We start from the raw sequence: 288358 nt of genomic DNA, 5'->3' as shown, positions 1-288358 counted from the left end.
CCTTATGCACACCCCAATGGTGCATAGGGCACTGCATTATATAAACACAGTGTTATCTTGATCGTTGACACACGAAGGAAAGGTGATTAGCCCTCCGTTTCAGGTACCAGTCCAGGGTAATATTAAATAAATATTAGAGTGAAAAAATCACTTTTATTTATTTGATCCCCCTGGGAATCGAACCCGGGACCTCCAGAACGGAAGTGTGCTGACTATTACACTATGGAAGCGTGTAGGCTCCATCATTATAATTATAAAGTTATAAAAGGGGGGTTAATCATTATAATTAAGTTATAAAAAAATATTTAAAGTGATTTTAAAACAAAGTTACATTTGAATTAAAAAATGGAAAATCAAAAAGTTAATGCTCCAAATTTTAATTATACGGTTAAAAACTAGTCTCTGCCTGCTTACCAATTAGTTTTTTTGATGATTTAAGTAAATAATTTAAGGTGTTGGTAAAAGACAGATCTCATGGCTTTGGAATATATAAGATTGGACGGGGATCAGAGCCGTCGAGCTGCACAAGAAAAGGACAATTACTCTCAAGTGATAGTCAACGTCAGAGGGACCTGACATGACAACAAGTTTTAAGCATGTTTGTCCATTTCGAAATTAATTAGAATTCTTTTGATTGATCTCAACTTGAGTTGAAGCATCTATCGTTTTCATACGATGGATGGATATCTGACTATCCCACGGTTTAAGACCTGGCAATTTACTAGCTAAAATGATCACTTTATATTTTGTTTTTATCAAATATGCAAATTGCATTAATTTTTGAAAGATGCTTTCATACACAGTAGGAGTAGGTTTTTGGTATAAACCTATTAATATATCTTCTTTCTTCTTCTAACTCTTATCCGCACCCCAATGGTGCATAGGGCACTGCATCGTATAGAAGAAGTAGCGTTATCTTGATCGTTAAATACACGAAGGAAAGGTGATCAGCCTTCCGCTTCAGGTACCAGTCCAGGGTCATATTTAATGAATATTAGACTGAAAAATCACTAATATTTTTTATGACCCTCTTGGGAATCGAACCCGGGACCTCCAGCATAGTAGCCTAGCGCGCTAACCACTACACTATGGAGGTGGACAAATATTCATATATATGTAAATGTAAATACGTACTTTTAACCATGTATATAAATATGTATATGTCATGACGTCAGAATGATGAGTATATAATAATTATAAAATGTTAACTAATAACTTTGTGTTTTAGTTAAAACAACGAGAAACTTAAATATTATTAATTGAATTTGACTGTTTATTAATGTATATTGTCCTTTTTAGGTTTTTTTAAACGAATCATATGAATTTCTGTTTGAATCTCATTTACATGTCGGTAGCCACAACGTAATTTAATTTTGAATTAGAGAAGGGTGAAGGCTGGCCCGACCAAATTACTAGAAAAAGTCTAATGAAACTTTCATGAACCAATGTATATGTGGAATTTGGGATAAAATGACCAGTAATATTACACTGTCCAATACTCGGAACTGGAAGAAAAAAGATAATAAATTGTCTGACAAAGCGAATCTAGTAAATGTGTTTTTGGAACCCGCAATCAATCTACTTCGTGCACAACTCGCTCCAACAAAGGAATTAACTTAAAACTATAATAAAAAAAACGAGCTTCAGAAAATCGATAGAATTAACGACGTTATCACGTAATTATTTTTTCATTATTTGATTTAATTAACAATTTATAAATAATACATGACAATTTGGCAGGCGCCGTTGCTTAGTTGGGTAAAGGCTCGACTGCAAAACTGGGTTCGATTCTCACTTATTGCCAAATATAGTATTAATAATAATAAAACCCTTATCCGCACCCCAATGGTGCATACGGCACTGTGTCTTATAAACGCAGTGTTATCATGATCGTTTTACACATGAAGGAAAGGTGATCAGCCCTCCGCTTCAGGTACCAGTCCTCCAGAACGGTAGCCGAGCGTGCTGACCATTACACTACGGAGGCGGACATACATTATTATTATTATTATACATATAAGTATTAATACAAATATTTATAAGTATTAGTTTTGGTTATAACAAAAATATTTTTTGTAATTTTATTATTTGTGTTCCAGTCTTATTAACCTTAATCCCATGTCCCAAAATGAGAAATATAAATTACTCATCGGGAATATTATATGTATATATGACTTATGTATGTAATATGTTTAGAAAAAATAAAAAAATAAAAAAAAAATTCAGACATTTATATTCAATTGGTCTGGGTGTTAATTTATTAGTCATATTTACCTTACCTATCCTAAGTATCTGCAGACAAGCCTCTAAAAAGGTGGAAGCTTCGCGGGTAATACCTTAAAAAAGGAAGAATGAAAAGGTAGGTCCCGGGTTTGATTCTCAGGGGAGGTCAAAATAAATATTCGTGATGTTTAGTTCTAACATCAATTGAATATAACCCTGGAATGGTATCAGATGCAAAATTGGTCGCTGTTATTTGTTGATTTAATCAAAATTAATGTTTGAAAAAACTGATATTTAACGATTCACGATCATCATCCGCCTCTATGGTGCATAGAACACTGCATCAAATAGACGTAATATTAAGTCGATCGTTATAGAGACAGACAGATATTTAACTGTACTGTCCTAGACTATAAAAGAAACCTATAATTTAAAATTTATTACTAGTTTTTTTTAATGTTTTCCGCTGATACTTTGTGGCTCATTTTATAAACTTTATAAAATTAAATAACTTTTTTTTAACCTCTTTTTTATATAAAATACAAAAGAAAACCAAGTGGTTAAAACAAAGTTGTTTAATATTATAAAATTTGTTACTAGAATTTATATTTTTTCTAATCAAACGCTAATATAGTCAATACTATTACACTACTTGAATATTTATTTTAAATTCGTTGTAAATTTTACATTTCATTTCTTTTCCTCTTAAGTTTCACATCTCATCATTTGATTTTAGCCATTTGTACATAAAATATTTTTAAATATGACTTTTGGTAATTTCTTGTTTCGTAAGAATGGACATCACTACTTAATGATTTTAATTAACTAAATCTTTTGGTGTTAGAACGTAAAAAAAGGGAGAATTTTTCCGAAACATGGTTTGGGAAGTTGACAGATAAAGGACAACAAAGGACATTAAACAGCGAACAACATGTTTTTTTTTAAATTTTATCACCATTTCCCACGAGAACAAAGTTTTAATGAACATTATCACCGTCTTTTGTTGAATCAGATGACTTATCTTTTCCATTGTGTTGGAAAATAAGGAAAATAAAAAACCCCGACCCTATGTCGGAATTCAAACGCTCAAACAAATTAAAAGCATAATTAAAATTTAAAAAACAATTTTGGATTTTTGTACTCATAATTTTTGTACCTTAATATACTATCGACAAATACATCAGAATAATATATCATAAGGATGTTTGCTTCAAAACTAGTATATATTTAAACGGAAATTGAAAGGTTTGAATTGATATTTAAGAATGTAAGTATAAAAAAAAACTTAAAAAAATAACCAAATTAATAAAATACAAGTACATATTTGTCACACATTTGATTATTCACTTTCAAAGGTGTCTCAACTTGATATGAAACATGTATCGTTCTTCCCTTTACGGATTTAATCTAATGAAAAATAAAATTAGTACTAAGAAATAAGATATTTATTTTGTATATATTAAATAATAATATTGATCACTTTACACACGTGTAACATTCACCAATTCAACCCATTATTGACAACCACACTACTCAAATTTTTGGAAGTTCTATGTATGAACCAATTTAGAAACATTGGCTGTCAATTATGGGTAGAATTGGTGAATGTTACACGTATGTAAAATAATAACTTAAACCAGCCTATGACAGTTGTCAGCCCCGTAAATGCCCAGACTTCTATATTTTTCTTCATCTTTGATGAGATGTCAAAAATAATCTTAATACTTATTACACTGTTCCTTTCCGAAAAAGAAACCAATATAAATCATCTCATTTTTGGACTGTGAAGGCCATTATCGGTATTGAGGAATGAGAGGGAGGAAAAGCAATGGCTAGGGCATTAGGAGTTGAATACACGTATGTAAACGAGGTTGTATGCAGGTGAGTCCTTTGACGATAAAATGGAAATTCAACTTAGGTGTAAATGACCAAAAATGAGTAATAAAGGCGAATGCGTTCAGGTATAGGGGACGTGGATGGGTCAAAAGATAGTACGAAACTAAGACATTTTTTCTATTTGTTTTGGTATGAAATGGCTTTGTTCAGCTTTATCTAAAATGGAAGGTTTTGTTTAATTAATTAATTTCCTAATACGCTTATAGTACAAGGCATTGTTAGCGCTTATTACTTTATTACAGAAAGAGAAAAATAAACTATTTGGTTGGTTTGTGGAGAGGGTTCAGTACAGGGCTTTGTACATAACTTCATTAATGAAGGAACAAACAGTTAATTAAAGAGTTTTGTCGTATTTTTGTCGAGTTAATGAATTTAAAATTTGAAAAAATGAGTCTAGTTTAGTGTTCAGCCACTAAATGCCTTATAACGAGAGTCTCGCAGTCGTTATTATGTATGATGCCATCCCGAGGGAGTAATGGAGCTGGCAAGTTTTTTTGGACGTTTAATGTCGATCCGAAATAATTTCCACTCGGCTGGTAGGTCGTTAATAATGTTTTAAAGTGTGAGGTACACATGAATTTAAAATAAAGATATATATGACGACATTTTACAGTCGAAATGAACTCTTATGGATGAATCATGCCTAGTCTGAACCAATTTTTTAAAGATAATTTTACACACACACACACACACGAATATATATATATATACACACATTATATATATATATATATATATATATATATATATATATATATATATATATATAATATATATATATATATATATATATATATATATATATATATATATATATATATATATATATATATATATATATATATATATATATATATAATATATATTTACGAAAATATTTTTCGATCATCCATATTATGTATTAAAACCACAATTTCTTATAACATTATTTAGGTTTTTTTCTAGTATACAGCTCAATTTAAATACATAATTGAGTTGCTGACTTCTAAAAGCATTTGAATTAGGCTGGTAATAATATATGGATGTGTAGCCTGGATTCTCAAAGAAGGTGAAATTTGGGATGTAGCTTTATCGCAAGGTATTCTGAATGCTCTTATAGATCAAAGACTAATTATACTAGGGACATCGAGCAAACGAAGTACTGCTGAATACCAGACGTCATCATGAGACGTGATTTGTAGTAGCTGCTCCATGAAATAATATATTTATCTTCTTCTTCTTTTTCTTATATTGGATCTGAAGATCTGTTGTTTTTTCAAGGAAGTGACTCCATCTGTGATGTTGACGCTCGGCTATTCTTACATCTCTTTGATGGTCTTCCGGGAAGGCGGTGACCCGGTGGTATGTCTTTAGGCGCAATGTATGGGGGTTTTTCGATTCATCTATTCTGTAGACATGGTCTCTCCAAAATATTATTCTTTCTCTATTCCATTATACGACATCTTCGTTTTGAATTCTGTCTCTGAATTTTCGATGCTCTAAGTAAATATAAATATATATATATATATATATATATATATATATATATATATATATATATATATATATATATATATATATATATATATATATATATATATATATATATATATATATATATATATAACCTAAATAATGTTTTATAAATCTAAATAAGAAATTGTGGTTTTAATACATAATATGGATAATCGAAAAATATTTTCGTAAAATAATTTTTTGATCATAATAACCAGAGCTTAAATCTCTTTTTAACCATATTTACGTTGGTTTTTTTTATCATCTCACGCAAACGCAGCATTAAAATAATGTTTTGCTTAGTCATGACCTTATTTGTACTTCATATGGACGCGAAAGCCAGATTAATAAATTCCTCGAAGCATGCAAACCTTTTTGCAGCAAATTTGGGTATCGTTAGTCAGCGAAACGTTTCGAAGAAGATAAAATGATTAGTTTATTTATTTCGCAAGCCAAGTAATATGTTATAAATGGACCGATAGGCAAATTTCTAACGATAAATATGCTTCCCCTATTAATGCGTGGATATTCTGACATCACTATCACTCGCAAATAACCTGTCGAATAAGTATGTACCTTTTCTTCAATGTTTTTCTCAGATACTTTGTGGCACATTTTATAAACTTTATAAAAAACCACTTTTTATTGGTACACTTTATCCAACAGTACATAAACCCTGATGACAACAAGGTTCTTGTCGAAACCGGTTAAATAGAGCGTACCAATAAAAAGTGGTTAAAACAAAGTTATCTGATTTTATAAAGTATGTATGTACCTACCTAAAATGTTAAAAAAAGTTGATGGACCATTTTACTTGTAACGAAAATTATGAAATGAAAGTTAAAAAGTTGGCTAGCACGTAATATAAAAAAATAAATATAAACATAGGGTTATAGTTTCAAAGTAAGTGTTACATACTGAATGGATGTTCTACGATTCCCATCACTTGCAGAAAATCTGTCCTATAAGTAGTTGTTTACCTAAAACGATGAGTAAATTAAATCCACGATTTATTCCTCGCGAAAATTGTGAAATCAAAATGAAACAATTTGTTTAATATGAATTTATAACAATAAAAACACGAGGTTACAGTCTTGCGGTTAGTATTGTGAAATCTGAGTCAAAGATTATTATTAAATAGATTTTTATTAAACCCTATCCTTGTACGACTTGGTGTATATTTTCAAACATAAGGTAGTTAAAAGTCTTTATTATTGAAGCGTTGTAAAGGCGTTTTTATTATTAATTAACTTTACTATGTACAGAAGCGATTAGGATATTTCATAAATTAAAAGGAGATATGGAAAGTCAGGTTGTGGTTCCGTGGTTAGTGTTGCGGACTCTAAAGGCAGAGTTTTTGGGTTCGACCCTACTCTAGCATATTCTGATTCATATTTTTGATAACGGGCTGCGTAGGCCTATAAAATCGTATGAAATTGAATTATTTAAAAAATAATAAAAATACAAAATTTTCATTAAAAAAACTTCATACTAAGCAATTGCTTATGAGGAAAGTTAAGTAGATTTTTTTTGTAGCGCCAGACGCACCCTATTTTGTACAAAATTGTATTGATTAATTTTTTTACTAACTCAGAGTTTACAAGTAATAATAATAATAATCTTGGATGATTTGAATAGCACCATTTTCGTAAAAAAAACACACCTAAAAATTTTTTAAAGAAAAACGTTGTAAATCGTCCGAGTCTGAAGGAAGACAAGTGGAGCCGCCGTATTGTTCTTCTCGGTCTTATTGGGCTGGAGCGTGGCCAAGATGTTAGACAGGAAGCCTCACTGTGTAATGGTAATGCCGGAGAGCAGCTTGTTAAGGTCCCGTCATTGTGGATATTCTACTGCAGATGGCGGGGGTGATGCTGGTCTTCTTGTTGTCACTGGAGGCATTCATGGGCATTCCCAACACCTTGGCAGTCAGGTACTCCATGATGGCGGCAAGGTACGCGGGCGCAATAATCCCAACTTTTTCAACGTAGTAGATGCGAACTAGCGTGTTTTGGGGTTTTAAAATTGCCCCTGTACTCCATGAAGTTTAATAATGTTGTTAAATGTGTTTTTTACTGTAAGGATATTTTTTCATGAAGCTTTAGTAATAAATTGCATAAATAAAAGTTACAGTGAGCGCATGTTTTTAGGTCGCTATTGTCTATTGTATTCACTAAATTGACTCTTGAAAACGGTCCATTTCTCGGAAATGGACCACATCACTTCATCTCCTGTAGGTACTCCATAAAGTTATATATTACTCTATAATATTTTTTTGTAATAATTTTTTACTGCAAGGATATTTTTTCATGAAGTACAAATAGAAGTAAATATATCCAGATCCACTTCTAGAACAGTTATGTCGAATTCATTATTGTTATTGATAGCTCATGCTTTTGTCCATTGGAAAACGGTAAATCATTCATGAAATCTTACGTATGTCGCTCTTATTAGCTGCTCCCAAAGAAATGAACCCTGAAGCGGGATATATACTCGTATGTTCTAATATCCATATGTACACGTTCATATATTATATTAAACAAGTCGAGTCGACATTCTCTACGCAACATTCGATAATGACAACACGTCTCAAAAAGGTTTCAAAGTTGAAACTGTAAAATATGTGTAAGCGCTTATGTTGCTAGTACTTGGGCATTATTTGAATATGGAAACTCTTGCAAAATAAATTCACAACGCGAAATTTGGTGCCTATTTTGTTTGTATATTTAGCGGCAACTTTCAGTCACGTATATTTCTCTGCCAATTTATCAACAGAATCCACACTATACTAAATTTCTCATGAATCCATACATAAATATATCATGCATGCAAATTCAACCCGTTTGGACTCAATGTAGATTTCTTCGATAATATTATATTCTACTGGTAGGTACCTCGTCTAAAATAAAATAAAATATAACCCTTTAAATTCATAAATATAAGTATGTATATTTATTAATTTATTTATTCATTCAAGATCATCAAATTCGAGTACATAATGGCAAATTAAAATAATGTGCCCTCAATGAGATTTCTCGTGCCGAGGGCACATTTTACAAAAATAATGTTTATGAAATTGCAATGAATGAAAACTGTGAATGCAATCAGAATAGTGATATCGATGTCACATTTAAGTATATATTGTTCAAATTTGAATAACGATATTTGTAGGATTAGAAAAAAATTGAGTATTGTGGTTATCAATCATGGATAGAATGGTGAATGTTGTACGTGTGTAAAGGATCACTTAACCAGCCTTTGATAGTTCATAAGCCCTGTAAATACCCAGACTTCATTTTTCTTCTTTATCTTTGTTGATATGTCAAAAATACGTTTATTTTTAAGATTCAGATTTGAAAATTACTAAAGAACCTTGCAAAAATTGACGATAATCTCATCGTTTTCATTCGAAGAGCGCTGAATAAATACTACGAGATGGAATTTCCACAACCGAGCTGCTCCATACGCAAGTACTTGTACACATATCTGCTTTGGTTATGAATTTTAAATTTATTCAAAATTGTTTTGATGGATCCGTTAAGTATCCAATATCCGTCTCCAGATTCCATCTCACGTGAGCTCGGCGCGAATCTTCACTAAGAGGTTTCCGACTTTGCTATCGAATTCAATCGGAACATGCCTAATACCGTCTCTGAGTAGGGTTGCCAGCAATTTCATAAAAAAAACATTTAATTCAGTTATGATTACATTTTATTTGATACTAAAATGATTGCTTAATGCCAATGGCAGATTGCTCTATGAATACGCAGTTTAAGACATTCCCTGTGTTTAAGAAGATGCTTCGTCTGTTGACTTTTATATTTTTATGATTTAAATTTAATATGAAATTCATGATTTAATATTATCGACTGAGAACAGTTTATAGAAAAAAACTGCTAGAGATATTTTTGCAGTGAATTTTTTTAAAAATAAATAAATAAATATTTGTAAATATATATATATATATATATATATATATATATATATATATATATATATATACATATATATATATATATATATATATATATATATATATATATATATATATATATATAATATATGTATATAAATATTTATAATATATATATATATATATATATATATATATATATATATATAATATATATATATATATATATATATATATATATATATATATATATATATATATATATATATATATATATATATATATATATATATATATATATATATATATATATACGTATATATATATATATTTACTTATGTATATTTTTATATAAATTTTATATATTTTTATATATATTTTATATATATATATATATATATATATATATATATATATATATATATATATATATATATATATATATATATATATATATATATATATATATATATATATATATATATATATATATATATATATATATATATATATATATATATATATATATATATATATATATATATATATATATATATATATATATATATATATATATATATATATATATATATATATATATATATATATATATATATATATATATATATATATATATATATATATATATATATATATATATATATATATATATATATATATATATATATATATATATATATATATATATATATATATATATATATATATATATATATATATATATATATATATATATATATATATATATATATATATATATATATATATATATATATATATATATATATATATTTACATATATTTATTTACAAAAAAGTTCACTGCAAAAATATCTCTGGCAGTTTTCTTCTATAAACTGTTCGAGAAAAATAAAACAAAAATAGTATTCTAGATTTATTTGTCGGTAATGTAATGGCAAAGGGGTATATGTGTCAAATTTTTCATTTTCTGAGTTTGAGTTTTTTTGAGGTAGGTATTTACATTTAAAAAATACATGAAAAAGAGTTATTTAATTTCACAAGTTTGTTTTTGCTCTCCTGTACAATTTGATCTGAGACAGATATATCCCTTTGCCTTTACACTACCGATATTAGCATGTATGTATATGAACACCATTCACTTTATGATTTAAAAAAAATGCGATACGCTTCACTACTCACCTGTTTCATTAAAATAGTTAACGATCTGGTATCCTTTGAACTATCAGCGTTGATAAAAGGGTCAGAATAATTATCGGAATCATCTACATTATTGATCCGCCCTTCGGCATTTATGATTTGACATCCCACATGGTAAAGGTCGTGTCGACCTTTTTGCCTAATGCCAGTCTCAACTAGAACTAGACAAATATTGAACAAGTTGGATAGCCTGGAACACTGAGCTCACGATATTAAGGTTTCACGGTGATAAAGATTTCATTGAGCTTGGATTTAGTTTACATTAAGTTTTCAACTAAATTTATGTACAAAGTTGATGGAAGGTTATTGATGTATGAAGGATTCGACTGCGAGAAATTTTGAAGTAGAAAATAAACAATTTGAAATCATTTGGAAATTTTACAGAACAGTTAAATACATACATTTACTAACTAACTATCTAACTAACCATCACGCCGCTTCCCCGCAGGGGTAGGCAGAGAAAATAAAACGCCACACCACTCTATCCTTGCAAACATTCTTCGCCTCTTCCACGTTCATGCATCTCCTCATACATACCCACTGATTGTTTCGACTCCTAACCAGACCATTTTCAAGTATTTGGCATACTTGATGGTGCCAAGTTTTTCTCGGTCTTCCTCTGCTCCTTTTTCCAATTATAATCGCCTCATAAATTTGTTTTACCGTTCTTTCCTCACTCATTCGTTCTACATTTCCAAATCTTACAATAAATTTACGATAAGTAACAAAAAACAGGTATTTGTAACATTCCATTTACAAAATTTCATATTCGTCAGTAAATATAAATACCTGGAAGAAGAGTGGGAGGAAGGATAAAAGCTCAAAGACAAATTATGTTAAAATTTGGATACACCACGATATAAATATAGACTTTCTATGTTCGCGATTGCAGTGCTGACAATGTCGAGAAGAACATGTCGAAATTCCCATATTTATCGTTGACTAATTTTGATGAACGATAAATATAGGAATTATCCCAACCAAGTATAAAATAAAAATAAAATAATATCTTGTTTATTCGATAAATTACTTGCGGGTCGAGATTGTTGAACAAAGGGTTAGATTAAGACTTTAATATTAAATTACCTACCCATTTATCTTTCCAGCGCTTAGCACGTCAATGCGCATATGAAATATAGACAATAATAGATAACTAATTCCCTTATTCGAACCCAAAGGTGGAATGGGCACTTCGTTAGATTTATATAGTGTTATTTTAATTATCCGTGCCTCAAACACCAGTCCAGAATTTTATAAAATACAAATGGGAAATGAGTTCACTTTTATTTATGGAAATTACTCTAGGAAATGAGCCGAGGACCGAGGAATGAGGAAGTGCTATAGTCAAACTTGCTTACCACTACACTACGGAGGCGCACAAAATATAATTATTCTTTCATTTTTTCTACAAATACGAAGAAAAAAATACGAATAAGCAAAAAAGTTTTTTTTTTCATCATGATAGATATTCGATAAGTGGAATAAGGGAAAATTTCAAAGCTGTGATAAACCTTATTGATAAAATAGGGATGGTGAACTGAGATGGTTTGGATACGTGGAACGAATAAATGAGTAAAAAACGGCAAAATAAATTTATGATGCGAATGATCTTGGAAAAAGGAGCAGAGGAAGACCGAGGAAAACTTGAACGCACGATCAGGTATGTCAAATACTTGACACCAGTCAGGTCGGCGCGCCAACCGCCGCGGCGGTAAGAAGTATTTGACATACGAATGTGGAAGATGCGGAGAATGTTTGCAAAGACAGAGTGGTATGGCGTTCTATTGTCTCTGTCTATCATTGTAAGGAAGCGAAGTGATTGTGTGTTATTTTGTGTAGTTTAAAAAAAACTTTTTTTTTCAAAATAATTTGTCAGCCCTTAAATCATCCGCGCACGATTCTTAACCTATGGATGGATTGGCTCAAAATTTAGCCCGCGAGCAATTTCATTCCACCCGCTATGGCAGCGGCGGCGGCGGCGTGAGGAAATGACAGATAAAATTAGATTCGGAACTGCCATCACGCCTAAATTGACGAGCGGTGACTACCTACTACCTATTCCTGCAATCATCCCTTTCCCGAGGCTCCCGGAGCCCGCCCTCGGGACATATGCCTTATTGGGGGGTGGTCGGATTGACCCCCGAAGGTCATTACAGTATCGCGAGGGTTCGATAGCTCGCGGATAACCAGGATGCATGTATTTTCACGCAATATATTCAATATACCCCAAATTCTGTCCACAGATGTAGAATTTGGTCAATTTGTAAAAGAAAAACACTTATTTTTTAACCACTCGAGTCATAAAATAAACTCAAGTGTTAAAAAAACAAGCGTTTTTCTTTAAAACTTTCATCATGTCTTTCCACAAAGCGAATGCCGAAACAATAAACAGAATTTGATTCATCTATGTTAGTAATATCAAGTATTTTTATTAATTTAAACCTTTACAAGATTTTTAGTGTGTCCAAATATCACAAAATCTGGATTATCTCCAATTACAGGAGTTATTTTCATATTATTTTTTGACATCTCATCAAAGATGAAGAAGAATATGGAAGTCTGGGCATTTACGGGGCTGACGACCGTCATAGGCTGGTTTAAGTGATCACTTTACACACGTGTAACATTCACCAATTCTACCCATTATTGACAACCACACTACTCAAATTCTTGGAAGTTCTATATATATGAATCTATTTAGAAACCTTGTTCTTGAATCACTAGAACTTCACTAGAGACATCTATTGGTGAGATGTAAAGAAGCTTTTTATTAAGCAGAAACTCTAGTATTAGTATGTGAGGTCCGAATCCTGGATTAGAATAGAACTTCCAAGAATTTGAGTAGTGTGGTTGTCAATAATGGGTAGAATTGGTGAATGTTACACGTGTGTAAAGTGATCACTTAAACCAGCCTATGACGGTCGTCAGCCCCGTAAATGCCCAGATTTCAATATTTTTCTTCATCTTTGATGAGATGTCAAAAAATAATAATTTAAACCTTAATATTGATCAAGAAGTCTATGGAAATATGAATATATAAAGTCCGGATAATTAAATGGCTTACAACCTATTATTTTATTATTAAAATATAAGATTGCTTTGAAATCATTATAAATACTTTATTATTACTTAATTATGTCTACCTACTGGTTTCGAAGCTAACCGCTTCTTTTTCAAGTATTAATCAGTCTTGAAAAAGAAACTGTTAGGTTCGAAACCAGCAGACATTATAATTAAGTTATAATAAAATATTTACAGTGATTTTGAAAATAAAGTTATATTTTAATTATAAAATGGAAAATCACAAAGTTAGTGCTTCAAATATAAACTGAATTTTCTAATACAATTATCCAGTGTATGATAAAATAAATATAATAAAATATTAAAAAAAAGTATTTTTGTATGTACATTTAAAGATTTGAAGTTTAAAAAAAATTGACAATCTATTTTTACTTTAAATAATCAGAGAAGAGTATAATTATTTTCCTTAATTTATTTTCATCGGAACATTTAAGGATTCATTCAGATTTATGGTTCTTCAGTTAATTAAATTACATACTTTTTTATATATCAACGGTTTGATGTACTGCTAGTATGTTGTATCCAATTACCAATTATATCGAAACTAAAACTGAAACTAATTTTTTACACGATTTCCCTTTGATATTTGATCATTCGTTTTTTTAGTTCATAAATACATTTAGATTTTAGATCGCTCAACGAAATACCGTCTTATTATTGAAGCCTTGGAGACATTTTCATTAAATCGTAAATTGTATAAATTGGCGTCGTTAAAATGACAATTTCTGTGATGGAAAGGGATGTTGTTAAAAGCTGACGATGAGGAATAAAATGAGTTTTCCCTTTGCCAGAGTGGCGGCCTGTTTTTGTATTTCCAAGATAACACTTCGTGAAATCTAAATTTAGACCTGCATCGGAAGATGAGAAAACTTTAGTATGGACAGAAGCAAAAGTGACGCTCTAAGCAAAAGCTTAACTCGGTCTTTCTATTAGGGTGACCATGGTTATCAGTTGTCCTTTCAAACATTTTTCTATTCGTGTTATTAATATTTTTTTTTATATTAAAAGCATTTACATTGAGGTTATTCATTTTTCCTTTTTTTTTAATGTGAGTGACGTTACCTACTGGTTCTTAATCGGTGATAATTTTTAATATTTTCGTCGCTTCCAAGCAATATGAAATTATACATTGAAAATTTGTGCTTCTGTTTTTTCTTTTCCATTTAACCAGACTAGACCAAAGCAACTAGTGACTGGTAATGTGTGTTTCTAATAAAAAAAATAATTCATTGTTGGTTTGTCAACTATATACATATATGTATGTACTACTTTCCTAAACAAATTTCCCATTGATGAAAAAAAATGCACGTCAAAAACATGTATTATAAACCATAAAATCTGTTATTTCAAATATTTGCTCTAAAACATTTTATATTTTTAATGTAAAATTGTGGTTGACATAATTGAAATCATCAGTTAAATGTATATTTTTAATGGTAATTTCGTTTTCGTAAAATGCTACCCCAAGGTCGCTTTCATTAAATCTGTTTCATTTAATATTTATTATTTATCAAAAACTATTTAATTATTATCATCTTATTTTTCATTGATTTTTTAAGGGGTATTTACAATGCTATTTACCCAGCTGAAAAATGATCTCTTAAAAATCTGTATTTAATGAGATTGCTAAAACTGTCTATTCCAGATTGTAAAATGAATAAGAAAGGAATATAAGGCTGAACGAGGAATAATTGAAAAGATTAGAAAGAGCTCTTTGCGGTGGTATGGACATGTGGAGCGAATGGATAGCGAGAGAATGACTAAGAAAATATATGTGGCGAATGTGAGAGGGAAAACAGAACGTGGACGACCGAAAAAGACTTGGCACGATCAGATCAATCAGAACCTAAAATCTGGCGGTGTCAAAAGTCTGCGTAATCGGAGGGCATGTATGACTAGATGTATGGATGTGAAGGAGGCTAGGAGTGTATGTCAGGACAGAAGAGTGTGGCGTTCCATCCTCTCTGCCTACCCCTGCGGGGAAACGGCGTGATGGTAGTAGTAGTAGTAGAAGTAGTAAAATGAATTAAAAAATATGTTTTCCGATAACCGCGAAAATAAAATTGAATTGAAAATGATTAGTAGTTTTACCATTGTTTTGAAAGTCTTTAAATATGTTTTTTTTAAAAGAAGAAACAAACAATATATCGAGTAATATCAGTTAACACATAATAATTTTACATTTATTTCATGAAATTAAAAAAAAATCTACCATAGATGGTGCCAGAAGATTTTAATCTATATTGTAGTTTTCTAAACTTGATATAAAACATCTTTTGTTTCGTTTTATATTAAAGAAGAAGTCTGAGTACCTCAGGGCCAACAAACTGGCATTTGGCTGACTAAAGCAATCACTTTATACACTTGTGTTACGTTCACCATTCTGACCAGTATTTAATACCCATATTGTATTAATACTTGAAAGCTGTATATATGCATTGGTCGTTAAACTTTTCGCGTGTCCAGATTTACAGATTTGTGAACAAGTATTTGGACGCACTCAAAATGTTGAACAAAAATGTTTTTCTTTTAATTCGAGTGGTCGCCCTAGGAAGAAAATGCAAGCTACTTGAGTAGTCTGGCGGACCACAAATTGCCGGGTAATGCGATTTTGATACAACGGAGTCTCCCTCTTTGGTCCAAACAAGGAGCGAACAAACCAACCCACTTTGGCTTTACTTGTTTATTTTGTTCCGCCCCGAAGGCCTGATTTATCTGTAAATAATACCGAGGAATCGTTTATTAAATAACGATCTTAAACCAATTACTTCATAAATAACTGTTTGATTAATGTATACGCGGAAATAAACGTAAATATTACACATTAATTTATTTTAGTTTTCGAATATATATGTAATAAAATAACTAGGTACCTACCTATACATTTTATTAAGTACCTACATATAGTACCTACATAAAACAGTTCTGCCACCAGATGTCGCATGCGTCGCACTGAATAAAACAAAAGACATCAGATAGAAAAAATATAATATTGTTAACTGTCAGAATCAGATCAGAAAGAAAATTATTGTAAAGATAAATTAAGAATAAACTTTTATTGTCATTTCTTTAATTACAAAGCAACACATTGTTTATTTTATTATTATACCTCCACACCCAATTTACGAAGGAAAATATTACCACGTTATATATATAGGTCTTTTTTGGTGTTGAATGCTATATAAGTCATCAGAGATTGTGCATTTTTACACGAATTTGTCATTCATATTCAATACAATCTTGAAGACAATGTTTAAATTTATATTTATTCTATGATTGTATTATTAACCTCTTTCTCTAGAAGACCGGCAACATTTGTACAATGATTATTTTCAAATTACACACCGTGTCTGTTTGCTAAGACCGTATTAAATTACAACAACACAGGAAATCTTTTAATTAAAAGCATGAGACATTAACTTACTTTTTTGGGTCCACTTTCATGAAAAAGTACCCCAAAAGGCTCTTTAAAGGGTACGCAACGATTAAAGTATTTGCAAGAACGACCTTTTAATGAATTTTGCTCGAGGCTGTAACGCCATACTAGATTAAGGGAATTTGACAAAAATTTATGTACTTAAGGATCGGATGTTTATTATACTGTTATAAAGAATATATAGGTCAATATACTTTACAAACCAACTCTTCTTTGGGACAATATATAGTCATAATATTTCTCAATCACATTTGAAATGTTGAGTTGACTACTACTATTACTATTACTGATAAACGAAATAATTCACGCATTCATGGAAGCTTGGGTGTAATAGACATCAATAGTAAGGTGGAGCAAAGGTAATTAAGATAGTATAGGCCCATAGGACGCAGATAACATGAACATATTGTCAACCAGGCAATCGCTATGCATCTTCCTCGAAACGCATCCAGAGGAAGACCAAAGAACTCGTGGATGCTACAAAAAGATAATATGATTTCAGGGCATGGTCTGGGTATAGTTGTTCATGATAGAAGGACCTACAACCTGAGGACGATTCAAGTTGACCCCAACAGTCTACAAAGACGATAAACGCTCATAAATAGGTGATAATACAAATTTATTTTAGTTTCATCTGTCAAGAATATCTGTGGTTTTCGGAATTCGTGAAGATTACATAAATAAAAAAAAAACGAAAACAGGTTTTTAATGTTTATTTTTAAATCATCGTGGGACTGCTCAAAGTTAATTGCAAATCCATAAAAAAATTGAGTTGTTTATCTTGTGGTTCTATGAATGTTTTTTAGTTGCTGATTTTGTGGTTCTATGAATGCTTTTATGTACTGTTTAATTTTAAATAAACACTCTGGATTATAAAATAATTTACCGACGTTTATTTCTCATTTTTGGTGATATTTCAATTTTGATTTCGTAAATACAGTGCATGTCACTGGTTTTAATTTAAATTCAAATATTGAACCTCAGCCCACCCTTGTATATCACTTTCCCTAAGACTATTATTTTTTTCTTTCTTTAGGAGTTAAAATATCTTTTCGTAATACAAGTTGCTATGCAATACTCATCCTTATATTACTTAAACCAAAGGCGTGGTTTTCTGTTAGAGATCAGAAACAGATACGGTGGAAAATAGAATATTTCAATAGAATATATTGTCTTCCTTGTTGTCAAATTTATCTATAGCTAATAAGATAGAGGATATCACTTAGATAATAGGCTGTTGTGTCGGCCATATTTATTTTTATTCACAATCCAAGCGCTGCTTTTGACTACATACTTAAATAAAGTAATAATATTAATTCCGGAAATAAGTCAAAAGTTCTTAATTCTTAAGTTATACAGCATTTCCTTAACATTTTATGACAAAATATTAATTTAAAATGAACGCTGTTTTTTTTTAGTAAATATTATATTTTAAATATTATAAAATAAATATTATAAATATTTTAAATTAAATCATTTGTGTATTGACAGCGCACTGTTAACATTTACTATGTCAATCAGTCTAATTTTGACCGAAGCTCATTTAAATGCAAAGTCGGCAAAATTTGTGAATTTATTTCATAAGTTTCTGTAATGATTAAAGAAAACACTTCGTTTTTTAACACTTGAGTTTTATTATAGACTACATGCTTCAGAAGTCAAACTTCCATCATTCAGGTCTGTATAATAACTAGTTATTATACAGACCTGAATGATGGAAGTTTAACTTCTGAAACATGCAGTCTATAATAAAACTCAAGTGGTAAAAAACGAAGTGTTTTCTTTAATCATTGTAATATGTCTTACCACAAAGTTAATCCCAAAACAATAAATAAAATAAGTTTCTGTACATTATTGCTCAAACATTTATATTAAAGTATTTTTTTGACAGTGATTACTGTTAAATTATTTCAAAATATTTTTGAATTATTCAGTGTGCTTATTATGTTATAAAGTCAAAATTATGTTGAATGAATTAAAATAAAATTATGTTGAATTGAATTTTTTAGTAACAATTCATGAATTAATTTTTCCAAATAATATTTTTTGTTCTTATTTATAAATTTATACAAAACCAGCATTTAAAAACCTAAAAAAGAGTTAAAAAAGTGTAATTATTTATGAAAAATATAAATAACTTCGAAAATTACTACCTGCCATGATAATCACTCCTGGTTTTCTAAAATTCCATAAATGCCCTCCAGTAACCAAATTTTTGACACAAAATATTTAAATTATTAGATTAAAAAAAAAAAAAAAAAAACAATATTTTTAGCTTTTCCACTTTTTTATTTGACCAGCGACCGGGTTTCGTCGTTACCGACATCATCAGACCAGTCTGATGATGTCGGTAACGACGAAACCCGGTTGCTGGTCAAATAAAAAAGTGGAAAAGTTAAAAATATTGGTTTTGATCTAATAATAAATTAAAAATGCAATTCCATCACGAAGTGTCAGTGAATAATATAAATCTATTAAATATTTAAATGTATATATTTATACTTATAGAATTATTTTTTATTAGTTCGTATCAAGTCGAAAATTTTCATGGCATGAAATGACTACAAATGGATAAAAAAATATGTGCAACAATGCTTTAAGTATCAACAAACAAAAATCATAATAAAATATTAGTCTTTCTCTTTTTCAACAAAAAAAATATAGAAATGTCAAATCGTTATAATTTTATTTTAATGTTACTAATTTTAAAATTATTATTTTATTTTAGTTTTAATGAGCTGATGATGGAATTATTTTCCGAAACCGGCAGTCACAAATAAGTGTTTAAAAAAGTGACATTACACAAAGTAAACAATGAATGGTAAGGAAAGTGTTTTATTACCATACCACAAAGCTATCAATGCTTTTAATATGCAAAATATGATAAAATATTGTTTATTTATATGAACTGAACACGTAATAAAATATGGCCTTTTTATGGTTTTTTGGGCTACTATACTGTTATTTATCATTTGATTTCAGCCACCATTAGAGGGGCTATAATAATTAAGATTGAATAGTTTCAACAAAAAAACGCATTCTACCCAAAAAAATATAATTATAATATGAATAAACAGTATGATAATCATAAAAATTGTACTCAAAAGTGAACAAATTTTTTTTTCTCCTTTTAATTTACATATATTATAGATACTTTAAATCGTTATTTGTCTTAATTTTTTTGGTGACTGCTTAATTTGTATCAATATTAATAAATAAGCATGGTTCGTATACAGTCTTTGAATTGTTTTTTCGCATATCGGCACCCTTTCTATGAATAAAAAGAGATACAATGATATTGTGTGCTTTGTTATGAATAATGCATGAATGTGGTAGCAGTGAACGCTGAACGTGGCGTCACTTTCCCTCCTCAATCCGTGGCTTTCATATCCAATGCACCCTGAAAATTGAAAACACAAAAATACATACTGAAATCCGTGCTGAAAGCTGGAGAGGCGCTGAAAATGTAAAATAATAATTGTGTAGGCTTCGTTTTGTTTATTTATTTATTTGTAAAATTAAAAAAAAACAAAAATCTTGCTACATTGTGTTGTGTTTATGTCAATTTCCTACAATGCTGGAGATATTGTTTTTGATTAAAAGGAAAGTTAAAATAAATAGATTTTTGACTCAAAATTTTATTTAATATCCTGATATTTGAAACATCGTACTCATAAACTTGTACTTACGTTATTAATGGTCAAGATTTTAGTGCGTCAATGCGATGTAGTGCTTTTTGTACTACTTGGCGCACAAACATAGTTACATTCGCTTGAAAATGCCATAACAAGGCGACAGAAATGTCACAAAAATTATTTTTACGTCTTTTTAAACAATAAAATACAATTTAGTAGACTCATAAAATTAGCGTTTGATTTTAACATTTAATATATACATGTACAAAGTGTTCAATAATAAGAAGAAAAATTAACATGTCGTGCACATCGGTTATCATATCTAGAATAAATAAATAACCTTAAATTCATTAAAATTCGTTTAGGAATCAAAGTACGGACAAAATTTTCAGAAGCATGGTAAAAAAATGCGCTTACTATCAAACTTTGAAAAGAGATAAACACAAATTTACCTTAATACAAATCATACTTTTCAACTTAGACTGTAACTAAATTCCCATTTTTTTATATATTTATTTTTACTAAGAGTTTAATTTAGTATGGATATCTTGCGAGTTTATATTTTAAGATTGTGAGACTAATCTTTTCTCGCTAGATAAACGTTATTATTTGAAATTCCTCTCCAAACATTTCGCATTCTCTGTCGCTTCCTGTATGTAGATTACGGAGCGGGTACGTTTAGTATTTAGCCACCCCCTCGCAGACTATAAACCTTCCTGAAGTCGCGATATTAAAGCCTTCAACATCCCTCTAAGGGAGTTCCAACACGATTTTTCTCATCTCACAATACTTAGCACTGAAATTAACGAGCTCATAAGAGAGATACATGTATATCTACACGCGTTGTTTCAGGGAAAGAGACCAGAAACATTGTAAGTTTTTTCACGTCTAAATTTCTTCATATCAAATCCAACCTCTTTAAGCTACAAACGTAGTAGGGTGGTCACAAAATTGTCAAAAACTCATCTGTCATACTACATTATCAGCTCATTTTAATCTTTAAGGTATCGTCAGGTGAACTAGAACTGCCATCAAATCGTCAACAATGGACCTCCTAGGTTGTAGAAGCCTATGGCATTTAAAAAAGGTCAACGCCCTCAAAAGACACGTGGAAAACATAGACTAGGTAATTGTGTAGCCTTCTCTTTTTGGTGATAGTTGTAACCAAAGGATGTTCCATCTATTGACCGATTGAATCATTGGCTTATATGTCATAGAAATCTATTTTTATCGTCCAGAACATATTTTTTTTTCTTCAAGTTCATTGTTTTCGTTCCAAAGTTGTTTGAACTTCCTTAAAAGACTCGTACATATTAGCATTAGACAACTTATGCAATCTAGCACCAGAAGTGGTATGCAATTTTGAATATTTTATCCATTGCAGCATTTAAAATTATTTTTCCTATAATACCTACTATTTATCCTCCATTAAGTCACTAAATAGCAGTGTTGACCCTATTATTAATATGATTCGATAAAACATCAAAAATATAATTAAAGGAGGCACAAATTATTTTAAAATTGTAAAAAAGATTACAGAAATTTCGATTAAACATAAAATTATTTAGGGAAAACAATTTATTAATTCTGACAAATATGATTTATTTGAAGGCATTTCGGAGATGAAAATTTGTATTCCATTAAAACTTTTCGATTTCAGATTAACTGTGAAGGAAATTAAAAATTACTTTATACATCTAAAAATGAACAAAGCCTACGAACTTTGTTTTAGACAAAGTAAAGTTTGTCCGAAAAAATATTTAATTATTTACTAGATATTTTATCGATAATGGAATTTCAATGTAATTGAAATTGATGATGTTGATTGGTTGTAGTAATATCGTTCAAGATAAATTCCATAAAATTAAGAGATTTACGGGAATATCACCCCTATTTATATCACTTATATCGATTTAATTTTTTTAGTCCCTTAACCAATTTCTTTACTTTTTACATTCTTTTTAATGACCCTTTTTAGAAACGAAAAGAATCCGACAATGCTGCATTAAATCTTACATATATAAATGTTCAATGATGTATCAAGTGTATAAAATGATCACCTCAGCCAGTTACATGTCAAGTAGTAATCCCTGGAATGTTCCAACTTCAAATTATTTTGTATAAAAACGATCGACGCTTCTGTTCAGATAAACACATTTACAAAAAATTAAATAACAATTCAAAGTGTTAATAATCCAGTGTCAAAAAAAAGGATTTTTAGAAAAGATGATTAAAAAAAACAAAAAAATCGCAGTTTCATAATTGGTGATATTTCCGATAGTCATTTATTTCCGTACTTACCCATGTAATAGACAGTTTAAATACATATATTGTCTCCGGTGTATTTGTTCGTCTATTAGTAGATTAAAGATTTACGTCACGTTAATGGATAAAAAAAATATTGACATCTCCAGATAGACGAAAAACAATAAAAAGGTCTAGATATTTACAGGTCTGTATATATGAGATGTCAATACAAATAATTCCTAAGTGGACAAACCCAGGTTTGTGAACAAAGATTTCACAAGAAAACACTCCAAATATTGTGTGCAAAAAATATTTTACTAAAACTGAACACCAAAAGAATAAGAGGCTGTGATATGAGTATTGTTAAAATACATAAGTATTTATCATTTCATTCATTGCTTTCATTTAAAAAAATCATAAATTTTATTAAATTAACTTTTGTTAATTTCTTACGAACATTCTACGACTTTTTTTCTTTGAAGCGGTAAAAGTTGTTCATCACATCTATTACAAAAATATTTTAAAGTAAACATTATGAAATAAGACTCCAAGTATTTTCATTTTTGGTATTTTTTTCCAACCAGTTGCGACGAGCATCTTGTAACCTTCAAGGATTGATATGCACAGGGATGGAAAGTAAATATTTGTATCTATCTCTGAAGATGACGAAGTGCTTGTCAAAACCGGTTTAACCAAAAATATCAAAAAATGTGGTTAAAAACAATGTTGGAGTTAAAATGTGCAACAAAGAATCAGCGAAAAATCATTTAAGAAAATATTTTTAGTGTAAATATTGTACTTACTAATTTTTAGTATAAATGATTACGGTAGAAATTCCTCAACCTGCATTAACAAGAAAAATGAAATTAATTTTACGGATGTAAGTAATTAGCTTCCGCGCCACGTTTGTATGAGAATGGACTAGATTTACTATTATTGCAAGTACGTGTACTGTGGATGAACTGGGGAAAACGGCTTTAGGGGCAGAGTTAAACCCTAGAAAATGTTCAATTATGTTTATAAAAATGTATGCATACCTTGTTTTTCAGCCAAATCCTTGATTCACGATATTTTGAGTATTCAATTTTTTTTATAATTTTTGGATATATCCCACATAGGATTTTTTCAATTGATAATTCAGCATAGTGCATTACAATGAGTATGTAGAATTCTTGCAACTAAAGGGCTTACATCCTGTCTGGTTAGCTTTTTAAAATGATCACTTTATGTACTGTATAAAATTCACCGTTCTATTTTATTTATTGTTTCGGCATTAACTTTGTGGTAAGACATGTTACAATGATTAAAGAAAACACTTCGTTTTTTACAACTTGAGTTTTATTATAGACTACATGTTTCAGAAGTTAAACTTCCATCATTCAGGTCTGTATAATAACAGTTATATTTTAGTTATTATACAGACCTGAATGATGGAAGTTTAACTTCTGAAACATGTGGTCTATAAAAAAACTCAAGTGGTAAAAAACGAAGTGTTTTCTTAATCATTCACCGTTCTACCCACGATCGACAACTACATTACTAAAATTTCGAAATGTTGTAAAAAAGTTACATAGATGTAGAAACTTTTATTAACCCGTGTTAGAGATTTTCTGGATTATATCAAATGCTAAGAATCCATTGATAATATATATTTTAATTGTCTTATACTCATTCAAATCAGTTTCTGTATTCACAATGAGTTTGCCGAAACCTTTTTTTTATATCAAAATTCGATTTGTTATACATTCAGGTTTTTACTTAGTAACTCAACCATACATATAACCTATGAAGGTTATTCTAAAAATGATATGGATGTTATCACTTACAACATTTGTAAATGTATACAATTTTTCGAATTCTTAGTAATATGGGTGTCAACCATAAGTATAATGGTGTTTATGTATTAATTTTAAATCAAACACCAGATTTTTTGAGTCTACTAAGTTTGTAAATTTTTTATGTGTTTTTTGTTAATAAAATACAACTTAGTAGACTCAAAAAATCTGTGTTTGATTTAAAATTAATACATAAATTAAAATGGAGTTCTACAAATTAAACGCCAAGTCAATAAATAATGGTGTTTATTACACAGTTTATAAAGTGATCATTTCAACCAACCAATGGCAGGATGACTTCAATATTCTCATGTAGATACATTTTTTCATTCCTTCTGAGAAAGTACTTAAAAAAAAAATTAATTCGAGCATAATATTATTTTCATTATAGGTTATGAGTCGTAACAATCGGCGAGTATGTATGAGGAGATGCATGAACGTGGAAGAGGCGAAGAATGTTTGCAAAGACAGAGTAGTGTGGTGTTTTATATCTCTCTGCCTACCCCTGTGGGGAAGCGGCGTGATGGTTAGTTAGTTTTTTATAATATTTCAAATGTCAGACCGTAACAATTTCATATTATTGGAATTAATTTTATTTATCTGATAATGGAATGATTATTCCGAAACCGGACGTCACGAATCATTGTTTTTTAAAATGGTATTACACAAATTGAACAACGAATGATAAGGAAGTGTTATATTACCATACCACAAAGTTAAAAATGCTTTTAAGATACAAAATATGAATAATAATACCTATAACGTAGAAAATATTGGGCTCATAGGGGTTAATGTTTGATAGTGTGGACGGTCTAGTTTTTATAAACATGTGATAGTAGTTTCGTGATGTGCGATTTGCATTCAAATGCTGTTCAAACTGCGTTCAGATATGGTAATTCAATGGAGAAAGATTGCAAATGCGTTTTTTAAAATATTTTTATTTACATACTTAAACGACACTGCACCCCGAGGTTGTGTTCTCGAGTAGATTTAAATTTAATGGCTTGCACGCGGTGGAAAAGATAAACTTTCTCAGTAAAGAACATTATTGCTACATGGGACAGGAAATGAAGAAGGGATTAGTAAATGGGAAAGCGAGAATAACAGTTACTACTAGGGGACTAAGGGTCGCATACTCACATTCGTACTGACTTGAGTGACTTGGACTATCATCCTAAATAAGATAATTTTTCTAACCCTTATCTGCACCTAATAGTGCATGGATCTCTTCATCGAACATAAGCAGTTTTATCTTGATCGTTAAACACATAAAGGAAAAGTAACCAACGTTGTGCTTCAGGTACCAGTCTAAACATATATGAGTACATTTGGCTCACTCCTTTCAAGAATGTCATAAATAAAAAATCGTAAATTTTCAGTTGAGCATGTTTTCGAAATGCCCAGAAATGTACTATATCCCGGAAAAAGAGGCATATTTTTAACTTAATATTTGCCCGCTACAGGGCAGAAAGTGTTGTTTTTGCATCTTGAAGAGAAGGCATTGTTTAATTATTTTTTCAAATATGCAAAATATTTTTCAAATGGAGAAAAAACCTTCAGATTTTACCTAAAAGATCTGTTGCACAGTAAAAAGTCCAATAAGTGGCTTGATATTCATTTTTAATATATTGTATTATATTTTTAAACTAACGTTCTCCCGAAAAATCTTTTTTTTATTTATGACGTTCTTAAAATGATTGAGCGGTTTATCTTACGACGCCTCATGTTTGTGTTCACGGGAGCCATCTATGAATGATCCAAGAAAGGTTCTATTTAGCAAAGACTCTTTTAATTAGATGTATGCACGATCCTAACCAGATTATTTTAAATACTGGGAGACACTTGATTTTGAAATTTTATGCAGCTTACATTTTGACCGGTTATTTTATTTACAACATTTATCCAAAAATAACTCCTATGTAGAGGAACCCAGATTTGAGATAAAGGATTCGGACACAAGCAAAAACGTTGTGAATCAATTTGCTTTTTACCTATTTTTTTTAAATCAGCTGAAATTTTAATTTAAAGTGTTCATAGCGTGTGAATAAAATAAAAAAATAATTTTAATAAATCCGTATGGAGTTGTTTTCGTAAAATATGTACCTGCTACCGTATTGAAGTTTTTTTATGATTCTTATTTTTAATTTTTATTTATTTCAAAACATATTTCATACATGAATCATATATACACATGATATTCCCGGTGAGTAATTTCTATTTCTCATTTTAAGACATGGGATTAAGGTTTACAAGACTGGAACACAAATAATAAAGTAACAAAAAATATATTTTTTTTAATAACCAAAACTAATACTAATACATGGCAAATTACAAAAACAATAAACATTATTTTTATTCAATTATGGGAAAACGTTTTTTTTTATTTGAATAACAAATGGTTTTTCAATCTCAAAATTATTCATATTTAAAACATTTATTTTGTGTAATTTTAACTTTTTAATTGATGTTTTTTCTCCTAAATATCATCTCGTATGTAAACAGAATTCCATGATTTTAAGCCTACATAGCAAAGGCAAGCTCTCAGAATGCGCTGTTAGCGAGCAGGCTGGTAAGATTGGCTGTAGTAGATGATCAAAGGTTCAGAAGTCAAAATTAATATTGAATTAATTTTTTGCAAGTTTTGTAAAATAAACATAATTTTAAATTGTAGCGAAATTCTCAAATTCATTGCCAACATTCGTAGTCTAATTTAATTAAAAGCAATCTGGTTGTTACTCTACGTAAAATGATATAACAAAACCGCTTTAAATAATAAATGGTGTAATAAATTATGGATATAAATTATTGAGTTTCACATTTTATGTGTCCCGGTTAGCGCCATCCATCAGAAGGGGTTGATTAGAGATTTATGGCCTTATATCTGAATAAAAATAATTAAACGCACACAAATTGACGATTGATTATAGCAGATAAATTCTTATTTTTTCCATTTTCACTCTCCAGCAATTCAAAAATATGCTCTCAATAATAAACATTAATTGATGCATCGCACTTTTGGTTTTTTGTAATTTAAAAAAAAAATCTAATGACATTGTTTTTTTTTAATAAATTTTAAATCAGACATTTTACTGACTTAGTGGAGCATTTCATTCAATTTAAACCATCATCCGTACCCCAATGGTGCATAAGGTACTGCATCATATAAACGCAGTGTTATCTTGATCGTGAACACGTAAAGGAAAGGTGATCAGCCCTCTACTTCAGGTACCAGTCCAGGGTAATATTAAATAAATATTAGAGTGAAAAAAATCACTTTGATCAATCGGATCTGGGTCTTCTAGAACGAGAGCTGAGCGTGCTGACCATTAAACTATGAAGACGGACAAGAATAGTGCATACGGTACTGTATCAAATCGATTATATGTTTTCTTAACCTCCAGTAAGGAAGACATCGCGTTAACCACTACGTTACATGTTTATTATTACTCAATATTAAAAAAAATCTTTTATGACGAAAATCAAAACTATTTTATTTATACATTTATAACACTTAATTTTGTTAATTGTATTTTATAAAATGTATATCACACATAAAACTTAGAGGTTTGCACACCTTACCTCAAATTTGGATTGAAGATAATTAAAAAAAACCTATATGAATGAGTACATACAATGAAAAAGTAATGTAAAGTTGTAAATACTAGCGGTATTGGAATATCTAAGCCATTTATTTTACAAAAAGAGTTCGCGAATTTTGTTAGACAAAGTTCTCATACATCTAAGGTCTCGGGAACAAGCGTTTCTGACCAAATCTCGTTCCATGATTGCAAAAACTTTTAAAATGAAATTCGACTCTTCGGTATGTTTAAATTAATTTTCTTGTGAATTGTTCGTTCCGAGTTAAGGAGGGTTGATCTGTTTCATATCAGAATTTTACCCAATATCAAATAGTTTTACAACTTAGATTCAGTTTGATATGTAGCCGATAAAATTACATATTACAAAGTTTAACAAGTATTTTGTGGAAAAAGCCAGTTTTGAATCTCACTTTTCTCTCACATTTATTTGAAAGTTATCAAATATCTTGAAAACCTTTTGATAAACCTTTCTCTTCCGGCGATGCTAGTACACATTGCTTGTTAAAGATTTAATAAATTAGTGATTAGTCATATTTTCTTATATTGTTTTCATCTTATGTTTTTTATATTTTCTCATTTGTTATATTTTCTAATTTTTTTTATTTTCTCATTTTTTTATTTTAAATATGCTTCTCACCTTATGTTTTTCTCATTTATTTCATTTAAGTATGCTTTTTATTTATTTTATACCTATTTATTGTTTTTATATTTTGCCATGTATTAATATTAGTTTTAGTTATTTAAAAAAAAATGTTACATTATTATTTGTGTTCCAAAACGAGAAATATAAATTACTCATCGGGAATATTGTATGGATAAATGAATTATGTATTCAATATGTGTTGAAATAAATAAATAAATACATATCAATAAATGATAAGTTCAGACTTAAGATATTCCTATATAATTTACGCATCGAATGAAAAAAATAATAATAACCACTTATCGGGCACATTATAGGGAGATTTAGTGAGAATTTAGAAAAAAATGTATCAAAGATGTGCCAATGAGTGACGTGGGTATATTAATCCAAAAAAACCGCCATGCGACGCTATTTACATCTCACTCTTACTTTACTTGGTCGTATCGGAAGGCAAGATATGCCATCTCAGTTCTCAGTTGTTTTTCTATGTAGTAATAAACCGCGTCGAGACTTGCATGCATTACGTGTGTGTCAATCAGCAAAAGCTTTCGGGCAGCCAACTGACTAATTTTTTTCATTTTTTCAGCTTTCAAACTTCAATAAACATCATTTTTGACTTCAAATATAATATAGTTAGGCGATTATCTATGAAAGTTTTTTTTCGGATTTAAAATGGTTCCTTTTAACATGTGTATTGATTACACAGCATCAGAATGCGCGTTTTTTTTTGGCATAGTAAGGAGAGGGTTAAACAATAAATATCTTGTGCTATTCCGTTGCAGTGTTTTATTTGACAGCAGTTAAAATAAATATACGGTAATCGGTGGTATTCCAGGTAACCAGTTTATGGTTTTAAAATAAACTTAAGCTTTTATTTAACTGAGAATTAAATTATATATCCTAAAGTTTCAGTAAACATATATTTTCCTACCCGCTGAAACCAATTGTCAGGTGTTAACGGAAATTATACGATGCTACGTCACTGAAACCTTACCTACTATCTGTATTATTATTTGTGTTAATGTTATAAAAATCGTAATAACGTGTATAAATCAAAATAAAAACGAAATGAATACTCTTAAAAATAAACTTTACGAACACTATAAACATATAGAGACGATACAATAAACAAATTGAACAATATATTTCCTTCGCAACGCATACAAATATTTATTTTCCAGTAATATTTCTTAGATGTACGAGTATAACAAGTCACTATAAAAAAGTCCCTTACTAGTAAAAGAGCTCAGTTTCTTTTTTGGAGGGGCTCAGCGCAACTAAAATGAAAAAGATTCTATTAAGCACAAATATTTAGAAATTGTATTACATGATATAAAAAATGTAACTGTATTAAATAAATAATAATTTGAGACTTATTTCATATTTTTATAAAGCTTTACTTGTTTGCGAATGATTTTGGCTCTTGCAAACAAAATACATTAAAATAATAAAATAAAATAAAAAGAAAAAGAGAGATCATTTAGTAAGTATTTTTTAATAATATTTTTTCTTTCCAAATTGAAATATGCTTCAAAAAGCAATTTCGAATGTCCCTACTCAGAAATGTACAGAGAATAATCTATGTTCCCGGTGTCAGAGGTCAGTTTAACAGGTTACGGTGTTAAATTTTATCTTATTTTATCTTGGAGTGAGGATAAATGGAGATAAAGGATACGACCACCCCAGCTTCCGGCAGGAAGTAAACCTTTAAAGCATATTTCTACCTTCCGGTTCTCATAATTCTCTTCCTTATGATTACTCGCTTCAAAACAAGAATGATAACAACTGCTACACGAGAATAATTGTATTTAATTCTTTATTTTGTCCGTTTTCACGTTTGTCATAAAAATTATTTCAGATGTTTTAAAAAGAAAAAGGTGTTATTTACCAGAAGTAAATGAAAAGATGTATGCAATAATAAATGTTGTTCATTGAATTATATACGAGTATATACAATTTTTTTGTATTTTTATTAATTCCATGAATTGATTTGGTGAAACCAATAATGATATTAACCAATAATATTCTGCCATTTGATATTTTAAAATTAATAAAGTGAGGATCTAACCATCATTCCTCTTCTTTGTAAGAGTAGGTAAAGAAGATAGAACGCCGTATTTTTCTTACTTTGAAAACACTTTTGTATAAATTTGTTTTTTATTTGGAACTGCATTCTTCACTTATTCATCCCACATGTCCAAATTATTTCCAAATTATCTTCGGCATACATATTTTTCCTTACATAGGTACCCGCCGATTACTCTTTACTCCTGACCTATCCACTTCCAAATATTTGAAGTACTTGATTATATCAAGTCTTTTTTTCTATTATGAACTGCATTTAACTCATTTATTAATTTTTAAATACTTTTCACATCTACTTGCTCCACATGCCCAAATTATCTTTTCTTCTTCTTCTTCTGTATCGTTGATCTCATTGCGAAGGGTCATGACCATTCTCTCTCCTTATTCTTAAAACCTTTTTGAATAGATATCTTCCACCCCTTTTGACACGCCGCCATCTGCATCGCTCCTTCAACTGATGAACTTGTGGCAGCCTTGATTTGGTCAGTCCATCTAATGGAGGATCATCCTCTTCTTTTAATTAATAAACTATCTTCATCATCTTTGTTTGAATACTGTGGATTGGTCTGCAGCAACAAATGACACATCTTTCGCGACTCAGGTCTATTTTGAAAAACCCTCTTCAGCCGTCGAACATCCCATGTTCTCGTATAACGAACATCCCATGTTCTCGTCGAACACACGTCGAACATCCCATGTTCTCGTCGAACATCCCATGTTCTCGTATAAGTCGCAAAGATATTTGCGGCGTAAGCGTCCTCTGGAGTTTGTTTCCTCGATTGTTCCATGTATCTTAACAAACCCATAATTGTATCTTTGATGCTTCTTTCAGACTTGATTTCATTATAAATTTCACTATTAGTCTTAATATTAAAACATTTCAATTGAATCCCGCTCTCTTGCCACTTACAAAAAGGCATTTATTCATGAATCGACCTTACATTTTGTCGTTTCGGTGATACAAATATATTTAAAATCGAAAAGGTTTCCTGAATAACCCTCCGATTACCATCTCTTAATGCCGCCAAAGTTAGTATGGGGTATTTCTATTCGGGGCTTCATTGGGCACGGATTTAACTGCCTCTAACACAGTTGGGAATATGTAAATGCCTATTCATGCAGGGTTAATATTTGATGGATCGCTCGCCACCCTGGCTCAGGATCAGCGGGTTAGTAATCTATTATATGGGAGTGAAAGGGTTATCCAATATCCCAATACAAAATCGGGGACTCTGCTTAGTTTAACTGAAAAGTCTCCTGGATTGAAAATTATTTGATTTGGTCTCAGATTTACCATAAATAAAATAAAATGGTAACGTTTTTATAAATAAATCCCAAAGGAAAAGGAATGAATGGTTACTACGTGCGGTGAACCAATACGTCTGAAGGCGATTCAAGGAAAACACAAAAACATATTTTTTCTTACAATATTTTGAATGTGTCCAAATACTTTTTAACTAGATCTGGATTATCTTCAATTACAGTAATTATTTTCATTTAATTTTTTGACATCTCATCAAAGATAAAGAAGAATATGGAGTTTCATCTCACCAATAGATGTCTCAAGTAAAGTTCTAGTGATTCAAGAACAGTGTTTCAAAATTGGTTCATATATATGTGGAGCTTCCAAGAATTTGAGTGGTGTGGTTGTCAATAATAGGTAGAATTGGTGAATGTTACAGGAGTGTAAAGTGATCATTTAAACCAGCCTATGACGGTCGTCAGCCCCGTAAATGTCCAGACTTCCATATTCTTCTTCATCTTTGATGAGATGTCAAAAAAATTATTTTTTCTTATTTTATATAACTCTAGATTAATTAAGTTAAACCATATCTACTTCCTATGTGGAACATATGGAGTTGACAAACTGTATTGTACCAGGCTTTTCTGCCGGTCGCCAGCTCCCTTGCATCATCCCAAGTCAGGTTTGCGTGCCGAAGTTCAGATGAGAACTGCCGACGAATTATCAGCAGTGGTCGTCCTGGGCGGCGCGAACTTGGTGCTTTGTAAAACAGGCAAGCTTGATGGCGACTCTCGGGAGCCATGCGGAGTACATGGCCAAGCCAACTGAATCGCCTTTTCTTGGCGACAATTGTGATCAAGATTTGCTGCGTCCTACGCCTTATCTCTTCATTCCTCTCAAAATCAAACCACTGCACGCCTAAAATTCTTTGCAATTCTTTCCAAGTATTTGAAATACTCGATCATGCCAAGTTCTCCTAGGTCCTCCTTTGCTTCTATTACCAACCACATTCGTCTTATAAATTTGTTTTACGGTTTTTTTTCACTCATTCGATTCATGTCCCCAAACCATCTCAACACACCTTTCTTAATTTTACGGATAATGGTTACCTCAGACTAACATTCTTTCTAAATACCAACCTTCGAACATCTATCATAAAATGTTTTGCCACACATTTGTCTGAGATAACACATTTTGTCCACTTTTATCTTTGTTTTGCCGTTTCCTAGCCTTACTTCCAAACAAGTAAGGAAATATTTAATAATTCCTTATGTAAAGGTGAATCCACCCCCATTGAAGCTTTGCACATATATCAATTCGTATTAACTCTATAAAGATTACACATGTTATATATAATTCAGTTTAGAAACATTCCCCTGATTTCTCTAGAGACCTACAGCATGGAGGTATAATATATTCAATATTCAGCCTTCCTCTACATACTACAGTTTCATTTTTAATCATTTAAAATATTACATGTCCTACGCACGTTACTTCTTATTTTTTTATTTATCAAACGTTGAGGTAAAGTATGTATATCTCTAAGGTCTTTATGGCATATTTGAATACATGTGTACATACATTATATAACGTACCATGAAAAAAAGCATTACATAAAATGAATAAAAGAAATAACAATCAAGTTGAAATATAATAAAATAAAAACATTGAATTGTTGGGTAATATATCCAAAATTACACACGGTTATTGGATTGAATTGTACTTTATTTACATATCGCTCACTCCTTTTAAGAACATCGTAAATTTTCAGTTGTGCATGTTTTCGGAATGCCCAGAAAATGTACTATATCCCAGCAAAAGCGGCATATTTTTTAACTTAATATATACCCGGCAGAAAGTGTTTATTTTGTATTTTGAAGAAAAGGTTTTGTTTAAATAATTTTTTAAAATAAACTAGTTATTTTTCAAATGGAGAAAAAATCTTCAGGTTGAACCTAAAAAGATCTGTTACACAGTAAAAAGTTCAATAAGTGGCTTGATATTTATTTTTAATAAATTATATTTTATTTTTAAACTTTAAAAACGTTCTTCTGAAAAATCACGTTTTTTGATTTATGACGTTCTTAAAAGGAGTGAGCGAAATATGATATATGACGCCTTTCGTCTTATTAAGACATTATAAAACACGTGTTTGATAATGTCTTTATAAGACGAAACGCGTCACATATCATATATGTAAATAAAGTACAATTCAATCCAATAACCGTGTTTAATTTTGGATATATTGCCCAACAATTCAATATGGAATTCTAACAACTGTCTGCAGTTATAATAAATAAAATAAAAACACACATGAATTTGTAAACATTACACTCTCATCTACTGGAAGTAGGTTCGGGATTATATCCAGCCTACTATACTTATAGTGCTCTAATTGATTAATTACCATTTATTGATTTGTGACAAACTTTGTGGAATAACAAGATATAAAAATTAAACACTCTCCTTACCATTCATCGTTCACTTTGTGTAATACCACTTATTCGCCATTTCCTAAATTTGACAAAAATACAATTTACACAAAGTGAACGATGAACGATATGATGAGGTTATAATATATTACCATACCCTAAAGTTAACAATGCTTTGCAATAATTTTGCAATAATATACAGAATATAAAAATTAAACACTTGTGTAAGATCCCTTTTTGAATTTATAAATGTAAGCTCTGATTCTGAGAACTTGAGATGTTCTCATCAACAGGTAAAAATACAAAGTATAATGAAGTAAACTTTTACATGTTTAAGTTTATATTTTGGCCAGCTGATTCACATGTTTTCACATCTGTAGTTTTATTCTGATGTAAAAACGGGGAATTTAATTCAACAATAAGCAGAAAGGGGTCTACAAAAACCAAAACCAAAAATAACTGGCAACTGGTCCACGGGGCGAAAAAGTTTAAGAAACAATGTTGTAAATGATCCCATTTCGTAAAACATACCATTATAAAATTACAAATTTATGAATCGTCTGACAATTTTAAGCATCAATATTTTTTCTCTATCATTTCCCACGTAATGCAATAAAAACACTCCGTACCTTTATCATTATGATTTAACTTAATTCTCATTTGGTGCTTACTTCATCACCATTCAAGGAAGCGTGAATTAATAACACCCCTTACTCCAGCTCCTTGGAAAGCACCAGAAATATTTGATTCGTCTTGCTTTTACGGTTACATTACCTACCAAAGTTCAGCAGTGGTTTATGTTAAAATTTAATCCGCTTCTCCAGCCTTTAGTATGTACGTATATACACCTCAACAGACCCTTCCTCACTCATAAAGCTACCGACTTAGTGAATTATTTTCCCTTAAATACTCGAGTTAATGTTTCCACGTCGGGCGCTAGTAAGCTGAAAAGGTTTCGGAAAGTCGAGAGAAGTGATGACTAACTTGGTCTCAGGTAAATACTTTTTTTCTTTAGGACTGAAGTCAACAATTGCGTCGTGAATGAATGGGATATTTTCCAAAAGGTATTTCATAGACTTTTTTTAATACTATAGGATTTTGTAACTTAACACCACACGGTGAACCACAAATTACTTAACTAGTTCTTTTTGGTAGTAAGCTATGTTTATTTGAAAACTCCATTCATTAATGGTTTTGATTCGACTACCATATATTGAAAACGGATTATTTCATCAAATGTCCATTAAAATATAGTGATTAAAGATAAAAATTGTTATTGAATCTTCTTCATTATTTCGGCATTTGCTTTATGGTAAGACGTGTTTAATTCTAAATAAAACACTTGTTTTTTACCACTTCAGTATAATATTTTAAATACTAGTTTCGGAAGCTAGATATGATTCTTGTTTTAATATAAATTTTATATTCAAACCCGTAGATTATATATAAAGGTATATTCAAAACCGTAAGTTCTCCTCGGTCTTCCTCTGCTCCCCTTTCCAATTATATTCGCCTCATAAATTTGTTTTGCCAATTTGTTCACTCATTAATTTCATCACACTTTTCTTAATTTTATTGATTTACAAATATCTGAAAATCCGGTAGTTCCGAAAAAGTGTTTTTAAAAGCGGTATTACACAAAGTGAACAATGAATGATAAGGAGAGTGTTATATTACCATACCACAATGTTAACAATGCCTTTAATATACAAAACATGTCTAAAAAATCATGATCTTTCCGAATTGAATTGAATGAATAAAATGATTTAAATGAATAACCATCTTTTTACCCTGTATATTTGCAACACTTTCAAGTGCATAGATGTAACAAAGCTTTGTCTCTTTCACACATATAAAACGTTCACAGACAAACACACAAACACACACATACACACGCGTCAATAAATATACCCGTATATGTTTCATAATTCAATGATGATATGCCAATTGTAGCTTGGTTGCTAAATTTTTCAAATAGTAATAAAATATATGAGGCATTAGTTTTACGTACTCGGGTCCTGGGTGGAGTCCTGTATGGTTCCCACGTGAGAAATAATCCCTTCCGAACTGTGCTCGAATCCTAGCATGATTCTACAAGGATCTCGCTAAGATCCTGAGTATTTACGACAAGATATAAAATCTCGCTCTCGAAAACGAAGTAGGGATGTAGAGAATGATAATTCCGGCAGCGTTTCAACCGGAAACCAATTTTCCGGAACGATAATTTTAGTGGCATTAAGAAGAGCGATGCAAATTACACGGGAACATCATTATTTGGTGCTAAAACCGGAATTTCACAAGCTTTTTATGAACTGTTGTTGTTGAGAATATTTTATCATTTAATTTTTCTAACACTACTATCTGCATCTGGATGGTGGGTCAAGCTCAAAATCGGATTAATGCGGTTTAACTTGATCATTAATCGAACTGTTGCGGTACCCTATACACGATTATGCTGTGTATATGAGTCCGCCTCCGTAGTGTAATGCGTAGTATATTTGTGCTGGAGGTCATGGATTCGATTACCAGGGGGGTTAAAATAAATATAAAAGTTTTCTCAAGCGATTATTTGAAAATATTTATTTATTTATTTTACTAAAAGAAACAAAAATTGGAAATAAGAGCACAGTAAAACAAATTTATGAGACGGATTTAGTTGGAAAAGGGAGCAAAGGAAGGCCGAGGAAAACTTGACATGATCCAGTATTTAAAATACTTAAAAGCGGTCAGGTCAGAATAATTGGCAAGTATGTATTATATATAGGAGATGCATAAATGTGGGAGAGGTAATGATTTTTTCCAAATACAGATTTGTATGGTGTTCTATTATGACTGTAAAAGACATTTATGAGGTGAATGTAGTAACCGAGGAAAACTAAGCATAATCAAGTATTTCAAATACTGGAAAGCTGTCATGTTAGGAGTTGAAATAATCGGCATGTATGTATGAGGAGATGCATGAATGTGGAAGAGGCGAAGATTGTTAGTAAAAAAAAAAAAATGGCGTCTTTTCCCTCTCCTGCCGTTGCGAAAAGCGGCGTGATGGATAGTTAGTATTTCTTTTTTTTTTCATTTGAACCCTTATCCCCGATGGTGCATAGGGCACTGCATCATATAATCGCAGTATTATCTTGATCGTTAACACACGAAGGAAAGGTGATCAGCTCTCCGCTTCAGGTACCAGTACAGGGTAATATTGAATAAATTTTAGAGTGAAAAAAATTACTTATATTTATTAGACCCCCCTCTGGGAATCGAACCCGGGACCTCCAGAACGGTAGCCGAGCATGCTGACCATTACATTACACTACGGAGGTGGACTAAAAAGCAAGTACTTAAGTATATCAAATATTATATAATGTTTATTTTATATTGCTTACGCAACCTTAGTTTAAAAGTTATATTTTGCCAGTTTGCTTTTACTGGAATGGTAGGATAAATATATTATAAAATGGTAGAATAAACTTATCATTGAATACAGTTACGTTGAAGGGAAGATGTGTGTGTTTTACTGAATAATTAGTACCTTTAGATAAATACAGATTGATCTTTTTGTATGGCGATCTCGTTAATCCAAATCCAGCCATGCAGACATACAGCGAGTCACGTGAGCTAGTTTCTCATTCGTACGGGTACTTTTAGAGGCAATTATTTTCTACCGTATTCACTTTAATTTGGGTACTCGGGAAAGTTTTCTGAGCACTGGGGAGTAATTCTTATAGAATATATTTATTGAAAATATATTTTTCTTTTCAAATATTTTTTTTTTATCATTTTATCAAAAAATAAATGATCAAGTAATTCGGTGAACGAAAAATAAAATTTAAAAACCAATCTTTAATTGTAGTTCCAGAATTCAATATCGAATTTGAGGATTCATTCACAGTGCCTACTATTTAATTATTAAATGTTTAATATTCGTATTGCGTTGTGGGGTGAGAGATTCTGGGTTCGAATTATTCCGTTCATAGCTGTAATATTCTAAAGATGGCGCTGTCCTTGCAGTTAAAATATGTGATTAAGAATAGATTCGTCCTCGGTAAAAAAAAATACTTGCAAAAGGTTAGTTAAGATTTTGAACAAACTAATATTTATATATTTTTCATATGGAATGATAATCCCTTGGAATATATAATGTTATATGTATAAAATGCTTAGAATATAATAAGATTTTTGAGGGGGCGGTGAAGAGGAAGACGACGGTGTTGAATATGTATTTATTGGTCGAAAGGTGCTACACGAGGCGGTGCAGTGTAGTGATGACGTGGCTGCGTCGTAGGGGTGTTGAAGCGGCGTAGATGGACTGTCGGGCTGGCCGGAGTATCTTCGTGGTGTTGACGAGGGTGCTGGACTGGAGATCGTATCGAGGTCTTGATGCGGTGTTCTCGTGACGACGTTGGTAGACGGGTGTCAACTGTATGGTGGTACCGGCTACGTTCCCAGTGTAGGAGTGAGAAGTCGATCGTCGTAGTCGCGCTACTGGCGGAGAAATGAGATGTGGAACTTCGTCGTCGCGCTCCCGGCGGAGGAATGAGATATGGAGGCAGAGGCTGTTCCCCTTTTATATGGTTTGGGAACTCTTTGTTCCTTTGTCTTGGTTGATGATCAAAGTCCGTTGACATGTTAGTCAAAACAAATCGCAATGGGGCGTGTGCAATCCATTGTTCCCGGTCACTGCCTCTTTTGTTCTGCATAGTTGCAGTGATTGTATTCTGAGAATTTACTAATGTTTAGCGGTTTATTGGCCGCTACAGATTTTTTAAATGCATCTTCCTAATAAAATACATCGTTCAAGTGTTTTATTAAGAAGATACATTAATCAATTATTGTTCAAACAAAAAATCGTTAAAAAATTACGAATCAAAAATTTTCTTCTTGGTGTCTAAACAATATTTTTCTTTTAATTTTTTTTACAAAAATGTTGGATGTATCAGTATAAAACCATTCACCGGTTATATTCTTATATTATAAACTATGGAAAAATGGCTAGCCACAAAAGAAATGCTTGGAATATTAGAAATATTAGAAATTAAATATTTTAAATTTTTAACCACAATATTTTTTTTGGAAGAATAGTGTTTTACATCAGTAGAGCCAGTGTAATGGTACATTTTACTTTATAGTATGGTTTACTTTGACTGGCTCAATGGTGTTGAACAATTGCTCTTGACTCTCAGGGTGTAAATGCATGGGTCATCAATTGAATTATCTGAAAACTTACTTGGGGTATCTCTTAGACCAAATGAAAGACTAGGGCATTTTCACAACGGGTTTATTAGAGGTTATGTAGCACGAACACTTATAAATATTACTTAAAACTAATTTTAATACTAGATACACTGTACCAGACTATTGATTAAAGTTTATGTGTTGTCTGAATTTCTATTAAACTATCCTGGAACGAATTTACCTAGGAATGTGTGATTACAAAATGTGCGTGTGACAGTTGTCATCTGTCAAACGCTCTGGCGGAGACGGAGCGAACTCGATGTCAAGATGGCGGCAATTGACAGCTGTCATCTGTGAAACGCTCTAGCGGCTAAAGCAGCAAACTCGATGTGACGTCACCGCTCTAGCGGCGGAAGTAGCAAACTCGATGTGACGTCACCGCTCTTCATGGTAGCTGCAGGAAGATCTCAGGAGTTGAGTATTGTAGGCTTTGAAGCTGGAGAAATGATCGGAAGTTATTATAGGACACGATGGAAATAACTTGGCAGTAATACAGGACACAACTGAGGCGTTCCCTTATTTGGTAGACTGGTTGGCGGGAACTTAAAGATTTCTGATAGACGACGCACGCTTGCACGTTCTTGTGAGACTATGTCGACTAATTTCCACTTGGTCCACGTCAGTTCGGATCACAAACTTGCACACTCGAACTAGGAATAGTAGAGTTCAATTCCAATAAATAAATTAACTTTTCAACGGAAAATAGACGTAGCTCCGTGACAAAACGACAGTCCGCACGACGAGGACGTCCACTCGCCTAGGCCGATAGTCCTGGAATGAGGCGTGGTCCGGGTCGCATGATGAATCGATGGTTAGAAAACCGTTATTTAAGTAGGTCAAAGGAAGTTGATCATGTGATTAGAAGTTTAACGGTCGAATGATCACGTGAATAAATGATGACTCTTTAAATTTAATGCGTAATATCGCTGTCGATATTACACCAGGTATGTCAACTTACAGCACCAGTGCTCAGCTTTATTTTGATTAGTTAGCCAGTCTCTAATTTACATGCGAATATCGTTAGTCGTGCACCAAACGCGTTGACGGAATAAGAATGCCATACGATTTTAATCCGAAAGCTAACCTTGCAAAGAGTTGAAAACCGTTTGGCGAACGATTTACTGTTAGCGTAGGGGACGAACGAATATTTTTTATATTTTCTTTTTATATTCTGGAATTCAGTTTGAATTTTTGAATAAATAGTCGCCATGTTTTTATGTTGAAATCAACCCTTTATCATTTATACAAACGTGTTCTGACATATATATTGTGTATTGTTTTATATAGTTTCAAAATAAAAAAAAACAATAAAACACATGTATATGATCACTTTTTTAAAGTTAATTAATGTAAACACTCTCATTGATGAGAACATCTGTAGTTCTCGAAGTTAGTCGTGCTTACATAAATAAACTCAAAAAAGTGGTCTTATTAAAAAATATTTTATTTAAATCATCACAATATTCAACAAATTTGATGCTTAATCAATAATTTTAATGTAAAAATCAAGTTTGTATTGTAACTTGATATTCAAAACGTAATTAATGCTATGGAATTGTTCTTTTTTCTTTCATGTGTTCACGATCAAGATAACGTTGCGTTTAAATGATGCAGTGCCCTATGCACCATCGGATGCGGGTGAGAGTTTGATGAAGAAGATTTTAATGCAATGTAGTTTAAAAAATATATATATATATATATCATTGATTTTTTCTTATTTGTAATTAATTAAGACAAGAAGGTTTCCTGCACCAAATAAAAGAGGGGATGATCGAGGGAATAAACGCCAGAGGACGCCCACGCCGCGAATATCTAAGTGACTTATACGAAGACATGGGCTGCTCGACGTATGAGGAGCTGAAGAGGACTTCCGAAAACAGGCGAGAATGGCGAAACAGATGTCATCTGTCGCTACAGACCGATCCGCAGGATTGAGACCAGAGAGAGAAAATTAATTTATGTTATTTTTCAATAACAATTTCGTTAAGAGTCAAAATGTGTTTCGTGTAAAATATGTACTTTTGCTTTATTTTTAAACGAATTGTTAAAAATTAATAGAAATAGCCGTTTGAATTTTAGGCAAACAATGAAAATGTGTGGGCGAGTATGTAGATACTTTGTTATAGTAGATATATTTTTAGAGTGCTCTAAATGCAGGTATAATACGTGGAAAGAGCACTTTGAACACGTCCTGAAAACCTGAAAACTACCCCTATATAATGGTGAATGGCCACTAACTGAATGTGCATTGGTGTACTTCAGGTGTAAACTCGTCCACATGTGCTGTCCCGAGTTTCAGATAATCTCCCGGGAGTTTATGCTCATTCATTATATATATATAGAACCCGCCTTTCACGGATTCAAATGGCATGATTTTTTAAAACTCATCATTTAAATATATTTTTATTATTCTTAGTATTAAAATCATTCGATTTGTATATTTAGAATATTAAAAGCATTGTTAACTTTGTGGTAAGATAATGTAACACTACCTTATCATTTATCGTTCAAATTATGTAATATAAATAGTATTTTTCAAATTTTAGTTTTATATAAATAGCAGACCATAACAATTTCACTTCAATCTACATTTAACCTGAATATGGAATGATTATTTACGGTAGTCATGAAGTAGTGTTTTATTTAAATGGTATTTATTACACAGAGTGAACAATGAATGATAAGGAAAGGCATTATTGAGTAGTGTGGTTGTCAATAATGGGTAGAATTGGTGAATGTTACACGTGTGTAAAGTGATCACTCAAACCAGCCTATGACGGTCGTAAGCCCCGTAAATGCCCAGACTTCCATATTCTTCTTCATCTTTGATGAAATGTCAAAAAATAATATAAGGAAAGGCAATGAGCAAATGCTGAGAAGTTCCTGTTCGGACCACACTAGGTTATCCCTCCTGTTTCCAACACAGATTCAAATAAAAACATATTTAATTAGCCAGAAAAAACAAGAATCTACTAAATGATCTATAAACCTTGTACATAACAAGCAAGGTAAATAATTAATGCAATTCCCATCTAAAAAAAAATAATATGGAAAGAGTCATTTGCTTCGTGATAAGTCAGAAGGTTTTAGTTAAGTATATTTTTTTACAAAAATGTTAGTAATGTAGTATATAACCACTCATCTAGATTTCGTTGTCTGCCGATTTCCAGACGTACCCGCATCTTCGTCAAGGCAATCACTACAACAGCGTTTGAACAATACTACACGACACTACCATAGCATTATTCACACACTTATAACTACATAAAATGTTGATCACAAACTAATATTCAATAAATTTTTTGTAATAATTTTTTGCTTTTTTCGTAGTAAACGTGAGATATTTATTAAAATTTGAAAGATCGCTTTTGTATCAATTTTTGTTTATTTTTTTGCATTCGATATTTTTATTCAAAAATTTTGTCGTTATAGATTGAGGAAAAATTCAAATAAATATACCAAATACATTTTTTTTCTAGGAAAACTCTCTAATATATAATTGAAGAATCATAGTCAGATATGATTTACTCATTTTCGCTCCCTTGACATACCTACTAGTGTAACGAAATTTTTTACTTAAATTAAATTGTTAATTTTGCACTATGTGTTAAGTGATCACCATTCAACGACAGGTCGTATACAAATATTACCTATTATCATCTCAATACGCTTCTTTATTTATGTATAAGATAAAGATTACATCTTGATACAAAATGTTTGTTTTATAGGGTTCAACCCAGAACTTGTGAAAAAATATTAAAATACAAATGAAATATTGCGGGTTTATTTTTCATATGTGTTTCATTCATTTACTGACGAATTAACGAATCAATTTGTACTCCAAATGTTGATTTTTTTTCAATAACGAATTAATTTCACACATTAAAAATGACACCATTGTCACTTCGATGTGATGTACCATCGGTCGGGATAGAGATGGTAGGAGAGATGCTAAATTTATATCAAAACGAACTGTTGGAAATGGAATATTGGTGTAGAGATTATATTCATCGATGTGTAGTATGTAGCCAGGAGTCTCGCGTCTAGACACACTACGGTCTTTGCATGACATTGATTTTTAAAATGTCACTCTAACAGCCAGCAGTGACTAATTTTCAACCAGTAGACATTTAAAACCACTCTATTGTCTATTTATACACAGAAATATATTTTTTTTCTGTTAAAACGGGTTCTAACAAAAGCAATTTATAAAATAATGCTTTTTCACGCGGTAAAAGGGATATTAAATTGAATTGAGTTATTGACCCATTCATGTAACTAACCAACTAACTAATCATTACACAGCTTCTCTCAGGTATAAATAGAGAGAATATAATCTAATCAATTTTGTATTTGCAAACATTCTTCGCCTCTTCCACATTCATGTATTTCTTTACACATTCCCGCCGATTTTTCTGACATTGGACCTGACAGCTCTCCAATATTTTTTTTATTATTTTTTATTATTTAACTTTTGACAAGCTTCTTGAATCATTTTTCCTTGTTTTGCCGTTCGAACATCTATCATACATCGTTTTGCCACACATTCGTCTGAGAGTTCGTATTTCGATAACATTCAGTTACCTTTCATCCTTTTGCTAACTTCACGCTTCGCTACAATACAAAGTCAGAACCAAGATCCCGTTATTAGTTCTAATTCATGTTTCATTTATATAATTTAACATGAATATGCAATTCGTGATATTTGATATTAGTTCTAATTCATGTTTCATTTATATAATTTAACATGAATATGCAATTCGTGATATTTGATATTAGTTCTAATTCATGTTTCATTTATATAATTTAACATGAATATGCAATTCGTGATATTTGATATTAGTTCTAATTCATGTTTCATTTATATAATTTAACATGAATATGCAATTCGTGATATTTGATATTAGTTCTAATTCATGTTTCATTTATATAATTTAACATGAATATGCAATTCGTGATATTTGATATTAGTTCTAATTCATGTTTCATTTATATAATTTAACATGAATATGCAATTCGTGATAATTGACTGTGTCAAAATCTTCATTTACAACTCTGGGTTTTATCCATTTAAGGCTTTTTTTATACTGATCTCAACAAAGATGATGAAGAATATGGATATCTGGATTTTTACAAGGCCTACGACCTATCATAGGCTAGTTCATAGTTTCAATGCATTTAATGAAGGTCTCTGTCCTATAAAAAATACTCAACTCAACTATAAATGGTGCCGAAAACTCATAGTGCATGTGAAAGAAGGTGTAATCGAAGGATAAACAAAACTTCTGAAATTCGGGTCGTGTGGTTGTCAATCATGGGTACAATGGTGAATGTTGTATAAAGTGATAATTAAATCAGCTTGCACGAATCGTTAGCTCTGTAAATTCCCAGATTTATTATTTTTCATCATTTTTGAGATATCAATGCAATTTATATTTTCAATGAAACAAGAATAAAGTCTTAGATAGATTTAGAAAGCCTTCATCCATTTTGTCAAAATAATATTTCCTCTGATTCAATACACCTGTTATTTCTTTTCTAAAAATAGTTCTAAGAATAAAATGGGATCTGATCCCTTTTATGAATGTCCGGAAGGTTATTCAGAAGAAAAGAAAAAGGAAACATTTAACGTATAATATAATATATCATTCCTTTTATTTCACTAACACATATGAAATTTGTCGTTTTATCTTGCAGGAGATGTTTATTCTCTCGCAAAACGGCGGGCTCCGCGTATTTTGTATTTGATGAGTACTTATAGCAAAGTAAATACATAAAGTTCCAGAGACTAACTTAGATATATGTGTCACGGCCTTTATCCCTGGGCCTAAACATGACGAACTTAGTACGACTACATATTTGTTTAATTCTTTTCGAATGTAAATAAAAGGAATATTCTACCAAAAAAAGACTATAACTGTTTATAGATCATTGGTTCGTTTTTTATGTTAATTTTACTTGTTAAATACTACTATTAATCATATTTTTGACACGTGTTTCGACGCATTCCGTATCATTTTCAAACACCGTGTGTGAACTTAAGTCTTAGTTTGTCGTTGGAACGTTGAAGGATGAAGAGAGGGTAGAAGCGGCTGTTCATTTTTATTTATGTATTATTTTATGTCTTTATCAGTGGGAACATAGATAATAAAAGGGAGGCAATTAATAGGGAGGAAACTAATGGATAGATATTTCCATGAATGCCTGCCGAATGAATAAATTAAATCATTGTTTTACTATTAGACATTTTTATATTATTATTTATTATTTCGGCATTAATTTTGTGGTAAGACATGATATATTTAGACCCGCAGATGGAAGCATCTGTAGCTCCCAAAACTAGTCATTAAACTTAAATGAATAAAAGTTCGGAAATATTGCTTTTTAGCAATAAGCCCCCCAATGGACATTTTTATTTTCTGTACATGAAGATAAATTATAAAAATTAATAATAATCAATTTGTTTCTTTTAAATGTTACTCTTAGATGTTCTTTGTCTATGGGCATAAAAATAAGCCCTGTAAATAAAGCCTGCTACATATATTCTTTCCATGTATGTTGAGATGTCAAAAAGTAAAAATAACTTCTTAGTAGACGAAACATGATTTGTGAACACACCCAAGAAAAATGTTGTAAACTTACAGTTATTATTGTTCAAATTTACTTTACATTTTATTACACCGCTGAAGTGTAAATTCCCTTCCCATATACAATATATGCAAAAAAAATACTCGTTAAAAACAAAATTAAATTAAAAACTAAATTCGTAGATATACTCGTATATGCCACCACTTTTATAAATAACTTCCCCAAAGACGTTTAAATCAATCTAAAATGTTTTCTTAATAAATGTTATTTATCTTACCGTCACATTTTGTGTTTGCATTTTTTACAGGGTTGCGTAGTTCTGGATCAGCTTGTACCTCGGAGCTATTACCCACCGGCGTGACTTGGCACTAAATTTAATATTTACACCTCCAAAGGCACCGCCCTTGGCGTCATATTGTCAGTCGGTTTTTCTGGTTGGAAGGTAATCGGATTTATGGGTTCCAACGGAGGACCCATTTGAGGAAAATTGAAGGTGAGACGGGGTCACTTGACTATTATTTATTTTTTACTGGCCCTTTACAAGGTAATACGGTTTCAAAAGCATCTCTCGAATGAAGAATTCGTCTCTTTTTCTTTGATTTATTTTAGCAAAACACTATTTATAACATAAATTAATACATGTATTGACGAGACGTTTGTTTTGCTGTCGCGTCTTCTTGAAATTAAGATACACTAGTGAAAAGTTCATTCGTGTATTTTTATATTAGATACTGTCTATATGTATTATGTTAAAGGCTTTAGCCGTTCAATAAATAAATATGAGTATCATGTAGTATAGATAGATGATTAAAATAAAATTAAATCTCACAAAGTGCTTTCTAAAGGGCGTTTTATACGTCGATATTGCATTTTTGTATATTATTCAGTACATTTATTTATTCATTTCTTACGAAAATACATTAAATACATTCGTGATAGTTTTTCAAAAAATAAATTCAGTAATTTTTCACAAAGCATTAAATTCTATTATTTTTCTTCTCCGTCTTATTCCTTATTACCGAAGGTTATGGTCCCTTGTGGAAGAAATGACTTTTCTCCGATAGCGATCCCTCGACTGCGCTGCACGTAGCGCTCCAACCACTGAGGTGCCTGCTGCAGCTTTAATTTGATCGGTTCATCGTGTAGGAATCTTCTTCTCCCTCTCTTCCCCTCCAGGCTACCAATCAGAACCAATATTTTTAGGAAAAGTTTAAAAGTTCTCCATATAACGTTTTTCATAAAACTGTTTTTTAATGCGTTTTTAAATCTTTATTAAAAATCTAAATGTTTGCCTGGTAAACAAAAAACTTTTTGTTGCTTTTGATTTCTATTAATTACAAAATATTCAGTTCATATAATTAAATCGATAAGTTTATTTTCAAACGTGTAATTTATTTTTCCTCACCATTTAGTATCGTGTGTATGTGTGTATATATATATATATATATATATGTGTGTGTGTGTGTGTGTGTGTGTGTGTGTGTGTGTGTGTGTGTGTGTGTGTGTGTGTGTATGTGTATGTGTGTGTGAATTTTACATTTCTTTAAATTATACATTTTAACCAATGTAATAAATATATGTTTGAAAAACAAAAAAATAAATAATAAGCATGAAAAAGGGAATAATTTATATTCTTAGCATGTAATGATGAGTTGAGACATTTTATATTCCTTTTAGACTTCCAAATCTCATGTATTTAACTCGTGTTATAATTTTATACTTGTGTTACGCGCCCAATATTTCCTCATTTATCATCAATTCAGTGTTCAAACTGATCGGAAACATCAAAGTCACCCCATTTTGCTTCGGAAATTTTTCATATTAAATTTAGCATCACAGTAAACAGCAGCTGTCAAATGCACGCTTCGATATTACGTCTACACCGTGTCGCAAGGCTCATGGCACTTAAAAATAATAACTCTTCAAAATCACACGCTCGGCTCGAAGAATTTTTGCCGATAACATGCATATAGGACATTCTGTTATTGGATGAAATATTACATCGTCGAAATGTTTAGTAGGTTTTCCTGTGTTGAATTCTTATATCCGACGTTTCGACCTCCATTGCTGGGACCATCTTCGGAGTTAAGTTTTATGATGTAAATAATATTGTTAGTATTTAAAATCTATAAGACATATTGCAAGACAGGACCTCACACATTTTTAAAATGGAGACATTGGGAGAACAAAAAAAGCGTCGGAGGATCCCAAAAACAATGTCCAACGATATGGCCTATGTGGGGTGTAAAAACTGGCTGCAAACAGCAACCGACCGAAGGAAATGGAAGGGTATAGAAAAAGCCTATAAACAGCAGTAGAGGACAGAGGGCTCACGAAGAAGAAGACATTTTTGTAAAAATGAGTATATAAAAAAAAGTTCTTGGTTAGCGAATATGACATATTGATTTAATGCTCTTATTTTCAAATATATTTCTCTCATCAAAACGTAATAGTTTTAAAGAAAACAGCATTAAATAATCTTACATTTTCTTTGACAAAAAATTAAAAGCAAAAGCCTTAAGATGACAGTCTAATCGGTCCATCGAATTTAAATTGGCTGTTTTAATTTTCTTTTTTTTTATGGCCGTGAGTTTCCTTAAGCCGTGTACATTACATTTTACTCCATGCGTTTGGAATCAAGTGACAAACGCATATTATGAAGATTAATGATGGCCAAAAATTCATAGTCATAAAATTCCATACTCACACTAAACGATTAGTCTTCGTCTAAAAACAAAATTATACAAATTATTCTGACTTACCACATCCTTGATTTTAATTTCAGACCTACCAAGGGCAGACTTTAAAACATACTTGTTATACTAGTACTAGGTACTGGTTTTTTGTCTCTCTTTCGTGTTTGAAAAAAAAAATATTTGGTCAAAATTCTGGATTCGTCTGCACTTAGAAATTATCAATATTTTTATCTCAACATACATGAAGATAACAACAGTATTATTTTAAGTATCAAATGTGAAATCGAATACTGATTTTTTAGTCTACTAAGTTGTATTTTATTGTTTAAGAAACGCATACAAATAAAAAAAAATATGTGTTTAATTTAACATTAATTCACAAATTAAACGCCAAATCTATAAATAATAGTATTATTATTGATTATATCAGATATTGGATTTTTCACCTTTCAAATGAGATGTAAATTTTTTAGTTTTTAATTTGAGTTTAACATAGTGAATACCACTTTGTCTATTGGTATTTACTAGGTTAAACTAACATTAAAAATGGATAAATTTCCCAAAGAAGTCTGAGCATCCCAGAGCTTACAATCTGGCTTAAACGATCACCTTATACACTTGTTAAATACCGAAACGTGAAAGGTTTCACGGCCATTGCATATACGTAGTCATACAGGAGAAAGTGACCAAGTGCATTGCTTTACAAAAACGTGATCATTGACTATTTGATATCTTACTAGCTTAATATTGCCTTGAAAAAATCCCAAAGGATTTTAAAATTGGAAGTATAATATATTGACTTATTAAAAATGACTAACTGCATTGGTGTTACTTTTCTTGCCGAGCAAAAGTGACTTAAATGGCCCTACTGAACATTTTACGTTTCGGTAGTTGGTCATTTTCTCCTGTACGACTACGATATACAGCTTTCAAAAATTAATGCAATATGGGCAATATGGATATTAAATACTGGGCAGAATGTTGAACGTTACACAAGTGTATAAAGTGATCGCTTAAGCCAGCCAAATGCCAGGTTCTAATCCCTGGGATGCTTAGATTTTCATCTTATTTCATATAAAGAGGAACGAAAGAGGTTTTATATCAAGTTAAAACACCCTTAAAATAAAATAAAAAAATGCGTATATATTATCATATTATCTCAATGATTTTTTTATATTGAATCTATAAAAAATCGAAACCAAAATTTTTATATTCATGGAACTACGATTACCACTATAAGATAAGTAAAAGGTTGTTTTTTAACATGATAAAAAATCTTTCGATCCAAATAAATAATTTGAAATACAAAGAGGTTGGTTAATAAACTGAAATGAAAGTGTTTACAATTAGTATTACGTTTTATTGATTTCATAATATATTATTTACAATCGACTATAATTCTTAAGGACAATTTTTCTTATGTCACTAGTACAAATTATACAATATTAAGAAAATCCTATCGTATGATGATTTAATTAGTAACACGTATAAAAGTTATTTGGAAAACATTTAATTTTGTATCATATAAAAGTTTTTTGGAGAGACTAGAAAAATAATATTTTCAATAAATAAATGTCGTGACAAAAGCTTATCAATATAAGAAAGTAAATTTTATTACTACACAGACAAGAGCTCACCTTAAACATGATTAAAGTCAATATATACTCACAGATTTATAATAATTTTCTGATCATAATAATTAAAGATTTTCGGCAAAAAACACCAAATACCAAAATATATAAATATATTTTTTAAAGATAGTGATACTACAAAACTGGATGAAAGAATTTTTTGAAAGTATTTGGTTTAAGAAAAAAGTATGACTAAAAAATAAACTCAAATTCTTGGAAGTTCTATATTTATGAACCAATTTAGAAACCTTGTTCTTGAATCACTAGAACTTCACTAGAGACATCTATTGGTGAGATGTAAAGAAGCTTTTTATTAAGCAGAAACTCTTATATTAGTATGTGAGATCCGAATCCTGGATTATAATCACACACATGAGAAACGCCAGAAAATACCATTTTCATTTTTATTATTAAGCTTATAACTCAAAATGTTGTAAATAAATTATCTGGTCAAATTATAAGCTTAATAATAAAAATGGAAATGGTATTTTCTGGCGTTTCTCATGTGTGTGATTATAATCCAGGATTCGGATCTCACATACTAATATAAGAGTTTCTGCTTAGTAAAAAGCTTCTTTACATCTCACCAATAGATGTCTCTAGTGAAGTTCTAGTGATTCATGAACAAGGTTTCTAAATTGGTTCATATATATAGAACTTCCAAGAATTTGAGTAGTGTGGTTGTCAATAATGGGTAGAATTGGTGAATGTTACACGTGTGTATAGTGATCACTTAAACCAGCCTACGGTCGTAAGCCCCGTAAATGCCCAGACTTCCATATTCTTCTTCATCTTTGATGAGATGTCAAAAAATAATATAAAAATAACTCCTGTAATTGGAGATAATCCAGATTTTGTGAACAAGTATTTGGACACACTCAAAATGTTGTAACTAAAAAATAAGGTGTGTTAAATGTTTTGAGCTATATAATGTTTGAGCAAGGTTTACAGATTCTCGTTATTCTCCTGTAAAAGTGGGTTTTACCTCGTCTTGAATTTCGTATTAACATAAATTATTGATTAAAAAAAGCAACCTTAATGTTAATTGATTAAAAAAAAAAACCTCAATGCTTAAAACAAAGCCTAGATAAAATGACATAACGTTATTGTTTCTTGATTTCTTGAAATTCTTGATTTTTTTCTTTAATCTAATATTATAAAATCAGTCTAATTTAAAAAAATGTATTTTTGAATAATTGACACAATTGTTTACTGGAATATTAAACAATATTTTTAATTATTTTAGTAAAAATAAATAACTCGACTTTATTCGAGCACTGAAACACTTATTGAAACCGTGGAAATGGTAATATATTCCTCTATTTATGAGTTTTACAAGTAAAGAGAATACGTAACGTTATATTTAAGGGTAAGTTTGGGGTTTTACTGTATTATCAAATAATAAATATTGATACAAATATAATGGTTAATGGTCGAAATTCTGCAAAACCACTGGGGATAGCTACGTAAACACTGCCTGAAATCTGTGTAAATAAGGATGTTCAAACAAATAAAAGTGTTTGTTTTTCTTTAATAGTTTATATTGGTTGTATATTATGAGATATCGGTCGGTAGATGGCGTACACAACACGTATTATTTTATCGTCCCGCGAAATCAATAAATAAAAGTTATTTTTACGAGTAAAAACAAAAACAATTACATTAAAATGAACGACAAGACGTCGCGATGTTCTTGTGGAATTGTGGTGAACGAGGTGTTGGCCTTTATCCAGCAGAAAATGGATGTTATGGACGAAGTCAGTTTGTGCTAACTTTGTGAATTCTTCAAGGAAGACGAAATAGATGCCGCAAAGGCTATCTTAATAACCTACGTGCCTGCTGCACAAACCAGAAGAGTGGGCGAAGGTAAAAAGAAACGTAATATTAACGATATTATTAAAATTCTGAGAGAGACAGACCCAGATACTCTGCCCAAATTCGCTGTGCTAAACATCAATAGACTGCCTCCCATCACGTTTGACTATATCGATGTGAGTTCTCTACTTAGAGAGTTAACATATCTTAAGAACGAAATCCATAAGTTAAACATTGAAACGCCAAAGAATTCGGAATCGATCCAATCTCTGAAATGTGAAGTAGCAGAAATTAAACGTCAACATAACGTAAACGACCACCATAATGTAGGTAGGAAACAGCATGAAAAATTCATACCGAACGAAGAGATAACGCCATCTGTGAACAGCGACCCAAAGCCACCAACGCTCTATAGCGAAATAGTTGGAAATGAACTGACAGATGTCACTAAAAACAAAACTCAAAATGTAAATAATATTACTGAATCTTCTAGCCAGTGGACAATCGTTAAAAATGCAAAGAGTAAAAATAACTCCAATAATAACGATAATAAACGCCCAAAATTCAAAAATAAAAACGCCATACGAGGCAGTAATGTCTTGTCTGGGCTTAAGGCAATAGAAAATGTTAAATATTTAGTGGTATCGAGATTAAGTCTAGAAACGAATTGTGAGATGATCAGTGACTTTCTGAAAACAAAAGATGTGGACGTTCGTAAATGTGAGGAGTTACAAACAAAATCGGGTGATTATAAGACTTTTAAAATAGGAGTTCCTGAATCCATGTATAGTACCACACTAAACGGAGATATTTGGCCACAGTACTCTTTTGTCCGACAATTTTTTTATAGCGAAAAAAAAACTAATATTTTATCATGAACAATTCCATTAGAATATGTTCCTACAACTGTAAATCAGTACATCGTATAGCACCGGGTATACACGAAATTTGCAACAATGTTGACATTCTTCTCCTACAAGAAACCTGGTTGATGAAGGACGACTTAAACTTCCTGAATAGTATCCACGAGGAGTTTCTGGCCACTGGAACATCAGCAATGAACTCTTCCGAGGAAATAATCCAGGGAAGACCACACGGAGGCGTAGCCATACTGGTAAGGAAGCAAATTGCTAATGTAAGTATTATCGAATGTGGTGACGATCGGATGGCGGCAATAACCATACAACATAGCCACGGAGTCACTCTATTGGTAAATGTTTATATGCCAGTATGTTGCAACGAAAACCTGCCTGTTTTTGTGGACATCTTGAGCCGAGTTACAGCTATCGTAGATGAAACTCAAGTGAATGAGTTAATTTGTATGGGAGATTTCAATGCGCCCATACACAGTAGATTTATGGAGGAATTAGATGCCTTTTCTCAGGAAAACGAGTATAGTATCTATGACGTGAAAAAAACTCGACATCAGCTCCTTTACGTTCTTCAGTGAGGCGCATAATACTACCTCTTGGTTGGACCATTGTATAATATCCAGTACGCTCGAACAGCGGATCACAAATATCCATATTGACGACAACCAACAGATGTCCGACCATTTTCCACTACACATACAAGTGGAGATGAAGTGTAAATATACATCTAAAAGTAATACTCAAATAAATGAGGAAAAAATTAATTGGAACAAATACAGTCAAATACAACTGAAGAAATACCACGATAAGACAGAGTCGCTCTTTAAGAAAATAATAATTCCTTACGAAGCTTTAACATGTGAACAGTGTATAAACCCACATCATAAATTCATTATTAAAGAATTTTACGAAAGTACGATAAACTTGCATTTAAAGTAAATGCAGGGGGGCCCAAAAGCGGAAAACAAAATTCAGGAAACATTCCAGGATGGAATGAGCAAGTAAAACAAAGCCATATTAATGCACGAAATGCCTTCAAAGCGTGGCTCATAGAGGGAAAACCGTCTACAGGACCAGTTGCCGAGAGGAGAGCGGAAACGCGAAGTATTTTCAAAACAAATCTACGCACGGTGGTGAAGAATAAAAAACAGATACAAGCCGATATATTGGCAAAGAATATGCTTACTGCTGATTTCAAAATGTTCTGGAAACAAACAAATAAAATGAGATCGTCCAAAGCTACAAGACCCACAGAAATTGATAACATAACGGGTGACGGAAAAATCAGCGAACTATGGAAAGCCCACTTCAGTTCAATGTATGAGAAAACAGGAAGTGCGGAAAATTGTAATATTTACAATAATAATGCTAACAATATGCATCCACTGAGTCCCTGCATTATACAAGTGAAGGAAATCCAGACTGCCATTAGGTCACTGAAATGTAATAAAGCCGCCGGAGGAGACGAAATTTGTGCTGAGTACCTTAGATATGCTAGCGCGAGAATACATGTACTGTGGGCGCTAGCTTTCACAGCAATGTTCCGGCACTCGTTCATACCTGAGTCTCTGTGTACGTCAATAATTATACCTATTGCAAAAAATCCTATGGGAAATTTAACAGAAAAAGAAAATTACAGGCCAATAGCGATTTCCACCATGGCGGCAAAAACCATAGAAAACATAATGATGGAGAAAGCTGTTGAAAACCTAAAAACGACCGACAACCAATTTGGTTTTAAAAAAGGATCGGGAACGGACACAGCTATCTTCGCTGTTAAAAATACTATAAGTATACAATACTATACTATATATAAGTAAAAAATACTATACTATATATAAATATATGCCTGTTTTATGGATCTCAGGAAAGCATATGATACAGTAGTACATCACATTTTGGAAGAAAAAATACAAAAATCAATTGAATGTCCTACGACGAAATGCATGTTAAAAAACTGGAACGAAAATCTCATTTATAGAGTGAAATGGGGGACCGAAACCTCAACTCCGTTTAAAGCTCAGCGAGGACTCAAACAAGGTGGAATCACATCTCCTAGCCTATTTAACCTTTACGTGGATGCATTACATGATAGGTTAAACCAAGTAAATGCGGGATGCTCCATAGGAGGAGGGAGAGTGAATGCCATCTCATACGCCGATGATATGGTCCTGATGGCACCATCGATAGCTGGCCTACGTAAACTTATTGCCATTTGTGAATGTTATGCCACAGAAAACGGCCTAGAGTACAACGCCAAAAAATGTGAGCTTGTGGTATTTAAACCCAAAAATTACTCATTAAAGGTACCGCCCATAACTATAAATGGACAAGAAGTTAAGCGGGTAAGTAGCTTCAAGTATTTGGGACATATCCTACAGGAGAACTGTGCGGATGATGAGGACATCAAGCGCCAGTATCGTGCTCATTGCGTGCGGTCCAATATGCTGACACGCCGCTTTGCCCACTGCTCCGCGCAGGTAAAAAATAGACTGTTCCAAGTGTTGTGTACGCAGCAATACGGCAGCGAGCTATGGTGTAAGGTTACACAACGAAGCTTAAAGAGCATGAAAATATGCTACAATAACGGCTACAGAGCTTTAATGAAGTTACCCCGACACTGCAGCGCGAGTGGTATGTTTGCCACAGCACGCCTACCACATTGGGATGGCCTGTTAAGGCACCGAGTGGCAGGCTTCCGGGAGAGGCTGATGAAGAGCTCCAACCTCATCATAAAGCGGCTTGTGGAGCACAGATGGGGGCTGGACATGTGGCGGCACTGGAGCGCAGTGCTGCGTTTGCCAGCGAGCTAATTTTCGTCTACATCTCTCCAAATTTATTATTATTTTTATTCTTATTTTTATTTTTTATTATTTTTTTTTCTTTCAATTTCTTATTTCCTTCTTATTTTTAATTTCATTGTTTAAATAAAATGTTGTAAAACATATATGGCTGACTAAGTATTGCACCCACCACTTAGTCAAGCTGGAATAAAGAGTTAAAAAAAAAAATAAATAAAAAAAAAAATTGTTTTATGGAAAAACTAATCACTGGTGTCTGAAGAGTAAAATAAATTTACATATACAGTATAAACATCAAATTATTACAAAGTTTACCCGATTTATAATTAAAATTTAAAACATTTAAAATATTAATGAATTCACAGATACTTCATACTTTAACATAGATGACAGTCTACCGGTTTCGATTTTTATATGAAATCGGACAAGTTTAACGAATTGACGGTTTTTAGTTAAAAAATTTAGTAAATAAAAAATAAATATGAAGTTATGTTTACAATATTAGAACAAAAAACGAAGTAAAATAATATCTGTATATTTTCTCGTGTCGTGTAAATAATATCCACTAATTTTGTAACTTTTTGACCAGTGACGTAAGAAAACGTGTCATAAAAAAACATTAAAAATAGTGTACTTAATTTTTATATTTTATTGTGATATTTATTTAAAGGTAACAAAAACCTGTTTTTTGAAATCATACATTTACAAAAAAAAACAAAACAAAAAATATATTAATTCTTGATTTGATGGTTAGATTTGTTACACTGTGTTTTTATTTGTTTTATTTTTAACTTAATCCCTCATTTGTATATATTATTTCTTCAAAATTATTAATGGTTACGGTAGTATGAAACTGCATGCAGCAAAACATGCAGAATAACATTACATAAAATGATTATTCTTTATATGTTTTGGGAGCCAATGCCAGCATCATTACGTTCAATATACTATACTTTAGTTCGTACTTCGAACGTGATTATCTGAACATTGTCTGTTTGTGCACGATCTGAATATAAACTAAAGCGAACTGAAACTGCCTGTAAAGTGAACTCAGATGTTCAATGTTCAACTAACCGGTGATATGAACTCTTGGTAGAATGTGCAACTTGAAGAAGCAGGTTGAACATTCTGGTTACAAATTAATAAAAAAAAATCCGAAAAATCAGTAAATAAATATGAATTATTGATTTGTAATTAAAGTTTTACATAGTAAATACCACTATTTCTTAGAATCTACTGTGACACGTGTTTCGATGCATTTTGCATCATTTTCAAATACCGTATGTGAAGTTTTAGACTTGGGTCCTTGGGACGTTGAAGGTTGAAGAGGGGGTAGGAGCTGTGCCTAATTTTTATTTATTTATTTAATTTTTATTTTTATTTCTTATCCGTGGGAACAATAGGGGGAGGCTTTAGTCATTGTCATATCGTTAATTATGGGTTTATATATGGGTTATATATATTTTTATGAATTTCTATGGTTTCAAAATGTTGCAGTTTATGGCTTTCCTCAAGTAAAACTTTAATTAGAAATTGATAGATTTTACCACACAAGTGAAAGCCGAATCAATTAATGATTTTTTTTATTGATTTTGATTTAAATAATCCATCAATTGAAATGCTTTACATACGTCATTTGTATCCCATCAAACATGGAATGTTCTAGAGTTCTAGAACATAGAACTGAACACCTTTCTTTAATTCAATGAGCAATCATGTCAACATTACAACCACCCCATGCAGTGCCTTATACACTACCTAGGTTTAGAGTTTAACCAAAAATAGTATTTTTAAAATTTTAATATTTTTTTTGCAAAAGAAACGAAGGGTTTTTTTCTTCATAAAATTAATTTAATATACACTCTTTAAAAATGGACTCAGGAATGTTTTCTAGATGGTATTTTTTAATTTTCAATTGATGATTGAAACATAAAAATATAAAATAGAGATTGTCTGATTTTTCATCATAATTGTGAATAAGTTTTTCAACAATTTCTGTGCTTAAGTTTTAAATTTTTATCATAAACATCAAAGATGTTTGATGTATTTTGTTAGTAGAATTTTAAGTATTTTTGAAGAATGTTCAAATTTATCAAACATAATTTTTCATGTCTTTTCATAACTTTGTTATTTAAATGTAAATAAAAAACAGATTTTTTACGAAATAAACAAGGAAGGTTCTTTAATACACTTATTTTCAGGAATAATCTTATTATTAAGAGTTACGTTTGATGTTGAACTATGTGTATGACTTTATTTTATTTTATTATTATTTAATTTTATCTATTACCCTCTTTTATAATTAAAAAAATGTTTATGGAGTAGTCGCGTGACTGACTTGCGTCAACATTTCAGGTAGAAAGTTGTACGCCACCATATTCACGCTATTGACAGTGTCTTTTTTGGTTACGATCGCCACTATTTCGTCTTCACCGTAGCACGGGGTGACGCTGAACTCCGTCATCGGTATATCACTCGCGCTGGATTCTCCTCCTTCCACAGTGGACGCTTCCTCCATCAGGTCTTCCAGACTCCTCGATCTGGAAGACTTCAGCTTCTCCGCATTCAGACTTTCTTCCATCACGCTGTACAGATTCTCGGTCTTGCTGTTGCGGTTGTAGAATTGTCAGGACGCTATGTAGAATGGATCTCGGAGATTCGTTTCGTCGTTGACCGTGTTTCCTTTCTGCGCCCACTGTTTCTGCCTGTGTTTCAGCCTGTGAATGATCTCATCGTGAACCACATTGAAACACATCGCCGTGAGAGCTAACCCGGAGAGGATGTAGATCGAGCAAAACCACAAAGTCGCATTGTCCAGACCTTGTTTCTTTCGATTCGGATGGTTTGTTCCGGGAACTAGATTGCCGAAGCCTATCGTACTAAGAGACATAAAACAGAAATAAAATCCATCCATCGGAGGAAGGTTGTCTAATTTATATAAAACAATAGTGCCTGCAATTATGTAAATAAACATAATACACAGACAAAGAAGAATAGGAGCTAGGATGCTCAATCCTTGCATCGATAGTTTAGAATCTGTATCAGGCCAACTGAGATTGTCAATATCTTTGTTCAGCATGCTTTTGCTTGTGGATTCTGCATCTCTGGTCAAAGATTCCGACGTTGTTTTAACTACATAGAATGACTCGGGCGATTTCTGGGTGGAAGTGGTTTGCTGGGATCTCAGTTCCTCTTGCTGCCTTTTGAGTTTCATTCTTCTTTCTTTCTCCGCCATTCTTCTTTCGTCGTAGCAGCAGTAGCCGCAGTTGGAGCAGAGGCAGCAGCAAAGGGCTCTCGAGAAGGCGCCTCGGGCCACCCTGGAGAGGAGGGATCCGACGCTGGTCAGGTAGAGCATGGTCAGAGGTATGCCCAGAAGGGCGTATCCTATTGTGGCCCCTTTGCCAACTGCAGTGCGTGGGGCAATACTTCCATAACCTGTGGACAAAAAAAAACAATTATTACATATTTTTTTATAACTTCTTTCATTGTTATTTGCATCCCGTTATTCGATTTATTTGATTGGGATTTATTTGATCTTTGATTAAATGTAGACAAGGTGATCAGTCTTGTGCTTCACATATTTGGAACTAGGAATAGGGAATATTTTATGCGATACACGTGACATAAGTACAGGAGTACAGGATAAACGTTTCATTGAACATTACATCATGTAATAGATAATGAAATGAAAATAGGAAATGAAGAAAATAAGCAATGGTTGGGGCACATGGAGTTGCTTACCCGTACCCATACAAGTTTTGTCTTATATGAAAAAAACTCAAATACTTAAAAAAAGTTATATAATTAATATTCTTGCTTATATATGTAGCTTTTATTTGAAAATACAAATTGATATAATGTTATTATTTTTAAAAACTTATATAGTAGTCATAATGGAGAAAGTGACCAAGTGCATTTTTTTTACAAAAACGTGATCATTGACTCTTTGATATCTTACTAGCTTAATATTGCCCTGAAAAAATTCCCAAAGGATTTTAAACTTGGAAGTATAATATATTGACTTGTTAAAAATGACTAATGGCATTGCCGTTTATTTTCTTGCCAAGCAAAATCGACTTAAATGGCCCTCCTGAATATTTTACGTTTTGTCAGTTGGTCACTTTTTCTTGTACGACTACGATATACTTTATGTTTGTTATTTTATAAATAATTTTTAACTTTTTAATATCGTAAGTTGACATTTATATTGGTGTGTCCCTCTTTCCGCTTTCCCCTTTTCCTGTTCGCTACCCTTTTCCAGGTATTTTTTTAGAAACGTAGAATTTTGTAATTGGAACAGTACAAGCATTTGTTTTGAATTACTCTTATGTATGTATAACTTGATGTAACTGTTCTGTTATATTTAAAAAAAAAACATGTTTTACAAGATGTGAATTTCATGAAATACAAAAGAAGAGTATTTTAAATTTTAAACGTTATCATATGATTCAATATCTATAAAAGATATAAGGAATGACGACAGTACTCTTTGAAACTCTGTAAAAATTGTGAATAACTCATAAAAGTAAAAAACGAATCCTTTTATCACTCGTCTTTGATCTGTCATCAAACATTCGTACGTTTGGAATTTTCAGCAAATAAAACAAATTGTTTTAATTAATATTAATCATTTGCTACAGCAAATTTATGATAATATAAAAACAAAAAAATATATTTATAAAATGTTTTATTATATTAATTAAATGTATGGAGTTATTCCTAATTACGTTTTGTTTAGTTTGAAACATCTCTAAGAGAAATGAAATCGGACTTTTTATTTACATATATGTTTAATTGTAAGCACATGAGATACAGTGCGATGGTAATTAATTACATTAATGATAGTTTATACTAAATACAGGGTGTAGGGTTTGGACAAAACCCGTTTTTTATCTTTTAAATATAAAAATACCACTCATTTAAGACCACCTTTAAAAACACACTAACAAACTCAAAATAGGTTTTTAGAACTGTTTTATTTTAAAATATGATTCATTATGTTATTCCATAAAATTAATACTAAATAAAAATATGGTATGAACTATATTTTTTCAAACGACTAAATGAGGTCAATAGGAAACTCAAATTTGAGTATATGTGTGTATTTCAAAGATCAAACTAATTTTTATGCTAATTTAACAGAATAATAATGACGACAGAGTTTTATTTAAAAAAATTCTGCGCTAAACCCTGTTTATCTCTGTATTATACAAATGACTTCGTTTAATACGATATAAAAATAATAAATACGTTTAATGTATAAATTCATACGAAGAGTTAATTAACTTTTAATTTGATGATCACAGCTATTATATTATAATATGTATGAAGCACAATGCCGCGATCTGTACACCCCCACAACCTACTCCTTTATTATATGTTAAGGGTAGAATTTCAAACAGCAGCATAAAGGCTTCAAATACACATTCATTTATATGGAATCGTCTCATCAACACATCAGTTTTTACCACATTGAATGATAAAGTCTGGAATGATGTTCCCAAGTATTTATCAGGGGGTTCGATTTTTGAGTACAATAAATTTTAAACATCACTAGAATAAGTTGACCCTTGACTGTCTAGTGCAGCAAATTTTATACTTACCTCAAAAAGCATCAACGTTAGGAAAATGATATTGCAGTGTTACATTACTGAATTCAGTTGTAGAAAATAAAACAATAGTAGTACTCAATAGAGTCCTGGTTCCAACCCTTATACATGGAATTGAAGCATAGAGTTGCCAAAAGAAGGATGAAAGTAGACTGAATGCAGTCGAAATGCGTTCTTTCAGACGAATGAGTGGCATATTCGGGTGGTTATATAAAGAAAAAATGCAAGGCTTTATCGATGCAGGTGTGCTGAAATGGTTTGGGGATGTGAATCAAATGAGTGAAGAAAAAATAGTGAGACATTTTAGACGAATTTGGTGAGTAATAAAGGAAGACAGAGTAAAACTCGGCATGATCAAGTATTTCAATTATGTAAGTGAAAGTAGTTAAGTCAGAAGTCGGAATAATCGGCGGGTATGTATGAGGAGATGGGTAAATGTGGAAAAGGCGAAGATTGTTTGCAAAGACAGATTGGTGAAGCGTAATATTCTCTCTGCCTGTTTAGGGGTCTGCGAGAAGTAGCGTGATGGTTTGTTTATTTATTTATTTTCTAGCATCTACTTTCTAAATATAAAATAAGTATACGTGTGTTATGGATAGAGCGGTGAAGATTATTTAATAATTATAAAACACATTTATTACTTTCAATGTCGTTTTCAGGTCTGAAAAAACTAGGGTGGTGTAAAGTAAAATTTCTTACAAGTTTAGTCATTACCATTTTTAGCCCAAAGTTGAAAATATGCATAATTCATGATGACGGCTTAGGTAATGAGGCTTTGGTAATAAGTCCCGATTATCTGGATAAAGAGGCATTATTCAAGTTTTACAAAAAAATCTGTATTTTATAAACGTAATTTCTTCTTCTTACCCTTCTCAGCATCTAAGTGCTCTGAGGGCACCTATAGTTAAATTGATCATATTTAAAATTGTAAATAAGAATATTTGTTTTTGAGTACTTGAGCTATATTTATTTTAACGACTAATTTCGGAAACTTCAGATACTTTCATATCCGGGTCTGAATATACACTTTTATAGTTTGTATTCAGATCTGAAGATATTATCATCTATATACTAGCATCTGTAGCTTTAAAACTAGTCGTTAGAATAAATATAACTCAAGTGGTAAAAAACAACTGTTTTCAATTACAATTTTATGATGTTTTACCATAATGTGAATGCCGAAACAATGAATAAAATTGATTATATATATATATTTGTTTTATATTCCATATTTACAGATAAGGGTGAAGATGGACTCCAAAATTGTTGAGATGGAGACCTTTGGAGAATCTCTGTGGGGGGTAGAAAATGGCTGAAGACAGTAACCGATCAAAGGGAATCGAAGGATACGGAAAAGGTATGTTTCCAGCAGTGTAAGACAAAAAGTAAGAGAAGACAGATATTAGAGCGAAAACCGTTTAAAAGGATGAATGTAAATAAATAGAATTAATATAATATTTCAGCGTCTGCCAAAAGGTGAAAATAAATCGATACTATTTTTACTTGTGGTCTGAAGAAAAAAGTTTTTAAGTTCATAAAGTTATACACGACAGTTATAACTGAAATAAGAGAACTTTGATAATTTATTCAATACGTATACAACTTCTAAAATTTTAGGTAATATTGAGATTTAATAATCGGATGAATGGTAATCGGTTTATCAATACCATTACTTTCATAAAAAAATATAATCATTATTTTTATTTACTTTTCCAAATGTCCTTCTTAAAAAAATATCATTCTCTGTTGAAACATATAAAACCATAGAATAAACGTTATTTTTTTAAAAGAATAACTTTATTTGATTATTTTTTGACATCTTAATATAGATGGAGAAAATGGAAGTCTGGGAATTAACGGGGTTTACGAACATCATAGGCTGGTTTAAGTGATCACTTTACACACTTGTTACATTCACCAATTCTACCCGTGATCGACAACCACACTTCTCTAATTCTGGACACTTCTTCATATATTGTTCAAATTCGAAACGTAGTGCGTAATCGCTAGAATTTCACTAAAGATATCTATGGTGAAATATGATTTGGACACACTTAAAATGTTGTAACTCTTGTTTTAGTGTTTAGATTTTAAATACAAATTAAAGGGAAAATCGGGCATTGAAGTGTTAAAATAAAACATTTTCTAGGAAGGAGATCAAACACAAATTTGAAACGTAAAATATATAATATCGGGACCCGGCGCTTTTGCCTCTTTCAGCGCGGTAATTTGAAAAGTTCTTTTTCAGAGGATTCTGGGGAAGTATAATAATAGCTTAACTTTTTAGATAAAATTTCATGGTACACCTCACCAACGGGTTTCGTGAATTTCCACGCACCGAATACGTTAGCCAAGTTAAGGTGAATTTTTCAACGTAAACGCTTCACATTCGAATGAAGTTTATGAGGATTTAACACAGCCTTACAAGGGAATACATCGGGGTAAATATTTGACTGCGTGAAAACGTAATGCGCTGTCGTTGAAACGCGGAATAAGCTTTACATAAAAATGTGTTGTACCCAGCAAAATGAAGAAAAACTAGCTTTAATATTTCCATGAATAAATATGAATTCGCGCCCATGAAAATTTGTTTTCTTTGTAGAAATAATGTATTCAATGCAAATATTTGACTTAAATTTTCAGGAGATCTTTTAATATTTCTGCTTCGTACTTTGGAACACGGACGGCTACAACATAAATATGTATTATCATTTTCTATTACGAAATATTCGTAAACAGGAATACTTGTGTAGAGCATGAAAGGAACGGAAATAAGGGAAATGTACAGAGAACATCAAGGGTGTGTTTTAAGTGAGTCGAATTTCTATGCGATAAAACTTGTATTTTCAAACAATCATAAGCCTCGTATAGTAGGAATGTTAAATGCAGAATAACGTTCACGAGAGAATACAGAATATTATGCACCAGTTTCTTAACCTGTTTTTAAAGCATTAAATAATAATAAAACCCTTATCCGCACCCCAATGGCGCATAAGGCACTGTGTCATATAAACGCAGTGTTATCTTGATCGTTTACACATGAAGGAAAGGTGATCAGCCCTCCGCTTCAGGTACCAGTCCATGGTAATATTGAATAAATAGTACAGTGAATAAATCACTTATATTTATTTTACCCCCCTTGGGAATCGAACCCGAGACCTCCAGAACGGTAGCCGAGCGTGCTGACCATTACACCACGGAGGCGGACAAAATGATGACAAAAATAATGTTTCCAAAATAAATGTAAAAAATAATAGGTTTTTAAAAAAATAATTTATCAGAAAGTGCAAAAATACAAAAATTAAAACCATTGACATGCTTACTTTTCATGTAATCTTCAAGAATTTAAAATAAAATCTTGTTTCTCAACTTCTCATTTTTTTATGTATTTTTACAATCGTTTTTTTTAAAATCATTAATTACTTTTTCATTTGAAATAGGTTTTTTAAATGAATTATATTTTTTTTCAGTCAACTGTCTTCTTTTTAAAAAAAAAATTAAATTGAAAATATGAATTATTTGAACCTTTGCATTTTACTCAAGAAATAATATTAATACAAAAATAATGTCATAATTTTACGCTCACTTCCACCAGTAACGGCAGGTGGTTAATTGTACAAAATGCCCAGGTCCCGATTAAGCGAAATCGACTGAAATTCAAGTTATATAAAATATTCTGCCTTGTTTTCGGTTATTTTGAAATTATTCAAATGAAAGAGTATGGCAACAAATCATTGTATCCATAATTCAGGAATGAATTGAAATTTTAACATCAATTTACTATTGAACAGTCTGAAAAAGTACTGAAAAGATTCCATGTAATAAATCAGGACACGATGACAGCAGGAAACGGATTTCCTAAGCAGAAGAAATAATTTTAAAGTTGAAAAGGCTTTCGTACAAGCACGTAATTTATGCCCGTTATAGTGACATCTGTGTATGAAAAAGAAATAGCGTCATATATTCGAATATTATTACAAATGACGAACGTTATGCATTGTTTTCTTTTTACTTGTATTTATGAATTAAACAAAATGTATTTTTTGTATGTTAAAAGCATTGTTAACTTTGTGGTGTGGTAATAATAATACTCTCCTTATCATTCATCGTTCAATATGTGTAATTGATTCAAAATTTTATTTTTGGAATAATTTTATTTTAATGACTTGATGATTATTCCAAAACTGGTCTTCGCGAATAAGTTTTTAAAGTGGTATTACACAACGTGAACAACGAAGGATAAGGAGAGTGTTAAAATAACAATAAAATAAACAATGTGTTGCTTTGTTATTAAAGAAACGACAATAAAAGTTTATTCTTAATTAATCTTTACAATAATTTTCTATCTATCGGATTCTGACAGTAAACAATATTTAATTTTTTCTATCTGATTTTTATCTGTTTTTTTGTTTTATTCAGTGCGACGTATGCAACATGTGGTGGTAGATTTGTACTTAATGTAGGTACTTAATAAAATGTATAGGTAAGTACCTAGGTATTTTATTACATATAAACATATATATGTACATGTTAATAAATATAAAAATATGTAAATTATTTTGTTCTTATAACTGAACTGTAGAATATTGTAAAAATTTAACGACTTTTAAAACGAAAAATGATTTGAAAGAAATTGAAATTACATCGAAACTTCATCTAACAAATTCGTTTTTGACCAAGTTCAGTTCTCGTTTAAATCTAGCATTGTTCTAGAATGTTATTTGAAATCACTGGGAATTCAAATTTTAAAAATTCATTCATATAATTGATTTCTGTAAGGGATTATACGAGATTGAAAAATTAATTGAATTTTTCTGACGGCCAAAGCTGATCAAAATATTTATCAGTTACCTATTGCAATATTTAATATTTATCAGTTATATATTGCAATCTAAAATATTTAAAATAAACATTGTTTTTTTTTACTTCAAACCCTTATATGAAGGTACAGACCTATTCATGAACACAACAAATAATTTCAATTTCAATTTTAGAGTCAATTTGTAAAAAAAAAGAAATTTCCTTAAAATACTACTGCTTCTACAACCATCACGCGGTTTCGCTGCAGGGGTAGGTAGGTAAAAGGATGAAACATCATACTCTTTTGTCCTGACATATATTCCTAGCTCCTTTCATTTATTAAGTCATACATGCCCTTCCATTTCGTACACTTTTGATACCACCAGATTTTAGGTGCTGATTGATCGGGTCGTACCAAGTCTTTTTCGGTCGTCCTGGAATATAACCATGTTCTTCCGTTTACGTTCGCTAAATATACTTTCTTAGTCATTCTTTCGTTATCCATTCACTCCACATATCCATACCGAATTTTTAATAATCTTTTCAATTATCCTTAGTGTAACATATTCCTTTATTTAAGTAAATAAAAAAAAGCTTAATAAATATAATAAGGGTTAAAATGTTAACAAGGGTTTACAACACAAACGGTAGTTACGCAATCCTGCATTTTTTGGGTAGCCGAAGCTGCAAACGTGTTTTTGAACGATCTTTAGAATATATGTAACAATATGTATTTTTTTACCAATTATATGTAGTTTTCACTCAAATTATTCTAGTTACAAAATATAAAATTCCTATTGAATCTAACATGGTATGAAAACGTTTTACCGAAACTGTTATTTATTTTTCACAAAAAATAATCCAAAATGATTTTTTGTTCAGGCCTGCAGTATTATCATATTTTCAGAATTTCATAATGTCATTGTCGACTGAAAAATTTCAGAGTCGATTTTCATATCAGCCATCTGACCGCATTCAGGTCAAAATGAAATATTATTCTGGCTCCAAATGCGGTATTGTTTGAAATAAAACTTTTATACGCATGTTTGAGGGAAAATTTCAAATATGCAACATACATTGTTTCAAAAGCAAACACCCTCAAATGACACTATTTTTTACATATTTTTTTTCGGTTTTTCAAAATATTGACATAATCCATTTTATGATTTCGATCACTCACAATACAGTACGAAACCAATAACGTCACACAAAATCATTAAAAAATCTAAATTGCTCTATTTCTTCTTTAAACCCTTTTCCGTTCCCAATGGTACATAGGGCACTGCATCGTAACATTGTATAATGGCAAGATGATCAGTCCAGTGCTTCTTGCACCTGTGGTGGGTGATATTTAATAAATATGAGAGTGAAAATAATTTATTTAATTTTGACTTCCTGGGAATCGAACCCGGGTATTTACAGTAACCCATTAATGAACTACAGAGGCTAAAAAGATTATAAAATAAAATTTAATTGAATGAAATGGATCGTCAAGTTAAATTTGTAAATCAGTATATGCAAGTAAGTACGAGTATTAAACATTTGTCATTTTCCTATCAACTAACCCTTCTTCATTTATTTTCTCTGAGCTCCTTGACTACCGTCATCCGTATCACCATCCTTTCAGTAATGTTCCAATGCTATCAGATCAGCATACGACTTTCATTCATAAATTATAATTAGTAAATTGAATAATTCATTAGTAAATTAATAAATTACATGATTGCAAAAAGCTATACTTATATGGTATCAAACGTTTTAATCAATATCACTAGTCTGTTTTTAGTTTGTTGGAAGATATTGCTTTTTAGTCAAAGTACTTATTTAGTTTCACATGAAGTTGAAATAATGAAAGAAATAATTAAATTTCATAACTGTTCATTCATTCACATAATTATTCATTAACTTTCTTAAATAAAACTACTTTGTTTTAACCACTTTTAATAGGTACTTTTCTCCAACCAGTTTCGACAGGAACCGTGTCGTCATCAGGGTTAAACGTGTACTCCAGTACATTTAATCGAGTAAAAAAAGAAATTATTCATATTATTAACCCGCCTTTTATATAATTAAGGATGACGTAACCACCACGTCGATCTGATATAATATCTTATACACAATATGGGTGAGAATCATAAAAAATTCTCAATAATAAACAAAACGAATTATTAATGAATTTTCAACGTGATGCGGAATGAGCGCTGTAAAATATTTAATTTACAAAAAAGCGTTTGAGGATTTACAGCGTTTCACTAATGTATATGTTAAGTCAATATTTACGAAAGCGCGGCAGAATCCTAAACGAGCACTCAAAAAGTTAAACAAAATAAACACCACCCTGTAGATTACAGCCGTTTTTTCAACCCCCTGTATCTTGTGACAGAGTATATTTAAAAACTAACTAACTAACCATCACGCCACTTCACTGCAGGGGTAGGTAGAGAGAATCGAACGCCACACCACTCTTTATTTGCAAACATTCTTTGCCTCTTCTACATTCATGCATCTCCTCATACAAACCCGACGATTATTACGACTCTATAAAACGACATTATAATAAGTTTATTTATCTAAATAAAATAAGTATTGTCCTGGTTCTAACCCCAATGTATGGATGTGAAGTATAAAGTTGTCGAAAAAAGGATGAAAGTAGACTGAATGTAGTTGAATTGCGATCTCTCAGACAAAGAAAAAGAAAGGTGTGTTGAGATGGTTCGGGCATGTGAATCAAATGAGCAAAAAAGATCAGTTAAATAAATTTATGAGGCGAATGTAGCTGGAAACTTGACATGATAAAGATATTATTTTTAAAAATATTTAAAAGTGTTTGGATTAGGAATAATTGATAGATTGAGGAGAAGATGCATAAATGTGGAAGAGGCTTGCAAAGACAGATTTGTCTGGCGTTCTATTCTCTATGCATAACTTCGAAAGCGGTCAGTTAGTTTCAACTAAGGAAATAAAGAAAACGCAAATTCCACAAAGACCCGTCAAAATTTATATTTAAAAATATATATATAATCGTAGTTGGAAAAAAATAATTCAAGGGTTCTGTATACATATCTGTGCAATATTCGCCACTTTGTCGATTATGGAAGATCCATATTGCATATCAAATGAATACTTGTTTTTAAATTAAAATTTTATTTATTTTTAACGACTTGTTTCAAAAGCTACAGATGTTTCCATCTACGGATTTGAATATAAGCATCATGCCTTACCACAAAATGAATGCCGAAACAATAAATTAAATCCACATTGCATATTTTTTTAATGTTTTACATGTATATATGCAGAATTGAAACAAGTCAGAATTTATATTTGAATATTATTTCTAAATATCCCAAGAGGGTTGTTAATTTTTTTTTGTTATCAAATTTTAAATAAACACAATTATTACATTAAGCTTAAGGATTTCAATGCTCGTAACAGATTAAGGGCGTCACGTCAGGCGATATTTATGGCGCAAACGTTGAGTGACGTAAATGTGATAAGTGCGGGAAAGGGTTAACAAACTTTAGTTGACAATCAATTTATCAATGTGTCGTTTTGGTTAGGAAGCGCTTTTTGTACTAAGCCGAGTACTCGGATAGTTGCGGCTAACATGTTCAACTCCGATCGATGTATTCTGGAGTACCCGCTAGGTCAAAAATTAACCCATTTCTTGCAATTTGTGGTAAAAACAAAATAGATGTATATATCTTTCCATAAAGTAATTTTTCAGATCATTTATTTATCCAAAATCATGGTTTTTGAAAGAGATGAATGTAGATCTGTGTGTGAAATATTGGTAAATGGGGAGATTTTGGAACAGGTAGATGATTTCATATATTTGGGTAGTATGTTTTCTAGGGATGGAAAGATTGATAAAGACATAGAAAGGAGAGTGAATGCTGGGAACAGAGTGAATGGTGCACTAAAATCAGTTTTAGCAAATAAAAATCTATCAGCGGAAGCTAAACTGGCAGTACACAATGGAGTTCTGGCTCCAACCCTTATGTATGGAAGCGAAGCATGGAGTTGGCAAAAGAAGGATGAAAGTAGACTGAATGCAGTCGAAATGCGATCCCTCAGACGAATGTGTGGCAAAACGATGTTTGATAGATGTTCGAATGATGAAATAAGGAAAGAATGTAAGGCGGAGATAAGCATTATCGATAAAATTAAGAAAGGTGTGTTGAGATGGTTTGGACATGTGGAGAGTATGAGTGAAGAAAGAACGGTTAAACAAATTTATGGGGCGAATGTAGTTGGAAAAAGAAGCAGAGGACGACCGAGGAAAACTTGGCACAATCAGGTATGTCAAATACTTGAAAGCGGCCGGGTCAGGAGTCGTAATAATCGTCGGGTATGTATGAGGAGATGCATGAATGTAGAAGAGGCAAAGAATGTTTGCAAAGACAGAGTGGTGTGGCGTTCGATTCTCTCTGCCTACCCCCGCGGGGAAGCGGCGTGATGGTTAGTTAGTTAGTTAGTTTATTTCGGATCCCCGAATGGGTTTTATTTTATATATGTCAGGCAGTTGTTTAATTTGGGTATTGGCAATATATTTTAAGGAGCTTACTCCAAATAAAGTAGTGTTATTAACACGAGTAAATGAGGTAGAATTTTTTTTTCAGCTACATCAATGGTAAAACTTAACTTAACCTACCCTTGTCCTACATACTTATTCATACCTAATATTACTAGCTTATTGAGTAAGTAGTTACAATGATTAAAGAAAACACTTGTTTTTTACCACTTGAGTTTCATTATAGACTACTTGTTTCAGAAGTTAAACTTCCATCATTCAGGTCTGTATAGTAACTAAAATATAAAATATAAAATTGTTCTATAAATAAGGAGAGGGGAAAGTAAGGGGAAGGGGTTAGTCAAGGGACGGAGTTTGAAAACAAAGGAAAAATGGAAAGCAAAGGTGAAGAATTTTGAAACAATATATTATTTAATAAATTACTATAAGAATTTAGGTTTTTTTGGATTTCTAAATTTTCAAGATAATTCATAATTTGGCCTTTATATGGAACAAGGTGTTATAATTTTAATTTATGAGAGTGAAATGAGTGATTAGTATCTAATATGTGATTTGCAAATTCCGAAAAATAATTACTAACAAGACCGCTATGATGTTCTTTAATTCTAATCTTTAAATTTCTCGCAGTTTGGCCAATAATTTTTTTATCACAATCTCCACACGAAATTTCATAAACACCACTTTTTTGTAATAAATCAATTTTAGATTTTGAGTTATCGAGGATTTTATGTAAAATATTATTTGTATAATATGCAGGTTGGTTGACTAAGTAGTTACCCACTCCTTGCAATTTGTGATATCGCTTACATAAATTGGCTTTATTTTTATATTGTTTCACATTTTCAATAAATTTCGCAACTTTGTTTAAAAAAAAATTTGCTTAGCAAGAGCAGATCAGTCAGGAAGCCTAGATGCTTCTTTATCAGATCTGGGCATGCGGTGGGACAGCTTTTAATAATAATAATATAAATTGGCTCGCACTTTGTATTAATTTATGATATCGACAAATTTATCCACAAACTGTTAAAATTTACAAGATGTTTAAAAAAAATTAAGCAATGTATTGTTCCATTTTGCCATCTCAACAAAGATGAAGAAGAAGAAAGTCTGGGTATTTACAGGGCTGTCATAGGGAGGTTAAGTTATCACTTTACACGCGTGTAACATTAACCATTCTATGTATGTATTTATTTTAAATCAAACACAGATTTTTTGAGTCTACTAAGTTGTATTTTATTAATATATTATTAGATTGAAACCAATATTTTTAGCTTTTCCACTTTATTTTTATTTGACCAGCGACCGGGTTTCGTCGTTACCGACATCATCCTACTGGTCTGATGATGTCGGTAACGACGAAACCCGGTCGCTGGTCAAATAAAAATAAAGTGGGAAAGCTAAAAATATTGGTTTTAATCTAATAATATATTAAAAATGCAATTCCATCACAAAATGTCAGTGGATAATATAAATCTATTGTATTTTATTAACAAAAACACATAAAAAATTATATTGTGACAATCGTTTCGCCTTGTTAGGGCATTATCCATTTTTTATGTGTTTTTGTTAATAAAATACAACTTAGTAGACTCAAAAAATCTGTGTTTGATTTAAAATAAATACATAAATTAAAATGGAGTTCTACAAATTAAACGCCAAATCAATAAATACATTCTACCCATGATTGACAACCACACAACTAAATTTTTGTAACTTATACTACTACTAGTAACTTATACATTTGTCATAATTCTCGTGATGCTTTTGTTGGTTTATGAAACTTTTTTTTAAAGGAGACCATTTTATTACGATGTATGTAAAAAATTGAGTAGTGTGGTTGTCAATCATAAGAATGTTATACGTATGTAAAGAAATTATCCAACCAGCCTGGAAGATATTCATCAACATATCTTAAGTTGTTTAAATGTTCCTATCAAATTAGTTTCATCTATTCTGTTTTAGGTGTGCGTTAAGTAAAACGGACTAGTTATATTGTATCCAATATTATTTACTGCTTTTAATATTTTTGCTTACTTTAATGTATGCAACCGATTTTTAATCACAGTTTGATAATGTCCTTACAAGGCTTATACACATTAAAAATCCATTATATTTTTATGTTTTATCAGAAATAAATAAATTGAGTGTTTCTTAACAAAACACGTTTAACACAATGAAATGGTTCTGAAGAAATGTTCTTGAAAAAACTATTTCGTATGAATCTAGGGGGTCAAGTTACTGAAGGATAATAAGCACCTATATGATATAGGACGGAGTTAATCTACGTATATACATGTTCTCACGTACGCCCTGTGACCAGTGGCGTGCACTGAGTTTTAAATCAGGGTAGGGCAAAGGAAAAACAGCGTTTAAATTTTCAAGACTCTCCTAATCCTCCATCGTTCACTTTGCCTAATACCACTTTAAAAAGCACTACTTCATGACTGCTGGTTTCGGAAAATCATTTCATCACCAGGTCAAATGTAGACATAAAGTAGTATAGGTATTTCAACCATATTTAAGTATTACATAAAGTAAACGATGGATGATGAGGAAAGTGTTTTTTTTTTTTTTTTTTTTTTTTCTCATGAGGAAAGTGTTATAGTACCATATCACAGAGTTACAATGCTTTTAATTTACAAAATATATTTTAGTTTCTATGTTACAAAGACTTGATTCAGACGACTACTCAAATTCAAATTATAATATATCGCACTTCTCCTACACGGTCATAATTTTCAATATTTTTTTCTACCAAAGTATGGTAGGGACTGCTTTTGTACGTAGATAGCACGCACGCCACTGTTTGTAACTGGAGTGTGGGGGTAATTAGTCGCTATTCAATCACGTGGCATTCAATGTCGTATGGAGCACGTGCATATTCCTACATAATGCATCCACTTGTGGTACGTCAAATCATATCAGTGTCCGTAATAATAATGACATGAAAAATTATAATTACATACTGTTTTTCTTAAACCATTTTTATAAGTATTAGTGAAGTAAAAAAAATATTCGGCGACATCAGTTATATCTTTTCACCTATCGTGTTGGGTAGGTATCCCTGACTATGACTATTATTTGTGAAAAAGTGTTCCTATTTTGGGTAGTCCAAAACAGTTCCTCAACGCTCTGTACTCTATTGTAATCAATGGTGTAACCTAATCTAACCTACCCTAATCTAACCTTACCTAACCTACATTTATTTTATTTTATTTTATTTTTCAAAACATATTTCATACATAAGTCATATATACATATAATATTCCCGGTGAGTAATTTCTATTTCTCATTTTGGGACATGGGATTAAGGTTAACAATACTGGAACACAAATAATAAAGTAACAAAAAAGATTATTTTAAATGACTAAAACTATTATTATACATGGCAAAATATAAAAACAATAAACAGGTATATAAATAGGCATAAGAAGTATATTTAAAATAAACAAATGAGAAAATATAAAAAACCTAAGGTAAATACAAAATAAGAAAATATGACTAATCACTAGATATATATCTTTCCATAAGGTAATTTTTCAGATAATTTATTTTGGATCCCCGAATGGGTTTTATTTTATATATGTCAGGCAGCTGGTTAATTTGGGTATTGGCAATATATTTTAAGGAGCTTACTCCAAATTAAGTAGTGTTTATGGGCTCCACATGTATTTCGTTATTTCTTCAAATATTGTTATGTATTTCAAATACCATTATTAACACGAGTAAATGACGAAGAATTTTTTTTCAGCAACATCAATGGTAAAACTTAACTTTATAAAAAATAATAATAAACCATATCCGCTCCCTAGGTAGAGCATATGGCGTCCACAAAAAAAAACTTAACTTAACCTACCCTTATCCTACTTTACCTTACCTAATATTACTAGCTTATTAAGTAAGTAGCTACCCTTTTTTTTAAGGGAAGCAGATATACATATTCAATTTTTTTAACGTACAAGGAAACGCCTAAAAACATCATTTTGAATTTTAAAATTATGAGTCCAAATTTGTTGTTTCTGCATTTATTTTGTGGTAAAATATGATTAAATTATATTTTAAATAATCGTTTTTTACCACTTGAGTTTTATAGTTTCACGACTAGTTTCAGAAGCTACAGATGCTTCCATCTACAGGGTTGAATAGGAAATAGTCGGTAGAATATAATATTTAAGTGGTAAATAAATGTTTTATGTAAAATAATATAATTTTGGTCAAATTTGGGTTGACGAAATGTTTTTACAAAAATCATTTTATTCTTAAAAAAACATATTCAAAATAAAACAACAACTATCAAAAATGATGGTTGTTGTATTATATTTATGTAAAATTTAATAAACAATGTTAACAAAATTTATATTAAATTTTTAAAAAATATGTATTTTACGAAATTTTGAGGTTTTACTTGTCTGTTCCTATAATGAACATATGTTTAATTTAAAAAAAAAATACAACTATATTTCTCTTAAAAGTTTTCTTCCTGTTAATTTTTCTCATTCATCTTACGTAGGTACTAAAATCATACCCCTTACAATTCTTTCGACAGGAATTTACTAGTATAATTCATATAATTGAGTTAAATTGAACGGATTTATTACACTCCAAGTGTTCCTCTTCAAATAAAACATCTTCAATGAAATACAAATGTTTCACGTGAAGGGTTTTATAACCAATTTCCCTTTTATGTACTCCAATCGAAAATAATACTCGTCCAGTGAAGGCGTTAAAAGTTTGCGCGAAATGTGGCCGAACCATAAAACCCCAAGTTTTAAGGGATATATTGTCTTCAACCCTCTTCTAGCGTCCCGTGGTCCACTGGACATTGGACAATATGTTATATGTAATAAGTATATCACTTTACATTCTCGCTACTGTCAATGCTTTCTCGTTATCAAAATGTTAATAAGTTAAAATTAATACGTGATTGTGTGTTAATATTACACACACAATCACATATTAGTATATTCACATAATATGAAATTAAAACGAATAAAAATAATCTAATGAAACAAGAAAAGATGTGGATTCTTTGTATGGGACATTATATTACAGTATTGTATAAAGTATTGCAAAAAAACATATTTCACAATATCCTGTTATTATAAACGTACAATACGGACGTCCCTAATGCCATAATAAAGACAAAAAATATTTCTTTCTAATTAATCATCACGCCGCTTCACCGCAGGGGTAGGCAGAGAGAATAGAACGGCATATCACCCTGTCTTTGCAAACAGTATTCGCCCTTCATGTATACGAGTATACATTCTATTGATATGAATAGCATTCTAAGATTTGAACTATTTATATTTTTATGTTGATCATAATCATGATCTTCATCATTTCAAGCGCCTTTAGGCTAGTTTGTTTTTATGGAAATGTCGCTAAAAGTAAATAGGTTTAAAAAAAAAAAAAGAATTATAAATCTTATAAATCCATATTATGACAGTTACCTACAAGATATCTTCATAAAGTTGTCTTGGAAATGATGTAATATAAACGCGCGATGACTTAATTGTTTAAAAGGATGCAGAATACGTTGAAACACGTGAAGATTTAAATAAATTTTAAGAAATTGTGGTATTCATCAAGTAAAACTTAAGGTTCTTATTTACAGCCCCACCATAGTTTTTGGTCGTCTCGCAGACCGCGCGGCGTCGTTTTCGCTAAAAATTTTCTATACGACAACTGAGGGTTAAAGAAGGAATGACTCACATTCCACATGTCCTTGATAATAAAAACAGGGCTGGAGCCGTCACGTCTATAAAGGGGAATTTCGAAACGGAACGAAAGTAATTTTAGCTACTATCGGAATCAGATATCTACCGAATCTGATCATTTTGGATCTGTTTAAGTTATCGGTTTCTTCATCTCTTAAGTCTTGGAATATGTAATATTTTTAAAATTCTCTATTTTATAAACATAATTAAAATTGATAAAAAGTAAAGTAAATAGATACTTCTGAATATGTTTACAACATTTTGAGTGTGTCCAAATACTTCAATATTGACAAAATCTGGATTATCTCCAATTACAGGAGTTATTTTCATTTCATTTTTTGTCATCTCACCAAAGATGAAGAAGAATATGGAATAAATGCCATTAATAAAAACCGTAAATGCCCAGACTTCCGTATTCTTCTTTACCTTTGATAAGATGTCAAAAAATAATACTTCCGAATATATTTATTAATTGAGTAATTAATTAATTGAGTAAACACAGATTTTTTGAGTCTACTAAGTTATATTTTATATTTTAAAAACATATTAAAATTAACATTGTCACAATTGTTTCGACTAGTTAAGGCATTTTCAAATTTCTGAATATATATATTATACAATTTTAAAATTCATGTCACAGGAGACCATAGAATAAACCACAACAAAACGAGACCACAATTTAACGTATTATACAATATTTAGCGAGTAATTACATATTTATTGTAACTGCAGACAGTTGGTAGAATTTCATATTAAATTGTTGAGTAATACATTTAAAATTAAATACGGTAATTGGATTGAATTCCACTTTATTTACATATACTCGTATATGATAATATGTTACGCGTTTTGTCTTTTTAAGACATTATCAAACCCAGGTTTGATAATGTCTTAATAAGATGAAACGTGTCACATATTATCATATATGTATGTGTAAATAAAAGTAGAATTCAATCCAATAACCGTGTTTAATTATGAATATATGACCCACAAGTAATTATATTTTAATTTATCACAACTTTTGAGTTTGTCCAAATTTGATGTTTTATTAAATCAGTCGATGCCAGATCGAAACTTTACATTGATTATCAATATCTGGTAACCATACAATAATGAAAAAAAATTCAACGGCAATTTTATATTTGTGGGTGTGTGTGTGTGTGAGAGGGGTATAGATAAAGGATAAATGCTATATTAGGAATAAACATGAAAAATTACAATTGCTTTCACGAATTTTTTATTATGATATGTTAGATATTATACACGGTATGCAAAACATTATATGTACAGTAATCTATTAACCGACAATGTGTCGTATAGTAACATAAATAAATAAAATATATATTTTTACATAGTATATCTTCAATAGTGTAAGATATGGTATTATTTCATGAAGAAGTAATTATTATGCAGTATTTGTAACACAATCGAGAATAAAACCAAATTATAAACAGGGTCATAAAAATGAGAGTTAAATATCTGTGGTACTGGGTAATGTTATGATATTTGAAAAATTCATCATATTTTGTGGTGATTCAAAATCTGAATGAAAATAAACATTTTGCACATATCATAAATTGACCAAAACCTACAGAAGATAAAGGTTTTGAGTTGCATGTGTCGCTTATCGAGCTCCACCAGATGGTGCATCGGGACCGGCTGGAGCGGCGGGTGCGTCTGGAGCCGCGGGAGGAGCTGGTCCTTCCGGGGCGGCGGGCGCTCCGGGCGCATCGGGAGCGGCGGGTGGAGCGGGTCCTTCGGGAGCGGCAGGGGCGCCTGGTGCGTCCGGAGCGGCGGGAGCTCCAGGCGCATCGGGAGCAGATGGTGGAGCGGGTCCCTCTGGAGCGGCGGGTGCTCCGGGCGCGTCTGGAGCGGCGGGTGGAGCGGGTCCTTCTGGAGCGGCTGGTGCTCCGGGCGCATCGGGAGCGGAGGGTGGAGCGGGTCCTTCTGGAGCGGCGGGTGCTCCAGGCGCATCGGGAGCGGAGGGTGGAGCGGGTCCTTCTGGAGCCGCAGGTGCTCCGGGTGCGTCGGGTGCAGAGGGTGGAGCGGGTCCTTCTGGTGCGGCGGGTGCTCCAGGCGCGTCGGGTGCAGAAGGTGGAGCGGGTCCTTCGGGAGCGGCGGGGGCGCCTGGTGCGTCAGGTGCTGCGGGAGCGCCGGGAGCGGCTGGTGCGCCAGGAGCGGTGGGCGCTGCGGGGGCGCCGGGGGCTGCCGGCGCTCCAGGAGCGGCTGGGGCACTTGGAGCCGATGGTGGATTTTGAGGAGATCTTGCTACACGGTAAGCCACCACATTGTCTTGGGAAACAAATATATTATTATTAACTATTTTTCTGTTAAATGTATGAAACAAAACTATAAGGAGACATTTTTATTTCAGCTTTACATTTTACAATTTTTCCTTTCCTACAATTGTTCCGTTAAATAAATACATTTTATTGTGTCTTTTTCACTTAGGCAAGTTGGTTGCCTGAAAGTATATAAATAAAATAGTTTTTCAGAAAAAGTCTTTTAGAACTACACAACAGCAACGAAGGTAATTTAATCATTTCCTCCATTTTTTATTTTCCTTCGTAAAATTAAAAGTGTTATTTAACTATAAATTAAACTTTATAATACAACCACGCCAAATTTTAAGTTATTTTATAATTTTGGTGACAAGATGTTAAGAAAAAAAAGTGGTCATAAAAGTAAGGAAGAAATATTTTGAATATTTTTTTCCCAAAAAACACATTAATATAGGAACACATCCCCACAAAAAACATTAAAAGAGCTTGTTTTGCCAATAAATATATAAAATTATATTTAGTACATATATAATTTTCATTCATAATTAAATTAATTTTTTACCTTGATAGAAAATAGCTGCAAACACAACAAGCCATATGACAAATTTTGCCATTTTTCAGTATTTATTTAAAAATTAATAAATGATTTTATCCTTATATTGAACCGTCCTACTACACTGAAACACGATTAATAATATTTGTTGGCGAAACACTCGCCTTATATAGTCATATAAAGTACTTGATAATCAATAATCATGTTCCATAATTGGACAATTATAGCAACAATTCATAAACGGACATTTAAGTTAAAATAATAAAAATTTTAGTAATTCATAAATTACTAGGTTAACAGTTATGATGAACTTCAATTGTATACAGTTCTTATCTAATACTCGTAGTTAATACGTCCACGAATTCCTTGTATTGCAAACCGGTTAATTGACATTTCTTTTTCCTAGTATAACAATTCCTTAGAATTATAAAAAAATATACAAAATTCATTTGGTACATTTATGAAAATTCAAATATTTTCAGATAAATTTGAAATAGATACATTACATTGGAATAAATATGTCAATTTAATTTAAAATGTAAGTAAATTAAGATAACTCTTATTTTTTGTGTCTGAAAAGTTTGCTTACAACTTAAAAAGTTTGTCACAAAAGGAAATATTCGATTCACAAGTACGCCGCTTGGTGCCGGCCGTAGAGTACCCTTATCAATAATAAGAAAAGTTGATGTAGGAAATAGATCGCCCTCAATCAGAAAATCTCAAAGAAGAATAAGATGAGCCTAAACAGACTAGAAGGAATGTGTATTTGATAACGCATTTTTATCGATTGTTGCGCGATATGATGGATAATCCTGAAATTATCCGGAGCATTGGTCTGTATGTTCCCGATAGTTACCTAAAAAAGCATCGGCATATATTGCTTCACATTCCTATATACAGGACCAACCTGCGATGGTTATGCCTGTAGGAATAGCTACCGCAATGTTGAACAATATCACACTGGATATTGATCTGTTCCACGGGATTCTACTACATATTTAACTACAGTCTTTTTGCTAACTTTTTAATTTGTGTTAACAACGTATACGTCTTAAATGATAGTTTGTAATGTATATTAATTGTTAAATAAATTGAATGGAAATTGGAATATTGAAAAAAAATTGAGAAAAATTATGAAAAAAAAACCCTAATATGGACAATCTAATTCGTATCGTTTCTTTTTTAGAAAGGTTAGTACTTGTAATGATTTTTTATAGATGTCTTAAAAGTGACAATGTTTAAAAATCTTTGTCTTTTTTAAACCATTCATAATGTACCTTTATATGTTCCTTGTTGGTTGAATCTTATATTTATATTTTTATGTGCAAACACATAATTTTTATAAAAAAAATCATAATTCTTTTAATAAGCATTATAAAACAGTAAATAATATTTTAGGCTTCTCGTAACGGCTAAAAATAAACTCGTGAGAATTCTCACACGTGGTAAGAAGGAAAAGGTTGTATATACTTCACACAGTTTTCGAGAGATGACAGTTTCTAGTGACGTACAAAAGCGCTTGTTAAGTATAAAACCATATTTATAGAACTGCTGGAAATCCCAACAGCACGAAAGTTCAATGAACGTTTGGGAAAGATGAACCAATCATCAGCCAGGTAATGACAGATTCTAAGACAAATGTAAATTAAATTAATTAATTTGATAGTCACTTTGTGGTAAAACCTATCCATTTTTAATAAATAAATACATATTAAATATAATTATTTCTTAAAACCTACTGTGACGCGTGTTTCGATGCATTCCGCATCCGTATTATTTGAAAATGATGCGGAATGCATCGAAACACGTGTCACAGTAGATTTTGAGAAAAAGTGGTATTTACTAAGTATATTTTTTAATTACAAATGTAAATGCCAAGATTTTAATATTTTGTCAGGATTTTTTTTAAAGAAGACGTGTATTTAATTTAAGTGACGAATCGTGTATTTTAGTTAAATAACTTTTGTACATTAAAAATGCACAAATAATCCTTTAATAAGTTTTACAATATTTTGAGTATTTCCAAACATTTATATTTCATTTTTGAGATCTCAATCCATTTATTGTAACTGCAGAGAGTTGGTAGAATTCCATTTTGAATTGTAAGGTAATATATACAGAATTTAACATTGTTATTGGATTGAATTCTACTTTTATTTGAATATATATGATAATATGTGACGCGTTTCGTCTTATTGAGACATTATCAAACACTCATGTGTTTGATAATGTCTTTACAACCGAACTCGGAAATACGTCACATATCATCATATATTTGTAAATAAAAATAGGATTCAATCCAATAACCGTGTTTAATTTTGGATATATAACCGAACAATCTCAATCCATTTCAAAAATCTGAGTTCGGATCTTGCATACAAATAAAAGGGTCTCTGCTAAATAAAAGTTTTCTAAATCAAATAATAGACGGCTGTTTTGAACTCAATCATGGAATATCATGAGATTGGTTAACCGTGTGTGTGACTTGTGACGTGTGTAGAATAATGGCGAATGGCGTTTGAAAGTGGTCATTTAGCCAGCCTTTGGCAGGTCGTAAGCCCTAGTAATATTCAGACTTCCATATTCTTCTTCATTTTTGTTGATGTCAATTTTATTTGTTGTTATTATATTATACATACTCCTATGTGCGTACTATCTGTATGTACATATGTATAATAAGAAAGAGTTTTTACAAATTAGGTTTCGTTTACACACAATATTAATTTTTAAATAATTTACCACAGTATGGTAATTTAAAAGCAACATAATTACTTGATTATTCTTATCAGTTTAATTGTTTGTACATATTTGTGTCTATGACACGTGCTGACTGCCTCAAGGCTCTAAAGAATGCCATTATATTCAACAATTCTAGATTACAATAATAACCGCTAATTCAGCACTTCCGCTAGAAAGGTCCGGTGTCTTGTGGGGAACCCATTGCACCTCATAATATTATACATATCTGTTTAATATTTAATAAATAGTACAATAGTATAGTGTTCCGCAAAGTGGGGTGTATAGTGGTGATAAGTTGGTGTGCCGCGGAAAAAATCTAGTTTTGTGAATATAACACACCTAAAAATAGCTGAAAGCCAAACGCGTGAGGCGCTTTGGTGCTCGAAGAGCGTTTGAATTGAAATTTTTGACTCTGAATACAATTAAATTTAAAAAAAAAGAACACCTGAGGACGATCACCGGTGAGAGCAGCATTATCAACAATTGTTCCAAATTTTTACCGCTCAGATAAGTAGGATCACGTTTCGCGTCAAACATCATATGTTATGCATGTATTCGGATTGTATTAATTTAAAAAAATAAATCAGCATTAAAAAAAGTTTGTTTTTTTCTTTGGTGTGCCTCTAAAAATTCTTGATTTGGCAGGTGTAACTTGAAGAGAAAAAGTTTGCGGAACACTACAATAGTACATAAAGCGATTCTAGGAGGTTATAAACACGATTCATCAGATGTTTCATACTTAAAGATTGGAGATCCAAGTAACTAAATAACCATCACGTTGTTTGCTTGCAAGGGTAGGCAGAGAGAATAGGACGCATTACCATTCTGTCTTCGCAAACAATATACATAGGGAAAAAATTTATTGGTATTATCACAATAGTGCATAAAGCATAAAGTCGCATAGAAACAGTTTTTTGGTCGTTTATAACTTCAAGGTAAAATGATCAGTCCTGCGCTACAAGTGCAAGGTTTTAATACAAACATCTACTACATAAGCGTGATAAATCATTAATATTTACATTAACCCCCAATGAGTAACAAATCTGCGACTTCCATCGTGATCGCCAAACTCTATAACTACTTCTTTAGAAGAGGCAGTAGAGTTTACCTGGGAAAACCGCTTTGAACTATAGGAGATCTATTAAAACAGATTTGAAATGGAATGCCTCTAACTGACTGGGCTGAATGATGTTTGCAAATGTATGGACGTCATATTTTAAATCCAAATAATCATGTATTTTTGGTACCAAATTTATCCGATAAAAATTAAATAATGATTAAATACATCGCTTTTTTTACAATTATTTAAAAGTCGTCCAATATTTTGCGCACCCCTTAAAAGTTACAGGAATAAATTGAGTTCAAAGCATCGGAAAGTAAGTATTTTATTCTTAGAATACTGAAAAGATAAAAATAAGAACTAACTTTCTCAAGCTACATTCTTATGTAGGCGGAGAAGGTAGGATATAAATTCACGGTAGATTTAGGAGACAACCTTCAGTTGAAACTTAACCCTTTTAACAACTGATGCAAAAATTCGGAAAATAAACTGCCCTGAAAATTTAAATTGCTAAAGAATATCGAAAATAATATTTATTTATTTAATAAGATTTATTATAGAACTGGTTTGGAGTTTTTTTTAAATTATTTATTTTACATTTTCAAGTTTTTTTTTTCATGTACTGTTAGCAACGTTAATTGCAAAAATTAATCATTTTTGTATTTGCTGATGACTTTAATTTATTCGATGAAATTTCCGCATCGAACAACATTCTTTGTATTTAGCCATAAAGCAAAAGATTCAAACTTTATTGAAATGCTTCAAAATGTTTTGTCTTGTATTTTATATGACTTTCTTACGCTTTCGATTTGTTTTGATTGATTAATATGGTAATAACGGTGCATTATTTATTTAAATTTTACTTGATTTATTATATTTTTCTTAAAATCAACTGTAACACGTATTTAGATGCATTCCGTATCATAACAGTGATAAATACGTGTACGCACCTACAATCGATTTTAAGAAATGTTGATATTGACCAAGTAATTTCTATTATAAAAAAAATAAATGTTAACATTTAGTGACGACTGATCAGATGTTTCATTCATTCTCAAATCTATATAATTTTTTCCAAATCTAATGATTTGGAAATCAATTTTTTCAAAAATGTAGACTAAAATGTCTCCTTTCAAGCACATGTTCATTCAAAGCAATCGGTTTAGTTTTGTCTGATATATAGGCATCAACATCATCTAGTGGCAAAAAACTGCACAGACTTTTTATATGACCTATTATCATAGCGTAAAGCAAAAATGGACAAGAAGTATTCCAAAATGTGTTCACATACTTTCCCATTTAAAATATCACATATCTCGAGGATTTTTATGGACACACGACTTAGAGAGGTTTATTTCACATCCATTATCAGACCAAGGCCCATTATTCTATTCTGTAATTTAATATGGTTATTTGACTGCATCGTGTATCGTTCTATGTTTTTTTATCATCATTTCAAAGTAATAAAAAATTAAGGTATGCGAAATTTCCATTTTTAATGTTATTCAAATGAAACTGGATACAAATTATGAATATTTAACCCCCTTTTTTTGTCCCAGAGAGGAATTAATTATTATGCAAATCGGAACTCAGGGAGGGAGGAAAAAAGGGTTGAAAAATCAAGTTTTAGTAGAGTCAAATAAGAATGGAAGATTCAAGAGACTTAGCGTGAACTTTAAAATAATTCCATTCATTTTTTAATTTTTTTTCTTTGATCAAAATCGTCCATGGCTTGAAACTGAAATGAAACTAATGAAGCATTTATTAAAAGGGGTAAAGTTTATTAAACTGTGAACTTTTTAGTGTTTTCGTTTCTCTTAAAAAATGCTTTGTCCCTGTTAAGATACCAATAATATATATTGAAAAATAAAACTTCCAAAAAAATTAAGTGTTTTTATTTTATTAAAAAAAGTCAAGTATATTACACAGGGGTTGAAAAATAGGGTTTTAACTATGTTTTAATTAAAGGTTATTATTTTCTCTATTGCATAATAGCTAAGGTAATATTTAAAATACCTTTGTTGAAAATGTGTCAATTTTTATTTTTATTTTTCATAATGTTTTAATTTTATAGAAATATGAGAATGACTACGGCTTTCTTTTGATCGTTTTTGCTTCGAACTGATAAAAAATAAATACTTTATAAGAAATAGTTTTCCCCTTGTACTTTCAACGTCACAAGGGTACAATTCTAAAACAAAGACTAAACTTCACATACAGTGTTCGATTCTGAATGCATCTGATATAATAGAAATGAATACAATATGATATTTAATAAGTAAAATAATAATAAAAGACTTCAAAACTTTAATTTCAGGAGCATGAAAAGTTTTAATACGATAAATTTGAACATTTTAAACTTCATAAGTTATTTATACAAATTAGAAAATGAATACACCAGAAAGACTTTAAGATATGAAGATAAAAGTTCATAAATAGCTGAGTATTGGAACGTTTTGAGTGCGTCTACTTTTTTTTTACAAATTTTGGATTTGATCCACTTTGAAGTAATATTGTGTTTTATTTAATTTGATAAAGATGAAAGAATTTGAAGTAAAAATAAATAAACAAATCTTATCAGCATTTTGAGAGTGTCCAAATACTTACTTCTTATTTATTTTTTTACTAAAATATTAATAATATTAGGATATAACCACTCACCGAGATTTATATTTCTACCGGTTTCGAGACGTACCCGTCTCTTTTAAATATTGATAATATTGAGAATATGTCCAAATACTAGTTCACAAATCCGGATTATCTCCAAATATATTAGTTATTTTTCATAAAAAGATTATTTTAAGATTATTGTCTTATTTCAACCATTTTTTTTATTGATTATTTTTTTATTCAAAAAATAAATAAGACATCCGGCGTTTCAGTGGTGTGGTTATCAAAGAAAGGTAGAGTGGTAAATATAACGTATTGAAGTTATCCCTTAAATAAGGAAATGAAGGCTCCATGAATGCCAAGCCTTCAACATTCCTACTTCAAAAATAACGCTTTGTTAAACTTACTTTATCTGAAGAAAATAATTAAATTTCTAAATGGGATTTTTAAAATAAATGTGCTCTTTTCCAACTTATTTCGCCGTAAATAACCACCATTCTTATTTATGCATGTTCCTTGGCTATTTATAAAGCATTTTAGGGATAGAAAGACGTGAAAAATCATTTTCTTAAATGAAATAAAATAAAACTAATCACAGCGCTATCTTGAATGCGGTCTTGAAATTCATATCCGCTAAGTAAGGTTGGCATCGAATACCTCTTAGGTATCTTGCAAATATTTTGATTTGATTTTGTTATTAAGGGTAGCTAATTTAGATTTGGAATTCGCCCCAAAGTTCCCGAGAAAGGGGAATTATGTAAAAAGCGATCTGAGAAACACAGCAAAAAGGAAAATTGGATTTTCAAAGGAAAAAAGTTTTCGTGGAAACCCGGAATTTAATCGCCGGTCATTTCTGCGGGACTGTCGCCGTCATTAATAAAGTCCAAAAACCTTGAAGAAAAGTTACGAGTTATTTTTCCAAAAGATATTTTATAATCGAGGAAAGGAAAGTTTTTATGAAATTTTCGAACTCAACACGCTTTTAACGCATTTCGGGGTAGATCGGTATGTGCGTTGATTGATGTGATCAAAATCGATATTTGCATTAGTTAGATTAGTTGATTTGATCACATTACAATTTTTTTCACAGCTTCATAATACTTTTTTTAATTTTTTTTATAAAAAGGTCAATAGATTTTCTATCACTTGTGTCACTGCGACCATATTTGGTATATTGTGAACTCCTTCTATTTCCAGTAGTGGCCCTCCAAGGCTGTGACTTCTTCGATTTCGAGCGAGTGCGTCAAAATTATAGAGAATTTGGATGGGTGTTTCGTTATCCTCCATATAAAATCTGCAAATCACGCAGTCCAATTTTTGACTTGTGTTTGCTCAGTCCGCAGTATCTTGTCAAGGTCCTGGTTAAGATCCTTATTTGTTTCTAGTAAAAATTTAGAGCTTCTGTGGTGAATTTCCGCCAGTACTCTTTGCTTATTATACTTGCAAATTTTCCCATTGATTATAAATACTTTGTAAGTTTAAAATTTTGCTATTTGATTGCACATTTTTAAGTTGTCTTTTTTTTAGCTTTATTTATATTCATTGAATGATTTGACAGGCATTTTGTGGTATATCTATCCATTTTAATCAAAACTTTCTTTCAGAATAACCAAGGTTTCTTATAATTTATTTTGATACGTGTTTTATATAAATACACACACATAGACAGATACGAATACATATGATTTTTAACATGTTAAGAGTTAATGGTCAAAACTATGTTCAAAGTAGTGAGAATATGTATTTAATGAAATGAAATTCAGAAAAGTAAAAATATTAAATGAAATGAAGAATCGCTATAAAAACAGTGCAAGGGATGTACATTTTGATGTCCTTTTTAGGAGAATTTTCACAACGTCTATCCTTAATAATAGCAGTGTCCGAATAATACATTCCGCACACACAAATATATTGTAAAATCCCCTGAAATATGGCCCAATTTCCTATTCATCCTTCCTCGCTCTTCGCTTCCTGGGTGAAGGAAAGCGTGTAGTAGAAATATTTTACGTTTTCGAGGGATTTTAGACTCTGTGAGCAATTACAAAGCATCCGTTGCACGGGCTTAAGAGTTCGCGTGCTAAAACCGAGGAATAGAATTTTTGGATTAATTCGAGATTTACGGGAGAACAAAAAATAACACACAAGAAAATGAATCTCGATTCAAAACATTCAACGAACATTTTTTTAAGAAGGTAAATTGACACAATTTCCCCGTTTTCATAAACAATAATTTTGCCTGTAAACTAAATCTTAAAAATGGGGTGTATTTATTTCAACAACAACAAAAAAGTAAGTATTCATCACCTTGCTTCCCACAATGGTAGACAGAGAAAAAAGAACACTACACCAATCTATCTTTGCAAACAATTTTTCTGCAATGCATTTCATTTTATGTGCATACTCGCCAATTTCGACTCCTAACTTGATCACATTCAATTATTTAAATATCCTACGATGTTCATGCAAACTTTTCCTTGATCTTCCTCTGCTCCCTTTTCTAACTACATTTGCCTCATAAATTTGTTTTGATGTTATTTCTTCACGCATTCATACAACATGCTCAAACCACTCAACACGCGTTTCTGGATTTTACCGATAATGCTTATCTCAACCATTCATCATTTTCTTATATAGCAGCTTTTAAACTTGTCCATCGTAATATCTATCCATTTTAATTTTCGATGCATTCCAGATCGATACGGAGTCACAAAAAATTTGAAGAAAAAGTGGTAATTACCAAGTAAAACTTCTCTGGCTAGTTTTACATCTAAAACGCAAAAAATGTTTGCTATCAGCCAGTTTATTACCAAACTAATCATATTGTTAATATTTTCACTTCTTTGAGTGCTTTCAAGTTATATGATATACAAATAAATCAATCAGTTAAATATCTTAAGATAAATGGATTTGATCTATGGGCGCAATTTAAAGGTCTAACGGGGGTTGAGCGCGGTCCGTTCGATTAATCCTACGTCCCATATATTATTATTTTGCTGACTAGGCACAAAGGTACTCGCGGGCGAACAACAGTACGGCTATCCGACGTACCAGGAAATTAATTGGTATCGCAATACATGCCATATAAATCCACAAAATGGAAGAACGTGATACGAATATATACCGACTTAATGAATGTTCTTGAAAGTGCTAGAAATTATTTGTTAATCTTCTGCACACGTTAGTAAAGATAACAAAAAAACATAAAATAGTGAAATAAATAATAGAAATAAAACTGATAATCATTGTAGACAGTTAATATTAATATATACCCTTTTTCAGTATATCGGTTTCAAAACAGTATTTTTCCCAGTGTTAAGACAATCATTATACAAACGCATGCAAACAATACTATATAACAACAATACTGCTATTACACTTTCACCTACCAAAAATAAACCACATTCGTTATTAGTATATTTAAAGTAAAGTAAAAACTGTGTTTAATATATTTTTTAAATATTCTTACCTTTAAATGCTTACGTACTCAACTACAATAATTTACGTACTCAATAGTAAAATTTTGAAAAACCAATAATTTTAAGAAGAAAAAAAACACCGCGTTATGAATATTATATGTTAAATAACGTGGTATATTTAATTTTAAGTGTTCGAGATAATTCTTATAAATATTGCTGACTGTGATTATTGCTTTTCTTTTTATTTCCTTTTTTTAACTTTATTATTAATTTTAAATTTAACTTAATTATTTTTTACATTTTTCTAATACCAAATTACTTTATCCCTTTTTCATTTGCAAATATGTCTAGATTTCAATGGAAATTGGTAAACTTAATAAAGAAATATCCATTAAAACTCAAAGTAAATTATTTTCATTTGTGATAAGTAAAAGTTTCAAACTCTTTTTCCAATAATATTTTAAGATAATTTTTAAAAAATAAATGAAATATTTTTGTTTTTATTTTTTATACAAATATTTCTATTTTATACTATTTTTGTAAGTCTAGGCGGCTCATAATTAAAAATTTGTATCAAATTGTAGTAGAGTGGGTTTGAACCAAGAAACTCTGACTTAAGAGTCCACGGCACTAACCACGGGACCACAGTAGTAAACTGAATATTTTATTATTGATTTGTCTCCTGTATTACATGAAATCGATTAAATCCACCCAAGCAGAATATAAGGGATTCACAATTCCATGTAATAAAATAATAGTTTTTTAAATTTTTGATTAAAAAAGTTACATTTTTTTGTTGAAATACTTCGTATTCGTTTTCGTCTACATTAATTGTTTATCCCTTTGACTGGTGAGTTTTTCTTCAAGATTTTACGTGAAAAGGGCAGATTTTTAATTAAAATAAATGATGTAAAAATATTATGAAACAGACGAAATAATATCGATATTGCGCAACAACGTCCATCACAGTACCAGAATACGAGAATAATGTCAACTACTATTTTACTTCATAAAATAATACGGAAAATTAATTTCAGCCATTTTTTGCTGGGGTGCTCGTACGAGGTACGCAAATCCGCATGGATCCATTTTTTCCCCGTATGTGTTTATAATTAGAAATACGGTATTAAAAAAAATATAATTAAAATTAAAAATTATTCTCTTTAATGTACAAAAATATATGGGAAAATTAGATTATTAAAACAAAAAATGTGACAGTGATTTTTTTATACTTCATTCACAAATTCACGTAATCTACAAAAAAGGATAATATTTAAAAGAAAACATTTTCTAACATTTCCTTTTTGAAATTTATTTTAAACAACATTATATTACATTTGTTCAAATAATATATATTTCCACATATATATTTCCAAATCTAGAAAAGGACTTGCAATACAATTTGTGAGTTCATAATTACACACGTAGAAAATAAGTTTATTACCATTGATTGACATGTTCATTGTGAACAACTTCGTATTCCGTAATAATTAAGAAACTTAATAAAGAAAATGGCTCGATTAAAATTTTCTCAGTTTGTGACAAGAAAATTAATTTATTACGTTTGATCAAAAACATTCTCTTATTTATTTAAATTAAGTTTGAAAATTCCTAAGCTTATTTGATGTACCTTGTATGAAATATATGTACAACAGAACTTTTTACAATTCAATCAAATAAATTTTAACGTAATTATGAACATTTCTGATATCTGAATGAGGTTAACAGGAATATGGAAATTTGGGCATTTACAGGGCTTATGACTTGTCATAGGGTTGTTAAGTTAAATTAACATTTACCAAATCTACCCAAGCAATTTTGTCCACCTCCGTAGTGTAATGGTCAGCACGCTCGGCTACCGTTCTGGAGGTCCCGGGTTCGATTCCCAAGGGGGGTAAAATAAATATAAGTGATTTTTTCACTGTCATATTTATTCAATATTACCCTGGACTGGTACCTGAAGCGGAGGGCTGATCACCTTTCCTTCATGTGTAAACGATCAAGATAACACTGCGTTTATATGACGCAGTGCCCTATGCACCATTGGGGTGCGGATAAGGGTTTAATTATTTATTATTATTAAATCTACCCATGATTCTACTCAATAACTCCGCTTAATAAAAGCTTTCCTTATTCCAACATAGATGGCTGTTGTGAACTCCCATACACTAGGTCACGAGATTCATCAATATGTCTAGAGGTTCCAAAAATTAGTCGAAATAGTTTGGTTGTTAATCATGGGTAGAATTGGTGAATGTAACACGTGTGTAAAGTGATAATTTAACCAGCTAATGATAGGTTGTAAGCTCTGTAAATGCCCAGACTCTCGTTTTCTTCTTCATCTGTATTGATATGTTAAAATGTGTTAATTGTGATTTGTGTGCTTTGCTATAAGGTGCTTTCTTGTGTCATGTAAGAGTTATTCTTAAATGCACATATAAAGATAGTTTAAGCTTTACATTAGTATCCAGATCACGCAAGCTGTAGTTAGTTTCAATTACCAAGGTCCATCCGTCCGGCAGACATTTTTCCGTTTCCGAATGTCTGGAATGTGTCCGGCGAGCTACCGGAAAACATCCGGAAAGTGCTGAACGATCCGGGACTAGACGCAGGGCAATGTATCTTCAGCTTAACTGGTTTACACAAATGGTTTATCGAAGCACGGTGATTAATCGAACGAGCTTTTGACTATTCGCTTTTGTAGATTTTTTTACTTTATTTTAATAAATGCCTTCTCAAACAGAATCCAGGGTTTAAAAGAATAATGAAAATATATTTTCTTGAACGTTTTTCGTACATACTTTGTTACATTTTATAAACTTAATAAAATAAAACAATATTTTTAACCACTTTTAATTGGTATTTTTCACCCACCGGTTTCGACAAGAACCTTGTCATCATCAAGGTTAAACATGTACTCATATTGTCAAAACCGGTTAAATAAAAGAACTAATAAAAAATGGTTTTAAAAAGTAGTTTTATTTCATAAAGTTTAGAAAACGTACCACAAAGTATTTGCGTAAAACATTTAACAAAATATTTTTTTATATTATTTTTTGACGTCTCATCTTCTTTTAAATGTACTTAATCTTAGCGGAGCGAACAAGTCTCATTTGACAAGCTTAATGATTTTACATTCCTGATTTACGTAGAGATATCAAATTAAAGAAAAACGATTTTTTAAATTGATCTTTTTTTAGAAGAAAAACCTAAAAATAATAAAAGAAAATAGCAACAATTTTTAAAGTAAACGTTTAAAATTTTGTTTTCTGTTCTAACTAAATGTTCCTAAACAATTTTCGGTAAAAACAAAATTCCGTTTGGCCTGAATTTACGAAGAAATTCCTTATTTTGAACTAAGCTCCAGAAACGTGAAGAATTTCCCTCGAATTTCCCGAATTTCGTACATTTAATAAGGGAAAATGTTCCACTTTGGCAGTTGGTTTAATAAAAATGTCGAATGCATTTCGCGCAGAGTTCGAATTTGCAAAGGGGTTCGGGAAAACTAAATAGCACCTTTGTAAGCTGACAGTTTTGATAGGGGATGAGAGACTGGCGTTTATTTATTATATTTATATACTGCTCAGAATAGAATATCTTCATCGGTTTCCTGAAGTGTCTGAGAGAAATATTTTGTATGGAAAATGTACGTCTATGCTAGAGGGTTTATTTTTATTCGCTTGAAGGATGTTCATTCATCGAAATGATAAATTTCGTTGTGAGAAATTCTAGAACTTAATATTTAACAAGGTGATAAATATCCTCGTAGGATATTCTAGAATTAAATGTTAAATAATGTGACAGTATTTATTTATAAAGTCTTCTGAAATACTTATTTGACATACCTGATCATGCCAAGCAAGTTTTGCCAGATCTTCCTCTGATTCTTTTACATACTATATTCACCTCAGAAACTAGTTTCAACATGCTTTCCTCACTCACTCGTTCCACATGCCCAAACCATCTCAAAACACCTTTCTTAATTTGATCGACAATGCTTATCTCAGTTTGCATTTTTATTTTCTTATATCACCACATTTCGAACATTTTCATACATCGTTTTGTCGCACATTCGTCTGAGAGATCGCATTTTGACTGCATTTAGTCATTCAGTATGATTTCATCCTTTTTTTGCCAACTTAATTATTCACTTGCATATATTCGAATTAGAACCGTATTTTCGGAAGTCATTTATGCACTAATTGAATGTCAATATTGAATGTTTTTGATAAAAAAATGCAAACAAACGTGAATTTATATTGTTTTTTAATATCTACATAAAGTCCGAAATACCCGAATCAATAAGGTAAATGGACTCGAAAATCTAATCCATTAAACATTTATGGTGACCGAAAAAATCTTTTTTATTATAACTGTCCCATAGATTGGGATCACTTATAGAGCCGATGGGCTGCCAAGATAGAGATATAAAATATCTTAATAAAAAGGGGCATTAGTTTTACGAGGATACTCTCCCGGATTTATAGGAAAATATTTAAGCGAGAAGCGCCTCTATTATGAATAATAACTACTGATTCCTTTCATTTTATATCATATTTTTATCGCAAATATATAAATGCTTATATAGATGTGTCGGGTTGTGGTCCCGTGCTTAGTGTCGCGGACTCAGAAGTCAGAGTTTCTCGGTTCGAACCCACTCTACTACAATTTGATACCTATTTCTAAAAAGGAGCCGCTTAAGCGCACATAAATAGCATGAAATAGAAAAATTTGTGTATTTAAAAAAAAAAAATTCATTTATAATAAAAAAAATTATATATTAGAATAAAAATCCACTGTTACTTTGTTTGTAATTTAATTATTTTTAACACTTGTATGAAACCAATTATTGAGTTTAATATCATTACACACGACTAGTTTCGATAACTACAGTTGTTTACATCGACAAGTGATTATGAAAAAGTCAATATTTGTATTAAACAAATGTTTCTTTTTTTTTAAATTTCCATGTCATTCCAAAAAGTGAATGCCGAATCAATAAATAATGTATTATTGACTGTTGTTGAATTGGTATCTCAAGAAAGATGGAAAAAATCTTTTTGTGGCTAAAATAAGGAAGTCCGGGAATTTAAATTATTGGCTAATTTAAGTGATCACTTAAAACACATTTGCGACATTCACCATTCTACCGATGACTGACAATAACATTTATCAAATTTCTGAAAGTGGTAATTATACTTAGATTGAATTCATTTACTGCATGTAGCATTGTCGGTGATATCTACGGTTGAAATAATAGTTTTGTTTTTATGTTTATGAACAGAATCCTTCGAAAAAAGTAAAATTATTTTACATACTTGGACACGCCTGACATACGATTTTTTATTACATTTCAACAGTTTTTCAAATATTTTGAGTGTATTTTGAATATTGAAAGCATGGATAATAGTGATATATTATTTTGAGAAATAAAAAGACTTTGTTTTTTGATCCACTCACATTAAGTGTCCACCTCCGTAGTGTAATGGTCAGTACGCTCGGCTACCGTACTGGAGGTCCCGGGTTCGATTCCCAGAGGGGGTTAAATAAATATAAGTGATTTTTTCACTCTTATATTTATTCAATATTACCCTGGACTGGTACCGGAAGCGGAGGGCTGATCACCTTTCCTTCTTGTGTTGACGATCAAGATAACACTGCATTTATATGCTGCAGTGGCCTATGCACCATTGGGGTGCGGATAAGGGTTTGAATGAATGAATGTGAGTGGAACAAAAAACAAAGTCTTTTTATTTCTCAAAATTATATATTTTGAGTGTGTCTATTTTTATTGTATTTTCTTGATTTAAACACCTTGAAATTTATTCTTATCAAGATTTTTCCCAATTAAAATTTCGTAATAAAAAATGTCTTTTATACATATAATTTATGTTTGACGAACTAACTTTGTGATTCTCCATTTTATAATTAAAATGTAACTTTGTTTTAAAAACACTATAAATATTTTATTATTACTAAATTATAATGTCTACCGGTTTGGAAGCTAACCGGTAGACATTATAATTAAGTCATAATAAAATGTCTTTAGTGATTTTAAAACAAAGTTATATTACATATAATTATGACTTTTATACTTTTATCATACAAAATAAATGTTATTGTTAATCTACACCTCTTCATCCTTCAACGTCCCAAGGACACGACTATAAAATTAGATTTACATATGGTATTTGAAAATGATGTATGTATATTGTTATTATACATAGTATTTAAAAGTATTTTTTTCATATCGTATTCATTCGTTTATTTTTTATGTCAAATATATGAACCACATAGTCATGAAACAATACGATCCCTTTATTCGCCCTAAGGTCTCTCTTAAACGGTGATGGATAAATATATTTTGACAATATTGTATTATTGGAAACCCTTATGGCATGATATTATTTTGGCATCATATCCTGATATTGGGAAGCCTTTGACCGGTTGAAAGGACCACGAAACGGATGCGATAATTCACTTCCACACAATGATTACGCCTGAATGATGACTCATAAAGCAAATATTAATGTGAATTGCTTATACACTCACCCCATTATTGATAGGAACTACATTCATCAAATATCCCGGTAATTATTTTCCATTGTTTGAAGACTTAATTTATTAATTATAACATATGTAATTTCAATTAAAACTTCCTCTCTGAAGTGCTTGAAAATTACGCGTACTTCAAAGGGAGGTTTTTGAAAGACCCCAGCAGCATTTATCGAAATATTGATTGTGTGGTAAAACCTTTAGATAATTGAGCAATGGAGTAATTGGGGGGATAAGGTGTCCGTTAAAGACAAAAATCCGTTATTTAAAATAAATCAAAAAACGTATTTTTGGAAAAGTAAGCACTGCATGTAGATATAATTAAACAAACAAAATCCTACAACATTTTGAGTGGGTCCAAATACTAGTTCACAAATCTGAATTATCTCGAATTTTTAGTTATTTTTGAGATCTCATCATAGATAAAGGAGAATATGGAAGTCTTGGCATTTACAGGGCTTATGGAATGCTGGTTAAATAAGTGATCACTTTACACACGTGTAACATTCACCGATTCTACCCATGATTGACAATCATACTAATCAAATCCTAGAAAAAAAACACCCATGAGGTCGTAAGCCCTGTAAATACCCAGATTTTCACACTCTGCTTCGTTTTTGTTGAGATGTCAAAAATAATGTTAATTAAATCCTATTTATTGTCTTCGGACGTGCGTCGCAAGGTGATGTTGCTGTTTGATTTCGACGCGCTTACTTTTGGCAATCTTGTTTTGAAAAAGAAATCAAGTTTTGAGACATAATTTTGTTTATAATGGCCGCTTAAATTGTTTACATGTGACTTAACTTGAATATATGCATGTAAAATATTAACCGTTTATTTATTATATTTTGTCCATTATATCCGTAGTTCGTTAAAAAGAGGTCTATTATATCAAGGTTTTACTTTAATATAATTGTAAACAAGTGTTTTCATTTACAATTTAATAAAAAAAAATCAACACTCTCCTTATCATTCATCGTTTACTTTGTGTAATACCACTATTGAAAGAATATATTATTTTTGTACAAATGTCAAACCGAAATAATTTTATTTAAATGACCTGATGGAATGATTATTTCAAAACCATTAGTCACGAATAAGTGTTTACAAAAATGGTATTACACATAGTGAACGATGAATGATAAGGAGAGTGTTATATTACCATACCACGATGTTAACAATGCTTTTTATATACAAAATAAAATATATCAATACTATTTTGAAAAAGATAAATTGATTATATAATTTTAAGAGCTGAAAGATTTTCTCTGATGACAAGTGACAGTAAAGATAAGTTGACCCCCTTCCTTCTGCTCTATTGAAGACCAATCTCGCAAATTTCGTTTCAATCAGACGAAAATAAAATACAACAAAATCCCCGACTAGAGTGCCGGGAACGGGTTACAAAGGAGGAATGGAAGAAGTTGGGAGAGCGAGGGGAAAAAGATAAAGATAAGAACAATAATGGAAGAAAGTTGTAGAACGTGTAGTCTCCTTTTGTGGTTCAGCGGAGTGGTAAAGGAACTCATTATGTGTTCGGGCGAGCGGCCTTTCTGGGCGGACCTCGCATGAAATTGGACAGAGGGAAAATTGTTAGAGATGAATATCAGAATAAGTGAAATTTTGATAGATTTAGCAAACTCTTTGAAGACCTTTTGCCGAGATTCTGCTCAGATTAAAATAATCCCTAAAAGAATACCTTCGGACACAAGAGGTACAAAAAAACATATATATAAAAGTAAATTGTTTTTAAAAGTCAGCTCCTTGGTTTTTTTTGCCTCCATTTTCTTTTGTTTAGCAGTCTGTAATTTTATTATTACACACCCCTTTAACGATTTAAGATTGTTGACGTACTTTTGTAGTTATTGTGTTTAACTACCACACAAAGATTAAATCTTTTGCCGAGATTCTATTTAGATTAAAATAATCCATTAAATAATACCTTCAGACTTTGTACATAGGGGTGCAAAAACACCAGATATATTAAAAAATTGTTTTTAAAAGTCAACTCTTTCATTTTTTTCCACCATTCCCTTGTCTTATGTTTAGCTGTTTGTAATTTTATCATTACAAATTGTAAGATTTAAGATTTTTTTCGTATTTATGTGGTTAGCTACCCAATACAGATAATTAATTATTTTGCCGAGATTCTACTTAGATTAAAATAATCCCTCAAAGAATACATTCGGATTTTATACATGAGGGTACAAAAAGGCAGATTTATTGGGAAAATATTTTAAAAATCAGCTCTTTCGTTTTTTTGCTTCCTTTGTCTTGTGTTTTTAGCAGTTTTCTTATTTCATTATAACAAACTGTTTTTAATCACATAAAAATAACGTTTATCCATCACATAAAAATTATTTAAATTTTTGCTGAGATTCTACTTAGATTAAAATAATCTACTATAGAACACTTTCGGATTTTGTCCACGAGGGTACAAAAAATAGAATTATGGGAAAATATATTTTATAGGAATACATATTTAGGAAAATCTCAAATGATGAAAATAAAAAAATATTTTTTTATGTAAATCAAAGGATTTGCGATATAAAACAAATAATTTGTTTTATGAAACAAACAATTTGTGATTTGAAACAAATGTTTGCGATTTGAAACAAATGAATATTTTAACATAAATGAGAAAAATCATTATATTGTTTAAAAGTAAAACAATATTTTTTCCAAAACAAGCGAACATTTGATGCCTACTTGATAAATCTTTCTTATTCGATTGTTTCAAATATAAAATTATTTTCATCACAAAGTCTAGTAACGTACTTTTCTTTGCCAACCGCAAAAAGAAGAAACGAAATTTATTTTATAATTTTCGATGACAGAGCCAAAATTGAAACCGATGTTACACTTTACGATCTTAATATCTTAAGACTTATCTGAAAATGAGGTTATGTTCGCCGTGAGACACATCATATTTTCAGGATCGAACATTTGGCTGAAATGTGAAATTCATCGCTGAATTTCAGGAGAATAATTTTCCCAGTAAGGTGTGATGTCAGAGATATAAAATCGTATTTATTAGCCACAGTTGCAAAAACGATAATTTTTAAATTTCATCCCTTAGCAGGCTTAAGCCTAAGGGTACAAACACACCACAATTCGGTTACAGTAACGTGCCTTTGGTGACATTAAAAAAACATTATTATTTTGATAATGCTTAATTTAAATTTACACCCGACCCTTGTTAAAATGATTTATGTATTGTAGAAGTTGTGAATATTTGTATATTTATATTCTTATTTTTTATCGTATCTATATTGAATTTTGTAGTAATGATACCAATTTGAACATCGCACTAGTTAATATCGTATATTTTATAGCTATTTAGAGCGTTATGGTTTTTTATAAAACCAATCAAGTATAAAACAAAACTTAATATCACTAATGGACAGTTGTGGTCCGATATTTTTGGTTTAACATTTTTGGAACTAATTATTAATGACTTTTTTAAGGCGTTTATTTTTGTCTATATGAATTTTTAAAATTTTGTTATAAAATAAAAAATACTAATTAACACGTATAATAATTTAATATTTCGTCTTAAAAAATAATTAAAGGTTCGTTTTGAAGATAAGTTTAAAAAAATGTTTAGATAAGATTGTTAAAATAAATATTTGTACATTTTTTAAGTATTTTTGTACGTTGTTTAAAATAGATTTCAAATTGTGGTAGAGTAAGTTCGAATCTAGAAACTTTGATTCAACGCCAACCACGGAATTCCAACCCGATTTCAAAAGAGTTATAAAATGCATTTTTTAGATATCTTGTAAGAATTCCACTGTGAAATTCAATATTTAGAGAAAACTTAAATTTTTATGTGTTTTGTTTTACGCATATTATTTGTATTAAGATAAAGTCATTTATAATAACTAGCAAATAATAGTAAGTTGACATTGATTTTTATCTGCTAGTCTCCATTTCATTCCAAAAAGCTGTCCGTAAAAACAATTTACCGAGGATGGAGATAAATTTTGACAATTAATATCGTTTAAAACTTAACATCAATTTAAATCTTGAATAGTACATTAATCGATTCGATAGTAATTTTGTGGCAGAATCTATCTATGTTGAATTAAAACTTTACTACTTCGATATCATTTAAATAGTACATACCAAGTAAAACTTAAATAATATTGTTATATATAACACTAATTATTGAGTTTTCGATCCTTTTTTTACTCGCACAAAATATATATGCTATCTGTTTTGAATTCGCAATATTTGATGATAAGGGAAATAAAATATTATGGATACAGCTAAGAAACAAACAAGTAAAACTTTATTAATCTTTATTTAGAATAGTATTTGAAAATCACCACAAGTACGCGATTACTTATTTGAATTTCCAGACACTTTTAAAGGCATATTTTGATCTTGTAAGTTAGATAATACAATGAGCTTTTAAATGTAGTAGTGCTTTGTAATTTTCGAAACATTATATTATAATATTTACTTCGTGAGGCTTTCTGAATAGTTGAGGTCAAAAAGGTCAAAACGAGGTCTTCATTCCAGTCATGTCCTCAGTTCACGACAAGAATGGTTTAAAGTTTATAAAGAAAAAAGTATTTCGTTAAACGAAAGTGATAAATTCTTATCAGTTCTTTTAAAGTTTTGGTCTTTTAAAGTGGTATTAGAAATTATAAAATCAAACATGAAATACCACGAACATTAAATTTTATTTAAAAAAAATGGATTTGACGCCATGGTGTTTATCAAGAAGCAATGCCAGTATAAAACAATTTTTTCAATTACTGATTATGTTGTATTATGTTTTAATTCTGTCATACAATGATTTTCCACACATTCGCTCCCTCAGACGAATGTGTGGAAAATCATTGTATGACAGAATTAAAAACGACGATATAAGAAAGGAATGTAAGGCTGAACGAGGAATAATTGAAAAGATTAGGAAGAGCTCTTTGCGGTGGTATGGACATGTGGAGCGAATGGATAGCGAGAGAATGACTAAGAAAATATATGTGGCGAATGTGAGAGGGAAAACAGAACGTGGACGACCGAAAAAGACTTGGCACGATCAGATCAGAACCTAAAATCTGGCGGTGTCAAAAGTCTGCGTAATCGGAGGGCATGTATGACTAGATGTATGGATGTGAAGGAGGCGAGGAGTGTATGTCAGGACAGAAGAGTGTGGCGTTCCATCCTCTCTGCCTACCCCTGCGGGGAAACGGCGTGATGGTAGTAGTAGTAGTTGTATTATGTCAAAACGACTCTGAAATCTAACAACATTGCTAATTATGTTCTAATTCAGGTTCCAACTTAATAAAAAATAACTTTTTTCTAAATGTGAGTGAGTTTACTTCTTTTATCCACAGTTTTCAGAAATATTTTTTCTGTTACTTTTATATTTAATATGTCCATTTGTTTTTTGGATTTCAAGCAGCTAAAAATTAGTATTGGTTTATTAATTTTGTTGAAAATTATGCTCTAAAAATGGCAAAAGTTTTGAAATTTATTCATACCTATTTACAATAATTATATTAAATGAATAAAAAAATAGGTAGACATGTACAAAAAAAATAATTATAAATTATTAAGTGACTGCCGAGTTTAATATGGAAATGTGAACATACTAGATTCCTACTCTCTAATTTGTGATATCTCTCTTAATGCAATGAATTGAAAGAAAATGGACTTGATTGTACTTTTATTTTATATATTTTTATGAAAAATCCTCGTACATATTAAGTGTTCACCATTATTAATAGTTTTAATTTTTAATTTTTTTTTAAAAATTGAGGTGATATAGTAAGCAATGACAAACTATCTTCCCTCTTCAAATTTGTATTGATTTTCGTTAGTGTTTCGTTCATGGTCTCTTCAATTGTTACATTCTCTGTCAGTACCTTTTCATCACATGTAATCATCACAAATCAAACGGTTTCAATCTTTTCATCTGTATATTAGCCTCATTAAGTTTAAACATCTTATTTTACAAGCGGAATAATTTTATTAGGCACGATAGCACGTGGGTCCTCCATTTTGTGCAAACCTGGTCTCTATTATGGGCAGGTAATGGTCGCAATAACTCGCCTCGGGAACCACCTGGTCCGCATTACGCCGAGGATTTTCAACACATTACTTACGGGCTGTAAGGAGGAGTTATGTTTCTCCTTCCAGCGCGCACTTACATCCTTCTGAAGCCGAGGATTAGCCTAATTAATGCCCTCTCCTGAATGAGTTTTGTGCCGGAATAAATGACGTTAAGTGAACCACTTTGTTCTCAGAGTACGCATTTTGTTTTGCATTTGAATAAGTGTTTAAAAATGAATGAAATTGTGGAATTTCGTTTTCAGATACTTTCAATCAGACTGTGCTTATTTAAAAAAAAATATTAATGATGGCAACATTTTGAGTATGTCCAAGATAAAACTGTGTTGATATACTGTATTGCTTTATGCACTTTTAAATCTTGATGTAGGTTATAAGAAAAACAGAACATGTCTTGAGCTGTATAATTTTATAAATGATTATCTTATTATGCAGTGTCATGCTCCGAGAAGAGCTAGGAATCAAAACTGGTAAGAGTGAAATTTTTAAGTCAGGATGGACATTTGTTGTTCTGAAACATTGATTCAGGTACCATAAACTCCTATTTATTTTGATTGATTAAAACAAATATAATAATAATAAAACCCTTATCCGCACCCCAATGGTGCATGGGGTACTGCTTCATATAAAAGCAGTGTTATCTCAATTGTTTACACATGAAGGAAATGTGATCAGCCCTCCGCTTCAGGTACCAGTCCAGGGTAATATTGAATAAATATGACAGTGAAAAATCACTTATATTTATTTTACCCCCCTTGGGAATCGAACCCGGGACCTTCAGAACGGTAGCCAAGCGTGCTGACCATTACACTACGGAGGCGAACAAAAAAAATTAAAAATTAAAACAAATACAACAATAAAATAATCTTATATCTGTCTTTTGAAAAATATGCTTTAGATATATTAGGGAAGACAATGGTATGAGTATATGAAAGAATGGAACCATCCAGACTCCCTTACATTATTTTTTGACATTACATATCACCAAATTGATGGATTGACAGCTGGGAATAAGAATAAGAAATAGTAGAATAATAATATCGTAATTCAGTTGATAGCAATAATGGACATGTGGGTATCTTTTTTTGGTTTACAATTTTGAAAAGTGTACACAAATAAAATCCATTTAAGAATAGTTTAACTCACCAATAGTTGTTAAGACGGTGAGCGAGTAGAAGAACGCTTTGGCTAGACTCCACTCTCCGTCATCGTGTCCATACGCAAGTTCTCCATACACCTGCGAGGCACCTCCTAGCGCCATCTCTTGATAGGCAGCTCCGTACTGAGCTGCCATTTCTTGCGCAACTCTTTGGACGAGTTCATCTTGAAACTTGGATATCTCCTGACCTGCAAGCCTCGTCCAGTTCTCCCTGTATAAGATATTCAAAGACACCGTAATCTCCCAGATATTTTCAACAGTTCTTGCGCGGGCTTCGGCGTTAACATCACTCAAGAATGAATAGTTTTGAAACTTATCCGCTGTATCTAAAAATCTCGAATGCTGTCTGAACTCATCGGAGGATCTTTCATCGTCCGGCGGATTGCTTCCGTTGATCTGTTTTTCAGACGTTCCTTGTCCCGTAAACTGTTTGTCAGGCAGCATCCTCGGTTTGATTATTTGATTGTTTCCTCCTTCTATGGCCAAGAATAGAAACGAACCTAGAAACGTGTATCCCAGAAGCAAGGAGAAGATTCCAAGGTTCGTGAAGAAGCTGACTATATATTGTCGTCTTCTTAGCTTCGTAGTTTTGAAGCAAAAACAGCAGATAATTCGTTCACGTTCGTTTGGCTTTACGTTTCCTCCTCCACCGTCTTGTTTATGCCTCACCAAATCTCCGTTCATGGTGGGTTTTGTGATATCGATTGCTGAGAATGGTGCATATTGGTAATTTTCTACATCCTTATCCTCGAATACTACAGGATCCATATTAACAACATAATTATTGACACAACATCACAACCAACTAAATTTTAAAACTTTATACTTATGGTAAGGACAGTTTCACTTCACCTCGTATACTTTCTTAGAATCATCTTTCAATATGTAATATACTTTTTTGTTTAATTTTGAGCTACCTTTTATTAATTTTCAGTGAATTTTTAAGGTTCCATAGCACATTCGTAATTATTAAACCTTAAACTCTGAAGTCCAATATCCCTTCTCGATCCTGACGTTAAAGTATCTGAAATCAATAAAAAAATCATATTAGAATTTTTATCTTGTTTATGGCATTTTCAGAATAGTTGTAAAAATACAGTGAAAATTATATAAACTAGATATCAAAGAATTAAATTATAAAATATCTACTTATGAAATGATGTTATTTTCAAAGATATTTTAAAGATTTAAATATTTTTTCTGTAGTTGATAACGTAGAATCCCTTTTCTCGCGACTCTGAAGTATTTTATTTAAATGGTGGATTAATCAATCTCGACACTACAATGAGAGAGCTTCTTGATTTCATTCCTTACAAATTATTTGTAAATCTCATCCATTATTTAGCTTTATTATCTTCTTAAAACTATTTATTATTTTTTTGCAAAATATATTATGATTAATGAGAAGATTTTTTTTTCAGTAAACAGATTTAATTGTTCTAATTTTTCAATAAATCCTATGTTACAATAAAACGCAAAAATTCAAATAATATAATATAATAATCTTAAAATAATTCTTAATTGAGCATGTCGGACGTTCGTGAAATTTGTTGATTAAAAAATGCTCATTTGATTTTTGTTTATTTTTGAGTGGTTACATTTTAATTATTTTAATGTTTTATTAACACACCATTTCTTCTCTCTCTCTCTCTCTCTTTGAATACAAAGAACCGTATGTTAAAAAATAATTTGGAATATTAACGCAAGAGTGGGATTGTCACTTATGTATATGAATTTTTCGTGAAATTGATTAATTGATTTAAATACTCATTTCTTATTTAATTTTTAATTTCGATTCAAGTACTTAACCAACAATAAAATCGATTTATGACTTGATCATATCATCAATTTGCTAACTCACATTCTAAAAGAAGAAAACACTGTCATTCATCGAATGTACAATAAAATGTGTAAACAAATACTAAGTCATAAGCTTTTTTTCATAGAACCATAGAATTGAGTGAAATAAAACTATTTTCAAACATCTGATTCAAACATTGATCGCACCAAATGGCACTCGGTTAGTTAGTTAGTTCATTTCATCAATTCGCTTACTCATAATATACTCATCGAATGTACAAACTAATGCATAAACATATATCAAAGGAGTCATAAGACTTTTTCATTAGAATTATAGAATTAGATGAAAAAATACTATTTTTCAATCATCTGATTGAAAATAACATTTTGAATGTGTCCAAATACTTGTTCACAAATCTGGATTATATTATTAATTTGAGTAATGTGGTTTAAATCATGGGTAGAATTGGTGAATGTTTCACGTGTGTAAAGTGATCATATAAACAAGCCTATGACAGTCGCAAGTCCCGTAAATTACCAGACTTCCATATTTTACTTCATCTTTGTTGAGTTGTCGAAAAATAATATCTGATTCAAACATTGATCTCGCCAAATGGCACTCAATCAAGCGGACAGCGCGAACAAATCAAATCCAGCCTGGTGATTATGACGTCACTTCACAAGTCACGAAGAGTACTAGCAACGTGATGGCCTTTGGTAATTATTGTTAATTAATAGCAGATTGGAGGTAAACAGCTTTTAATTACTATACACAGGTGGGGCATCAAACTAGTCGAGTTCACCCCCGGGGCGCGGGGGACTAACGAACAGCTAATACACAATATGTACTACCGACTATGCACAATGGATTTATTGTGTACACACTTTGCACGTGAACGGAACACGGCCTTAAAGCGTTTACGCGTGGTTCGGGTCTCGGCTAAAATTAAATCATCAATCAACCCGAACAAGATCCTTATTTTCTTTTGACGTAAACTTAATTGAAAAAAATAAAAAAATGAAAACCTGTTCTCGTATTTTTTAAAGTAAATAATTTTATGCTCATTACAAAAACGTTCGTCTGGGAGAATGCATTAAGAAGAGAATGCGATCTCTTGGACGAGTGTGCGGTCCTAGTTTACAGAAGTCAAGCATGAAGTTACAACGATTAAAGAAAACACTTGTTTTTTACCACTTGAGTTTTATTATAGACTACATGTTTCAGAAGTTAAATTTCCATCATTCAGGTCTGTATAATAACTAAAATATAAAATTGTTCTATAAATAAGGAGAAGGGAAAGTGGGGTTAGTTAAGGGGCGGAGTTAAAAAAAAAGTTAATGCCGAAACAATAAATAAAATAAGCATGAAGTTATTAAAAGAAGGATAAAAAATTAATGAATGCAGTTGGAATGCGATTTCTCAGATTGGTTCGCGGTAAAAAGATGTATGATGTTTGTTTGAATGGTGATATAAGAAAATAATGCAAGATTGAGATAAGCATTATCGATACAATAAAGAAAGTTGTGTTGAGATGGTTTGGTCATGTGAATCGAATGAGTGAAAAAAGTATATAAACACAAATTTATGAGGCGAACGCGGTAAGTGATGGAAGTACACCTAGGAAAACTGCGCATGATCAAGTTTTTCGAAAACTTGAAAGTGGTCAAGAGTCGGAATAATCGTCGTATATGCGAGGAGATGCATGTATATGAAAGAGGCGAAGATTATTTGCAAAGACAGATTGGAATAGCGTTTTATTCATTCTGCCTACCCCTTTGGTGGAGCGTTCGTGATGGTTTGTCAGTTGTTGTTTGTAAATAATTTATTATTTGGTTTATGATAATTGGAATTTTTACAACTCGATTCTCCTTTTCTCTCTGCCTACCCTTGTAAGCAGTGTGAGATTAGTTAGTTTTTTTTATACTAAACCGTTACAAATTATTATTTTATAAAAATCGAGGTTGGCTTTAAATGATTCGTTAATTATATATCAATACCCAAATAATGTAGTAAAAAATTATGTTAATTCTTGTCGAGTTAAATTATGTTAAGAAAAATGTGATTCTGGAAGTATCGTAAGTCAGAGTTGACGTTATTCAAAGTCTACTGTAATTCTGATAAAAAATTGTAAAAAATTCTCCTGAGGAAAACTTATATCCGTTTCCGGGATATTTATTTCCCAGTTCCGGTCTCCAGAGGTCTTCGTGGGAAATTATTCTAACGCCTATCAAACAAATTCTTCTCTTCACTCAATCTATTTCCAGTGAAATTGCTTAAAAATTTTTAAAGAATGAATATAATGTCATTAGTGTACTGAACGAAAGTTAATATACCTAGTTATTATACGAATTTACTTGAAGTATGTATTAAACGCCATAATCTAGAAATATGTATTTCATAGGATTTTTCCAACACGTGAAAATAATCAAGAGTTGCATATATCTAAATAAAAGAGCCTTTGCAAAATAAAAACATTCTCAATCCAGCAAAAGATGGCTTTTAACTCACATGTACAGTGTCATGAAATTCATGATATATTCGTATGTAGGAGTTCCAGAAATTTGAGTGTGGTTGTCAATCATGGGTAGAATGGTGAATGTTGCACGTGTGTAAAGTGATTACATAACAAGTCTATGACAGTTTATGAACCCTGTAATTTCCCAGACTTCCAAATTCTTCAAGAAAAAACATAACTGTAAGCATTATTTGTAAGACAGACTGGTGTTGCGTACCATTCTCTCTGCCTAGCCTTGCGGTGTGATGGTTAGTTAGTTACTTTTTACATAATCCTAACCATTCGCATTTTTCAGAACACTTATTATTATCTTTATTTTCTAAATTCCCTTTCCATAATTTTTTACCACCCTTTCTTTCAGTAGCGTCATTTCTTATGTATTCTAGCATTTGTTTACGTTAAAATCATTATGATACACTACCAAAAGGTAAAAAAATAATATGAAATAATTTTTGTCATATTCAAAACAACATTGAGTTTTTTTAGATTGTTATATGAAAATAATATGATAACTATGTAGAAGCAAAAAAGCAAAGCCATCGATTGAAAAGCGTGGAATAAATGGTCTGATAAGTTGACAGAAGTAAAACATCCACAGGGGAGTGCCAGAGAGGAGATTGAGAACATACGAAGAAAGGAAAGAAAATAAGTTACTCGATATTCAGTCTAATGGAATCGCAAGTATATCGATTCGTTATGTGGCCCTTTATACTAAAGACGCGGCGTCTGGCAGAATCCAGGAAATAAATAAATATGCCGCCGTTCCGGGCGGTGTGAGGAAAACTCACTTACATATTACACTCAATGAGTGCGAGTAATGTCTGGGGTGCGTGATCTGAATAATGGCATCAGACCAATTTATAATATCAGCTTCTGAGAATTTTGGCAAAACATCCTGTTTTGAATTATATTTTAATAAAGCTCAGTTCCTTTCAATTCACATTTCCAAAAAAATCTTTCGATTTTGAGGGTATATACAAGTGTTTGTATAATAATAACAATAAAACCCTTATCCGCACCCCAATGGTGCATAAGACACTGTGTCATATAAACGCAGTGTTATCTTGATCGTTTACACATGAAGGAAAGGTGATCAGCTCTCCGCTTCAGGTACCAGTACATGGTTATACTGAATAATATTACTGTGAAAAAATCACTTACGTTTATTTAACCCCCCGTGGAAATCGAACCCGTGACCTCCAGAACGGTAGCCGAGCATGCTGACCGTTATACTACGGAGGATCTAGAAGCGTCTAAGAGCAGACGTGTGTTCGCTTCCATCAATTTAGTCAACCATCTAAGATAGCTTGTAGTTCTTGTAATGGTTTTTGTTCCTATAAAGCTAGATACCTCTTGAATAGTTTTTTTGTAGATACTTTGTAAAATAAAACTAGAACTTTGTTTTAAATCGCATTTATTTTTGCTAATTTTCAAAATATAGATTCATGTATGTACTGTGTTATGAGATTAATTAATACTCGTATATCTAGGAATTCCAAAAATTTTATAAGTATGGTTAAAAACTATGTGTAGAATGGTGAATGTTACACGCGTTAAAAATGATCACTTAATCGCCCTATGACAGCAATATAGCCTATGACATTTAAATACCCAGACTTACAAATCCGTCAAAATGTGAACAAAATCGGTATTTTTTCGAATCCCCTATTAAATTTACAATTGTTTTTTCATCAAATACTATATTTCTATCTACCTTCAGTCTATTTTTTTGCCATTGGACCCAAGAATCATAATACAAACGCAAGTTTGTAGGGATGGAGAAAGGGTTTGGCATGTTAACTAACGCGAGGAAGACTGCAAAGTTTCCTGAAAGTGTGACTCAAAGTAGCATAACTTTCAACTCTGGCAACACTTTCTCTTGCTTTATTGTGAACATATCTCCTTACTTCTTACATTCTCCTAATTTATTTTACAGGTAGAGCGTTCAAGAAAGGAGAGTACATAATTCTAATAAATTTACAGGTAACGTAAGTTGGGAGTACTTTTCACCGAAGTGGTATTTATTAGATTTATGAAGTATCTTTAGTTGTTTTACCCATATTCATGATATAAAAACAATATTATATTTAAGATACAGTAATAATTTGCTTTCATGAATATGTTGCAAGTATGCATTTAAATGATTTATTCGCTCATGCGATTCACACATCCATCTAAACACGCCATTCTTAATTTTATCGATAATGATTATCTTAGTCTTTCATTCTTTCCTTATATCACCTTTTGAACTTCTATCATGCAATGTTGTGACGAATATTCGTCTAAGAGAACGCATTTTGACTGCATTCAGTCTACATTCCTCTTATTTTGTATTTTAAAAGCACTGATAACTTTGTGTTATGGTTATAAAACACTCTCCTTACCATACATTATTTATTTTGTGTAATACCACTTTATTTTTTTATTTCTTATATTTTTATTTTATTTTTACTTTCCTCTTTCTTAAGGCAACTCCGTGCTTTACTTACATACGTTAGGGTTGGAACCAGGACTTCAATTTGTACTGTCAGTCTAGCTTTCGCTGAAAGGGTTTTATTTGTCATAACTGAATTATATAAATGAAAATACTTTTGTTCTTTTTATATGCACATATCTGTTAATTTTAAAAGTACAATTTTCGTTAATCTGAGTAAAATTATATTAACAGGAATCAAATTGTGGTAGAATTAGCTCGAACCTAGAAACTCTGACTGTCCGCAACAGTAACCACGAGACCACAAGCCGACACTCAAATGTTATCACAATATTTTACCGTGAGGGTGTTCTATAAAATATTCACGTTGGGAAATTTTAGCTTAATATTTTTGTTTCATATTTCTTACATAAAATAAAACCCGTATGTTATATTTATGGTGTTATATAAAGTTATGGCAAAAAGCTCTCTCTGTAGTTTATAGAATGCTGCATTTTGAGAATATAAAAACACCTATTCGTATATAGTTTCCACATAAACCTTGGTTTACTAAAAAGGTATTTTGAATTGGGATAGTATGGAATACATTACAAACATGATATCAATAGATCAGTACTTTATTATATTTTTGGGATTTACTTTGTCGAAAATAACGAGTTATTATTAGATTATATTAAACCTTGATTTTTGTTTAAAAAAATTTTGATAGCCATTTCACATCGTGAAAGCATTATCTAACTTTATGCAATTATAAACCATGTTAATTCAGTGAGATCATAAATCATAAAAAATCGATAATAAAACGAGTATAGAGATTCAGCTATATCCGTTCTTACTCCAATGTTTTTTTTTATCAACTTTGTTTTGGTAATAACACAAATTTACTAAAAATTCAAATAACTAAATATTATTTTGACATCTCAGCATAGATAAAAGAATATGGTATTCTGGGAATTTAGATGGTTAAGTGATCACTTTGCACACGTGTAACATTCACCCATGATTAACCAGCTACTCACATTCTTGAAACCAAAACAGTAATAAAAATATATCATAAATCTCATGTCACTTCATGTTTGAGTTCTCGGCAGCATCTATGGTTTATTTGGGAAACATTGATTTTGCAGAGACCCTTTATTGAGACGTTTGCAACATCCTAACGGCAGAAAACATAACCTTTCATTTTTAAAAGATTTATATTATCCACTGACACTTCGTGATGGAATTGCATTTTTAATATATTATTAGATTAAAACCAATATTTTTAGCTTTTCCACTTTATTTTTATTTGACCAGCGACCGGGTTTTGTCGTTACCGACATCATCAGACCAGTCTGATGATGTCGGTAACGACGAAACCCGGTCGCTGGTCAAATAAAAATAAAGTTGAAAAGCTAAAAATATTGGTTTTAATCTAATAATATACTTTAATTTTTAGCACCTTTGACCGATTTGACCAGATTATTTTATTTTTAAAATTATTGGGTGTGTCTGAATTTTTGTTTCTCTACTTAAAATTTATTTTTACATTTTTCAACAAAGATAGAAAATAGTGATTGAAGTGATCATTTTATCAGCCAATGACAGGTCATATGCCCTGTAAATACCCAGACTTCCATTTTCTTCTTAATCTTGATCTTAATCCATATTGAGATGAAATATGATGGAAGTGACGACGTACAGGGTAAGAGATATGACTCTACATGGGAAATGGAATGGAGTGGGTAAAATTGCTAATGAGTCTCTCGGGAACAAAACATATTGCTTATTAAATAATACCATCAAAATGTTCCTATAAATAAGTTTGATAATTATGATTTCAGTACAAAATATGAAATACTAATGACAACCAAAATTAATTTATTATTTATATTCAAAGCATTTACTTTGTGGTCAAACATTTTAATTGATATTAGTAATGTTAGTAAATAAGCACTCACCGACTACTTCTGTCTACCGGTTTCGAGACGTACCCGTCTCTTGGTCAGGACATACACTACAATTTAACAATCATGCCAACAAAACTACACCACACCCACTTAGTACTATTCACATACACTATCACTACACATGCAAAACATGCAGAGCGAGTTGTTAGTCCCACCATGCTTTTGGGAACGGTAGACAGAAGTAGTCGGTGAGTGGTTATTTACTAACATTACTAATATCAATTAAAATTAATTTAAGTCAGTCCGAAATAGATTGAATACAACCTACATGACAAAACTTGCGGAGATGTAGGACTTCTGGCACGGGTCTACCCTTCAGAGACCGGGTATTGACAAATAAACATTTCGCCAGTATTTTGTACTGCTAAGTGATATACAGTTCGGGTATTGCGGAATTATTCGGGAACGAGAAAACTTCCTCCTAACAATGCTGCTGTCAATGTCCGAAATTTGTCACGTCCCTGAATAATATATACTCCAGTGATTGTATGAACTCGTCCTTTTGAAAAGAGGAAACATTAAATAACGGGCGAAAAAATATGTTTTCCTCTTTTTTTGCAAAAATGTTAGTCATGTTAGCATACTCGTATCACCACTTTATGATGAGTGGTTATATTTCAATTTCAATTCAAACCCTTATCCGCACCCCAATGGTGCATAGGGCACTGCATTATATAAACACAGTGTTATCTTGATCGTTAACACGAAGGAAAGGTGATCAGCCACACTAAAATTTTTAATAAATATGTAAATACGACTTACCACAATGTATGCTTTATATATTTAAAATATTCACGTTATTTTAAATTTTTTTTTCTAAAATTAACTATACCAATTCGATTGACTGATTCCGCATTTCTTGAACTATTCTTTTAACTAGTTATACGCGTTGTTTTCTTATAAAGCGATTTGATTGATTGATTTCCACGTTTTATTTTCCACTCATTTAACGTATTGTACCTACGCTTTTTTTGTAAAAATAATTAAAGTTTTATGATTGACAAATGTCACGTTTTATTTAATACGCATTTAACTGATTTTACGTTTTTTTTAAAAATAAAAATCAAATTTAAGCTACATCTTGACTATCTATATATAGCTTGATATGTCAATCATATATGATTGACTGTTTCCAAGTTTTATTTTCCACTTATTTAACGGATTATACGATTTTTTAGTAAAAATAAAATTAAAGCGATTTGATTGACTTTAACCTTTGAAGAAGCAGAATGAAAAATACAATATATAAGTTTTTTAGATAGAGTAAAACAAAAGGCGTTTACAATAACGCGATGTTCACATTATAATATTACATTATAACAATACATTTCAAGTAACCGCTTTCACATTATCCAATTCAAATAAGCACTGAAATGTTTTTCCTAGGAAAATATCTCTGCTTTTATTGATAAGTTTTTTTCCCCTTCAAATCCCTCAAAAGAAATCTTCAATTATATTTTTTCCTAGGCTTCAGTGTAGGCTAGGATCAGTATTTCCTTTTATTTTATTTATACTTTCAGCTACTTTTAGAACCACAATTCTTTTATTTTTTATACTCAAACAGCGATAAAATGTATGAAAATGATTTATTTTGGTTGTTTAACGTAAATTATTTCCTGAAATTCATGAATTGCTATTATTTATACAGTTTTTTTAACCTCCTATTTTTTCTAGTACATTATGAACTATTTTTATGCATTGTATATTTGTACATACATTTGTATTGAAACGTCGTTTAACGAGTAAATGACACAAATGATAAACGTTTATATTTTTAAACTATAGAATGCAAGATATAAGATATAATTTTTGATCAGTCATATTTAACCATAAAAAATCACTTTTAAATATATTGATCAGAGCGTGGTCCCAGGTTTGATTCTCAGAGGGGTCATCTCAACAAAGATGAAGAATAATTGGAGTTTGGGTATTTACAGGGGTTACGACGTATGTAATCACATTATACACGTGTAATATTTACTATTCTACCCATGATTGGCAACCACAGAACTCAAATTTTGGAAAATATATGCATAATTTCTAGAATTTGAGGGGTGTGGTTGTCAATCATGAGAAGGATGGTTAATTTTACGGGTCGTAAGCTCTGTAAATACTGAGACTGCCAATCTGTTTTTTTTTAACTTTGTTGAGATAGCAATATAAGTAACTCCTAAGTGGAGACAAACCCAGAATTTGTGAAACACAAAAATATTGTGTGTCGAATAAGCGATTTTTCACTGAATTGTTTATCTAATGTTACCAAGACTGGTACATAAAGAACAAAACTGATAACCTTTCTTTTATATTTTAGCGATTTAAAAAAAATAACGTTTTTATACGATGCAGTGCCTACACCATTGTTTGCGGATAAGGTTTGAAAAATAGTAAAAAAATAAAACAGAAAACTTCATAAAAAATACAATAAAAAAAACTTTTTGGTGCAGATATCCAGCACTTGTGAAATTAAAATTTGAAAACGTTGTGAATTTCACAGACTTTTTTATAAAAAAAAAATTTTGTCCTTTTTTAAGTACGATAAAAACAAAAATTTTTTTTGTTAAAAAACGTTTTTCTCGATTTCATGTCATTTTCAAAATTACTATAGCTGTGTTTGGATTAAGCTCTAGATATTTTCTAAAACTTTCTAATCGTTAAGCGTTACAAGAATGTTCGTATTTCTGTAACGAGCTTTTCGTTATATTCCGTTTCCCTCTTATTCTGTTATTTCTCGAGTCCGTTGCTGTAACGGTCCGTGGTTACCGGAGAGAAAGGAAAACATTCTATCTAACGGCTCGAGAACGAATTGCGCCGTTTAACGGAATAACGGAATAAAACAACGGCGTTATAACGGCCGGCTAAGAGGGGAAAATTATTCTCTAGGATAGATCCGGAATTCTACGTTGGAAAGACGTTAGAGAGACATTTTATTATTTTAAGGTGACCAACATAACATACTTTGATGTCAAATCAGGTAAACAAAAAGTTATTTCGACGTTTTTTAGTTTAATTAAGTTTTACTCGGTAAATACTACTTTTGAATTAATTCTAGAAATAATGGTTTTGACCGAGTAAAACATAAATTAAAAATTAACAGATATTACCACAAAGTGACAACCAAATCAATTAAAACTTATGTTTTTAAATCTTTTCATTTAATATTTCTATTTTGATGAAGAAAAAAGTGAAATTCTAGGTATTTACAGGGCTTATGACTTATTATAGGCTGGCTTAAGTGATCACCTTATTGATACGCGTGTCACCTTTCCATGATTGAATGAATGTATTTTTTATCATTAATCTAGAATTATATTCAAATTACAACCAACTAACTCATCATCACACCGTTTCATAGACAGAGAGAAATGGACATGACATACTTGATAATGCCGAGTTTTTCTCGGTCTTCATCTGTTTATAATTACAACTTAATTCGATCAAAAAAATTGTTTACCGTTCTTTCCTCACTTATTCGTTCCACACAAACCATCTCAACGCACCTTTATTTATTTTATCGGCAATGCGTAAACGTACATTACAGTTGGTATTAAGACTCCGTTATGCACTGTCAGTTTAGTTTTCGGTGTTTGGCTTTCATTTGCTTTAACTAAATTCAGTGCAGCATTCACTCTGTTTCATTCACTTTCCTTTCTTTATCTCTATCAACCTTTCCATCTCTAGAAAACATATTTCCCAAAAATACGAGACGTCTTTCTGTTCCATGAATTAATACTAAAATCCCACGTCAAAAATCCCCAAAAATCTTTAATTATTTTTATATGAATAAGTTTCATGATTATTTACATAATAATTCTATTACATACTATTTCTGTGAGCTAAAGCGGTTCATTATTAGAAATTGGTATAAAATTGTGGTTGAGTGGGTTCAAACCAAGAATCCGCGACACTAACTACCGGAACCGACACACATATACCTACATAGCTCACACACGATTCTCAAACATGTTATCCACTGCACTTTGAAGGCAGAAGAAACGTGATATTATTGAATGATAATACCTCTCCCTTTTTTATAAAGGAAACGTAACAAAAGTAACAAAACGCAATAAAATTTCAAATTTATGGTAGGTTTTGTATAAAAATATGCAAAAACACAATGCTTTCCGACCTAGATATTGCATACGAGCCTCATTTTATATTTTAAGCGCGGAAAATGATATAATAGGGTAAGGGCTGTTTCTACTCAAAGGATACAAAAACGCGAGTACCTACCGATGTCGAGATTTATTTTATGACACACATTCTTTGTAAACATATTGCATTTAAAAATTTAAACCATCACTTTGATTTTTATTGTACACTTTTTATTTTTATTTCTAAGAGGTCAACGAACTTGCATCCCTTATGTCACTGCGACCATATTAGGTCTATTGTGACCTCCCTCTGTGAGTGTACGTGAGTCATGTAACTCACGACCTGTCTTGGTGATAGGAGCTTCACCTTCTCGGAGTCCAGTAGTGGTCCTCCAAGGATGTGACTTCGATAGCGAGCAAGTGCGTCACAGTTAAAGAGAATGTGGATGGGTATTTCGTTATCATCCATACAATAAACATCATACACTTAATAACATAATAAATGAAATAACATTTTGAGTGTGTGCAAATACTTGTTCACTTCCATATACTTATTCGTGCTCTGTCATAAGCTAGTAAGGTGATTATTTTACATACGCGCAACACTATTCTACCCATGATTGATATCCACAGATTCGTGAACAAGTATTTGGCATACTAAAAACGTTGAAAATTAAAATAACTGGTCAAATTATGGTAAAGCTTCATAAAAAGAAGAGAATAATGTGTTTTGGTGTGTTCTAATACGGAAAAATTATTCGAGACTTGAATCTTACATACTGTATGAAAATACCGCTGAAATCATAACTTATCAAAAATTAATTAAACACAAAAAAATATTTTTCGGTTAAAAACCCTTTCACGGATGTTACCAAAGACCCACAACGCCTTCTAGGTAGAAAACAAAACTTATTAAATCAAAATGATTTAAAATATAAACAATAAACTTTCCTCTGCGGCGGTAAAAAGGTTGAGAACCACTGTCTTAAGGGACTCTTATCAATCTTCCAAAAACCATCACCTGGCTGTTTCCAATTCTCCTGGGTGACATGTTTTAAAACAATTTGACCGTGAAAAAATATATGCAGCACAAGTTTTCAATTAGTTCATAAAAATCCACCTAGTTTAACTAAATTTCTATCGAAATTAAACTGTAGGACATTTTCTGCTAGGAATTTCGATGACAATAATGAAATATAAGCACTACAAGAAAAAGAACAATTAATTATCTTAACCCTTGATTGATTGACTAACGAATTCGTTGAAACCCTTATAAAGGGTGTTTTTTTTAGAGGTATACAAATTCAAATTTCTTGCAATAAATTGATAGTGTCACCCGCCGTTTGACATGTCGCGCAATCTTGCTGAAACCACAGCTCTGTTATACCAATGTCATTCAACTGAGGTACGAAGAAGTCGGGAACATGGTTCAGTAGCGCTCTCCATTGACCGTTGCATTCTGACTGGCATCGTCTTAAAAAAAATATGGGCCAATGATTCCACCTGACCCTAAGCCCACCAATCGGTGACTTTAATAGATGTATGGCATCTCGACAAATGTTTCTTGGTTTTATCTTCTCTAAACTCAGCAATTCTGCTTATTGACATTTAACCAACAATGCATCTCATATTATTTTTTAAGATGAAGAAAAATATGGAGGTCTGGGCATTTAAGGGGCTGACGACCGTCATAGGCTGGTTTAAGTGATAACTTTACACAAGTGTAACATTCACCAATTCTACCCATTATTGACAACCACACTGCTTAAATTCTTGGAAGTTCTATATATATGAACCAATTTAGAAACCTTGTTCATGAATCACTAGAGACATCTATTAGTGAGATGTAAAGAAGCTTTTTACTAAGCAGAAACTCTTACATCAAACCAACCTATGACGGTCGTCAGCCCCGTAAATGCCCAGACTTTCATATTCTTCTTCATCTTTGATGAGATGTTAAAAAATAATATGAAAATAACTCCTGTAATTGGAGATAATCCAGATTTTGTGAACAAGTATTTGGACACTCTCAAAGTGTTATGATGTGTCTCATCGTGAAAAACATTTTGCGTTGAAAATGAGGATCAAACTGAATATTGTTTTCGGCCCATATACCGAACCTACGACGCGTATAATGGTCATTCAATCTATTAATGGTGAAATTTCAAAACGTACGGACTACAAATTAACAATCAGCAGTCAAATTGACAGTCTAAAGAAACAATGTTGCCAGTTTAAAAACCAAACTTCTTAAAAAAAACATCCTTTACATCGTCTTCCTGGCCACATCCCAACTTATCTCCTTTGTAGACTGCTGGGGTCAACTCTCCTCATCCACAGGTTGTAGGTCCTTCTTTCATGGACAAAGTCACTTAGGTCATGTCTTCGAACTATGTTTTCGCTTCCCTTTGTTAAAAAATATCCTTTTCATGTTCTTCCTGGCTACATCCCAACTTATCGTCTTTGTAGACTGCTGGAGTCTGCTTTCCTCGCTCTCAGGTTTTAGGTCCTTTTGACATGGACAACGTCACCTAGGTCATGTCTTCGAACCATGTTTTCTCTTTGCTTTGTTAAAAAAAAACATCCTTTACATCCTCTTCCTGGCTACATCCAACTTATTGTCTTTGTAGAAGACTGCTGAAGTCAGCTCTCCTCGTCTCAGGTTGTAGGTCCAGGACAGAAGTCATGGACAACGTCAACTAGGCCATGTCTTCGAACCATGTTTTCTCTTTGCTTTGTTAAAAAAACATCCTTTACATGTGTGAGCGAATCGAAATCTAGGTCACTTATTTCTTTGTCATTTTTTTATAGCTGTGCCTCATTCGTATAGCTATTGAAGACTGTGACACAATATTGATTGCAGGAACGAACAACTTTTTTTGAAGATTGATGGAGAACAATTCTACGCTACATGAAAATAAACTACCGCGCTCGAGTTTCCTTGTCAAAGCAATAGTGCCTTTGAGAAACTGATAGCCGACAATTTTTATTTGTTTTATTTTGGAAACAACAAATACACCAGGATAACGATTTGGTCCGGGGTTACATTCCGGAAAATCGCGATGCACAAAGAAATAACGGAAATCGAATGACGAGTTTCCATAAGAGTCCATAAGAATTTTCAAAATATTTTTTAAAATTATTTTGAATATTTTATCGAATGTTAATCAGGTCAAATCAATGTTTGAATTGCTAAAATTTATATTTCAATTATATAACCATAAGAAAAGTAACATTTTTACATTTTATTGATATCTTTCAAAACTATGCTTCTCTGCATTGTATGTATGTCCCTACTAGAATCAACATTACACACACACACACATTCATTCATTTGATAGATCTACACTAAATATTTTGTACTAATCTTTATGTTTCTGTGGTTAACTATAATTGGCTTGTATAATGTTTATCTTTTAATTGTTTTACATATGTTGCTGTTGTTAACCCAAATAAAAAATGTGAAAGTCTGGGAATTTACAGGGTTTATGACCTGTCATACGTAGTTTAAAAAATAATGAAAAGGATAGTTGCATAAAAGTCTTGACAGGTCGTGAGTCCTGTGAAAATCAACCCTATATTAGGATACTCACGAGTTTTTATTTACAATTTCAAGGAGTTGGGTCAATTTTTTTTCTGGAAAAAATTCTTTTTTCCGCCATCTGTTGGAAGTTACGGTAACACAAAACTAAATATTGCTCATTCCGGATAGGATACTTCTTGACAGCGCCTGACACTTTCTACAACGATCAGGAAGAATACGGAGGTCTGGGTATTATCCTTCGTATATTTAACGATTAAGATAACACTGCTTTCTATACGATGCAGTGTCCTATGCACCATTGGGTGCAGAAAAGGGTAAGAATTTATATGCATATAAACACATATTTAAATTAAAAATTATTTTATATTTTCATAATTAGTACAAAAATGTACTGATTTGCCTTTATTTAAACGTTGAAATATATTTACAGGCTTCTATATAAATTTCAAATGTAAGTTTTCAATTATGTTTCATGTTGTTTATTAATGTAAAAAAATGAATTTCTTAAGCGCTTATGAAATATTAAGCAAAAAAATGTTACGCTCGTCACACAACTCATATTCATATTCAAGGAAATGAGAAGAATGGAAGGAACGAATACAATGAATAGGAAATGAGAAAGCAAACAGATTTTTTTACTTATATAATATTTTGAACATAAAATTTGTTTCTAAAGAGACTGAAAGAGAATTCGTACTGTGATTTCCATATGTGAGTCGTATAGAATCAATGACAGCAATCTGCGAGTATGGTATTGTGTGGCAGACAAAAAAAACGTGTGAATTGAAATATTTGCCAAAAGTATTCAAAGGAAGACATTATATTTTCTATTTCGAAGCTCACAAAATATTTTAATGCACTTCGTATCTTTTGAACGTTATAGCTATTCCCTAAAGTATAATTCATTATAAAGATAATATTCATTTATAAAATCAATTACTTGAGTAAGATGCTGTTTTCATTGAAATCGTTTGATAAAATATGTAAATCCATAATTTTATAACTTGGAATCCTCGATTAAATTTTAGTTCCAAATACTGAAATGCTTAAAATAAAACTATATATATATTTTTTCTTATCCAAAATATTACCTAAAACATCAACATTTACACCTTTTTAAAGCTGTCACAAGCTTGTGCGAGTCAGGTATGGATTTTCCTGCAATATTCTTCTTGCATTTTTTTTTCCCATAAAGCAATTATGTACCATATTAAATTTTATTAATTGATTTAGCAGTCCACTTTGTGGAAATACCTATCGATTTTTAATTTCAGCTTTACTTGGTAAGTACCATTATTTCTTAAAATCTATTATGACACGTGTTTCAATGCATTCCGAATCATTTTTAAACACCGCATGTGAATCTAAGTCTAAATTTTACAGTTAAATCCTTGAAACGTTGAAGGTAGGAGGTGTATCTTATTTTAATTTTTTAAATTATTATTTTTTAACATCAGTAGTAGCATACATCCATTAACAGTGACAGGCGTCGTGCCGTAGTTGGGTAGATGTTATGAGTTCGATTTCCGCCAAGTGCAAAATAAATTCAAGAAAGATTTTTTTTCAATTAGTCTGGGTGTCTGTAATTTATTTTTTTCATTTACCATTCCTATCCTTACCATTTAACCTGCAGACAAGCCTCTTGAGGTAAGGCTTTGCAGGTTATTCCTTTTTAAAAATAAGTGCTTACTCTAACTGCACCACTGATTTTGTTTTCCTTAATTTATATTTTATTTATAACTGTGAAATAAACATTAAATTCTCATCATCTAAAAATGTAGATTGTTGCTGTTGATCTTATCAGACTGACATGAAAAGTTCAGATTATTTGCTTGGCTTTTCACATTCTGATTTTATTTACGTTTAAGTGTTTTTTTATGGAATATCTCCACTTGGATTTTCGTCGGATACCTTTGAAGATAGAGGATGAGTGTTGTCTCAGAAAAATGAAAGGCAACATAGAAAATCAGGAACCTCTGTTTTGGTTTTATCGTAATATCAAAGGCCTCTCTGTCTTCAAACAAAGTGTCTGATATTACAGAAATCATCGGTTGTTATTTTACTATTACATCGTGTTTATTGAGCGTCAAAGGAAAGATTTACTTTTCTTTTTAGAGATATTTGCTTGTTATTTTTATAGAAGGCTGGAGATTGGAAAATATTCGCCTGATGTAATATATGATCGCAAAAAACGTTTTTTCGTTTGTTTAGAATTCATTACAGTGAAAATAATATTCATATAAAAATAATATTTCTAGGTTGAATTTTGTAAGTCATACTAAAAAAATATGAATCGAAAAACATATATTTATGCATATATATATTTTTGTTCTTCTTACACTTATCCGCAACTAATGGTGCATAGGATACTGAATCGAATCGAAGTAGTTAATTGCGGTCGTCAATTTCATGAGAGCAAGGTAAGGTTACTTGTCTCGCGCTTCAGGTAGGTACCATTGCAAGGTGATAATAAATATTTATTAGAGCGACTTAGATATTTTAAATTTTGGAAAGTTTCCTCCATGCTTCAATTGAAATCATCAACTTTTTTTCAAATAAAACTTTGACGCCAATACATACGGTTAAAATAAGTAAGTTTTATTTTAGAAAAAACCGTCATGTAATGTAAGCAATACTCTTTCCTGAACTATTCAATAAAATGTACTAAAATATGAAAAATGCAGTTGTTTACAGCATTTTGAGTGTGTCCAAATACTTGTTAAAAAATAAAAATTTCTTGATTTCTAATTTATACTTGTGAACAGTTTTGATCTTGCATACAAATAAAAGGCACACGGCTTTACTCAATCCAACATAGATGGCTGTTGTGAACTCATATGCATTGTATCATTTAGGAGTTGTGGTGTGGTCATAAATAGAATGGTGAATGTTGCTTGTGTGTAGAGTGATCACTTAACTAGCTTATGACAGGTCATAAGCCCTGTAAATTTCAAGACTTCCATACGCTTTGTCATATTTGCTGAGATGTCAAAATGCAATACCGTCGTTGTTTTCAATTGAAACAAAAATACAACTTGAAGAATTTTATGTAATATGGCTGTCGATCATTGTGTAGAATTTTGAATGTTACACAGTGTTAAAAAATGACCAGTAAAAAACCAACCAATGACAGGTCGTTAGCTTTTTAAATGCAAATTTTTAATGCTATCGTTAAGACTTTTATCTCTCTCTTAAGTCATTATGTTCTGAAAAGTTATTTCATATCCCTTCCTTTTTCTAAACCTAGAAATGCTAATATATCCCTTAGTGCCGTTATCTCCAGGGTTGTAAGTCGTCTATTCAGGGTATAAATCAAAAGTTTCTACATTTCCCGCCATAAAGCTAGAGGAAGAGTGGAAAACTATCTATTAGAGTAAGAGGTATGGAGACTTAAGAATTTTTTTTTTTAGAAAAAGCACAATGAAACCTTTTGGGACAGATATGGTGCTAAGAAATTGAACCAAACTTTTGACATAAAAACAAAACAACCTATTACATTGAATTTCACCATGACCTAAAAACTTATTTATTACAACGTCATTATAATTACAATAATTAATGAAAACACTTTGTCATTATAATTGCTTTATTGTAACAATACCTTATTTATACTTCAAAATTTGAAACCACAGATGGTAGCACAGAACTTAGTATTGAAAATGTGAAATTCTTCTATCACTTTAAGTACATAAACTATTCAAAATGTCAGTAATATAGATATATTTGCCCGACCTCCCGCACACGGACGCTACTTGTGCTACAGTGACATGTTAAGTATGTGGTATTTTTAGGCGCATTGTAAGTATGTTATATAATACTTACAAAAGTAAATTCACTTTCTGAGTAAAATGAAGAATTAAAATCATACACCTAAGTATCCATACTACTAAGAATCAATGAAATGTATAAACTTATGCCTCCAGCGAGATAGCGAGTGTTTTTTTTTCACTCATGAATTACATGAAATTATAGTAACTTTAAAGAGTAAATCCATTCACGAGTAGGCATAGGCTATAAAACTTAAAAAAGTTGAAGCCTGAGTAGGGTCATGATAAGAAGTGTTACATAAGCCGTAGCTAGATTTTAGAGTCACTTGTACGTTAGGTAATTAAAAAAAAAAGTAATAAAGATATAAATCATAAGTGAATGATAGTTATATGACAAAACGATATTTTTTTTAGAATATACAATGTCTTTGCATATAGAATCAAGGGTAGAATTGGTAAATGTTGCATGAGTGTAAAGCGATCACTTAACCAGATCGTAATCTCGGTAAATATCCAGACTTCTATATTCTTCTTCATCTATTCGTATGTTGCGATGTCAAAAATGTAAAAATAAAAAGTGGATAAAAACCAAATTTGTTATCACGTATTTGGGTACATTTAAAATGTTGAAAAGAATCCCAATCAAAGAAATATCCTCGTACAAGAAAATAAGATAAGAAATAAATAATATTTCATTTTTAGGAAGAGACAAGCTTAATTGAAAATTTGAGTTCAGTCGGCCGGCCACTGATTAAATTTTCCGTTTTGAACATTCGTTCGACGGGGGTAGCATTTCGCGTATATTCTATACTGAAAATTGCATCGGTCGATAACGGTTTCGGTTAATTCTTGGAATGCATTTTAAGCTTTCACATTGTTTGAATATCGATGGAAAAATAAAACCTTTAAGGATTTAATGAATTTTTCAATTCAGCTGCGAGTTGCCGCCGTATTTTGGCGTCAAAAGGTATTTTGAAAAGTAATGAAAACAAGTGAAAGATCGTAAAATATTAACGCCTTTATAATATACATATGTATATGTATGTACATACATACTCGTATATGTTTATCACAAGTATAAAATGAAGCTACAAAGTCTTTTGAGAATGTATAATTACTTTTATTTATTTATTCAACAAAATAACAACCAAGTACATAGTTTTTTTCCAAATTTTTTAAATTTTTTAATTTTTTTTTTATTATGAACATAAATTGTGTACATTTAAAAAAATCAAAATTTTACATATTTGGAACATTTTTTTTCAGAGACCCACCAAGCCACCTTGTGTGTCTTGTCGGTGAAATTCTTTTTTAATACATTTTTACTGTTTTATATTGTTTTACATATATTTTATTTGACTAGTGACTAGGTTTCGTCGTAACTGACATCATCAGACTGGCGAAACCCAGTCACTGGTTAAATTAAATATATAAGTGTGTAGAGTTATTCTTTTATTATATAAAATGCAATTCCATCAATAAATGTCAGTACAAAAATAAATTTTCTTAGATAAATGAAAATATTTGTATTAAGTATATTTGTATTATTTATATAGTAATATTTGTATTGTAACAAATATAGAAGCCTGGGCATTCCAGGAAACTTGAACGGGTACTGGCTGGATTAAATGACTACTTTATACACAACATTTTTAGTTTGTCAACATACTTCACAAATCTAGGTTTTCTCCACTTTAGATTATTTTTACATTTTTGCCATCTCAACATAGATGAAGAAGAATATTCATGTCTGGGTATTAACAAGACTTATAACCTCTTATAGGCTGATTAAGTCCAGTACCAAAAAAAATGTTTTTTAAAGTAATAATTTGGAATATTCATACTATTTATAGTCAAATTTGGAACCTGATTATCTCTATTTAAACATTATTTTTTAACATATCTTCAATGATGAGGAAGAATATGGAAGTTTGGGCATTTACGGGGCTAACGACCGTCATGTCTTTAGTGAAGTTCTAGTGATTCAAGAACAATGTTTCAAAATTGGCCAATATATATAGAACTTCCAAGAATTTAAGAAGTGTGGTTGTCAATAATGGGTAGAATTGGTGAATGGTACACGTGTGTAAAATGATCACTTAAACCAACCTATGATGGTTATCAGCCCCGTAAATGCCTAAACTTCCATATTCTTCTTCATCTTTGATGAGATGTCAAAAAATAAAATGAAAATAACTCCTGTAATTGGAGATAATACAGATGTTGTGAACAAGTATTTGGACACACTCAAACTGTTATCTCTATTTTTATCCACTCATTCGATTAACTACCAATTTTTCGAAGTTTATTACTTAAAAAACCATTTAAATTGTGTATTTTATTAAAAGTTTTTTAAAATGCAGTTTTGACATAGCTTTTATACGAATAACTTTTTGATTTATTTCAAAAAACTTAAAAATGAAAGCCTAAAAAACCATATTCTTCTTCATCTTTGATGAGATGTCAAAAAATAATATCTAAAAAACCAACTGATAAACGACTGAATCAAAACCAGACGACTCAATTCCAATACTTTTATTGCCTTTCATAAAATTAAATTCAGTTATCGAAGAATCTCCATACCATTTCGATATATTTTCGATTTTACCGTTAAACAAACGTTGTTAACTCATTGGTAACGACTTGCTAGCATGCAAAAGAATGAAAACTCCCTGACAAAATCACAAAATCATTAGTTTTGACTCATTAATCTTCAAACTTTACGATATTCAAAGACATTATCTTGTAAAATTGATAGTAAAATTTTGGAATCGAAAATTTAACGATTCGATAACTGTTATGGTTCGTAAATAAGGCAAGGGAATTTGACAGAAAAATGTTATGTCGGATCTTGCAACAATTTAGTTTTAATATTATTCAGTGATTTGGAAATAACGTGGAATATCATGATGTTTTAACTATAAATATGTCGAAGCGCGCTGATATAAAGTTATTTAAAATCAATATCTAAACATTTCACGTTGGTGATTTACTGTTTTTTAGTAGTCAATGGTGATAAAGTGCAAGTTAAGTGTGTATGAGGGTGATTTATTTTGAAGAAAAAACTGTCACAAAATTACTAATGGCACGGGGAGGTATTGTCGGGCTTGCTAATGGTCTTAGTGGAAGAATTCTGAAAAAAGCGTAATGGTTTTTTACTGATCTTGTTTTTACTAGGGTGAATTATTACCGAACGAGTAGATAAATATTTTCTAGGTACAGAAATTCAATCTACTTACTTAACCATTATAGAAACAACATATAATCTTTTTAGTTCATGCACGAGGATTCTATGGGATGTGAAAATATTAATCTTCCACGATATCAAGTTTTCACTATATTAATATTTGAAATATTATTTTCAAGTTATGTATTTTACCTTAAGCTCCCTCATTTACGTCATCTATATCCCTTAACATATATTTCATGATAAATAAGAAGACAATGGCATGCGCATGTGAGGAGAATGGAACCATCCAGACCCCCACATTGCACTGCACGACCAACCCCAAGTTATACCACTCCCGGGCAAGACCACCAAAAAGATGGATTGACAGCTGGAAATTGACATTGCAGGAGTTTAATCCCTTTTAAAAACATGCCACAAGGCCTTCATCAAGAAGAAAAAGAATAATAATTTAAGGGATTAAAATGCATAGCAAATATGCCTTCCATTATCGATCAAATTTACACTCTTAGATATAGATTAGGAGCCAAAAGCGACCATTCGGATTTTTAAACGTACTGCCAAGCTACGCCTCTGTGAACATCATGGTTGGGGTTTAATGGCGTTAAACGTGGTTCAACAATAGCACCATTTAGGGACATTTTTTAGAACACATTATGAAAAGTTATTTACACTCTCCTTATCCAATATATTGTAATACCACTTTAGAAAAATATTGTTTTATGACAACAGTCATGTAGTAGTTTTTTTTTAAAAGTAGTATTACGTACACAAAGTGAACGACGAATGATAAGGAGAGTGTTTTATTACCATAAAACAATGTTGAAAATGCTTTAATGTACAAAACAGATAATTATTAACATTAAACATAATTGAGACATTTTTAATTAAAGTTTTACTTGTAAAATGGATAGATTATACCACAAAGTGATTGCCGAATCAATTGCAGAAATAATTAAGACAATTAAAATATAATTATTGCACACATAAATTTGTTTCACCGTTCTTTCGTCACTCATAAGTTCCACATGTTAAAACCATATCAAAACGACTTACTTGATTTAACCAATAATCAAATCAAAATATTTTGAGGGTGTCAAAATCTTTGTTCACAGATCTATGGACACACTCAAAATATTGCGTGTATATTCTGGCCTGATGAATGTTGATGACAGCATTTTACGATAAACGAGTTAATTAGGGCTATCTGTCATCTAAGTAACCGTCATTTAGAATATTAATAATAATAAAATAACTATCTAGCATTTTCTCAACATCTCAAAGATCAGATGATCCCGTATCAGCAAACTCATAACTATAAATGTACCCTTAAGTGAACAGAAGAATTTTTCCGTAGTATCAAGTTTTGGCCGTATACTCGCACTAAAAAGTTACGAGAAGCTTCCGTTTTATCTTTATTTAAAAACTTGTCTTATTAAATTTTAAGATCCAACCTAACATACTCTGTTTATTCTTTGGAGTTGTTAATTTTTATTGCTCCAAAATTTAATTTGTCTCAATAAAAAACGTAATATGTTACATATAAATTGAATATATTACAATTTTCTTAAACAATTACGTTCTGTGTATAGGGGAGCTAAAAGCGTTTGAGATGTGGTGTTATAGACGCATGTTGGGGATTCATTAGTCGGAACGTGTAGGGAACCACGAGGTTTTAGCAGGGCTGGTGAGTCTAGATGCTTATTAAATGAAATAACACAACAGCGAGCAAAATGGATAGGCCATAATATAAGTCTTCCAGGCCTGCTTCTTACGATTGCGGAAACCACGTGTAAAGGCGCAAACTACAGAGGATGAATTCGCTTAAGCTATATGGACCAAATTATCTCCGATATGAGCTGTAGCGGTGACGCCGAATAAGAGACGAGCGGAGGATAGAGGCTTGTGACCATGAAAAAAGCAAACCAATCATCACAAAGATTGTAACCCACGAAAAAGTCGGTGAAATGAACATAGTACAACACATATGAACACATTATATTGTTCATATTATTTTTTGACATCTCAACATAGATGAACAATATGGAAATATTAAGATTAAAAAAAAGCTCTTATAATTAGAGATATTCCAGATTTGTTAACAAGTATTTGGACACACTCAAATTGTATTGTTTTTAACCTGATTTCAAATAATCGAATAATTCATTTCCAGGATTGATTCAGCAATCAATTTGTTGCATATACATATATATATCCATAAAAAAAACTTATGTCATAAAACTTTAAAAAAATCTATTACGAAATATTTTCCGTTGCATTTTGTATAATTTTCAAACACCATATTTCACTATAGATTAGAAATAATAGTACTATTCACCAAGTGACATTTAAATTTAAAATAAACAATTAATGACCTTAATTTTCTTAATTTATTTTTGGACTTATACTCCTCCAGTTTCACAGTCGCCATGAAGGGTTGGCAGGGTAAAATCGGGTTTGTTTCGCTTATGATTTTGGACTTGTACATATACACGAGCATACCCTCGGATCGATAGCACAGTTCTCCTAACAAACAGTCCGCTCCCCTGAGCCAAGTTTGTGATAACAGTTACGTAGATTTGTTATGTAGGTCCATGGCCTGAATATTAAGTAGCCATTTATAATTACCTGCGTGTGTTTTTTGGATACACTTTGTGTAGATATAGGACGCGAAACCGTTGCCCAGCCAATTCGCTCCTAGGAGTTGAGTTTTATGAGCTTCGTCCGAAATTCAGGTCATTAATTAAATATTCATGGCTAAACTCGACAAAAAGTAAATCACATTTAGTCGGACTCATGATTTTTATTTTACAACTCTCTGTGACCAACCACGCAATGCTGTGGCTCAGTTTAGTTAAATAGAGAAGAAAAAACGACAAATCACACAGTTGTAATATGTTTAATTTCACGATGCTTGTGAGTATTTATATTTTTAGTATCTGATAAGAAACATACTTTTCGCCATAAACAATGTTTGATTTTGTAATGTTTTGTTATGTTCAACAGATGGCACTGTCATTGCAGTGAAAAGAAATGGCTTCCAAAAAATCATATTTTTACCTGTCACAGGTAAAAACTCCTGTTTTAGGTACTTATATAAAATACATATTCGAATGCAACTTTGTGTCAATTGGTGTATAACTTAAAACAATTTTAGATTTTGAACAATCTAACATTCTTTAAGCCCTTATATGCACCTCAATGATGCATAGGGAACTGAATCATATAAATGCAGTTGTCTTGATCGTTAACACATGAAGGAAAGGTGGTCAGCCCTCCGCTTCAGGTACCAGTCAAGGTTCATATTGAATAAATATAATAGTGAAAAAATCACTCATATTATTTGACCCCCTCCTGAGAATCGAACCCGGAACCTCCAGAACGGTAGACGAGCGTGCTAACCATTACACTATTGAGGCGGAAAACATTCTCATTCACATTTTTATTTGTTTAAATTTATTTAAAGTTAACGAAATATAAGTGACTGTAGCAAACGTATGTCACGGATATGTAAAACATTATATTCCGTCATTCAATTACGTAAAATTGTATGACTTGAAACACTTTTATTCGTGTAAAATTGTCTTAGTAGTATTGTTGAGTTGTGTCAGGACCATCACCGGTGATATCAAGTATGGAGATAGGACGTTATTGCTTAACTCTACTTTACGGTTATAACCGGAGATACGTGTAGTAAATACATAAGTTTTGCGCAATGTTGCTCGTTAAAATTTACCAAGTTTTATCAACCAAAAAAAGCTTTTGGATGTTTCTAAGGCCATTGTATATTACCATTGTAATAGCAGTTTATATTACTACGAAAATTGCGATTGTATAGTTTGGAGTTGCGGTATTCCATGGCGACAATATTTATCATCATAAAAAAATGCCTGACAATGTTTTTACGCACTGGTTGGATTTACTAATTGAAGCAGGATCCACACGTTTTTATATCAATATTTGAATGAGGTATAGTAATAAAGTACATACTTTATATGTCGAATGATTTAAATAAGTTTCTAGTAAATAAATAAGTTGACATCTCAACAAAGATGAATAAAAATGTGGAAATCGGGGCATTTACAGGGCTTACGACTACTTTACGATTACACGTGTAACATTCACCAATTCTACCCATGAATAACAACCACACCATTCCAATTCACGTTACTTCCAGACATATTGATACTTGATTCACGAGTTTTAATACTTCGTTAACTTAAACTTGATGTTTTCTTTTGAAATGTCTGTTAAGCCACACCGATATCGTTAATGCTAAACAGTTGATCTTAAGATACTTTACTAGTGGACCTAGCACTTCATACTTTATCTAAGGTATGAAAAAACCTTCGTTATATGTTCGCATAACTCTTCTTCAGTAAAACTAAGAATAAAATGTATTTTCGATATAACGTCCACAGTAAATTTTCCTCGAATAATTTTTGTCGGCTGAAAATATCGTTTTCATTATTTTTTCCCGCGCATAGATTTTTCTTCATCTTTGTCTGTTTTTTTCTTCACAAATTCTTAACCAGTACGTGCCACTTTTGCTAAACTATATATTATAAACCGACCCTCCTGAAAAGATACTCACTTTAAAGATTATACTTTAACAAAAAAGCATTTGAAGTACTAAATTATAAAAAGATTTTAACTAACAATCCATTCACATTACATTTATGAGATTGTAGAAATTATTAAAACGATATAGTAAAAATCTTGATTTTTTAAATATTTCAATTATATTAATTTGATTACAAGGTACATATATTGTGTCGGGTTGTGGTCCCATGATTAGTGTTGCGGACTCTGAGTCAGAGTTTTTTGGTTCAAACCCACTCTACCACAATTTAATTCCTATTTCTAATAATGAGCCGCTTAGGCTCATAGAAAAATTTAGATATTCGTGTATTTTTGAAAACAATAAAAACACAAATAATTCTCTTCACAAAAAAATATTTTCCATTTAAAGTCTGATTAGAAAATGAAAACAGATTGTTGTGCGGTATGATCGATAATCCTGAAATTATCCGGAGCATTGGTATGTATGTTCCCGATAGTTACCTAAGACAGCGTCGACATAGATTGTTTCACATTCCTATACACAGGACTAACCTGCCGATGGTTATGCCTGTAGGAAGAGCTACCGCTATGTTGAACAGTATCACATTGGATATTGATCTGTTCCATGTGTCCGAAGGAGTTTTCCGAAGCGGGATTCTTCTACACCTTTAAGTCTTCTTGCTTACTTTTACTTTTAATACATATATACGCCTTGAATATTGTTTGTTATGTATATATTATTTTTTTATTGAATAAATTGAATTGAATTGAATTGAATCAAATACACGAAGGAAAGGCCATTAGCCCTGCGTTTAAGGTACCAGTGCAGGATAATATTCAATGAATATTTGAGAGAAAAATTACTATTTTATTTTGACATTTCTAAAAATCGAACCCGAGACCTCCAGCACGGTAGCCTACTGCACGATTATACTAATTTTGATTAATTTTAAATGATTTTTTATTGATATCTCAACGTAGATGAATAAGTGTGTTTGAGTTAGTAATATGGAAACCTGGGCATTTACAGGGTTTACGACCTGGCATTTTCGGGTTTGGAGAATACTTTCAACACTTTTTAACCATTTCACAATTTTACAACGGCAACAGGTTGTTGCCGAAACTAGTTGGTTGTTAGTTAAAATGTGAGTGGATCAAAAAACAAAGTATTTTTATTTCTCGAAATAATACAATATATCAATATGATCCACAAAGTAAATGCTTTCAATATTTAAAGTAAAAATTAAGACACGTAAAAAAAATAAACGCTCTTTTTTTAGAAGCTATCATTTCAAAGGCGATATATGAAAATTCGTCCGCCTCCGTAGTGTAATGGTCAGCATGCTCGCCTACCGCTCTGGAGGTCCCGGGTTCGATTCCCAGGGGGGTTTAATAAATATAAGTGATTTTTTCACTCTAATATTTATTCGATATTACACTGGACTGGTACCTGAAGTGGAGGGCTGATCACCTTTCCTTCATGTGTAATCGATCGAGATAACACTGCGTTTATATGAAGCAGTGCCCTATGCACCATTGGGGTGCGGTTAAGGATTTATTATATATTTATTATTATATATGAAAGAGAAAAATAAAAATGAAAGACAATATTTTGCAATAAAATAAAATATACGGCAGAGTTAAGTGAAGTTAAAATTATAAAATGTTGACTGAGGTAGTTCGGACTATGAAGCAATTGGATGGGAAGAATATGACCAAGAAAGTATATTTGGCAAGTGTGAATGAATCGCAGAAGTTATAAGACATGGTGTATAATATGTACATAAAGTAGGGCCATATGTTTCTATTACAGCTTGCTAAAGAAGTGTGGAGAAAGTTTCTCACACGTTTATATTTATAGCACTTACATACTTAATGGTAAATAATGTGTACAAGTTTCTCATACTAAAGACTTTAGGAAGGTGAACGAAACATGGGTAGGGACTATCACTTTCACGAAACTTCCCTATGTTTCCCTTCTTAATTTTCTTAGCTCTTTTATTGCACTTTTACTTGGTGTTTAACACTTTTTATTAAAATCGTTTGATGTATGATAACGATGACACGTGTCATAAAATATTTTATCAAATTGTAGATGAAGATTGTATTTACCTTCAACATTTTGAGTGTGTCCAAATGCTTGTTCACAAAATCTGATTTAAGAATAATGTTTCAAAACTGGAATATAGAACTTCCAAGAATTTGAGTAGTGTGGTTGTCAATAATACGTAGAATTGGTGAATGTTACACGTGTGTAAAGTGATCACTTAAACCAGCCTATAACGGTCGTCATCCCCGTAAAAGCCCAGACTTCCATATTCTTCTTCATCTTTGATGAGATGTCAAAAAATAATATTATTTCATTAATTGATTCGGCAGTCACTTTGTGGTAAAATCTATCCATTTTTAATTAATGTTTTACTAAGTACATACCACTATTTCTTAAAATCTACTGTGACACGTGTTTCGATACATTCTGCTTCATTTACTTCTTTGTCTTGTTTTTGGCATCGCATTGGATTGATGTGGTGCTAACTTAGTCGTAAGTTATACAAATGCAAGGCGAGTAGTCTTGCACCACATTATCTGAATTATCCAGATTATCTATAACAGATTCATAAAGGAATGGAATACGAGTATAAAAAACTTATCACGTACACATCAGTAAAGTTCAGGGTAAAGTTCATTATTGATATATGGGAAAGAAAATGGAGGAAGGAAGAATAATAAATAGGTTATAGCACCAATTACTAGGGTTTATGCTAGGGTACATACCGGTTTTAGGGTACATAACTGTTTAAATTTACGAACTCCTTGAGAAAAAATAGCATCTTTAAAAATACATAATATCGTAATTCATAGAATTACAATTAATGGAATGCAGATGAAGTGAAGAAGCTCACTATGAAGAATGTGGGAAAGGAAATGGAGGTTAAGTTTTGGGGGGTACTTGGCTAGGGTACTTGGGGTTGTATTAGTTTACTTGTTCTAGCTTGCGCTACTTAGATTTGTATTTATCATGAAAAGAAAATTGCAACCCTTATTTTATTTTTAATGTAAAAATAAAACACTTGTAAAAGTCCACTTTGGAGTTCATTGATGTAAATACGACTAGTTTTAAAAATAAAAAAAGTATTTTTACCAGAAAATAAAAGTTTTTTTTTCACCTTTTAATGAAAACATTTGTAGTCTTCGAAACTAAACGTACTTAAATTATTAAACTTAAAAGTGATCTCATCCAAGTATTTTATTTTTATAATTAAATCATGAAATTATTCCACAAATTATTTAATGTCGAATCAACAAATTAGCTAAATTTTTTATATAGAACTCATGGATCAACATAATTTTTAATATTAATTAAAAATGGATAGGTTTTACCACAATGTGACTGCCGAATCAATTAATGAAAATAATTTTTAATAGATAAAAATAAAAATAAAATATGTTTCGCACGTTGATGATATCGGAGCCCTTGATATTTGATACGGATCCCAAACATCCTGAGAGCAAAATGGCCAAACACAATTACGTAATCCTCGTCCAGGCAAAACCTATTTACCAACAGGGCGTCCTGATTTACCGGACCAATTTGTCATACCCGATAGGCCTGCGGGGGGTGGCCGCCCCTCTCCCCTCTCCCCTACCCCCGGCATCCCTTAACCTCTTAATTCATGACCGAAAATCTGTTCGCTGCTTGTTTATTAATTCATACACTTTATAACGTTTAATTTTGGATTTCAACTGATAAGGATTTTTTAAATATATAATTGTATAACATTTTGGCTACATTGACCTAACATACTAGAGTATTAGATATAAGTCATATATTTTTTTTAATATTACCATAAAGCATTGCTTTCATTGTGGTATGGTATTATATTCCGTACTAAAAATATTAATTTTATATCAACTGACAAAGTTTTTTAAATTTATAATTCTATAACATTTTGGCTACATTGACCTTACATACTAGGGTATTAGATAAAAGTTGTTTTGTATATTTAAGCATCGTTTTCTTTGTGGTATGGTCATATATTCATACACTTTATAAAGGTTAATATTAGGTATGAACTGATAAAGCAATTTAAATTTATAAATCTATTACATTTTGGCTACATTGACCTTACATACTAGGGTATTAGATAAAAGTTATTTTGTATATTTAAGCATTGTTTTCTTTGTGGTATGGTCATATATTCATACACTTTAAAACGGTTTATTTTAAATATGAACTGATAAAGCTTTTTAAATTTACAATTCTATTCCATTTTGGCTACATTGGCTTTATTGAGATGTTTCATTTTATACTTAAAACATTGTTAACTTTTTGGTATTGTTTATAACGTTTAATTTTGGATATGAACTGATATTATTAAAAAAATATATTTTAATTTATTTTGGCTCCATTGATTATATTGGGATTTCACTTTTAAATTCTTTTTTTTTATTAAAAGTCTTCTTAAATTTACAGTATGGTAATACCCAAAACGTTTTGTTTTGGATATAAACTGAAAAAGCTACCAAACAATTATCGAATGCGCACTTCTATATGGCTCTGAATGCTGGATAATGTATAACACCTAAGCTAAGCATCTAGAAACTGCTGAAATGCGAATGCTTAGATGGTCAGCTAGATTGTCCCTCAGAGATGAAAATAAAGAGTTAGAGAAGCCTGGGTGTAACTGATATCAATAGTAAGGTAGAGAGAAAGCAATTGAGATGGTATGAATACAAATTACGTAGAGAACTTGAACATATTGTAAACCAGGCAATCGCCATGGATCTTTCCCTAAAGACATCTAGAAGAAGAGCAAATAATTTATGGGTGCTACAGAAAGAAAACGTTAAAATGCATGAAGATGGCGATGTATATGATATAAGGACCTAAAACCTGAAGATGAGGAGAGATTACCCTATTAGTCTACAAAAACGATAAGTCGGAATGGAGCAAGGAAGAAGAATAATCGAATACGACATGGCCCAATGATGAGATCTCTTTTGAATTAACTTTGTATGTACAATGAATTAAGACAGTGACTATGATAACTAAGTAGTTTAAAATCATTATATATTTTTAAAATTTCAATTAAAAAATATAAGTTATTTCGAGAAATAAAAATACTTTGTGTTTTGATCCACTCACATTTTATTAACAAGTTTCGGCAACAACCTCTTCAGGGTTTAATTATGACAGAACTAGTTGGACTGGACGAAACTAGTTGGTTAATAAAAATGTGAGTGGATCAAAACACAAAGTATTTTTATTTCAAGAAATAATATATCCACAATGTAAATGCTTTCAATATTCAAAACAAAAAATATAAGCACTAAATTTAAAATATTAAATTGTAATTAAAATGTGTTTAAACGAACCTTTTTTGGAAAATGTTTTACCATATAGAACTCAAGGTGTCAATACACTTATTCCCTGGACATCTGTATTTTTGGTTCTGTAGAACCGAGAGGCAAATGGGAGAGTAACGAGGAACATCGATAACAAGATCTTAGGGGCAATATGTTATAGTGTGTTGAGGTTTCTAGTAAAAAAAGTATTTTATGCTACAAATAGTTACTATTTTTTTTTAAACAGAGTTAAATTCCTTGTGAATGCTGGGAACAAAGTGAATGGTGCACTGAAATCAGTTATAGCTAAAAAAAACCTATCAGCGGAAGCTAAACTGGCAGTGCACAACGGAGTCTCCTGGTTCCAACTCTAATGTATGGAAGTGAAACATGGAGTTGGCAAAAGAAGGATTGAATGCAGTCGAAATGCAATCTCTCAGAAGAATGTGCGACAAAACGATGTATGATAGATGTGCGAATAGTGAAATAAGGAAAGAATGCAAAGCTGAGATAAGCATTATCGATAAAATTAAGAAAGGTGTGTTGAGATGGTTTGGATATGTAGAACGAATGAGTGAGGAAAGAACGGTAAAACAAATTTATGAGGCGGATGTTATTGGAAAAAGAAGCAGAGGAAGACCGAGAAAAACATGGCACGATCAGGTATGCCAAATACTTGAAAGTGGTCAGGTTAGGAGTCGTAACAATCGGCGGGTATGTATGAGGAGATGCATGAACGTGGAAGAAACGAAGAATGTTTGCAAGGACAGAGTGGTGTGGCGCTCTATTCTCTCTGCCTACCCCTGCGGGGAAGCGGCGTGATGGCTTAGTTAAATTCCCTGTACTGAACGTCTAACGAAACCCTAAACTTAAAAATATTTTCCTTATGCATGTTTAGCTGCTTAAATAGGAAAACCTAAACTTTTTTTCGTTACTGATTTAATTTATTACTGGTGGAAGGATGAATCTTCACTGAATGCAATCTAAATACGATGTCTTTGATGAATTTACCGGAAAACTATGTGAAAAATAATTATTCGAATGGTAAAATAAGGACATAATGCAAGGCTGAGATAAACACTATCGACAAAATTAAGAAAGGTGTGCTGAGATGGTGGCGATTTTGGAAAGCAATGTTAAAAAAACTTGGCGTAATCAATTAATTCAAATAATTGAATATGTTCTGCGTTAATGAGTTGCAATAATCGGTGTGTATATAAATATATTATATATATATATATATATATATATATATATATATATATATATATATATATATATATATATATATATATATATATATATATATATATATATATATATATATATATATATATATATATATATATATATATATATATATATATATATATATATATATATATATATATATATATATATATATATATATATATATATATATATATATTTATATATGTTTTTTTTATTTTATTTTTTTTATAAGAAGGTGCACGAATGTGGAAGAGGCGAAAAAAAAAATAGGGGTGTTGTGATCTATTGTATATTCTCTTTCTACCCCTGCGGGAAAGCAGTGTGGTAGTAAGTCATTAAGTATTTTGGATTCAGAATATCGGATATTTATTAAATTGAGCAAATATTCAGATAAACGTAGAAAAAAAACATAATATTTTTTTAAAATTAATTAACAACAACACCACGAGTATATTTTGAAAATTAAAAAAAAAAACATTAAAAAATAATGTATTTTATCTAACATGCCAAAAATCAATTTGTCTAGTATTTTATTTGTGTTCAATAAAAATGAAAATATAGTAAAATAAAATATTCTCAAATAAAAAACACAATTAATTTAGGGGAATTTTCCTTCTTTCAACGAGAGTACCTATCAACCTTTTTGTAGTTTTTTTTTCTCTTGAGTCTGTCGCTGTCAATGCGGTGAAAATCCTGCTGGCACACTGAAGGGTCCTCAAATGATTGATGACGTATTGAAAATTGATTGATTGAGTACTTTTTGATGCACAGACCATTTGGGTAAAAAAGTTTCGGACGAATGTCGCTAGGTGGCAGGAAATGTCTGTATTCAGGTGTCAAAAGTCAAATTATTTTTAAGGTGGGAACGTTGAGTAGATCGACTTGAAATTTATCAATGTCTGCATTTTAAAGAAACATAATAAAAATCGTTGACATTTTATTTGCGTGAAAGTAAGTACTTATATTGATGCGAGATTTTTTCAAAGCAAACAGATGTTGGTTTGTATTAAATATTGAAAATTATAGACTCTCGAGCAACAATTATTTAAAAAAAAAATTGTTGAAGGTTCTATTTTTTCTTACAGATCATAGCACATGAAGTTTTCTTTTTATTTTTTTTAACTATTTTCAGTTTCCATACTTTTTTTCAGTTTTTTATATATTTCAAAAACAGATTGGTATGGTATTCTTTTCTCTCTACCTTCCCCTGCGGGGAAGCAAAGCTATGTTTTTTTAGTTTTTAAGTTAGTTATTTGTAATCAATATTATTTATTGTAATCCCCCCCCCCATCCTGGAAATCGAACTCACGGCCTCCAGCACAGTAGTTAAAGCGCCAACCATTACATTACAATGTGGACATAATATTATTATTCTGTCATATGAATATAATTACATACAGTTAAATTTCTGTATAACTAAACAAGTAAAATCGTATGCGTATTTGCCATGTTTTTTTTAAAGAATAAATAATTAACTGATGTTCTGAAATGTGTACTTTGTGTTAACATTAAAACTCTGTGTCTGAAAACTGAAATAAAATCTGGAAAAACCTTTTTTTCATCCTCACTGAAAAGTTTACACTGTCACTTGACCGGACATTTCAAATTCACGTTTCAAGAATGAGTCTTTTAGTCGTATTTCAGTGATTTCGCATTCCTCTGTCACAGATATTACTCGGCGCTGTCAACGGTGAAATGTTTCCACGCTGAAAAATGTACGTTTTCTGTATTTCGAGAAAGATGCAAGTCACATTTATTCGAGAAATAAGTAAAAACATGTTACCCAGAAAAGGATTGCTATCGTGATAAACATGTAAGCTTAAAACATAATATTTTAGCTGCAGTAAAGTATTTACATGAAAAAACTATCAAAAGTCATTAAAAAAAAAAATATTAATAGATTTGTCAGTCCCTTTGTGGTAATATATCTGCATTATTCATATTAATTAAGAAAAAAAAACTTTATTTTTTACGAAATAAACGATATTCTTTTTTTAACTGGCTAAAATATAAATAAAATGTTAAAACTTATTTAAATATACATACAATTCTTAATACTTACAAACAAAAACATGTTAATGTTTACAGGTGACTAATTTTTTCTTCAAAGTAAAATTGCAGCTGGCAGACTTAACGTAACGTAACGTTTTAAAAAAACATAATTCAAATGTACTTTTTCAGGGACTTTGTACAGCCCCATCACGTACAACGTCGGCCCCAAAAAGGAACGATTTAAAAATCCGTTGTGTAACATTCTCATTATTATGGTAATTTACTGCGAGCGAGTGAATTTCAAATGAGAAAAAAAGTGTATCAAATTCGACTTATATACTTAATGCCGCCCTGGAGGCAAACAGTACCGTTATAGGTTCGTAAGACTGGATTCAAAACCAATTATCTCTCAAAATGCTTATGACAACGCTTAACGAAACCGGATTAGTGAGTCCATAATTCAGCACGTGCCATACCAGGGCAAGACACCTTAAAAGGTGGAAAAATCTTAGGGAAATTATTAAAATTGAATAATCAATTATGCTACTAGCATATTATGAGATATTATCTTTAAAAATAAATAAATTTTATGTGCTTAGTCAATTTAAAGACGAAAAATGTTTTTTTTGCCTATATTTTCCATAAATATTAATTTAACAGATTCCCAACCCTTCTTAGATTAATTCCATAAAATAGCTCGAAAAAATGAAATTGCTTGAATGTCAATTTATAGAAAAGGGATGGAATTAACATATATTCGAAACATAAACTTTCATTTTCTCCATTCTATCTTTTAAGAATCTAAATTGCTCCTTCGAAGACCTTTCCAGATCTGAAATGTAGAGCTGTACCATCTTAATAGGTGTAAAAAAATAACATGTAAGTAATGTAAAACGGGAAAGTTATCTTCTTTATGAAAAAAATGGTTGGTAAAATGTATGTTGAAAACTCGAAAATTGTAAATCTTAGACTTCTTCTTCCATTAATTGATTCGGCAGTCACTTTGTAGTAAAATCTATCCATTTTTAATTAATGTTTTACTAAGTAAATACCACTATTTCTTCTTCTTCTTTTAAAAACCTTTATCCCCAACAAATAATGCATGTGTGGTATGCACTCTTATGACGCAGTGCTGTTTTGATAATGTATGATATATCTTACTAAATTGCATAAAGGCAAGGTGTACAGTGTTGAACTTTTTATACCAGTCCAGGGTGATAAAAAAACATGAGAGTGAAAATCACCCATATTTATTTAAACCCCCTATTGGATCGGACCCGAGACCTAAACACGGTAGCCAAACGCTCTTACGACTACACTACAAAGGTGAAAAAAAAAATTGTTAAGTGAAGATTTCATAACCCAGATTCACGAACAAGGATTTCAGTTCACCCAAAATATTGTGTATATTAAAATAATTTTAAATGAATTCATTGAAAATATAAATTACTTAAATCGTGAAATCTAAGTCGTGGTAGCAGGCGGGTTAAAACATTTATCATTTAAATTTGTGAAATTCACTTTACGGTTCATAGATGGATAAAAAATATTCATATTAAATGAATAAAAACATGTTTTAAATAACATTGAACAGTAGGTATATTACTTGACACTCCGAAGGAAATATCGAATATTTTACACGGACAAAAGCTCCATTATCAAACAGTCGTGGAATGGGGTTTAGAAAGGCCTAACAATTATTACATCGGGGAATGATTTATCGGCAGAAATGGTGTTTTTGTAATCCTACTGGCTTGTATGAGTTACATATTACGTATACTCGTATAAGGCAGTCTTCTGAATTTAAGGGTTGGTCGCAAAAGGTAAATTCAAACCATACTTTTTACGTCTGTTATATGTTTGTATATCAATTTCGCTAACAAAATTTAAAACTCCATAAATTGATCGGCAATCAATTCGTCGTAACATTTTTTAATTTAAATTTTTTTTACATATGCAATGGTCTTGGATCCTTCACAAATCTCTCATGTAATGGTGATTCGATCCGCCAAACTTCCAAAACCATTGAATTTTAATACTATCCACACGTGAAAGAGATCCGAAACCATTGTAAACATACAAGTTTTATAAATAATTGCAAAACGGATGTTCCAAAATGGTCACAATGGCAAACGTTACACTTGCATATAAAGTGTTTACTTAAGCCAGCCAAATGGAAGTTTGTTAGTCCTGGTATGCTCAGACGTCCATCTTTTTTCTTGTAATTTTTTTTTATATTTCATCTCCAAAGATAACAGTTAAGAAACATAAATTTTTTATGTGTTCCGTCAGTTGGGTGAACAATCCAGTGTCTGATGTACCATATAACTATGAGAAGGAGAGAAAGATAACTGTTTGATAAAAATATTTTCTCTTTCTGATAAACAAAAGTACGTATACAAACCATGATTAAAACAATTTATGACATAGGTACTTTTTCAAAAAGCTTTGAGGCTGCGATTTAAGCAAAACAATCATAGGTCACTACACCCCCCCGCGTGTTCGCGGTCGATTAATTTCAGGACTGGTTTCGGATTATCGGAAAATAATAAATACCCCCTAAATCCTGCACCCAAGAAGGTTCTATTGAACGGAATGAATCGATAAATGTAGGTAGGCTCTACACTCGCCGGATCTTCCGCTCTTTTAGCACTCGCGAGCCTTATTGAATACTCTCTTCGATGGGAAAATTTTCATGAAAAGCCTGCGTTTAGCTGGATCCCTGAAAAGTGATCCTGCTGAAAAAGGGCGATAAGAGCTTTAATTTTAAAACATGAAAAAAATGTTACTTGAAAAACTTATTGTTTAAGATTATAAGTATTGGTTTACCAAGATTTGTATAAAGTCAAAGTAATTTATGAAATTTTCATTTACAATTTTCAACTTAATAACAGATACTGGATCAAGAGTTTTTAAAAAAAAGAACAGTACATTATTAGTTGTGTCTATGTAATTTATATAAAGATATTTCGTAAAATTTCTTTTCGGTGCTAACAGATTTGGATTTCTATCTCATCTAGTGACATTGACCTAAAAAAGTAGTTACTTTTTTTCCGAATTATATTTATACCTTATTATAGTTCCTCACTGTTGCATTCACTAAACTTTTTAGATTTTTTTTTCACCATAAGTTTTAATAGAAAGAAATACTTATTTAAGCAAAAATATTTTTTCCAATTAGAACTTAGATACAGGTATTCAATCAATTTTGCCTGTATGTAATTTATTTATATCTTTTAAATAATATAAAATAAATTAATATATCTACATTATTAAAATGTTAAAAAATAATAATGAAAGACTTAAACTCAGTGTATCAATTGGTATAATTAGGATTTTTTTATTTAAAATATGTTAACCATCATAAATTAAATTATATGTAATAAAGGATTTTTTTAAATTACATTAAACGATCACTATATTGTGTAATTATAACAGTCAAATGGAGGTAGGATTTTTTTTATTCCTTGATAACTCTTTATCTGTTTTCACTACAAGAAAATATAAACGAATACGAAATTTTCGTTGCGATATATTCCAAATATCTATTTGAATTATAATTTTATAATATAATCTAATTGCGTCAAGTATTTTTTGGACGAATAATTTCGAAATTTGAGGATACAAAATAGACCGAGTAAACGTACATTTACCAACCTTAGATTTTAAATAACTGAAACAAGTAGTCATTATAAACTCAAGTGGTATAAAAACAGGTGTTTCCTTAATCATTTTAACATGTCTTACCACAAAGTAAATGCCAAAACAATAAATAAAAACCTTAAATTTGTTTTAAAAATATCACCCTTCAATGATTCTAATTTGTTAAGGTTTTTTTTTTAAGTTGTTATAATATTTTATAAACTTTTAATAAAATATCAATCCTTTTGAACAATTAAAAATACACAAACGAATTTAGTAAGGGAAATTTTATTTTCTGAAAGTGAATTATCAATTAACGCGCAAAATCGCTTAAAAAGGCTACCAAAACACATTTTATTCGTATTTAACAAGCTGTTTCAACATTTTGAAATGAGTTTTTCGACCAACCGAGTTATTTTCAGCATTTTGGTCTATTTTTCAATACAATATTTCACTCAGTTAAAAAAATGAAATGGATTTATCACCGAATCTCCGTATTGATGACTAAACGTGTGATAAATTATGACGAACATATTTTCCAAAACATAACTCTTCTGTTATATACGACTGCGTGTCAGTTCATCCCAGTGACCAAAAATTTCAATAAATTTGATTTATTTCACTATTTTTACCATCCGCTAGCGTCAAACCGGACGGATGAACAAAATACATGGTTTCCTTGTAATCACATAATAACTTTTTAACAAATTCTTTTGTTAGTCCAGTTCCGTAAATGTTAAATGGAAAACGGAAGTAAATATTTGTATTTTGTATATTAAAAGCATTGTTAACTTTGTTTAATGCTGCATTTATTTAAGTAGTATTACACAAAGTGAAAGATGAATGATAAGGAGATTGAAAATATTTATGTTTAAAAATACTTCATTTGAAGACGCGAGTTTCACGTTTATTGTACAAACAGCCAAATAACATTTTCTAGAAGCTGCCAAGCGTTAATTCGGCTGCTTGTACGTTTATTGTATAAGCAGCCAAATTAACGCTTGATCTTCGAATTGGCTAGGTGCATAGGGCCTCGAGTTGAGACAGTGTTCAACTTCAACTCTCATTACAGGAGTAAGTATCATCATAGGGGGTGATTCTAGGACCATGTGCTTTCATATTTGTGAATAATCTTAAATTTCACCAAGTTTTGATTATAATATGAGACTCATCTTTTTCAAATTAAGTAGCCTTTAATTTTAATTTCAATTTGTATAAAACTAGCTTTCTTACTTGACAGAAAAATCATCTTGTTTTTTGTGTGTGGAGTAAAAATGGGTACGTAAATTTTAATTTACAATATTTTGAAATCACAATTTAAAAAAATCAGTAATTGAAAATAAAACAAAAACGTTAAATGAAGGGCCGTGCTAATAATAACCTTTCGAATTGAAATTATATTTAATTGAATATTCAAATCTTATTACGGTGACATCTATGGCTAAAACCATAGATGTTACCGACGAAAAATCATGGACCAAAATTGTCTGTATACATAAAAATCATAATAGATTTAAAGGAAAAGCGGTATTTAAGAAGTGAAATTTAAATTGAAAATATAAAGATATTTCATCAAAATGATTGCTGAATCCATTAAAAATTTCATCATTTATTCATACTGGTATCAGATACTGAATAGTTCACAAAAAAATACACACACACATAATGGTAAATATATTTTCCATATTATTTTTTGACATCTGATAAAGATAAAGAAAAATATGGAGGTCTCGGGGTGACGACCGTCATACGCTGGTTTAAGTGATCACTTTACATACATGTAACATTCACCAATTCTACTCATTATTGACAACCACACTACTCAAATTATTGGAAAATTTCTATAAATATGAACCAATTTCGAAACACTGTTCATGAATCACTAGAACTTATCTAGAGACATCTATTGGTGAGATGAAAAGAAAAGAAAATAATATGAAAAATAATTCCTTTAATTGAAGATAATCCAGTTTTTGAACAAGTATTTGGAAACACTCACAATGTTGTATATATATTTTCACATACCCGAGTGATTCGTTAAACTGTTCGACATCAATGTTTAACATGAAAGAAACCACACTGAAAGGAGGATATCGAACTATGTAGGAACTCTATCTTTGCACGTTCAACCTTTTTTTAAATGAAGTAATGGCAAAGTGCACTTAAAATTCTCACAAAGGTTTACTGGAAACGTTGCAAGGACTATTATTTTCTCCTGAATTCAACAAGTTAATCCCTTACGTCTAGTTTAAGTCCTTTTTTATATCCTAATCCTTTAAACGTGAAAGTTCTTAGCTTTTCTCATTTAGTGAAAGATTTAAGATAAACTTAACTTCGACATTATTAGTCAAATGAATTCATTAATGAAAAATAAAAAGCTTGTGATTTGTTTTTTTTTTTATAAATGACGTTTTTCAATTAATTTTTACTTTTTATTTTTAGTTTTGAAAATCTTTAAAAAGCTTATCTACTAATCACGCTACTTTCCCCGAAGGAATAAGTAGAAAGAGACTAACGATTTATTAATTTGTCTTTGCTAACCATCTTCGCAACTCCCACACTCATATAATACAAACACGCCAATTTTTCCGATTCCTGACCTGAATACTCGAAAGTATTTAAAATACTTAGTCACGTCAAGTTTTTCTCTGTCTTCCTCTGCTTCTATTACCAGCCACAAATCTCCCATAAATTTGTTTTACCATCCATTTTGTCACTCATTCGATTCACATATCCAAACCATCTAAACACACCTATCTTAATGGTTATCTCAGCCTTGCAATATTTCCTTATTTCCTCATTTGAGCATCTTTACTCTATACTTTCAACCTTTTTTTACTCCATGCTTCATTTCCAAAATATTTAAATTAATATTCAAAATCATCTGATTCACATATCTAAACCATCTCTACACACTTTGAAAATAAGAAAAGCGAAAATCGGATAAGAGAAAATTAAAAAAAGGAATCAGTTAAGTAAAATAAAAATCTTTGAAAAGGAAAATGAACATATGTATGGTATCTTCACTTCAAAGTTTACTTCGTGTGTAAGCTATATTTAAGTAAACTTATCTACATATGGATAAACTTTTAGCAAATGTTTAAATTATTTCGCTACACGCTTGACTTTGAAATTAATTTTGCTATTAGAGTGTAGACATGAAAAAAATGAAGGAGAGGGTTGCATGGATTTTAAAGGATATTTAGTTTAGGATACAGGTACCTACTATATCCAATCCTTTTCAAAAAAAATAATAATTTATATTTATTACGTTGTTAATTTAATCAAAGCCGTCTTTGAAAGTCCATAAAAATGCTAAAATAAAAGATTAAAGTCGTTATAAAACCAAACTTAAAGTAAAGAACTGACAACTAAAGATTTTTCATTATTTTAATAAAAAATATGAAAAATAAATCCAAATTTTTATTCTTTTTTGCAATTATAACTAACCATCACGCCGCCACGCTAGGCAGAGAGAACATAATGCTTCACCACTTTATCTTTGAAAAAATTCTTCACCTCTACCACATTCATGCATATTCAATGATTATTTCGACACCTCACCTGACGACCACATTCAAGTATTTGACATACTTATTATTATTATGCCAAGTTTACCTTAGTCTTCCTTTGTTTCTATTTTTAACTGCTTCCGCTTCATAAATTTTAAAAACTGTTCTTTCTTCACTCATTCGATTCGCATGCCCAAACTATCTAAACACACCTTTCTTAATACTTATCACAGCCTTGCTCTTTTTTCTTTTTTTACTATTCGCACACCTATTATTCATTTTTGCCGCCCATGCGTCTGAGAGATCTCATTTTGATTACATTCAGACTTATTTAATTCTTTTTTTGCCAACTCTATGCTTTGTTTCCATACATGATGATTAGTATCAGGACTCTATTGTGAACAGCCAAATAAGCCGCCACTATTTTTAATCTCTTTTATAATATATCTTCATCAACCCTTATCCGCACCCCAATGGTGCATAGGGCACTGCATAATACAAACGTAGTGTTTTCTTGATCGTTAACACATATAGGAAAGGTGATCAGCCCTCCACTTCAGGTACTAGTCCAGGGTAATATGGAATAAATATTAGAGTGAAAAAATTACTTTTATTTATTTGACCCCCCTCCCCTGGGAATCGAACCTGGGACCTTCACAACGGTAGCCGAGCGTGCTGACTATTACACTACGGAGGCAGACATATATGTATATAATATATAAAGATTATATATTATAAACGCGTATTTTGGTTCTATTATATTTGGAAAATTATAAAACTAACTAACTAACTAACCATCACGCCGCTTCCCCGCAAGGGTAGGCAGAGAGAATATAGCGCCACACCACTCTGTCCTTGCAAATATTCTCCGCCTCTTCCACGTTCATGCATCTCCTCATACATACCAGCCGATTGTTACGACTCCTAACCTGACCACTTTCAAAAAAAAAATCTCAGATTTTAATTTTCAATTAAGTATTAACTACGTTTTTCACTTTTGACTGAACGCAAACGACGAACTTCATGATATTAAAAGGTTAAAAAACCTATAATTTGAGAAAACGTAAGTATGAACTTTGCAAAACATAGCGCCCTCAATAATCAATCATTCGCAAAAGTTCGTAATTTCATTATTACGCGCAAAATTTCGCACGCTGTGTGAAAATTTCTCAATTTCAAAAGATGCTAAATCCAATTTATGCTCCACTACGTCTCCTTACAATATTACACTTTATTTTATATAAAATATTACAATGTCGTTTATTCACCTTTCAAAGAACATCGATCTTTTTGTGTCTTATTTTTTTATCATTGAAATAACATTCTCTCGAAAATCTTACCCTTCCATATCTAACCAGCATATTGTTAATTACTAATTTAAGTAAAATCTTTAAAAAAAATTAAAATAAAAATATAAATATGCAAAAAGATAAATCCATTTATATAAACTAAAATTATAATACCCAGTACCACATAAAGGCCAAAAATTAATTTTAAAAAAATTATGAAGTCCAAAAAAATTCTAATAATAATTTTTTAAATAATATATTGTTTTCACCTTTGCTTTCCATTTTTCTTTTATTTTCCAACTCCGACCCTTGACTTAATCCCCCTCCCCCTAACTAACCCCTCCTCCTTATTTGTAAAATAGATAATTATTTATGTTTTACTTTAAATTCAGACTTGAAGACGGAAGAAAAGCTTTCGAAACTAGTCGCTATAATAAAGTAAACTAAAATAGTAAAAACACGTGTTTTTCATTACATTTTCAAAATAAAATTAATACATATTCCATATTTACTACAACTATAAATTTTTCACCTTGTTTTTCTTCAATAGAAAGCAGAGAGGTTAAAATCTAAATTAGGTTCTAAGATAAATTTTTATTCATGAATTCGGCAGTCGTTTTGCGATAATATTTCATTTTCAGTACTTTTACTTACTCATATAATTAATTCCGAAAATACCACTTCTCGTAAAAAAGATGTCCAAATAATGTATTTTTATTGAATTTGAATTACCAAACTAAATTCATATCACATTGTATTTTTAAAAATATTAAATTACAAACTTACCATACATATATAATATATTCCTAGCATTCTTTTTACCTATACATGCTCTCCTTATTGATTAAATCGTCACAAGTCTTTCATAACCGTACTCGTTCTGTTCTCCCATTTGCCAAATATGCTTCATTCAAACAATCTTCTCTTATTTTTTTCATTATTTTTCTCATCTATTCGTTCTACATGTCCAAAACATTAAAAAAAACCTGTTTTATTCTGTTAAAATATCCCAAACACAGACTAATAATTCTTTATAAAACATTTTTCTTTTCGTTCTTTTTTAAATATTGCATTTTTGTACACAAACATTTCATTTCGTTACCCTGATGCAGTACCCCTTGCACTTTATGCTGATAAGGGCAATATGCAGATATCTTTTAATGTTTGGTAGAAAATGTTTTTTATAATTTTTAACGATCTTCATTAATTTGGCGTTAACGATAATATACCGAAAAAGATTCAATAGTATAATTTTCGAGATGAATGAATCGATATTTTACGAATATTATTGAAAGGTGTCACTTAGCATGACAGTGATTGGACCGTCTAAATTCATTGGATATTTAAAATATTTTAAACCGCGATTTTAAAGCAGATCTCGCGATAACGGCCATAAATCATTCTCTTTGCAAAGCGAACTTTTGTGTTTTGCTAATTTAGCCAAATGATAATTTAATTACGCAAATAAGCTATGTTTCGTGTGAATTGGAGGGGGAAAGAGGATATTAGGTGGGAGAAGGAGCCTTTCACGAGTTTCAAACTGTTTGTGTCGTTATCTTTTCGTTTAGGAATAAATTAATAATGTATGAACGTGACGACGTAACTAGCGAAAGCTGCTGTCAACTTGTACATTTTATATGACGAAAAGTCTTCTCAGTGGTGTTTTTGGATATATTTATTTATCTTTTTATAATAACTAAATTTCAGTCAAACAAAAATATTGGAATTTGCAGGAAATTTATCTGCCGTCACAATAAATAAGGAAATTCACCATCGTCTAAAATAAAACGCAATAATTAAAAAATATTTTTAAAAATACTGCTAGATAATTTTTTATAAAAAAACCGTCCATTATATAAATATCGTTTGCCATCAAAATGTTATAATTACTTCTCTTTCCGTCATCACAACAATTTTATACATTAAATTTTTTAATTTTTTAATTTTTTCAATAATTTAACTTTATATTGACAAACACTTTTAACAAAGTTTTGAATGGGTTGAATGATCTTAATTATTATTTTAACGACATGATTTTAAATCGGTAAACTCTATTTTTAATTAATTTACATATATATTTGTCAATTTTATTTATTTATATGCACTTTAATTAAATTTCATCCCACATTAATGGCCTGCATATGATGAGGATTAATTATATATAATCGTAAATAGCAATCAAAATATTCATTCATGTATTTTGAATTTTGTATTTCAAAATTTAATTATAAATGGTACCTTAATTAATAACATAGCGTCTACCCAACTACGCCATGGCGCCTGCCATAGCTGAATTATTGCAATATTTTTGTGAAGCAAAAAGAATTATTAATAAAAGGCTATTAATCAAAATTAATGAAAAAATACAAATATAATATGTAATGTATTTTTGGAACACTCATATAGCAAACGGGTTAACTGTAACCTACTTTTAAAGAGGAAGTACCACCCTTTACAAGGTTTCGACATTTCTCTCGTAGCATTTATTTTTATCGTAGAAATAAACCATATTTTCCAATAACACGTGCCATTTAAAATGCCTTTTTTGTCTTTATTGAAACATAATGATTAGATACAGGCCGTGATGTTATTTCTTAAAATACATTGTGTAGTTTATTGCTAGAAATTATTGCTTCCTTAATAGTCTTTTGGCTTAATAGTCTAGAAAATAAATAATATTTATGAGGTTGATGCTCTAGAATATCGTTTGAAGCTTCGATTTACAGTTTGGTTTTCTTGGTTTAAGAACGGTTGAGAATGTAAAAAATTGTTTTAATTATTAATATCGACCATTGTTTTATCATAGTATTCTCTTATTTATTTATTTGAAATTATCTTTTAAGAATAACAATTTTACGATGATTTCAGCAAAAAATTATACACCTATTTAAGACCACTTTTAATTTTATGACTTTCGAGAATCATTTGTATTTTCACCCGATGATGAGAATATCTATAGTTCTCGAAACAAGTTGTGTTTACATTTATAAACTCAAAAGTTGTCTTATAGAAGAGTCTTTTTTACATTTTGTAATTTCATAAATCGATTTTTTACATAAAACGACCATATTGCAATCGAAATGCAATGGTCTGAAAATTCTAAAAATTTCTTTCGTTTAAAAATTATCTATGATTAAATAACAATTATAGATTTCAGACGCCAAAACAAATGCTGTAATTTTATTATTTTGAGGAAAATTTACTGTTCACTGTATAGTTTTAAAAAGATGGACGATTAATTTTAAGCATAACAAAACTAGTAAAAATTAATATGTTCTTGTTATATTACGTATCTTCGTGTACTCGTATAATTGTAAATTTTCTTAATTGAGTCGAAAGTCACTTTGTGGATTTATCTTTTAATTTTTAATTAAAATTTTACTCGGTGAAAATCACTCTTTCTTTAAATCTATATTCAATCTATTCCCCAGCATACGGTACTTGAAAATAATGCGAAATTGTTTGAAACACGTGTCACAATAGGTTTTAAAAAATAGTAATAAATACCAAGTAAAAATTCATTACAAATATAAAGTTCCTTTTAAATAAAAGAATTAAATGTGTATTGCATTTTAGAAAAGTACAATTTTTGCGTTTAGCTTATTTATGGTATTACTTATTATCTTTCATATTGAATGTATTTTTAACAAAACAGTTTTAAAATTTGTACGAAAATGGATAATAACAAATTATTTGCAGTATTTTCCGTGTCATGTTCCCTGTACTGAAAGCTCAAGAAGTAAATCAATTCTCTTTGTTTCAAACAAACGTCATCACTTTAAACCATTCCCAAAGTTGCAGGAAATAGCAAACCAAACTTCTCTCTTTCCAGTAGTTGGTTTAAAATGCCGGCAGTTTGCCAAGTAAAAGGCATTTACTTTTCCTCATCCAGTCTCCTATATCATTTTCACGAAAGCTTAAATAATTTTTATGACCAGTTCTATAGCTTTTTGCAAATATGGTTATACATGAATCGTGAGAGGTTTTTATCATAATACTTCAAAGTTATTGCGAGAAATTTATCAAAAGCTCGGGTCGCACAAAACGCGCATCAAATCCAAAAGAAAATTGTATTCTTATATAAACAAATCACATATCAATTCGAATGTGCGGTAAAAATATGCATGATAGATTTTGAGGGGTGAAATAAGAGAGGAATACAAAGCTGAGATAAAGATACAAAGCATTATCAATAAAATTAAGAAAGGTGTGTTAAGATGGTTTGGTTATGTGAAACTGATGAGTGAGGAAAGAACGATGAAACAAATTTATGAGGATAGATGGAAAAAGGAGCATAGGAAGACCGAGAAAAACTTGTCACAATCAGGTATGTCAAATACTTGAAAGCGGTCCGGTTGGGAGTCAAGATAATCGGCAGGCATGGATGAGAAGAGATGCATGAACGTGAATGAGGTAAAGAATGTTTGCAAAACGAGTAAAAGACAGAGTGGTGTGGCGTTCTATTCTCTCTGCCCATCCCTGCGGGCAAGGGGCATAGTGTTTAGTTAGTTAGTAACATATAAATTTCAAACTGCATTAAAATATCCTTCAAAATAAATAAATTTCATGATATATTTATATCAATCGTAAATATGATATTAGTTTTGATGTCATAAAAGCATAATACCGGAAGTCAAACTGACAGTACACAACGTATTAAGAGGATTAAAGCATGGATATTAACCGCGGATGTTCCGCAAAAGAAGAACGAATGTAGACTGAATGCAGTGAAAATGCAATATCTTGAACGAATGTGCGGAAAAACGTTGCATGATAGATGTCAAAATGGTGAAATAAGGAACAAATGAAGGGTTTGTTAAGCATTATCGATAAAATTGAATAATGCGTTGAGATGGTTTTGAAAATTACATGTAAATATTAACATTTTTATTAATAAAAATTACAATTTGGAATATTTTGTTTATGTTTCACAAAAGTTTACATTTTCAATCATCCAAAATATTTCTTATAAAATAAAATAAAATAAAAACTTTATTCCTGAAAAGTTTGATGTAAAAACTTTTAAAACCTCGTAGAATATTCAATAAGGGAAAAAGGTACCTTAACTCTTTTTATACTTATTTTGATCTAAACTTTCTATTATATTTTCCATTTGTAATTAGAACAAAAATACAATAGAAATGCGATCTCTCTGCGAAAGAGTAGAGAAAGAACGGTTTAATATTTTTTGAGGCGAATTTAATCGGAAATAGAAACAAAAAAAGACCGGAGAAAATTTGTCCTGATTGAGTTTTTAAAATACTTTGGAAGTGGTCAGGTCAGGAGTAGGTATGCATGTAAAGATGCATGAATGCGGAAGAGACGGAAATAGTTTGAAAAGACAGCTAAATGTTGCGTTCTTTTCTCTCTGTCTACCCCTGCGGGGGAGTGGCATGAGGGTGAGTTAGTCAGTTATAACTTATAACTAACTGTATTATAACTCATTTTGAATGAAATTATTACTGAGGAAAGCCAGCCAAAATAATTATTATTCCGTTTATTTCCATCCTTATTTTTCTCCTACCTAATATCTCTAAGATTAACTCTCGTCATTATAGGAAGCTGACACTTTTATATGTTAGGCAAGGTTTAATGTGACATTTTACGTATTTTCGGGAATAGGGGTGGAACAGGGTAATGGGTATCACAAAGTCGCCAACCCCCCACATTAGATTATCCTTTTTTGATGGAAACGGCCTAACGTGCTGAATAAATGGTCCATCCCTTATGCGTGTATATTTGTATGTACATAGGATTTTTTGCGTACTTTGATCTTTTTGCATTTATGGACAGTTCGGGGGAAAAATCTACGAATAATATCGGTAGCTTCGCATGTGTTCATATTGTAATACGAGTATATATACATATGAGTAATATATAATACGAATCGGAGAATAATTTATTTGGATTTTTTTCACTTCTTATACTTCCAAAATACAGGTATATTTTTCAAAAAAAAAATGCAAATAAATTAAATTGCATGCAAATAAAATGAATTGGGTTGTTTCGTAGTTGGGGAGACGTTCGACTGCGAAACTGGCGTCGCGGGCTCGATTCCCGCCAGTTGCAAAATGAATACAATTTTTTTAAATATAATTTGTCTGGGTGTTTTAGATGTATTTTTCACATTTACTATTCCTATCCTCATCATCCGACCTGGAGACAAGCCTATAAAATAAAAGCTTTGCGGGTTATTCCTTTAAAACATCAAATACGTTTACAAATATTTTTACTCAATGACCTTTATCCACACCCAATGGTGCATAAAGCACTGCATCAAATTGATGGAATAATTATTTGATTGTTTATTTATAAAGGCTAGGTAAAAAGTCATGCGCTTCAGGTACCAGTTCAGGGTGATATCAATCAAACTAGAGAAAAAAAAAACATTTATTTTTATTTTGACCTACCTGGATTTTGAGCACGGGACCTCCAGTATGGTAGTCAAATATGATGACCACATTACTGTAGAGGCGGACAATATTTCCATTTACTTATAAAAATTCAAAATTTAAAATTTAGAAAAAATTCTTCATATGCACCATAAAGGGAAAATATAGAAAAGGGCGATAATTTTTAGTTAATACTTACAGTACTCAGCAACTTGTTGCTGTGGCTCAGCTTGGTTAAATGGAAAAGAAAGGAAAGAAAAAACACATATTTCAATATGTTTGATTTCATAATGCTTGTAGGTAATCAATATTTTAGCAGCTGTGAAGAAGCACTCTATTCGACATAAGCAATTTTAAGAATACGTGTACTGCAGTTCAGTTGTGCCAAGAACAGATGGCGCTACCATTGCATTAATTTTTTTAAGTTTGTTTTTATTTGTAGCAGATTAAAATACCTGTTGCGGTATATCCTGAACCCCGGTAATTTTGTAGACCGAGTGACGAATTTAAACTGATGAGGGTAGAATTTGGAGGGTCAAGCAATAAGTAATATTTTTGTAATGATTTACCTACAAGATTAAACACAAACATAATCACAGAAAACTAATAAATATAGACTTAAACATTTCTTTATAAAAGTTATTTTAAGGTCTTATAAAATTTATTTGAAAATCTCTTTTAAGCAACGACCCCGTATCCTGAATTAGATCATAGATTTTTGTATCTTTATTGAAAAATAATAACGGAAAGAAGTATATTTTCCTAGCCATAATACAGTATTTGAGAATAAATGGCTTACTTTTACTCTTAAAATCAATACAATAGCAACAAATACAAAAAACCCGCTATCTAGAAGATAAAATGTCTTATGTAAACAACAAGAAAAAAATCTATAAATTCTATGGGAAGCCAAAAGCTAGGACTTTTATTGTAAGAGAAATGACGTCATTGTGTGTAAATATATTATGTGCTTACCTACATAGTAAATAAAAACTGCCGTATCACGAGATAACGTTTCCTTAAGCAATGTGCTTTCAGAACTTAGTTAACACATTCAACTCGGGGTACGTGACTGTGGATTACGATATAAATTTTCTGTGTATGATCACGAGCGAATATATTTCCTATTTTATTTAAAAAATTAAGTAATTATAACACGTGGACTTTTGGAAAGGTAGAACGAAGGTATGTTGCGGATTCCCTGGTTGGAATATGTAGAGAACAGCAATGTTTTAAGCTAGTTGGGTAATCTAGATGCTTAGTAAATAAAACAACTACAAAGGACAACCCCGCCTAAACTACATTGACCAAATTATCTCCGACATGCGCTGTAGCGTGTACGCTTAGTTGAAGAGACGAGCGGAGGATAAAGACGGATGGATTCTGACCATGAAATAAGTAAATCAATTATTATACAGATTTTAACCCACGAAGGTAAAAATAAAGTTTACGCCCGTTCAGCACGACCATGGTAAATGCGGATTTGTTATAAGTATATCGAATTGCATGTGAAAGATGTTTAAAAAAATTTCAGCAGATGTAAATTTAAAAAAGATTAACATATCTTCATTCATCAATCAGAAATACTTCGCTTTTAAAAAACTCATTCGTAGTTACTATAAGGTTAAAAGAACGCCTGATCTGACATAAATTCACTTATCGCAGACGCCTAGGTACTTGCGCACAAAAAGGACAAATTATATGGTCTTATTTATTTAATACACTAAAACGTTTGGGTTCCTTTTCTTTTTAAATAAGCGACGGGGAAACATTGGAATAGATGACACAAAACGTACATTTATCAAGTAGTTCAATACTTGTTTCATCGCAGCGATAGATAAGTATTGACCAGGATTCGAAGAAGAAGATCAATAAATGCTGATTCTGAAGCAGTAGAGGTAAGGGAAATATGCATACTAGGGTATAAATAATTTGCTACGCCCCTGGCTACGGGTTCCGTAATAATATGTGCTTAATTCAAGTAAGAACCAGTGCCGTAACCTTTTAATACTGTCCATTTGTCAGCGGGAAAGGGAAATAAAAACCAACACTACATTAGAATAAATGGCCTTTTTTATACATTCAAATGAATACTATTGAAATATTAATATTTTGAGTAAGACCATTAAGCCTTTGTGTTCTAGGGACGTCAATATTTCATTTCCTGAGTTATTTTTTTGTTCCGAAATTTTGTGGGTGATACCTATTAAAATAACCTTTACGATGGGTAAAATATAAAGAATTTTATCCCCATTCATATTTACTGAAAATAATGAACACATATTTATACAGCTTTACACATACAAAGTGTTTAGATAAAGCTAAAGATGTGTGCCGAGCTTAATTATTATTATTTTTAAATAAACTCTTTCAACAATCAATCAAATGTTTTTAATAATGAAAAGGTAATACAACTTTTTTTAATAGATATAACATTCATCCGCCTCCATGTGAAGTGGTAAGCGCGTTTGGGTACCGTACTAGAGATCACCGACTTAATTTTTAGGGAATTGTTATAATTTTTAGGGAATTGTGATAGAAATATGTTTTTTTTAATAGTTTTATAACATAAATGTGGAATTGTTTAATTGGCTTTTTTTAACGTAACTATTTTTGTTAATGTAATGTAATGTTTATTATTGTTAATGTAACTATTGTTTATTATATATTTTTTTAAATATGTAAAGCTGTGAAATTCCCGAACAAATAAAATAAAATGAAATAAAATAAAAATCTAAATATCTTGAACATTTTAACCTACTTATTTTTAATCATTTTTACATTTTGACCTGCCTATTGAAAATCTAAATTAATTGAACGTAATATTTTCAAAAGAATTTTAACATTTCTTTTCGAGAAATTTTAACATTGTATCGTGAATTCAAATTAATCTTTCATTAAATTGTATACCAGCAATTTAGTGTTAGCTGATTTGTATTGGAATATGAAACAAGTGTTTAAAACAGTATTGATAACAGAAATAATTGTCCTAAAAAAACCAATACTTAATGTACCAGCAATAAAAAAATACAAACAGTTTGCTTAGTTCTCTTAAAAGGATAGTATATTGAGAATTGTAAAGACATTCGATCTTCACCCACCCCTATCCTCGTTCCAAAATGGTTCTCCAAACTTGAAATGACTATAAATCTGTACTAAAACAAGGTTGTTAGAGTTTCGAAAGAAATGGGTTTGCTTTTTGTTTCCAATTGTTTCAAGTATGTTGTGGATTGACTATCTTATGACAAAATGGCAACAGTGATTATAATGAATTGCTCGTTTTTAAACTTTGATCTTTCGAGACCAAAAAACTATATTTTTGACAAACACCATACAAAAAGTAAAAGTAAGTATAATACGAGTATATTTAATTTCATTAATTGATTCACCAGTCGGTTTGTTAAATATCTATCCATTCACGGAGTACTCGTAGAAATTTAACACAAAAAACAAATAAGGATCCTAACCAGAACCTTGACGGGACGCTGCAGACTGAGGAAACACAAGCAAACAAAAAATTGAACTGCATAATTCCCCAGTCTGCAGATTTTGTATGGAACACCTATCCACATTCTGTATAATTGTGACGCACTCGCTCGCAACCCAAGTCACATCCTTGGAGGACCACTACTGGACTCCGAGAAGGTGAAGCTCCTACCACCAAGACAGGTCGTGAGCTACATGACTGACGTAGGTTTTGAGAGTGAGCTATGACACAGAGGGGGGTCATAATAGACCTAATATAGTCGCAGTGACATAAGGGACGCAAGATCTCTTGACCTCTTATTTAAAAAAAAAGTATCCATCTATCTAAAATTTAAGTTTTACTTTGTAAATAAAACTATTTCTTAAAATTTAATGCGATACTTGTTTCGATGCATTCCACATCATTTTCAAACACCGTATGACAAGCATTAAAAACAAAAGTGGTTTCATTAATTGTTTTTTAATCTTAAATTTAAGTTTTACTTGATAAATACCTCTTTAACTATAAACCGTTTACGCTTTTAGAAAATAAAGCGGAATACGATATAGAAATACGTGTCATATCAGATTATTATAAAGTGGTCAGGTCAGGTGTTGAAATAATCGATGGATTTGTATGAAAAGATGCATGAATGTAGAAGAGGCGAATATTGTTTGTAGAGAGATTGGTGTGTCGTTTTATTCTACCTGCCTACCCCTCCGAGATTTGGCGTGATGGTAGCTCTGATTAGAACTTACTTTAGATAATCCCAATATAACAACACAAAATAATAAAGTTAATATTTGTATCTACGTGTCTTTATGTAAACATACTCGTATGTTAATCACTCAATAAGTTCGTAGGATGACGGATTTTATTTAGGATCATTTATGCCCAAATTCATCCTACAAACGCATTGTCAATTAAACAAAATATTTGATGTTCTCCTTTTTTATAAATATCAATGAATAAAATATTTTACGCGTTCCTTAACAAATAATTTAATAAAAATAAATAAAATACAATTTCATATTGTCTTGAGTTAGGTATGAGACCTTTTAAAACATAAATCTTTTAACTGCTACTTTACTTTCCAACGGTTATATCGTAAAAGTCTAAAAAGTTGATGAATTTTCTAAAAAACATATTTATTAAAATAACAACAGGTTTTTAAGATTGGTCGTAAAAGTTAGTGCCTTATAAATCCTCAACCATAGAAACGTGAATAAAAGCTCAAAATTACAATTTCTTTCATAGAATATTAACATATATTTTTGTTACATGTATTTTAACGAGAAAAACCCGTAAAGCCTCTATTTCAGATGCTTGTCTGAAAGTATGATAGTATGTTTAGGGAATGCACATATGAAAGACATATTACAAACATCCAGACCCATTGAAAATAAATATTAATACATATGTTATGTAAAGTCAATAATAAAGATCATTTTTAATACAATATACAATTAGACAAGATATTGTTTTCGACAAGTTTTGAAGGATCAAATGTCGAATTAAACAGTCGATTCATGACATTAATCAATTTATCCCCTTCCAAAACCACCCGTTATACTACGTATGTAATGTGTTCTCAATGAAATAATATATTATGTATTACGCTATTTTGGCACATATAAGAGTGTTCTATAATTAAATCATTCAAAGTTGACGGGATTAATCAAATTGATTTTCTGTTTGAAAATATTGTATAGATTTGATGTACTTTTTATTAAGATTCGATTTTTACAATAACAAAGATACTGGAAAGTAATGCTTATGGTTTATATATTAAATGTTACATATAGAGTTCAATAAATTGTACTTAAAATAAGCCCATTCAATAAAGATTTAGGTGGTGATCAGTTTTATTTTGTTTATGACGGCCTTATTTTTTTTTGTTTATGATGAAAAAGGTTTTTTTTAAAATTATTTTATTGTTGTATAGATTAAATAAAATACAAACTTTTTTTCCCTGCATCGTTTGATATTTAAATGTTTTTTTGTCTTCTTCTTGAATAAATATGGTGTCCTTATCCATCCTTGGTTGGAAAATTATTGCCAGGATATAACATATTTATATATTTTTTATTTTTATTTTTTATTTTAACATTTTTTAATAAAGATCATTGACTAACAAACGTTGAAATAATAATGTAGATAAAGGTAGAAGACATTTATTTTGACAAACCTGCGGTATGCTTAAAATATATTTATCTGATTAAAGAAAACACTTATAACTTATTATTATACAGACCTGAATGATGGAAGTTTAACTTCTGAAACATGTAGTCTATAATAAAACTCAAGTGGTCAAAAACAAGTGTTTTCTTTAATCATTGTAACATGTCTTACCACAAAGTTATAAATAAAATATCTTTATCCTATTAAATATATTCCACCTAAAGGGATTAAAACATAACTATATTGAAACACTTTAAGGCTAGGGTTAGAATGATAAAGTTAGTTAGTTGCCTTAAAAAATGCTTCAATATAATAAAATGATTAAGATTTAAAACTAATATTGTAGTTTGTAAGTACATACCTGTTTTTAAGCGATATCCATGAAAAAGTACATAGATAAGTTCCTCCTGAAAAAAAGAAGAACAATGTTTTACACACTTCACAGGAATATATAGTTACACACTTCACAGGAATTTAAAACATTATGTTTGCTTGAAACTTAAACCATAGATATCATCTTGACTTTGGTTAATAACGTCTGATGTCTATTAAATAAACTTTTATGTTTAAACATAATTAATCTAATTCGTATATCATTCGTTATTGTAGTTCAGTATTGCATGAATTTATTGTGTATTATTGCTGATTTTTGGATAAAGTCATGTTTAAAAATGTTAAAGATTGTTTTTTCAGGAAAAAATATATTATGAAGTCTCAACTTGATATGAGACATCTATCGATCATTATATAAATGAAAGATAATGGAAGTCACAGAGCTTACGACCTATTATTTGCCAGTCTTAAGCAATCACTTCATAGACTTGTGAAACGTTAACCATTTTGTCCATTACGTATTATACGTTCTACATTTATATTGCGTATTTTTTTGAAACCTGTAAATACTTAAATGCTAAATTAAATAATATTGACATATCTGCACAGGGTGAATCATCCAGTATCTGATAAAATAAAAATTAATAATATTGCAAAAATTTCAGACTTAAGTATTTTCTGCAATAGGTCGAAATTTAATTCGAACAAAAAAAACTTATTAAATTATTTTTAGTGAGCAGAATATCCAAGATAGGGATGTCATAACCTAAGAGTTTATAGGTTAATACCATAATCCATATATGTATGTACATATATGTAGTATGGCTTCGATGACATTTACAATGATTTAATATATTATCAGTAATCAATCAATAGTATGTTGTCATCAGACCCCAATTGTATTAATTATGTTAAGTCCCTTTGGACAATTATTTGAGTTATGTCATTGGAACTCCAGAGTACAAATCTGAAGTGCAAGTTAAGGGTTAATTAATATTTGATTGTTTTAGTACGCTTCAACCCTTAGCGGGACGAATAACTGAACAAGGGCTATCCATTACTCTTCAGCTAGAAATGTATTATACATGTTCTCCTGGGACCTCAATTGCGTATGTTCATCAAGTTAACACATTTACAAGTCGGCTAATTCAATTTTTTAAAAATAATCCAACTTTTTTTAAAGAAAAAAAAATTACATTTTGGATGTGTCCAAATCCTTGTTCAGAAATCTTGGTTTCTGCACTAAAGAGTTATTTTAACGTGTAATTTATATTTGAAGCGCTAACTCTGTGACTTTCCATTTTATAATTGAAATGTAACTTTGTTTTAAAATCACTATAAATATTTTATAACAACTTCATCAAAATGTCTACCGGTTACCCAGATATTTAAAAAATCCAGTTAGGATCATACACATATTTAATCTAAATAAAAGCGTATCCGCTAAATAAAAGTTTTCTCAAACCAACTATAGATTTCTTAAAAACTTAAATATAATATAATTGTATGTATGAGTTTAAAAAAATATATTTTTGTTGTCAATCATCGGTAGAATTGTGAATGTTATACATGTGTAATATGATCACTTACCCAGCCTATAACAAGGTCAAAAGCCCTTAAAAAATATTTAGACTTCCATATTGTCCTTTATTTTTGATGAGATGTCAAAATGTAGAAAAAAGTATATCCTATAAATGAGGAAAATCGTTTAAAAAATTTACAAAGGAAGACGTGAAAAATGTTTTCTTGTTTATTCCAATAAATAATATTAATGTTTTCAAATTTATTTAATTATTTAATTTATTTAATTTCAAATTACTTTTCTTCTTCTTCTTCATTTCAGGGTAAAATAAAATATAAAATGAGAATAAAAATCGGTTCATTGAATCTTGCATTCACAATGCAGCCACAATTTCATTTCCTATCCGTGCTTACCCAACTCGATATTTTTAATGAAAAAAACGTTTCTATTTAAGGCTTAGTTTTGAGATTTATTATTTACCTTGCCTATTATGTACACGGTTTATAGATCATTTAAAAGATTTTTGTTTCTTCTAACTAAATCAATGTTTTTTTTTTTAAATCTGTATTGAGAACAGGGGGGATAATCTAGTTTAGACTAATCAGGAACTTCTCAGCATTTGTTAATTCCTAGGAAGAAATCAAGTAGAACTTCTTAGGAGAAGGTAGACTGTTGACTCTCATCAGCCTTATTTAATGCTTTAAAGTAGTGCATCATCTAAAAGATGCAATAACGTTAACGTAATACTTTCACAAAGTCAACGGTCGTTCACGTTTTTTTAGGGATAAAAGGATTTGTTTGATTTTGGGGGACTGTTAAACTGGATCGAAATCGGTAAACGAGAGGGTGAATGTAGCCATTTCACGAACAACCCCTTAGACTGACATGTAAGGGGAAAAAAGATAATCGGGATATGATAACGTGATGTGGCTGATTCACGAAATACTGGCGTATAGGAAAAACGTAATCAATCATGTTTTAATGCTTTGATGATATTATCTAAGCGGAAAAACCCAATTTTGAAATATTACGATTGACGAGGCTGAATATTTTTATGTTAATACATGAATCGATTTTATGTCAATATTGTCTCTTCCTTTTCACTCTGTACAATATAAAAAACCTAGATATTCTTAGCTTTCGAAGGTTTTTAGACGTATTTTATAAGTACAAATTTTATGGTTCATATAATTTTAACGACTAGGGCGAATTAAGACTGTTCTTAAGACTTTTCCAGGTGAAGTTTCCCATCAATTGATTAAACATTTAGGATTTCAATTACTTTAACAGTGTACGTACGGGTCTACTAAACAATAAAATATTCTAACTGCAATCAGTCTAACGCCGGAGTAAAATTGATTGTTGAATTTTTATATATTCAGTCATATCGATCCAATATTTTACAAACTGAACAAACTACGCTTTTATGTATTAATTTTAAATCAAACACAGATTTTTTGAATCTACTAAGTTGTATTTTATTAACGAAAACACATAAAAATTATATTGTGATAATTGTTTCGCCTTGTTAGGGCATTATCAAACGAAATACAACTTAGTAGACTCAAAAAATCTGTGTTTGATTTAAAATTAATACATAAATTAAAATGGAGTTCTACAAATTAAACGCCAAATCAATTAATAAACTACGCTTTCTCGAAAGAAAAGAGTGTAACTTCTGCCTTTTAGAGCTTTTAGATCTGAAAAAGCTGTATATTCCAGACGAGTAAGTTGATAACATCTCATGCTGTGTTTATTTGTTACAACTGTCTTAAGTAAACTGATCATACTAGCTTGAATTCAAATTCATTAAATTTTATGACCCTGCCTTTGCTGTTCCGAGCCTGAAGGCATGGAATGCTCTTTCATCAGAAAGACCGAGACAATAATTTTTAACAAAAAACATATAAACATATAAATTATTATTAAAAAAGAGAAATATTTGTGTTTTTATTATTTGCACAAATATTTCAATTTCATACTACTATAATAAAATAACAAATAGGTATCAAATTGTGGTAGAGTGGGTTCGAACCGAGGAACTCTGAGTTACTAGGGTTGTGGTCCCGTGGTTAGAGTCCGCGACACTAACCACGGGACCACAACCCGACACTATGTGTAATGTTGTTGGATTTTTTAAAAATATTGTTTTAATTTAAAAGATTTTGGAAGTAAAACTGACAGTACTGGCGCTTTCAGTTTATAAATTTATGAAGCTTATAGCTTACTCACTCTAGGATGCTCAGAATTCCACCTTCTTTTGTGTACAAAAAAAAATCGATTAAATATCTCAAGTTGCGACACTAAATTGAATTTGATTAAATATAAAACACAATGAATTGAAATATTTTTATTCTTAAGGCTCGAAATTTTTTTTTTGTCATATTGGTACAATTTTAGTTATAGATAACTTTTCAAAAAAGCCGTTGCATAACAAAAATCATTTAAAAAAAACACCTGTATAATACAAGTTATTGAGTTTCATTTCATTACATTTGACTAATTTCAAAACTACAATTTTTTCAGCGACAGGTGATAAAACTCAACAAGAGTATTATGCAAGTGTTTTTTAAAAATAATCAACATGTCATTCCACAAAGTAAATGCTGAATCAATAAATAAAATTCGTAATTTTTTATTTGAAGCACTAACTTTGTTATTATTCGTTCTATAATTTAAATATAACGGTGTTTTAAAATTACTAAAAATATTTTATTACAACTTAATTATAATGTATACCGGTTTTGAAGCTATCCGATTCTTTATCAAGACTAATAAACCACAGTATATATCAGTTTTGATAAAGAAGCGGTTAGCTTCGAAACCGGTAGACATTATAATAAAGTTATTATAAAATATGTATAGTGATTTTAAAACAAAATTATATTTTACTAATAAAATAAAAATCATTTCAATGATTGAATACTTGATATTAAATCATATTTTGTAACATATGAGTAAACAAGTCGTAAAGTTTTTTTTCAAATCACCGACGTATTCTGTATCAAATTCGTATTGTGTAATAAAATAAGTTGACTGAAGATGAGCTTTCAAGATTCACATTCCCGTGGGGGTCGAAGTTATTCTACTTGTTACGCGCGAACCAATTTTTGTTCCCTGTTTATTTTTTTTTATTGCATTACATTATTTGAATCAACTTCTCGGCTACCCCCCTGGGGCCGGAAGCATGAGTTCGATTGGCGGTGGCTTTGGAAAGAAATCTGCTTCATTTGTTATAATCCCAGTTTTCAATAAACTAAATTTTTGTCCGCCTCCGTAGTGTAATGGTCAGCACGCTCGGCTACCGTTCTGGAGGTCCCGGGTTCGATTCCCAAGGAGGGTAAAATAAATATAAGTGATTTTTTCACTGTCATATTTATTCAATATTACCCTGGACTGGTACCTGAAGCGGAGGGCTGATCACCTTTCTTTCATGTGTAAACGATCAATATGACACTGCGTTTATATGACGCAGTGCCCTATGCACCATTGGGGTGCGAATAAGGGTTTATTATTATTTTATTATTTCAATAAAAAAAAATCAGAATTGTCCTACAAGGTATTAAAAGGTTTACACGAATTCTGGTCTCCCTGAATTTTGAACCTTTCAGGAAATTATTTAAATACTTTTTAATGCTGTGGCTTAGTCTAGTCAAATGGAAAATAAAGAAATTGTAAAGCTTACATTTCTCTGGTTTCATATCAAAATGCCAGTAAAACAATTAAAAATATTAAAATGAATGAAACAACGAGTAATAAAATATAATGTACATAATTGTTAAATGTCAGCTACTATCAAGTAGTACGCTGTCCTATAAATGTTGTTAAAGAAAAATAATCTGAAAAAAAAATAAAGCCACACAAATAATTTAAATCATGTATTCAGGCATCATTATTTATTCAATATTACCTTGGACTGGTGCCTGGAGCGGAGGACTGATCACCTTTCCTTCGTGTGTTAACGATCAAGATAACACTGCTTTTATATGATGCAGTGCCCTATGTACCATTGGGGTGCGGATAAGGGGTTGACTGAATGAATTCAGGCATCTCCAAGTATTTAAAATAATCTGGTTACGATTTTAAAAAAGGTCTTTGCTAAATAAAAGCTTTCACAAACTAATCCTAGATGGCTCCAGGCTCCACACATAAAACGTCATAAGATTTATGATGTTGATGATCTATTGATGATTTATGATGTATGTAGGAGGTCCGAAAATTAAGTAGTGTGGTTGTCAATCACGGCTAGCATGGTAAATGTTACCCACGTGTAATGTAATTAATTAACCAACCTATGATAAAGCCATAAACATAAAAAATTAATAAATACTGTAAATTCCTTGACTACCATATTTTTCTAAATCTTTGTTCAGATGTCAAAATGCTATATTTGTGTTAATTCATTAATGTCATTTTACCTTTCAGGCTTAAAATAATCGATAGTTTAAACTCCAGATGTAATGTGTCCCTTATAATGTGTTAGCTCTAATATATTCGAATTAAGTTCTCCTTGAAAGTGACGTTCAATCATCCGACTAAGATATCTTTTATATATATAAAAACCATAACACCACTTCTCCTTTAGCAGCCTAACGCCGCTAATACGACCTCTTTTGTGAAGGAAGGCTGTTTATCACACGAGCGAGAGCCTATTAAAATTATAAAGAAGCTTTTTCAAATCCACCCCGCTTTGATGCAATTTCCATACAAAATTAATCCAGCGGAAGAGTAGTAAGTTAACAGCTCTTTCAGGATATTTTTTTATTCAAAATTATGAGAACGTGATAAAATTTAATTGAAATTTATTTTTAATTAAGCACATAGTAGATTTTTACGGGCGAAATAATTGCAATAAAGATTTTTAATTAAAGTTTTACTTAGTTAATACCACTATTTCTTTAAATCTATTGTGACACTATTTCGATGCATTTCAACAACACCGTGTATGAAGTCCGCCTCTGTGTTGTAATGTTTAGCGTATTTAGATATTAGGGGGGGGTAAAAATAAATATTATTGATTTTATACTTTAAAATTAATTTAATATTATCCTGGACTGGTTCATGAAGCGCAGGAGTGATCACCTTGCCTTCGTGTATGTAACTATCAAGATAACATTGCATCAATACTATACAGTGCCTTTTGCACCATTGGGTGTGGATAAGGGTCAGAATATTTAATTTCTTAATTTTATTCAATTCTTTCAACTTATTTTTATATTTAAATAATTTTATTCAAATGATTTACAATAAGACATATGTAAATCTTAGGTTGAAAATCAGACCAGTCAGTACTGACACCACAAAAATCTTTTAAAATACGAAGCAATCAATTTTTTTTACATAAACAGCAATATCAGACTTCTTCTACATACCTATGAAAATGTTTATTTGCCATATTTGTTTATTTTCATTACCTTTCAAAAACATCGGAACATACAGAAAAATGAGTTATCTTTACCAAAATAGGCACAAATTTATTCCCACATAGTAGATGTTTTTGCGTTTGCTTATTCCAAATATATATTTGAATTATAAATGTCAACATTTTTTTCATCAAAAGTATTTGTAAGATAAATACGCGTTTCAAATAATAATGTAAAATACATTTATCAAAGAGAGCGCCTCAAGTGATGTATCAAAAACCTCACATACGTATACAATGTTTCCTTATGAAATAGGTTATGGTTTTTGAAAGAGAAGAATGCAGATCTGAATGTGAAATATTGGTAAACGGAGAGATTCTGGAACAGGTAGATGATTTCGTGTATTTGGGTAGTATGTTTTCTAGGGATGGAAAGATTGATAAAGATATAGAAAGGAGAGTGAATGCTGGGAACAAAGTGAACGGTGCACTGAAATCAGTTATAGCAAATAAAAACCTATCAGCGGAAGCTAAACTGGCAGTGCACAACGGAGTCCTGGTTCCAACTCTAATGTATGGAAGTGAAACATGGAGTTGGCAAAAGAAGGATGAAAGTAGACTGAATGCAGTCGAAATGCGATCTCTCAGAAGAATGTGTAACAAAACGATGTATTATAGATATGCGAATAGTGAAATAAGGAAGGAATGCAAAGCTGAGATAAGCATTATCGATAAAATTAAGAAAGGTGTGTTGAGATGGTTTGGACATGTAGAACGAATGAGTGAGGAAAGAACGGTAAAACAAATTTATGAGGCGAATGTTAGTGGGAAAAGAAGCAGAGGAAGACCGAGAAAAACATGGCACGATCAGGTATGCCAAATACTTGAAAGTGGTCAGGTTAGGAGTCGTAACAATCGGCGGGTATGTATGAGGAGATGCATGAACGTGGAAGAGGCGAAGAATGTTTGCAAGGACAGAGTGGTGTGGCGCTCTATTCTCTCTGCCTACCCCTGCGGGGAAGCGGCGTGATGGTTAGTTAGTTAGTTAGTTAGCCTTATGAAATAGCAGAATTTTCAATATTTGTTTTTCTTTGGTCTTTCAATTGCTACTCTAAGTAGCAAGTTCTTTTTATATAAAAAAATATCTGAATCGACATCTGGTTGGGTTTCTTACGCATCAATATCATAATTATTAAAAGCGTTTTAATTTAAGATGAAAAATCAATCGTTTATAAACGATAGAAGATGGAAGTCTGAGCATCCCAGGGCGCTTTAAGCCCTCTTTTAACCATCACCATCCTCAAGTTCTTTTTATATAAAAAAAATATCTGAATCGATATCTGGTTGGGTTTCTTACGCATCAATATCATAATTATTAAAAGCGTTTTAATTTAAGATGAAAAATCAATCGTTTATAAACGATAGAAGATGGAAGTCTGGCATCCCAGGGCGCTTTAAGCTCTCTTTTAACCATCACCATCCTGCCTATTATTGAAAATTTATATTGCTTTTTTTAAATTTGTATGTATGGTGGTAGATTTAAAACTTGGAATAAAAATACAGGGTCGAATTGTACACTCTATTTAATATTAATGAACATGCCCTATTACAAAAGATATGGACTTTGAAAAATATTGTTATATGAAGATTTTATTTAATTGCAATAAAAATAATTTTTTAAAAATCATATAAAATCATTTAAAACTTAAGTTTGGGCATTTACAGGGCTTGCGACCGGTCGTTTTATGGTTTACGTGGTCACTTTATACACTGGGTAACATTCACCATTCCATCCATGATAGACAATCACAGTATTCAAATTACGTAAAGTCGTTTTTGAACTTTGATTTAAAAGATTTTTATTTTCACCATATGAATAAGATAACTATTTTTTTTACTATCGTCATTATAACTTTGATTATTTCTACTTTAATTATTTACTAAAATAAAATATATTTACATTTCATTTAAATATTCATTACAATGTCATATTTTATAATTTTGACGAAATGTGTATCTATATGAATACAGATTGTAATTACGTTAGCGCAAACATTGTTTGGTCTGATAGGCGCCGTGGCGTAGTTGGGTAGACGCTCGCCTGCGAAATTGGCGTCGCGGGTTTGATTCCCATCAATTGCAAAATTAATTTAAGAAAGATTTATTTTAAATTGGTCTGGGTGTTTGTTATGAGTTTTTCACATTTACTTTCCTAATCGTTACTATCCTAACTGCAGACAAGCATCTAAGCTTTAAAGATTTTCAATTTAAAAATATATTTTGAATATTTAAATAAAATATATATCCACGATATCCACGATAGCAGAAACGCCATTATAACGCCTTATATGGGAAAAAAAGCCCTGAATATATATTTGGCAATTTTTTCTTCTATTTGCACGGCCTCTCTACGATGAAAATTAGCTTAAATTGGGGATACACTTCTCGTTTTTTATTATACAAGTACGTATAAGTTAAATAACAAACACTTCAATTGTACTAAATGACGTAACCGTTTCTTTGTCTTTTAAAACCAAATGCATTCTCGAAATGACTTCAACAGTTTGTAGATAGAGCTTCCATGGGTGACTTTATACCAGTTTAGCGGTCTCCTCGTTTTAGGTATGCGCCATTCGTTACATGAAATCTCGCCACAGAGCAGAAAAGTTGGTAAGTTTCCTCGAATTCAGTCCATTACTTTAGATTTAAGTGGGTACTTTTGACAACTTTACAGCGTGCGGTGACCGACTTAACGTCTTACTTTGCATGGCTGATTCTTGGCTCTTGAATATTTTAGCAAATGTCCGATTTCGAACGAGATCATGAATGCTTACATTTGAAATATTGGAATAAAGGTTTTCTGAGTAAAAAAATGAAATTTTTTATCCGTTTGAAGGCACAATAATCCAAAGTCCATAACTTAATTTTCTTGAAACCTAGGTAACATGTAACGTTTTTGATTTTTATTTTATTAAAACACCGTTTTTGTATTGAATCCCTTCAAGTCTGTTGACGACAGTCAACAGTCCAGTTTTTCCTGAAATTTACGTGGTTTACTCCCAGAAATAAGCGAATGCTGACGAGTTCCTGACTGGCACACATTAGATTATCCCTCTTGTTTCCAAGGTAGATTAAAATAAAATTTCTTTTTTACTTAAAAAAAACAAAAACTTACTTTTTGTAAAATCTGTAATTACCTTCTACATAGATAAGAATTCTAATTAGATCTGTTAAATCCTTGTTCATAATAAGCATTGTACGCAATAAATTCAACACTAATAATTAAAAATCTGTTACCATTCATTTGAATAATTATATTGTAAAAAGACATTTAGTGTGGCATTTTGAATTTAATAAGGAACGATGCATTTTCGTCAAGTTTTGCGACACTACGACACACTGCCGCAGTTTGCAATCAGAAACCGAGCGCTTTTCGATCAAACATTCAACACAAAATGTCAACAACATCACTCTGCTAATATCATGCCCCAGTCGGCCTGTCAATCTGAAATCTAAACAGCGCCGAAAGTGTAGTAACGAGCGGCCGGAAGAGAAGCCGGAAACTTGCCGAGAGCGGTGGCGCTGCAAGACTTCCGCCGGATGGGCAGTGGTCGAGGAGGACGGTTGGATGCAGAGCTTTTGTGTTCGGATCAGATGGACTTAATGGTATTTTGAATTTTGAATTATACGTCACCACAATTCAACCGTTTCGTCGCCATTTTATAACGATGTATAACAATATACAGCTAAAATAATTTTGGCAAATAAATAGTTAAAAGATTTTGAGTGTGTCCTTATTATTATTTATATTAATTTTATTATTATAAAAGAAAGATTACCACATATAAGAAACAAAAAAAAATACGCGTGCAGTACTGAAACCGTAAAAGAAGTGAAATTTCTTAAAACGATTAAGAATAAGAGAGATTTAGTGTTTTGAGTCAAAAGAAATACAACAATATATTTAATAATATAATTTGCAAAAAATATAGTATGTTTACTCAATATTTACACTGACATTATGACAAATATATAGGTCTTTTTCCCTTCATTCTATGTTATATCGTACTTATCTTTCATGTCACAAAATGTGCCTAATAAACGAGACACGCTCTTGAAATTTTTATTTCAACTTTACTTATTTCATCGATTATCGAATCATCGCTAAAAAAATCACAAAGAAATGTGAAAAAACCTAACATATAGTACATTTATTAAATTTTTGTGAATATCAATTGCAAACATATGGAATGACACCAATGAGACTAGTGGTCACAGCCATTGAAACGTCACATTATAGTGGGGTTGTGACGTGATGCACATTTATAAGGGCGGGTTGTCTGATAATGGATTCTCCGCTCAACTTAATTTCAAAGCTCTCCTTTATTAGTTCATAATTTTAAATAGATTTAAAAACTAGATTTTGTACTGAAATAAATTCGACATTCATTTTTCTATTAAAACATTGTGTATTGTGTGTATTAATATGTACATTGTGTATTGATTAGCACGTAAGGCTACTGAGCTGCAGGACCCAGGTTCTACCTATCTTCGTTGTTTTGTTTTTTGACTTTCAAGTAAATGAAGTCAAATAAATTATAATTTTGTATCAAAGAGTTCTGTAGTAGTACTTTTAATTTCTAGTCAGGTCGGTGGCGGTGGTTTAAAAAAAACTCATTTTTATTAACAAGTGTTTTATTTATTTTTTAAATTGTCATATTATTCCACAATATCAATGCCAAATCAATAGGTCATAATATTTCGTTTCTTAATTCTTAAAATCCCCTTGACTTATGTATGCGATTGTTCAAATACCGTACATACTCGTATGTTTCAAATTGTATGTTTTGAAAATGCTTAATTCGTACCTATGTCATATACGTTATTATTTAAAATTCAACCCTTGTTTTAGACCACTTATTGTGTTTTATGTAATTTCACATACTTAAGTAGTTACATAAAATACAGATTTTTTCATCTTATTTTTATATAAATAGTGTTTAATTTTTAATAGTTAATATGTCATCCCACAAAGTTTATTTCAAATCAATAAATATTACGTACGATATAATTATTTTTTTTAAATTAAAACTTGTTTCTGAATCATTATAACTATTTTTAAATTTACAATCTTAAAAGTTATTAATGTTGACACATTGTCTAAGAAATATTTTGATTGCTCTTTCTTCCCATTCCGAGCGCAAAGCCTCGACTTCCTGTACTGGAACACTTAAGTTCCTCAAAGCATTTCCGCTAAATTACAATTTAATCATCCCCACCCTTCCGGAAATAACCTTCCAAGATGAAAACGTACGAACGTGAATCCAGTTTCCTTAATTATTTTAAGTAAATTGCGCCTCAATTTAGTACTAAACGGAAATACATTGAATTGGTTTAAATTGAGGCATTTTGGGGAATTACTCCACTTGTGTTTCAAAAATTAAACACATAATAATTTATTATAACTTAATTTTACAGACCAATAAGGAAAAAAAACCTTTGTGAAAATAACCTCTGGGTGCAGTTTTTTAAGAAAGAAAACCAATACGTAAACAATGTATCCTCATATTAAAAGATAAAGAAGTCTTTTGAGATGCGAAAATAGGAGATTGAGTATTAATAATGCTGACGATCCATCCTTGGCTGATGTATATGATCACTTAATACACAGTGTAATTTTTTGACATCTCATCAAAGATGATGAAAAGTATGGAAGGGAATTTTAGGGGCCCACGACCGTCATAGGCTGGTTTAAATGATCACTTTACACAAGTGTAACATTCACCAATTCTACCCATTATTGACAACTGCACCACTCAAATTCTTGGAAGTTCTATATATATGAACCAATTGAGAAACCTTGTTCTTGAATCACTAGAACTTCACAAGAGACATCTATTGGTGAGATGAAGTTAAGCTTTTACTGTCTTACATTGAAGATTTTACATTTAACATCTTAACAAAGATGAAGTAAATTATGAATGTCTGGATATTTACAGTGTTTATGACATGGCATAGGCTAACTAATTGATAACTTTTTGCACGTGTAACAATCACCATTCTAACCATAGATGGTTCCGAGAACTACATACAATGTAAAAAAAGGTATTAATTAAATCAGAAATTCTTCTTTTTCTTTTTCTTCTTTTAAAAGATCCTCAGGATCTGTCTGTGCCTCCCCCTGTCGCTCTTTGGATGTTGGTTGCCAACTTTCTCTCCACCTTTTTGGAGGTCTACCTGGGGGTCTACGTTCTTCAAGGTTTCTTTGAAGGGCTATCCGTGGAAGTCTGTATTCCGACATCCTGTTCACATGCTCATTCCAGCATCGCTTTCGTTGTCGTCTCCACTTCACGATATCTTCCGTCTAACATATGTTCCAGATATCAATTCCGTAAGTGGCTATTGGTGGAACATATATTTTAGTGGAAATATAATGGTTTGTCTGCCAATATTGGGCAGAATGTGACACGTTTAAAAAGATTCAATCAATAAAAACAGTCAACGACCGTAAAAATCAAAATCAAAACTGAAATTTAAACTCACGATCGACTGAGGTATTATTGATACTTTAAAAACTATTCCTATGATAATTCAATAAAAAAATAGCTTTATAATAATGAGATAAGTACAAAACAAATTATGTTAAATAATAAAATAACAGCTTTGTATTTTTTTCCAGGTGAATTTTATTTGACCAGCAACCAGGTTTCGTCGTGACTGACATCATCAGACTGATGTTGGTTACGACGAAACTCGGTTTGTTGGTCAATTAAAATTTAAATGGAAAAAATACATAGTTGTTAAAAATACTTAGTGTTTATTCAATAAAATGCAGTTCCACCAAGAAATGTCAGTACAAAACTTAAATCAAACAAATAAAATTAATAATTATCCGTGAGTATTCCAACGGGAATCCTTATTAGCGGAAGTGGTTCAGGCAGCCTCATTAGTAAAGCCTTTGTCTTATTTTTCATCCCTTTAGAAAGATACAACCCCACGGAGGACTACAGTCGCTGAGGTGACAACGGGTTGACAAGAGAGTGGGACTCGAGAGCAGTAACTTCCAGCACTGGCAGCTGTCTCTGGAACGGAGTGCCCAGTGGCTTAATAATTGAAAATACTTTCTAAACTTTTTTAATCTTGCATTCTATTGTAGGCGTCTTTATTTTCACTTATTCGTTCCTTTTCCTTTCTTTTTTCATTTAAATACAAAATTTAAAGGTTAATCAATCCAATTCAATTGAAATGTAAGTGAAGTAAAACTCTTTAACCCTTATAATCTACCGAGATCAAATATACCGGCTTCTGTACCCTTGCAAGAAATACCGGATTCGTCGGATTTAACGTTTTGATCTATAAAAGTATTCGATGCATTTGGGACAGTATGGATAGGAAAAAATCGTTTCATATTTTTTTCAATAAGTAGAAAATCGATATTTAGAATTGAATGTCCATGTATATCCTAAAAATTTTTGCAAAATTAGAAAACTTGAAGTTACAAAAATGGTTCAAAAGAAACGAGAAAAACAAAGTTCATTAATCCAATTTTCTTGATCTTGATTGTTATCGAGATTAGTAACTAACTATCTCTAGATATTGATTCCGGAACCTTTAACACGGTAGCCAGACGCTTTAGGCACTTCACTTTTAAAAAGAAGTATACCGTTAATTCAAATTTGAAGTCTGAGTAATGTATTTGTCCATCATGAGTTTAATGGTAAATGTTATGCGTGTATTAAGTGACCACTCAAACCAGAATATGACAGGTAGTAAGCTCTACAAATAAACAGACAATTGAGATATCAGTAATGAGGTAAAAATATTTTGAAATTGTAAATACTTTGTAAGACTTTATGTATTACATATAAATTCTTTTATTTCCTTACTTATATTTTGCCATTCTATAAATCTTCGAGCAGCGCAGTCAAATTTCTGGTAATATATATCTTCGAAAACAAAGTATCCTTTCATATAAAGGGCGTAGTTAATAATTCAATTGATGCTGCTTTACTAGTTGACAAAAAACTAACGTATTGTGATCCTAAAAAGCCTTAAAACGCAGGCTACGTAGGACAGATACAAACAATGCGATTCCTTGGAGGCTTTGTTTCATTCAACCGTAAGTGAAGAGGGTGATTAATGTCGTAACAAAAAAACAGGGAAGAAAATATTCAAATGGAAATAAATATAAAAGAAGGAAATCAAATTGCTCGTTATTAATAGCTTTTATTTTTTTTTAAATATATTCATACTTGAAATGTTATAAACGAAATTCATTTATTTTTGACATCTCAACATATACAGATGAAGAAAAATAAAACTATATGTTGATTTATTTAGAAAAAGTAAAAAATAACTCCACAGCAAATAAGTAGTCGTCAAATAAAAAAAATCTGTTAGTTGTAATAAAATAGTAACAAATATAATAAACTATAAATTTTAATAAATTTACAAACAATATTTTGAGTAGGTCCAAATACTTGTTCACAAATCTGGATTTTCTAAAATTAGGAGTTATTTTAAGCATTATTTTTGATATCTCAACATAGCTGAAGAGGAATAAAGTCTGGGCATTTACAGGACTTACGACCGTTATAGGCAGGTTTGAGTGATCTTATGACAATATACATATGAGTTCACAGGAGCCATCGTTGTTGGAGTAAGAAAGGTTTTATTTTGCAGATCGTTTTATTTTGTTTGTGTATGTTTAGATATTAAAAAGTAAAAACAACTTATATGTGGAGAAAACCCAGGTTTGTGAACAAGTATTTGGACATACTCAAAGTGTTGTGAAAATGCATTTTATTTTAAAGAGTGCCCTATACACCAATTTTTAACAAAAATGAAGTCATATATATTATCATATATTTTTATTGATTAATATAAAACATTATAGTTTTTACCACATACATTTTTTTTATTTGGCCAGTTTCCTGGTTTGTGGTGATCATTAGACCAGTGACATCATCTATCTGGTCTAATTATTACCAGTCTGATGTCGGTAATGATGAAGCCCGGTCACTGGTCGAATAAAATATACGTGGAAAAAATAATATATTATTATGAATTTTAATTTTCTTTGTTTATTTTTAATTGTAATTTTTATTTGCTTTGTTTAATTTACTTTGTTTAAAAAAATGGAAAACGATCTCCCTCTCTAAACACAAGTATCTACTTTATTAGAGAGGTGGAAAAGTTAGATTTGAAATTTATTGTATATTAACCAACTATTTTGTTTTATTTTAATATGTATTTTGTAAAAAAAAAAACTCAATAAAAAAATAAAAATATGTATAAAATCCACCAAGAAATTTCAGTTCAAAACCCAAATTATTTTTGTTTGTTTGTTTATTTTCTCATTTGGAGAGTAGATTTAATAAAGAAGCCTATTAAGCAATGTTACAAACCCAATTCATATGTAAATCCCGACATCTTTTCCTACAGTAATCCTCGAAAAATCCCAATCGCAATAAATTTCAATATCACGTGGTTTTAGGGTCGGTATTGAGACAGTTCGCCAAATCCGGCCAATTACGCCGGGCCCTGTTGTGCTTGTCGAGAAACGTTGGCCGGATTGGATTATCCGGAATTCAGATAACGCACCTTTCCTATCCTGTCAATAGGGCAGTATGTGCGGATAAAAATGGGTAATTAACTACATACCGGATTAAAGCAAATTGAACAATTCAAGTAAGGCACAGAATCTCAAACTGTTTAGGCCTAGTACCTCTCTGTCAAAGCGTCTGGTCGACTGTAGAAAATTACCAGAATGTCTCCTCATAGAGGAAGATCGAATAAAAATAAACTGTCCAATTTTCAGTCTCTCAGGATTTCTACTACCCTTAAGAATTTTTCCCACTACCCCATTTGGAAACCTTTATGAAAAAGATATAAAACAAATCTAGATAATAACTTACATTTACTTTATATTTTATGATTGAAATCAACATCTGTAATTATCTAAATAAATAAAAATATGAATATTTGCTATAAATTATAATTAAAAATAAATGGGTACGAATAATTTTTAAAAATTATATTATTTTAATGTTTTTTTTAAGTGAAAATTTATAATTGATTTAAAATTAACTAAATATTTATTTGTTAAAGTTTACATTTTGGGAGCTGAAACCGCGTTTTTAGATCCATTTGGCATATTTTTATTACATTTTCGTAGGCCTCAGCATGAGAGTGCTAAGGCACCGATTTTTTCAATAAAAAAATTATATTATTATATTTATTTAATAAAAACTTTCAAACTGGATAAGTTGATTGGATCGTTACAGTTGGGTCTCAATGAAAAAGTAATTTTTAACTAAAGAATTTTTTTTCTCTTTCCTTCTCCCTTAAAAAAAATGGTTGAAATATTATTCAAATAGTTGTTACAAGAATTATAAATTAAAATTAATGTGTAAGGTGCCAAAAACTAATTTAAATAGTTTATAATTAACAACTAAAATACCGGCTTAGCAAATAAATTATAAAAGCAATTATTAAACAACATCGTGATATTATGTTAAATGGAAAAGAGGGTTTGTATCTAAGATATTTATTTATGAACCCGTTTTAATTAATTAAAAGCAATCCGAGGAAGAAATTATGTTTATGTGTTTTACACTATATTTTAACGAATAATAATAATAATAATTTGAATTATTTAAATAGTTTGATTTTCGTTAAATACAACCTCAAGGGCGCTTATACTCGTAATATACATTTTGTGTGAAAGTTATGCATGGAATTGGCAAAAGAAGGATAAAAATACACATGTGGTCAAAAAGCGTTCTCTAAGACGAATGTACAGTAAAGCGATGCGTGAAAGATGTTCGAATGGTGATAAAAGGAAAGAATGCAAGAATAAGCATTATCGATTATATTGAGAAAGGTGCGTTGTGATGGTTTGAGCATGTGAATCGAATGAGTGAAGAAAGAATCTTCTTCAAACCCTTATCCATACCCCAATGGTGCAAAGGGCACTGCATCATATAAACGCAGTGTTACCTTGATCGTTAACATATGAAGGAAAGGTGATTAGCCCTTCGGCTTAGGTACCAGTCCAAGGTAATATTGAATGAATATAAGAGTGAAAAAATCACTCATATTTATTTAATCCCTCCCCTGGGAATCGAACCCTGGACCTCCAGAACGGTAACCGAGCGTGCTGACAATTGCACTACAGAGGCGTAGAAAGAATAGTAACGCAAATTTATGGAGTGAATGTGGTTGGTGATAAAGAAGAGGAAGACCGAGGAAAATATGGCATGATCAAATATTTTAAATATTTGAAAGTGGTAAAGCCAAGAGTCGCAATAATTATAGGGTATAATATATGAAGAGATGAATGAATATGGAAGAGACGAAGATTGTTTGCAAACAAAGATCGGGTGGCGTTCTATTTTCTCTGCCTACCCATGTAGTGAAATAAATTACGAAATGATATGTATTCAGTGCGTATTCTCAAAGGTATTATTTTCAGAAATAACATCATGAATAACTATGTATGAAATGATTGCATTAACTATGTATTGTTTGCTTGTTTATCGAATCTGGTATTTGAACAATGCCTCTCAATGTGATTATTACAATATTAACATAGAGATAGCGATATAAGAGCATATTATTATAAATAGATTTCATTTGGGCGTATTATGTGATCCTGATCGAATATTGGAGGTCCCGGGTTCGATTTCAAAGAGGGTTAAAATAAATAAAAGTGATATTTCAATATAATATTTATTCAATATGACCCTGGACTGGTACCTGAAGCGGAAGGCTGATCACCTTTCTTTCGTTTATTTAACAATCAAGATAATACTACTCCTATACGATGTAGTGCCCTATGCACCATTGGGTGCGCATGAGCGTTAGAAAAAAAATTAAGCGGCGATTCGACAAAAAATAGTTGAACAAGAATCGAGAGTAAAATTGCAAGGTAATGTCATGTTTATTAAACACATTTCGTTACACGAGAGAGAAGAAATACATAATGTAGAAAAAAGGGAAAGAGAGCTTTACATTCCGACACTACGGGAGTGGATAAAAACAAAACGACGTATATACAACGATAGAACAACATAGTGTCGCGCATGCTCGCATTGTAATTGCACACGTCAGACTGTATATATGAGCAGCTGAGATACCATAGGTTGTGTGAGTTAATTATTTTTTTTAAAAAATCACACAACTTTTTGAGTTTTTTTTTTTAAAATCAACAAGTAATTTCACAAAGTTAATGCCAAATTGATAAATAATATAATTGTGTGACTTATATCTGTCAGTGTGTTTAATAAGCCTAACGAATCAACAACAAAAAAACTACAATACAATAAATGCATATGTTTCGAAAATCACGAAAATATCACAAACTATTAATATTAATTTATTATTAGATTAAAACCAATATTTTTAGCTTTTCCACTTTTTTATTTGACCAGCGACCGGGTTTCGTCGTTACCGACATCATCAGACTGGTGATGTCGGTAACGACGAAACCCGGTCGCTGGTCAAATAAAAAAGTGGAAAAGCTAAAAATATTGGTTTTAATCTAATAATAAATTAAAAATGCAATTCCATCACGAAGTGTCAGTGGATAATATAAATCTATTAATATTAGTTTTACCAATTGATGGACCAATCAATGATAGTGTAAATGTTAGATGTAAATAATATTCACCATGCAAATTTTGTTTGTTGTATTTTTTTGGGATGCTCTCTTCCTTTTCCTCTATCTCTCACATCAAATCTATTTTAATATTTGTTATTTAAGAAGTTTTACTTTTACCACGTGTACGATACAACAGTAGTATATTTTTCATGAGAAAACCCCTCTTTACTATAATCGATATATTTTTGAAATCCATTTTAAGTTTTTTATGTGTTCTTTTTATAAGATAATAAAACATTATATCTTAAAAACTGTGCATTAAAAGCTAACAAAATATTTCTGACATTTTAATAGGATCGGACACATAAAAAGATTGAGAATCGCTTAACTCATAGTACGATGGCGCATGAAAGAAAATCGATATATTCTAATTAGTCAAATTAATTATTAAAACGTAACAGGAAACACAAAAGAAAAATTATATTTTTGTTATTTTATTATTAACAAGCTGCATCCAGCCACGCATTACTTACTGTGGCGCCGACATAATTGGACCTTAAATTGTATTTTATAAAAAATGTTACATTTTTAAAAAATATTTTCATATAAGTACTATATAAACCGCCAGTGTGAATACCTGCTCTCATTGTTTTATTCTTAAGACTAGCCCGACGGCCGCGGGCGACTCACGGGTGAGTCGCCCTATGCTTGCCTCGTACGCGGGCGACTCATATAGGAGCCGCGAAGTTTCTCCCGCGATATTTGAATGAAAATATACTGGCCGGTGGTGAAACTTATACTCTAAAAAATCTTGAATCATTACACTACTGACATCTTTTGGCATCACTCTAAAATAAGGTTCCCAGCCAACCAGACGACACTTTAAAGACAAGCCCTAATTATGATTAAATCAACAGCAGATTTAAATGTTCCCGCGCCGTAGCGAGCGTGTGACGTAAGCGCGTATTTGGTTCAGATAAGCGGTGGCCTGCACCGACTTGAAACATAAGTACTCTTTATTTTGCGAATGTGAAAAACTTTCATTAATCTTATTAAGTTGATTTAATTAATTAAGGACGTGAAGTATTATTTAATATGCAAACAGTAATCATGTGGTGGCTGTTTTTAGTACAAAATGCATAGTGAGATATTTTAATATCTGTAGAAAGTGGATCGAACTTTATTGTGTTTTAAACTTTTTTTGTTTTATTCATTAAAAAATTTCGTGAAGTGATTTATGTAGTGTCAAGAAAAAATATAGTTACAATTACGTGATTTAAAAAAGTGATTTTTAAGTACATATATTTTAGTTTACTTCTTAAATTTAAAATGTCAGGTTCTGGTCTTAGCGGTGATGAAATTTTGAAAAATCTGGAGTCAATAGACTCGGATTTTGAAATGAGCGGAAGCGACAGTAAAAGTGAAGCTGCCGAATCTATTTATGATTCCGATTCGGAGATAAAAGTCGAAGAAGGGGATGAAATTTCGTGGGATGCAGTCCCTTTTGTACCAATAGTACATGAATTCGATCATTTCACTTCAGGTATTAATCTTGATACAATATTAACCGAAGATTCTACAGAGCGGGACTTTTCGAAGATTTTTTTTAAAGCATGAAATATTTTTTATATACAGTATACAAGATGAGCACTCTCGATTTTACGGAAAAGGCAAGAATACATAAATAGGTGGACTCCACAATTTCGGAAATATATGTTTTCATTGAAATAGCTTTCGCGATCACGAGAAATAAACATCTGACGATAGAAGAGCAATCGTTGCGTTATTTATGTCTTTTTAAGTTTAGTGTGGATAATCCTTAAGACCTTTTCAAGTGTTAACTATAAAAACCACAACGGCTCACGGCGGCAATAGTCTGGTGCGGTACCCGCGCACAGCTCTTACGTGCGGTATGTATGTGTGATGTGTATATGCATGCATCTACTTATGTAGTGTCTATATGGCGCCGCCGGCCTTGTATGGGAAACGATCTTCGATGATTTATCAAGATTTAGTGACGTTTTAGGAGTTTATTTACATTTAGAAACGTACTTCGTAATGTTGGTGATGATTTCTTTAACACGGGTTGTTGAAATATTTACGTTATTATTGTTTAAAGTCGTAATTTAGATTACGCAAATGGAGTGCCGCGTGTGACGGGAGGATGGGTATATCTAAGACGCGTGTAAAAGGCTAGCAAGTGCGTTAGTCTTCATGTTGGTAAGTCTATGGGTGCGATATGTACCTACTGAAGTTTTCAAAGAAGATTTTCAGTACCAATTATTTTTTCATATAAAATACAATATAACGTCCAATTTGTCCCGTAAAACATCCAATAAGATTTATTTAATGTCCAATTTGATTTAGAAAGCGTTTATTTTTTTTAACCCATATTAAAAAGTGGTTAAAAAAAAGTTGTTTTATTTTATTTTATTAAGTCTACTAATTGAAGTTAAAAATCTGTATTACCATAGATATTCTTCAATTCTGATATTGAATTTACGTGATGTTTTTTCAATGTCAAATTAACATTTTAACTAATAAACATAGATTTTATGTTTGCATGCTGTGTTAGTGATTGTCCTGACGAAGAGACGGGTACGTCTCGAAACCGGTAGATATAAAAACCTCGGTGAGTGGTTATATACTAATTTTATAAACATTTTTGTTAAAAAAATAAATAAGTAAAACATAGATTCATTTATTTTATTAAAATTAAACACTTGAATATACAACTTTAATGAGTTTTATTTTATTTACGACTATTTTCGAAAACGACAGATATTTTCATCTTCTGGTACAAATTAAAACAGTTAATTTAATTAATTAAGTTAGTTTTAATTTGTACCAGAAGATGTAAACATCTGTCGTTTTCGAAACTAGTCGTTAATAAAATAAATAAAATTCATTAAATAAATATATTCAAGTGTTTAATTTTAATAAAATAATCATGTCATTCCACAATGTTAATGCCGAATCAATAAATAATATAGATTCATTTAGACTCCAAAGTTGTTTTTAGCGTTAATTTTGATGAAATTGCCATTTTTAACGTTGAATTTCGTATGTAAATAAGGCTTTGTAAATACTGAAAGAAATTTTAATGAATAATTTGAAGAGGTAATTAATAATATTTAAACAACCTAACGCGTGGCGTCATAAAGGGTAGGAAATATATATTTTAACCCTTATAATTACGGCTTCCTGCTTGCTGATTCAACTTCCGTGTGAATAAAAGGTCCATTGTTGGAGTTTTTACTCTCGTCAATTTTGTTTGATCATTATATAACTCAAAAAATAAACTAATTGAACCCTTTTTTCATTTCCATTTATAAGTCGGTTAGTAAAAGGTCGGAGCTAATTATTAAATAGGCTACTTCTAAAAGGGTCACGATAAACATATTTGTCTATTATGATTGACATATCAACCCCCAAATTTCTACATCTTTATCAAAATACACAAATATTTTTTTAAATATTTTTAAAATCGGCTAGTTTGAATGCTTTGCTCGTAAAGGTTGTAAATACGTTTTTTTGTAATTCCCTAAATCTATTTTCATTATAGATGATCAACGTGCATTTGATTACTAACCCTCAACTGCATTTAAGGCTGAATATGGCTAGTTTGTACTAGCAAATTTTCTTGAGTAAATTATAAATAAATACAAAAACAGCATTCATACATAAACACAAAAACATTTTGAGTGTGTCCAAATACTTGTTCACAAATCAGGGTTTCACCACTTAGTTAGGAATTAATTTACATTTTTACATCTCTACATTTGCAGATAAAAAAGATAATGGAAGTTTGGGTATTTACAGGGCTTACGACTCGTTATATGCTTGTTAAGTGATCACTTTACACACGTACAACATTCACCATTCTTCGTACTCATGATTGACAGCCACATTACTGAAATTTTGGTTGTCATAATACATATATGAACAATCTCATGACGTTCCGTGATTAAGTTTACAAGAGCCATCTATGTTATACGCGTATATAGTGTTTACTTAATCGGCTTATGATAGGTCATAAGACCTGTAAATACCCAGACTTCCATATTCTTATTTTATAGATGTCTCTTCTGAAGTTCTAGTGAATAAAAGCAGTATATTTCGTATTTGAAAAGTATGTATTTCAAAAAATTTGAGTAGTGTGGTTGTCAAACATGGTGAATTAGTGAATGTTACACGTGTGTAAAATGATAACCTGAAACCAGCCTATGATGGTCGTAATCCCCGTAAATGCCCAGGCTTTCATATTTTTCTTCATCTATGATGAGATGGAAAAAAACACATCGGTTAAAATCCGAATTTTTAAATAATTTGATAATTTTGCTAAAAACAATTGTTCTATATTAACAATACTTAAATGTTAAAATCATAAAATGAGGGCTTAGATTTTTCATTGTGAAATATCCTCCAATCAGTAAAATACATTTGTAATGTATTCAATATTGCAAATATGTATTAATTTTTTGATTATTGTATTTAAGTATGTAAATGAGTTAACAATTCCGTGTGACATGAAACGTTTTTGCACAAAAAACATCGGCTATATTCAATACGCTCGGAATAAATTATTACGGTAGTGTAATTCCCATTCATTAATTATTAATATGTGTATAAATTGTCAAATATTAAGGGATATTTTTTTCATTAATTGATTCGGCAGTTTGTGGTAAAAATTTTCCATTTTAAAATTAAGTTTTGCTTAGTAAATACCATTATTTCTTGAAATGTATAGTAACACGTTTATCGTTTCACTCCGAATCATTTTCAAACACCGTTTGAAAAAGTGTTTTAAGATAAGTGAAACTGTAGTAGTAAAAATTGAGGTTGTTACAAATTATGCTGTTAAATTTATGTTACCCAAAATATTCATATTTTTATTTATATTTTTTTATATTAAAAGCAATGTTAATTTTGGGGTGTGGTACTTTAACACTCTCATTATATTTATCGTTAACTTTGTGTAATACCAAAGTGAACGATGAATGATAAGGAGAGTGTTAATTTAATTTAATTTCTATTCATAGATTTGGGGCAGTCACTTCATTAAAATATATTTATATTTTATTTTGCAAAATATTTTTCAATGGCATTTAAGAATGGTGATTTATGGAAATAATGCAAGGCTCAGATGAGTATTAACGATAAAATTAAAAAATGGTGTCCTGGGCATGTGGAACGAATTAGTTAAGAAAGAATAATAAAATTAATTTATGAGGCTACTACTGTTGGAATTAGGAGCAGAGATACACCAAAGAAAACTTAGCATAATTAAGTATGCCAAACAACATTGTCATAAGAATATTATTAAAAAAAATATTATTTTTTACATTCAAACAAAATCCTTTTTATGGACGCTATGCAGTCAAAAAGTTTATTGAAATTAATAGGACATTTCGACCTTTTGTCGTTATGTTTGTTCATATTTAAAAAAAAAATACCTGTCGTTTAAAGTCAATTTAAAACAGCTATCACAAAATTTATTTAGTATAATCCGATGGAGTTCTGCAAATTAAACGCCAAATCAATAAATAATCTAAAACGGTTAGAAAAAACAATAATAATAATTAAGAGATAATGTTATTCATATATTATTTTATTTTTAAGAGTTTATATGTTTAATATTACAAAAGCGAAAAGGTAAGTTGAGTTTAATGTAAAATTAAACTGCTTTTGTTTTCCTGAAAGTGATCCGGACGAAACCCTAATATAACAATATACAAAAACTGAAACATAGAAATATAACAAAACGTTTGAAATTTAGGCTTCACGGCACCCAAGACGTGAACTCCGCGCGTCGGGTTCCAGACGGGGTGGTTTCGGGTGAACTAAAAGCCTTCAACCCTTTCATGTCTGAAAACTTTGTGAAATGAAATAAAATAAATCAGAAAAAATACTTTATTACAGGTCTCTCAACTTGATATGAAGCATGCATCGTTGTTTTTATATAAACGAAAATCGAAATTTGAGAGTTCCAGGGTTTACGACCCGGCATTCGGTTGGCTTGAGCGATCACTTTGCACACTTGTGTAACGTTCACCATTCTGCGCATTTTTTTGTCAGCCATTTTTCCACTGCTGGATGATTTTTGAAAAATTATTGAACATCCTTATTTCATTAATTTTTGAAACTTGTGTATACATAATGATCACTGTTACCTTCCACATCCGGGTAACATTTTTGACAGATTTGGTAGTATGGTTGATTGTGGCGCTGCCAGATAAGAAATTGGTGAAAAATTTATTAAACTTGCTGCGTTTGAACACTTTATTTATGTTAAGATATCTAACGATTGACTAAAGTAATAGTTTTTCTTGACCTGTCTAAAATGAAAAATGTACGAATCCTGCATACTGCCATTGAACACATATGCACTAGAGACTATGGCTCTGACAAAGAAAAATGCAGAGAAGCTCAATTGTACACAGCGATCCATGGAAAGATCCATACTTTGTTTAAGTCTGATGGATAAAAAACATGAAGATACCAGGAAAAGAACAAAAATTGAAAATATCATGGATCGCATAGCAAAACTCAAATGGCAATAGACATGACATATTGTAAGACAGGACCCCACAAGATGGACTCCAAGAATTCTACGATGGAGATCCTAAGAGAACAAAAGATGTTTCGGAAGACCCCAAAAGAGATGGTCCGACGACAAAGCCTCTGTGGGGGGTAAAAACTGGTTGCAAGCAGCAACATTACGCATTTTTATCGATTGTTGCGCGGTATGATCGATAATCCTGAAATTATCCGGAACATTGGTCTGTATGTTCCCGATAGTTACCTAAGATAGCGTCGACATAGATTGTTTCACATTTCTATACACAGGACCAACCTACCGATGGTTATGCCTGTAGGAAGAGCTACCGCTATGTTGAACAATATCACATTGGATATTGATCTGTTCCATGTGTCCGAAGGAGTTTTCCGAAGCGGAATTCTTCTACACCTTTAAGTCTTCTTGCTTATTTTTAATATATACGCCTTGAATATTGTTTGTTATGTTTATATTATTTTTTGTTGTTGAAATAAATTGAAATTGAAAGCGAAATTAAAATTTAACCGACCGGAAGAATGGAAGGAAGGGGAAGAGGCCTATATCCAGCAGGAGGACAGGAGGCCCATGAAGAAGAAGAAGAATAGTTTTTTTTAAATGTGTATATAAAATGAATCTTTTGAATGAAGAGGTTGAGGTAAACCGTCTCTGCTGTATGAGGGCGGTTCACCCAACTTGTGTAATTGCGCGCTCCGTATAGAAGGTACCTACATATGGTACATGTGAGTATATGACTACGTCAGAGCGTGTGGGGTTTCGTGTGTACATGTATATTAGATGCAAAAACCTTGTTATATAACACTAATAAAACTGTAATTGCAACGGTTCGCTGCCTCTGTGTGTAGAAATGCTTTTAAGGCTGTAACGTACGTACGCTTATTGCGTCTTGCAGTAAACTTGTTTCGTACAATGACTGACAAAAAAAGCCAGATACTAAAATAGAGCGGTAAAGAAAAAAACTTATAAACTTCCTGGGGAAATAATGATATAAAAAAGGATATATAGCTTGTACACGTAGCTTCTTTAAAGTGATATATCTCTATATAAAAAAAAATGAATATGATGTTAGGTAATACTAAGGTATTTATGTAAATACAAATTGAAAAAATGTTTTTATAATAATTATTATAGTGGTTTTCACCCTCCTACAAAAATTGTAATTTTTTTTATTTTTAATTCGTGAAAAATGTAAACATTATAGACTCAAACAAAATTTATATTTGGAATTAGCATGCCCATTAAGAACACTCGTCAAAATCAAAACACAAAAAACATGTCGCCTGTGTGATTAGCACTGATCTGCCACGTTTGAGATATTTTGTGAAAATCAGAGATTTAATTACAAGTGAGTGGATGAACGTATATTAATCCTGGAAAAGTTTAATGCTATTAACCTCTCACAGTTTACCTTTCTTTTGATATATGGACAAGGAGTAGAATACTGTCATACATCTTACACTGCTAATTGCAATTTTTTTCTGGGTGTTTGAGATATGTTTTTCATATCTACTTTCCCTATCCTTACTATTCTACCTGCACACAATCTTTTAAAAATATAAAGAGATTTTCCGAACTATTCCTAAAACAGTAAATAGAATACTTATTTTGTTTTTAAACACCATTTTTTACTTATATCTTGGCGTTTTAACAACTTTAAAAAAGTTTATAAAATTTGCCACGAAAAAAAAGCGAAAATTTTATTTATTTAATATGTTTTCTACAAATTCATGGAAAATTTATGTTAGGGTTACTGCTGTGAAGGTTTTAGCTAAAAAATCTATCTACATAAGAAGCCAAAGCAAGCTAGTGATAGTTTCTAAATAGTACTAAAAATGAATTTTTAAAATCGTTAGATAAAGAGTGCTGTAATTTATATAATGTTGATTTTACTAACAAATTAATACATTTCGAAATACCAAAAAAAATATTTTTTGCTGTTATCACATACCGTATAGAGACTAAAAGAAAATCGTTGTTTTGGTACAATTAAAAGACAAAAAATATTGCATTTTATGAATTCAATTATTTCAAATGAAATTACATCAAACAATTAGTCAAACGAAAAAATAGAAAAAGGAAAAAAAGATAGCTTAAGATTTATTTATTGAAAACAAACTTTAGTTTTTTAAGTCATTAGTTCAACGTGCTATTAAACGTAGCAGATTGTGTTCTAAGATTATAGTTGTTACTTAGACAAATTAATTTTGAGTTTTTTTGTTTATTTTTAAAGTATTTTATTGTTTTATATGACTTGAATGACTCAAGACGACCGAAGCAATGTCGTCAATTTAGCTAGGTAAAAATTAACATACCCTACAGCAGTGGCGTGCCTAGGGTTTACCAGTAAGGCAAGCCCATTAATTTTCACATTCGGTAATACATGATGTACCTATAATTTCTTCACCTCATATCATTCCCAGTATAGTAAGCACCCAGTAAGTATTATAAATATAAACAATGTATTGTAATCATTGTAAAAATGTGCATACATGTAACTTTTGTAAGGTATAGCCATCACCTTGAAATAAAGAAAATGTTCACTATAATAAAATATCATTCTCAGATATCAACCATCACCAATAAGTACCATCACCATATAATGGCATGCATAGTGTTTAATAATCATTATCGGAATCCATAGATATGTATACATACAACAATAATGGTTGATAAAGTATAAATGGTATGTTTATCAATTTCGTAGATTGTGATAGATTTAAAAAAATAATAACCCTAAAAAACATATTTGCTCAAACCTTTTTATGAATTATGAATAAAAGCTTTCGAGAATTATTTATCATCCAAATGAATTTGCTTAAATGTTGTAGAATAGGAATATACACATATTTAAAATTAGTGAAAAATACCCCCTCAACGTACTGAAACATTTTTATTTGTATTCTAAAGCGAACCGCCTATCTTTTTTCAAAAACGATTTTATAATATCCTCATAAAAAGTCACTGAATGTTCGAGATCTGCTAATAGTTTTTTTCTATGGCAATCATAGAGAGTTCGAAAAGGCGATTTGTCCTTGTGTATTTCTTAAATACGTGTGTATTCGTTTTAAAGCTAAAAATGCGCGTTCTGCTGAAGCACTTGTAGCTGGTATAGTGATCACCAAATGAGTTAACTTTAGCAACTCTGAAAATGCATATTCAAGACTATTTTCGTTGATAAAATCTATAAGCTGAAATACATTAAAATCCTTCAAATCCGAAGAAGAGTACAGGCATATTAATTGATTTTTTAATGATTGTTTATCAAAATAAATACCGTAGTGAAATTCTAAAGATTCTAATTCGTCAGTTGGAAAATTCAGTTTATATCTGTCGTAAAGCTTGTTGTTGAGCAATTGAAAAAAATGATGTTTGAATATTTCAGAATATCTGTCATTAATTTCGGAAGATATGTTATCAATAATTTGGATGAAAATTCTTTTGTATTCCGTACGAGCACACGAAACATTTCGTCTTAAGCGAGGGTCAGTATTGTTTTGAGATGCAACGACGTATATTTGATCAAATTGCGATTGAAAATCCGTACTCAACCAGTTATGAAATTCTTTTATCTTATTGCTGCAGTAACCCACGCGATTTGCGATTTTTGTATGATATTATATAAACTATCGTTTTTTTTCAAATATTATGTGAAATACTTGTAAGAAAAAATTTAAATTAAAAGATTTTAAAGAATTATAAAAAGATTCCACCGACAAATTTGTATCGCCTTCCCATTGCTGATGATTGTCAGTCATTTCACTAAATAAGCCAATTAGATTAGATTTTTTTGTTCAAATATAATATTTACAGTACCTACGCGATGAGTACGCCTAACGAGTAGCAGAAATGTGTGGTATTTTTTTATTGCAAAATTTATCGTAATGAGCGGATCTTTTTGTACTGTTGATAAAAAAATGAACCAAAGCCTGAACAGCAGAAAAAAATGAACTTATTTCGCCAATTCTGCTATTGTAGCAGAGTCTTTTTATCCAAGTCTTGTGACTTGGATAAAACTAGATTTTATATATGGGCATCACACCAAATATAAATAGCCTGAGGACAAAACTCTTTTATTTTTTGTTGCACCCCGTTTCTTACCCCAGACATGACGTTGGCGCCATCGTAGCTTTGCGCGACTAATTTATTTTTGCAGTCATAAATATTTACGTAATGCATGATAATCTCATCAAGTACATCTGAGGTTCGATTTTCGGATACATCAATAAATCCTAAAAATCGATCATGTATATCATTTCCAGAGAAATATCTAAATATCATACATAATTGTTCTTTGTTACTAATATATACCAACAAAATAAATACCAACAAAATAATTTATTAATATGAGAGCAACCGGCAATCCATCGAGTTTTGTAAACTGACCGATTACTTCCTTTTATGCGATTTAACAGTTTGCGATATTTTTAAATCGGGAGTAGGTCTTAGACATGTAATGATTTCTTTTTTTTAATAAAATTCAAAGCGCTAACCTTTCCATTATGAAGTAACTCTTTTACACACTTTAAATCACTACAAGGAACGACATCGGCCATTTCCGAACTCATTATGACGTATGAATACGTAAGGAAATAATTAGATAATTTCCAATAATAAATAAATATGTACTAAGTGTAGATTAGGCAAATAATCAATGAATAATAATCGACTCAAATACAAAGGCATAAAAGTCGTTGAGAATAGTTTGACAGATAATCATTATGAAATACGTTCGATACGATTGCAAATTGTGCACCACGTGTGTGGCTAGGTTCAGGCCAATGGAAGCCGGCTTCCAAATTTCATACAAAATGCCATATATGTACCTACTATTTTATGGTTAGAGTTATATTTTTTAAGCAAAAATATAAGACTTATTGCCGGAACCAGAAGCCCAAATTGAAGCCAATGAGAGCAAGCGAGATGGCTAATCTTGTGTCGCCTGCACTTGCAACAGACAGGGCGAAAGCCGAATGTTTACACTCGGCTATCTCGGGTAGTACGAAAAAGCGCGCGATAATTTAAAAACAGGCATGCATTAATTATGTATTTTTAATCAATTTAAAATTTAATAATTGTCGTAGTTGTTACGAAAGCCGGGCTTTTGGGCTTCTAGGGAAGGTCCGCCACTGCCCTACAGGTAGTATGTCTGCTAAGCCTTCCACCCCCGTCCCTTTCCTAAGGATTCTTGACACTAGGAGACTTGAAAGCTCTCAGCTTTCTTAGGGGGATGAATAGTGCCACTGTAATTGTACGGCACAGAGAGAATATTTAGGTTCGCGCCAGTTTTTCAGATTTTTTAAATAAGTTTTTTAAATACGTGTTTTGAGATTGTGAATAAAACTTACAAATTACTTTCTAGTTTTAGAATAACAAATGCTAAATGTTTAAGCATAGTTTTTAGTTATGAGATTAAAAAAAACTTTTATTTTTTTTTCATAAAATTGGCTACTTTTATGAATTATTCTTACAACAACCTACGATAAGCACTATTTATTGCTTATTTTTAAACTAACACGTGCGTTGTCGATCGTATCATCATATTAATTATAAGGTCTCGTAGAGAGTGTGATAAGTGAGATAATTTGGTAAACATATGAGTTTTTGGTTATTCGAAATATCATACAGCTTTCAATGTTTTTAACTACTTGTGGAAAAGTGTTTCCTGTAACAGCAAAAAACGGTTACCAAATTAAGTCCACTGGTTGAGCTGGTAAGTTCACTTTACCCATACCAGAGTTGTACCTGATGGAATGTTGAGACGCCTTTTAGCTTATTTGTCTGGAATCCACAGCTCTTTCAAAGACGTTAACTGTTTAATGCATCGATTTCTATCGTACGTAAGCAGACAGAGCTTAAAATTTACAACATTTTGAGTGTGTCAAATACTGAGTGTGTACAAAAATGTTGTAAATAAATTATCCGGTAAAATTATAAGCTTGAATAATAAAAATAAAAATGATATTTTCTGGCGCTTCTCATGTGTATGTTTATAATCCAGGATTCAGACCCCACAAACTAATTAAGAGATCCTGCTTAATACAAAGCTTCTTTTTATCTCACCAATAAATGTCTCTAGTGAAGTTCTCGTGATTCAAGAATAATGTTTCAAAATTGGTTCATATATGTAGAACTTCCAAGAATTTGAGAAGTGTGGTTGTCAATACTGGATAGAATTGGTGAATGTTACACATATGTAAAGTGATCACTTAAACCAGCCTATGACGGTCGTCAGCTCCGGAAATATCCAGACTTCCATATTCTTCTTCATCTTTGATGAGATGTCAAAAATAAAGAATTTAAAATCTTAAGGAAAGTGTGACTAGTACAATTCATTCGCCTTTGTAGTAGGCCAGGCCGTTTCATTTATTTTTTCGATTTATCAAGTGGCAAAACGATCAAAATGGTGCTGAATACATGCAAAAAATATCAATTCATTCTGATAACTCTCTGTCACCGGATTGATGTAAAAGTTTATTTTTTTGTGATTTTTGAGGTAAATTCAAGCTTGGATCCCAACATATTTTTTTATTCATGTAACCTACTATGAAACTGATCATAAACATTACCATGAAACAATGCAGTATACAGAAGTGTTTTTTTTAATACTTACAATTTTGAGTAATTAATCCGCCATTTGAAATAATTATGCATAATATGATTAACGCTCTGAGAATTCCGAAAATAATTTATCTCCTACCCTCTGAATGGATTAATAACGATTACTGACAACGTTACCTTTTAACTTTGTTTAAAATGTAATTTATGTGAAACTTCGTTACGAAAATATTGTTCAGACTGGAAATTAAATATGAATTATGCCCCAAGTTACGCGAGAAACATTTTGAATAGTAATTTTATAATGAAACTGCAGAAATCCTTAGGAAATTTTGAAAACTATTTTTATTAGGTCTGGTTCCTTTAACAACAATAAAAAGATTATAAATTATTGAGCCATCTTAGTTTTTAAAATAAAACTTCATTTAAAAATCGAATTAAAACTTGTTTTTTTAATATTTTGGAAAGTTTTCACATTAAGATATAAATTTCATGAAAAGATAAAATTCAAAAAAAGCTAACTAGTCTTAGTACTTATGATAACATCGAAAAGTTAAAGTATGTTTTTTTTTTACAAAAATGAATCATTATGGCTAATATTATGTTACAGTTCGTATTTTATTTCAAGTATTATGAAAAAAAATATTTGTTTGAAAACTATTTTCATTCTGACGCAAACCCTCGACATGATTATTTTAAAACAATAAATATACGATTGTAATCAAAACGTTATACGTTATCGATGTATATAAATTAATTTGAAATCAGTGACAGATATTGATTTTTTTTAAATATGTCTTGAATCAACATATATGATTAAAAAAAATGATATGGCAACTGCTTTTCGCAGTAATATGATATTGTTTTAAATAAACAGTAAGAGTCTGCTTATTTCAGTTTATTAATATAAACACGATTGGTTTTAAAATTTTCAGATGCTTTCATCAGCAGGTGAAAATTTGAAACTTTGTAAATGTATATGTAAGCATGTGTATATATATATATATAAATATATAAATATTCATATAAATATGTATATATATTTATCTATATATATATATATATATATATATATATATATATATATATATATATATATATATATATATATATATATATATATATATATATATATATATATATATATATATATATATATATATATATATATATATATATATATATATATATATATATATATATATATATATATATATATATATATATATATACATATATATATATATATATATATATACATATATATATATATATATATATATATATATATATATATATATATATATATATATATATATATATATATATATATATATATATATATATATATATATATATATATATATATTAATACATAAATACGTATATAATGATTAATAAACATGTTTATTAGAGCTTAAGTGGATGATAGCAAAGATCTTTTAAATGTTCACCAGGCAGTGAACGAGATACATAAATCTTTCCGTATCTCAAGAGCATGAAACCATATACACTCGTACTTATCAAATTTAAATTAAATTACTTTAAAAGTTTTATACGGATACTTAAGTTTCAAGGTCGATAAATTCATAATATCAGGCGTTTTCATCCATCTCATTACACTCTCGCCATAACGAAGCTCCCAAACATCCTAGTAGGTAACTTAATAATTGCCACGAACCACCCTTTCTCCGTACATCCCTTACCTTTCCAGCGGTGAAGCCTTAATTACACACATGAGGTCGGAATAAAATGAGCAGGATCAAGTTAGAGCTTTATCTCATAAAAGGCTGTATTTAAAGGCTCGTAAGTGGTACATTTTAATTAGCAACTATCACGATTGTTCAAACACTCATTTACATATATATTTATTATCACTCCTATTTTATATTTCTCTCAGGAGACTCGTATACATGAACGTTGGCTTGTATATTGCACAAACTTGCACGTGGGCTGATACCTAACACTAGGTAGGTTACCCAAACTAACAAACTATCTAACCATAACGCTTCTTATCCGGGGTAGGTAGAGATAATAAAACGCCATACTTATCTGTATTTACAAACATTCTTGCCATAAAGTTAAACAAACTGCTTTCATTATCCAGTAAGTAGTTAAATAACAATTTATTTAAGGAGAAAATAAAGAACTGTTTATCAATGAATAATAAAAGGTGGGTCGATTTAAAATATATGGCATCATTTGGTTTTGTCTTATTTGATTTCATGCCAAAAACAATTTATTTTTCATTTAATTTTACAATTTAGTTATGTAAAATATTGACCTCGGCACGGGAAAACTTAGTGAGGGTTCATATTACAAATTGTAATTTAAAATTATGTGTTTATTTAAAAAAAAATCATATAGTATCCTTTGAGCAACCTAGAGACATGAGATTGATACATTTGAAACGGTACTGGTGAAACATGTTCCATCAACCCCTTATAATAAACCCAAATAAATATTCCCATTCTGAATCGCTTACAAACATTTTAGTCAAAAGTGTTGAAGTGAAGTTTGTACTTATATGCGTATTAGAGAAAATGGGTTATTTACATTAACAGTTCCTAAAGACAATCAATAAATGTTGCGTCATCATCCTTCGAAGCCTTGTTTATACGTAGACTCATAAATTTTACTGTTATTACAGCATAACTTTTGTTATTAAAGTAATATTTATGACTGCATAACATAACATAACATATAACTCCTCAACACTTCTCTGGTCTCTATCAAAACAATGCCGAAGCATTTATAATCTATATTGGCAGTAAAGTTTATATTATTTCGAAACACAAATGACGAAACACGTCGTCAAAAACACATGAATATAAAAACATAAAATTATGATTCTTCATCGGAATTTTTGTTTTTATTTTTTATTTTTAGTGTGCCATTTTTTCGTATTTTTTTCACGAAATAAAGATTTTCTTAAAAAAGATGAAAAAAAATAGTCTGTTAAGATGGGAATATGGATTTATGGACATTTAGAGGATTTACAACCAATCATTGACGAATTTAGGTGTCCACTTTATACGCTGTGTGAGGTTCACCATATGTAATATATTCAAGTACATAAAGTGATTTCGGAATGTTGTATATATCTTTTACTACAATGGAAAACGACATTTGTGTCATTCGTCTTTAAAAGCATGTCAAATAAATATTGTGACACGTGTTTTGATACATTCCACATCTTTTTTTAATACCGTATAGTGTTTGAAAATGATGAAATACATCGAAACACGTGTCACAATATATTTTAAGAAAAAGTTATTTAATAAACCAAATAAACCTATATTAATAATGGATAGATATTACCACAAAGTGACTGCCAAATCAATTAATTAAATGATGTATAAAAAGTTGAAAAATAAAATAACATGTATTTTATAAAGATTTCTGCTTATTCAAAAAATAAAATAGATGTTTTAAATAAAAGCAAATACTTGTATTCAGCTTTCAAAATTCGAGTTATGTAGTTATATTGAAGTTATGACTTCAACCAGCCAACGACAGGCCATAAGTCCTGTAAAAAATACACAGATTTCCATATTCCTATCGCAAAAGACCTCTTCTTTTAAAATAGATATATTAATAACATTAATAAAATTAGGATTAATATTACGAAATATAAACAACGTTGATATAAAACGTAGATTCTACATTCACAATTGACAATTGATACGTGTATTTCTGTTCATTTTATCAAAAAAAAATTTTTACGTGGACTTACCCCATTATTGTTTGAGAAGAAAGCAATCCCATCGATGTAATATTTCCTTCCCTAAACGCTGTGATGAAAGTCAAAGCGTTTTTTAATAACCAAATTTCCATCCTGAAATAATACCCCTAGGCTAGACCCACCCTTAAACGACCATCCCTTACGAGTATTCTCAAACATATTAAAAAATATATGGGTTTTCAATGCTTTGTTTATGACGTTTATATTTCGTTTTTTCAATAAAATCAAAAAGGTTTATGGCCATCGCTGATTTAATAATGTATTCGATGATTAGTACTTTATTTTTATCTTTAAATTATAAAGCCTATTTTTCTTTACTTTCATCGTGACATCATATAATCAATTATTAATTTAGAATAAAACCATTTAAGTTACATTTTTGACATCTCAACAGTGATGAAGAAGAATATGGAATGTATATTAAAATGGTATTACACAAAGTGAATGGTGAATTATGAGGAGAGTGTTAAGAATATGGAAGTCAGGACATTAACACGACTTACTACATTGGATTGGTCATAGGATTGGTTAAGTGATCCACATTACTCAAATTTTCAACTTCTAAATATACTGATCAAGCTCGTGATATAGTACATATGAGCTTACAACAGCGATATTTGTTGGAATAGGGGAATAACTCCTTAGTAGAGATAATCCAGATATGTGAACACACATTTTTTATTGTATCGTTAAAGATACAAATGCAATACTCTTTGCTCCGTAGGTGTGATGAATATTGGCGTAAAATAAAAATAAAATAAAATGGGAAATTACATTTTTTCTAACCAAAATAAATTGTTAATAGTCAGTTTTACATTTTTCTTTTTAAATTACTTTCAGGATAAATTCCCATTTTTAAGTCTCGTTTCGCGACGCAAAATTACTAAGTAACGAAGGTGGATTATTCATATTAAAAAAAAAAAAAACTTACTTAAGCAAGAACAACTGAATTAAGTTCTGTAACCCTGGTGTGACAATTTGGAACTAGGCAAAATTTGAATTATTTTAAACAGAAAGAGGGGAAAAAATTCACTCCAATTCAACGAAGAAAATTCGAGGCTTTTCATAAGCGAATTTCTGTGGGCGCCGCCATACTCGAACTTGATTTTTTATTCGTTTTTAGCGCGCCTCTTTTGGTGCTTTTAAGCAACGGCCTCTAGTTGTATTTTTAAGAAAAGTTGTTTTTTTATATATTTTTTTGTTATTACTATTATAGAATTTTGTGGTGAAATGCTGTTTCATAGTAATGTACACATATTTTCTTTACATGAAATAAAAAAATAGAATTTTAAATGAACATAAGATAAGCTTGAATTAAGAGTAGTTTTGCAAACCTTTTTTATCAAATAAATATAATAATAACAAAGAAACCCTACTTTTATTTTATGTCAAGTAATTACTGTTTTTGTATTTAATTAAAATAAAAATACTTCACAAATTGTAATTGCATGATGCTTAAAGAATGTCCACGTTTTCATAGAGGCAAAAAAGTAATTTTTAGAAAAAAATATTATTCCAATTTTATTTAATAACAAAATGTTAGCTCACATACTTTCAATAACTTATAAACCATCAAGCGGTTTCCTGCAGAGGTAAGTAGAAAGAACAGAACGCCACAATGATCTGCCTTTGCAAACAATTATTGCTATTTCTACATTCGTGCATCTCTCCTACATACCTGCCGTTTTTTTATTTTTATTAAGATCATTGTTTATTAACAATTCTTTTCTAGTTTAACAATAACATAATATGTGATTGTTAAACTAGAAAGACCAAATTATGGTTCTTACAAATCTTTTCTAGGTGAACTTCTTATGATGATTCTTATGACCAGACCATATTATGGTCTTTAAGGTTCAAGACAAACCAGGATTAAGAGGATAGACTCTGATGGGAAACTGACTGAAGATAGACAGGAAGAAAAAGGACATGGGAAAATTATTCAGAGATATCGCTCACTCCTTTCAAGAACGTCATAAATAAAAAATCGTCAATTTTCAGTTGTGCGTGTTTTCGGAATGCCCCGAAAATGTACTATATCCAGCAAAAGAGGCATATTTTTAACTTAATATTTACCCGGTACCCTTCAGAAAGTGTTGTTTTTGCATTTTGAAGAAAAGGTATCGTTTAACTATTTTTTTTAATATACTAAAAATTGTTAAATGGAGAAAAAACCTTCAGGATTTATCTAAAAAGATCTGTTGCACAGTAATAAGTTTAATAAGTGGCTTGATATTTATTTTTAATAAATTGTAATATATTTTTAAACTTCAAAAACGTTCTCCTGAAAAATCAAGTTTTTTGATTTGTGACGTTCTTGAAAGGAGTGAGCGATATAAGATATTTGAAAGTGACAAACAATACGGAAAGTAATTTATTTATTATCATACGAAAGATATTGTATTTTTGTTTAATGAAAAATAACAATTCAATTTTGAATAGCACGTTATTCATCACATTTGTTTACAAATTACTTTGGCATTCAATCAAAGGCTTTATTTCTGTTATGATAGATCAGACAAATGATTCCTAATATATCAAATAATTATTGTGTTTCCACATAAACTTCAAACGCGGAATATGATATACAAACATGAATATATAATTCGTTTCTTGTGCTATTAGTAAAGGTTAGATAAGGGAAGGTAGAGCGTAGTACGTCCCTTCTGATGAATAGTTTATTAAGCTAGGCTTTCACTAAGGGAGGCTTTTGCTTATATATCGAGAATGGAATAATGCTTTGGAATATTAAAGCATCTGGTTTATTTTTTTACTTGTTATTTAAGTACACATTTGTTTTAATGTATTGTGTGCTACGTCCATAACAACAATTTCATGGTAAATTTTTCATATTTCTTTCGTACATTATGCATGTTTGATTTCTATCATACGTAGGACATCATATAGTTTAAACACGGTGTTAGTATAATAGTTAATTCTTTAAAATTCACATTCTTCGTTCATTTATTATTTTATGTATTTGATAAATAAACACTAATAAAGATGTCACAAATAACTTATTAGATAAGAATAGGAAAGTCAACATTAACAGGGCGTATGACTTGACATTAGCTAGTTTAAGAGATCACTGCAACACTATGTGTTATTCACTTATTTATCTATGATAAATAATTTTTGGAGTGTTGTATAAAGTCTTAAATTGAAAACAAAATACGTATTTTTCTAAATAAAAAAGTTTGTGTGTGAAATCCATGGTGAATATTTTAAATTTAACAGATATTCGTATTTAATGAACTTGAAATTTTTAGAGTTTTTTTGTTAACGATGTAAAAAACAGAAAACTATTTTATTTTATTGAATTGAAACACTTGAATTTACCACTTTAATGAGTTTTATTTTATTTACGACTAGTTTCGAAAACGACAGATGTTTTCATATTCTGGTACAAATTAAAACTAACGGACAAAAATATATTTAGGTGTATATGTAGGTTAAAAAATATAGGGAGGGGGTTAAGGAACAAGATTTTTTGTAAAAAAAATAATATTTTTTAAAATATTTTTAATTTGTACCAGAAGATGAAAACATTTTTCGTTTTCGAAACTAGTCGTAAATAAAATAAACCTCATTAAAGTGGTATCATTCAAGTATTTAATTTCAATTAATTAATCATGTCATTCCACAAAGTGTATGCCGACTCAAAAAATAATCGAAAACTATTTTAATTTAACTTATGTATATGGTACCAGTCAAATCACTAAATTTTGAGTGAAACCAAATTTTTATTGACAATGGCAGGTTAATATCCACTTTTGAAACTCTTCACGTTTTTAAGTTTATTGAACATCAATCAATGAATGTGAAAAATATGGAAAACTTAACAAAAGTCTATTTGAAGTAAGGTAAAAATTAACATAAAATAATGCACACCGCAAATTCTGTCCTTACAAGCTTACAAAGAAAAATATGTTTTTTAAATATCGCTCACCATTTTAACAACTTTATCAAAAATCGTCAATTATCGAAATACCCAGAAAATGTACTATATCCCAGCAACGGCGGCATATTTTTAACTTAATATTTATCCGCTACAGGGCAGAAAGTGTTGTTTTTGTACTTTGAAGAAAGGGTATTGTTTAATTATTTTTTTAAATATACTTAATATTTTTCAAATGGACAAAAAAATTCAGGTTTAACCTTAAAAAACTGTTGCACAGTAAAAAGTTCAAAAAGTGGTTTGATATTTATATTATATTTGTATTATATTTTAAACATTAAAAACGATCTCTTGAAAAATCATATTTTTTTTATATACGGCGTTGTCGAAAGGAATGAGCGATTTGTTATATTTTTTTTTTACCAAAATTTATACATAAATTTTGATACAAATGCAAATAATAGATATAAACTATAAAAAAAGGTATTTGACTTTCCCCACATAAGGAAACATCAAATTCTTCGGGTTCTTCACCAACTAACTAGACCATAAACTACGTGTGATAAAACTTAATTTCTGTACCTAAAGACATAAAGAAAGTTGATAGTGCCTCGTATATTTAAGGGCGGTTTTTTATAGCGCTTAATTCGAGTCAATTAAATGGGTAAATACGAAATAATTCGCAGATTTACATATTTATTTGTATTATTAGAAGCTTTCTCAGGGAGTAAACAGTAGCAGAGACTGTAAATCATTTTACTGAATAGGAAATTAATTTTGTTTTATTGTAATGCTTAACAAAATATTACGTTCGCATAACCACCCACTTGAAACAAACGAACAGTCATAATTTAAGTAAAACATACAGTGTGGGCCAAAATAAAAGGAAGTATTACGACGTCCGTATATACAACATTTTAGAAATTTATTTAACATTTTTTAAATCTATAAATACTTACTATAATCTATAAATATCATGATACGTTATTTCGATTTTTATTATGTAATCACGAAAGATGGCTGAATTTAATTGTAGATATAAGAAAAAGTATTCTTCTATCCACCTAAGCAGTGAAGCGGTTAGTACGTTTGGCTACCTTGCTGGAGGTCCTGGGTGCGATTCCCAGGGTGTTTAGTATATATTTAAGATCACTGTCATATCAAATGATAAAATATGGTGTAAAATATGGATTCGCCTGATAAAATGGTAAAGAAAAAATCACATTTTTAAAATGTTGCTCTAACACAAACAGATGGCTAATGCGGACAAAAAATCATGTTTTTTTCAATCAAAAGTAAAATACCTAGCGTAGGTTATTTATTGATTCGGCATTAACTTTGTGGAATGATATGTTGATTAATTTTTAAAAATTAAACACATGTAATAAACCACATACTTAATGGTTTTATTTTTAAACACAAGTAGTTAAGTTTCGATAAAACTTTTTGTCAAGATATCAAAGGTTTATTACATAAGGAGATTAAAGATGTTGAAAAAAGAACATTTACATTTGGTACTTTACTTATCATTTATCAATTACTATGTTCATTTCCACTTATATAAATTTATACCACTAAAAATAATAATAATAGCGATATTTGCAATGTACATATATAAGTTCGTGCAATCCCATTTACACAAAGTGAACGATAAATTATAAGGAAAATAAGTGGTACTAAGCAAGTGATTGTGTTTTTTTAATACAGGGAGAGTGTTAAATTACCATACTAAAACACAGATACTCGGATCAATAAGGAAGGAAGAAGATGAAGTCTTACTTCTTGTAGAAGAGTCGATCCGTAAACTAAAAAAAGAAGAATCAAAATAAGGATTTATTTAGTTGTTTACTTTACCAATAAAATACATTATTCAACCACAATATTGTTTTCCAAAATAAATTTATCGAAGCACATTTTAAGCTTGTGTTTTGTGAATGAAGATTGAATCGAATTGGCAAGCAATATAAACAGTCCCAATTTCAACCCTCTCAGCAGCCACTAAATAAAACCAATTCAGTTTTTAGATAAATAATGAACCTTGAAACAACAGAAAGAAATCCATTGACGCTGTTGTCTTTGTATTTTATTTAGTACGTTTTTCTTTGCTTAGAAGATCTATTACTTATGAGAAAATAAGATTATCGGAATGATGGAATATATTTTACAATAATAAAAAATATGTTCAATTGAATAAAGCTATAAGTTTTAAAAATTCTCAATTGATGGCTGGACTATCTGCCAAAATTCCGTATATATCAATAATTTTAACCCACATACGAAAGGAATCTTATAAAAGTGCATATACCTAATCATACAATTTTCAAAATTAAGACAATATGGATATTTAATATTGTGTGGAACGATGAATAAAAAAAGAGGATAATTAAGCCAGCTAAATACTTGGTCGCAAGCCCTAGAATGCTCAATATTTCTCCTTCTTTTATAAAAAAAAACTTTATTGATGCTTCATTGCTTTATTGAACCGCGCGTTTTTCAACTTTAATACCCAAATATTTTATTCTCAATATTATTAATATTTAAAGCATTTACTTTGTGGTTAGTCATTTTTACTCATTAATTTTTTACAAAAATGTTAATAAAATTAACATATAACCACTCACCGAGATTTTTACGTCTACCGGTTTCGAGACGTACCCATCTCTTCGTCAGGACAATCACTAACACAGCATGCAAACAATACTACCCTTCACCACCATAGCACCATTTACACACTCAAAGCTACACAAAATGTCTAACAAATATTTTTATTAAATATTGGTTGAAAACATTTGAAATGTTATAAAAATATATCTTTTAATCTAATAACATCATCAACAGTCGAACTTATATTTCTTGAACGAACTGAATCATGGAAAAATTGTAAATTATTATCGTTGGAAATTTCATTAAGCGCAACGAAACTAGGGTATATTTCAGTTTATTTTACTCTTATAGAGTATAGAGTGACAGTAGTTTACTAAATAAGGAAAGTTTTAACTACGTAGATGAGGGAAAGATACAAAGAGTGGGATCACATTAAAATATGTTTTGTGAAGACATTATGTTACAAAGCCAATAATTAAAGAGATCGCTAAATGCGGCTAATTTTTTAATATTAAAATGTGTCATAAGTAATATATATATAATAAAGTAATAGCAAATGAGCGAAAAACGAGCTCCATACTGAATTCTCCTGAAAAACCTTCACTTTTGAAAAATATTTATGCGACAAATTATGTGTGTATTGAATGACTTATTTTGACGTTATAGCACTCAAAATATTAGATTCATTTAATGGTTTGGTGTTTAATTTTTTAGTGCTCGATAATTTATATTTTTAATATTTAAATCGAAATCTGATTTATTTGGTCTAATAATTTGTATATTGTATACTTATATCGTTTTTATTAAAATCAAAATTCGAGACAATTGTTCCGCTTTGTTAGAGCACTATAAAACTTTTGTCAATAGTTGAAACTCTAACAAGACTCATCAGTTTCTCGAGTTTGATAATGCTCTTACATGGAAAAACAACTGTCACGAATTTTTATATTTTAATTTATTGTTTTTTTAGATAAAATAAACTATTTAGTAGACCCTTACAATCAGTGTTTTGTTTTGATATTCAAAATACAATATTAAATTTTTTAAATAGCGTTATATATCGAATCGTTCTTTTAATGAAGGTTGGATTATATTATTAATTGATTCGGCATTAACTTTGTGGAATGACCTGTTGAAATTAATAAAGAAATAAATTGTTTTTAACTAACGAACAAAAAATATATTTAGGGGTATATATAGGTTAATAAATATAAGGAAGGGAAAGGGGGGGGTTTACGATCAAGATTTTTTGTAAAAAGAAACATTGATAATAATGGTGACGTATTTTGAAACGGTATATTATTAACTTACGTTGGATTAAGGTTGGATTATCAAATGACTTGACAGACATGACATTTCATCATTTTATTTAATTTGTAGAATCATTGTACGTTTTCATCATGGTTGTTAATTAATAAATCATAATAAAACATCTTGAAAAGAGAAACCTTCATTGATTAAGGCTCTTCATAAGTAAGGCTTTAATCTTTCCTAATCAAGTTGTATTATGTACCCTTCTTTGTTATCTCGTCGTTTGTAGTAGGATGTAGATAAAACAGATATACAAGTACGGCGGAACTGATTCACTCAATGTCCTAATAAGGGATGATTGCTTGGGGTAGTTTCCCCTATTTTAACACATGAACAATGTCAAGAGCTAATTTACATTTAAGTATATGTACATCAAAGTATCGTTAATAATATTCGCATACAATAAAACAAACTTCTGTTTTTTCTTCATACTCTTATGGTGCATAGGGCACTGCGTTGTGTTGACGCAGTGTTATCTTGATCGTTACTTTTAAGAAGGATTGGTCCTCCTACGCTCAAACAAATAAATCAAACATGACATGTATTTTATGCATATTAATAGAATTAATATATATATTTTTTAAATAAGCATTTTTTTCGTGGACATTGATTTGCTTATAAAAGATATAAAGATAACAAAATTAGAAGAAAAAAATACATATTTGATCAAAAAAATGGTCTTCATATAATAAAAGAACTAAACTAATACATAGTTTTTTTCCGCTATTGCTTTATTTGACCAATGACCAAATTTCGTCATTACCGACATCAGATGATGATGACCTAGTCGGTTACAATGAAACCCGGTCACTGGTCAAATAAAATAATTTGGAAATTATAGCACCCTATTTATTATTCATTGTTCAATTTGTGTAATACCACTTAAAAGACTACTTCATGACTACTGGTTTTGGGAGAACCATTCCATCATCAAGTCAAGTGTAGACTGACGATAAAATGGTTATTCCAAAACCGCTGGTCAGTTTTTAAGTAGTATTACACAAATTGAACGATGAATGATAGGGAGAATGTTATATTAGGTACCATACCACAAAGTTAATAAAGCTTTTAATATACAAAGAAGGAAAAAAACTTAAAAATTATTGTTCGATTACATAAAATGTAATTCAATAATTTAAATAAAACGTAAACTTCTTTTTTCAGTGACATTTAAAAAAAAACGACGTTAATTTAACAAAATCCCACTGAATATCGTATATTCAAATAATATTTAATTTATAAGCATAAAAATATATTTATGTTTTTAAATAAAGTATTATTATAGGACGCAGACCTCCAAAAAGGTGGAAAGACAGCTGGGAGTCAACATCCCAAGAGCAACAAGCGGAGGCACAAACAGATCCTTAGGATCTACTAAATGAAGAAGAGGAAAAAGAAGAAAAATATGTTTGTATTTTACGTTTATTCTGAAGAAAGATTTTCCGCTACATCCAGTTTATAATATTTCGAAGATAAATAAATCACGTTATATAACATGAAATATTAGATAAGGAATTCGATTAACTGCACCGTTAGACAATTAATTATAAGTTCTCTTTCTGTATTTTCTCTTTGGATCTTCTACTCGTAAGTTAGATTCATTAACTTTCCGTCGGCAAACTGAAATGTGAAATCCTCCTCACAAAGGCGCCGAATTTCCCCGGAAACGGAAGTTTTCCTTTCGGATCATTATCTGCCGTGAGAGCGCGCGGAAGTGCGACAGGAAACGGGCGGAAACGGGATCTAGCCCGCCATTTTTAAGGCTTCACATTCATCATAGAGTGACACCTACATTTTTGCAAAAATTAATCATCCCGAACGTTTCACATAATGTGCGACATATTTTCCATTTCACAAGTAAAAATACATAAAAAATTTATAAATGTCGAACGAGTAAATACCTTTCCTATTTTTATTATTATTTGGTACCTTATAACAAAAAAAAATGTATGTACTGGGTGAATAAACAATCCCTAAACTATTGAAGTCTTTTCAGATAACTGTACAAAATAATGTCCGCCTCCGTAGTGTAATGGTCAGCACGCTCGGCTTCCGTTCTGGAGGTCTCGGATTCGATTCCCAGGCGGGGTTAAATAAATAAAAGTGAATTTTTCACTGTAATACTAATTCAATATTACCCTGGACTGGTCCCTGAAGCGGAGGGCTGATTATCTTTCCTTCATGTGTAAACGATCAAGATAACACTGCGTTTATTCGATGTTGTGCCCTGTGCACCATTGGGGTGCGGATAATTGTTTTATTATTTTTATTATTGTAAGCACAAAATAAATAAATAACATTTCTAACAATATATTAATATTTTTTACTTTTCCCTTTGAATAAAAGCCAATATGGCATTACAAATTTTAAAAAAGAATTCAACCATATAAAGATTTAACACTCTCTTTATCATTAATCGTTCACATCATAAACTATGAATAATAAGGAGAGTATTATATTACCATACCACAAAGTTAACAATGCTTTTTTTAAAAATAAATATGAAGATTTATTTTTATATTTATTTTTTAAACCCATAATTACAAATTATAAATTGCAATCGTGTGCCTTCACTGAGTTTTCCTTTGCCGAGGGCAAATTTTACAATACTTAATTATAAAATTATATTGTTTATGACATTAAATAAGACACGGTTGACACAAATAAGACCTCTCTCAGATTTACCTACCTTATAATTCGTTTTTAATTGGCTTCAATTATACTGAGTATTATTTTTTACCGACTTTAAGGATAATAAAATGATATATTTAAGAAAAAGTAAGAGACCTAGCCATCATGCAGTTTCCCACAGGGGTAGGCAGAGAGAATAGAAATCTAAGCAAAACTCTCTTTTGCAAACAATCTTCGACCCTTACACATTCATGTATGTCTTCATATATACCCGCTGATTATAGCGACTCCTGACCTCTTTCGCGTATATGAAATACTTGATCGATGTGAATCGAATGAGTGAAGCAAAAACTTTGAACAAAAATTTATCAGGCGAATGTGGTTTATTATAGAAAGACAGAAAAAAGGAAGACTTGGCATAATCAAATATCGTGGAGTTGGTACTTGAAAGCGTTCGGGTTATGAGTCGGAATAATCGGCAGGTATGTATAAGGAAATACATGAATGTGGAAGAAGCGAAGATTATTTGTAAAGACAGACTGGTGTGGCGTTCAATTCTCTCTGTCTACCCCAAAGGAGAAGCGGCGTGTTGGTTAGTTAGTTAGTTTATCCTCCCTTTCATAATTAAATTCAGTGTTTGGGAACAATCAATTTAAAATAATTTAATTGAATATTTTTCTTGTAGTTTTATATAAATACAGTGACAGGAATTTTCGTAAGAGGTTTACATAATTTATATTGGAGACGTTTGCCAATCGCTTCTCTAAGTGGAGTCAATATGGCCGATTTAATTATACGTTCGTTTAACTAGAAAGAATTATTTATGCTGCCAAACCTCCCTTAGTGTCTCGAAACGTTAATGGAATGCATACCATATAGCTTCACTGATTGCCATGATGTACATACATAGTTCTTGGTAGTAAAATGGCTCTCCATCTAAAATTATAATTAATACCACAAATATAATGTTACTTTTATAACTATTATATAAATAACTTTTGATTTTTTCCAATAAATATGGTTTCTGAAAATTAAGAATCTAAAAATTATAAACTCAATTAAAGAGAGTTCCTTTATTCAAAATCTTAAATTTCCGAAGCAATTCTTTATCTCTTCTTTTACTTGGTGTAGGCCTTGTGGCCTGTTTTTAATTAGTCTCCTGAGATTTTGATTCATACATGTGAGTCCATCTCTTTGTTGGTGTGCCCGGGAGTCGGGTACCTTGGGGTTTACCGTGCAGTGCATCGTGAGGGAGTATAAATGATTTCATTAGCCTCACATGGGCAAACTATTGTCTTCTTGGTTGCTTTCCCCACGAAACGATATCTTCAATCTCGCACATTTCTCTTATTACCTAAGTAATTCAGTTTCGATAAAACCTTTCAATATATATATTTTTTTAGCCTCAATGGCAGCTTTATCTGTTGATAATAACAGCAACAAACGTAAGACTAAATATTGATCATGTCAGAAAACGTGCTCCTTGACAGCTACTGTAATTTAAGCATTTTCAATGTATTAGATTGCATTCATAGATTTATTATGATTGATCAAATACAAAGTTTGAGTTTTATTTAATTTATAAAAAAATGTAAATAGCAAAGTTTGCGTTTTATCATTTAAAAAAAAAATTACAAACTTTGTTTCAACATGGAATCTTCAAAGTCTTTAGATCGTCTTTTCCCAACTTTGTTTCATAAAAAATACTTTCACAAGGGTACTATTCTAGTCTTAACTAATCGAATACTTAAGTAAATAGTTATCAATCCAATCTCTCTTACATTAATTTTTCATTAATTATTTTTTATGGAAAAGACTAGTTTGAAGTAAATGGTGTTATTTTGCGCAAAAAATTAAAGAAGGTTTTCAGTATATAAGTACCAAGGTGTGGGCGTATTTATAATGTATACAGCTAGTGAGATTATCCCAGTGCAGCTGTATTAGGCTACTGGGCACAGCATCAGAGGACGGACCTCATGAATTCCTGATAACGTGAACCCTCGTTGCTGTGATTATATAAATAAGACGAATTTTCACCATACTGTTCTGTAAAACCAACTAGTGCTAATGTGTAAGGTCGAATTACTAATGTCTAAAACCTCGTGATACAGAAAAAAAATTGTGGTTAACTTTGAAAAAGATAAATAAATTTGTTTATTTGGAAAGTATGTTTTCTGAAGATGGAAATATTAAGTAAGATTAAGACAAAATGGTGAGTGGTGCACTGAAATCAATCAAAGTAAAAAAAACTATCAGTGAAAGCTTAATTGGCCATAATAATAATAATAATAAAATCCTTATCCGCACCCCAATGGTGCAAAGGGCACTGCTTCATAAAAACGCAGTGTTATCTTGATCATTAGCACATGAAGGAAAGGTGATCAGCCCTCCGCTTCAGGTACTAGTCCAGGGTAATATTGAATAAATATTACAGTGAAAAAATCACTTATATTTATTTGACCCCCCCCTGGGAATCGCACCCGGGACCTCCAGAACGGTAGCCGAGCGTGCTGACCATTACATTACGGAGGCGGACAGTTGGCTATAGCCAGCTAAATTCTGGATCAAAAACATCTTACTAAAAATAAATTTACGATTTCTAAAATAAATTTCTGATTTTCTTAATAGTTTGTTCAGTAAATTGAAAAAAATGTATGTTCTTATTTTCAGTTTAAATATTTTAATTTATGAATAATATTTGTTTATTATTTCTTTTACAAAGTTTTAATTAAAACTCATGCTCAAACATTCTTTAAAAAATATAAACTGTGGTATTTTTAATGTAGTTTTTTTACCTTAATTCTTTGCAAAAATAGGTTTGTCATATAAATTCATTTTATTCAAAATGTTTACTGAGCCCAAGTATAAAGGTCAAAATAAAATAACAGTTAAACTTCTACCTATAATTTACATAAGTATATCTAAAAGCACCCTTAAAAAAGAAAATGGTGCAATATAAATCATCCAAAATTATTATTTATCTTAAACATAAAATCTCTTCATTAAAGATTGTTAAATGCCTCCAGTTTTCATAAAACTTTTTTTCCAAAACATAAAATGCCATTGCTTTCACCGAAACACGGATTTACAATTTATTTAACCTGCGCGTGGTGCATTTTGGATTAAATGGATACCATTTCATTATTTACTTACAACATTGGCCACGTGCAGAGTATGCACAGGGTAGGGTTACCATTCGTACCGAAACCTTAGGACATATCACCTAACATGACAGTGGTGTCACGACGTTCAGTTCTGAGGACCAAGAAAATCTCCCCTAATATAGTTGAAACAAGGTTAGTTAAGGGTCAATTTTAATTCGAATTGTAGACAGATTTTTGAAAAATTAAAATTCATATTATCAGACAAATATAAAATTATATTTATTGTATTCGATATGTACCATGTATGGGCATTTTTCATCAACTTTTTCTGACTGTACACCCAATGACGCATAAAGGGCGATTATATTAGATCGATGTTAGTTTAATTTTATCGTTAATCATACATATAAAGGCAAGGTGATCAGTCCTATGGCTCAAATATAAGTCCAGAGTAATATTAAATAAATATTGTGTTATCCTCACTAACAGTCTCGTAAAGATCTAAGAATAAGCTCGTATTAAATAAATGAATTTTATTCGAACTTGTTATTTGGGGTTGCTACGCAATGCACAATAAAAATAACAATTAGGATATTTTACGGAGTGTGTGGAAGTTTTTGGTAAGGGGATGTAATTAATTATGAGTATGTTAACGTTTTTAATGTTTTAGAATTTAAGAAACCCTGATGATGACAAGGTTTTTGTCGAAACCGGTAGGTTAAAGTGTATTAATAATAAAAAAGTGGTTAAAACAAAGCTGTTTAATTTTATAAAGTTAATAAAATGTGCCACAAAGTATCTGCGAAAAACATTCAAGAAATTTTGTAGTGTTTTTTTTTTAATAATATTTATTTTGATTATCTTGGTATATTGAACCCGTATCCTCCAGCAAGGTAGCCAAATGCATTAAATACTACTTTGGTGTCAAAATATATGTTTTATCATTAAATTTTATGTTAGATATCAAAAAAGTGTTTATTTTCCAATCTTGAAATCCACCTACCACCATGTCATAATTGATCATAGTACATAATGTTTAATAGACTTTTTAATGTAATTATAAAACAACTCGCTTGAATAAATTATTATTAAATATTGTTTCTTAGATTTAATAGAATATTAAATTAAAATGTTAAGGTGAGGTCTCAAAAAATGGTAACCCTATTATAGGGTGATGTATGTACACAGCTTTTGACTGTGGTTTAAATAGAACCTCCGCAGCACGTAGTATGGGAATGGTTCCAGATCACAAAAGCTTCAAGGCGATAAAAGGAGCTTTCAGGAAAATAAAGCTTAATGTCCTTAGAGCGTGTGTGAGCTTAAAATTAAATGAGAAATATCTCATCAATATTCTTAATTATCTTAAATACCCTGTAAGGTAAGGGTTTGGAATTAAACATCGGAAATCAAAAGGGGATGAATACATGTAAATAATCATCATTTTTCAAAGGTTATTAACGTTTATAAATTGACTCATTTTATTTATAAAAAACATTTTTGGATATAAAAATAAATTTGTTAGCTTAAAAGAACAATCTTCTGGGAAAAAGCACTCCATTTTACTAAGTGTTCTTAGAGAAAGTTTTTTAATGAAAAATGAAAAAATCTACATTAACCTTCATTTACTGGGAGGTTTCAAAGAGTTCGTGACTTGTATACGAGGTTGTAAATATTATTCTATAATTTATTTTATTCTTGTAGAAGCAACTCATTTTCCTCAACAAACTTGTATCTCACCGGAATAACACTATCTTATACGAATACGTTTGTGCAGCTCAGAGTGCCTTAGTCATTATAGCTTTTTATTTTGCAAACATTTTTTTTTGAAAAAGGCTTGATGATATTTTTTATTAGCAATAAACCCGATTATGTATATATTTTCTTTACAAAAGTTTAAAAAATAAATAAACGAGTTTATGTGTCCTTTATTCCTTTTCTCGCATAAAAAATATGTCTTGTATATTTTATATTACATAATTTTGAGTGTGTCCAAAGTCTTGTTTACAAATCTGAACACCGGATTATGTTAAATACTGGTAGACGCCTAAAAACATGTGTAGAATAATAAATTAATACACATGTGAAAATTGATCACTTAATTAGCCTGACAGGTCATAAGCCCTGTAAATACTCAAACTTTCATATTCTACTTCATTTACATATACTGAAATATCAAAATATTTTTTTTTACAATGTAGTTTAAAATTCTGAATATTGAGATTATATAGTGGACTGTTTCAATGGAACTATCAAACATTTTGGTTGATGTTAGCTATTATATTTGCTATTTCAAAAACATGTTTTTTCCACGAACTTTTAGAAAATCCCTCGTATTTTATTTATTTTTGTTAATAAAACGGAAATTAAGAGAACGTTTTTTAGAACGTTACAATAAACCCGTCAAGTTTGTATGGAAGCCTTCGTCTCGTTCTGTCACACACAGACTTGATGTCACTTTATATTTTATTATTTATGAAATTCGCGAAATGTCTGTTCTCCCGTAAAATGGCATGTTAATCCATAAAACGTTTATAAACACTGTGAAGATGTATATTTTAGCTTTGACGCAGATAAAATGTTTAAGTATTTCTTTATGTTGTTGACGAAATTGTATTTCATATTTAAATGATAATGTTTTTCATTTTTGACATCTCAGCATGGATGAAGAAGAATATGGAAGTCTTAGTATTTATTTATAGGTCTTTCTGACAACATTGAAGTATTTGAGCACATAAAAAAATTTTGTTAAAAAAAATATCTACATTTTTAATAAGCTTTATTTGGCCACATATTTTCAGTATGCCACATATTGCTGTGACTATGTCTTATTATACGAAAAAAAAAAAAAATTTAAAAAACATTTTACAATTACTGTGGGTAATCAATATTTTTAGAGCTGTCAAAAAGAGTGCTTTGTCCCATGAGCAATCTTTAGTGTTATTTGTGTTGCTGTTATCTTAAATAGATGGAACTGCCATTTTGGTTAAAAAAATAATATATTTTTATTATGGTTTTATATAGTTTATATTTTATAAATATAAACTATAAAACCATAATCTTTCATCCTAGGGTTATTGCATTTTTTTCCATTACTAACATTACCCGGCCACGCATTGCTGTGACTTCGATAGAGTGGAAAAAAAGAAAATCACGTATTTTTAATATGCAAAGTTTCAATGACCAATGAAAATATTGAAATGACAATGCCGTCGAAAATATTGACAACGCTAAATGACAGAATCTGTCAAAAAGTATCTTTTATGGTTAGAGCAATATTTAGTTTTGTATAAATTGCTGATACTTTCAACAGATTGCGCTGCCTTTGCTATAGTAAAAATATTTTTCAAAAAAAAATACTTGAGTCCATGCTTTTGTAAATAAAAACACCGCGAGTTTTCAAATATACGGTTGACATTTACAGGACTCACGACCTGTCAAGACTTGCATGTAATCATCCTCATAAAAAATTATAGTAATAGTATAAAATAAATCCTACCTAATCTACAATTTAAATGAATACTCGTAAATTGATATCTATAATTTGTTTATTTTGGTCAGTAATACTGTTATTCACCATGTGGTCCAGTTTTTGATTGGACTGACGCAGTAATCAGGATTTGACAGTGGGATGTCACCAGTTTTCATATTATCTCATAACATTATAATACCACTGGCATGTTAAATTCAATACCAAATATTTTCATATTTTTGTTTAAAATTCTCTGTTGAAATATATATCTGTATTTTTAAAATTTCGAATGGTCTGGAAATAAACTTCTTTTTCATTGAGACAATTTAAATGATAATCTCACTACTTTACGAAAAAAAAATATTGTCCTAAGCAGTTAAGTGGTTCATAATAATTATTTTTCTAATGTTATACATATTTAATATTTGTCTAGACTACTGCCTAAAGCGACAAACTGCCCACCTTGCCTTCATATAATTAACAATCAAATCAACAAAGCATCAATTTGATGTAGTGTCCTTTGCACCATTGGGTGCTGATAAGTACAAAGAGTAAGATAAATACAGAAATTCTATGTGTGTAGAGCAAATTGTTAATAACGTTATTGGAAACAACCAACATTTGTTTCGGAATTTTAATTTAAAATTTACTCTGTAAAATAAATTATACAGGCTTATTAAAATGTAAACCCTAATCAATTGTCATACAGAACATGTTTAACTTAAACAATAGTGAATATTTTAACCAAGAAAATATTTTACTTATTTTTTGTTATGATATCATATTAAACATGTAAATTAAAATATTTTCAAAATTTTGAGTGTGTTATAATGTCTAGATTTCTCCACTTATTTTAATTTATTTTTACATTTTTGACATTTCAACACAGATAAAGAAGAATATAGAAGTCTGGGTATTTACAGGGCTTGTAACCAGTGAAAACTTAACCAGCCTATGATGGTCAAAAAACCTGTTCATTAATCTGGGTTTCTCTACTTAGGAGTTATTTTTATAATCTTTCGACATCTCAACATAGATGAAGAAACTAGCCATTGATGGGTTGTAATTCCTGTAAATACCCAGACTTCCATTTCAAAATATCAAAATTGTAATTTGTTTCGTATTGGGTTGTAATTTATTCAGTGTTTGAACACTGAATAAAAAATTTCAAAAAAGATGTTAACTAAATTTTGTTCTCTTTTATTTTTACGTATTTTGATGCATTCAGCATTATTATTCAATTCCTTAATACGATAACTGATTTTTTTAAATGTAGTTTTGAAGTTCATCATTATCTATGATCGATTCCTACATTATGCGATCAGGGTTAAAATAAAATACACAAGGGGTTGATGGCAGGGCATTCTCATATTTAAGTTTATTAAAATTATATTCATATTCGCATTTTAAAGTAAAATATATAGTTGATACAAAAAATGTAAATGGCCCTTCAGACTTTATTTTATGAAAATGGCACTTTATCAATTTGCCAAACATAATTGTTATTTATATTGTATGTAATGTTTAGATAGACGTGATGTGAGGGACTTTTGGGTGAAAAACAACAGTTGGAATAGAAATAAAGAAGGAATAGAACAAAGGAATATGAAAGATTAAGAAGTAAAAACATGTTTATATTTATGAGTTTTTTCAGGATTTATCGGTAAAAACTATTAAACGCTCAACTACGTAGGCAAAATATTCCACCCTTATAAAATATATATTGGTGCGAAAAAACTCAACAAAATCATTCTATTTCCAATTTGTTTTTCTTTCAAAAACACTGGACGCGTTATTTTATTCAATTCGAAATTTAGAAATCTAGTATTCAAACGAGACCAAATCTCTGTTTGCGATTTTCGGGAACCCGAAATAATATATATATCCTGCGATCGAGTGGGGGTCGTAAAATAAAACTACAACACAGCAGTAATGTACCGTTGTGGAGATAATGTATACATAATATCACCCTTTCAGATGGCGGGAGAACCTCGAGACGGGATAAACTAAGTGATTCCTTTGTAGACCTTCAGGTAATACTTGTATATTGTTACGGAGGTATACACAACAGCCTCCCAAGAATCTGCAAGGATTTTAAGAAGGTTCTATTGAGACTCTACAGAGGAAAATCACCCTACTTTTAATTTACCTATTCAATTTCTGAAAATTTACAGAGACCTTAAAAAATATATATTTAAAGAAATATATTGCAAGTAAGTTTTTTACTGAAATTTTGATTGGAACTGCATTTCATATTTTTTTTTTGACATCTCATCAAAGATGAAGAAGAATATGGAAGTATGGGCATTTACGGGGCTGACGACCATCATAGGCCGGTTTAAGTGATCACTTTACACAGGTGTAACATTCACCAATTCTACCCATTATTGACAACCACACCACTCAAATTCTTGGAAGTACTATATAAATGAACCAATTTAGAAACCTTGTTCTTGAATCACTAGAACTTCACTAGAGACATCTATTGGTTAGATAATAATATCTAGTTGGTTAATTTAGAACAAGGTTTTCTAAATTGGTTCATATATATATGTAGAACTTCCAAGAATTTGACTTTCAAGTATTCGGCATACTTGATCGTGACAAATTTTTCTCGGTCTTCCTTTGCTCCTTTTTCCAATTACATTCTTCTCATAAATATATCTCGATATTGCCTCGATTTTCTTAATAATATAAAATGTTTTGGTTTATTAAATACGCATGTGCAGTTACGAGATTGCTCCTGGGATAGCAGAATGGCTAAGGAGGTAATTTGTCATTGCCTTGAGCCTACAGTAGCAGACAGCATACGAGTTGTCCTACGCTTGTCACAGCATGTCACCCTCCAGTGTGAAGAGTGCCTTACAGTGTCCCACATCTTATATCACGAGGGAGGATTAAAATGTAATAAATTGTTTTGCAGCTTTTGTAACAAATGGAAAAGTCATTCGCTATTTAAAAATATACCTCGTGGCTATTTCATATTTATCATTGAACAATAAAATACAAGTATCAAAAATTGATGAAGATGAAGAGAGGAGAAACGGAGAAAATAATGCACTGAAATAAATTTTAATTTAAATAAATTAAGGTATGTATTTTTAATCTTTTTGAACTCTGATACTATTCAACTAATTGCGATAAAACACAAAACTTACAAGAATTATTTTGCATGCGAGTGGTAGTTTCCAAAAATACAAAGAAGTGACATAATATTTTTTTTAAATTGTTATAATATGTTATACATGAACAATGCAAGGTGCTGCAAAAATTTATTAATGGCGCTACCATTGCAATAAAAAACTGTTTAAAAAGATATGTTTTAATTATAACATGTTAATTATCTCGTCACAGGTAAAAATACCAGTCACAGGTGTTATTACTTGTAAATAACTTTTTGGAGATTCACGATTTTGAAAAAAAAAATTACACTTTTATTTACAAATAATAATAAAAAAAATCATTATATTGCATTAGGTTTTTCGTTAGTCGGCATGAAATTATTTTTATTGATATTATCTTAACCATGTTTTACTACCTTAAAGTCTTAGACGAAAAAAGACTTTTTGTCATTTTTGTAGAAATAAAACCATTTAAGTGTTAAAAAATGGGAGGTAAAATATTTTCATTGAGGACGTCGAAAGAATTCACTTAAAAACTATATTACAAACAAAATGCAGTAAAACTTTAAGCCCTAGCAGGCTTCTGTTATAAACATACTCAGCTTTAAGTGTTAACTCGGTGACAATGGACTGGGTGACTTAACGCTTTTTATGTCATAAATTTTCCACAAAATAGAGAGTGACCAACAAATGTTTTAAACTTATGCATTAAAACACTTTAAAGCACTTATACATATTAAAGAAGCTTGAATTAGTTTTATAGAATTATTCTTCCTTTTTTTTCAAACCCTTATCTGCACCCAATGGTGCATAGGGCACTGCATCATATAAACGCAGTGTTATCTTGATCATTAACACATGAAGGAAAGATGATCAGCCCTCTGCTTCAGGTACCAGTGAACAGAGTGAAAAAATCACTTTTATTTATTTGACCCCCCCTGGGAATCAAACACGGGACCTCCAGTATGGTAGCTGAGCTTGCTGACCATTACACTACAGAAGTGGACAGAATTATAATTGATTCTCAATAATAATTCTGAAATAATAATTAGCTATACCCGGCTTAGTGTTGCTGTAGCTATGTATGGTCAAAAGACACGATTGATTTAAAAAAAAAACATGTTAAAATTTCAAAGGAATTTGTAAAGGAAAGCATTTATATGTTGTTTGTAAAGACTCTTAATATTCGAAAAATAAACTTCGAAATCAGGTCATCGAACCATAAATAACCATACAATAGGTTAATCAAATTTATTTGATCGATGAAAAAAAGAATCCTGTATATCAATCAATCATTTGACAGAAAAGAGTAGTCAAAAGCAATGAAAACGTAACATTTTCACGAATTTTCCATCCAACTTTTACCTGAATATAATCCCACATTAAATATCAGAATTTAAGGTTTGGTTATCTTAAAAATTGGAATGTGAAAATATATATTGTATAAAACCAAAATTGTCTAAATTTATGAAATGTAAATGTGCTCGACTGGATTAAAATATTTTTAAAAAAAATTCTTGTTTTTAAACATTCTCATATTTTTGAAAAAATTTAAATGATCTTGCGCCAAAATATTTTAAAATAAAAATGTATTTTGAAGTGATTATTATATGTGCTCACTATTTTAAAGCTAGAGAAAAAGAAGCTAATAATTAAGAAAACATTGTTGTGGTTATATGTATTAGATAGGGTAAAAAATTTAGTTTATATAAAAAATAAAATATTTTGGGTACAGACAAATTTGCGAAACTGGCGACACGGGTTTGATTCCCGCCAATTATGAAAAATAATTAAAAGAAAGGTTTATTTAAAATAATAATAAAAAAAAATATATATATAAAAATACACATGTATATATATATATATATATATATATATATATATATATATATATATATATATATATATATATATATATATATATATATATATATATATATATATATATATATATATTTATATAAATATATTTATATTTAAATATAAATATCAATATATTTATATATATATATATATATATATATATATATATATATATATATATATATATATATATATATATATATATATATATATATATTTTTTTTTTTTTTTTTTTTTTTTGATAATTTATAACGCACCATTTTCGTAAAATACTACCTTAAGGGTTGTTTTGTGTGATATTATAAGTTTTTTTTAAAAAACATACTTTCTTTTGGGTACAACGTAAGATTGCCTCGTCAAATTTGTCGCATCTCACACATCTAACTCGGGTCCGTTAAGGTTGCATGGTCGCAAGAAAAAAAAAATTCCTGGCAAAACTAGAAAAATCACTTCAAAGGATGCTTTATTTATGAATTAAAATATTATTTTAAAAAAATCTCTCGTTAAATATAGTTTTTTGAGGAGCAAGTAAAAATATGACCGGTAGCATCAGTCAGTTCTGAGTATTACTTGACAGGATAAATTGCTTAAGAAATCCTGTTAAGGGCTCAATTTAATTAATTCCTTCGAGTTTTATGACTTTTTTATTATTTAAACCAGCTACAGGGGTGAAATATATTATTTTCTCCCCATCACTAAAAATTATTCAATTATTTTTTACTATTTTCTCCCAACTTAAAGGTCAAGGTAGGTACTTTAAAATGCATTTTAAACAATTTTCCGTCTTGTAACTGAATTTGAATAATAATAACATTAACGATATTATTAAATATATCACTATCGCAATTAAATTAAATTTTAAATTATATTTTAAAATAAACACACCATCGAATCACACATAAAAATAAAATAACAATACAAAAACAAACAATATATGCTTGATCTATATATGTCTGTAGACACAACTCATATAAGTTATCATCTTTTCAGTTCATATAGGTCAAAGGTTTTCTCTTTTGAAATTGAATAGGTGAATTCAGAAAAACACTTTGTCGCTCTTTAATACTATGATGAATGCCCACCGTCGAATGGTAGTGAAATATGTCGGTGAATAATGCCGTTACAATGCGATGTTGCGGTTTGCCTTATCAGATGACATTTTTACAGCGGCAAAATTATTGCATTGTATTCCATTGTGTGACCTGTATTCCGAATCAGGCAACGGGATGAAATCCGCTGTACGTGCTTTGTAAAAAAATGATAAATGGATTTTACACGATGCGTGTTTCTGAAATTAACAATTCAATCTTATTTTAAAACAATAATTTAACTTTACAAACTAGAGCCTTTGAAAATCAGAATTACTGGTAAATCCTGGAACGAATTTAAATTCTCTGGTTTTCAGTTATCCATACAATGTAGACGTCGGTTTTCATAACCCTGAAATGAACAATTTGAATATGCATATTTAACGCTTTCTCACGCCACTATCCTGCTGTAATTAACAACCCTTATAAATTAATAATAATTCCTTTACAAACAGTCCTTTGACGTATAAGGAACGTAGCTTTTTTGTTACGCATATCGTTTTTTTTCTGTGTTTGTATTTAGTGCCAAAAGCCACTTATACTTAGTCAAGCTATCACAGGGAATAAAAAATTACTTGAAATGTGGTACAAAAATATTGCTCAAATCATCAAGGATTCAGAATGTTTGAAACTAAAGACGATTGGGAATAGAGAAAAAAGTTATAAACACTAAAAAAATTAACACTTGGTTAAGCTATTTCATACCTGTAGAAGATCAAATCATTATAGATACTGAGAGTTATTGACACTGCAAATAAAATATACTTAATGCACTTTATAATAAATAATAATTTCAAATTGTAATGAAGGAATAAAGCTTAAAATAAATTCTTATTAAGAAGAAGAGCTATTATCTTTAAAAAAATAGAGAATGGTTCTACTGTAGCCCTCAGCCGCTGTTTGAAGAGGCTGCAACCATGGAAATTGATATGACTATTTTCAGAGTCCGCCTCCATAGTGTAATGGTCAACACGCTCGGCTATCGTTCTGGAGGTCCCGGGTTCGATTCCCAGGGGAGGTCAAATAAATATTAATGAATTTATCACTCTAATATTTATTCAATATTACCCAGGGCTGATACTTAAAGCGGAGGGCTGATCTCCTTTCCTTCATGTATTAACGATCAAGATAACACTGCGTTTATATGATGCAGTGCCCTATGCACTATTGGGGTGCGGATAAGGATTTGAAAAAAAAGAAACTTCGAAATGAAGTATTAAAATATGGTAGAAATACAGTATGGTAAAAATATTTATTATCCTAAAAACACCCAAAATGTATTAGTATGCAATATGAAAACACCCGCTACAAAAGCTTTGTTGCTTCAAATTCTAATGCGTTCGGTGAGTGACATCAGAGGATTTAAGATTTTTAGTAAACTAACTTTAAAATTTTCATCAAAATATATTTCAGCCCCTTTGACTATTGACTACCTCAAAGGAGTTGAAAATAAACTCGAAGAATAATAAAATGTACTAAAAAGTAACGTAAAATTGTGAACTAAACTTTTGGTTTCGTGGAGCCATGTAAATTAGGATAGATTACTTTTCGGTTTCAGAATTATTATTTTTTACATAAAGTACGCCAACAAATTACAAGAGCGGAGATTGAATATAAATTATCTTTAATGGTAAAAAAATAACACTGAACTCTAAGCGAGAAATATATGCAAAAAATTTTCATTTTAGGTTTCCCTTTTCAAGTAACGATATTTGCATTTTTTTACTAAATTTAAGGATCTCACCTAAAAGTAATATACGGCGAAAAGAATCTAATTACGAACTTTGCGTTTGTTTTACCAGTTTTTTTGATTGTTTAAAACTGTATTCAACATAAAAATGTTCTAGGATGTAAAAAAATGTGCTTTTCGAATTATAGAGGTTTGCACACTGCATCTTAAGATTTGTAATAAAGATAAATTTATAATTAAAATGTAACTATGTTATTGAATCACTATAAATATTTTATTGAAACCTTATTATAATGTTTACCAGTTTCGAAGCTAACCGCTTCTTTATCAAGACTGATTTATACTAGTATTAATACTAGTCAGTGTCAGTCTTAATTAATACTAGTAAAAATAATTAATAACAATTAATACTAGTCAAATCTTTTTCGGTCGTCCTCGTTCTGTTTCCCCGCTTACATTCGCCACATATATTTTCTTAGTCATTATCTCGCTATCTATTCGCTAATTTTTTAACTCTTCCTAATTTTTTCGATTCATTCTTGTTCAGCCTTACATTCCTTATCTGGTAGACATTATAATTTAGTTATAATAAAATATTTATAGTGATTTTAAAACAAAGTTACATTTTAATTATAAAATACATACCGTAAATAACTCTTCCTAATTTTTTCGATTCATTCTTGTTCAACCTTACATTCCTTATCTGGTAGACATTATAATTTAGTTATAATAAAATATTTATAGTGATTTTAAAACAAAGTTACATTTTAATTATAAAATAGAAAATATCAAAGTAAGTGCTTCAAATACATACAAATTATAAAGATAAATTCTTAAGAAGGAATACTTTTTTATGAATTTTTATGATCAAATATAACTCACCAAGCCTTTTATATAGTTTTTACAACTGATAGTAGATTTCTCGCTAACCTGAAACAAAAAAAAAGAAAATTAAGTCAATAATAGTTATTAATAGATTTATATTATCCACTGACACTTCGTGATGGAATTTTTAATTTATTATTAGATTAAAACCAATATTTTTAGCTTTTCCACTTTTTTATTTGACCAGCGACCGGGTTTCGTCGTTACCGACATCATCAGACTGGTGATGTCGGTAACGACGAAACCCGGTCGCTGGTCAAATAAAAAAGTGGAAAAGCTAAAAATATTGGTTTTAATCTAATAATAAATTATAATAGTTATTTACTACATTTTAGTGGTTCCAAATATTGAGATGTAAAAAATTAAAATGAACAATAATTTTTATGTCAATATTTACCATAAGCATTTTTCAATGAACTATTTTAGACACAAGCATCAAAAATATATTATTTTAAATAAGACTTTTAAGTTCATATCATTTTAAAAATATGAATAAGTATGTTATCTACTATATTAAGGAGTTTTATTTTTTTTAGGGAAATTACTCTTTTTTTTAAGGAATACTCAAGCTTAATTTACATTTCACAAGCGTTTTATGAAACGGTGAATATTATTTGTTATAGCTCAATTTCCTCTCCATAAAACTTAACAAAAATAATGAAACAATATTAAAAACTTGATTTTTCAAAATTACACTTTACCGCAAGCTTTAACGATTCGTTTATGGATATAATTAATCATAATTTATAGGGTAAAATATTTTATTAGTCCGAGTAAAATGGGGCAACAAAAATGTTTTATGCTCTATACAACTTAATTCATAAATTATTTTTATTTTTTATTTTATTTTTAATATTAAAACATTTTTAGAGTTATTTCATTCGATTTATTTATTTGAAAAAAAAACAAGGCATTCTGGGTAATTATTATGTGTAGAATGGTGCATGAGTGAAAAATAATCACTTAACCTGCCTATAACAGGTCATAAGCCCTGTAAATGCCGACACATTCATTTTCTTTTTCATCTATGTTGATATGTCGAAAATTATAAAATAAGATACTGATAAATTCAAAATAAGGTCATGGTTAAAAGGAATGTAGGAAATATTATTTAACGAAATCATAGCTTAAAATGATTGAGGAAACACTTGATTTTATACCACTTGAGTTTATTAATGACTTCTAGTTTCAGAAGCTAAACTTCCATCGCCAGGTCTGAATAATGACAAGTGGTATAAAAACAAGTGTTTCCTTAATAATTTTAACATGTTGTACCACAAAGTAAATGCCAAAACAATTATTATAATAAAATAATCAAAGCTTCATGTATCTATAGTAACATATACAAAGAAGTACATAAATATGATGTAAATAAATAATATTTAAAATAAATTGTTTAAGAGGTGAACTTGGAATCCAGTTGAAGTAACTAAAACAGACAGAATAATAGTATAAAATAAACAAGGCACCACAGAGTACAACGTGCAATTTGTATCAAAGTCTATCAAAAGATACATGAAACAGTAATATGGTAAGACGTTTATTTGATTCTACGTTTATCAAGCATGTATGATATGTTATGTATTGAATTATATGTATAATAATCTCGCTCTAATAATAATTCTAACTCTTAAGTGATCAGCACGTTCGGCTTCCGTACTGGAAGTCTCTGTTCGATTCCCAGGGGGGTCAAATAAATACAAGTGATTTTTTCACTCTAATAATTACTTAATATTATGTTACCCTGAAACAGGGCTGATCACCTTTTCTTCATGTATTAACGATCAAGATAACGCTGAGTTTGTATTATGTAGTGTCCTATGCACCATCGGGTGCGTATGAGGGCTAAAAAAAATATGGCAGAGATAAGCATAATTTGTAAAATTAAGAAAGGTGTAATGAGATGGTTTGGGTATGTGAATCGAATGAGTGAAGAAGGTAAACAGTAAAGTAAATTGATGATTTAAAGTATTTTAAATAATTTTGAATGTTCGGGTCAGGAATGAGAAAAATGGGCGGGTATGTATAATATGAGGAGATGCATGAATATCAAAGGGGCGAAGATTGTTTGCAATGACTGATTGGTTTGTCATCCTATTTTCTCTGCACACCACTGCGGAGAAGCAGTGAGATGGTTAGTTAGTTAGTTATAATTATTAATATTATTTCTCAAATATTTCAAGCAATTTATTATTTTTGAAAATCACAATACGGAAATATTCAACATTTTATCCATTATTTAGTTAAATTTTTAGTAGGTACCTTTTTGGTCAAAAAAAGCTAAATAATTACAAAAAATAATAAAATTTTAATTGGTGAGACGCATTTATAGGCTTTTATATGTAACATGAGTATGAAGTAGTAGAATTACCATATGTTTTCATTTTAAATAAAACTATACACATAATAATGGATATCGTGGCTAGAAATTTGACGATTCAATTGTAATAAAAAGTAACCATTTTATATAAAATATGAAATTGAGCATGTAGTTTTGAATAACCTTTAATTTTATTTTCTAACTAACATTTAATACTAAATTGTAACCTTCATTAATGTAAATTATATTAAAGATATGGAAATATATTTTTTTAACTCTTCAGTCGAAAAAAAACAACATAAGTACATATTTAGTTTTGTGGTAAAATGTCAAACCTTCAACATGATATTAATTACATGTCTGATGTTTGATGTTTTCATAATTGGATATAAATTTCGAAGAAAGTTTTTTTTAAATATATATTTAAATTGAAAATGTTTAATTAATTTCGTAGTATTTTATATTGAGACTAGAATGTCTTCAAACAAATTTTATTAATCTAATACAGTAAAACCTCGATATAATTGACTAATCTGGGGAGAGGGTGTCCGTTAAAAAAAGGTTTTTAAATAAATCTAAAAAAAATCTGAAAATATAAAAATAAAAAAAACAATACAAAACAAAAACGATTTTCCCTTCTATTGTCTTTAGACACTAGTCGTAAAGCAACCTTGGCTATTTGATATCGACGCGCTTGCTTTTGGTTATCCTGTTTTGGGAAAAACATATTGTTTACACTTTTGATGTTTTGAAACAAAATTTGTTATTATCGTAACCATTAAAATTCTATTCACATGCGGCGGCACTTTAATTCAAGCATATGTAAAATAAACACGCCTTTTTTTCATTTGATCGGTTTTTCATCTGTTTTATCTGAAGTTCTTTAAATAGAGGTTCGTTATATCGAGATTTTACGGTAACGAATACGTTTAAATCCCATTCATAATTAATATGGCTTTAATTCCTAACCAAAAACTAGCCATCTGAATACAAAATATATTTTTTTGTAATACTTATCGTTATTAGACTTTTATTAAAAACTTATGTAACTTATACACCAATTAGTAATTTGATATATTTCATACCCTTTGAGTTTTTGCTGTAAGACAATATAGTTTAGTACATTTAATACGTAATCGTAAGCTTTTTTTTGTCATTTTAATATATTTCCAAATTTGTGCGACAAACGATTCCTTGATATAAGAGTAACCCCACTTTACAAACTGTGAATTCATTATAACGCTCATTTCTCGGTCGAGTGAATTTGTTTTTCCCGTAAAGCATTCGGTTCGTGAGGCGGGGAATTCGTAAAACCTTTTTCTAGGAAATTATTTTCCTGCCTTCTATATTTTCCCAGCGGTGTTTAGGGATCATTTAAATAAATATTCTAAATGTTTATGTTTACAATACATACATTCGGACTAAACTTTTTACATGTAATATGTACTCGTTTACGCCAGCTGAAAAATAAACGGTTCAATTAATTTCACCAAATTCAGTTTTTATTTATTTTTTTAAAAAGTAATAATTTTTTTTTAATTATACTGTATGTTTCAATTGAGTAAGGATATAAGTTAGAGAGAGAGAGAGAGAGAGAGAATAATAATATTTAGGATCAATATCTGGCCGTTCACAACGGAGTGCTGTAACAGACACTGATGCATGGAAGGGTAACATACATCTGATTAAAGAAGGGCAAAAACAGAGTAAACGTCAATGAAATGCGTTCCTTGAGACGAATGTGTGAAAAATCGTATGGCAGAATTAAAAACGAATATATAAGAGAGGAATAAAAGGCCGAATTAGGGATAGTTGAAAAGATTAGGAGTATTATTTATATTTGGCGGATGTGAACGGGAAAACAGAACGAGGACGGCCGAAAAAAACTTGGCACGACTATATCCATCAGAACCCAAAATCTGGTGGTTTCAAAAGTCTACTAGTCCAGTAATCAGAGGACATGTATGACTAGATACATTGATGTGAAAGAAGCAAGCAGTGTATGTCAGGATAGAAGAGTGTAGCATTCCATTATCTGTACCTACCCCTGCAGAGAAACCGCATGATGACAGTGGTGGTAGTAGTAGGATCATTTTTTTATGTAAAACTTATTTAAATAATACCCTTTGCAATATTAATATTATAATTTTACAAGCCATATGATATAAATTTTAAATGTAGATATATTTAATAGAAATTAATATAAAATTATCAATATTGTTACCCATTATGGGCATAAAAGCGTTAATGATTTAATAATATACTAAAAACTGCAATATTCTTTTGAGTATCGTGTTTAATAAACCTTGTTATCATTTTGATATCAAACTCGTGTGTATAGTATTATGCTGTAGTGCCGCCATTATCGGAAACTAATTTGCCCTTTCGGGTAAACTGAAATCTGCCTAAAACACGTGTTACTCCGTCATCCCCTATAGGAAAATCGCGGGCATTCAATTAAAATTATTATTATAACCTATATTCCATTAACGCTTTCTCATCATTGTTTACCAACCAGAGTCTGTTCATGAAGGATAGGGGTGTACTGGGTAAAATAATACAACAATTTCATTATATAAACACACATTCTGATATATGTTACTAGGCACTGAAGGGAGGAACAGCGTTATAAATTATGAGGGTCCTTTGTAACGAATTAAACTATGCCGCAATTAATTCAGTGATATTACACATATCGCTTGAAACTATCAATCTTTCAGATTGCAGAGACGTTTGTAGTGAGGAAGGTAGAAATTTTAAAACATTCACCAAGAAAAACCAGAAGTTTTTCCTAAAAATAAATATAATAATTTTAAATTTCACTTTTTTATTCATGTGACTTCTTTATAATAAATCAACGACTTCATCGTTTATTCACATATTTATTTTCATATTAGCATTATAAGGTTTGTAATGCTGGTAGGAGATCCAAAAATTTGAGTATTGTGGTTATCAATCATGGGTAGAATGGTAAATGTTACACGTTTGTAAAGTGATCACTTAACCTGAGCATGTATTATCAATGTTCAGCGAAAATAATTTAAAGAATTAAAGAAAAAACGGAATATGGTGCTATTTATTCGTTAGTAATTGTTTTGTCCAAAAAATAACAAAAAAATCATAAAATATCACAGCGAAGCACCGTTGAATAAGCATTTTACGAAAATGGCAATAAGCTGTGGAAAATAATTATAATGCCGGTATTCTCATAATATCAGGTCTATTATCGTAGGTAAGATTATAACTAATTTTACTTCATAATCGACTCAAATTCGATTCCTATAATAACAATGAAGTAATAATTTATTTGTGGAAATTCTATTGAGAGAGCTCCACAATACGGTAATAAAGGGATGTCTTTTATTATTTTGCGTTAACTGTATAATTATACGCCGAGGGTTTTGTCTGTGACGTCATTATATCTTTCATTGGCCAACAGGGAGGCATAAAAATGATAAAAATCGTAAAAAACATCAATAAACGGCCAGCTTATTGAAAAACCGAGCTATTCCAAGCATAAAGCTTAGTTTTAAGCGTACTAAAATACGAGAAGACTGGCACATAAAATATTTAAATGTTTTCGGCATATTTTTCGTGAAAATATTGTATGTTTTAGCGCTGAAATGGGTAGTTACTCAGTGATGAATTTTCTTTATTAATTGATAAAAATTAAATCTCCCGTTAGCGTGGTTATTGAAGTTACATGACAAATTGACTTTTTTAATGCCTTACAAATAATCTTTTCGAATTTATTGTTACATTTAATGGGAATAACCGAATAACGAAAATAACGAATAATCGATTGATAGAAATAACGATTCACTCTAGACAAATTAATACGATTAAAGCTTTCATCATAAACGGTTTTTTAATCATTCTATCAGATACTAGATTACTCATCCTACGGATGATATATCAAAATTAATTGTTACTTTTACAAGACAAATAATTTAATATCTGCGAAAGAAATCTGAATAATAACATTTGAGTTCGTTCAAATACTTTTTCACAAATCTATATTTCTCCAGTAAGGAGTTTATTTTACATCATTGACATCTCAACTAAAATGAAAAAAAAATATTGAATTTTTGGTATTTACAGGGCTTACAACCTATTGTAAGCTGGTTAAGTGATAAATTTACCAACCACTACACTAAAAATTTTGGAACTTCTACATATATCACTAATCTCACGACACTACGCAAGAGTTTATTATAGCCGTCTTTGCTTGCACTGAGAAAGCTTTGATTTAGCAGTTTTTTTGGCACTGTCAACACATCTTTTAAAATTATAACTTACAAACAAAAGTAATCAAATAACAATGCATATACACATATTTCAAAATTCAATGAAACTATGGATGTTCAATAATGGGGATAATAGAGACCGTTACATTAATGTATAACGTAATCACTTAACCCAGCCAAATCTCTACACGTCAGCTCTAATATGCTCAGATTTATATCTATTTTCGTATTGAAACGATAGATGCTTCGTCCTCAATTAAGGTCCTCATTTAATACAAACTTTAATCAGACTTGTTAAGAATTTTGAACACAATCACATTTTATTTTAAAATATTACAAATATCTTAACATCAGCAACATTGAGTCACTTAAACGATAACGAAATAAGAAAATCGCAAGATTTAGCTATCACAAACCTACTTTTTCTTTTAAAAATCCTAGCAACCTTGTAAATTGCTTATCCAAGCAGTGTAGCGACTTTTTCTGCCTTAGAATCACTCCCTTGCTTGTATCTTAACATAACTATGTTTATACATAAATTTACATCTACAAAAATTTTCACAAGAACTTTAGTCAGTTTTATAAAGTTAGGAAAAGCTTAAATTAGGGTTGATAATTTAAATTCAAAATAGGCACAAAAGTAGTAAGAAAAACTCATTTTATGTGCGTTAAAAAACCTTAAGACGAAATTGGAGGCCATGTGGGATGACACACCCCTAATCTCGAAGTCGAGGGTGACTTTATTCGTGGGGCAAGTTCGTGCTCCGAATCACTGATATAAACATTTTCCTCCTCGTATGACGCCGTGTACGATGTACGCACATAACGGAGTAAATACTCGTACCTTCTATTTAGCTGATTTTTTAAGTGAATGATTTGGGTCGATGGGGATGAAAGATATGACAGCCGATCACGTTGCGTTTTGAATACTAATTTCTAATTTTTTATTTCATTAATTTGTCCAAAATTTAGAATGATGTATTAATTATAAACTAACTAACTTACCATCACGCCGCTTCCTCGTAGGAGTAGGTAGAGAAAATAGAACGCCACACCATTCTGTCTTTGCAAATATTCTTCGCCTCTTCCATATGCATGCATATCCTCATTAATACATACCTGCTGATTATTTCGACTCCTAACCTGACCACTTTCAAGTACATATTTGACATACCTGATCATGCCAAGTTTTTTTTTAAGTGTTCCTTTGCTCCTTTTTCCAACTACATTCGCTTAAATTTTTTTTTAATAAAATTCACTGATAAAATTATTTTAATGTTTTATCTGTTATTTTTTTTAATATGTTGACTTAAGAGGAGTGACAATGTCGAACACTGGTATTATGTTTCTAAATAAAGATATTAAACAAATTGTTGTGCATTGCAGCGATATGAGTAATGTTGACGTTTAATACGCAGTGCAAAATAATTTTTTCTGTTGCCGTCTTAAAATTATTCATAGTATAATTTAATGTATCCTTGAATACTTAACAGTGAAAGTTTATATTTCAAAATTGTGTTGATATTACATACTAGACTCGCAGTAGAACTTTGTGGCAAGACACAAAGTGTCAACAGAACAAAACTTGCGTAATTAATACAGTATCTATGTTCAAACACAATGTTCCTTCTCATCAAACACAACCTTGAGGCTTTCAGCAAAGGCTTCGTGGCAGAATCGATACGGGAGAATGGACGGATACAAATCTTTGTTCGTAAATATTGAAACAACGAACCGAGATTTTAAGAGGGCTAAAGTCTTTCAATAGTGTCTTCAGACGCTTCATTAACGACATCTCGGAATAAATTAACTTTTGAAACAATGATGTTTTGAATTGAACCATAAATATAGATTCCGCAAACATATAATATACTTTTATATTTTTTTTACAAAAATGTTAGTAATATAAGTATATAACCACTCACTGAGATTATTATGTCTATCGGTTTCAATACGTACCCGTCTCTTCGTCAGGACAATCAATACATCATCATGCAAATAATACCACCCTTCACTACCATAGCACTATTTACACACTTAAAACAACACAAAATGTTTAACACATGTGATTTAGGTCGACCCGAAGACCAACATACACTAGGGGTTGCAGCACTAGCAGTGGTATGGTGGTGATTATCACGATGAAACCGGTAGACATAAAAATCTCGGTGCGTGGTTATATACTAATATTGCAAACATTTTTGTAAAAAAATATAAAAGTAAAAATGACTAACCACAAAGTAAATGCTTTAAATATTAATAATATTGAGAATATTATAATATACCAAATAGTGTGGTTGTCTACCATGGGTCGAATGGTGAATGTTACACGTGTAAAAAGTGGTCGCTCAAACCAGTCTACGATAGGTCGCAAATTTCTGTTGGCATATCAACATTGATGAAGAAGAACATAGAAGTCAGGATGTTTACAGGACTTACGAGCTGTCATAGGCTATGTGATAGGTTAAGTGATCACTTTAGACACAGTAGATACCCATTTACCCATGAATGACAACCACACTCACCATTTATTTTGGAACTCCTTGGTATATTGATTAATCATTTTAAAAGAAAGTTACGTTTTTATTTTAAAATGGAAAATCACAAAGTTAGTCCTCAAATATAAATGAATTTTTATGCGTTATATAACAATAAAATAAACTTAGTTAAACCAAAAAATCTTTGTTTGATTTAATAATTAAAACGCAAATTAAAATGGAGTTCTTCGAATTAAACGCCAAATCAATAAATTAAAATAGAGTGTTCAATAGCGGTTATATTAAATGAAACTTTTAAATTAATATTCAAATGGAAATAACCCAAGAAGAAAATATAAAAGGGTTTATATCAGTAATATCCTTGAAGTAGCGTGTAAGTTTGGTTGAACGTGTTAGATTGACTAATATTCATACATTATGTATGTAAATTTTAAGGATAGTGCGTCTAATTCCGCGGTTCCAGTACCTAAAACATTTCTCTTCGTGCGGTGAGTACCTAATAAGGCGTGATAATTGCTACGAACGTGTTATTTTACGTATTAAAAAGGTTATGATACCATTCAGTCGAGAATTATATATGATTGATGGTGCTATTCTCACAGCCTACCCAAATATAAATATTTCAATGAAAGTAGAAAGTTTAAAGGTGTGAAACAAATGAGTAAGGAAAAAAACTGTCAAGCAAATGATTAGTCGTTAATATAGTTGGAAAAAGAAGCAGAGGAAGACCGAGGAAAACTCGACATAATCAAGTATTTCAAATACTTGGGCGTAATTAGCTCAGGAGTTGGAATAATCGGCGGGCATGTAAGAGAAAAGGTATGTATGCATGAAGGTGGAAGAGGCGAATGTTTGCAAAGACACAGTGTGGAATTCTATTTCCTCTGCCTACCCCTGCCCCGAAGCGGTGTGATAGTAAGAAGATTAGTTCAAAGAACACACTTTTGTAATATGCTTAAATTCGCAACGCTTATGAAGCAATGAAAGTATTAAAAATCTATGATACAAAGCAAAAAAATATAAATAATCTCTAGTGACAATGGCTGTCCAGAAACACACTATCTGCCATGAGCAATCTTAAGTACGTTCAACAGATGGCGTTACCATTTTTGAAAATACTGTTTAAAAAAACCTATTTTTACTTGATACAGGTAAATCGACCAGTTTCAAGAGTGATTTATATTTTTACGAAACGTGCAAATTCATGTAACGAAATGTCGTATTTAAAATTTTATGGATGTCTTCGAAAAATATTAAGAGATTTGAGATTTTGATAAAAAATTTTATTGTTTTTTAATATTTTATTTGATTTGTGGTAAAATTTCTAAGCAATGGAAATGGTTTTTTATTTTTATTTTTAACCTTAAGCATAAGATTTATTTTAAATTTACAAACGAATTGATTTTTAAGGATCTGGTTACAAAATAAATATTTTCTTGAATGTTTTTCGCAGATACTTTGTGGCACATTTTATAGACTTTATTTTAGAATTTAATAAACTTAGTTTTAGAATTTAATAGACCCTGATGATAACAAGATTCTTGTCGAAACTGGTAGGTTAAAGTGTACTTATAAAAAAAGTGGTTAAAACAAAGTTGTTTAATTTTATAAAGTTTACAAAAAAAATAATAAACTAAGAAAATTATTAAAAAGCTTAAAACATACAAAAGTTTCAATTCAAGTTCCTTAATATCATGTCAGTTTCCAAGTTCCTTTAGAACGACTCGTTAATATTATGTATCTGAGTAGCTTCGGTGATTAATATCAAGTGATGGGTGAACTGCATAGCCTTTCTGAAACTGTCAGTCAAGTAAGCTGCATCTCCCCAAGTTTCTGGTGATCAACGAAGTGATAAGTTAAACTGAAGTGATCCAGACGAGTTGGCTAAGTTTAGTTTAAACTAAACTGGAAATATAACCGTGCATAACGTCAAAGATAAACCCAAAGTTTTGATTAGATAAGCGATTCAATATTTATTCGCCATAAATCAGTAAAATATTAATAAACTGGGTTTTGCATGAAATTCAAAATAAAGCAAAAAGGATTATTCAAAACATGAATTTTTCTTGAAACAAGTTCCATGCTGGAGGTTCCAGATTCAATCCCCAGGGGAAGGTGAAAATTAATATTAGTGATTTTACAATCCATTATTTATTTGATACAACCCTAAAATGCAGGAGTATTTTTTTCAATTTGCCTTCATGTAAGTAAAGATCAAAATGACATTCCATCAATGCATCATTGGGTGAGGATAAGGGTAGTATTAAAATATAACTATTTCATAAAAATATGATAAGGAAATCAATGAAATTTACTTGTTCCTTAAAAAAAATGGAAATATTTAATTTTATATTAATTTCTCATATTTCATCATTCATTTCCACTTTTATTCAATAAGCACTTCTGGTTTCACTGCATCTCATACCATATTTCTTCCTTATTTAATAATTTCATTTTCTGTTCTACAACGAGAGAGAATATCTTACCATGATACAAATCAAAATTAATAATACTCTGTGAATTGCATTTTTTAATTAAAGAAAAATAACTAGTTTAATATTCACATTGATATATATATATATATATATATATATATATATATATATATATATATATATATATATATATATATATATATATATATATATATATATATATATATATATATATATATATATATATATATATATATATATATATATATATATATATATATATATATATATATATATATATATATATATATATATATATATATATATATATATATATATATATATATATATATATATATATATATATATATATATATATATATATATATATATATATATATATATATATATATATATATATATATATATATATATATATATATATATATATATATATATATATATATATATATATATATATATATATATATATATATATATATATATATATATATATATATATATATATATATATATATATATATATATATATATATATATATATATATATATATATATATATATATATATATATATATATATATATATATATATATATATATATATATATATATATATATATATATATATATATATATAAATATATTTTTTTATATATATATATATATTTTTTTATATATATATATATATTTATAATAATATATATATATGTATATATATATATATATATATATATATATATATATATATATATATATATATATATATATATATATATATATATATATATATATATATATATATATATATATATATATATATATATATATATATATATATATATATATATATATATATTTATATTTATAAATATATATATATATATATATATATATATATATATATATATATATATATATATAAATATATATATATATATATATATATATATATATATATATATATATATATATATATATATATATATATAAATATATATATATATATATATATATATATATATATATATATATATATATATATATATATATATATATATATATATATATATATATATATATAACGTGGTAATATTTTTCTTTTGTAAATTGGGTATAAATAATATGTAAAATGGGTGTATAATAATAAAATAAACAATGTGTTGCTTTGTAATTAAAGTTTATTCTTAATTTATCTTTATAATAATTTTTATATCTATCTATCTATCTATCTATCTGATTCTGACAGTTAACAATATTATCGGAAGTCTTTTGTTTTATTCTGAGCGACGCATGCGGCATCTGGTGGTAGAACTGTGTTATGTAGGTACTTAATAAAATGTATAGGTAGGTACCTAATTATTTTATTACATCTCCCCCCTTGGGGAAGAAAATTCATAGTAAAATTTTCACTCGTCCTCCGGATCATCTCCTTGTAGTGAAGGGACTGGTATAAGTTTAGTGATGTGATAAAGTTTTTTTTTTTTTTCCTTCTTTCTTTTTTCCTTCTTTTTTTTTTCTTTCTTGTTTTTTTTTTCCTTTCTTTTTTTTTTCTTTTTTCCGTTCTTTTTTTTTCTTTCTTTTTTTTGTATTTTTTTTTCTTGACCCTTTTAAAGTAGACACAGTTTTTTTTCAATCCATTTGTTTTTTTCTTTTGAATTCCTTCATTTTTATTCTGATCTCTTAAAGTATCTTCTAATTTAACCAAATTTACAACTTTTAATTGTTCATCTGCATTTTCATTCGAGTTTAATACTGGATTCCTGCTTAGAAAATCTACTTCTAAATTCTTCTTTCCTGGAGTATATTTTATTTTATCTTTCGTAGAAGTTTTTTCTACTTTATTTTTATTTTCATTTGTCAAGCACTGTTTCTGTGTTATTTGTATGTCTTCATTTTTATTCTGATCTTTTAAAATATCTTCTAATTTAACCAAATTTACAACTTTTAATTATTCATTTGCATTTTCCTTCGATTCTAATACTGGATTCCTGCTCACACAATCTGCTTCGAAATTCTTCTTTTCTGGAGTATATTTTATTTTATATTTTGTAGAAATTTTTTTCACATGATTTTTATTTTTAATTTTATCACTAGTTCTTAAATTTCCACGTCTTCTTTGATTATCTTCTAATCGTTTTCTTTGATCATCTTCTAATTTTTCTCTTTCACTCCGAACATATTGTAGTAATTGTTTTAATATATCTAATGTTTCATAATCCATTTCCAATTAACAAAATTGTCGTTTTATAACGTGGTAAATTGGGTATAAATAATATGTAAAGTGGGTGTATAATAATAAAATAAACAATGTGTTGCTTTGTAATTAAAGTTTATTCTTAATTTATCTTTATAATAATTTTTATATCTATCTATCTATCTATCTATCTGATTCTGACAGTTAACAATATTATCGGAAGTCTTTTGTTTTATTCTGAGCGACGCATGCGGCATCTGGTGGTAGAACTGTTTTATGTAGGTACTTTTTGTAAGTACTTAATAAAATTTATATTACATATATATATAAATATATATATAAATGTTTATATATATATATATATATATATATATATATATATATATATATATATATATATATATATATATATATATATATATATATATTGTAAATTATAAGCATTGTTAACTTTTTGGTATGGTAATATAACACTATCCAAAAGGATAGTGATATATTGCCATAACATTCATCGTTCACTTTGTGTAATACCACTTTAATTAAAGTGGTATTGCACAAAGTGAACATTGTGAATGATAAGGAGAATGTTCAAATGTAGTATTTTGCAAGAATGAACATTTAAATTGTCATATTATCATATTATTCTACCAATAAACCAGGTTTAATAATATTTTGTCTCAAAAACACGAAACTCGATTGAATTCAATTTAATTTTCCACAAAAATTTCATTAAATTTGATATCTAAGCCAGGATTAACATTTGATTTTCTCTTTTCCGGCTTTGTAACGCGATACTCGAGGTTTTCTTACCTCCCTCACAAACGTTCAGGATAATCCATCACTTCTTTCCTCCTCTTAATCCTGCGACCCTGGTAGTCCTTTTTAGGGACGGCTGACGGGAGGCTTCGCCGCTGAAAAAATCTATCTCACTTCTGACATCACGTCAAACTTCAAGCCTGAGGGAAACGTCCGGATTTGTTAGGCAAAAAATCTTCAAAAAAGTCATCAATACGCACTTATTAAGGGAAAAGTTAACGTTGATTAATCTTCAGGCGAATAACAACCTCGAGTGTATCTGTCACCTTTTAAAACACTTAAATTTCAACGGAGTAAGAAAATATGATAAATGAATTATTATCACCCAAATATACCAACTTTGTCCCGGGACAATATATTTTTAGTAAAACAAAAAAAAAATCAACCACGCTTTTATAAACGTATTTTAAAAAAGCAACCTTCCTGTATTTTTTGCGAAGAATTGTCACACAACAAAATAATTGAGTTACATAAACACTTTTGAGTTTTATACTGATATTTCTTGGTGGAACTGCATTTAATAGAATAAAATAATAAAGTTATAATAAACCCTCTCAAGTTGTATGTAGGCCCTTTGATCATGGACCAAGTCACCTAGGCCTTGTAAAATTTTGCTTTTTGGCTTTAGCTGGATAGTAGAATAAACTGTGGAATAATTAGTACCTTTAAATAAATACAAATTTATATGTGGAGGTCTTCACCAAAACGTTACAATTCCATTGTAAATGATATTAAGTTATTGGGAATTCTAGTAATTTTTTTACATTTTGGAACGATTTAATAATTTAATATTGGTTTAACCCTTTGAGGATTAATCGCGTGTTGTCCCAACTTTAAATGAGATTTCGAAAGAATACAGTGAACATAACAGATTTGCATTTAAAAGATGTTTTCGTGCAATATTGGAAATGTAACATTTTGGTGAGGACCTCCGCATATGTTGTACTGTGTTTCTACGAATCTCAGCGTTGAAAATTTAGATCGAAGTAAATTAAAATTTTGAACACGAGCAAAGAGTATTGAAGTAGAAAATGAGGTCACTTAACCAGTTTTACAATCGAACGTGTATCCCATCGAGCTAACAATGTTTCGAAAACAAGCACCAAACAGCCTTCATTGTTATTCCTCCCCTCGCTTTTTTTTCACCCCTCATCTCGCTAAAGGGTAAGTGAAAACCCTACATTTAACTGGAAATAACTTCAACGGCCTCATTATATCTGCTTCCACCGATCTATTGTAACTTTTGTTTGATATCGGAGTAGACAAAGTCGGGGAGAAGAAAGATAGTACGTAATTATACGGAGAAAGTATTCCAGTAATTGGATATTGGAGAAACGTTACAAATCTATGTTGCTCCCCTTCTCAAGAGCGAGAAACAATGAAGAAAATATATTCCTCGAATTGATTTTGTGACTTTTTTAGTGCCACATTTTTTTAAAAACTTTTTACTTTTTATTTGGAAATTTTACAGAAGAGTTATATTAAAACATTTATATTTTGTATATTAACTATATTGACATTAATAGGCAACAAAAAACATGTATTTTTAGATTCCAATAGCAAAATTTCACATATGTAATTTAATTTCAATTTCAATTTCAATTTATTAGCAAAAAATAATTATATGTATATATGTACATTACAAACAATATGTTCAAGGCGTATAATATAAATACCTGGAAGAGGGACGGGAGGGAGGAAAAGGGGAAAAGGGAACGATCAAAGCTCAAGTCCAAGGCAAATTATGTGAAGATAGGGACACACCACGATATGAATATCGACTTACTATGTACGCGATCTCAGTGCTGACAATGTCGAGTAGAACATATCAAAATTCCCAGATACATCGTTGACCAATTCTGATGAACGATAAATAGAGGAACCTTGTTGAGAGTTTTTTTAATTTTTGTTTTTTGAAAGATGAAAACAAATAGTTTTAAAGAAGAAAGAAAAAAAAAAAAACTTAGAAAGAAGGAGATAGAGAGCAATACCTATATATTACGACGTCACGGGAGTGAACTAACTAGTGGGAGTTGACTTTTAGTTATCTATTCACCATTTAATTGATTAATATTATATTATACGCGAATATATTAAAATATACTGCATATTTAAACTATGTTTGTACTCAGTGGCGGTACTTCCTTACAAGCCCAAAAGCCCGATTTGCCTAACAACTCCAAATAAAAATGACTAAATCTAGACCAAATGATTAAAAATACATGATTAATGTATGACTGTTTTTAAATTATCGCGCGGTTATATGATTATTAAACACTATGCATGCCATTATATGGTGATGGTTCTTATTGGTGATGGTTGATATCTGAGGAAGATATTTTATTATGGTGAACATTTTCTTTATTTCAAGGTGATGGCTATACCTTACAAAAGTTACATGTATACATATTTTTACAATGATTACAATACATTGTTTATATTTATAATACTTTCTGGGTGCTTACTATACTGGGAATGATATGACGTAAATAAATTATAAGTGCATCATGTATTCACGAATGTGAAAAATAATGGACTTGCCTTACTCGTAAACCCTAGGCACGCCACTGTTTGTACTACATTTTGTACAAGTTGTCTACGGCCGTTAACAAATAATAAATAAATAAATATAAGGAGATCTAACCTTACCTCTATGAAAAGGATCGATACCTTACGAAATCTATTCTAACCCCTATTAAAAAGATAAATTTCTGACTTCACCTTGCTTAACTCAACTTAACCTCTAGGAAAATGTCACATTTGACCTAACCTAACCTGACCTAACCACCATGAAAAGGATCAATACCTGATATAACCTTACAGCGATGAAAAGGATAAATAACTCGGACTAGAATATTCACAACATTTTCAGTGTGTCCAAATGCAAGTTCACAAATCTCTGCTAAATACAGAAAAAGTAGATGGCTGTTGTGAACTCACGTATTGTACCACGAGTTCACAAAATTTTAATACTGTTTTTGTCAATCATTGGTAGAATGGTGAATGTTGCACGCGTGTAAAGTGATCACTTAGCTAGCCTGCGACAGCCCTGTTAACCCGGTCTTCCATATTCTTCTTAATCTTATTTGAGATGTTTAAATGTAGCCTGTAATACTAAATAATAAACATTTTACGGAATAAAGATATAATGGAATAATGAATTTAAAAATTTTCAAATTAAAATAATTTATTTCCTTAAAACATTTTTGTTAAATCCGCGTTGATTCCACTGCGAAATCCAAAAGATTGAGTTTCTTCAATTCCGAGTTTCAATTAGACGAACTCCGATTTCTGATTAAAAATGCAAATTGTTTGCGAGGGTCCGAGAAAGTGCGTTATCCTTTGCAAACACTGTTAGTAGGGTTCTTCAATTAGCAGTGGTGAGACATGGACGAACCGCATCCAGAATCCTGGGGCGTCTTCATAAACGAATTAAGGTTTAAGACAAAGGACGTATTAGCCATATGTTCTGTATATATACAATTACGTACACAAATGTTAATTTTTAATCAAGGAACTTGGAAAATACAGTAAAAGTGAAAAGACAGGAAGTAAGTATGAAGAAATTAATATTGTACTAGATAGTTAATATATGAAACAAATAAAGGATTACGTTTTTTTGGGCAAAATTACTCAGGATGGTCGATCAAAATATTTGTTTATTTAATGTTCTTACAATCAAAATATTTTATTTATTGTTTCGGCATTAACTTTGTGGTACGACATGTTACAATGATTAAAGAAAACACTTGTTTTATACCACTTGAGTTTTATTAAAGACTACTTGTTTCACAAGTTAAACTTCCATCATTAAGGTCGGTATAATAACAATACGTATGTATAATAATATGTTATTATACAGACCTGAATGATGGAAGTTTAACTTCTGAAACATGTAGTCTTTAATAAAACTCAAGTGGTATAAAACGAGTGTTTTTTTAATCATTGTACATAAAAATTATAATTTAATTTATTTGTTAGACATTTCCACTTTTAAAACACAATATCTTTATATAATTTACGCTGTTCTCTCCAATAAAGAGACTCTTGTGCTTGGAGAGAAACTTACACTCGTTGTTGATTGCTAATACTTATGAATGATATAACAGACTTTTTTTAAAACTGTTTTTATCGTATTTCGTGTTTGTGTTTTTTTCGAATAATATGTACAAAGGAATTTAATTTATTGTTAAGAAATCTAATATGTTTTTTTTAAATAAATTATAAGTTAAAAAAATAATAAAAAAAAACTCTCAATTGAAACTCTAGTCTAAAGCGTACTGTTATATGGAATTGAAATGTGGACGACCTCGCTTAACCTACATGGAATAAATTTATCTCGGACATGCATTGTAGCAGGTACGCCGAGTTGAAGAGACGAGCGGAGGATAGATAGGGTGGAGACAAACTATGAAAGAAACAAACCAATAATCACAAAGATTGTACCCCACGAAGAAGAATCCATACCGAATTGTTTTATGTAATGGACTTACTACTCCACTTCTATTCGTATTTTCAAATGCTGTTCGGATTTGACCTAGTAAAAAAAAGCCTGCTAAAAAGATTACACTCTTCCCCATCCCCTGTATTTCTACCCTCATCCAGTTAATATCACCTTATTCGAGATTTCCAATCACAATTTATATCCGTAGGTACTTCAATTTGCAATATTTTTTGGATTGTCTCTAGTGTATTTGATTTGCTATTGGCAAAATTTAGATTTGCATCACTTTACGCAAGACGAGACTATATTTTCTAAGAGTTGACTTTCAAAACGCAAGGATCTAAATTGTTAAAAAAAATATTTCACTTTAAAAATAAAACCCTTGCATAAGACCACTTTTGAGTTTGTTGAGACATTTGTTTTGATTCTCAAAAAAAAAATGTGTAAAAAATGTAAAAACCATCATTTTTATTACTGTATTTTGGAATAAAATATAAATATTAAAAAAAAATAACAAATGAAAAGATTAACACAGAAACGCATTGAAAAATGCTTTGTCATCTCGATTTTTTCGATAGAATAATACATTTAAACCATTTTATTTATTATTTCGGCATTTACTTTGTGGTAAGACATGTTGGAAGAAAATACTTCATCCATCTTCAGGTCTAAATGTGAACTTTATGTTAGTTTACTTTAAGACCTGAAGATGGAAGCTAAGCTCCCGAAATTAATCGCCAAACAAACTCAAGTGGTAAAAAAACAAGTGTTTTCTTTAAAAAATAATTTTAACCATCTTTAAATGTTTTTATTTTTTATTTTTTTTATTTTATTTTATTAGAAGGAAAAACAACAGTTTTAATACATTATAAATCAGAATACAATAAAAAAAACATGAATACCATTTACAGTTTTTTACATTTAAGCGTAGGAAAAGTCTATATATAAGAAGAGATATGAGATAAGGATGGGATAAAGAGAAAATCAGATGACAGTGATAGGAAAAGAAGAAAAAGAGAGGACTGGGAATAGAATTACCCTTTTAGGTTTATAAAATTTCGATTAATGTAATTAGGTACACAAAATTTTGAGTGTGTCCAATAACTTGTTCACAAATCTAGGTTTTCTCCACTTAAAAGTTATTTTTATATGTGTTCTGCGTCATGAGATTGATCAATATATCAAGGAGTTCCAAAAGCTTTAGTAGTGCGGTAGTAGTGTAGTAGTCATGGGTAGAATGGCGAATGCTACACGTGTGCAAAGTGATCATTTAACCAGCCTATAATAGATCGGAAAAACTCACCCTTCATATTCTTCTTCATCTTCGTTAAGATGTAAAAATAAACAATGCAAATCGTAGTCATGTAACCCATTTCCATCCACAAACTCCATGTGTCATCATCATTTCAAAATATAAATGTTCTAAGTAATCACATATAAATCAGATCTAACGTAATATTTTAGACATTTTCATCATATTACATTATGTAAGTCCTCCACCTTTCCTTATCTCATAAAACACTGATTTATTCAACTCCACCTGTAATTTACGGATCTTCGGATATTTTAATATTGAAAGATTTCCTGTAAACTGCGGTAACATTGTGTCAGGCTCCCTTTTATAGGAATTTAACGGGTCCTATTCTAAAAGAGGTTGTAAAATATTTATTGCTTTTATATAGACCTTACGACATTGTTTAAAACTCTCTATCAACCCTTGTTTTCACATTAAGGCAGGATAAGAGGGTTGGGTACTTTAATTTTGTGAAAACTTTGTTTCTAGAAGTGCTTTATACGTTAATTATTTATTTCAATTAGGCCCTTGTCTTCTGGATGTCTTTTATTCAGGTACCAGTTGAGTTTTAGCAATTATTCGTGTTACTCACACGTATACTTCTCCATTCTGGCATTTTTAATTAAAACGCGGGAATTTCTATACCTAACTCACTAAGTAAACATCACGCCGCTTTGCCGCAAGTGTAAGCAGAGAGAAGCCAATCTCTTGTGAAAAATATATTCGCCTCTTCCACATTCATGCATATTCTTGATCTTTCCATTTTTCTCAGTCCTCTGCGTTTATTTCCAACGTTATTCGCTTTATTAATTTATTTTACTGTTTTTCCCCACTCATTCGTTCCATATGTGACCGTCTAAACACACTTTTGTTAATGTTATCGACAATGCTTGTGTGCCTTACATTCTCCACTTATTTTATTCAAATATCTATCACACATCGTTTGATAGCATACGAGATAAAATTTGATAATACATTTCTTCAATCCTTTTGTTGCCAACTCCATGCTATATTTTTACACATTAGTGTTGGTTCCAGGACACTACTTTGTATACTACTAGTTTAACTTTAGCAGAAAGCCTTAAACACGCAAATTCAGACTTATCTTCACATACGGTATTTGAAAATGATGTGGAATGCATCAAAACATATGTGATAATAAGTTTAAAGAAAATGAGATATTTAGTACGTAAAACATAAAAAAAGAAACTATTAATTCAGTCGTGTTTGAAATTAAACAGTGTGGTTCTCTCTCAAAGCACACGAGCATTTTTTTTGAGGGGTAAAGCTGTAGAAAAAATAAAGCGCCATTAGTAAATTGTAAAATATATGTATAAATTTATAAAATATATATATATATATTTTTTTATCATTTTTTGACATCTCATCAAAGATGAAGAAGAATATGGAAGTCTGGGCATTTACGGGGCTGACTTAAGGCTGGTTTAAGTGGCCACTTTACACACTTTACATCTCACCAATAGATGTCTCTGTGAAGTTCTAGTGATTCAAGAACAAGGTTTCTAAATTGGTTCATATATATAGAACTTCCAAGAATTTGAGTAGTGTGGTTGTCAATAATGGGTAGAATTGGTGAATGTTACACGTGTGTAAAGTGGCCACTTAAACCAGCAGATGACGGTCGTCAGCCCCGTAAATGCCCAGACTTCCATATTCTTCTTCATCTTTGATGAGATGTCAAAAAATTATATGAAAATAACTCCTGTAATTGGAGATAATCCAGATTTTGTGAACAAGTGTTTGGACACACTCAAAATGTTGTATTTAAAATATATGTTTAAACAAAGTCAAACCATGTATAATATGATTAATGTAAAGTCAAATGCAATATTTATTTTTGAAGAAAGTTAAATCCAGTAAGGCACAAGTACATGTTCATATTAAATTTGAAAGCTTTTATGCTAAGAGAATTTGAAAATGCAGCTCACAAAATACCTTCGGTTAAGCGTAAGTCATCCATCACAACCCCAAACCTCTAAAACTCCCCTCGGCCGCCTTACATGTGAATTATCTTAGAGCCACTTACGAAAGAATTTCTTAATAACTTCAGATAAGGCTTACGGGGTACTAACTTCAAAGTTGTTCGCGAAATATTCTAAACACCACCACACGTAAGGGTTGTTAAATTATTAAACGTTTTACTTTGTTGAATTTTATAAGATAACATCAGCATATTTAAAGATATAATATATTAGAATTAACGTGATATTAGCATTTGTTACATTAGATAAACTTAGGTCATTAGGGTTCTAGAAGTAAAAATTTAATGTTATTATTACTATGCCTTAAAAGAATAGATTTTTGTCTAATAGGACGGACTATTTTTAACAGCATGTTTAGTATTTCCAAACCTTTGTACAAGAAAGTTCTTCAAAGGATTATCAGGATAAATTATGGCGGGTTTCTATAAAAAAACGCGCAGAGTCAGAAGTGAATCAAAATGAAGAAATGAGATAGGTCAGACCACTAAAGAGATGTATCAAAAGCTGGGAATCCACATCGCAGGAGGCTAATCTCTCTTAAAAAACATGCCACAAGGCCTACGCCAAGGAGAAGTAGGAGAAGAAGAAGCTTTTTATAGATTTACAACATTTTGAGTATGTCCAAAATGTTGTAAATAATTTATTTGGTCCAAATAAGCTAAAAAAAAAAATGAAAATGGTATTTTCTAGCGTTTCTCACGTGTGTGATTTTAATCTAGGATTCGGATCTCACATACTAATAAAAGAATTATTTTTCAATAAAAAGCTTCTTTTCATCTCACCAATAGATGTCTCTAGTGAAGTTCTAGTGATTCAAGAAAAATGTTTCAAAGTTGGTTCATAAATATATTGTAGAACTTCCAAGAATTTGAGTAGTGTGGTTGTCAATAATGGGTAAAATTGGTGAATGTTACACGTGTGTAAATTGATCAATTAAACTAGCCTATGACGGTCGTTACCCCCGTAAATGCCCAGACTTCCTTCCATATTCTCCTTCATCTTTGATGAGATGTCAAAAAATAATATGAGTGTTATAGATGTCTACAGAGATATGTAAGTGATTTTTTGACCCAAAAACTATGTTAATCAGGGCATTAACACGGTTTATGACTTGTAATACTAATATTGTTCGTACTATTAGTACCATCACGCCATTTCTAGGCAAGAGTAGGCAGAAATTATGGAATGCCCTGCTCGTCTCATATTGTCTGGCTGTAGAAACACTATATGCAAAACAGGCCACGAGGCTAACGAAGAAAAAGAAGAAGATATAAACTATAAATACCATATGTATGTTGTGTTATATACACCACTTAACGTACTTTAAAAGGGTATCAAAACCACAAAGGAAGACTTTGTGGGGACCTCGTTCGTTGGTAAAACTTAAAAGCGAGTGTTCTCAATAAAAATGTATCTGATCGATTTAACTACTGGACAGCGAGTTTCCAGTATTGTTAATGCCTTTGAAATGGATCTGACCCTCCCCCTACATCCCCCCACCTCCCTCTTCCTCCCTCTCACCTCTTACAACCCTTCTAACTCTCCACCATTCTCGAACTTCACTCGGACCGACCATCCCAAAGTTAGGACTGGAAAAACCAACATGTTTTCATATAAAAAGGATTCGATACAAACTTTGGGACCTTGAAAAGCAATGATTTGTCAATTTTTTGTTATGAAACTTGACAAATACTTTGGCGGAAAAAACCACCCTCTTTCAAGTTTTATTTGGTGAAAGTTAGTTCCGCAAGGATCAAACAATTTTTTGACTGAAATGAAAATTCATATCGACTACGCTACAATCGCTTTACTGAAACTTCATGCGTAAGTAGGGCATTCACTGAAGTGTAAAATTTGTATTTTGTCGATTTTTAGTGAATACTTATTTTTAATTCAATACATTTTTTTTAATTTACAATATTTTTTGATGTGTTCAAATCATTGTTACCCAAAAATGGTCTAGTCATATGCATAAAAATAGAAAATTGTGATTTCAGACGTCTTCAAGCATGTAAAATAATCCGATTAAAATCTTGCTTACATCTAATTAAAATAATCACTGATAAATAAATTATCAACCTAATCATAGGTGGCTCAAGTGAACTCACACATAATACATCATGAGATTTACGATATTGTCGCCATTGGTATAATAGTGCATGTTACACGTGTATAAAGAGATCATTGAATTACCTCATGCCAGGTCATAAGCCCTGTAAATACTCAAACTACCATATTCTTCATCAACTATGTTAAGATGTCAAAATACAAATACAATATGAAGTATTTTTGTAGATTACTTCTTATTATTTTTATAACTCTTATTTATTATTATCTTATTAATTGCGCATGGGGCACTGCATCTAATGAACGCACTTTTATAATGAACTATCAATTCAATATTTTATCGATTTGATGCAGTGCCTTATGAACCATTAGTTGCATACAAGGGTTGATAGAGCTTTAGAAACCTTCAATTTAGGGTTTGGAATAAATAAATAAAAAAAAGGTGTGAATTAAATATTTAGTTATTTTATTACGATTTAAAATTTATATTGAGTTTCTTCTAAAAGTTTCAGTCCCAATTTTTACTACTCCTACTATACTTTTTAATTCATTTTAAGACAATTGTTGGTTAGTCAATACTAAAGAATTAATATTTTACGCAGAATAGGTAACTTTAAATAACGAGTACGTGTCTTGATATTCACAGTACCAGTCATATTTTTTATGCTCAATCCTCCAAGGTTTTCCGTTAGGTCGTGTTTGAGTTAAAAACTGATTAAACTTTTATTAAGGGCGGTTATTAATTTATGAAAGCAATTAGCGGAATTTACTTAAACTTCGACTCTGATAATTATGACCACGCCATGTTTAAGTCTCTCTTGATTTTAATAAGGATCATCAATTTAATGGAAACAGACCACGAAATCTCTTCATGTAATCCTCTCTTTTGTGTTAACTGTACATTTTTATAATTAGGATTACATTTTAACAGGTAGAATGAAATGAGGCGTTTTTATTTCCTTTTTTTATACGGGGTGGCGCAAAATGAATCACCCTATCGGAAGATGTTTCATTTTTTGTAAATGGCTTTGTAAGTCAATCGTATTTGAAATTTAAAATTAGACAACTGCAGTATACAAAAAAAAATATAAAACGGTCTCAAATGTGTATCAACATTGGCAGCAGCTACTTGACGGATATCACATTTTCTACTTAACAGAAAAAAAATAAAGGTCAAAATAATTTTTATCACTCAATTTTTGTTTTGTTTTGTACTACTCCTTCTACTACTACCATCACGCCGTTTACTGCAGGGGAAGGCAGAAAATATGGAACGCCACATTCTTCTGTCCATTTTTTGTTTCGTAAAAAAGTTATTTATACACAAACTTAGACGATGAATTTTTTTCTACCTTAAATTTGTATCATTTTTTTCTTATCAAATGTCTTTTGAGTTTGGGGAATAAGTCAAGTCAGAATGAGTCAGTCAGAATAAGAACAAATCAGAAGGAGCGAGATCAGATGAGTAGGGTGTGGGAATAAACAGTAATCGAGTGTTTGACTAAAAAGTCAAGCTGATGAAGCAACAACGCTCACGACAAGGCTTCAGTCAATTCTGGTTTCAGAACTCGTGAGGTTTTAGCCAAACGTTCAATCACTGTTTTTCCACACCCACTCTACGCTCATAATCCAGCTCTTTCTGACTTTTCCTTGTTCCTCAAACAAGTCTTTGAAGGGAAGAAGATATGAGAATATTCCCTAGATTAAGGCAAATGCGACGAATGAGCTGAAGAAAAGTGTTAGAGAAACTATATAGTAAAAGAGTTTCTGCTCAATAAATAGCTTCTTTTCATCTCATCAATAGATGTCTCTAGTGAAGTTTTAGTGATAAGAACAATGTGTCAAAATTGGTTCCAATATATAGAACTTTGAAGAATTTGAGAAGTGTGGTTGTCAATAATGGGCAGAATTGGTGAATGTTACACGTGTGTAAAGTGATCACTTAAACCAGCCTATGACGGTCGTCAGCCCCGTAAATGCCCAGACTTACATATTCTTCTTCATATTTGGTGAGATGTCAAAAATTATCTAGATTTGGAAATTATTTACTATTTTTTTTTCTTAATAGCTTCTTCTTTTAAACTTATAATTCCTATTTGTAGTTTTAATTAGCATTTTTAATCTATTTATATTTTTGATATCTATTGTATTCTTTCCACTTTCCTTTATTATTGCCTAAAATAAAATGTATACATACGGTGTTTAAAAATGATGCGGAATGCATCGAAACACGTGTCACAGTAGATTTTAAGAGATAGTGGTATTAACTAAGTAAAACGTTAATTAAAAATGTAAACCCTCACAAAGGCCATGACTTTGTGAAATATTTTTTGTATTTATATATTAGAAACTTGTTGTACTTCTAATTAGTACAGTCATTAATACGTCAGTGTACGTATTAATTGAACTGGCCAAGTATCAATCGCATCCGGTTTTTGTCGACCTGAGGACCAAAATGCACTAAAGCCGAAGACTGAGAATTATATGTACATAGAGCTTGCTTGTCTTCGGTGAATATAATTTTTCAAATAAAAATAAAATTATATCAACTGACTACTTTTAACTGAGAAAAACGCAAGTAATTTAACATTCAACGAGTAAAATTTATAATAAATTCAATAAAAAAGTTCGGTAAGTACCCCTAAAAAGTTTGTTTATCCAATAAAATAGGAGGCTTCTATCGTAGAAAATAATTAAAAATGGAAAGAAAAACAATAACTTATTTTCACCTGAAGAAAGGTAATAAAACATTGAAGTCCTGGGGCTAGTCTGGCGTAGGAACCTTTCTCAAGATAAAAGTTCACCCTTCTTGAACCAACCCTTCTCGTCCCTTTGATGGTTCGCGAAGACGTCTCAGTCCCTTTTATTATATTACTTCCACTTAACTTCCGTTCATTGCGTTTAATTCAACTGTGTTCCCGATACCTTATATCTAAGTTTGTATCAAACCGTCACATCATTCGTAAAGTTCAACCTTGAAGAAGAACGGATTCAAGGGATTTTTCTGAAGAAAAGAAAAATAATAAAACAGCATTATCAATAGTTCGAGTGTTTCCAAATTTTTATTCTTAAATTATAGGCTTTTTTTGTTAACACACACAATGGTATGTTCCAGTAAACCAAAGTATTGCTTTGCTGGAATATTGTAGATCGATATCATAGTTGGGCAAAAAACTAGTAAAAAGTGATTACCCAGTATAAAAATCATCTAATGCACGACTATGATGTTCGCTTCATCCACAACAAAGGGTTGATGGTTAATTATGGGAGTAGAATACTTAAATGCATAATAAATTGAGATTTTTAGTTTAACTTTGAACGAGAGCTAACAACAAAATGGGTAAACGTTTAAGATTTTATATTGGAAACATTGTGTAATTTGTTTTAATTTTTATAATTATTAATTTTCTTGAGTATTTATATATTTATAAAAATAAATATTTATTTATATTTATATATATATATATATATATATATATATATATATATATATATATATATATATATATATATATATATATATATATATATATATATATATATATATATATATATATATATATATATATATATATATATATATATATATATATATATATATATATATATATATATATATATATATATATATATATATATATATATATATATATAAATATATAAATATGTATATATATATATATATATATATATACATATATATATTTATATATCTATATATATATATATATATATATATATATATATATATATATATATATATATATATATATATATATATATATATATATATATATATATATATATATATATATATATATATATATATATATATATATATATATATATATATATATATATATATATATATATATATATATATATATATATATATATATATATATATATATATATATATATATATATATATATATATATATATATTTATTTATTTATATATATATATATATATATATATATATATATATATATATATATATATATATATATATATATATATATATATATATATATATATATATATATATATATATATATATATATATATATATATATATATATTTATATATATATATATATATATGTATATATAAATCGATGCATGTATGTATATATGTTTAAATACGTATGAAATTTTAACAAATAAACGATATTATAAAAAAATCGTCAAGGTTGTGCATTAACTCAATAATAAGATAATCGCAAAAAGGCTTTCAAAGACTCATTAAATTAATGGAACAGAAAACGAATTTATCAAAAACAGAACTTTGTTCAGTGCAAGTATTGAAAAGAAAGTTGAAAAACTGATATAAAAATGTATTTTCTTATACCAAAAAAGTAATGATATATTTCGTGTAGCCTTCCACATAACTCGAAAAGAAAATTGTTTTATCACAGTGGATGTGACAGTCACATTTTATTTGAATGGTACACATAGTTGTTGTTGTACAATTTATATTGAATTATGAGTTATTTTGAGACAAACTTTGCTATTTTATTTGCCTTACCCAGATTGAATAAGATTTTTTTAAGATGCTTAAGTTGGTAAGTCTGTGCTGGCAACATATACCGCCACCAGCTGGCAACTACTCCTCTTACCTCACCTAGTTAGGGACATTACTGACTAGATGCCTTGCAAACTAGTCGCATTATTGCTCAGTGCTGTTAATATAACGCTTACCTCAGAAACATACTTAAAAGTTTGTTATTGTTATGGAAAATATAATTTTAACCTCAATGTTTTATACTATTTAGTTTTATTGTGTTCTTTGAATTTATTTATTCACCGTTATCTGGTTAAGCGTTGCTGTGATTCAACTAGGTTGAATAGAAAAGGAAGAAAACCTTTCCCTTAATAAAGCCCAGATTTGTGATCAAGAATTTAGACACACTCAATAAAAAATATTGGTCAAATTAAAACCTGCATAAAAAAATTGGAAATGTTTTCATTAATTTCCTAGTATGTAAAAATAGTCCAAGGTTGGGATCTCGCGTACATTTAAAAGAATCTCTACTTAATAAAAGATTTTTCAATCCAACATCGATTCTGCTGTGAACTCTGATTCTGAATATTATAGTATTGTTTTCAATCAAAAGAATGACAAATGTCGCATTTGTGTAAAGTGATCACTAAGCCAGCCATAAGCTCTGAAAATACCACAGGCCATAAGCCCCGTCAATACCCAAATTTCTATATTTTTTCTTCATCAATGTTGAAATGTTAAAATATACTAGGATATCCAAAAAATATGATTTCTATCTAAATGTTAATTTAACATATTTTAATTTTCTTTTATTGATTGTTTTTTACGAAAAAATTGGACAAACATTTAAAATTGTTCATTTCTTATATTAATTGTGAAAATTTTCAATACAAATAAATAAATAATACAGAATTTGCTCCGTTCAATGAATTTTCTTCAGCAGCAAACTTGTATTTCCGGATTGAATTTGAAACTGCTTTTTGTTCCATAAGATTTAAAAAATAGCCGACGCTTTTATCCCTCTTTACAAAATTGCTAAGGAATGGGAAGGTGTTTCAAGTTCTAACGTAGTCTAAGGGTATACTTTGAGGGAGGTTCAAGATAAACAGACAAAGAAAATGCCTAGAATTTATAGCTCATAACATTCCACCGCTTAAATCACGATTGTTTTCCAATACGTAGCAATCTGACGGGATTTATTTTGTACGTGAATCTATAAGGAATTTGAATTTTTTATGTTCCCAACCCCGTATGAACTAGCATGCCCCGAACCGGATTTGTCGTTAAATTTCGGAGTTACGTGATAATTTGAATCGGGAGGCTGTTCCGATGACGAACGTGAATTTGACACATGGAATTTGTGGACGGAAATGGGTTACATCACTGCGATTTTCAATACCACACTTTATTAATTTTTACATATTTGGCAACTTAACATAGATATACAAAGAATGTGAAAATTTGGGTATTCACAAGGCTTACAACCTGCCATAGGTTAAGTGATCTTTTAACTCTTGTAAAATATTCACCATTATTTTCTTGAATGTTTTTCGCAGATACTTTGTGGCCCATTTTATGTAATTAACTATGAGTATTTTAATGTTTAAGAATTTTATAAACCCCGATGATGACAAGGTTTTTGTTAAGTGTTACCAAATACTTGTAAATAAATCTGGGTTTTTACTTAGGAGCTTATGTCGGCGTTTAAAAAAATTGGGTATAGTAACTGTCAATCATGGGTAGAATGAAGAATGCTGCAAGAATGTAAAGTGATCATATAATCAACCTATGATAGGTCATAAGCCCTGTTAATTTCCAGATTTCCATATTTTTCTTTGTTAAGATGCCAAAAATTAATGAAGAGGAAATTTACTCCGTAGTTTGGCCGCATGAACGGATAAGGAGTAAAAGAGAAATTATGTGCTATGACGAGGAATGGAAAGAAAATACATATCGCTCACTCCTTTCAAGAACGTCATAAATAAAAAAACTCGATTTTTCAGGAGAACGTTTTTAAAGTTTAAAAATATAATATAATGTATTATAAATTATTATCAAGCCACTTGTTAAACTTTTTACTGTTCAACAGATCTTTTTAGTTAGGTGAAACCTTAAGGTTTTTTCTCCATTTAAAAAAGTTTATTTAAGTTTATTTAAAGAAAATATTTAAACAATACCTTTTGTTCAAAATGCAAAAACAACACTTTCTGCCCTGTAGCGGGTAAATATTATGTTAAAAATATGCCTCTTTTGCTGGGATATAGTACATTTTCTGGGCATTCCAAAAACATGCACAACTGAAAATTGACGATTTTTGATTTATGACGTTCTTGAAAGGAGTGCTCGATATGTGACAAAACATTGTGAAATTAAATGATGTTTGAACAGAATAAAGGGTTGAACAAATAATTATGTATAGCAGTGAAAGAAGTTAAGGGAACATTTCATTATTTTTTGCTTTATTATTTACTTTTGGCACCTTCAGTATTATCAGTAAAACATTTCGACTTTTTTAAGAATATTTTAAGGGCTTAAAATATTATCTAATGCTGGATTTCCTTCATTTGTTTTCTCCAAGATTTTTATAAATTGTTATATTAGATGGAAAATTCTTTTGTGAAAGAACATGATAAAAAAAGCATTTACAGACCTTACGACCTGTTACTGACCAGTCTTAGTGACCACTAAACTAATCAACCAGTAATGCAATTTTATGTTGAATTTTAAGACATTACCTAACTTGAATATTCTCATTTTAGCTATTCTTTGGTTTTAATTTTTTTTGTTTTTTTTTTCTAAAGCTTTTATTTTATCTATTCCTATACCAAAAACTCATTATTAATTTAGCAAGTAATGCTTTTTTTTGTTAATTTTTAGAGCCTTACCTCTCATGACAATTCTCATTTTTGCATTTTTTTTCGTATAAAATTTAATTTTTTTCGATTTTTTTCTGAAGCTGATCTTTTATTTATTCCCACGCCAAAAACTACCCTCGAAATTAAATTCAATCTTGTTTTCCCGTCTTCAGAATTCTACAAATTCTCGAAAGGATGATGTAAGATCGAAACGAAACAAATTTATGTATTTATGGAACTGCGATGACCGAAGATTTTTTACTTTAAATGAGGAAAATTGAATCCTAAATTATTTATTTATTTTATTGAATTTATATCAAATAAATCGTTTTTAATGAAAAATACTAGTCTGGGCATTTACGGGGCTTCTGACCCTCATAGGCTGGTTTAAGTGATCACTTAACACACGTGTAACATTCACCAATTCTACTTATTATTGACAACCACACTACTCAAATTCTTGGAAGTTCTATATATATGAACCAATTTTGAAACATTGTTCTCGAATCACTAGAACTCCACTAGAGACATCTATTGGTGAGATGAAAAGAAGCTTTTTATTGCGCAGAAGCTCATTTATTAGTATGTGAGGTCCGAATCCTGGATTATAATCAAACACATTAGAAACGCTGATCTGGCGTAAAAGCCCAGACAACCATATTCTTCTTCATCTTTGATGAGATGTCAAAAAATGATATGATGTTCGTTTAATACACACGTGACTTGTTTTAAGTAAAAGTAAACTTTTCTAACCAAATACATTTTTTAGCGCGTGTCTTCAATTTCCAGATATGGCCTAAAAACGCACTTTTTCGGCAAAGCACTCGTCTAAAATCATGATATACTAGCATCGCGGAATGGGTCAACACAGCGCGAGAATAAAAAACGATCGCGTAGTATTAAGGTCACGTATATAGCTCATTTTTCCTATGTTTTTTATCCATCGAGGATTTTTACACGACGGTTTACCATTAATCAGTGAAACTTCGGCGTTACGTAGCATTCACTTGAGTGACACCTGCAAGTTAAAGGGAAAAGCGAAAACTTGAAATACTAAAAAAAAAAATACAAATTTTAAGAAAAAAAATAATTTCAAATTTTGTTGACAATAATTCAAATTTAAGCAGAAGAATTAAGATTTATGCGAAAAGCAAAATATTGATTTTATCGGAAAAATCAAAATAAGAGTAAAATAACAAATTATATTAGGCGAATTTTGTTGTTAATAGAAACTGGAAAATACCGAGGACAACTTGGCACGATCGCCCATCTATTTGGAATACCTATTCCAAATAGATGGGCGTGGTCAAGTCAGGAGTCGGCATATTCGGCAGCTATGTATGAAGATATGTATGAATGCTGAAGAGGCAATGTTTTTTTTCAAGGACAGATTTGTGTGGCTTTCTATTCTTTCTGCCAACCCCTGCGGGGAAACGGCCTGATGGTAAGTTAACTTGTAAGTAAGGTAATCTTTTTATTTTATATTTTGTTTATTAAAAGCATTGTTTACATTGTTATATGGTAATATTACTCTCTCCTTATCATTCATCATATTATTTTATATCTCATTATTTTTCTATTTCTAGTACTGACATCATCAGAATGGTGATGATGTCGGTTATGACGAAACCCGGTCGCGAGTCAATAAAATGTTAGTGGATTAACTAAATAGTTGTTATTTTATTTTGTGAAATGCAGTTCCACTAAGAAATGTCAGTATAAAACTTAAATGTAATAAATGAATCACTTGTAATAAAACATTTAAAGAGTTTTATTTTATAATACACGATTAGTTTCGAAAACTAACCGATGTTTTCATCTACGCGTTAAAATTTAAACTGAAAAAAGGAAAGTTTTCGAAACTAGTCGTGTATAATAAAATAAAAAGAATGAAGTGTTTTATTACAAGTTTTTATTTTTTTTAAATAATCATCATGTCATTCCACAAAGTTAGTGCCGAATCAATAAATAAATGTGATAATACTTAAGTGGTAACAAAAACAAGGTTTTTATGTTAATTTAACTGAATAAAAACAATTCTATTGTATTTATTTGACTTACATTTTAACAGTTGCGTATCCAAGTTGATTTACGTGAAAAAATAAAATAGAGTATTGATTTCACATAAATTACTGGAACACAACATTCGTAGTTGGAGTGCTGTTAGCGCACACAGTCAGCGGTGGATAGGTGGTAATAATTTCCATTATATTATTATGTACATAGGTAGGCCTTCTTCCCTTCCCCTAACACAACAATAATAAATAATCAATACTGGAAGAATTATTACGCAGGGACGTGTCGCTTACTAAAGCACACATAAATAATTTGTGTAAACGTTTGCTCTTAGCATACCGGTAAAGTAACCCCCCACCCTATAAACAAATCAAAGGAATATTGTGCGAAACATTACAAATTACACAACAAATATTTGTGTCTTTAATGTAGTAGAGGCACATAAAATGTTTATATATATTTTAAATTTTGTATTTAACTAGAGAAGTCTTGTTTTAATTATTGCTTTATATGGCGTATTTTGAAGACAGTTTTTATGTTTCTTAAATGTTTTTCGCAGATACTTTGTGGCACATTTCATAAACTTTATAAATTAAAACAACTTTGTTTTAACCACTTTCTTTGGTACACTTTATTCAACCGGTTTCGACAAGAACCTTGTCACCATCAGGGTTTATGTAATAAACCATATCCGCTCCCTAGGTGGAGCATATGGAGTCCACAAACTGTCTCCAGGCTTCTCTGTCGGCTGCCAGCTCCCTTGCATCCTCCCAAGTCAGATCCGCGTCCAGAAGTTCTGACGAGAACTGCCGACGAATTGTCAGCAGTGGTCGTCCTGGGCGGCGCGAACCTGATGCCTTGTAAAAGAGGCAAGCTTGATTAAGGCTCTCAGGAGGCATGCGGAATACATCGCCAAGCCAACTGTTTATGTACAATTTTTTTTATGCACAGAAATTTTTTATGTACAGAATTTAGTACAAGGGTTAATGTACTAAATTCTAAAACATTGAAATACTCATAGTTAGGTTATTGTTTATATGTTTATGATTTATTAATACTTGCAATAATTAAACTAGGAAAGTCTAAAAACAATAGCATTATTGTTAAAATGGGTTTTTTGAGATGGGTGTGAATTAAATGAATGAAGACAAAAAAAAGTAAAACAATTTAATTAGGTAAATGAAATTGTAAATAGTAACTGAGGAAAACCGAAGAAAACTTGTCACGATTAAGTATTTCAAATACTTAAAAAACGTGTTTCAATATGGCTTGAACATGTTACTTAAATGAGTTAATCAAAGAAAAAATAACTAACCAAATTAATGAGGCGAAGGATGTTTTCAATAGTAGCAGAGGAATATCGAAGAAATCTTTGCATGTTCAAGTATTTCAAACATTTAAAAATGGTCAAGTCAGGAGTTGGAAAAATTTGTCGGTTAATATAAATAAAAAAGTATGAATGTGGAAGAGACGAAGATTTAAAAAAAAGTATCAGATTGATATGGCTTTCTATTCTCTCTGAAAACCCTAATTGATTATAGTAGATAGTGATGATTACTAAATAATTTATTCATAAAAATAATAAACAAAACATTACGAATTTTAATAAAAAAGGAAAATTTTCAAAAATAATCGACTTGCAGAGTAATTCATCCGTTTTTCCAATTTCATGCATAATGACATCCCGATAAGATTTATAGGTATACAAACTTTTTTTGATATGAGACATTACTCTCTTTTGAGCATACACACTCCGACAAAATATTTGGATCTATAATTCTTTAGGTTGTTTTTTTAGAGGTATACAAATTCAAATTTCCCGCAATAAATTGATGGTTGTACCCGCCGTGTGGCATGTTGTGCCATCTTGTTGAAACCACAGATCTGTCACATCAATGCCATTCAACTAAGGTACGAAGAAGTCAGTAATTATGGTTCTGTAGCGCTTTCCATTGACCTTACTCTGTACTGTGTATTTTACACCTCCAAACCACCTCAAATAACTATTTAAACTTTTTAATTATTCCTAATTCAGGTTTTCATTCCATTTTATATCTTTATTTTTAATTCCGTGAGATTATCTCACACATTTATGAACGGGATCGTATTCACCTACTTTTAAACTTGTTTTGTAAATAATGTATTTCACTTTCTTACATCAGTGTTGAAAGTCTGCGTATTTTCTTTTATTACCCCCTTTTCCACTAACGGTTATCTTTGGTTGCACTACTTAACAACTGGTGAAATTTACAACCTGTGTCATTTTTCTTTTAACATAAAAAAAGAGATAAAATAAAATGAAAATATTGAACCCGATATTTTTTGCAGGGACTGTGGAGTAAGCCTATTTTATCTACACTTCAATATCGTCACCGGCATTTTTTTTATATTGTCAACCAATTTCCTATCAAGCGAGATACAAGTATTTTCATTGAAATTTCCTAAACTTTTTTTTCGTATCGAATTCTTTATAACATCAAATTGTCCTTATAAAATTGAGCTTTTTATTAAAATTCAAGATATTATTAATTTTTAAAGTTCACATTTAAAGAAAGTCTTACTGTGAAAAAAGTGCGCTTTAAAATTGCTCATTTTTGTATGTGAATCGACAATATATATATAAGCAATTATAAATTAGTATAAGGCATCAGGTTTGTGCCGCCCGGGACGACCACTGCTGACAATTCGTCGGCAATTCTCGTCAGAGCTTCGGGACGCGGATCTGACTTGGGAGGATGCAAGGGAGCTGGCAGCCAACAGAAAAGCCTGGAGACAGTTTGTGGACTCCATATGCTCCACCTAGGGAGCGGATATGGTTTATTATTTATTTTATTAATATTATAAGTATCAGGTCTCTTTAGCCCAGGACGTCTACTGCTGACAATTCGTCGGTAGCTTCCATTTGAATTTTCATCTGAGATGGCAATCGATAGAAAATACTGTCGACAGCTTGTCGATTTCATATGCGGTATAGGGAGCGAATAAGGTTCAATAAATACATTTAAGATTTATTTCACAATTTTTTCCATACTGTTTAATATTGTGTTATTATTTTTTCGACATATATTAGGATGTGCTTTATTTGTCCAAAAATTATATTTAATGCAGGTCTCGCAATGCCGTTACTAGATGTCGCGAACCGATAGAGCTAGACGTCAGATGAAAAAACAAGATAGTGTTCAGTGAAAGAAATATTATATAAGATTAATTTAAATGATATATATGTTAGAGATTTAAATTATCATTTTTTTAAATAAGTTAGTTTTGGTAAAATAATTGTTTAATATCAAAACTATGATATGAGATGATATCATTTTTTTTATTTCAGTATCTTCAAAATGTTTTCCGTATAAAATACATATATTTCTAATAAAAATGTTATTTTGACAACACGTGGCATATATAATGATGTGTTTTTCATACGTTGTTCATTTCTTATACTTTTGATCTGAAAGTAAGATCACGTATTTATAAAAATATTTTTATACTTGAAAAAAAAAGATATCATTGAACATGAAAATATAATGAGGAAAGATGTTTATTTTTTTCTCCTTCACTAATTATTTGCGAAAATACGACTTCAATATGAAAACATATTTCGTTTTAATGTTTCTTTAGAAAATTTTATAAAAGAAAACTCCAATTATCGATGAATTAGTCGTAATAAGAGAATTTTTAAAGAAAAATGTTAAAATTTGTACGAAACGTTTTCACGATTATAAATAAATCTCTTCCTTCACAAACTTTTATTTTATTTTAGCAATTAGTTTTAATTAGTCAACGTTTTTACTTATTTCTTGAATGTGTGATTCCAATTATGATTATTTTTTATTAATAACTTATTTGTAAAGAGACAATTTACTTAAATTTTGTAATTAAAACTACAATTCATTCATATATAATTATTTTTCAAATGTAAATATAGGGTGTGTAAAATAAATATTTGTGTTTTTATTATTTACACAAATATATTTTAATTTCATACTATTTCTGTGAGCCTAAGCGACTCGTTGTTAGAAATATGTATCAAATTCTGATAGAGTGGGTTCCCGAAAACCCGACACATGTAATATGTTTTGTATGTGATATGTTTTATATGTAATGTAATGCATACAAATGTTTTTAAAATAAAGAAGTGTCTATAAATTTTTTTTTTTGTAAATCTAAGTATAAATTGGTCTAACAACCTATCATTGGTTGGTTTAAATGATCTCTTTATACAACATTATACAGTCATTACCTATTCCACACATGACTGACAACAACTCTAGTATAGTAAATAAAATATTGACCAAATATAATTTTCCACTTTTAAATTACGTGTATTTAACCAGCGAACGGTTTTCGACTTTACGGACATCAACAGTCTGAAAAGAATAAGTAATTTAGTATATAACTATCTAACTAATCATCACGCTGCTTCTCCGCAGGGGTAGGCTGAAAGAATAGAACGCCACACCACTCTGTCTTTGCAAATATTATTCGCCTCTTCCACGTTCATAATGTACCACGTACATCTCCTAATACATGCCCACCGATTATTTTTACTCCTAACCAGACCACTTTCAAGTATTTGGCATACCTGACCGTGCCAAGTTTAAATACTAAATAAATATTTTTTTATTGTAATATATTACAAACACAAAGTTTCTTTTCATAATGGTTTTAGCGCATCTGCGCATGTGTGACTATGTTATTTTAGCCTGTGATCATCCCTCGAGGCATGTGACGAATAGGGGATGTATTTCTTTGTTTTTATTTTTTATGTGTTTACGTGTCTAGATTCTAAATGTTTACCCCTAGAATTGAACATTGGGAATTTCCTATTTGACCTTAACAGACACGTAAATCCTATGACTGTTTTTATCTTAGCACAATGATCCATAGGGCAGTCTATTAGATAAATGCATTGGTAATATATTTTATTTGAAAATACAAAGTCAGTTCTGCGCCTCAAAAACAAAAGATTTTATAGCTAGATATCACTGTTTTATAATACTGATTTTGCCTTCACATATTCTTTTTCTAACCCTTATTCGCACCCAATAGTGCAAAGGGCACTGCATAGTTATGACGCAGTGTTATCTTGATCGTTACTTACATGAAGGCAAGGTGATCACTCCTGCGCTTCAGGAACCAGTCCAGGGTAATATTAAGTAAATATGAGGGTGTAAAATCCTTTAAAAAAAATCCGATCCCCTCCTTCTGGAAATTGAACCCGAAACCTTCAGCACGGTAGCTAAACGCACTTGCCATTTTACTACAGAGGCGGACATTTGACAGACTCATAAAGTCTTCTTATCTTAGTGCAATGATTCATAAGGCACTCAATGTTAGATAAAGAAAGCTTTTATTTAGCACGGACCTATTTGTGTACAAAACATGAATTCAGGATTATTTTAACACAATGGAAAACACTTAAAAACATGACTATTTTAAATGTTGCTTATAATTCAGCCACCTATTTTTATTCGCAATACTTTGATTTTGATTAAATACTTGTTTAGAAACCTGGGTTTTTTCCTTTTAGTAGTTATTTTTATATTTTATTTCTCAATAAAGATTGTAGTACTTAACTCATTAATACTGTGTCATGATGTTGAACATATATGTAAACCATCCAAAAAATTGAGAAGCGGGGTTGTCAATCATGGCTAGAATGGTGAATGTTATACTCGTGTAAAGTGTTCACTTAACTAGCCTATGATACGTCGTTAACTCTGTAAATACCCAGACTTCCATATTCTTCTTCATCTTTGTTGAGATGGTCAAATTTGAAAAATACTTAACTTTTTATTAATACTTCCATATTCTTCTTCATCTTTGATGAGATGTCAAAAAATAATATGAAAATAACTCCTGTAATTGGAGATAATCCAGATTTTGTGAACAAGTATTTGGACACACTCAAAATGTTGTAAATAAATTATCTGGTCAAATTATAAGCTTAATAATAAAAATGAAAATGGTATTTTCTGGCGTATCTCATGTGTGTGATTATAATCCAGGATTCGGATCTCACATACTAATATAAGAGTTTCTGCTTAATAAAAAGCGTCTTTACATCTCACCAATAGATGTCTCTAGTGAAGTTCTAGTGATTCATGAACAAGGTTTCTAAATTGGTTCATATATATAGAACTTCCAAGAATTTGAGTAGTGTGGTTGTCAATAATGGGTAGAATTGGTGAATGTTACACGTGTGTAAAGTGATCACTCAAACCAGCCTATGACGGTCGTAAGCCCCGTAAATGCCCAGACTTCCATATTCTTCTTCATCTTTGATGAGATGTCAAAAAATAATATGAAAATAACTCCTGTAATTGGAGATAATCCAGATTTTGTGAACAAGTATTTGGACACACTCAAAATGTTGTAAATAAATTATCTGGTCAAATTATAAGCTTAATAATAAAAATGAAAATGGTATTTTCTGGCGTATCTCATGTGTGTGATTATAATCCAGGATTCGGATCTCACATACTAATATAAGAGTTTCTGCTTAATAAAAAGCTTCTTTACATCTCACCAATAGATGTCTCTAGTGAAGTTCTAGTGATTCATGAACAAGGTTTCTAAATTGGTTCATATATATAGAACTTCCAAGAATTTGAGTAGTGTGGTTGTCAATAATGGGTAGAATTGGTGAATGTTACACGTGTGTAAAGTGATCACTCAAACCAGCCTATGACGGTCGTAAGCCCCGTAAATGCCCAGACTTCCATATTCTTCTTCATCTTTGATGAGATGTCAAAAAATAATATGAAAATAACTCCTGTAATTGGAGATAATCCAGATTTTGTGAACAAGTATTTGGACACACTCAAAATGTTGTAAATAAATTATCTGGTCAAATTATAAGCTTAATAATAAAAATGAAAATGGTATTTTCTGGCGTTTCTCATGTGTGTGATTATAATCCAGGATTCGGATCTCACATACTAATATAAGAGTTTCTGCTTAATAAAAAGCTTCTTTACATCTCACCAATAGATGTCTCTAGTGAAGTTCTAGTGATTCATGAACAAGGTTTCTAAATTGGTTCATATATATAGAACTTCCAAGAATTTGAGTAGTGTGGTTGTCAATAATGGGTAGAATTGGTGAATGTTACACGTGTGTAAAGTGATCACTCAAACCAGCCTATGACGGTCGTAAGCCCCGTAAATGCCCAGACTTCCATATTCTTCTTCATCTTTGATGAGATGTCAAAAAATAATATAAAATACCTTGAGATATCGTTAGAAACCATATTTAGAAAAAAATAAAATTATTTTAGGCGAAAAAGGGTTAATTTACCATCACACCACTTCCCGAAGAGGTATGCAGAGTGGATAAAATTCCACACCGCTGTCTTTACACAGGCATTATGATGGAGTTGTTTCTCTGGCTATTCCTGCGGTCAACGACGTGATGGTAATGTAGGGTAAGGTAATTTAAGCGAAAAAGTGTTGCATGACTAAGTATTATTTTTTGACCATAGGGGTTTGCAGAGTGCAAAGAATTCTACACCGATCCCTTTGCATGTGGTATGGTATTCTTTGTCTTCGCCTTCTCCTGCGGGGAGCGGCACGATGTTAAGGTAAGGTAAAGTAAGTCTGATGATGTCAGTAACGACGAAACCCGGTCGCTGGTCAAATAAAAAAGTGGAAAAGCTAATAATATTGGTTTTAATCTAATAATAAATTAAAAATGTAATTCCATCACAAAGTGTCAGTGGATAAAATAAATCTTTTAAGGTAAAGTAAGGTTAGATAAAGTTGGATCAGAAATAATTCTTTTAAGCTAACAGTGTTTTTACCAACAATTTACTTATTACTAAACATCTAACGTGCCACTTTTCATAGTGGTATTGAGTGAATAGAACTTCGCAGATATTAATACAAAGATTGTTGTATTATTTAGTTTTTTTTTTATAAATCAAATTTATCTTTTTTTGCATGTTTTTCGCATATTTAATAAACTTCATAAAAAAAACAACTTTGTTTTTAACCTGAGTACATCTTCAACCCTGACGATAACAAGGTTCTTGTCGAAACCGGTTGGAGAAAAAATGTACCTTTGTATAAAAAGCGGTTAAAAACAATTTATTTTATTAATTTTATAAAGTTTAAATGAAATTAACATTCTTATAAGTGCACAGCTTATAATAAATGAGATGTTTTAAAACATTACACTGAAGTGTACCATTGTTTAAAATTAAGGTATAGTTGTTTTAAAATTATCGTTATTTATATATTTTGATAAAAAAATTAGATAAATATTCATTGTATGAGATGAGTTTGGAATCACCTCAAGGATTATATTCCCGGATATAAAATCCGCATGAAAAATAATAGCATTTACATAAAACTACTATCCGCCGATATTATTTCCTGGAGATATTATTTCCTGGATTTCTTGAAGCTTCGGTAGAGATAATTAGTTCTCTCTAGACAGATTATTTCTACGTCATTATTGGCTTCCTTTCATTAAAGGAGCAACTAATTTTAATGAGAAAACGATACATAATTAAAACGACGTCTAAAACATCATAGTGAATTGCTTTTCTTCTTCGTCATAGGAAATTTTACTACAAAAATTTGTTCTTCAACCTTTTAATATTTTGTAATTATTTATTTTACATTGAAATGTATTGAAAAGTGAATAAATTGGTTTTATGAACAATTTTATTCAGGCGAATTTTTATTTATTATTTAATCCGTTTCTAACGGTTTTTTCTTCTTTTATAAAGATTAACATGTTATATTTTTGTTTAATTTGCTGTCTATATATATTAACCTTGTATTTATTTTATAAGGAACATACGAAATAATAATCAATAGTACTAAATTATACGTATTGAACATAAAAATAAAATAAAATGTTTCATATTTAAAAAAAAAAGATTTGGTAAAAATATGTTTTTTTGACGAATAAATTTTAAATATAGCATAATTCATTTTTTTAAATAAAGCAAATGGAACAAAATAAAAATAAATTACCTTTTTGGTGATTTTTCGTGCAAAGCAGCCCAAACGATTTTTCTTAATATCACATCACTCGTAACACCAACTATCAGTTAAAACATTACTAATGCATCTACCGGTCATAAAGTCGATTATACACATTTATTTTAACTATTTAAAAAGTAACATTATCTTAAAATTAATGGCTTGATTATGCATGAAGGTAAAAGCACTTATTTTCACCAAATAAAAACCGTATCACTACTCATAATCTGTAATATTATATGCGACACGAAACACGATAACTCACGTGATATTACCTCAGTTTACATTTATTTCTTAATTTAAGTCTACCACCACAAACATTTACATAAATAACTACTTAAATATTTTGTTTAATTTTTACACATATTTTAAAACACAGTTGTAGATTTTTGAACAGTTGCAACTACCTGAATTTCAGGGCTTCGAGTTTTAAGTTTAAAATGTTTCAGAACGAGTGTTTGGGACCGACCGGCGCTGTTTCGAAAAGCGTCGAGACGCGGAGGTGGTTCCCGGCGTACTGAGTGCCCCTAGCGGCGAAAATGTGAAAACTTAACTTTTACGTTAAAACCGAAAGATGCCTTCGCGTCGATTGTCTCGCTGAAAATATTATTCCAGAATCGTAAGAAAAAATCTAGAACAACATTTTCATCCCTGAGAGATAATAAAATATTTATTTCTCCTACCTCCTTTTTTCATTACTTTCAAGATGTTTTAAGGAAATGGATAATAAAAGTTTCTGGTAAATGGATATTATATTTATTTAATTTTTTGCATTGAATAAATTAATGTTTCAAATTGAAATAAATTATAATGTTTGAGATTGTTAATTCAATAAAAAACAAAAAATAAAAAAACAAACATATGGTAATTTGGTAAAAAACAATATTTAAACAAAATACTCTACAACAAAATAATCTGTTTTTTATTTACAAACCTAAAATTTAATGCATTTGTGTTGTTTTTTCAATAAAAAATAATTTTTGGGAATGAACAATTTTTCTGTAAGTTTTTAATTGAATTTCCTTTAATTATTGTCCACAGCGAAAGTTTAATTAATACGTTTGAACAAATAAGTTGTATTTTTAATTTTTTTAACATATTTTATTACGGTTTTATTTTGCAATAACAAGAAAAAGGATTACAACTACTTAGATACACATCAGAATTCGACGTCAAATTTATTGTACATCATGTTGGATGTAGATCTTGCATATAAATTAAAAAGTCTCTCCTAAATAAAAGCTTTCTTAATACAAACATAGATGGCTATTACGAAGTAAATCATGGAACGTCATGAGATTGTTTATATATGTATGAGTTTAAAAAATTTGAGTTGTGTGGTTGTCAATCATGGGTAGAATGGTGAATATAACACTTGTAAAAAGTGATCACTTAACTAGCCTATGACACATCGTAAGCTCTGTATTTAGCCAGATTTCTTTATTCTGCTTCACCTTTATTAAAATGTCAAAAAAATGCCTAATTTATATTGCTTTGAAATATTTTTATTATTAAAAATATTTATTATTCTGCTTTTAAGGTCACAACAAAATATTGCGATGTACATTTGTGTATCCGTTGTTCAGATTGAGCCCCATTCCATCAAGCAAAAAGCCTTCTGAAGGTTGTAAGATTCCACACCCTTTGTATAAACAGGCCACTGAGAAACTTTTGCGAAAACTGTTGAAGCTTTTCAACTTATAAATAATGCATCATCCTAAATGAATAATTTCCCTGTCTTATTTTGACAAAACAATTTCTTTGGCCTTTTCCAAAACTTGAATTGTTGTTCCGTTTTCGTAAAAAGGAACCGGAATGATAATGGAATGTTTGACGGCGGTCGACAGTTGTTTTATTTTTCTTTGTTAAATTAAGGAAGCGTTAATTTTGCATGAAATTAATTTCGCGAGTTTCGCAACTTGTTCAACAAGTTTGACATCTCCAATTATTGGATTTTTTCAGTTTGGAAAATATTTTCATCAATTGATTCGGCAATCAATTGAAGGTAAAATCTATGCATTTTAATTTAAAGTTTTACAAGGTAAATATCACTATTTCAAGAGTTAACATTTTTAGAGGTAGTAGTATGAACCAAGTTAAAACTTAATTTTTTAAATTTCTAAAATGTTATAAATTATATAATTTATATTTGAAGCACTCACATTGTGATTTTCCATTTAATAATTAAAATAAATCTTTGTTTTAAAATCACTATAACTATTTTATTATAACTTAATTTTAATGTCTTGAAAACGGTACACATTATAATTAAGTTATAATAAAATATAAATAGTGATTTTTAAACTAAATTATATTTAAATTATAAATTATAAATATTTTGAGAGAAAACATATAATTTGTTCTATTAGCTTAAAAAAATATATGAAAAATAGTTAAGCAAGTCATTGTGTATTACATAAATTAATTTATTTTAACCGCAAAAATACACCACAAAAAAAATTGTTTTCAGTTTTAGTTGTTTCGATCTTTTTCAGATCTACCAACTATTCCAACTTATCCATTTATGAACAGATCTTTTATACTAAGTTTATTTTTTGGTGACTTTATGGAAAATGAAAACAGGTTCTACAACTTTGTTGCATAACAATCAAAGTTCGTTTGAAGTAGGGGTAACTTCATGGTGGCCTTGAAGGAAAACTTATGTTTTGCATATAATATTTTGCCAAGTCTTATACAAGAAATAATGATATAAAGGTAATTATTTCATTTAACTTCAACAAGAAAAATCGATATTTGGCATAAATTTGTGAAACACATAATATTTTCAATATAAAAATTAAACACTTTTGAATTTATTAATTTTTACAAAAAAAAATTTGTTTTCAGTTTTAGTTGTTTCGGTAATCAAAATAATTTATTTTAATTCAATTTTACATTTTTACTAAATAACTAGCCATCACACTGCTTTACCGCAGGGCTAGATAGAGAGAATAGAATGCCACACCAATCTGTCTTTGCAAATCTTGCAATCTTCGCTTCTGTCACATTCATACATCTCATCGTACATACCAAACGATTTTTTCAACTCTTATTTTACCACTCCCAAGTATTTCAAATACTTTTTTATTAAATAAAATGCGAAATATTTGTGTTTTTATAATTTTCACAAATATTTCAATTTCATACTATTTCTGTGAGCCTAAGCGGCTCATTATTAAAAATAGGTATCAAATTGTGGTAGATGGATTCGAACCGAGAAACTCTGACTTAAGAGTCCGCGACGCTAACCACGGGACCACAACCCGACACAACACACACCCGACACTTGATCATGCCAAGTTTTTCTTGGTCTTTCTCTGATTTTGTTACCAACTACATTTCATTCCTTTAAAAGAACTTTTGTGTTTAACTACATTATCCTTACAAAATCAGAATAAAATAAATGATAATCTTTTTTAAATAGAGTAAAGGCTTTGAAGAATACGCAAACGTGACTTCAGATCATTTAACAAAAATATATAATTTTTAGGACGTTTTTTGTTATTAATTATAACTTCTGCTCGGTTTCCCACGACAAAAACAAAAGTAACATCCCTTATCTGGGACATTAATCGTTCTTCCCTTGAGTCCCCTCAGAGTTCGCACCATTACGAAACAGGATGGAAGATTTTTTATATACTTTTTTCTCTAAGCGATGACATTTATGATAACGAAAAGGAGACTTCGAAATATTTAAAAACGAAAATGACATATTTCGTTTAAAAATACGTTGCCAAATTTCCAAGGTAGCAACCAGTTATTTTATCCACAGCATTTTGGATGTGTCCAAATCCTTGTTCATAAGTCTGAGTTTCTACACTTGGGAGCTATTTTTACATCTACACATCGATTAAAAAACTAACTAACTAACCATCACGCCGCTTCCCCGCAGGGGTAGGCAGAGAGAATCGAACGCCACACCACTCTGTCTTTGCAAACATTCTTTGCCTCTTCTACATTCATGCATCTTCTCATACATACCCGACGATTATTACGACTCCTGACCCGGCCGCTTTCAAGTATTTGACATACCTGATTGTGCCAAGTTTTCCTCGGTCGTCCTCTGCTTCTATTTCCAACTACATTCGCCTCATAAATTTGTTTAACCGTTCTTTATTCACTCATACGCTCCACATGTCCAAACCATCTCAACACACGTTTCTTAATTTTATCGATTGTGCTTATTTCTACACATCGCTTAAGATTTTCATAATCGTTATTCTGTTCACAACATTTTGGATGTGTCCTATTCCTTGTTCACAAATCTCAGTTTTTCCACTTAGTAGTTATTATTTTATTTTGACGTCTCAATGAAATTTATAGTAAATGTAGGAGTTCCAAAAGTTTGAGTAGTACGGTCGTTAATAATGAATATAATTGTTAATGTACTACGTGTATATATTGTAATAATAACTTTACAGATGAATAAAGAAAACACTTGTTGTTTGCCACTTGAGTTTATTTTATGACGACTAGTTTCGGAAGCTAAGCTTCCATCTTCAGGTCTACATGTAAACTGTTTACATTTAGACCTGAAAATGGAAGCTTAGCTTCCGAAACTAGTTGTCATAAAATAAACTAGAGTGGCAAATAATAAGTGTTTTCTTTAATAATTTCAACATGTCCTACCACAAAGTATATGCCGAAATAATAAATAAAATAAAAAAACTTAACAAGCCTACGACAGGTCAAAGGCCCTGTAAATAACCAGACTTCAATATTCTTCTTCATCTATGTTGATACGTCCAAATGTAAAATATTTGCGATTAATTCCCTAAAAGTTTGAATATTGAATTAAATATTCGGTAAATATTCTTCGCTTTTTTCTAATATTTTACGGTTATTGAAGTTTTTTTTGTTTTAAATTTTCAGTCATTAATTACAATAAATTAAAGTAACTTTAAACATAAATATTAAATCTACTCACAAGTAGGTTAAGGCTATAAAACTTATAAAGTTCAAATATATGTAGGGCCATGATAATTTTTAATATAAAAAGTTTTTTTCCAAAACATGTACATTCGCTAAGGCTTTTTAAAAAAATTTAAAATGATTTTTCCAATCGTTAATGTAAGTGAAGATCTAAATAAAGACTCAAACTCTGGAGATTAGTTTAAGGTTTGTGAAGAGAGCTTTCATTGTACACTTAAACCACCCTTAACACAGCCAGGGGCTATACAATAACATCAGTTAGCCGTGACAGGGGTGGAAGATTTTCTCTACATTTATTCACGTAGTGCTGACGTACATACGTACCAACTCATACGTGTTACACGTATAAGATGAGATTCTGTCGCGGACAGAGTAAAACTGAAAACTTCGCAGCGTTTAATTCGTCAGACAAATTCAAAATAGGACCTCATAATTCAGCAATTATGAACATGAGCGCTAGTTTATTAAGACGCCGAATTCACCTAATATCTCAAAATTAACTTATATAAGAGAACTTCGATAAGAATAAATAAGACAATCTTCACCAAAACGTGTGTCCTACTTTTGATCTTAATTTTATAGTTTGTGGTATTCTTTGCCTTGTAGTTATAAGACCACGTTTGAGCTGATTTATATGAACATGAATATAGAATAAAAATTCAAATTACAAAAAAATTTTTTTGACCTGCAACTGGGTTTCGTCCTAAAAATGTTATATATAGTAGTTATTTAATTACATTTAATAAAGTTTTATCAAAAAAATCAGTGTTTTCATTTTTTTAAACCCTTATCCGCACCCTACAGCATAGGGCGCGGCATCACATAAACACAGTGTAATCGTCATCGTTAACACATGAAGGAAAGGTGTCAGTCCTCCGCTTCAGGTACGAGTCCAGGGTAATATTGGGTAAAAAAATCACTTATTTTTTTTTTATCCCCCTCCCCTGGAAATCGAATCCGGGACCTCCAGAACGGTAACCAAGCATGCTGACCATTACACTTCGGATGCGGACAAAAATATCAGAACAAAACTTAAATCTAATAATGAACACGATTAGTTTACAGAAAAGCTGTAATTCTCGAAATTAGTTGTGTTTAAATTGATAAATTCAATACATAGTGGTCTTGTTCAAGTATTTTATAATATAATAAGGTTTTTGTTTTTACATTCACAAAATCAATTCAAAATAAAATAAAAAGTAAAATCTTGCATCATTTTAAAGTAATTGTCATTTGAAATCAAAACAAAACATTACTTTTTCATTTTGGCAAGATAAACTAAAAATATTTAAGACACAATAAGTTTTAAATGCAGCATAGTTTACATGTTAATATATTACAAGGATAATTTATGTACCAGAAGGCTATTTTGTTGCTTTTACCACAACTGCAGTTGCACTCAAAGCCTTATAATCCTTATATCCCATATCTCTGTTGCATCGTCCTTGTCTTAACTTGCTCCCGGAATATGACATAAATTGTTAAGAGTGTCAGGTGTTATCCAGAACTCACCCCCTCACCCCAGCCCCATCGCGCGCTACGTGACTCGCCCCCGCGCTGCAGCCTTCATAACTCAGGTTTAATAGATTTTACTCCTTTTTGTGAAAATTGATACATGTAAAACTTTTCTTTTTAGTGAGTAGTTCCACTCTGAAGGTTTGCAATCACCATAGCAACATTTCGTCGGTGTACTGGCAAAAAACGAAAAAACTCGAAAATATGCTATCTTGACTTAATGATGCATATTATAAAGTTTTCTATAAAGTGATAAAATATACAGAGTAGTTTAAAATGTCATAAATATGTGGTTTTAAAAGTAAATTCAACTTTAAATATAAAAGCGGGTATTTTATTCAGGCTAACAGCATTTAATAACAGGGATTTTAGAGTTAACGTTTTTTGTTATATATCAGTTTATGAAAATAATCCGGTAAAAATTTTGCATACATCCGAATAAAAACGATTCTGCTAAATAAACGCTTTTCTAATCCAACCATTTATGGCTCAAGTGAACTCACATGTACAATATCATAATATTGATTATATGTAAATATATCAGTTCCAAAAAATTGTTTGGTTTTCAATTATGGGTGGATTAGTGAATGTTGCATGTGTGTAAATACCCAGATTTCCATATTCTTTTTCATCTTTGTTGGGATGACAAAAACATTGTTAATTTTTGTAACTGTTAAATAAATAAAAATTATAAAAAAAGAATGAAAAAAGATCAGATATGTTGCATCAATTTATACGTAAGTAGACAGAGTTTAAAAAATATTGCACCCTTTTAGGAAAACGTTACCCGTACAGCAGTGAAGTGAGGTGACAAAATTTAGAATTTTGCTTCAGAACTAGTCGACATTATAACGAAGTTATAAGTTATAAAGTGATTTTAAACTAAGTTACAAGTTTTAAAATGGTAAATCAAAAAGTTATCGCTTTAAATATTGATTATATAAATACATCACGATGTAAAAGAGAGAATGAAAGTATAGCTCGGAGGTGGAGCGATATGAATAATCTGCGAACATAACTTTGTACTCTTTCCATTCCACACGTCTAACATCAGTTTTATACCAGTTTAATACAATAAATTTGGGAGAATACATAAATCTTAAGGGTAAGTTTGCCGAGTCGTCTCCGACGAAACTTTTATAATCCAATAAGAGTAGCAATCATAAAAAAGTCAGCGAAACAAAATTACACAAGTTTTGAAAACTTATCGAGAAGGCTTCTTGTGTATTTGGAAAATGCACATGTTTTTCGTTCAAGTAAAAAATATCGTGAAAAATCAGAAATTGATGAATATTTCACTTTCATTTGAAAAAAATGCTAGTTATTTATTATTATATTAATATTTGACATTTTATCAAAGATGAAGGAGAATATGGAAGTCTAGGCATTTACGGGGCTGATGACCGTCAATCTTTCATGAGATGTCAAAAAATAATATGAAAATAACTCCTTATTTGCTTCTTTTCATCTCACCAATAGATGTCTCTAGTGAAGTTCTAGTGATTCAAGAACAATATTTCAAAATTGGTTCATATATATAGAACTTCTAAGAATTTGAGTAGTGTGGTTGTCAATAATGGGTAGAATTGGTAAATGTTACACGTGTGTAAAGTGATCACTTAAAACAGCCTATGATGGTCATCAGCCCCGTAAATGCCCAGACTTCCATATTCTTCTTCATCTTTGATGATATGTCAAAAAATAATTTTAATTTATTGATTTGGCGTTTAATTTTGTAGAACTTCATTTTAATTCATATTTTAATTTCTAAATCAAACACAGATTTTTTGAGTGTACTAAGTTGTATTTTAACAATTGTCACAATAGTAATTTTTACATATTTTTTTTAAAAATAAAATACAATTAAGCTAACTCAAAAAAAATCTGTGTTTGATTTAAAAATTAATACATAAATTGGAATGCTAGTTATCAGACTATGACAGGTTATGAGCTTATATTATAGAGCTTATATTTTTCTTCATCTTTGTTGAGACGTCAAACTCACATACTAATATAAGAGTTTCTGCTACATAAAAATCTTTGATGAGATGTCAAAAAATAATTTGAAAAATAACTCCTGTTTTTGAAGATAATCCAGATTTGTGAACAAGTATTTGGACACACACAAAATGTTGTACATATTATGGGCACTTATCCAACTTTCCATTTCAAAAAATCTCCACAAGAACTTCGATTTCGTCGTAAAATATTTAAACTTGAATCTTCTTTTGAAGGGATAAACACTTGTATTTATTTTCCTGAAATGAAACTCTCTGTAAATGTTGATCCTGTGGAAATTTAACCCTTTAATTTGACATCCAAGCCGAGAAGGTGGCAACTGCGGAGTGAAATCGTGCTAGGGTAGTGCTTACACGTTGAACTCACAACGACTTTATCCGTTAGCAAATAAATTACATGTTTTACTAAGATTTCACCTATTTTAAAGGAAGGTTTAGTTATTTCAATAAAAATTGCTTTAATTTTTAAAAAATAATTTCCTTCTTCTGTGCTTCTTTTCGATAGTAGACAAGAGCTTATGCCTTGGATTTTAGTGAGTGATTTGCAGATAAATTTTGACAAATTCAAAGTCATTGTTTTTTAAAGAAATTAATGTACGTACATAGATGTGTGTGTAGTAAAATAGTAACTGGGAAATTTGAAAACAGGTAGATGGTTTCATATCATTGGAAAGTATATTTTCGAGGTATGTTAATACCTATAAAGATATTTTTTGAAAGGAGTATGTATACTGGGAAGAGTATACATACCATAGTATCAATCCATTTATACCAAATAAAAAAAAACTCCAGCGAAATCTAACCTGGCAGTGCACAATAGAGTCTTGGTTCCTGTACTTATTTTTTAATTTATATTTTTATTTTTAATTAATGTTTCACTTAGTAAATGCCACTATTTCTCATTTTCAAACACCGTATGATGCGGAATGCATCGAAACACGTGTCACAGTAGATTTTATGAAACAGTGGTATTTACTAAGTAAAACATTAATTAAAAATGGATAAATTTTACCACAAAGTGACTGCCGAATCAATAAATGAAATTTATATTTTTATTTAAAGAACAATTATAAACATATTTATTTTTTGTAAGTTTATTAGTAATACGGTCCTTTTATCATAATTTATTTTGTAAAATCAATACATATTATATTTTGGTTATTTTTTTCCATTAATAAATATATAGAATTTGCTGCCGATACGTATGGTACAATTCGGAAATACATCCACAATGAAACGTGGGGTCTATTCTCGATATAAAGTGGAATGCCTTTGAGCGCCCTGTCGGAGATCTACTCAGTATCCTAGCATCCTTTTCAAGAGCCAATATAAAGGATGTTTGAGTAGAATATAGAACATGTTCGAGGATACTTTTCAGGAAGAAGGAGTATGCAGTGAATTTGAAATAAATATACTTCAATGGGACCCAAGGATATTATATAATCCCATTTCTTTCACTCTACAAAAATATCCATTTTATATCCCTACCATCTAAGCAGCTTAAGAACGTGAATGAAAATAAAATTATTTTTATCTCGTCCTGAAATCGTATAAATTACATTGTATGGAATTTTCTACCTCGAATCATTCATGAGAATAAAAAATATATTCTTATTTATATTTCATCATACACGTGATAACAAATTTAAAAATGTATTCTCATTTACATTCTTTTTGACATCTCAACAAGGATGAAGAAGGATATTGAAGTCTGTTTTATAGGGATTATGACCGTCATAGGCTGGTTGATTACATGATGGTTGTAAGCCCTGTAAATGCCCGGAACTTCATATTCTTCTTCATTTATGTTAAGATGTCAAAAATAATGTAAAAAATAACTCCTAGTAATGGAAATAATCCAGATTTGTGAACAAATATTTGGACACACTCAAAATGTTGTAAAGTATCTTCATTCCCGTGTCGAAGGAACATTTTACGAAGTTCATAGGGTGGTTTAAGTTATCACTTTAAATACGTTACATTACATGACGGTCGTAAGCCCTGTAAATGCCCAGACCTCCATATACTTCTTCATCTATCATAAGATGCCAAAAATAATGTTAAAAATAACTCTTAATAACGGAGATTATCCAGTTTTGTTAACAAATATTTGAACACACTCAAAACATCGTAAAGCATCTTCATTCCCGTGTCGACGGAACATTTTACAATGCTTATCCATAAAACCGTATGAAAAAAAATTGCTAATGATATACTATACAATCGAATATGACAAAGATGCGATCTTTTTCAGATCTTCCAATTATTCCAACTTATCCATTTATGAACAGATCTTTTATACTAAGTTTATTTTTTTGGTGACTTTATGGAAAATGAAAACAGGTTCTACAACTTTGTTGTATAACAATCAAAGTTCGTTTGAAGTAGGGGTAACTTCATGGGTGCCTTGAAGGAAAACCTAAGTTTTACAATATAATATTTTGCCAAGTCTTATACAAGAAATAATGATATAAAGGCAATAATTTCATATTAACTTCAACAAGAAAAATCGATATTTGGCATAAATTTGTAGAACCACATAATATTTTCAATATTAAAATTAAACACTTGTGAATTTATTAATTTTTACACTCGTTTTGAAAACAACATATAAATATGTTCTCATATAAACAGGTGATTTATATATATAAAAACTTGTTTATATAAACGAAGACAAAATTAATTTGATAGAGGTGTTTTATTTTTAAATTTAAGGCAGTAATTTTAATATCTTAGCTTATTTTAATACATTTTCTGTAATCGAAAAATAATTAAAAGTGTTTTAAGTGACATTATTGAAAAAGCAGCTAAAAATAGAATTATACAGATAAAATACTGTTGAAAAGAATATGAGAAATATTTTACTTATATCAAAGTTAATTTACTTTACAATCCACTTCAAATTAATTTATTAAGTAAGTAAATTAGCTCTTGCCGAAAACACTTCATCTCTTATTTTGAATTATTTTATCCTAAATATAGCATACTTAATTACTTAAAAAAAATGAAACGTTTTATTACTTTATTCAAATTATTTATATCATTTTTCAATGTGCTCAACGTCATACTCAAACACGAATTTTATAATAATATTGAGTTCATTGAAGTACGTATCGCAATAAAATTTATTAAAACTTGACATTCCAAATAAATGTCAAACCTTAGAACCAATTATTTTTCAAAATATTTACATTTCGTTACAAAAATAATGCACTGTTTCTTGCATGCAATACAATTAATCACTTTGAGTGTTTCTACGTAAACAGATTTTGTATGCACACAGTATGTCAACACATGTGTTTGCATTAAGTTGTAAAATTTAAAGAGTTGTATCATACAAGTGCTTTATTTTTATGTTTAAATCATCGTTTGATTGTAGAAAGGAAAGCAAAAAGGTAAGCAGAAACGTTATCAATTTTTTTTTTTTTTTCTATTTTTTATAACTTTAGGATTTCAAATCGGCAGAGAACAATATTTATTTTACGCATTTTTGTATCCGATTTAAGGGTGAAACCCACTTATATCAAATAAAAAATAATCACATATAATAAACGAAGTATTAATCGTAGGTAATAAAATTTTAAAACTGACGTTTATTGATTGATATCGTTCAGAACTCAGCCATAAAAAACGTCAATTTAGTTATAAATTACAGTAATTGGTAAGGTAATAAATCACCCTCTAAAATTGAGACAAATTATTGCGTAAGGGGTTGCTTCACATAGCGCCGCATGAGATTGTAGTGCTGTTCTACCCTTGTTACACTTAAGGTGTATCTAATTTCTAATAACATGGAGGCTTTATTACCTTTTAACCCGCTCTTGAAACAAATGCGTGCGTAAAATCTTCACTTTATTGTTCATCATTGTACACTAATAATTGAGGATAAGAAGAAACCTTCATTTGAGGATCCCATAAATAAGGGAGGATTATCCTTATGGTGCAGTACAAAGTACATCTATAGGTAAATCTTTGCGTTTAAATTAAGAAAACGAATAATGATGTTTTATTTTCATATTATTTTTTGACATCTCATCAAAGATGAAGAAGAATATGGAAGTCTGGGCATTTACGGGGCTTTCGACCGTCATAGGCTGGTTTGAGTGATCACTTTACACACGTGTAACATTCACCAATTCTACCCATTATTGACAACCACACTACTCAAATTCTTGGAAGTTCTATATATATGAACCAATTTAGAAACCTTGTTCATGAATCACTAGAACTTCACTAGAGACATCTATTGGTGAGATGTAAAGAAGCTTTTTTATTAAGCAGAAACTCTTATATTAGTATGTGAGATCCGAATCCTGGATTATAATCACACACATGAGAAACGCCAGAAAATACCATTTTCATTTTTATTATTAAGCTTATAATTTGACCAGATAATTTATTTACAACATTTTGAGTGTGTCCAAATATGTAAAAATATATAATGTTTTATTTTAAATCAAAGATTTAAGTGGGAAAATCTAAGTTCCAATATATTGAATGTGTTCAAATATTATTTTTTGACATCTTATCAAAGATGAAGAAGAATATGGAAGTCTGGGCATTTCCAAGAATTTGAGTAGTTTGGTTGTCAATAATGGGTAGAATTGGTAAATGTTACACGTGTGTAAAGTGATCACTTAATAGCCTATGATGGTCGTCAGCTCCGTAAATGCCCAGACTTCCACATTCTTCTTCATTTTTGATGAGATGTCAAAAAATAATATGAAAAAAAGTCTTGTAATTGGAGATAATCCAGATTTTGTGAAGTATTTGGACACACTCAAAATGTTGTTCAAATATCTGTTCACTAATATTGATTATATCTTAGGATTTATTATTTTTAATATTATTTTATGACATCTCACCATATGTAGCTAGCACTAATGAAATTCTAGTGAATTCAAGCACTATGTTTTAAATTTAAATAATTTATTTAGAAGTTCCAAGAATTTGAGTATTGTGGTTGTTAATCATGAGAAAAATTGGTGAATGTTACACGTATGTAAAGTGATCACTCAAACCAAACTATGACAGCCGTAAGCCCAGTAAAAATGTCCAGACTTCCATATTCTTCTCCATCTATGTTGAGATGTCAAAAATTAATAAAGATAAAAAAATAATAATTTGTCAATAGAATGATGGAATAATGATGAACCCCTTATTTATATCTATTAAAAGACTTTGATACTCAAAAAACAGGGGCGAAAAAAGTCATATTTATGTTAAGCACCTCATTAGATCGTTAGGTACTAACAGGCAAATTGTTATACTGGAACCATGAAATGCTACGCAAATTATTTGTGTGTGTTTATTACGAAAGTTAGCTTGTAGGTTCCATCGATGTGTTTATAAATAATTTTCTCATGCCTTCCAGATATTGAACTCCGCCCTTGGATTAAAATCTTATTAGCCATTTGTTTGGGCGAAATTTCCAATTACTATTCGGGTTTGTACGCGGTGTCAAATAAATTGTTGTTAAAATAAATTATTAATAAATTAAACTACTAATTAGCTTATTAATATAACATATATTAAAGTCTTTGTATATCTCTTGATTTTATATTGTTGTTGAAACCCCACTTTTTTAGGGTTTGAACTAAATAATATTAACGAACTGAGAATTATGGTCTAAAGTAAATATAAGAATTTATTATTAGTATTTCAGGAGGATTTTTTTCAGAAATGGTTAATAAATGGTTCTTAAAGTTCTAAAATCTGTTTTTTTTTCAATTGATAAATGTAACTAAATTTAACAGTTTTGATGGTTTATGTTTTTTTTATGTTTTCCAACCATCAGTTGAAGTTAACCTTGTACGTTTTTATTTGTTAAGTTAAAGATTTTGTCTAAATTTCACGAAATATTTTTTCCCGAAATTAAATGAAATATTATAAAAAGTCAATGGGTAATTATCATATCTTATTGTCCCAGCTAAAGAAATTTTTCAAGAAAATTATTATTTTCGTTTTCAATAAAACTGTTCGAAATTGATTGAATACAATTACTAATGCCAAGTATCAAATAAAATTAAAATGTTTTTTTTTACTAGGCATACTATGCATATCAAAAAATACACATCATATCTATACATCTCTATATCTCTATTATTTTCGTGGAAATGCAAAACAAATTTTTATAATTATAACATTAATAATTATTAAAAAGTTATAATTATTTGCATTTTCTGAAAAACAAAAGAATTTATATCAAATATTGAAGCATCTTGTAATTTTTATATCTTTTTGCTATGTATTTTATCTTCTTAGTTGAACCATAAATTCGAAATAATTATCAGAGTGAAAAATCACTAAAATATAAATTTTGACCCTCTTAATTACTGCAGGCTTCGGGAATCGAACCCGGGGCGTCCAGTTTGGTAGCTAAAGCGCTAACCATTCCGCTAGTAATATGAAAAAAGTACTTTTTGTAGTGTACTTGAATTTAAAATTAATATATAAATGTAAATAAATATTTTGATTTTAAGTATAAAAATTCGGAATTTCATATGGTAAATGCAAATTCATCAAAAAACCTTTTTTTTTACATGGTGACACTTTAATTAAAATACTAGTCGACATTTCTATAAAACATAAAGATAAAAAAAAAATTGATCTTTTTTGTTAACAATCTGAAAGCAAGCCAGGTTCGATTCTCAGGTCTGACATACATCCCGCTGTAGACGAATTTTGTCACTGAGCTCGAGTATTTGGGATTCGGTTCACGTGCTAAACCTTTGCATAGAAACCTCCCCATAAAATATTGCTTTGGGTCCGGTAATAATACAACCGAAATAAAATGTACTTTGACTCTTATCCTAAGGACACTTAGTAGGATATCGGCGTGTTTTGTCCGAACCTTATTCATCCTGCTCCTGAGGGATTAAATTGGGAGTAAAATATTTGCTTCCTTATCATAATTCAAATTGAAAATGTATATTACTTAAATAAATAAATAATCGTCAAAAAAAAGTAATAAGTATATATAACTTATGTAAATTATCATCCGCCTCCGTAGTGTAATAGTCAGCACGCTCGGCTACCGTTCTGGAGGTCCCGGGTTCGATTTCTAGGGGGATCAAATAAATATAAGTGATTTTTTCACTCCAATATTAATACAATATTACCCTGGACTGGCACCTGAAGTGGAGGGCTCGTCACCTTTCCTTCATCTGTAACGATCAAGATAGCACAGCGCTTATATGATGTAATGCCCTATGCACCATTAGGGTGCGGATTAGGGTTTGAAGATATGACTTACATGAATTACCGTTAAAACATGAGACTGATATGTAACTTTTCTATTCTTTATACCTAACTAACTAAATAACTATCTCGCCAGTTACCCGCAGTGTTAGGCAGAGAAAATAGAACGCCACACCACTCCGTCTCTGCAAAAATTGTTCGCCTCTTCCAGAACCTGTCATCAGATAGTTTAAATGATCACTCAGATCAAATGAGACACGTTAACCATCACAATTTTACCCATTATTGGCAACCGTACTACTCATTTTTTTATGGTTTCATTTAAACTTCAATTGACAATAATTTACATTTGCAACCTCTTTAGTACCATCTATGGTTGAATTTAGCAAGTTTATTTTTGTTAACAGAAACATTCATGAAATGTTTTTTTAAAGATTTTTTGTATTATTTTACATACTAAGAGACGTCTGAAATTTTAATTTTGTAAAAAATATGTTCCATCTCTATTCAAACATCTAACATACCTTGATATAATATGGATTTTTGTTTGAGATGTGCTTCATTTAATAACTAATATCTTACGCTCAAATACGTACATAAGAATCCGAGACAAAAGATATTTAGACAATCTCTCATTTTTTGTCGTACAATAACCTAACCTAACCACTTTGTTTTCCCATTTTCATTATCCTCCGACGTTTCTTGCTAGAGCATAATAACAAAAGAGGCTTTTTTCCCAGATAGGGGAGATCTGCGACAGTCCACGAAAGTTTTCCGTCATTTCTGTTTGCTACCCCCAAATCAAATAGGGGATGGTCGTCCATTGTGGAGTCTCGGTAAATACACAAATACGGCCCCTAAGAATAACAATGAAATGGTGTAGCCATTACTTCATTTGTAGTTGGCTTTATCGCTAAGATGAAAAAAATACATTTCCTACATGCCCGCTTTGAGGCCTGAATTCCCGGAGCTTTTACAATTTATATTTATCGTGTAACCGCTCCTCTCGGAATGTGCTCATTATTTACTATAAAATAAATGCGATGTTTTCTGGATTACATAAAAAGATAACAACTTTATACTTTTTTGCACATATATTCTATTTGACAGTTACCGAGTTTCGTCGTTAGCAACATCATCAGATACCTGGAAAGCTACGAAATACTCGTGGCTAGACAAAATTTTATAAACTCGACAAAGATCCATGGCGATTGCTTGGTTCATAATATGTTCAGGTTCTCTGCGTCCTATGTACCCATAGCATCAATTAGTATAGGTACGTAAACAAGTAAAAAGTTTTTATCTTCTTTTGTTTTTTTAAATATGCAGTACTAACAAGAAAAAATAATAATTAAATCTCCAGTTTATTAATTTTAACTTTTCAACGGAATATTAATCATAAAATTATTTACATGATTTTTATATAAAATGAGAATTAAAAAATTAGAAATCTTATCTTTGTAATCCAAAGTGTAAGTTTGTTCAAAAAGTAATTAAAAAATTAAAACACTCTTTTTATATTTCATTTTAAAGAAATAATAATTTTAATAATCGATTCCATATTTTTTTAAAACTGAAATTACAAAAAGCACATACTTTTTCAAGGGATACAATCACTCAAGAAACAATTTTCTTTAACTAAGTACCTTCGCTGTTGCTAGGTATTTGAAATTATTATTATGGATACCTCTAGTAACAAAATCAATTATTAAGTGGTTTATATTTCAACCGAACAGTTAAAGCCTCATCAAATACAAATTAAATTAAATTTCCATCGAAATTGGTTATTATATTTATAACATTGGTATTAACCTACCCGGAACTAAGATGGGGATTTGAAATCCCTCTAAAACAATGTCTCACTCGATAAATTGAATACCATTTCAGCAATTTGAACTTTTTTTTTGTTGCTTTTTTTTATGATAATTTTTTTTAAAGTTTTAGACATTTGATCAATAATTCATTGCCAGAAACGGCTTCATGGTAAGTGAGTGAGTTTTATACCCTCAGATTACTATGTTATACAATTATTTACATTTTTAACCTACCCGAACCTAAGAGGGGAATTTGAGATTCATCTAAAATAATTGTTCAACCAATTAAACTAATCATTAAAGCAATTAGATTCATTTTTTGTAATCTTAAGTTTAATATTATAGTTACATAGAAATATTTCGCCATTTTTTATTTAAAATATTAAAAACGTGGAATTTACATACAATTTGTTGTTTTGATAAATATTCTCACAATTCATGGTCAGACTCTTTGATAAGCGTCCCATGTAGAAGCGAAACACCAATTAAGAACTTCATTTTTGCAATAATTAGGCACAATTAGTTTTTTTTTTTTAATATTTATTAGTTGCCTTAGAAAATTCTCCTAGCCTATCATGTGCGCGATTATTTAAAAAAAAATATGTATTAGTTACCTTAGAAAATTATTCTTGCCTATTATGTACAAAGTTATATAGCATATTTAGTTTTTTATGTCTTAAAAATGATAATGGATGTGAAGAGTTCATGATAAATTAATAAAGTTGATGAGTAAAAATACAAATGTTGGAGCTAGAATGAATAATTTGACTGTCTGTTGCCTTTTGTATGCTGATGATGCTGTTCTTCTTGCCGATAGCAGAGAAGACCTGCAGGCGTTGGTGACAAAAGTGTATAATGTGTGCAAGGAAAGTGAATTGATGAATGTTAGCAAATCTAAGATTATGGTTTTTGAAAGAGAAGAATGCAGATCTGAATGTGAAATATTGGTAAACGGAGAGATTTTGGAACAGGTAGATGATTTCGTGTATTTGGGTAGTATGTTTTCTAGGGATGGAAAGATTGATAAAGACATAGAAAGGAGAGTGAATGCTGGGAACAAAGTGAATGGTGCACTGAAATCAGTTATAGCAAATAAAAACCTATCAGCGGAAGCTAAACTGGCAGTGCACAACGGAGTCCTGGTTCCAACTCTAATGTATGGAAGTGAAACATGGAGTTGGCAAAAGAAGGATGAAAGTAGACTGAATGCAGTCGAAATGCGATCTCTCAGAAGAAGGTGCGACAAAACGATGTATGATAGATGTGCGAATAGTGAAATAAGGAAGGAATGCAAAGCTGAGATAAGCATTATCGATAAAATTAAGAAAGGTGTGTTGAGATGGTTTGGACATGTAGAACGAATGAGTGAGGAAAGAACGGTAAAACAAATTTATGAGGCGAATGTTAGCGGGAAAAGAAACAGAGGAAGACCGAGAAAAACATGGCACGATCAGGTATGCCAAATACTTGAAAGTGGTCAGGTTAGGAGTCGTAACAATCGGCGGGTATGTATGAGGAGATGCATGAACGTGGAAGAGGCGAAGAATGTTTGCAAGGACAGAGTGGTGTGGCGCTCTATTCTCTCTGCCTACCCCTGCGGGGAAGCGGCGTGATGGTTAGTTAGTTAGTTTGTTAGTAAAAATACTGTTGATAGCACTTCCGATATATAATATTATTACTCCGTATTCATAAAAATAATCCGTATTATATAAGAAAGATGTTTTTTTATGAACACGACTAGGGTGTTTAAAATACCCTCTTTTGGAACATGCACAATCTTTGAATACCTCGGGTGAGGAAGGTTAAGATCAGTATCCGTTAATAACGTTCATTCAAAATATAGGAAGTACTAAACTCCCCCGTAATATTCTTATCATATTATATTTTACAATAGGGTAAACGTTCATATTATTGTAACTTCCCATAGTATTATCTAGCTTTGCTTAAATATTGTTAAGTAGTATTTGAATATTATGGTAATACAGAAGTCTTCATTTGTTAGTTGTTACTTCATCAGTTTTGTTTCAGAACCGATTTTTTACAACTTTTTACTAAATATTTCGTTGAACGCATAATTTCGATGTTTTACAATAGTTACTAGTTATCAAATGTACATATATATATATATATATATATATATATATATATATATATATATATATATATATATATATAAATATTTATATATATATATATATATGTATATATATATATATATATATATATATATATATATATATATATATATATATATATATATAAATATATTGTATATACATATATATGTTACTAGTTATCAAATGTACATATATATATATATATATATATATATATATATATATATATATATATATATATATATATATATATATATATATATATATATATATATATATATATATATATATATTTTTTTTTATATATATATATATATGTATATATATATATATATATATATATATATATATATATATATATATATATATATATATATATATATATATATATATAAATATATATATATATATATATATATATATAGATATATATATATATATATATATATATATATATATATATATATATATATATATATATATATATATATATATATATATATATATATATATATATATATATATATATATATATATATATATATATATTATATATATATATATATATATATATATATATATATATATATATATATATATATATATATTATATATATATATATATATATAATATATATATATATATATATATATATATATATATATATATATATATATATATATATATATATATATATATATATATATATATATATATATATATATATATTATATATATATATATATATATATATATATATATATATATATATATATATATATATATATATATATATATATAAGGGTAAATGGCTCTTTTTCATCCTGGTTTGACATCTCTAAAGGTGTAAAACAGGGATGTGTAATGTCGCCTTGGCTGTTTAATCTATACATGGATAACTGCATGAAAGAGCTGAAAGGTTTGAATATTGGAGCAAGAATGAATAATTTGACCGTTTGTTGCCTTTTATATGCTGACGACGCTGTTCTTCTTGCCGATAGCAAAGAAGACCTGCAAACGTTGGTGACAAAAGTGTATAATGTGTGCAAGGAAAGTGATTTATTGATGAATGTTAGCAAATCCAAAATCATGGTTTTTGAAAGAGATGAATGTAGATCTGAGTGTGAAATATTGGTAAATGGGGAGATTTTGGAACAGGTAGATGATTTCATATATTTGGGTAGTATGTTTTCTAGGGATGGAAAGATTGATAAAGACATAGAAAGGAGAGTGAATGCTGGGAACAGAGTGAATGGTGCACTAAAATCAGTTTTAGCAAATAAAAATCTATCAGCGGAAGCTAAACTGGCAGTACACAATGGAGTTCTGGTTCCAACCCTTATGTATGGAAGCGAAGCATGGAGTTGGCAAAAGAAGGATGAAAGCAGACTGAATGCAGTCGAAATGCGATCCCTCAGACGAATGTGTGGCAAAACGATGTTTGATAGATGTTCGAATGATGAAATAAGGAAAGAATGTAAGGCTGAGATAAGCATTATCGATAAAATTAAGAAAAGTGTGTTGAGATGGTTTGGACATGTGGAGCGTATGAGCGAAGAAAGAACGGTTAAACAAATTTATGGAGCGAATGTAGTTGGAAAAAGAAGCAGAGGACGACCGAGGAAAACTTGGCACAATCAGGTATGTCAAATACTTGAAAGCGGCCGGGTCAGGAGTCGTAATAATCGTCGGGTATGTATGAGGAGATGCATGAATGTAGAAGAGGCAAAGAATGTTTGCAAAGACAGAGTGGTGTGGCGTTCGATTCTCTCTGCCTACCCCTGCGGGGAAGCGGCGTGATGGTTAGTTTTAGTTTTTAGTTTTTTTATATATATATATATTTATATATATATATATATATATATATATATATATATAAATATATATATATATATATATATATATTTATATATATACCGTAAAGTGGGTATACATTGCACCAAAATACTGCATTTTTTCAAAAAATTGTCTATTCAGATCAGGTTTTTTACTTTTTCTGAGGTTTCAACTATTGCAATGTAATAACACATATACCTGTAACATGTCTGATACGTTTTTAAATTTTTATCTATTTTGCCAGTATTTTTTTTTTATATTTATATTTTGGTGCAAAGTATCCCAGGGTAAAGTACAACTTTGCACCATGATATTTTCTCCACGCTTTTCGTACTAGAATCCAAATTTATGCAAAGTAAAGGCTATCCTACAAGTTTTGTTGCGCCTTATGAAGGGTTTTGGCTCACAGTTCACTAAATGCAGATTATAATATTGCATAATTTTGGAAAAATAAGACACTTGATAGATTTTTTTTTTAAAAATATTGAAAAATCTAACAAAAATGTTTTTTTTTTTAATACTGAAGGTTTAAAATTAAATAAAATAAAAGGTGGATATTAAAACATATCGTACTATATAGGTAATAGGAATTAAAATTAAATTAGGTCTAAATATGGTCAAGTTCCGGGACGGTAAAGAAACCTCTTTTGGATTGCATTTTCTCCTTTCTAAAATTTTCTCCTTCATAATGAAATACGACATATTCTCCCACCTTCTTTTTTACTGGTCCTAATGAAACGGGAGACCAAATACGATAACTGGTTTCAGTCATCGTTTTTGTTCTTCTCCCTCTTCCTCAAAGCTTCCGTGTGAACTTTAATCAGTTAATGCTAGATATGCTGGAAGTTTCGATGCGGAAGGTGGGATCATTGATGTAGTTGGTTCAGGTAGCATTTGTGTCTCGTCAACGTTCATTTCGACATTTGAATCGTGAGCAATGCTCTTACCTGGTTCTATCGGTATCGTTTTCCTGCGTTTTAAGACTGAATTCTTCGGGTTGAATCTGTTTTCTTCCAAAAACTGTTGAAAACTCTGGCGCACGTCATCGTCATACGCTTTTAATGGCAACCGATTAAGCAACTGACTAGTTTTAGCAACAGTCAAGGTTTTATGTCTTTGCGAAAATGATCTTATCCATTCAGAGCCTGGTACGTTGTTCTTTAATATTCGTACTCTTCTGCCAAATCTATCCAAATAGGCTATTAGAATGTAGCGAATGTTAAAAACACTCACTGGGAAA

The 288358-nt window shown here is 30.4% G+C and overlaps 1 protein-coding gene and 1 pseudogene across 1 annotated transcript; one reads left to right on the top strand and one right to left on the bottom strand.

Moving 5' to 3' along the window:
• The first annotated feature begins 52686 nt into the window (after positions 1-52686).
• Positions 52687-56752, top strand: LOC148311727 (uncharacterized; annotated as a pseudogene).
• Positions 56753-58846: 2094 nt separating this feature from the next.
• LOC148311726 (uncharacterized) lies at positions 58847-266204 on the bottom strand. The gene is made up of 4 exons (XM_088256169.1): positions 265677-266204; positions 160974-161019; positions 103696-104732; positions 58847-60025 (listed from the first exon to the last, which is right to left on the bottom strand). The coding sequence occupies exons 3-4, from the start codon at positions 104474-104476 to the stop codon at positions 59217-59219; spliced, it is 1590 nt and encodes a 529-aa protein (XP_088112295.1). The 5' UTR covers positions 104477-104732; positions 160974-161019; positions 265677-266204; the 3' UTR covers positions 58847-59216.
• Positions 266205-288358: the final 22154 nt, after the last annotated feature.

Source organism: Brachycentrus maculatus, unplaced genomic scaffold (assembly GCF_059751285.1).
Source record: "Brachycentrus maculatus isolate JH-2025_06_01 unplaced genomic scaffold, ASM5975128v1 h1tg000058l, whole genome shotgun sequence".
NCBI lineage: Eukaryota > Metazoa > Arthropoda > Insecta > Trichoptera > Brachycentridae > Brachycentrus > Brachycentrus maculatus.
Note: the sequence above shows the minus strand (reverse complement) of the source record. Positions and strands in the feature narration are given on the sequence as shown.

Excerpts from the sequence above, each read along its gene's own strand:
- LOC148311726 (XM_088256169.1), bottom strand. The coding sequence starts at position 104,476 with ATGGATCCTGTAGTATTCGAGGATAAGGATGTAGAAAATTACCAATAT. Across the intron at positions 60,026-103,695 it reads CACCGTCTTAACAACTATTG|GTTATGGAAGTATTGCCCCA; the intron begins GTGAGTTAAACT and ends TTTTGTCCACAG.